The 277,523-nt window shown below is 60.0% G+C and overlaps 3 protein-coding genes across 4 annotated transcripts; 2 read left to right on the plus strand and 1 right to left on the minus strand.

Moving 5' to 3' along the window:
- Positions 1-4,831: 4,831 nt before the first annotated feature.
- Positions 4,832-163,628, plus strand: COL5A1 (collagen type V alpha 1 chain). Of its 2 annotated transcripts, none has more exons than XM_048223084.2 (66): positions 4,832-5,350; positions 42,408-42,575; positions 48,078-48,291; positions 49,797-49,959; positions 72,515-72,646; positions 73,429-73,566; positions 73,978-74,217; positions 75,177-75,335; positions 75,491-75,547; positions 79,398-79,439; positions 79,661-79,723; positions 85,643-85,717; positions 86,544-86,636; positions 88,161-88,217; positions 89,121-89,174; positions 89,518-89,571; positions 91,852-91,905; positions 93,158-93,211; positions 93,640-93,693; positions 96,332-96,376; positions 98,146-98,199; positions 98,699-98,743; positions 99,303-99,356; positions 99,579-99,623; positions 100,391-100,444; positions 104,489-104,533; positions 105,351-105,404; positions 108,715-108,759; positions 110,469-110,522; positions 112,883-112,990; positions 113,736-113,789; positions 116,756-116,809; positions 122,073-122,117; positions 122,243-122,296; positions 123,395-123,439; positions 123,874-123,927; positions 124,828-124,881; positions 127,534-127,587; positions 128,322-128,429; positions 129,688-129,777; positions 129,872-129,925; positions 131,230-131,337; positions 133,496-133,603; positions 134,458-134,511; positions 135,353-135,406; positions 135,506-135,613; positions 136,648-136,701; positions 136,791-136,898; positions 137,997-138,050; positions 138,910-139,017; positions 139,605-139,658; positions 139,936-139,989; positions 141,241-141,294; positions 141,933-141,986; positions 142,598-142,705; positions 142,804-142,857; positions 142,945-142,998; positions 143,970-144,077; positions 145,717-145,770; positions 146,563-146,598; positions 146,997-147,050; positions 147,644-147,899; positions 148,761-148,873; positions 151,096-151,164; positions 154,594-154,827; positions 161,288-163,628. In XM_048223084.2, the coding sequence occupies exons 1-66, from the start codon at positions 5,224-5,226 to the stop codon at positions 161,432-161,434; spliced, it is 5,526 nt and encodes a 1,841-aa protein (XP_048079041.2). In that variant the 5' UTR covers positions 4,832-5,223; the 3' UTR covers positions 161,435-163,628. The 2 variants fall into 2 exon arrangements, with proteins under 2 accessions (XP_048079041.2, XP_048079042.2); XM_048223085.2 differs by lacking the exon at positions 151,096-151,164 and adding an exon at positions 151,227-151,295.
- Positions 163,629-173,725: 10,097 nt separating this feature from the next.
- Positions 173,726-180,711, plus strand: LOC113250070 (ficolin-1-like). The gene is made up of 9 exons (XM_048223465.2): positions 173,726-174,050; positions 175,715-175,828; positions 176,408-176,461; positions 176,926-176,961; positions 177,744-177,776; positions 178,133-178,260; positions 178,593-178,722; positions 179,571-179,705; positions 180,233-180,711. Exons 1-9 carry the CDS (start codon positions 173,954-173,956, stop codon positions 180,478-180,480), a joined length of 975 nt encoding a protein of 324 aa, XP_048079422.1. The 5' UTR covers positions 173,726-173,953; the 3' UTR covers positions 180,481-180,711.
- An 11,446-nt stretch (positions 180,712-192,157) lies between these two features.
- Positions 192,158-198,642, minus strand: LOC113266586 (ficolin-1-like). The gene is made up of 9 exons (XM_026514314.4): positions 198,511-198,642; positions 197,082-197,195; positions 196,448-196,501; positions 195,927-195,962; positions 195,110-195,142; positions 194,626-194,753; positions 194,164-194,293; positions 193,181-193,315; positions 192,158-192,653 (listed from the first exon to the last, which is right to left on the minus strand). Exons 1-9 carry the CDS (start codon positions 198,611-198,613, stop codon positions 192,406-192,408), a joined length of 981 nt encoding a protein of 326 aa, XP_026370099.3. The 5' UTR covers positions 198,614-198,642; the 3' UTR covers positions 192,158-192,405.
- Between the last annotated feature and the right edge of the window lie 78,881 nt (positions 198,643-277,523).

Raw genomic sequence — 277,523 nt, forward strand, 5'->3', positions numbered from 1 at the left:
CCCTGATAGGAACATCGAGGTTCAGTAAAACCAGGCCTTTGTGAGCGTGGCACGGACACAAAGCACGGCGAGGAACGGGCCCAGCTGACTCACCCACCGTGGCGAGGCTGGCCGGTGCCGGGCACGTTCCCCAGCGCGCTCTGCAAGTGACAGTGCCCTGTTCCGGGGCTCAGCCCTCCCGGCTGCAGAGAACCTGCCTCCTGGCCCCCGGCCGGGGCTCTGACTCTCTGATGAAAGAGCTCTAGCTTCCTGCTGGCTCGCGTGTTTGCTCTGAATGATGGCGGCCCGTGACCCTGACTGGTGTGCACTTGTAAGGTGGCGGTCCTGGCACCCTTGGGTCCTGGGTGTGAGCTCTGGGAGCAAATAGCTTCCAGAAATAGCAGGGCTCTGGGTTGGTTGGGGGTGGTGGGTGTGGGAAGAGGCCTTCCCTTCTCAGAGCTGTGGACGTTTCGACAACGCGTGGAGGAGAGCCTTGTGGGGAAGCCATTTGAGTAAACCTGTGGGATTTGAGGTGGAACCAGGGGGCCTGGAGCTCTGAGCGAGAACCAGGACCAGAGCACAAGATCCTGATTCCCTGAGCCGGCTCTTCCCAGCACAGCCCCACATGCTGTCCGGTGCACGGCAGATCAGACGGTGGGCCCAGCCCGGGATGCCAGCACCAGGCCCCGCCGCTGCCCTGCTGGAGCCCGAGGGAGATGTGTGCGTGGCCCCACGAGGCTCGGGTGCACCTGCTCGCCTGCGCACGGTCACAAAGATGGCGACGTGGTCCTCTGCACACCCTGAGCATTTCGATCTGGGGCTCCTCAAGCGTCGGGGGCACTGGTTCACGGACAGGGTAGGGAGGGAGAAAGGAGGCTCTGAGAAGGACTCAGGAGCCTTCACAGGAGGCGCCCGTGTCTCAGCCTGTGTGCTGTTGTGCCCCCTACCCAGTGTGGATGGCGTCACACGCTAGACGCTCAACGTCGTGTGCCAGACGAGCGAGATTATTGGCAGGGCTGGACCAGCAGCCAGGGTGAGACGCCATTGGAGGTCCCCCCTGCTGGATGTGGTCCCACCCCCACCCCCACGGGCGTCAGAATGCCCGTATTGTTCTGGGAAACACAGTGCCCTGGATTTCTCCAGAAGGCCCACAGACTGGGATTGCCAAGGTACTGTGTGCTGAATTGTGCTCCCTTCATTCCTGTGTTGAAGCTCTAACCCCCAGGACCTCCAAAAGTGACTGACTGTGGTGACAGGTCCTTTAAAGGGGTGGCTAAGGCAAAACACAAATGTCGTTCACCCTGCATGTTCGTTGTAGGGAGAACTCATCCAATACGACTGGTTGTCCTTATGGGAAGAGTTCAGGACACAGACAGGCAAGGAGGGAGGACGGGGACGGAGGAGGGGGAGAAGGCCATCTCCACTCCGAGAGAGGCCTCAGTGGAAGCAGCCACACCTTCCTTTTGGACTTCCGGCCGTAGGACCATGAGAGACTAGCTCCCCCTCTTTAGGCCCCAGCCCCTGGCGCTTTGTGACGGCCACCCCAGCAGACTGCTGAGCCTGGCCTGGGGTCTGTTGTTGAGCCCACACAGCCCTCTCCCTGCCCTCTTCCACGGAGTCCAGGTTGAATGAGGAGTGTGTTGAAAATGGGGTGACGAAGGACATTCTGTGTCCTTGGCCTTTGAGGTGGTGATCTTTGCTAGTAATTGTTCAGAGGTTACCCTGGGATTAGTAGCACCAGACCCCAGTGTGGAGGGAGAGCCCTGTAGTGAGCAGAGCGTGGCCCAGCGTGCCGAGAGCCACAGCTGCACACTTCAGGAGAACTCACTTGTGGCTGCCCCTGGGGTCCTGGTGCAGTCTGTGGCTCCCATCCCGGGACACCTCCTGCAGTTGTGGGATGCAGGTTTGGAGGGTCCTCCTTAGGCAGCCAAAGGGAACTCACCCCAAGGCTACCCCCACTGTAGCCGGGGATGGGGGCAGCCCCAGCTACTTGCTCTGCTGGGCGGCCCCTGCCAGACGCCCTGGGCCCACGTCGGTGCCCCAGCAAACCCTGAACTCTTGGAGGGCAGGCAGACACCCGGGTTCCTCCCCCTTATCCGAGGGGCTTGAGACTCACGCCTGCAGAGGGGGGAGGAGAGAAGGAACCGGGCTGCCTTGAGGGCTTCTCCTGGGAATGGGCTGGCCATTTCCGAGCCAGGCAGTGATTCCGGGAAGCTGAGTAGCCCCTTAAGATGGGAGGCTGGGGGCTGAAACAGCCCAGGGGAGGGCAACACCTGGTGCTCACACAGACGCTCCATCGAGAACCATGACTCTGCTGCTTACATAGTATGTGAGAAGAGCTCACAGCCACGGGAGGGCAGGCTGGGTGGTCGGACCCAGGTGCAAGCACACCTGGCCTGCCCCGCTCTCCACCGGGCACCGTGGGAAACATACTGCGACAGTGGCTGGGAGGCACAGAGCCCCGGATAGTGGCGGGTCCCTCCATGACTAGAAGTAGCGGCGCTGGGATGGGTGGGACCAGAAGCCGGGATTAATTACAGATCATTTGGGAAGAACACGTGCAAACGGGGCCACTCCGCCCACAGGTGGATGACAAAAGCAGTCTGCGCAGCTGCCAGACCCATGCCAGAAGGACCCTGGTGTCTTGCTCACCACAGACTCTCTAGAGCCAAGAGCACAGTAAACAGTTTTCACCGGCCCTCTGTTTTAATCTGTTGTGGGGGCAGGGGGTGGGGGGATGCTGGGCTTGGGGTCAACTACCACCTGTCACTGTTGTGTGAATCTGGGTGAGGTGATCAGCGTGTTTCGGGCCTGAAGGGAAATCTGGGTGCGAAATCTGGCTCCAGCACAGGTGAGCTGGTACTTTGGGTAAGTCCCTGACCCTGTTGGGTCCCCTATGGGGTGGCTGACCTTCTCCCTGTGCCCACAGGCGTTCAAATTGTGGTCCAAATGGTGAAGTTCTCCTACAGTCCTGGGCTGGCAGGTCAGGCCGCTCAGTGTGGGGACTTCCCTCTGAATTTCTGGTGGGATGGAAATCTGCCTCCTGACCTAGCGCCAGGCTTGGACGGCGAGGGAACCCACCTTTGTCAGCTTGGCCAGGACCTCACACGCCTTGCTCTCCGGGGATAGGATAAAACGCATCTGTCCGTTCTGCTCACTGCCATGAGTCCAGGCCTTCTTGTCCTTGCAGAGAGGGAGGCCGGGTGGGTGCCTGATGGACCATCTGAGTGTCCTTGAAGGAGTGCCCCATGTCCTTGGGGAAATGCTGGAACCCCCCAAATCTGTACTATATCCTGGTAGCCAGGCCACTGACCTATGTCCACCCCAAGTCAAGGGGGGAGGCTGGCCTTCCCACTGGTGGGGGGCACTCTAGGGCCCACACAGGGCTGGGGCTGGGGGCTGGGGGCTGGGGGCTCAGGAGTGTCAGGAGGAAGGTCTCATTAAGATGCATGAAAGGAAAGGATCAGCTCTAGCTTAACCAACACACACGCACACACCCCTCCTTCATACACAAACACAGGCACGCACACAGCTCACACACACACACACTTCCCCTGATTATATGCATGATTTATACAGGTTGCAAAAAAAAAAAACCAAAAAAACAACTGTAAGAACCGGAAGAGCATTTTGCTTTACTTAGTGTATCTCGCACCTCTCCCCGGCTGTCTGCGCGGCCCGTTGCGTGCTTTGTCGGCACCTGGAAGGGCACACGCAGCAGAGAGGGAGCCAGCCGGTAAGTTGGCAGCAGCTACCTGCCACCCACCTCAAGCAGCATGTGGCCATCCCAGCAAAGCTAACTTTTCCCCCTGTTTCTAGAACGGTGGGGACTAAACGCAATTGGGGAGTGTCCCACCAGTCTGGAGATGTAACTGGAGACGGAGCTGGGGCCTCAGCCCTGTCCCAGCACCTAGGTAGGAACTGTTTGCTCCAGGGGGTGGGGATGGACGCCTCAGGGGGGCCGACAAGTCCGTTGATCCACCTTCGCCCCTTCTCTTTTTAAGAACCAGCTCTGCAGCTCTCCGGGCCTGGGCCTGGGGGGCCTGATGGAAGGGGCAGCCTGCTGCTCCAGGGGCATCTCCCCAAGGCCTAAAGAAGCAGTCACCAGGGCAGCACATCCTGGTCCTGACCGCTCACTCCTTTGTCACCTCCCCAAGGGGCATCTTCTCTGGTTTCCTTTTGTGGCAGAGGGGTCACCAGGGACTAGGCGGGAGTGAGGAGGGGAGTGGGGGTTGCTGGCCAACTTCCCCTGATTAAGATCCCAGATGTACCATCTCCAGGCTCCTTCTGGGACCCTTGGGAAGCCAGACCCTCACTTGGGCTCCCAAGCCCAATGTGCAGTGGGAGGGAAGGTGGAGGGCGGGTCCTCTGGGCGGGTTGACAAGAAGGCCACAGTCTTGGGCGCCCCGATCTGGCAGGATTGGAAGTTCAGTCTCCACCCAGAAGAGGAGCTCGGAGCTCCACGTAAAAGAAAAAGTTGGGCTGCGCTGCAACTTTTTTTTTAACCCAAAGTGATCAAACTCGGGGTCCCTCCAGTGTGGCTCCTGGGGGTGGGCCAGGCGCGGGTACAGGGACAGAAAGAGTCGGGGATCCGGGTGGGCCGCGGGGCGCGTCCGCGCGCTCTCGCCGGGAGACGGGCGCCGCCCCCGCCCCGCGCCCGCGTCGGCCCCGGGCCAGCCCCTTCCTCGCCGCGACTCGCCCGCTGGCCCCACCCCCTCGCCCGCGGCGCCCAGTGGGAGGCGGGGGCCGGCCCGGCCGAGCGCTGCGCCGGGCTCTGATTTGCTGCGGGCGCGGAGGATCGACAGCCTCGGCGGGTGCCTGCCAGGAGAGAGGGAGGGAGGAAAAGGGGGGAAAAGCGCACGGCGCCCAAGGCGAGGTCGGCACTCCCCGTCCCCGCGGTTGGCGCAGGACCTCACTCGAGCGGAGCGCCCACGGGGAGCGGGTCGCGGGGCGGCGGCGGCGAGGAGGCGGCGAGAAGGAGTCGGAGGAGGCGAGGAGGCGAGGGCTGCGAGTCGAGTGGGGTCCCGGCCGCCCCGCGGGCCAAGGTCGACCCCCCGCCCGTGGGCGAGCGCGCCAGTCGGCGCCTGCCCGAGAGCCACCGCCACAAAGAGAACGCCGGCGCCTGCTCCCCATGACTTCCTAAAGCGCGCGGTCCCCGCCGAGTCCGCTCCCTCCCGGGCCGTGCCCCGCGCCCCCCGTGCGTCCCCGTGCGTCCCCGCGCGCCCCGACCCGCGCCCCGCCGGCATGGACGTCCACACCCGCTGGAAAGCGCGCAGCCCGCCGCGCCCGGGCGCTCCGCTGCTGTCCCCGCCGCTGCTCCTGCTGCTGCTGCTGCTGCTGCTGCTGTGGGCGCCGCCTCTGAGCCGCGCAGGTAAGGCGCTTGGGCGCGGGGGGCGGCTGTCATCCCTGCCCCCGCCCGCCTCCCCGGGGCTGCCCCGGCCTCGGGGACGGCGCGGGCCGCTTCTCCGAATGGCAGCCTTGGGCGCCGGGGCGGCAGACGCGCCAGCACGGTACCCCCGCGCGCCGAAGGGCCGGCCGGGAGGGGCTGTCGCGCGCGCCGAGGAAGGGCCTCGCGTTGGAGCAGCCAGAGGGGCTGTCCACGAGGCCGGCAAACTTTGTCCCGAAACTTAGCTTCTCCCACATCACTCGCGCCCGGCGGCAGAACTTCCTCTCCTGAAAACTGGGAAGGGTCGCCCCCTAGAGTCACAGCCTGTCAATTCCGGCCGGGCTCCTGGGGTGAAGGGACACTTGAGCCCCCAAGCCCTGCACTCCTCCTCCCCACCACCACTCACACTCCAGGCTGGGTCTCTGCTTTCCTAGGAGTCTTGCAATCCTGGCCACTAAGTGCCCGTGATCGTGCGGAGCGCCGGCTTCCCACCCCCAAACCTCCTGGCCCCCTGGGAGGCAGGGTTTTTTTTTTTTTTTTTTTTTTTTTTGGGTCTACTGGCAGAGATGGGGTTCGTGGAACAGAGCCAGGAGATGGTGGTGGAGGTCGGGCAAAGTGGCTCAGATGGCGCACAGATGGGGCGCTCCTCCTGCCAGAGGGCTCACTTGGAAGGAGCCCTGTCCTGTGGGGAGTCTTGCAGCTCCCCGCCCCTTCCCCCTACTCTGCCTCCTGATGGGACAGTGGATTCTAAGCACCACCTCTGTGGTTACCTGTCAGAGGGGTCTTCCCACAGCCTCAGACATCAGAGGCCCCGGAAGACCCTGTGAGTCCCCATTAACAGGCGGGGAGACGAGGCTCAGAGCTGCTGGTGCGAGGTCAGGGAAAGTGAGGGGCACAGGGGTGGGGCAGTGGGGTGGCTCCACTGCCCGCCCCCTTCTCTCCTCCACTTTGTAATTTGAAGCCATGTGGGAAGAATCACTTTCCATGTTCCGCTTGCCAATTAAGATGCTCTTTCCCTTTTTCCTGGCATGATGGGTGTGTGGTGGGCCAAAGGGGATGAGCGGGAGTCAGGGTGTCCAGCCAACCTGGTGCTGGGGGAGACGAGGGGTACCTAGCCTAGCTCTGGGGACCTGGTGTCTTATCCCCCGGATGCCAGCAACATGCCCAAGATCCTGGGCTGACTGACTTTGCCTCTGTCTCTGGGGATCAGTTGAAGGTGGAGGACAGTCGTGGTCTCCAGGAAAGTGGTCTGGAGTCCATTGGGGGATGTGGTCAGGGGGCCCCATGGTGGCCTTAGCCCTGCCCTGCCCCTCAGATGGGCTTTCCCCAGGAGCCCAGGAGGGAACCCTTCAGGGGAGTCTCCACCCCAAAAAGCTGGGGCTGGGTGCTGGCGGGGGGAGCATGCCTTTGGCAGGTTTGCGCTGGGCTCTGCCCCTGCGGTCCCTGCCCCCTCCATCCCCTCTTCCCCGAGGGGCGGCCCCTTGGAAGCAGACGCGTGGCAGGGGGGCTGAGGAGTTGCACAGTTGCCTGTTGTTGGCAAGACAGTGAGAAAGCATGTGAAGAAGTCACTTTTCTGAGCGGGTTCCCAGACCTGTCCCCACCTCCTGGGGTGAGACCGGTTTTGAAGTCCAGGTCAGGGCAGCGCAGGGCCAGAGAGGGCGGCTGGGCACCCCAGATGCGGGAGGTGGGAGCCTGTTCTCTCCATTTTGGGACTCGCCAGATGTTTTCCGAGTTTTCTCTGAACATGGCTCTTTTTTCCTACCTTCTCCTTGGCCAAGTGTGTAAAGGAATGAAAAGTAAGATTGCATTTGGGGCCGGTTAACGTTGTAAGGGGCGGAGGAGAGTATGTGAAATGAAACATGACCCCAATATTTGGAAATTGAGGTCATCTCTTCGGCCCGACATTGGGCGACTCCAGTCACGTGACTGCTTCTAGCAATAATTTTGTGGGAAGAGTTGTCCAAGTTTTGTGGGGCTCGACAGATAAGAAATGGTTAACTTTCCTCTGACTCAATCAAGTTGGCTGGAAAGACACCCTTTTCCATCCTTCCCCCTTCCCCTCCTCCCCAGAAAGGAACCGTCAGTGGGAGGAGTTCGGGAGCCAGGCTGGCTCCCCAGAGCCCTCTCCCTCATCTGGTCCAGATTTCAGCGGCTGGAGGGGCTGGAGCTGCGGTCGCTGCCTCGCGGCTGTGACCACCCGGCCGGCCGTGGCCGCAGGGCCGGAGCGCAGAGTACCTTCTTCTGTGATGTTGCTCCAGGGCTGCTTCTGGGGTGCTGGCCAGAGCCTGCCCCGTTACCCCACCCTTCAGATATTTCTGGACAGGCACCAGGGCCACGCCCTTAGCCCAGCACAGCTGATGCCCGCCTGCCCCGCCCCTGCCTTCTGGCCTTCTGGCCCTGCCTCCTCCCTGGATCATAGCCACTGTTGGGTGGAGCCCAGGGGGGCGGGGAGCAGATGCCCACTGCCTCCCACCCCCCACTTAATAACAGAACAGCAGAGACCAGACTAGCGCTGAGCCCCCGAGGGTCAAGGATGAGTCACCCACACCCCTGAGGCACCATGGCCCAGCCCACACTGGAGCCCTGGGGTTGCATTTAAGGAGCAAGGCTGGGTCCTTCCCCTGGGAGACCAGGCACCTGGTAACCATGGAAATGGACATGCTGGCCCCTGCCTGGCTGCATCATCTCATGGGACCCTCACAGGGGCCTGCAGGATGAGGGACCCCAGATTGTGGGTCTCTCTGATCTCTGCTTCCCGCATGGCCATACCTCACTGCCTCAGGCTTGGGGGGGGGGGACAGTGGGAGAGATACCTCTTCACCTCCACTTCTCAGCTCTCCCTGGGAGAGGTCTGGTGCCCCAAGCAGCAGTGAGGGGGGGGTCCTGCCCCTTGTGGCCCCAGGGTGAGGGCCCTGTTGCTTTTGTTTCCCCTCCCTCCACTCCTTCCCTCCCTCCTTCCTTCCTCTCTCCCTCCTCCCTCCCCTTCCTCCCTCCCTCTCCTCTTCCTCCCTCCACTCCTTCCTTCCTTTTTTCCTCCCTCCCTCTACTCCCTTTCCTTCCTTCCTTCCTTCCTTCCTTCCCTCCTTCCCTCCTTCCTTCCTTCCTCCTCCCCTCCCCCCTTCCTCCCTCCCTCTCCTCTTCCTCCCTCCACTGCATCCTTGTCCTTCCTTCTTTCCTCCCTCCCTCCCACCTTCCCTCTCTCCCTCCCTCTCTTCTTCCTCCCTCCACCCCTTCCTTCTTTCTTTCCTCCCTCCACCCTTTTCCTTCTTTCCTTCCTTCCCTCTCTCCTTTCTTCCCTCCTACTCTCCCCTCTTCCTCCCCCCTTCCTCCCTCCCTCTCCTCTTCCCCTCTCCAGCCTGTCTGTCCCTCCTTCCTCCCTCCCTCCCTCCCCCCTCCCTCCCTCCCTCCCTCCCTTCCTTCCTTCCTTCCTTCCTTCCTTCCTTCCTCCCTCTCTCCCTCCTCCTCCCCATCTCCCCCTACCCCCCCTTCCCTTCCTCTCCCTCCTCTCTTCCCCCTCCTTCCTTTCTCACTGGAATGCCTTTGAGAGGGACCAGACTGACTGCGGTCTCCACTGTCCTGTCCTTCCCCTTTAGCCGGCCGTTCACTCATCTTCGAGACCTTGCTGGACCCTGAGGGCTTTTGCCTTCCACCCAGGCTGACCCGGAGGGTTATGGGAGGACAGAGGTTCCTCACTGCAGGAGCTCTAAGTCTTCTGGGCAGGGGCATGGAGGTTTGTTTCACTGTTTATTTTTGTGCCAAGTGTCACGTGTCACTTGACATAGTCTGGGAGGGCTGGCCCCATTGGGAAGATCAGGGGAAGCTTCCTGGAGGAGGTGACACTGAACTTGGTCTTTTCTGCCCTCTTCTTCCCCTTCCTTAGCAGGTGCCCTCCTCCACCTCTGGATTTACTCTTGTCCACCTCTTCTTGGCAGGACATACCAAACTCTGCTCTGGTGTTCGGTGCTCTCTGGGGCTGCTTCCCTTGGCCGGAAAGCCCCTCATTAACTTGGTTGGCAGGGCGCCCCCAGCTCTGCTTGTCCTGGGAGGGCTTTGCCAGCAGAAGTGGCTGCAGTGAGAAAGAGGGGCGTCTCTGTGTGTGTGGGGAGGGGGGATGAATGGAGATGTGGGGGTGTCCGTAACTGTCTCTGCTCCTGCGCGGGGCTCATGCATCAGAGCAGATGGATCACTTCTGCAGACAAACTGACAGCCTTGGCTGGGGGCTGGGGACTTCTGGCCATGACTTTGGGTTCCTGTGCTGGGGGACAGGCAGTTGGTGTGGGAGGGGATATCTGATGGCTGAACCCCAGCGGCGTGATGGACAGTTGGGGGTGGCCTCTGAGACCTGCTTGTGTGGCCAGTCACCCGGCCTCATCTTTCCTGTCTGGAAAATGGGGAGAGCTGCTATGAGGGGTGGTGACGTGGAAAGCCTGATGTAAAGTGAGCCCCTGAGTTGGGAGAGGACATGCCACGGGTGCTCTTCAGAGTGGTACTTTTGCAGAAGGAACCGAGCACGGTGATCCTCCCCCTCCGGCCGTCGTCGTCCCGCGCCCCCCCCGCCCCCCCCCCCCCGGCCATCCCAGAAACAGCCCAGCAGAGGGAGGTGTGGCTGTCCAAGGAGGCCCCGTTCCTGGAGAGCACTGTCACCCCCAGGCTGGGTCAGTGTGGGCCCCTCATCTGCTCCACAGCACCTCCTGGGCCATTTGCACGGGTTGTAGGTGACAACGTATGTGAACACACTTGACAAGCCCCTTGGGGGGCGGACACATGCATGTGTTTCTGGGTGTACGTGTCGGAGCACACGCACGCGTGCGATGTGCAGATTTGTGTGGACCCACGTGTCTGTGTGTCATGTGTCCGTGTGTGTTTGTGGGTATTACGTATGCCTGTGTTTACGTGGTTTCCCGAGGCCCTTCTGTGTTTGGGGGCCCAGGGCAAGATGACACTGTTCTCCTTACTGTGAGCTTCCCCCGCCGGGCGGGAGATGCCGAGATGAACCCTGGCCATGCATGCAGCCCACAGGGGAACCACGAGGCCGGGGGTCCTGCGGCAGGGCTGGCGGGGTCCTGCGGCAGGGCTGGCGGGGTCCTGCGGCAGGGCTGGCGGGGTCCTGCCGGGCATGATCCCTTGATGAGGGAGGGTGGCGATGTGATACTGTAGTTTCTCTTTTCCCCTTAGTTGGGTTCCCCCGTAGAAGCCACTCCGGTGTCTGCACCCTGCCGAATGTTCCTTCTAAGATCTCTGGCCTGGCTCTGCTCTCAGGGGTCCTGAGGGCTTTGGCCCTTCTCGCGGGCAGACCTGCCCCTGCTGGGGGCACAGCATGGGGACCCCGTGTGGGTGATGCTCAGGCTGGCCACACCCCAGCTCCACTCTTACCAATGGTGCATTTAGCACCCCCATGCCTCAGTTTCCCCATTTTTAAGAAGGGGCTGATGATTCGCGGTCCTGCGGCGCTCTTTGTGCGGGTTGAGTGCACAACGTGTGCAGAGCACAGAGTCAGCCCGGTCACCACCCACCGTTTGTCCTGCCCAGACCCCAAGGCATCACGAGGCAGGGGGTATGGGGTCCGGTGCCAAGGAGCTCCCGGCCCTGCTCGCTGGCCGCCTGCACGAGCGGCTCCCTCTCTCTCCCGTGGACAGCCACACTAGCACCTCCCTCGTGGGGGAAACAGGAGAAGAGATGACACAGAACATGGCCCGGTGAGCTTATTAGACGGCTTGCCAGGACTCCTGTGGTGTTGAGGCCGGGCGAGGTGGCTGCCCTTCCTCCTCGGGTCACCCCCACCTTACACGGAGGAACTGGAGTCCAGAGATGGGAACGCACCTGCCCACGTCCCACCTCAAGGACTCTGGTCTTCTGCCTCCGTGACGTGACCGTGAGTGACGGCTGGTGCGCTGTACATGTTCGTGCCGGGGGCGGGGGGTGCATGGGGGGGTTGCCAGCTCAGACGCTGTTTGGTGCGTGCGCCACCCCAGGTGGCTGGAGAGCCGTTGAAGGGACGGACGGATGCACGGTTGGGTGTGAGTGGGTGTGTGTGGCTGTGTGGTGTGGGTCACGGGGGTCACATAGTCTGAGGCATCATCCCATCAGCTTTGACTCACCCAGTAGTTTTCTGGCAGATCCCCAACCTAAATAATAACCCCACATTAGAAGTCAATGTCGCCATTCTTGGGTGACTCAGGCCCAAGAAATGGAACCACAGTCTGACCCAGTTTCTCCAAAATGTCATTCCACAGAGCTCCAGGGGGCGCTGCAGGGTCTCTGTGCGTGAGCCCAAGGGTCCCTTTGTTTCCTCTTTCCAACACCTGTGATGGGGCAGGTGGGCGGCCCTGTCTGGCTGGGTCCTCCCGGCGCACCTTGGCAATAGGGATCCTAACAACCTCTTTATTATTTTACCGAATGCCCGAAGATGCCATCAGAATGTGTGCCCGCAGCAGAAGTGCTTTACGTGTTAAAACTCTGAGCCTGCATTGGAAAAGTAGTGATCTCACAACGACTGAGAGTGAGAGTTTCAGCATAACTGGATGGTGGGAAGCAATCGTCTTCCGTTTCTGCCGAGGGTGGGTGACTGAGATGGGTGGCGAGCAGCTCTGGTGGCCGCTCCTCCAGGTGGAGGGGTTAGAGGGAACCATAGAGAGGCTGGCCCCTGCCTGGAGAGATCTGGAGTGGCGGTGCTTATGCCCAAAGTGTTGGGGGACCTCCAGTGCGACCCAAGTCTGTGCCCTGCACCGAGCGGCAGGTGCACGGGGTGAGCGATAGCTGAGCGTCCCGGCCGTATGGGAGCTTCTGGTGCAGTGGGGGAATCAGACTCCCGTCCAGGTGATTGTGTCCAGGGAAGTGCAAAGTGGGACATAGGGAGTGCAACATTCACCAGCAGGTAGGGTGTGCTACCGGCCAATCAGAGGGGAGGCACCTACGAGCCCTGTGGAGCGCTGGCCAATCAGAAGGGAGGCACTTTCCAGCTCCACGGGGTGCTGGCCAATCAGAAGGGAGGCACCTATCAGCCCTGTGAGGTGTTGGCCAATCAGAGCCCGGCTTGCTTTGTCAGGCCCCATGGTTGTTGGGGTCCTGCACTGGGAGAGTTTGAAGGGAGGCGTCTCTTGGAGGACCAGAGGGCACTTTCCCGGGTGTGTCCTTCCTCTGGGTCTTGTTCATCTTCAGTGAGACGCTGTCCTGGGTCCTCCCACCAGCCCTCTATCGTGTGGGGCTGGTCCCATCCTGCAGAGGCGCACGTGGAGGCTTTGCAGACCCAGCTGTCTGCAGGAAGCCAGTGCCCACCCCCACCCCCCACCTCCCAGTGATAAGCGCCCTCATACTGGTGTGGGACCATCACAGATGCTGGTGCGCGTTGTCATCCTCCAAGCCAGGCGAGGGGGCCATGGCAGCTTGGGGCTTTTGTTTCTGTCCTTGTGCTTGAGAAGGGGTCCGTGCTCTGCCCACGGTGGGCAGCCTGGGAGCCTTGGCCTTGCTGTCTCCTTCATCTGATACTGGGCTGGTCAGTTCCCGCCGCACTGCACCTCGCTGAACATCAGGGCCGTCTTGGGGAGGAAAGCTGGGCGGCGGTGTACCCAGTGGGCCCCTGGTGCCCTGGCCTGCCTGGGTGGGTTCCTCAAACCTGGTGTGGGGGGAGCCTGGAGCCCAGAGCCCTGCACAGGGGCGTGCAGTGAGACGGGGACAAGGAAGGGCCGCCTCTCAGCCCCTGAGCTCAGTTTGGTTGTGGGAAGCCTGAGCCGTGTTTGGGCCTCTCATCCTCCATGTCTGCGGGAGAAGTGACTGGGACCTCTTCGCTGTTAGGTTTCTTCCTTGCTTTTCCCTGTTCTGTGCTGTCTGGAGACAGTGAGCAGTGCAGGGGGAGCTCCAGCTCGCTCCTGGGGACGGAGGTGCAGGAGGTGGTCTCTGGTGCCAACGCCCCATGGAGATGCTGCTGTCCTTCTGAGGAGAGAGTAGCGGCATCCCAGCGGGTTTTATGCGGAGGAGGGAGGGACCGTCTTCTAAGGCCTCTTAGACTGAAAATGCTCGCACCAGAGGGCAGGACCTTTCTACGATGGAAGCTTGGGAACAGGATTTCCAAATGGAATTATTTTCCATTAGTTACTCAGATTCATAATTTAGATAAGGGCCCTTTAGCTCAGAAAGTACTGCTTGGACAGTGGCTACATGTCACTGAACACGGGGACCTGTGGGGCCTCCTGGGCACCCAGTGTGGTGGGGCCGGCATGGGGGGCGCGAGCAGTAAGCTCCGGGGAGGAGCTGGGGTCAGCCCAGAGCGGGAGGGTGTGCAGGGGAGGCCGGCGCTGTCTCCCCGACCAGGTAAGCTGCAGGTTTCAGCATAAATGGTGGGGGCCACCTACACGGGGAGAAGGGCCAGGAGGGAAGAGGAGGAGGCAGTGGAGCCACCTTCAAGAAGCAGTCATCAGGGGAAGTTTCAAAGGTAGCGCGGCCCACGTGGGGCCGACCAGGATCTGCCCACGGCCGACCTCATGCCGTCCACCCCGGGGCCTGTGCCACTGACGTCCTGTCACACTCAGCTGGAGACTGCCCAGCACATTCAGCGCGAGTCCTTCTCTCTGTGTCGTGTCGGTGCGGGAGGGAGGATGACGGCCCCACCAGAGGGACACGGAGATGCGCTTGGAGTTCCGTGTCCTGGGCCAGAGGGCGGTAGCGCCGTGCGTTGCCGGTCTCTCCGTTCCCCTGGGAGCTGGGGGGCAGGGCGCCTGCATCTTACCTATGCCGAGTGCCTGGGCTCCGCACCGAGGAGCACCTCTCTGTGTCTCAGTTTCCCCATCTGTGAAATGGGCACAGAAACAGTGCGTGTCTCAGAAGCCTGCTGGGAGGACTGGAGGCATTCGCAAGGACTGTCCCAGCGCTGGCGCTCACAATGACGACTGCTGCGTGTTCAGCGCAGGCATGAGTATGGGGCCTCCGTGTGGATAGATACGGGGAAGCTCGTTCAGGCCTCGGAGCTGAGCCACTTGGGACTTGTCAAGGTGCCACAGGAGAGAGGGCAGCACCCTTCTGTGTCCTCTTTAGGCCTGAGGAAGACGTGGGCCAGGCTCATGGTGTCAGCTCTGGGCTCTCCACCTGCTCCAGGCCGAGCGGGACACTCACGAGACAGGACACTGGGTGCGCTGTTCACGCGTGGCTCCATGTCCCCGGGGCACTCAGGCTGCTGGGGCCAAAGAGCAGAGGACAGTGTGCGGCCAGGCGTGGCTGTGGCTGAAGGCTGTGGCTGGGGACCGCAGGGACACCAGAGGCGCCGCCCGCTGCCTGTGCCGTCACTTCAGCGGGATGTCCCGGCCCCAAGGGCTGGTCCCAAGACAGCAGCTTTGCTGGCATTTTGCAGAAGGCTGGAGCTCCCCGGGTCCGGGACCCTGGCCTGGTTGCCGGCTGCTTTCTGGGGTTGACTGGGAGCAAGGGAGGCAGGTGAGTGGGTCCGGTTTCCTGTGAGGTGGGGCTCTGAGTGGGCTCAGCCAGAGATCCCCGAGGGCGAGAGCAGGAGAGGGAGCCCTCCTCTGGGCTCCCGCGCCCTGCGTGGGGCCAGTCCCCGTCCCTCCTGCAGTCAGCACTCCTTTGACTTTTGAAAGGGAAGTTCAGGAGAGGAGGGTGGGAAGCACCGGTGAGTCAGCGCACAGGGACTAGGACAGCGGCTTCAGAGGCCAAGAGAGCAGGGTGTGGACCCTCGCCTGTGACCCCCAGTGCTTTACTGGACCTCTGTGATCCGAGGTCGCTAATCGCCACATCAGAGGCAGTAGCAGCACAGAGAGGGGCGGCTGGGGGGATTCGCGCTGCTGACCCGCGTGTGGATGCAGAGCCCTCAGCGGGCAGCAGGGCAGACAGAGTCCTGTTAGTAACGGTGATGTCTGGGGTCAGGGTTGTCACTGCAGTTACCAACATGTCATCATAATACCGCACACCGTGGTCGTTACTTTGTGCCGGTTGTTATCACTGGCAGAGCTCAGGGAGGCCGCAGTCGTCAAGGGGAGGGTGGGGGTTCAGAGCCCAGCTGGACTTCCGGGGCAGCTGACCAGTGAGTGCAGAGCGCCCGGCTAGTGATGGAGGGGCGAATCCAGGCGGGGTCGGGGTGCGTTTGACACATAGCACTCCCTGGGGGGCTGTGTCCAAGCTTCTGCACTGAATACCGGGGAGCTACTTTGGGGTGGGGGGGCGAGGCCTGACAGCAGACAGGCCCAGGCTCCAGGGGAAGGAAGTGGATGTCTTACTGGGAGCCAGTGGTCTGGCCTCTGGCCTCGGGGTGGTTTTGCTGATGCATCCACTCAGAACTGGAGGGCTTGGGGGTTCCTGGGGTCAAAGGCTGCTGAGAAGTGGGGGGCAGACTCCTGGGGCAGGCTTTGTTGCTCGCTGTCCTGTGGCTGGGAGGGGAGCCCCGTGGTCTTGGATCTCCACCATCGGGGGGATGGTGTGCGAACCTCGCAGATTCATCCTGGGACTCGCAACTTGGAGGACCTCAGGTCTGTCCCAGGGCTCCTTCTGTCCCGGGTGGTCTGATGGCCGCTGTTTGCCAGACCACCCTGGTGGCTGATGGCACCGGGGTGGAAAGTGCTGGAACCTAGTCTCCAGAGCCCCTGGTTTTCACCTGCTTGCCACAAACCACAGGGCTTTCCAACTTCTTAAAGCTGCCTTGCTCACCAGGAGTGTAGTGAACGGTGCTTCAAAGTGGAGGCTCTCCCTGTTTTCCTCACTTCATGGCTTCCCGTTGCATCCATGCCACCAGGACCTGCCCGGGGAGAGGAGCACACTGCGGGCAGTGCAGGCCAGGCCCGACTTCGGCCCCCAGCTCCGAATCAGCCCTTCTTCCCCTCCCTACAGCGCCCTGGGCCCCTCCGTGTGGACACGTTCTCACCTCCCCTTCCCGAGCCTGTCCGATTACAAACAGCAGCCTGGCCCTGGAACAGGGTCTGCGTCCGGCCGCAGGGAGGGCTGCTGTCCAGGGGCTGGAAGGCACAAGGTGGGGGTTTCTTCTCCCCTCGAGAGGGCCGGGGATGTGGGGACAGGCTGTTTGGCTTGACTGGCCTGTAGGTTCTTGGGCCCGCTCACCATTCTGGTGGGCCGCAGGTCAGCTGGGGGGCTGTCAGGCTCTGGGCCCGGGGATTCTCCGCACCCCGCAGGCCTCTCCTGGTGAACGGAGGTAGGGAGAGCACGTGATGCAGGAGGGAGGTGTGCTTGCTCGCACAGTTTCTCTGAGGGTAAAGAGTGAGATTCTCTACGACTTCCCTTCCTTTTGTGGGCCGTTTTGTCTGGATGGCATCCTTCCAAGGTGAAAGGCCTTACCTCCATTCCACAGGCCAGAAGACTGAGGCCCACAGAAGCCTTGCCACTAGTAAGTGGAAGAGTCTCGGCTTCTAAAGTACTGCGTCTTAGTTACGGAAATATAATTTTGTGCAGGCCCTTGGGAACAGGCCCCAGTGTGCGGAGACGGCATTCAGAGGGCAGACCTCACAGCGGGGGACGGGGGGGGGGGGCTTGGCCACCTCCTCCTTCTCTGGGGTCTTCATCCCGGCAGCAGGGGGCTGGCAGGGGGACGTTGGCGAAGCCTGGTGGCCACCGCCGGTGACCTCTCTGCCCGTCGTCCGTCTCCCCAGGCCTTGGTGGGTGGTGGGTGGTGGGGGGTGGGTGCTGGGCCCGAGTTCAGGAGGAACTGGGTCTTGGGCTCCACGGCAGCCTCCCCATACCTCCTAGATGAGTTCTGCGGGGGTAGGTCGCGGGCCCTGTGTTGGGCTGCGGGGAGAGTGTTTGTAGGAGGGGGTGAACTGCCCCGGTCTGAGTCAGTGTTTCCATTTCTTAGGGAAGGAAAGAGCGGGGGGGGGGGGGGGGGGGGAGGGGGGGAGAGGATTATAGCCAGGTAGGCCTTGCCTGTTTCGTATCAGCTGACACGCGATGAAAGAGATGCGTGAGGGTCTGTGCCAGAAGCTGAATGTTGTCAAAGATAAGGGTGGGGTCTCCTTAAGCCATTCTCCGCTCTGAGGGCTGCAGGAGTCGAGCCCCTCCGGTGTCCTAAGAGTTAAGCTGGTGTGGCTTAGCCGCGGCCTCTCCTTGGTGGGGGGAGCTGGGCCAGGACCTGACCCACATCTTTAAACCATCAACATTGCAGTAAAGGAAAATAAAAAGCCCCAGAACTAGTGCCCCGAGGCCTGATTTTTGAGCCTGCCCCTTATCTTCTTAGCACATTGCCTAGGATGGTCCGAAAAGCCAGGGAGAGCGCGCAGACTTGCCAAGGACCAGGATCAAAGCGTTCTGCCCTTGGTTTTGTCTTAAGATGGGTCATGAGTCCTAGAGAACTGTTCAGTCCCTCAGAAACTTTGCTGCCTGGGTAGCCGCCCACGCCTGGTGTGTGGGCCCGACGGGTCCGACCTGGGAAAGTTAGGGAATCTCAATTTATTTGAAACCAAGGGAGTAAGGCTTATTGTGTGTATGTGGCCCCAGGCGGTCTAGTGGGGGGCCACGCCCGGGGGCACAAGTCCACGCCGGCCACGGTGGGGGAGCCCGGCCCGCGTTCATGGCCACTGCACTGAAGACCCAGACTCCAAGGCCAAGTATGGCGGTGGTTCGCCCAGAGTCCCTGCCAGACACGCGGAGACCCGGGCGGGGCTTGCGTGGCTGGTGCTGCACCTCTGCTGGTGTGACCTCTCTTCTGTGCCTCAGTTTCCCCATGTGTGCAATGGAGCCGAGGGTTCCGCCCTCACAGGTTGGTGCTGACAGTTTCAGGAGGCTCTGTGTGAGGTGGGGAGAGTGGGCAGGGTCTCGACCTTGTGGCCTCGCACAGCACCTGTGGCGGACGAGGGGCTCCGTAGGCGCTTGTGGCCTTGAGCTGAGCCCTTCACAGACTCTCAGGCTGTTGGCCCCCGTGTTTTGAGCTGTCCTTCCCAGGGAGGGTGGGCAAGCATCAAGGGACCTGGGCTGTTCTGGGGAAGGAGGAGGGACCTGCAGTGGCGGGCAGAGGTGGGGACGCGAGGCACATCCCCCTGCAGGGCTAGGGGGGAGAGAGGAGGCGGAGGATTTGGGACTCGGTTGTGCAGGTGTGGAAGAACACCTCTGGTGCTGGATGGGAGTCTGCGGGCCCAGGGCTCCACTGCATCGTCCCACGCGGACATTCGTCTGTGCTCGGCCACGTGCCACCATGCTTCACGCAGCAGTCTGGCCATCCCAGGTCTCTGGAGGGATCCCCCAGCAGATGCCCAGCTGGTGGCAGGGTGCGTGCGTGCGTGCATGTGCAGGCGTGAGCACCGTCCCGGGAGCACAGAGCTGGCTGGGGCCGGGGCCCTGTGCTCGGCATTGCTTGCTTCATGCACCAGCGCCAGGGGGTCGCCATTGTGGGGCTGTGTCCGGTGACTCAGCTCACAAGGAGCAGACCTGAGACTGGAACACGGCTCCGAGCTCCCCAGGCCACCTCCTCCTGCATCCCCCTCCTGCTTTGTCTTCTGGATAATTTCCCAGCTGTCGCCCGGCTCCTTAGCTGCCATCTCTCCAGATGACCCTCTCCAGGCCTATTCACCTCAGACTCCTTTAATTCCCAGGAAATAACTTCCAGAAACCCTGTCAGCCCTGTTTTGGAATTCCTTAAATACTATCAGCTCTGCCTGCCCTTCTCCAGGCCACTTCTTCTCTTCTGGGCCCTTCCCTTGAACCGCTTCTGTCCTGTGGGCTTCCAGCTGGGTGACGGGGTCGCTCCTGTCGCCGTAGGATGCTGCCTCCTGCTCCCCCGACCCCGCATGCGGAGCCCAGGATCACGGGCACGGTGCTCCAGGCCCCCTCCCCGGGGCGGCTGCTTTTGCAGAGCCTGGGCGAACTCCTCTGTGTCCACCTCTTGGGCCTCACACCCCAGCCCTCCCCGTGCTGCATTTAAGCCCCAGCAGAAGCGCTGGGCTCCCGGCAGTGTGCCTTTCTCCATAAACATTGAAGCCTGGTCAATATCTAGGCAAGAAAATAAAAATGAAAATCCTCCAAAGAGGGGTAGTCTGCTGTTTTTCCAGTCCCTTATTAAAATATTTCCTGATCTGATTTCTGCAGCAGTATAAACAGCCAGTGAGTAACTGCTCCCCAGAACGGCCGAGACACCGTGCTGTTCCGGGCAGCCCATCTCTGGGGTATGTCAGGCTGAAGGCGCGCACATTTTTCTCCGAGGACTCATGCTGGCTCCCCCTCTCGATGCCCCTTCCTCCCCACTGCGACTTCCCAGCGCCTGGGGAAACTCTGGGCTGCCTCATCCGCCCAGCCGGGCCCAGCTGTGCAGGCTTAGCTCCCTCTCAGCGCCCTCCCCAGACGTGCCTGCGCACAACGTTGTGAGCCCAGGCCCTCCCCCCCCCCGCCCCCCCCACCCCCGCCCCGGGGATGCGCCCCTTCCACAGGCCGTGGGACGGGGGTGAGCGCCAAGGCAGAGAGCGGCTGGGCTGGAAGAGCTTCCAGGGATCACCCCGCCCTCATGTCCTGTGGCCCCAGGGCCCTCGTGTCCCTTTTGGGTCCTGGTCCTGGCCTCGGTTGTCACAGCACTCGAAGGGGAGGGGCAGTGTGGCAGCTGCCCATTTGGATGGGGGAGCGATGACTCTCACGGAACGTTCTGGCTCAGACATGGTGCCCTGGATCTGGTGTTAATCACGTCTGCGCTGGGCCGCGAACTCTGTGTCCAAGTGTGTAACTGAGCTCCGGAGTGTGAGTGACGGTTGTGGCACGGCTCTGCCCGGGGCTGGCGGGGGACGGGGTGTTGAAGACGACCCCTTCCTAAAACGCAGTTCGGCAGTTACTGAGTACCACGGTCTGCGGGTCGCAGTGCCTGGGGAATCGGGGCAGCACCCCTTGAAGGGCCCACAGCCTGGCCCTGGGGGGAGGGTGGACCTGGGCTCCCAGTCCTGTGGTCAGTGCAGGGTGGCCCCCGGCATGCCTCCCTTGTGCTGCCCCATCTTGATACCCTGGGAGAGGAAGGGCGGTGCCTGTAGAGTGCTGGGGACACCAGGGGTCAGAAGTCAGTTGGGGACCCCCGCTGGTGGCCTGGGCCGGGCCAGGACCGGGCTGGCCCCTGACCTGTTTGGCTCCGTGTCCCCCTCCATGTCCTTCCCCAGCCCTCCTGGGTTTGTGCACAGTGGCTCCAAGGGCATGTTGGGCCAGGCTGCTGGTTTGCCCAGAGTCAGGACTTGTGGGTGAGCTCGTGCTGCCCAGGGCATCCGGGGGACACATGCAGATGCCCAGAGGAGAGGCAGGGCCGGGAGGTGTGGGGGGGAGCCCCTGCCAGGCTGGGTGGGGAGGGGTGCGCCCTCTCCTTAGAGGTCTTCCCCTCTCCTTTCTTTAATTATGTATTTTTTTTAAATAAGAAAGGATACATTTTTCATTATAGTCATTTTGGAAAACACAAAAAAGTATACAGAAGGCAAAAAACTCACCCCTAACCCCCAAACTCAAACTCTACTGGGTCTGAGCACGAAGAGTAAGGGACGGAGGGAAGCATGTGGTGGCTGGCCTGGAACAAGGGTGCAGTCTGCGCAGCCGGGGGGCCTCGTCCCACCCAGTGTCCTCTCCCTGAAGGGGGAGGCCGTGGAGTCCCAACACAGCTCATTTGGACTTTATCCCTTCGCTTTATAAGGACAGCATTCTGTTCCCCGTCATGACTGCGGTAAAAAGCCTAATTCACTGGCAGTGTGTCCTGTGATTGGATGCTGGGTCCTTTCCATTTTTGATAGTTTAAGTGCCTGGGCATTCCTGAAGCTCGTGTGCCCTGGATTTTGCCTGAGCTCCATCCATGTCCGACACCGGGGTTTCCTCTCTGGGGCTGGGGGTGCTGGGGGGAGGAACATTCCCTGGGGCTGGGCCAGCAGAGACCCTCCCCCGCCCCATGGGGGCCGTGAGGGGGGCTGGGCCTTTGCTCTGTGGGCTTTAAGGCACAGCACTCGTAGGAATTCAGGGTTTGATAAAGGCGGCCTTCACGTTGGCCTGGAAAGAAAGGATTAGTCATTGAAATGGGCTGGGAGAGGGAAGACACCATCTGGGAAAAAGAAGCTGGACCCTGCCTTCCTCCTGCACCAAAATGCATTCCAGATGGATCAAAGATGGGAACTTTGCAAACGAAACCATAGAGCTACCAGCAGAAATCGTGGGAGACTGGGTGTTACAACCTGGGCGTGGGGAGGCTGTTCCCAGTACGACGGAAACCCCAGAAGTTATAAAAGAAAAAAAAGTTTTACTCCACGAAAGTCAAGAGTTTTTCTCGGGCCAAAACAAAACCAAAATCAACCAACCAGCATTAAAAAAAGAAAAAAAGGGAATATGAGCATGGATCACAGAGAAGGGATTGATAAGCTGTAATAGTTAAAACTCCTGTAAATCAATAAGAAAAGGCCAGGAGCCACCCCCTCTGCCCCCTGACCCCCCCCCAATAGACAAAAGACGTGCATAGTTCCTAGGAGACAAAATACAGATAATTTTTAAATGCACGAGAGGGTGCTTACTTCCTGGAAAGGAAGGCAGGTGAAAGCCCAGGGAGACACCCCTCTCCCCTCCCCCCACTTGGCCGGGTGAGTGAAGAATGGACAGTGACAGCACACACTTTACCTCCAGGCAGTGAGGGGACGTGGGTGTTCTCCTAGGTCGCCCCTCGATGACAGGCAGAGGCAATATCTGAATATTCAAACATTAAAATGCACATGCTCTTGGACCTGGCCACTCCGCTGGGTCTTGGAATTCTCCCTGATGGAAGGCGCACACCTGTGTGCGGACACCTGTGCGGTTGGGCAGCGCTGTCTGGAAGAGCAAAAGGTGGAAGTGACCTGGTCCCGTCATCAGAGTCATTCAGAAGAGAACGTTCTGCAGCCACTAAGAGAAAGGGCTTTCTTGGCTTTGTGTTTCCTGAAAGGGGTCGGTCTTCCAGATATGCTGGTAAAGGGAAGCAAGGCGAAGAATGCTTCCTGTGCTGTGAGCCCATCTTTGTGAGAAGGAAAAACTCACACATCTAGGCTTGTGTACGATAGGTGACAAGGATGCACACACGAGCGTTGGGACTCGCGGTGTTCCCTGGCGTGGGCGGCCGGGTGCGCGGCATCCTGTGAGCTGGGCGCCGGGCAGGCTCGTGGGAGCACGTGGGTGGGTGGCTGTGAGGTGGCCAGGTGTGCCGTTATCGCTGTCGGAGAGGCGGGGCGGGGAGGTGTGGGCTGGCTGCTCCGGTAGCCTGGGGCCTTTCCTACTGGCAGGCAGCTGCTTGGGGCTGGAATACCTTCATCAATGAAAAAAGTTTGTGGTTAAAAAAGGGAAAGAAACGAGCTATTCAGGAAGGAACCGAGCAGACGACTGTGCATGTAACAGTCAGTGATCCTCGAACAGTAGGAACGCGAGCATAGATTCACAGTGAAACTGTCCTCCTAGACCCCCATCCACTCATCGTGCGGGTGGGGAAACTGAGGCTGGTGCATACCTCAGAGAGTCACACAACAGGGTGGGGGCAGAGTCCGGAGACAGTGTCTCTTTTAATCCCCTGGGTAGGTGCTGACGATGCGTTGGTTTGATGAACACAGAGGAACTGCCCAGCACGGCCAGCTGAGAGCGGGGTCTGGCATTCAGCCGGTCCCCGGTCCCCGTGGCTTCCCCGGCACGGCACACCGCGGAGGGCGGTGCCTCGCCCGTCACAGTGCCCACCTGGGTGGCGGGAGGCTCGTGCATCACACCTTCTGTGCGGGTGGCCGTGTTCACGCCGTGAATGGCACCTGCCCCACACCATCCTGCAGATGCGGCTCGGCCAGGTCCTGGGCATCCTCAGGTTGGGGGCCTCTCAGGGGTCAGTAGGAAAAAAACAGAGGGCCGTGGACATGACAGCTCCGACATGGGAAGGGTTCTGGGTGGTGGTGCTGGAGCTCAGCACGTGGTGGTGCGGTGGTGGGTGTGGCCCCTGACCTCCGACCCCGTGAGCACCGTCCTGGCTGGGTGGTCACTCACTACATCATCTCCCCCTGCTCCCTGTCCAGGGCAGGGCACGGTCTTTCCGAGGCCGTCCAGCAGCAGGGCCACCTGCTGTCGCTAGGTTTGCCCCTCTCCACGGTGCAAGTCACAAGGGTCCTTGGAGTCTCGCTTGCCAGCTGATTCTCTGCTCACCCCCTGGAAAGCCAGCCTGGACATGAGGCTTTGAGGGTCCCTCCCCTCAGGAGGTGAGTCAGGGGCGGTGGCTTTGTGGTGTCAGAGGACAACAGAGAGTCCTCTGCCCTAGAAAAGCTGACGTCCCCGCTTGTGCCCGAGGGCCCTTCATGTCTTGTTTCTGCAAGATCACTGCTAGGAGGTAAATCTTGGCCCCCAAACCTCAGCCACTACTACTCTCACAGGGAAGTTGGTCTGTCCTGGTGAAGCACAGAACTGTGGGGGGAGAGAGCTGAGGCCCCCCTTGTTTACTCACTCATCTGAGAGTGTTCCGGGTGTGCCAGGCACGTGGGCTATTCATGGCTCCAAAGGCCTGACACTAAAGCATGGATGGGCCCTCTGCCCCCAAGCCCCACATCCTTGTGGGACTGGACCGTCATGGGAACGCGTGATAGGTCTGTTTGGTTAAACCATGGGAGAGTGCCATGTTGTGGGCCAAAATGGTCCAGTAGCCATTTCACGTGGTATAATCTGGTACTCCAAGAGTGAGCACAGAGGAGGGCCACCGGTCCAGTGTGGGGGCCCAAGGATGCTTTTCTAATGGTGACAATGTCTAAATTGAGGTCTACAAGATGAATGGAGATTCACTAGGAATGGTGGTTGGGACAACAGGAGGATTCCAACTACAGGGAAACGGGATGTGCAACCCCTTGATGCTGTATGACCTTGGTCTTTGAATTCGAGGTCTGGCATGACTGGAGCATAGCATGAGCAGAGTGGCGGGGTGGGGGGGCAAGAGATGAAGCTTTGGTGCTTTTAATTCAGTTTACGTTGGCAAAGGTATATTGCTGTCTTTATCCACCCATCCAACCATCTGCACATCCACCCACCCAATGTACCCGCCCACCCATCTGTCCATCTACTCATCCATGCCATTAACCCACCCGCTCATCCCCCCATCCATCCAGACCATCAACCCATTCCACCACCCATCCATCCAGACCATCACCCATTCCACCACCCACCCATCCATCCAGACCACAAAGCCATCCACCCACCCATCCATCCAAACCCTAAACCCATTCCACCACCCACCCATCCATCCAGACCACCAATCTTTCCACCACCCACCCATCCATCCAGACCCTAAACCCATTCCACCACCCACCCATCCATCCAGACCCTAAACCCATTCCACCACCCATCCATCCATCCATCCATCCATCCATCCATCCAGACCCTAACCCCATTTCACCACTCACCCATCCATCCAGACCACCAGTCTTTCCACCACTCACTCATACATCCAGACCCTAAACCCATTCCTCCATCCACCCACCCATCCAGACCATCAACCTATTCTTCCACCCACCCATCCATCCAGACCCTAACCCCATTCCACCACTCACCCATCCATCCAGACCACAAATCCCTCCACCCACCCATCCTTTCTTCCGTCATGGCACTGGGCTGCCCCCTCCACCAAACCACGTTCCACTTTAGCGTCAGGGTGGAATGACCCTGCAGACTTCCACGTTCACACTGGGGCTCTTTGAGGGGAGGAAAGGCTGACTCACTTCAGCTTCTGAGTGCTTACTTAGCAAAGGACCAGGCGCGACTAGATTCTCAGGCTGTGTGTGTTGGCTTGAACTGAGAGACAGGATACTTGCGGCGGCAGCAGCGGCACAGAGTGCAGCCGGGATAATAATGAGGTGCTGACCGTGTCTCAGGAGCTCCCCGAGGAGGGGGGCCCACGGCTCTGGACTGGCTGGGGAAGTGGGAGGTAAACGGGCTCTCAGCAGAGGTGGGACAAGGACGGGGAGAGCCGTGTGGCTGGCGGTCAACTGTCAGAGAAACTCCGTCTAGGGAGAGGGAGGTAGACAGTCCGTGTTTCAGGATGTTTGGTTATAGATTCAGAAATTCTACCAATTCCCCAAATACCTTCCGCTAACTTTTCTTGACTACAGCAAATTTAGGAAATAGAAACCTGCCTTTTTCTTTTCTATTCTGTCTTAGTCTGTTCAGGAGGCTATGGCAAAATACTACAGACTGGGTGGCTTATAACCCACAGAAGTTTATTTCTCATGGTGCTGGAGGCTGGGATGTCCAAGGTCAAGAGCCAGTGTGGCTAGGGGAGGACGCTTCTTCCGGTTCATAGCCTCTGCCTTCTCGCCGTGTCCTCATGCGGTGGAAGGGACGAGGGAGCTCTCTGGAGCCGTCATTGGGGCTGACGATTTCACCATAGGAATTTGCGGGGACACAAGCATTCAGTAGCACTGTCCTCACGCTTTCCCCTTTCCCTGGTTGAGCTCAGGTAGGAACAGCGTTGCACCTGCCGTGGTCACAGACACTGCCCATGTCATTACCAGCTGTAAATATCCCCATGGCCACCAGTCATTCACTGTAGGCTTACACTGGAGTTTATCTCTCTACTCCCTTCGTGTTGGACTTGGGTTGTTTCCAATTGTTTGCTGTTATAAATAACACCTGGATGAACATCTTTCTGGTAAATCCTTTCTGCGTCTCATTATTTCCTTGGGGTGGATTCCTAGACGCTGACTCACGGCATCAGAACACAGGAATGTTTTAAAGCCCTTTTATTGCACATGTCATTCCAGCCAGCAGCGGGTACTTGTTGCTGGAACTACTGTGCCCTGGGCGGCATTATCCCTGGGAACTGGCCCCAGGTGGGCCCCAGTGATAGAGCGGGGCTGCCCGCCCGCTGTGGGCTGGCCACTGCCCCCCTTGTGCTTCTGGTGGGCAGCGGGGCGCTGTCGTGTAAGGTCTGGGACCTGGCTGGGCTGCCTGGGCCTTTAGGGTTTGGGTTTCCTCATCTGGAGAACAGAGCAGCCCTTCCTATCCCACGGCGTTATCCTCAGAGGTGGGTTATTAAGAATAGTTACGACGCACGTGCCACCAGAGCTTGAGATGTCTCCTCCCACTCGGTCAGAAGACAGAAGGGAATCTTCTGGGACCAAATGCACAATCAGTAGATGCTCACTGTGTCCCCTGTGCTCCCCTTCCTCTCTCCGGTGGTCTGTGTGTTTGCTGAATCCCTGCTGTGGCCCGTGGAGGAGATGGTGATACCAGGTCCTGCTGATTGTGGGGTCCCCTGCCCACCAGGCTGTCACGTGGAATGAGTGTGCGCTGGAGCCCCAGTGTCTGGGGTGCCACAGGGGTGCGTGGAGGAGAGGGCTGGCCTGGGCGGGGGCAGGCTGAGGGGAAGGGAAGGGCCCGCTTTCATTTGGGCTGTATCCCGGCTGGATTCTTGCAGATGAACCGTCTGGTGGTGAAGATGGGCTCCGCTCCGCACAGCCCTGCCCACTCTTTTACTTGGCCAGTGTCTGGGGGCTCTGACTGAGCCTCTGGACATGGAAATCCACGGGGGGGAGGGACAGGGCGTGGCAGGGTTTGGGGCTCCACTTCATCAACCCGCCGAGTGTGGGCCCAGGGGGTTCAGCGGGACTGGTGGTGTAGACTCGGGGGCAGTGGCTGTGCAGGCCCGTTCTGAGTTCTGCCACCAGTTCGAGGAGGTGAGCAGTTTTGCACAGTTATGTGCTCATTTTGTGTCCATGTGGCTGGTTTTGAGTCATAGAGTGTTCTGAAGACTCGCTTGGCTCTAGGAATTGAAAAATGCTTTCGGGTCCTGGGGGAAGTAACGTAACATATTCCTCCAAAGGTCAGAGTGACCCAGTGCAATATTCTTTTACTTGGATCACATAATTGAATAACATAATTTCAGCACCAAAGACCTAGAACCAACAAGACGGCACCAGGATCCTTCTGCGGCCGTGCTCTGAAAGCTGTTCCACTCAGGCCGTGTGAGGAGCATTCAGGCCGGTGTGCAGGCCTTGACTGGTCAGACGCTGGCTTTACTTTGTAACAGGAAATATTCCTCTTAACTTCACTTATCACATTGTTTGCTTTGTGACATTTAATAGTTGTGACGCCATCTCCAAGGGCTAATTTTCTTCTGTTTCTAAAGTTGTCTCTTCCAATGAGAATTTCAAGGCAGATACCAGGCCAGTGTCAGTGCTGGAGAACCAGTGAGCCAGCAGACACATTTGCCTTTTGTCCACGTTTCAGTCTGGAAGGGCAGGGGTGAGCTGGACTCGGGCCTTACTAAGGGGGGCCCACTCCACATGTCAGACTCAGGAGATGTCATGTCCCTGGGAAGTGCAAACACAGTTTTGTTTTATGAAGTTAAAAATTGCCCACCATCAAGGCAAACTTGAAAACATCTGTGATAGTCCTGCAGGTTTAGTCTTAGGTGGACACGGTAAAGGACAATTATTTAATCATAATACCATTTCCTGTGGGACGCTAATTGGCAAATTTATTATTCCATTGATTTTGTTATAAAAGTAATACACACCCATCATAGAAATGTGAGAAGCTACTAAACAGTATAAAGAGGAAAATAAAAATGAACCATAATCCCGTCCTTGTTTAAACCATGATCCTGGTAATGCAGCCAAATAAATTACCAGCTGAATATTTTGTTGTATTTATTTTTCAGTATTTGTTCCATGCCTGCATTTACAAAATTGGGATTACAGGATACTTTGTAATAGTTTTCAACTTAAAATATGCATAAATCTCAGTAAATGAGGAGTAAAAGGGAAGTCCCTCCATCTGATAAAGGACATTGATGTAAGATGTAAAATCTATATGCTGAATTTTCTCCCCCCTGGGATCAGGGACAAAGCAAGGACATCTGCTCCCACCATGCGTATTCAACACTGTGTGGTGATCTTTGAGAGTGCAATAAGGCAAGAAAAGGAAAAAACGAGGCATGTAGATTGGAAAGGGAGAAGTGAAACTGTCTTTACTTGCAGACCACATGATTGTCGAGGTTAAAAATTCTAAAGACTTGGGGCATCTGGATGGCGCAGTCGTTAAGCGTCTGCCTTTGGCTCAGGGCGTGATCCCGGCGTTATGGGATCAAGCCCCATATCAGGCTCCTCCGCTATGAGCCTGCTTCTTCCTCTTCCACTCCTCCTGCTTGTGTTCCCTCTCTAGCTGGCTGTCTCTATCTCTGTCAAATAAATAAATAAAATCTTAAAAAAAAAAATTCTAAAGACTTTACAAAAAAGCTTCCAGAAGTAATAGGTAAATTTAGTGGGGTCACAGGAGCCATTGTCAATACAAAAAGTCACTTAGTATGTCTAGAACATAGAGATGAACAATTTGAAACATATTTAAGCAGCCACTGCAGGGGCAACTAAATACATAACACTTAGGGATATATTTGACAAGATAATCGTGCACTGGAAATTGTAAAACATTGCTTAGAGGTATTAAAGGAGATCTGAAGAGTTGGATAGGTATACCATGCTCATGGACAAGAGGATTTAATATTGTGAAGGTATCACTTTCACCTAAAACTGATCTACAGATTCAATGCAGTGCCAATTAAAATCCCAGCAGGACTTTTTGAAAAATAGACGTCAACAAGATGATTCTGCAATGTATATGGAAAGGCAAAGGACCTAAAATAACAAAAAGAATTTTGAAAAAGAAGAGGACTCCTGCTATGTGATTGTAGGACTTACTATAAAGTTATCATCATCAGAGCATTCTGGTGTTGACATAAAGATGGACGTGTAGAGCAAGGGAACAGAAGAAGAATCTATAAATAGTCTCACTCCTATATGATTTTTGACAGTAGTGCTAAGAAATTTCAGTGGTGAGAGGGTAGCCTTTATGGACAGATGGTGCTGGAACAACTAGACATCGTTCGCAAAAAAATAAACCTGGACCCTTTACTACAAACCGTATATAAAAATTAGGATGGCTCATAGATGCAAGTGTAAGATTTAAAACTATAAAGAATAAAACAAGAAAATAACCTCTTTTTAAAAAAAAATCTTGGGTTAGGCAAAGATTTCTCAGAAAGTACACAAAATATGAACCATTAAAAAAAATTGACACATTGGACTTGATCTAATTAAATGATTTTGCTCCTCAAAAGACGCTGTTAAGAAAATGGGAAGGTAAGCCACAGATTGGAATAAAATGTTTGCAAAAACACATATGTGATAAACACACCTAGAAGAGATAAAGGAATGTTCTATAGCTCAACAGTGAGAAGATAAATGACCCAATTTAAAACTGGGCAGAAGAGTTGAAGAGACATTTCATCAAAAAAGATGTAGGAATGGCACATTTGCATATGGAAAGATGCTTCACAGCTGAAGTCATCAGGGAAATGCGAATGAAAAGCACAAGCAGGTACGAGGACACACACAGGAGCCCTGGCCAGAACGCGGAGAAACTGTCCTACATTGTCGGTGGGAATGCAAGCTGGTGCAGCCACTGGGGAGGACAGTTTGGCAGGTTTTTATAAAGTCAATCGTACTTACCAGAGGACCCAGCAGCTTCACTCCCACGCATTTACCCAAGAGACAGGAAAACATACGTCTATGGAAAGACACGTGTGAACGTTCACATGCAGCTTTATTACCCCCAACTGGGAACAACACGAGTGCCCATCAGTGGGGAGATGGCGAAGTAAATGGTGGTTGAGCCGTGCAGTGGAATCCTTCACAGCAATAGCCAGAGTGGGCACACGAGCTGTGTGGGTACAGAAATGTTAAGTGGAAGACAGACACAAAAGACCATCCGTGATATGATTCTGTTCACAGAGCTTCGAGGAAAGGCAAAACCATAGAAAGAAGCTGACAAAACAGATGCCAGAGGCAGGGGGTGGAAGAGGGACACGAGGGGCTTTTCGAGGCGATGGAAATGTCCTCTATTGTGATGGTGGTGGGTGGTTACAAGACCACACATGAGTCAGACTCCTGGGATGTATACTTAAAAAGAATGAATTTTAAAGAGTGAATTTTACTACAGCAAATTACACCTTCAAAACCCTAACTTAAATTAAGCAAATAAAATGGGGCGCCTGGGTGGCTCAGTGGGTTAAGTGTGTCCTTCGGCTCAGGTCATGATGCCAGGGTCCTGGGGTTGAGTCCCGCATCAGGCTCCCTGCTCAGTGGGGGAGTTCGCTTCTCCCTCTGCCAGCCCCTCCCTCTGCTCGTGCTCTCGCTCTCTGCTCTCTCTGTCAAATAAATAAATAAAATCTTAAAAAATATAAACAGAAAACCCAGGAGCATTTCCCCAGATGATTAAACATCCCTTTATTACTAATATTAGTGATCACTTAATTAAATGATAGTAACATTAGTTAACATCAATATAACAAATAAAACGAATGAGTGTGTTGCAGTCTGGTATTCAGATGTACAATCGTAGGTTTGATCGCCCCCTCGCTCCAGGTTGGAACATTTACTTTCTTTCGATGTTTTTGGTATTGCACATGACTTTGTGGCGAGGGTCTTCAAATATTTATTCTTTTTGTCACTTGGCGTTGGAGGTAAATTCCCGCTGGGCAAAGGGAGAGAATGCTCCCAGCAATTTCAGTATGAAGTGCCACACTGTCTCCTAGAATGTGTCCGTTTGGGCTCCCATCTGTACTGAATGAGAATTTACATCCTTGCCAAAATTTAGTACGTTAAAAAAAAAAGTTTGCCAGTTTGATGGGAGACAAAAGAATCTCGCTTTAATTTAGGTTTATTTAACTACGAGTGACATTGAACATGCTTTATTTGTTGGTTTCCTTCCTTTTTAGTTGCAAGAGTTTCACAGACATCTATCAGGAGTATTGCTCTTGTAAATCTCGGCCCCTGTTTGCTGCTGGCTTCTTGTGATTATCCTTTGCTGCCTTAAAACCACCCAGAACTTACCATCTTAATAGCAGTCTTCTGCTCTAGCAATCCTAGGTGGCTCGGGAGCCTGCAAGTGGGGCCTGAGGGCAGGGACCCTGTGTCTGCCCCCTGTGTCTGGTTGAGCCGCTTCCCTGGGGCTGGTGGGGTGGCCCTGGGTGCCGGCCGAGGGCCTGGGGTCCCTTCACATGGGTCCCTCGAGGAGCTGCTTGGGCTTCCTCGCAGCATGGAGTCTGGTTCCCAGAAAGACTGTTCCAAGGTGCTTCCAGCCGGGACCCAGAAGCTAGCACGCAGCACCTCCACCGCCTCCCACTGGTCGTGTGCTCACAGACCCCCCCCCTTCAAGGGAGGGGACATAGACACCCCCTCTTAATGGCACTTGTGTTAAAGAGTTTGTGGCCATTTTAAAATGACCACACTTAAAAAATGTGCTTTGGTATTTTGTTGTGGTTGTGAATACAAGTGTGCAGATTTTGTGTGGCTGTACATACTTAGGGCATTTTTCAGAAGTGGAGGCTAGAGAGAGATGAGCAAACGCACCCCCCCCCCCCCAGGGCTCAGCCCCTACCCAGACAGAAGCTCCTCCCTGTTGGTGGGTATTGTTCTGGGCCTTTCTGTGTGGGCATTTACATGATATAGTTTCAGGTTACATAGACAGCTTTTATTTATTTTACCATGAAAGGGATGGTGCTCTGTGAATGTTCTTGTGATTTGCTCTTTTCACATGTCTTGGCTGTCTGCCCCGGGTCAGGCCAACGAGACCATCCCCTTCCTGTCCTGCCTCTGCCGAGGATTTCATACCCACAGCTTGTTTATTTAACCAGCTCCTGCCTGGTGGACATTTACCTGGCTCCATTCTTTGCTGTTACAAATGACTCTGCCTTGGAGGTCCTCACACCTTTGCAAGGTTTCCGCAGAACTCAGCCCTAACGGGGGGGGGGGGGGCAGCAGGTCAATGTGTGTTTGCATCCTAATTGAAATGCTGTGAAATTGTCCCCACAGTTTCCTTCCTTACTGGATTTATCTTGAGTCCACAAAACACACATTTCCTTCACTTGTACATTGGTTGGTTCTGTTTAATGGCTGGCTGGCTGGCTGGTTGGTTGTTTGGTTGGCTGGTTGGATGGTTGGTTGACTGGCTGGTTGGTTGGTTGGTTGGCTGGTTGGATGGTTGGCTGGCTGGTTGGTTGGCTGGCTGGCTAGTTGGCTGGTTGGTTGGTTGGTTGGCTGGCTGGCTGACTGGCTGGCTGGCTGGCTGGCTGGCTGGTTGGTTGGTTGGTTGGATGGTTGGATGGTTGGCTAGCTGGCTGGCTGGCTGGTTGGCTGGTTGGCTGGTTGGCTGGCTGGTTGGTTGGCTGGCTGGTTGGCTGGCTGGTTGGTTGGCTGGCTGACTGGCTGGTTTGTTGGTTGGCTGGTTGGCTGGTTGGTTGGGTGGCTGGTTGGCTTGTTGGTTGGATGGTTGGTTGGTTGGCTGGCTCGTTGGTTGGTTGGGTGGCTGGTTGGCTGGTTGGTTGGATGGTTGGTTGGTTGGCTGGCTGGTTGGTTAGTTGGGTGGCTGGCTGGCTGGTTGGTTGGCTGGTTGGTTGGCTGGTCGGTTGGCTGGTTGGTTGGTTGGTTGGCTGATTGGTTGGCTGGCTGGTTGGCTGGTTGGCTGGTTGGTTGTATGGTTGGTTGGTTGGCTGGCTGGCTGGTTGGTTGGATGGTTGGCTGGTTGGCTGGTTGGTTGGTTGACTGGTTGATTAGTTGGTTGGCTGGTTTGTCCACTCACTGTACTGTGTATTCACCCTGGGCTAAGCTCTCTCCTCCCCCCACTGTGATTATGTGTGACACCCTTCTCTCAAGGAGCTCATAGTCCAGGAGGTGGCAGGCCCCCTGGGGCATGTCCTGCTAGTCCAGTGTGGGGAGGGCATGGCGTGTGCAGACTGTGGTGTGGTGCTGGGGTGTCATGATTTATGGTAGGCCTCATGCTCTCCTTGAGCTTCATTAAGCAAAGGGGTCTTTTATGGGCACCACTTTGACTTGTCATGATAACTCTGGAGGGCGGGAAGGAGCCTGTGAATCCAGTGGTGCTACTGATTTTGGCTACCATTCATGGCTTCCTAGGAGAGGCAGGGTGGTGGAGCTGCTGTTGGTTTTGGGGCGTGCTAGTATCTGGTTCCATGATACATCAGTTTACTTAGTTCTGAGTCCTAAAGCCCACCCCGTCCCCTACATTCAGGAAGCTTGTGCACCTCCAGGGTGGCGAGCCAGTGGTCTGGAAATGCTCAGGCCAGTGCAGCCGAGGCCTTGCCCGGACTCTGGAATGTCAGGAGGGTTAGTGCAGAACTGATGCAGACCTTCCCCATGTATTTGACTCCCAGTAGACCCCAGAGAATATTGCATGAATGAGGCCCCCGCAGCACCCCAGGGACTGGTACTACTCGTCCACTTCTTGAAGCTCTTAGTGCGTCTGACCCAGGGGCTGGTGTAGTTCTGGCTCCTGCCTGCCCGCCCTCCTCTGCATGGCTCCCTGAGCGCTGGGCCTGGGCAAGGCTGTGGATGCAGAGGGCCCCCTGCCAGTGTGACCCCAGCTGGCCCGATGGCAACCGCCTCCGGGCCTCATGGAAGCAGGTGGGCCGAGCCTGCCCCTGCAAACACAGCCAGCCCCAGCCCGGTGGAATCTGGCACGTGGTGCCATCCCCACCCCTTTCCTCCAGAACAAGGAGATGAATTACCTCCGAGGAAACTAAGATTAATCGTCTGGCTCCCCATCACGCCTGCGGGCTCGGCTCCTGGACTGGCTCCTGCTGGCACCGCCCGTGCGCGCACAGCCCAGGCCGCCTCCTCTGGCCCGCGCCATCTCTGCAGCAGGCTGCAGGACTCCCGTCCGTGCTCTGTTCGGTCCATCGCCCTTTGTGGAACGACGGGGAGAGACACGTATGTGCTCCTTTGTTTCTGTGAAGCCAGACGGAAAGCAGGGGTGACTGACGGGAGGAGCAAGGTGCTAAGGTAGACGCTGTGAGAAGCTGGACACTTCCCTTCCTCCTCAGGCCGGCGGGAAGATGCCTCCTGTCCCTCGGTTGTGACATTTGCTCCCAGTCCTCGGGGTGGTGGAGTCTTAGTCTGGTCTGGAGCACTCACGGTCTTTGGCATAATGGGAGCCGGGCCTTCTCCATGAGGCCTGGCTGCACCCTGATGGGACGTCCCCAGGCTGCCCTGCTGGGGGGGTGGATTACCTCCTCGTGTGGCCCCAGACAAGCCCGAGGGGCTTCTTCTGTTCCCACAGGACGGCCGCCCTCCTGTCTACTCCTCCTGCAGGCCTCCCTCCCTCGTGCTGTGCCGAGCCAGCCGGCCCCCATGGGCGGCCTTGCGGGCAGCGGGACTTCTCGGTGATGTGTGTGTGTTGAGGCTTGTCTTTGCATCTGCAGGGTCACCAGGCTGGACTGTGTGTAGGTGCCCTTGGCTGAGGTGGTGGCGCATACCTGTGTTTGAGCCCCGCGAGGGCACCTGGTCAGCATGCGGCCACAGTGTGGGGTCTTCTGGAGGCGCCGGTACCCAGGTTCTCAGGTCAGCCCCAACGAGAGGTGGAAGATGGGGGTCACACTTAGGGAGAGAGTTTCAGACCAGTCCCACCTCTCACGGTGCAGACCAGGACCAGGAGAATTACCTCCTCACTGTGGCTCTCCTTAGGGATATTGTGCTCCTGAATAGGGTGGTGTAGGAGCACAGTGGGCACTCAGGGCCTCAGCTGCCCCCTCCCCGGGGCGTGTAGGTGCACAGTGGGCGCTCAGGGCCTCAGCTGCCCCCTCCCCGGGGCGTGTAGGCGCACAGTGGGCGCTCAGGGCCTCAGCTGACCCCTCCCCGGGGCGTGTTGATGCACAGTGGGTGCTCAGAGTCTCAGCTGCCCCCTCCCCAGGGTATGTAGATGCACAGTGGGCGCTCAGGGCCTCAGCTGCCCTCTTCCCAGGTCATGGAGGCTCATGGTGGGTGCTCAGGCCCTTGGCTGCCCCCTATCCCTCCTCCCACCACATTCACTGCACTTGCTTGCAGCCCCCGTGTGTCATCTGGTGGGAGGCCCTTTGGGGAAGGGGTATTAGCTGGGGCCAGCTCAGCGAGGCTGAACCTCTCTCTCCACCTGCAGCTCTCCTGTGGCCTTTCAGAGCCTTCTGCATCCTGGCTGCTCTCACCCCCTCCCAGTCCCCCATTTCCCAGGCGCTGCTGGGCAGCTGGACGGCCCGTGGTGACAGCTGGGTGATCTCTTAGGACTCACACCCCTCCAGGGCGACAAGTGCGGTGGGGACGGAAGGGCACGGGCATTTACTGGGAGGAAAAGGCCAGCCAGGCCTCTGTGAAGGAGCTGATAGCCCCTGGGACTTTTCCCAAGGCTGAGCTGTGGCCTGGGGGGCTTTTGGGCCCCAGGAGGACGGAGGAGGGATATGGTGGCCAGTGTTTCCCAGCAGCAGGGTGGGTGGCTGAGGGCATCCTGCCTATGAGAGAGAACTTGGGGCACGCCGACTGAGCGAGGCTGGGCTGGGGGGTGTCCGCATTTGGCCCTGACCTGTTGACTGGCTCTGTGACGGACTCCAGGTTGCCTCTGCTCCCCGCTGTCTGGAATACCTTTAGGCTTTCAGTGCTGAGCAGCTCTTAATTCATCCTTCTCCTTGCCACGTGACTCTTCACCCTCAAAATGCTGCCGTGAAGGCACCATGAGAAGCAGGCTCAGACCATCCCTCTCGCCGTCTCCGGGCCCTCGTGTTGGCTCACGGAAGGAGCACTGCCTGGGAGCACATCCTGCACCCTACCGTCCCTGCCCTTCTCACTACACACTGTGGGGGTGGCTATGGGGGCAGGGGGAGGTGCTCAGCGTTGCGCAGCAGTCCCATCTCGGCTGATGCTGCCCACACCGTGGCCAGGCCGTGCCCCGGGCCCACGCCCGCCACCATCCCAGTGCTGGCCACTCCTCGTGGTGTCCCTTCCCTTTCACAGATGGTGGCAGGGAGGCTCTGGGTTGGAACGCACTTTCCCCAGGGCCATGGGGCTGGTGGCTAGGAGAGCTGGGACCAGAGCCACGTCCGCCGAACCCCAATCCCAGGGCCTTTGGAGGCCCCTGGGGAGGTGGCATCAGGTGGGCCTGTCCTGGCCGTCTCGTCCAGGAGACAGATGCTGCACAAATGATTTGCACAGTCACACGCATGAAGCTGCCTCCTTCCGCGGAAAACATGCCCCAGGAGGTCGTGTCTGTGGGCCCCGAGCTCTTCCTTAGAAACCGAAAAACAGGCCCGAAGTAACTGACGAGCACGGTGAGCACTGCGGGCCCCATGCTGGGCTTGTCCCTGTGGGAGACAGACGGACAGGTGGTCAGGGATGTTGTAGGGCAGGCTGGCGGGTCCCGGCTGGAGGGGTGGGGACAGCAAGCCCCTGCCAGCTGCGGGCTCCCTGCCAGGCAGGCCCTCGTGTCCCTTCCTGCACGGAGCCCTCCATGGCCCACAGGGCAGGGTGGGCAGAGCCAGGCTCAAATCCAGCCCCCTCTAGCCACAAAAGTGCTTGTGTGGGGCCCAGGGGTGCTGAGGTCATGTGGGGGGGGGGTCCCTGGGGGTCATGCTGTGCACTGTACAAGCCCAGGACTCTGTTCTCAGGGACCATGGTGGAGTGGTCCGTGTAATGGCGTGGCCTTGGTGGGGCAGCAGTAGTGAAAGCTAGGACTTCAGGGCAGGACCGGGCCCTGATGTTGGCAGAAGAGTGAGTTCTCGGTATTGCGAGCCACTGAAGGGTGTTCAGGGACCCATGTTCCCAGCGTGGCAGCAAGCCTGGCCTGCCCCGAGGTGACAGCCCTGGGGTGGGGGAGGGGAAGCACTTGGAGACGGCCTGTCCCAGGCCCTGGGCACATTGGCCATCCCCTGCCCTTCTGCTTTGTTTCTGTAGTTTGGTCACTGAAGAGGAATTTCAGTCGCGGGCTCCAAAGGCCTGTTTGTTTTTTCAACCTGCTGGGCTGGCCCCCTTGATGGGGCCACGGAGGGCTGGTGGGAGGGCCTCAGACCTGGGCCAGGGGGGCCTCCTACCACCCCCTCCCTGGTGTCCTTTCCGAAAGCGGAGGAGGGAACTCATGAGGACGGAGTAAGGGCAGGTGTGTTTCAGCGGGTGGCCACGTGGCGCTCTGCCGACACGGAACAAGGGCAGCCCTCGGCGGCAGGTGCCATGAGCGTCTGCTGGGCGCTAGGATGGCAGGGTCCTCCTGAGGTCTACAGCCCAGGAGAGCAGATGGCCATGACACGGGGTGTTACCGCCACTTGTGGAAGGACGCATGGACGAGAGCAGCGAGGGCACCACACGTGGGGCGGGCGGCGAACGCACTGTGCTTCGTGGACTCCGTCGTTAACTCCCTGTGTCACCTGCTGTGCGTCAGGACTGGCGTGTATCCAAAGCTGCGGGTGGCTGTGTCGTGGCCCCTGCTGTGCACCAGCCTGCTGTGCGATCTCGGGATGGTCACGCCCTTTCCCCACACCTGCTCGCTTTTGAAATAAAGGGCCCTAGCCCTGTGTTGTTTGTGGTCCCTTCTAGATCTAAAATTAGACAGTTCTGAGGACTTTGAAGGTGGTTATTTAGAGAACTCTTCCGTTTTCTTTTGATGATGGCGATGTTGACTCTGAAGCGTGCAGAACCCCCTCCTCCCCCCCTGCCCCCTCCTCTGGGCTCATCCCTTTAGGCTCACCCAGCACCCTGCAGACACCTGCCGGGATTTGGCCCTGGTCTCTGTCGAGAGGGCTTGCTGCTGGAAATGCTGGGCTGTGGCCTTTGGAGGGTGAGCCATGGAGTTCTGGGGCCGGGGAGGCCTGGGGCTTCCAGCACAGGGACCGAGTCCCTGCAGGGTTGGGGGGCAGCATCGTTCCTGCCAGGTGCCTCACACCGCCCAGCAGCCCTGTCTGGAACTTGGGGTCTTGAGTCTTCTGAGCATGTGTCACAGGAGGGTCACGGCCTTCCTGCCTCAGGGAAGGCAGGGGCGCAGACAGGGGCTGTGCAGATGACCATGGGACGGAGGCAGACCAGCCGAGACCAGCAGCAGTCCCCAGAGATCCCCAAGCCCAGGGATTGGCGGAGCCTGTCACCATGGGGGCAGTGCTGACGGTCCCCTGATGAGGTAAAGGTGCTGTGATGCCCCCACTCGTCCCACCCCGGGCCTGGGCTCTTGAGAAGGGACCTTGGGTCCTGGAGATCTGGCAGGTGGACGGCCCGGCCCTGGCGAGGGCGCCCCGGTGGCAGAGTATCGGTGGGCACTGCTCTGGCTTAGGGTCCCCAGGACTTGGGGGATGGAGGAAAAGGTCCCCTCCCACTGGGACTCTGGCCATGAGTGGCCTGGTGGAATCTGAAGGCACATTATGTTTCCAGGTCCAGAGAGCCGGTTCCAATAACCCACGACCTGCTCCCCGAGCCCCAGAGGCCGCAGGAAGCCATCCCACTCTCTGGCCAGAGGGACAGACCCCGGGCTTCCGAGGAGGTCTTTGCCAGTAGCAAGTGTTTGAGAAGACACGTGGCTTATTTAGAGAAGAGCAAGAAAATAAAAAAATAAATAAGAAGGGGAGGACTTTGAGCCCAAGGCCAGCATGCGCGCCGGCAGCCTCAAGCGGAAGGTGGGGCTGTGTGCCGCCTCCTTGAGGCTCGCTGGCCTGGTGACCATGTGATCCGCTGGCAGTTGGGCCACGAGGGCCCTGGAGTCACCGTTGGGGGCTGCTTTGGTGCCCTGTGTCCTGCAGCCATGAAATGGGGGGCGGCAGCCCCCGGTGGCGTGGAGCCCTGCCGTTCCAGGTCTGGAGGGGCACCGGGCAGATGGCTTTCAGAATGATTGTGGAAAGTGCTTTTCGGGGTGGCAGAGGTCATCCTAGCGGGGTTGGTGGACGCATTGCCCCCGCCGTGCACCCGCCAGTTGTAAAATGTGTCTGGTGCACCTGTGTCCAGCTCGGGGCCGTTCTCGTCTGCACCAGCTCGCCGGTACATCAGTCCATCCCTGCTGTGCTTCAGCATCTGGGGGCCACTGCTGTCACTCCTGCATTTCTTTCCTCGGTCCTCGTGCTGCCTCGTGGGCACGTGGCGCCCAGAGCTCAACCATCTCCGTGCTAGGACCCCGCCTGCCCCCTGAGCCTTACCACCGGCCGGGGAGTCTGCGAAGTGGTTTTCAGCACCCAGGCTCTTCCGAGCGGGAAGGCCCCGGAGTTGGAGCGGGACCAGGGCGCCCGCCGCTCCCAGCACATGGTGGCCTGTGCGTGGCAAGTGTGGCGAGGTCTCCCCGTGGGGGCCTGCTTTGCACACTCTGGTCTCAGGCAGCTAAGTGGGCCCGGCCGGTATGGAGGCTGCAGTTCCCGCTCTGTCTCCACTGGGTGGCTGGGATGCGCAGGGGTGATGCTCACTGCTTGTCCGGGGAATGTGCCAGGGGCAGCCTTTGCTGCTGGAGCCCCCTCTCCAGCCTCAGGACCTTCTCCCCAGTGGGGTGACACAGGGCTCAAACCCAGGCACACCTGTACCCAAAGTCGGCACTGGGGTTCTCATCCTGATAGAGGCACCAAGGGCCCTGGTTTCCTAAGAAACTGCCTTTCGAAGGGGAGGCTCCTGTGTCAGAGGGAAGGAAAGTCCACGAAAGTCCTGTTCTGCCAGATGCCTCCCAGGCCCTTCCCACACCTTTTATAAAGCTTGAGCATTTTTTTAGCTCTGGCACAGGGAGCCCCTGGCCAGCGGGAGGGTGGCGCTGGGCCTGAATGATCTGGTGGCCTTTTCAACTTGTTTAGCAGAGGCCTATAAACATGTCACGGAGGCTTCTGGAAAACAGCTCTCTCCCGTTAGCGATCGAGAAAACAGGTTTGCAAGCTGCCGTCTGGGAAGAGCATCACCAGCTAGTGGGACGGGAGCCCAAGAAGCCCCAGCTGGGATCTCTGATCCCTCCCCTGGCCACCGCCCGCCTTGGAACTGAGTCTCAGAGATGAGCCAGAGCTCGGGGCTGTGTCACTGTGGCAGGGGAGCTGGCGGCTGGCACCGCCGTCTCTTCCCACGGCCCGAGTCCAGGCCCGGGTGCTGCTGGCACCTGCAGCTGATGTCAGCTGGACGGGCATCCGGCGAGGGCTGTGGGGCCTGTAGGAGGGTCACTGGTGCCGAGCGCTTTGGAGGTGCCGTCACCGTTCCAGGAGGGGCTGGCTACGCTGTGTGGTGGCCGGGTCCCCGGAGTTGCCGAGAGCCACCCCGGGAAATCACAGAGGCCGCAGGAGGCCATGATTCTGTCCGTGAGTGAAGGTCAGTCTGGACCAGGAGTGCCTGGGTCCCCACGCTGTCCTTTTCTTAAGGGTTCCCACCCATCCCCATGTATTCCTGGTTACAGTGACAGAGTTCTGCAGCAAAGCTGATTTGTAGAATGATAGTGCTGGGGCAGAGCTCTGGGATCCGGGTAGCGCGGCACTCTCAGGGCCTGGCCCAGGCTGCTGTGCCCCCATCCCAGCGTGTCACTGTGTGGGGAGCTGTCTGTACCTGCCAGGGCACCGTTCGCTTCCCTGAATGCCATGGCCCGGCCCTGCTCCAGGCATGCCCTCGCGGGCATGGGGCCTCTGTCAGGGCCTTGCTGGATGAGCAGTGAGGGGGCACAGGCTTCGGGGTGCCCACACCTCCCTGCCACGGTTATGCTGAGCTCCGGGCGTAACAGCTGGCACAGGATTCCTGGGGCTGGAGATGGGGAAACTGATGCTGGGGGTGGGGTCCTTTCTTACCTCCCAGTTCTCCACCCTTGTTAGAAAAGTGGGACTTTCCCCTTGAGCGAGGCTCAGGCATGTGGTCACCCCTCTGGGGAGGGAGGCCGGTGGGCTGCAGAGGCTGTGTTGGTCTCGCCCTCACACCCAGCAATGGGTGCTGATTTTACAGTAGCAGGTGTCAGACCCTAAGCCGAGTCACCCTAAATAGAAGGACAACTCACTGGCTAATGTAGATGGACCTTTCTCAGGCACGGCTTGATCCAGGGGCTCAGGCAGTGTGGCAGGAGTCTGTCTATCCCTCCTAGGGGCCAGCAGCGCAGAGAGGATTCCTCTTTCCCAAAGGAAAAGGCCCAGGATGGAGCTTTGTCGGGCTACTTGCGGTCCACCTGGGCACCAGCCACCTGGGAAGGGGAGGAGCTGTGCCCTGATTGGCCCGCTGAGGCTCACATGCCCAGTGGCAGAGGCGGGGCCAGTCACCCCCAGCCCCACCCCACCCCCACCCAGCAGGCAGGTGGGTGCTGACCGCTGGGCTTCCCAAAACCCCAGGGCAGCACCTGCTGCTCGCATGGCCTGACACTGACTCCAAGTTGGAGTTTATTTTCTCTGCCGGGGCTCCTGGGGTCTCTTGTTTGTAGTAATGAGACTGAGTTTTCCCCATGAAATCACCTGTTTGGGGCAGGTGTGTGGATCCCAGGCCTGTGGTGCTCAGAGCCTGGAGGTCCCCACTCTTCCGGATGGGAAGGAGGGAGCCAGGGGCACGGGGAGGCCGGCTTTTGCTGAAGGAGGTGCCCTGGCTTCCATCGGAACGCCTTTGGGCCCTGCTGCACTTCTCTGAGGAGCTCCTGATGGAGGGTCCGGAACTTTCTGGAAGGGTGCACGGATCTTCTCCTCCCTTATCCTTGGTTCTGTGCTGTTTTGCCTTATAGGGCTAGGTTTTCTGGGGGGAATGGAAACTGGCTCTTTGCTGTAAACAGTGATGGGAAAATCACATTTTAATCAGGTGATGATGGGGGGATAAAATGCGTCACTGGTCTCCGTGGTTCTCGTCCTGGTCCCACAGGATGTGCCGACCCCAGGGCCACGCAGCAGAACCCACGAGCTGCCAGTGCCTCCCTCTGAGAGACCTCCCCCCACAGCCGCTCCCATCCGCGGTGGGATCCGACCAGCCTTGAGGCCTGCATATGGGTGGCTTTCCCATGTTTGGGGGGGTGTCTGGGAGCTGGATCCGTCCAGTTCCTGCCAGTGGAGGATGGCAGAGCGGAGGAGCCAAGTCTGCAAACTGGGGGAGGGGAGGCCGCGGGGGGCGCAGCGAGGGACGGTTCGCTCCTGGTGTGCGGCTGCGGCAGGAGCTGGGCCGGGAGCGCGGCTCTGGGGACCTGGACGCATGCCCTTCTCTGAGCGGACCACCCCGTGCCCCCGAGCCCCTGGTTTCACAGCTGGTTCTGAGCTGGTTCCCACCCCCTCAGCCCTCTGCGCGCTCCTGGGCAGGTGGCCGGGCCCTGCGCTGCTCCTTCCCCACCGTGGCTAACACCCCACCTCCCTTTGCCATTTCAGCTCAGCCAGCAGATCTCCTGAAGGTCCTAGATTTCCACAACTTGCCTGATGGAATAACAAAGACAACAGGTTTCTGTGCCACACGGAGATCGTCCAAAGGTCCGGATGTCGCTTACAGAGTCACAAAGGATGCCCAGCTCAGTGCACCCACCAAACAGCTGTATCCTGGTAAGAGACGTGTGTGTGTTCTGGGTGCAGGGACCCGAGCCTGTGTCCCGGCTGCGGGGACCTGAGCGTGTGTCCGGGTGCAGGGTGGTGGGGACGGGCATGCGTGGGTGTGGGCATGGCTCCACCCTCCCACCTCCAGGCAGGGCGCAGGCAGGATGCCTGTGTGGAGGAAGAAGCACACGTGGTTTTCCAGGAGGCCGGTGTCCTCATTCTAGCAAAAACAGCCCAGTGGCCATCACCACCCACCACGGAAGGTGGGCCCGTGGGGCCTCATCTGTTCCCCTCGCTTTCCCAGGCAGGTGTATCCCCAGCTGTAGAGAGGCTGCCAGGACTGCACGTGTGAAAAGGTGATGGATAGCTGTCCCGTGCCGAGGTTGAGAGAGACCCGGGGTCATGGGAAAGGAAGCGCTCCCACACAGAAGCTTAATTGGGGGCAGTGACATGAAGACAAGAGTCGAGCATCAGGGCTCCCAGCAAGAGGGTGCAGGCTTCTAACGAGAAGCAGTTGCCAGGCGCCAGATCTCTGCTTTGAGTCACATGCCCAGAGTGGGGGTGACGTTGGCTGCTAAGACGTGGCATCCTAGTTGTCCTTGTCGCCCTGCTATGGACACTATGTGACACCCCCCCCCCACACCCAGGGTCAGGTAACCCTCAGGGCTTATCTGGACGTGGGTAAATAGCCCGTGGTGGGTCACCTCTTCCTCCCCGGCCTTAAACGAGCTCATTCTGATTCAGATCAGAAAGGGGCCAGGGGACCAGGCAGGTGTGCTCTCCTGGGCAAGCGGCCGCTCCGTGTGCTGTGATATGCTGTCATCAGTAGTTGACTCTGCATCGCTTTCTGGTGACCTGGCTGTGACCCCGATGTAGGGCAGCCTTGGGACAAGTCCAGTGTGTCTGTGCTCCCACGTCCCCACAGGGTCCCGAAGGACACGCTCTTTCAGGGGCTGCGTGCTTGCTTCTGATGCCCCTTGCACTCAGCCTGCCTTTAACCCATGGGGCCTTTATGAGTCCCTGAGAGAGGCTGGGTTGGCCCTTTCCAAGAAGGTCACTTTGGGTAGATGAGGTCAGGCTGGGGCACCAGGTCCCCTCCCAGCCGCCCCGGGCTGCAGGTGAGGTCACTGTCGGGCCCCCTGGCTTAGAACCCGTAGATTGCAGTCCGGCCTCCATTCCACACGTCCTGGAGCACTTCCTCCCCTTCAGGGCTGAGCCTGTCTTCTAGAATCACCCACCAGGTGCTCACTCTCATCTCCGCCCAGAAGCTGCCTACGCCCTGTCCTGCACCCCCCTGTCACCCAACCTAGAGAGACTGAAGGACACCAGGGAAGGGCTTGAGGGGGTGGCTGCCCCAGGACCTGGCGGCTGTGCGGGACGTGAGCGACACTGTCCCCTGCCAGGCCGCGCCGGGGAAGCCAGGCGTCCTGCCTGGGACGGATCTGCTGTCAGTCTGATCTCCGTCCCCCAGCTCAGGGTCTCCGGCATGACAGGTGCTCCCGCCCTCCCGAAACTGCATGGATCCCCGAGGACAGGCTCGTGATTGGAGATGCAGTGTGGATCCCCCAGCTGTAAGACAGGGCGTAGTTTCTCAGCCCTTGCTTTCCCTAAGCTTTCAAATTAGTGACTCGATTAGACACTTAGAGTGAATGCTCTGACACGGCCTTCTGGTCACAGTTACTGTGTGGAGCAGAAGTGGTCCAGGCAGAGCCAGAGTCTCATCAAAGCCAAATAAAGCCGGAGGTGGCCTCAGGCTGATTTGAGTAGGCGTTTTGAGGGGGTCCCGTCTCCAAATCCCAAAGTGTGGAGTCCTCGAAAGCTGCCAGGACGCTCTTCCTGTGACTGTGGCCTCGGGTGTGAGGAGACACATGGCTTCTGTCCCTTTTCTCTTGTATGCCGGCTGACCTTTTCACTGGGGGGCCCGTCTCCCACGTTGGGGGGCAGCGTGGCTGCATTTCGGACGCCTGTGTGTGTTGGTCGGGCCGGGTGGCCAGGGGGCCTGCATTGAGTGTGACCGTGTTTGAACGACTCGGAGCAAAGGGACGTCTGTGTCCGGGTGACTCACGGCCATGGCAGGAAGACCTTGAAGTTGTCCGGCTGCTCTGAGGACGCAGTGCCCCCTTCACAGGCTCGCGGAGGAGTGCTCGGTGGCCGAGGCCAAGCGGGTGTTTGGGAGCCCCCGTGGGGACGTGTTCTTCCCCCAGCCTGCGCCTGACCTGGGTGAGCCTGCGGCGCCCACCAGGCCCATCCAGCAGCTTTGCAGCTCTGGGCGAATCGTCTGCAGTCCCGGCTTCTCTGGACTGGGGAGTCCGGGTGGCGCGGTGCGGGACCCTGCCGTGGGATCGCCCTCCCTCCAGAGGGGCAGGCAGGCAGTTCGGGGGTGTCTGCACCTGCTAGCCAGACGGAGACTCGCGTCTTCCCTGATCCCAAGGGGTCTTCCTCGTCTCACTCACAGCCAGTGGTCCGGGTCCTGACGTCAGTGGGAGCCTGCAGCTCGACTGTAAGCATGGACCTTTCCCGACAGTTGGCCCTGACAGGCTGTAAGGTCTAAGGCAGGCCCAGAACGGGGACACTTTGAGGGGCAAGCTGGAGAGGGTGGCCCTGCTTGCCTGGGGGTCTCTGGGCCTTGCCACCCTCTGCCTGCAGGGGGACATCAAGGGAAGACCGACCTGAGACCCTAGAAGACGCCGTCACGGATCCTCCGTGAATGCAGGAGGCCGTGCGTCCCGTCGGCTGCCGCGACTTCCTGGGGCCCCGTGACTGGGTGTTCCTGCATCCACAGAACCAGTGCGGCCACGTCCACGCTGGGCCCGCCGAAGACTTCCAGAGCACAGCAGGCTTCCCCACGATCACCAGCCCCCTCCTCTGTTCTCGTGCTTCAGATTGGGGTCCTCTCTCCACTTTGTGCTCCATCTGGTAACCTCGGGGCCACTGAGACTCCCTTCTCGTTCAGCATCTGAAGCAGGGCTGGGTTGTGACACTGTGCCCCACCCCCTTTGGCCTTAGCCCCAGTTCTTCCCTCCAGGTAGGCCTGGGGCTCCAGATCAGCCCCTGTCCAGCAGACCGTCCCGTTCAGGAGCTGTTGGCTTAGTAGGATTCAGTTTAATAGCAATGCCTTTATTAAGTTCCTACTGTATACCCAAATGGCCCCAGTGCCCTTGGGCCTCAGCGAAGTGAAAAGGAAATGACCTAAGGAAGTAATTGGGCCTCTTGCTGAATGCATTTCTCCCACGTGACTTTGAGAAATCTGGTAGGAAGAATGGGACCCAGACACAGTCCGCCCGACGGCCCAGACAGCGCGGGTCGTGGAGCGTGTCAGTGTCCGGCTCACGTCACGCCTGGAAGAGGCCATCTCTGGAGTGACAGTAAAGCCATTGTTATTTCGCCAGCAGGGAGATTCAGGTCAGACATGACTTATCCTCTCAGGCTCTCTGAGCCGAGCTCTGCTTGCACGGAGGTGTGAACGTTGGGACACAGTGTCCTCACGAGCTGGGGAGACGGGGCTGTGGCCGTTCCCAGGCTGTGATATGCCGGGAAGGGAGCGCTCTTGTTCCCCGTTCTTCTCTGTATGTCAGACGGGATGACGGCTGTATACAGCATGGGGTTGTTTTGGGCTGGGGATGGGGCAGGTGACCCTCGGGATGAGAGCGAGGGACTGTAACTCACCCTGGGTGTGGGCAGTGGCCTCCGAGGTGCCTCAGGTCAAACACCCCCGGGCCCCTTGGTGCCCATTCAGCCCCAGGGACCCAACGGGGCCCCAGGTCCTGCCGTGGGCCTTGCAGCGGGGCTTCTCCTGGCCAGATGCCACTCCTCCGGGTGGTACAGCTGAGGCGGCATCTGTGACTCCCCTCACGTCCCACGTGTGGAGGGACAGCGTGGAGCGAGGGCTCTGTGACTGTGGTGATCTCAGCACAGCTCTTCCCAAAGGCTTCCTGTCCGCGTGGAAGGGCGGCCTGAGGTGGCCTGTCTTGGGACAGGTGGTCGCGCTGCCCAGCGTCGCCCCGCGCTGGGGAACGGGGGCCTTGAGCAGTCCCGCTAGGGGAGGGAGACCCCAGCCTGACCCCTGGGGCCGGGGGCCTCGGGCCTCACTCTCCCCATGGGCACCTTAGCTGGGGCTTTGGGGCCCGTGGGACGGACTTCTCAGCTGCCCTCTGTCTCCGCCTTGGGACCTCACACGAGTCTCTGAGCTGGCCTTTGGGGGCCAGTTGTTTTCCCTGATGGAAGCAGCCGTGGCCTCTCTTGCCCTTGGCTCGCCCTGGCAACATCTCCCCCCCAGGTCCTGCAGGGGGTCACAGAAACCACAGCAGGGGCTCCCTCCTGCTCCCTGGGAGTCTTAGGACGCCCTGGGCCTGGTGCCCTGGAGGTCCCTTGTCCCCAGCATGGCACCCTGCGGCTCTCTGCTCCCTACAGCAGAAGCAGAGGCCAGGAGCATGCGTCAGCAGAGGGCGCCCACGGATAGCGTCTCTGCTGGGAGCTGCACTAGCCCCAGCTCTGTAGCCCCACAGGCCTTGGGGCCAGCTGCTTGACCTTGTTACTGTTCTAAGAAACGGTGGGTCTGATAACAGGGTCGCTCCTTATCCAGGCCCATAAGCCAGGTTCACAGCCGCTCTTCCCTGAGGCTGCTCGTGCCGACGCCTCTCCAGGCTCCACTCCTGCCCGGTTCTGCAGAGCGTTTCCAGGTGGCTTCCCTTGCAGGGACCAGGCATGCTCCCCACCGTGCTCCAGGCCCTTGGCAGAGCTGCTGCCTCCACCAGCAGGATGGTTGGCGGGGGGGGGGGGGCGGCGCGGGGATTTCCTGCCGCCGCCCCAGGAAGGGCGCGTGCGTGTGGGGAGATCTGGAGCATGCAGAGTGGGCCGCGCTCACACTTGGGCTGGCGCAGGCCTGGCCGTTACTGACCTCATGTTGTTTCTGTCCTGAGTTGTAAAGAGCATTCCCTACCATTAATGCATGGGGTTTGTTTTTTATTTCCTTTTTAAAATTTGGGTTGAAGTCTTTCGATTTCTTCCTATTTATCTTGTTTTGCGTATTAGCCAGGAGATGTGGTCCCTGCCTCGTGCCTTCCTTCTCCCTGCTCTCTCTCCCCCTCCCTCCTGAGAGCACTCAGTGAAACGCAATTTCCTGGTTATAGCTTTAGGCAGTGTGGAGAGTACGAAGATGCCTCTGAAACAGCCCCTGCCCAGAAAGAGCTGACATTCTCAGAGGTTCTAGTTAGGATTTACACACAGATGTATTGAGGTATAGGAACCAAGGAAATGACATTGAAGGCTCACTGCCAGAAGAACCAATCAGGTTTGCATTTGAACTGAGCCTCCAGGAGGGTAGGCTTGGTCATATGGTGCTAGGGGAGGGCTGCAGGAACAGTTTGATCAAGGGGCAGATGTGTAGCAGATGGCTATGCACAACCATATGCCTCGAACGTTGCCGGGTCCACGAGCTGGTTTGTCTGCAGAGTGTGGCTGGGTGTAGTTAGGGCTTCCTGACTGCCTTCTTATCTCTGTCTTCTGTTACAGCGTCTTCATTTCCTGAGGATTTCTCCATTCTAACCACTGTGAAAGCCAAGAAGGGCAGCCAGGCCTTCCTGGTCTCCATCTACAACGAGCAGGGCATCCAGCAGATCGGCCTGGAGATGGGCCGCTCTCCGGTCTTCCTCTATGAGGACCACACGGGGAAACCAGGGCCAGAGGATTACCCCCTCTTCAGGGGCATCAACCTGTCTGATGGCAAGTAAGTGCGTCCCGCTCAGCAACCCAGTCCTGCTCCTGCTGGGGAGTCCGGGCAGGCCGCCCAAAGCCTGCTGGCTGGCAGGGGACCTTACGGCAGGATGCACTTGATGGAAAAGCAGGCGATGCCACCACGCACATGGGAGGACCGCAGGCAGAGAGAGGACTGGGCTCGAGTCTGGAGGCCTGGGTCCTGGTCTTGGGTTGTCGTCCGTGTCTTTGGGGGGCCCTTACCTCTCCCTGGGTTTCCACTTCCCCTTCATTTTTTTTTTTTTAAAGATTTTATTTATTCATTCGACAGAGATAGAGACAGCCAGCGAGAGAGGGAACACAAGCAGGGGGAGTGGGAGAGGAAGAAGCAGGCTCATAGCGGAGGAGCCTGATGTGGGGCTCAATCCCACAACTCCGGGATCATGCCCTGAGCCGAAGGCAGACGCCTAACCACTGTGCCACCCAGGCGCCCCTCTACTTCCCCTTCAAATGCACTAAAGTATCTCAAATGCTAGGCTCCTAGTCTCGAAGGGACAGCAAAGATTGTGCAGTTATACCCAACTCCTTCCAGAAAGGATGTACGAGAGCTTCTATTTTTTTATTTTTGTTTTTTAATTTAAATTCAATTAATTAATATATAGTGTATTATGAGTTCCAGAGGTAGAGGTCAGTGATTCGTCAGTTGTATTTAACACCCAGTGCTCATTCCATCACATGCCGTCCTTAACGCCTGTCACCCAGTTACCCCGCCCCTCCCACCTCCTCTCCAGCCACCCTGCTTGTTTCCCATGGTTAACAGTCTCTTATGGTTTGTCTCCCTCTCTGATTTCATCTTTAATTTTCCCTCCCTTCCTTTATGATCCTCTGTTTTGTTTCTTAAATTCCACATAAGAGTGAGATCCTACGTTATCTGTCTTTCTCTGACTGACTTTTTCGCTCAGCGTAATACCCTCTAGTTCCATCCACGTCATTGCACATGGCAAGGTTTCATCCTTTCTGATGGCTGAGTAGTATTCCATTGTGTAAATACACTACATCTTCTTTAAAGGATTACGAGATCCTTAAGGATACGGACACGCTGGATGTGGGAGCGAATGATTTAAAGAAAAAAAAAGACGAGTCTTTCCAGAATTCTCTCCTGGGGGCATACCTAAACCCTGGTAGTTTGAAAGTCAGCTCTTCCGCGGCTAATGCGTCCGAGGCCGTGTGCCTGATCTTGGAACCCCGTCGGGATGTGGTTCCTGTGTTTCTCACTGAGAGCCTCACATCGGTCCCTCCCACCACCTCCCAGCAAAGCCCGGCTTCTCCGGCAGCCTGCAGCTTGCCGCGGGCTTCAGGTTCACACGAGGCAGGACTGTGGCGTCTGCCTGCCCTTGGGCAACCCGGTCTGATGGCAGAGGCTGGGCTCGGAGCTGCCCAGCCCCACCGCGCCCGTGCAGGACACAGTAGTTTGTGGCAGGTCCCCTGTGTTGCTCTGTGACACAAGCCCCCACACCCGCCCGGGCTGTTTCTTTGCAGGTGGCATAGGATCGCTCTCAGTATCCGCAAGAAGAATGTCACCTTGGTCCTGGATTGTAAAAAGAAGACCACCAAACACCTAGACCGCAGTGACCACCCCGTGATAGATGTCAATGGCATCATCGTGTTTGGCACCCGGATCCTGGATGAGGAAGTGTTTGAGGTAAGGGCGGGAGCAGCTGTCCCACAGCCACCTGGGACCAGTGCTGGCGAGTGGTCACTCCTGGATTCGGCCGCTATGGCTGCTGTTGGCAGCCTGTATCCTCCTTGGGGACAGCTGGCACTCTGACATGGCCGTGGTTGCTGTTGGCTGAGGCCTCTGCTGCTGTTCCGAGGGCTGTTTGTGGCCTGTGGGAATGAAGAGGCTATGTGAGGACAGCCATGTCCACCCTTGTCCAGGGGGCCCAGGGACAAACTTGGGAGGGGCACCAGCTTTGGTGGGTGTGGCCCAGGGTTTGTGGACACACGTGGACTCCTGCTGTCTGGTATCTGAGGGTTGTCTTGGGAGGGGAGCAGCTGTGGCTGGGGGGACTGTCGGTCAGCGCCCAGCCGGGCGTGGGAGCTGTGGGAAGGCACGCGCTGCCACCCTTTGGAAGTGCTGGCCCTTGGTGGTGCCTGCCTGCAGCCTGGAGCCCGGCTTCCCGGGGAGATGCCTCAGGGACGGGAAGGGGGCTGAGCAGAGGGGGCCCTGGGAGCCCCCACTTCAACCTGTAAGAGTCCTGCATTTCTCTCCTTTGAAGACTGGGGTTCAGCGTGAGACGGCGTTAGAGAGCGCCATCCTGCCAGAAGCAGGTCACCTCTGCAGGGGACCAGCGGTTTCCAGATGCCCCCGGGGAGCACGCTGGCATCTCCTGGAGACCCTTAAATGTTCAGATGCTTAGGCTTGGCCTCCTGAGCTGCTGGGGCCCCAGGCCTGTGGCAGGGCCCTGGGGTCTGCATTCTAGAAGGCACTTCAGGTGACAATGGTGGCCCCTCTGGCTTGGGCGAGGCGACAGCCAGGGCCCCTCCGCTGGACTTCTTTCTTTTACACATTCGGGCTTTGTGGAAGGAGATTTGGCTGCCCCCAGGGCTCCATGGCTGAAGCGTGTTTGGAAACCACCATGCTGGATGGTCTGAGGGCTCTCCCAGCTCCGGGATTTCATCCTTGGGGGAGCGTTTCTGCTCAAAATTCCCGGGACTGCGCACGTACTTGGCCATGTTTGAGAGGAACGCTCCATGCCCTCCAGCCCTGTGCTCACACCTGAGGTGGGGTCTCCGGGCCCGTGCCTCTGCTCGGTGAACCGGAGACCCCCAGGCTGGTTGGGTGTTGGCTGGATGCCAGCTCTTGGCGGGGGCCCCGGAGGGAGAGAATGCATGCTTGTTAGCCCCATTCTGTTCTACAGGTAGTGAAGTGTCTGCAGATTCCAGGGCTGGCCGGTGGGGAGGGTCTGCCGCTGGGCAGGTGAAGAGTGACTTTCCCGGTCTCATCTTTCTGCAAAGTCATAATGGGGCGTGTGGCATGACTGCAGAACCTGTCAGGAGGGCGGCTGGCCCGGGGCAGGCCCTTTCCTCTCTTGCGTGCTGGATTTGTGGCTCGGGCAAGTTGCTCTGCCGTGATAGCCTCAGCCTCCGCGTCTGTGCAGTGGGGTCATGAATGTGGTACTTCCTGGGGCTCGTGGCACACGGCGCTGCTCAGAGTAGGTGCTCGACCAGTGTTAGCGGCTCGGTTTTGATTTGAGTTCCGCGTCAAGGCAGGTGGAGAGGTGGGACGACGGACAAGCAAGGCCCAGAACAGCCACGTCTACGTGGAAATAGGGTGGGAGGGCCGCTAAGAGAGGGCTGGGGAGTCAGTGTGTGAAGGTGGGTCCGTGGCCCTCCTGGCGCGTCCCGGGACAGCAGGGCCAGGTGGAGCCTGGAACCCTCGGTGCTGCTGAACTTGCCGAGTCTGGAGACACAGCCTGTGGCCACTTTTCTGACCCGACTTGCCCAGAGACCTGGGGTGAATTGCAGGACGGCCGGGGCTGTCAGCCAGGCCGGGGTGGCTGGGGGGCTCTCCTGGGGAGCTGGTGTCGGAGGCGCGGGGGTCACACAGACTGGGATTGAGTTGTCGCTGGTCCAGAGCCTCGCTGGTGGCAGGGTCCAGGTAAAGCCGGGGACGTTGCTGGGCTTTGGGACTCTGATTTGTCGAACGTGGGGAGTAGTCATGGCACCTCAAGGGGTCAGGGGGCTCACCTGGGCTCAGCCACGAAGCACTGGGCGTGGGTGCCTGCTCGTGCCGGGGAGCCGGGGTCGCTCGGGCACTGCCCATCTTCCTGCTGGTTGACGTTCCGGACCGGGGGCGGGAAGGTGTGCTGAGGCCAGGCGGCGGCTTCGCGGGTTTGAATTCACCTACCGCGCAGTAGCTCTTCTGTGCTGGCTAAGAACCTGCGTCATTCCTCGAGCCTCGTGTGTGCCCACCGCGTGCCTGGCATTGTAAAGAGGCAGAACAAGCTTTCCCTATCTTTAAAAAAAACGAGGGCCCTAAAGCAAATCCCGCGTCCTTGATACTCTGGCTGAGCCCGAGGAGTTGTTTCCCAGGAGCACAAAATACTCAGACTGCACGGCTGTAGGGAAGCCCCGGGAGAGGTCAGGGCCCGAATGCCGCTGCGAGATGCTGGCTGGGCTGCCTGGCTGGTCCGCGACTCGGGGTCCCCGTCGGCAGCGTGGGACAGCGGCCCCGCCAGGCCCGTGTGTGTGTGTGTGTGTGTGTGTGTGTGTGTGTGTGTGTGGCTGCTCAGGCCTCCTGGTGCGGCTGGGGGCAGGCTGGCGTTGGATCGCACTGGCGGGTCAGGAATGTGCTTGGATCGGCGGGCCGCCGCCTTCCGCCAGGAACGGGAGGTTTTGTGGCCCGCGAGGTGTTCCTGTTCTGCGGGAGGTGTTTTCCCAGGCGCGGACTTTCCTGGCTGCCAGACTTGCTCACGTTGGAAAATGTGACCTGACTCTCACAGCAGAGACCAGTGGGACACGGTGGTGCCTTCCCTGGCCCCACAGCGTTCTGTCTGCCTTTTCTCTTTCACGGGGCAGTGACGGAGCTGGGCGCGTTGGCCTTCAATGCCCAGCCACCCCGGGTCTCACGGCAAGAGAGGACGGGTCTTCGTTTCTTTTGAAACAGAAGTGACTTAACTCTTTTACTTTCCACCAGATTCCAAATGATGGCACTACCCATGGCAACCACTTGGCTTCTCTTAGACGCTCTTCAAATCAGGGAGGGGGGCGGCCCTGTTGAAAACGATTTCTCCAGCAGCCACGTTCTTCCCCTGGAAGGATGTCTTCCCCTCATTAAAAGCCACTTTTTCCCACAGCTCTGCCATGGCCTGGGTGAGCTGGAAGGATTCAGGGTGCTTTTGGGGGGGTGCCCATCACCATGGGCACACACACTGAGAACCGTCCCGTGTGCTGCCTCTAGACAGAGGCTTACTGAGAGCCTGTTGGGGCACTGGGGTTTTTCCTGGGGTGTACATGGCCCCGCAGAGGCCCCCTTGTCCAAAGTGAAGTGCCGTCCAGGGTGAGAGCCTGCATAGGGACACGGAGCTGTGGTGAACCCGTCCTCCCAGGCGCAGACCCTGGGCCGGGCTGTGCAGGTCGGCAGCCCCCGGTCTCCCAGTCCCGGTGTGAGCCCGTGATGGGTCTGCCCTGCTGGACGGGGGATGGGACTGTCCAGTCCCTTCTAAAGCCACCCCGGGAGCAAGGTCCATGCAAAGCTCCCACGGGTCTTGGGCCTCATCCACTTTCTTCCTAGCTGATAACCAGCAGCCCATTGCTAAACCTCTCCCAGTCCAATGTCCTCATCTGGAAAATGGGCAGAGGAGGCCGACACAGTGGAAGGAATCTGGGTAAAATGCCCGCATCCCCCAGCCCACAGCGAACCACACTGCCCCAGACCCTTGGCGGTCATAGCCAAGGCCGTCCTGAGGCCCTCTGGCCCTTTGTCCACGTTCACCTGGCAGGCACATCACCAATGTTGGTGACTGAGGGGTGCCATGTGGCAGCTCGGGGTCACCAGCTGTCTCTCCTCTCCACTTCTCCAGACTCACCTTGCAAGTTCAGTGCTAGGACTCCTGCCTTAGAGACAAGGGCCTCAAGCGGGGCAGGCAGGGGGCCGTCTGGAGGGCTGGCCGAGGGCACTCACACCTGAGCTGGGATTAGGCTCCCAGGACCTGCCCCAGCCTGGGCCCGCACATTGCCATCCAGACCCCAGGGGTTTGCCTGGGGAGCCACTGTCCTCACCTCCCCTGGGCAGGGCCCGCTGGGCAGGTGTGAGCTGGAGGGGCTCAGGCTGGCTGGCGCCACGGCCTTGCCGCCTACCCTGTAGATCCCTGCCTGCGGGTTCTGAGGCAGAGAGCACGCTCTGCAGGGCTGCTCTGGGGAGCTGTGTGTTCCATGTCCTGTTCCTTCCCCTGGGATGTGCCTGTGTCCTGGGGTCCCGGGTGGAGTGGGTGCCCCGCAGGCTGAGGGCCTGTGAGGGGAGGAGGGGAGCTGTTCTTCAAAAGAGGGGTCCTGTGGGCTTCCCCATGCAGGAAAAAGTCTTGTTTTCATCCAGGGCTTAGGAACGAGCTTTGTGTTTTTGGAAACACAGACAAGAGTGCCAGGGAAAGCGAATATGTCTGGCAGGAGTCGGGAAGTGGTTGTTTTCCTTCCGTGGTAGAGCTGGGTGGGAGGCCAGCCAGGGTCAGCACTGGCCAGCAGGGCCTGAGACAGTACCTGCCAAGTGCTCTGCCCTCCCCTCAACTCGCCACTCCCGGGACGCTGGACCAGAGAGGCTGAAGAATCTGCAGAAGGTCGCCCAGCGAAGCTACAGGGGAGCAGGGTGGGTCCCCAGACCTGTTGTTGCCGAGAGCCTGAGAGTCCTGCTTGGACGTCACGTCGCGTGGCGGGCGCCGCTCTCCCAGCAGCCCGTGCATCTCTCTGTCCACCTGACCAGTGAAGCCGGGACTCAGAAACTGGGTCACGACCTTCCCCAGCCAGGGCGAATCCCCAGTGGTCCCAACGATGTCAGTGGGTGCTTGTTCCTGTGGCCCCGCACGGGCCCCCAGGACATCAGAGTGCCCTGACCTGTGGGGTTGGTGAAGCCGCAGAACCTTCCAGGAGGAGCCAACACCAGCTGTTTGCAGGCTCACTGGCAGCCAGAGCCGGCCTTCCCTCCCCGGCCTGCTGAGCACGCTTCTCCGCCCCGGCTCAGAAACACTGGCTGGTTGGGGGACCTGCATCCCCCCCTCCCCCCCTCAGCTCATTGATGTTCCAGATGGAGGGGTCTGGAGGGCGGGGCTGGGCTCGTGGTGGGGGAGGGCCTCTGCAGTGGGAGGACCCTCCTCTCCTGTGAGCCGGGAACAGAGGGAGGCCCACCCCAGGGGACAGGGCGCCAGGGAGTTCTGGGCCAGGTGCCAAGCCTGCTTCTAAGCTGTCGGATGTTTCAAGGGGCAACAAGACCAAACAGACTGTAAACTGGGGCTTTCTCTGCAAACCCCCGGGTGCCAGCGGGAGGAAGATGGCATCACACCCGAGTGACGGTCCTCCCGTCTGTCCACCCGCCTTTCATTTGGACGGACAAGGGGTTTACCTCATCCCTGATTCCCGTTTTCCAGAGGCCTGGCTTTTCCACTGACATGTTCTTTCCTGGAATGCAGCTTCCCTGGGGCAGGAGCAGGCCTGTGCCGGGCTGGACTTTCTCGGCCATCCACGAGGCGGCCTGGGGCCCTGCCGGGGAGCGCAGAGCCACTGTCCCTCCACGTGCACGGTTGCCGGCATCGGCATCTCGAGGGCGAGAGAGTGGTGGGCTTGGCGTCGGAGGCCTGGGTCTACGTCCCGGGTTTCACCGCCCAGGCTGTGACCTCTGAGCTCCCAGGCCCCTCCAGGGGGACGCGCCCTGCCACAGGGATGCACGTGGGGGACGCAGGACCAGCAGAGCACGTGGGCCGTGACCGGGGAGCTGCAGGACTGGTACCCCCATGGCCTGTGACAATGGGGACTGTTCGCTGGAGGGTCCGTTCTCTCTGGGGCCGGGAAGCAGCACTTCTGTTCACTCTGTTTCTGTCAGCATCCCTGCGGTGTTGTCATGTTGACCCAAATTTCTCCGTGGAGAGGAACTGCAGGCATGTTCTAGACTGTGCTTCTCCCATCCTTGGAAGGTGGTGCATCTGTGGGGCTGGTGGGGCCAAAGCTGAGCTCGCGTTCAGACGCCAGGCGGATACGACGCGGAGAATCCGCCGTGGCTCGAGGCTCAGAGGTGCTGCTGGTAAATCCCCCGTGCCCCCCGCATCCACGGTGTTCAGAGGCCCGTGTCCCCCCACCCCCGCCCCGGCCAGGGGTGTTTCTCTAGTTGGTGTTGCCAGTTAGACCCACGCTGGGGACAGGAGGAGCCAGCCCCTGTAGCCGGACCCGGTGGGGGTCGTGGCTCCGTCAGGAGTACCCGCCAGCGCCTTCCGTTGTGCCGTTGCAGGACGGGTGTCGCGGTTCCGGCCCGCACCGTACACAGTCCTCCTGCTGTCTGTGCATAGAGCCTGAGCCGCACGACAGTGCAGGCCATTCTGAGCAGGGGGCTCACATCCCTGCCCCATCCAGGCTGGCTGGCCCCGTGTGCAGGCCCACTGAGTCCCAGGGCCTCCCAGGCATGCAGAGCGCACAGGAGGGACCCCTGCTCTAGGCCCATGTACCCTGACTTTAGATGGGGTTGTGGAAGCTCCCGGGGCTAAGTCACGGGCCCGAGGTCTGGCCCTGGGGGAGAGGGCGGGCAGCTCAAACCCAGGCTCTCTGACCACAGAGGGCATGTCCTGGGTGGGGTCTGCAGCAGGCGGAGTGCACCTGAAGGGCCTGGGCCGTCCGGCTCTGTCCCAAGACCCACGGGACCCTGCCCCTCCTCAGTGCTCATCCGAGCTTTCCCTAGGAGCACCTCCCTGTCTTCTGCCGCTGTGTGAGGCCCAGCCCCGCGCCCACCGAGGCAGTTCTCAGGCAGACCCCAAGGGATGCAGCGGGACAGCAGTGAGCAAGGTTAGAGCCTCTTAAGCAGGTCTTCGGCTCTGCCCACTTCCCAGGGACCTTCCCTGATTCCTGGGAAGGGCAGGGTTGTTGGAGTCCCCACGAGTCACCACAGTTTGGTGGCTCAGAAAGATAGAAATTGATTCTCTCCCTGTTCTGGAGGCCAGAAGTCTGACATGAAGGTGTCAGGAGGGCCGAGCTCCCTCCTGAGGACCTTGGCTGGGGGTCCTTCCTGCCTCCCCCAGCTCCTGGTGGCCCCGGGGTTCCTTGGCTTCAGGCCGTGTCCTCACTGGCTCTGCTCCCATCTGCACGCGGCTTCTCCTCTTCTCGTTTGTCTGTCCCTTGTCTTTCTTCTGCAGATGCTTATCATGGGATTTAGGGCCACCCTAATCCAGGATGGTCCCATCTCAAGACCCTTAACTTCCTTACATCTGCAAAGAGCACATTTTCAGATAAGGTCCCATTCCCAGAGTCTGGGCGGTAGGACTTAGAGCTATCTTTTGGGGTCGCTGTTAACTCGCTACCCAGACTGGTATGGAAGGGGGTTCACCCATTAATTCCTGTAGGGCATGGTGCTTAATGAAGAGCTCGTCTCTGGGCGTGAGTATTTGGTTGGTTTCATAGCGAGGCTTTCTTGGGCTGGCCGAGGAGGCAGGATGGTTAGCTCTGTCCCGGCTGGAGGGGGTGGTCACGGGCAGCCCCGTGTGTGGCTGCTGGCTTGGATGGGCGATGGCCTGGCCAATGAGGACAGTGTGCAGAGCGTTTGAGGTGTATTTTTGTCTCTAGCTCAGGTCCAGGAAGGGCAGGGCAGTGGGCAAGCCTGGGCCCGGACTTCTGCCTGGTGTGAGTGGCCAGCAGCCCGCGGGCTGGGAGCCAGTGTCCAGCTGGACGCCGGGCGGGAGGGCTGCCTCGCAGAGGCCGGCTGGAGTGGGTGGCCGTGGGTCTCATGTTGATGCCCACGCCGAGGGACTTTCATCTGGGGTTGTTCTTGACTGGGAAGGGTGTTTGGGGTGGGGACCGAGCTCTGAGGACGTGCCCCTGGAGCTGGCCTGGGTTGCGCTGGGCACTCATCATCCCTGTTGAGCCAAGCAGCTGGGCTATAGCCTCTACCCAGGGCTGGGGTGGGGTGGTGGCCAGGAGGGGTCGGGGAGACCCACAGAGTCAGGCAGGCCCTGCTTCTGCCTACGTGTTGCGGGACCTGGCAGTTCCTGCTTCCTGGCCTGAGAGGGCTTCAGGTTTGTTCCGTGGAAACTCTGAGCAGCAGGACCCTGTTCCGGCCCAGTGGGCTGATGCAGGACTTGAAGCGCAGCCTCGTGCAGTGACTTTCTGATGTGCGGGTCCCTGGGGAGGATTGGCACTGGGGTTCCAGCGAGGGCATGTCATTTCGAGGTCACCTGCAGGGCTGCGGCAGGTACAGACTGGGGGGGGAGGATCGGTGGCTTTCCTGCGGGGGGCAGGACATGTGGCCCATGCTTCTAGATGCAGAGTCCTATGGTCCAGCGTGCAGGGAGCTGCCTGCGTGGGTGACCACGGAGGGCAGGGGGCCCTGCTGTGTGTGTCGGGGGGGTACTTTTTCTTTTCCTCTGCCTGCTGTCAGGGGGCTTGGGGAAGGGTCAGCCTCGCCCTGGCCTCCTCTTGCCATTCGCACGGGTTGGGGCTAGCCTGGGACTCCATCTGCTCGTGTAGGAGATGGGGCTGCCAGGCTTGTGAGTGTCGGGGGAGGGGGCCTGACGACGCTCCCAGCGCCGGGAGTCCCTCCTCATCCAGTGTGCTTCTGAGGGCTGTGAGTTGTCAGACTCTCCGGACCCCGCTGGGGGAGGGGAGCTGTGCATGTCATGGTTGTAGTGATGACAAGGATTATTACTGTCGTTGCGTCCGTGTGTTGCAGACGCGAGAGTCAGAGAGGCAGGTGGGGGAGCTGGCGTCCAGCCCTTACCTGTGGAGTGCCGGTCCACGGGCTGCAGTTGGGGGTGTGGGGTGCGGTGGGACCCCTGAGGGGCGTACTGCATGGATGGCAGAGGGGCTCCCCAGGCTGGCTATGGGCCTTCAGTGTCCATGTAGCTCCAGGGGGTGACATCACCTTGGGATAAGAGCCTCGGATACTGGGGCGTCTGGGTGCGCATTTGTTGGGTGGCCCCTTCCTAAGTGCGTGTCCCCCTGTTGGGGGGCCGCCGGGGCCTCTGACGGTTGTGCAGAGTGTTTGTTGGAGCTCTTCCTCCCTGAGCACGTGGGAAATCCAGCGCAAACTCATTTTCTCGCCGTGTCGCCGCGGGTCTGCTCGGAAGCTCTCAGCACTGGGAAGGCCAGGAGCTGTGAGGTCTGCACTGTGCTTCCTCGGCGTCCCAGGAGCCGGGCACCAGGCCGAGCTCAGAGGCTTGTTCCGAAAACCCAAGGCCCCGGGTGGGGCAGCAGCTGCGCCTCTGAACCCCCTCCCTCCGTTCTGTTTGGAAAAGCGGATAGTAGTAACACCCCTCTTAAGGAGGGCACCTCCGGCCCCAGCTGCCGATAGTCTTACCCTAATAATGGCCCGGACGATTCTGTGTAGCAGCCCGGGACCTGCGTGCTGTGTTGGCTTTCCAGTGCTCACGGGCTGCCTGGAGTCCAGAGAGGTAAAGCCACCTGCCCAGGGTCACACAGCAGGGAAGTGCAGGACCAGACTTTGGACCCAGGTCTGGACCCTGTCCTGGATCAGAAGGACATTCCAGTCTCAGATGAAGGGGTGAGGGGCGTTGGGCCTCTGACGTCAGACTTCCATCCCTCCCTTTAGGTGACTTGCCCTGCAGCCCGAAGAGCGGCTGCCTGCTAATTTGCCTCTTGGCGGTGACCCTCCAACCGGCCCCTGGATTTTTGGCCTTTATGGGCCCCAAGGCCTATGAGTGCCTCACTCAGAGTGACCCTCCTCCTTCCTGCCCTGGCCCCCCCAGGCCCTGGTGCTGTTCACTTTCAACCTGGAGCCACTGCTCTCTGGTCCATGCTGGAAATTCCAGGACTCTCCAGGTGACCTCTGTCCAGCTGTGGCCAGTCCATTAGTCTGTGCCCACAAGCATGCCCTGGAGAAGGGTCTGGGGTGCCCAGCTGGCAGCCGGGCCTCAAGGACACTGGGGTGGCTCTCAGCCCTCCTGGGGGCCTACAAATCCTGGAGGATGTGGTTTCCTCCGGGTACACGCAGCCTTCTCCCGAGCTGGGCCTCGCTTCCTATGGTAATGCTTCTGGGGGGCTGTGTTTGAAGCCACTTCTCGGGAGTTGGGGAGCACAGATTATCCCCGTGAGTTAGCCACACTGACCCAGCCTGTCTCTGTCATGTCTAGTAGTGGGTGTTTGCAGCGGGGTGGCCCAGGGTTGGGGTGTAGCCCAGGACCCTGGCTGAAACATGGGCCTTGTTCAGGACGCCTGGTCCCTGGCACTGCGGCCTGCAGGGAGGGCGGATCACGGCGCAGAGTCTTCTCAGGCGGGGGTGGTGCTGGCAGGGGGCGTGCGGAGCAGCCTGGCCTCCGAACCGCCCCCGACGCTCCCCCTGCACCCCTCCAGCAGGGACGCGCACGTTCTGCATGCAAGTGAGAGCCTTGCGGTGGCTGTGGATGTGCAGGGGACCCCAGCCAGGCCCGACTGCCATGGCTGATGCCGAATTACTCTTGGTTGACAGATAAGACTCGGAAAGGTCTTCCGGGATGAGACCATGCCCTGGAGCCAAGGAAATGAAATTTGGTGGAGATGAATGTGGGTTTTTGCACTTGGGTTCAAAACAACCAGTTGTGCCCGTGTGGACCGGGGAGGGGTGCGGTGGCGAAGCGTTTCGTATGGAGACGATGGAGGGGTCGGTGCATGCCGAGCCCATCAGCGACCGCGGTGCGCTACGGTGCTATGATCATGCGTTCGGGGCAGAGGGCAGGATGATCGCGGGTGTAGACTGTGCCCAGTGGAGATTGAGTTGAAGACCTGGGGTCTGAGCCTAGGACGGGCGAGGTGGGGTGGCCGGGAGCTGGTGCCCAGGGGTGGAGAGTCTCACCCAGGGGGACGGGGATGATGTGGTGGCAGAGTGAGCGCCCCGGAGAGGCTGTGTACGGATGTGAGCCTTTGACATCCGCCCCCTCTGCCAGGGCCCATCTCTCAGGCCAGCCACTCCCCTCCAGCGTGCCTTCCTTGTGCCCTGGCTAGTCACTCGGTCACCGGGGCCGCCTCCTGGGGAAGTATTAAAGCTTGAGACTTGTGGTCAGGGACACCAGTTTCTTCATCTTTGTGTCCACGAGTCTCATGATACGGGCGCTAAGGATGCTGGTTGCATGAGCGACAGAATGACTCACCAGACCTTCCAACAGGGGACATTGGTGAGGCTTTGTCAGGATCGGGGGCTGATGGTGTGGTGGTGGTGAAGGTAGTAGTGGTGGTGGTGTAGTAATGCTGATGGTGGGGGTGGGGGTAGTAATGCTGGGGTTGGTAGTAGTGCTAGTGTTGGTAGTAATGGTGTGGTGGTGGTGGTGGTGGTAGTAATGGTGGTGATGGTAGTAATGGTGGTGGGGTTAGTAATGGTGGTGGTGGTGGTGGTGGTGGTGGTAATGGTGATGGTGGTAGTAATGCTGGTGGTGGTGGTGGTGGTAGTAATGCTGGGGTTGGTAGTAGTGCTAGTGTTGGTAGTGATGGTGTGGTGGTGGTGGTGGTGGTAGTAATGGTGGTGATGGTAGTAATGGTGGTGGGGTTAGTAATGGTGGTGGTGGTGGTGGTGGTGGTGGTAATGGTGATGGTGGTAGTAAGGCTGGTGTTGGTAGTAATGGTGGTGGTGGTGGTAGTTATGGTGGTGGGGTAGTAATGGTGGTGGGTGTAGTAATGGTGGTGGTGGTGTTGGTAGTAATGGTGGTGGGGGTAGTAATGGTGGTGTTGGTAGTTATGGTGGTGGGGTTAGTAATGGTGGTGGTGATGGTGGTGGTGGTGGTAATGGTGGTAGTAAGGCTAGTGTTGGTAGTAATGGTGGTGGTGGTGGTAGTTATGGTGGTGTTGGTAGTAATGGTGGTGGGGGTAGTAATGGTGGTGTTGGTAGTTATGGTGGTGGGGTTAGTAATGGTGGTGGTGGTGGTGGTGGTGGTGGTGGTAATGGTGATGGTGGTAGTAATGCTGGGGTTGGTAGTAATGGTGGTGGTGGTAGTAGTTATGGTGTTGGGGGTAGTAATGGTGGTGGGTGTAGTAATGGTGGTGGTGGTGGTGGTAGTAATGGTGGTGGGGGTAGTAATGCTGGTGTTGGTAGTAATGCTGGTGGTGGTGTTGGTAGTAATGGTGGTGGTGGTCGTAGGGGTAATGTTCGTGCTGGTGTAATAATGGCGGTGGTGGTAGTAATGGTGGTGATGGTAGTAATGCTGGGGTTGGTAGTAATAGTGGTGGTGGTGGTGGTAGTAATGCTGGTGCTGGTAGTAATGCTGGTGGTGGTGTTGGTAGTAATGGTGGTGGTGGTGGTAGTGGTAATGCTTGTGCTGGTGTCATAATAATGGTGGTGGTGGTAGTAATGCTGGTGCTGGTGTGGTAATAATGGTGGTGGTGGTAGTAATACTGGGGGTGGTAGTAATGCTGGTGGTGGTAGTAATGGTGGTGGTGGTGGTAGTAATGCTGGTGCTGGTGTGGTGATAATGGTGGTGGTGGTAATAATGTTGGTGGTGGTAGTAATGCTGGGGTTGGTAGTAATGCTGGGGTTGGTAGTAATACTGGTGGTGGTAGTAATGCTGGGGTGGGCAGTAATGCTGGGGTTAGTAGTAATGGTGGTGGTGGTAGTAATGCTGGTAGTGGTAGTAATGCTGGTGGTGGCAGTAATGGTGGTGGTGGCAGTAATGCTGGTGGTGGCAGTAATTCTGGTGGTGGTAGTAATGCTGGTGGTGGTAGTAATGCTGGGGTGGGCAGTAATGCTGGGGTGGGTAGTAATGCTGGTGGTGGTGGTAGTAATGCTGGTGTGGTGGTAATGCTGGTGGTGGTGGTAATGCTGGTGGTGGTGGTAATCCTGGTGGTGGTGGTAATTCTGGTGGTGATAGTAATGCTCGTGGTGGTAGTAATGCTGGTGGTGGTAGTAATGCTGGTGGTAGTAATGATGGTGTTGGTAGTAATGGTCGTGGTGGTAGTAATGCTGGTGGTAGTAATGATGGTGTTGGTAGTAATGGTCGTGGTGGTAGTAATGCTGGTGGTGGTAGTAATGCTGGTGTGGTAGTAATGCTGGTGGTGGTAATAATCCTGGTGGTGGTAGTAATGGTGGTGGTGGTGATAGTAATGCTGGTGTGGTAGTAATGCTGGTGGTGGTAGTAATGGTGGTGGTGGTAGTAATGCTGGTGGTGGTAATAATCCTGGTGGTGGTAGTAATGGTGGTGGTGGTGATAGTAATGCTGGTGGTGGTAGTAATGCTGGGGTGGGTAGTAATGCTGGTGGTGGTGCTGGTGCTGCTTGGGGTTGGTCATCTACCCAGGCCCCTTGGTGCGAGGCTCATGGAGTGTTCTGCACACACCGTCACACTCCGTCCTCAGGACACTTCCACCAGGCTGGTCTCATCGTCGTCTTTTACAAAGGAGCCAGTGGAGGCCCGGAGAGATGGAGCTGGCGAGGGAAGGACCCAGCGCCCCGGCCGCGGGGGTCAGTGCCCGTGCCTCTGTGCAGCGGTGCCCAGGGTCCTTGCTCCTTCTTCTGAACAGCTTGTCAAAACGTGCACGTCCCTTGTGCTCGGAGATCTCTGGTGTCCCCTGGTCAGTCCAGTGTCCACAGGCTCGCTGCTCTGAAAGTCCTAGGGGAGAAGAATGAGGCAGCTTCACTCACATGCTACCCGGGTGGCAGGTGTGGGCCTTTGTGGCTGGGCTGGTGGCTCAGTGTCTGGAGTGAAGTGTCTGGGGCCGCACTGTTGGCAGGAAAGGGTACGGGACCTGGGCCCTACAGAGAGTCTCAGGGGCTTTTGAGGGGGTGGGCCCAACAGCCTGGCCCCAGCCACTGGCTTTGCTCTCCTGTCCTTCAGTCTGGGGACAAGGTGTCCCCTCTCTGAGTTCACCAAGCTGACCCTTTAGTCATTGCGGCCAGTTTCAGGGTCTGATGAGGCTGGGACTTGATGCCCCGCCCCCTGGCCACCATGCCCCTGTCATGGAGACACGTGTGTGAGCAGAAATGACCCTAGACCCCCTGGGGCAGCACCTGGCTGGTGGCACAGGGGCTAATTGTACCGGGACCAGAGGCGGCCACGGAGTGGGGAAGGTCACAGAGCAGGACGCCTGGCCAAGTGGCCCCTGGGGGGCAGCAGGAGTGGTCTCCCGCCACGTGGAGGTGTGTCTTTAACACTTGCCTAGAGTGCGTTCAGCTCACTTTCAGACTCCACGGGTCCTCCGAAAATCATGGAAAACGTTATTTCAACCTCCTCTGGCCTGGGGCCTTTCTTTTCCATTGTGTGTGAGTCATGGGTGAACAATGTCACACAAGATGCTAGATGGGACTTGTTTGGGTCCCAAGAGCATGAACAGGGAATACGTGTGAAGACTTTGTGTGTGGGGTCTCCAGGGCACTGAGCAGGTGCTGTAGGAGGGCACCCCAGTGTCCCCCGGCCAGTGTGCGTGGGTCACGGGGGCCAGAACCCACCAGGCTCCCCGGGAGGAATGCTTTGCCAGAGTGGACGGTGATGGTTCGTGGCCACGTGCATCCCTGGGGCTGTGTGTGCATTGCTGGCTCTGAGTGACTTGTTGGCCCCCTGGTCACAGAGGCCGGGTGGGTGCCACGCTCCCAGCAGCCCCCCGAGTCTGGTGCTCCTTCCCCTCAGACGAGCAAACTGTGGCTCGGTGCCTCTGGGGCGGGGATGGAAGTCCGGTGTGCTGGCCTCCCTGCTGCCTTCCGTCTCTGTCCCATGAGAGCTGGGCGGGGGCCCCTTCCCACACTGCAGGTGGCTACGCCCCGGCCTGTGGGCACCCGGACTCACAAGGGCAATGCCAGTTTGTGGCCAGAGCCTGCTGGCGGCTGGAAGGGGCAGTGTCGCTCTTGCTTTGGTTCCAGGGACAGCATGCTTGCTGACCACGTGGCCCGCAGTCTTGAACAAGAGGTGTCTGCCTTCTCGAATGACCTGTGTGTCTCCATCTTGGGGCATGAAGTGAGATTTGAGATTAGACGGCAGAACCCACAGGGAAGCTGAGTGTGCGATGGGGTCCCCGCAGGGCCTGTGCGGGTTGGATGAGGGGGGCCGTGGTGCAGAACGTGGAGGCAGGGCTCGCTGCCCCCCGGGGGCCTGGGAGTTCTGTTGAGAGGAGGCATGCCGACTTCAGGGGCATGGGAGGGGAAGGAAGCTGGCGTGTGACTGCAGGGGTGGCCACAGGGGTGCGCCGGGCAGGGAAGCACCCTCTCGGGGGCAGACTCTGGCTTCCGGCGCCATGGCCCCCAAGGCTGCCAAGCTCTCCAACGAAAACTTTCCAATTTCCTCGGCTCATAGCAAAAATGAAGGCTGGATGAAATCTCATCATTGGAAAAGCAGAACCGACTCCCTGAGCGAAATGCTCCCGGCTCCCGAGGGCCAAGGGTCACACGTCCCTTACAGCCTCTGAGTGCCTGATGCCCGCCTGTCCTCAGCAAGGGAAGGGCGTGGGCTGTCGCCTCAGATGTTGAGGCTGTGCCACAGAGCAGAACAGCCTTCCTGACCTCCAGGAGCCACAGCAGAAGCTTCTAGGGGCTGAGCGGAGCTTTACTGACCTGGGGGGGGGGGGGGCAAACGTAAAGTGTGTAGGAGGAGAAAACGGTGATCGGCATCAGAGCGAGGGACGGAGTGAAAACAGCGCGCTCTGGCTTCTCTGGCAGGGGGTCTGGGCCACCACCAGGTGAGCTGTGGGCCTGGGGCCCAGATGTGGACTCAGGTGCCACTTGCACTCCCGAGGCCACTGTGCCCAGCAGAGGGTGGCCAGGGTGAAGGCATGATTGCCGTCCAAGCAGGGCATTCCACTTGAACTCCACCCGAGGCCAGGCTGCTCTTGCATGGAGCTGTAGGACGGTGACTGGAGCCCCCACTCTGTGCCCTTGCAAGGGGGATCCTGCCTCTCTGAGCCTCAGTGTGCGCATCCACAATATGGGGATAAGAGAGAAGACACAGGGCAAGCCCACCCGTGTGAGCACAGAGGAGCCGAGACGAGGCACGCCGAGGCAGTGCACGCGGAGGATGCTGTCATGGGGGGGCGCGGGGTAGCCACCACACCCCCGGGACCCGGTGGCCGTTGCTGAGGGAGGGGGCTGGGGTGCAGGCCCCTGGTAGGACAGCTGCCTGGCCTGGTGTAGGGGCGATCACGACGCCCAGTCTGGCCAGGGAGTCTGGGGCGGGTGCCTTGTGCTCCCGGGGGGAGGCTGGAGGGCCTCCTCGCTGGGCCCCGTGGACCGAGCGGTCGGGCAGGATTCGGTCAGGAGCTCACCTGCCCTTCAGGGCTTTGCGGGCAGGGTGGGGGGGCAAAGTCGGGCAAGGCTCCGAGGTGGGAGAGGGCTTCTCCTGGTCCCGGGAGAAGCCACAGCCATGCCTGCTGGGCAGGGTGGAGGGGGCGGTCCGCACCTGGTGGCCTGGGGGGTGGGGGAAGAGGAGCAGTGGGAGAGGGCTTTGAGCAGGGGAGCCTTGGAGGACCGGAAGCCAGAGATTGCAGGGGGAGACAGTGGTGTGGGAACACTCCATGGATTCTGGCCGCTGCTGTTGGGGAGGTGGTGGCTCGAGTGTAAGACAGCAGTGGAATGCCACAGGGGTGAGGAGTACGCGGTGGGTCCTTCTTGGTTCTGGAAAGTTCCTGGACCTCGCTGCCTCCGTTTCTGCATCTGTGAATGCGGGCTGTAGGGAGTCTTGGGAAGAAACTCCCAGGAGGCACCCAGCAGCAGCCAGGCACCTGGTGGACCCGGCATTGCGTTCCAGACTAGAAGGACTGCTGGCCTTGGACCCTGGAGCCCAGCTGCCACTGAGGCCCCGGGGGGCCTATCTGGAGACCCCCCCCCCCCGCCCCCGCTGACCTCACACTCCTAGTCTGTGAAGACTGTTTTCCTGCGTCAGGGCTTTTGACCTTTAAAACACAAGCCTGTAAACACTTCCTTAACTAACATGTTGTGGGGCAGCTGGGAGTGTAAAACCCGCTGGGGCCCCCAGGCTCCTCCACGGGACCCCTTTTGAGAAGCCACCGCTGGGCTGAGCTCCCAGGTCCCTGCATCCTGAGGGAGCCTGAGGGGCAAAGAGGCCGTGGGACACAGAGCTCCCATGAGTGCCCAGCAAAGGCAAGGCCCCACCTGGGACATGGTCTGGCGCCTCCAAGACAGTGAATGGCCCTTGGTTCTAGTCGCGTAACGATTTTGGTTACTGATGGGGTACGTGGAATCATTGAAGCGTGACCCTCTAGGCTTTAGAGGGGGCCCTTCAGGGGCCAGCGGGAGTGCAGCCGTGCCGGGCAGCGGGGCTGGGCCAGGGTGTGAGCCTGCCGCCCCCCTGCACGCAGTCACTTGTGGGCGCTCGTGCTCTAGGCCTGGGGTCCACTGCCTCCCCTGTCGCCCCACAGCTCCTGACTGCTGCCAGAGGCGATAATGCCCCTTCACTTTCCCCCAAGGGTCCCAAAGGACGGAGGCTCTCTTTCTGTTTCTGTTCAGAAGTGGGTCACCTAGATTAGAAGGTCACGCCAAGGTCATCCACTGCATTGCATGTGCACACATGTGTCTGTGCCCATGCACACACACACACACACACATACACACACACACAACCCCGGACAACTCCGGATGCTGTAAGTGGGCCATGAATCGTTGAGTTTGGGGGTTGTTAGGCTACCTTTGGGTTAGGGGGTACCGGACTCTTCCAAGGCCGAGGCCAGGCTGGTTGGAGGGTTCCTAGTCAGAGTCTCCCCCCACCCGAGAGGATACTGGGTCAGAAAAATCCTGGGCTGCCCTCACTGCTTCCAGAGGGTCAGGGAACCCGCTGGCAACTCTGACATTTGGCCAGCCTCGCAGAGCTGGCGTTCGGCTCCCGGAAGGCCCAGGCTGGGTCCTGGAAGCTGCAGGTTAGGGGCCTCGCTGTGTGTGCTCCTTGTATTCGCGGGTAGACATCCCAACCCAGACCCTGGCTCCCGCCTTCTGCGTCGTCCCCCCAGGATACAGACACACTGCGCCCAGGGCTGTCCCGTGGACCGTGCCCACCGGGTCCCCAGGGGCTGAGGCTTTGGGCAGCAGGGGCCTTCGTGCCAGGCCCCCAGCATCTCTCACTGGCAGCCATGGAGAAAGGCTTTGCTGGGAAAGGGGGTCACCGAGGGAATCTCAGGCTCTGTGGCTTGGAGCTTGTTTCGCCCTAGGAGGCATCATGAAAATGCTCTCAGAACAGTCACAATCTTGTGAGCGTTCGTGGGACGTGTGAAATGCAGTGTGCACCAGATCAGGGCCAGCCGTGGGCGTGCCGTCGCCAAGGCACTGGGTGGCGGCTGCTGGCAGCCCTGGCTTTGAGAAAGAGTGTCAGGTTATGTCTGGTCCCCACAAGAAAGTTCAGTGGGGGACGACTTCTTTGCGAAGAGCACACAGGTATTCGGCACCCCAACCTGAAAAGCTCCTGTGTGTGCAGGGAAGAGGTGGGAGGGGCAGCAGGAGCCATGGACAAGGGGCTTCCAAGAGGCTCGGACCCACGCCTCCGCTTCCCCGTCCATCCACAGGGATGGACGGATCCCTGCCCTTTGAGAGATGTGCCCACGGAACAAAGGGGCACACGTTTTTGGTGTGGAAACGTTTGTGGAAAAAGGGATTTGCCACGAGTCCAGGCATCTGCAGTGGAGGGCGGGCCCTGGGAATGAAGGGGGCTTCGTGCTTGCAAGCGCCCTGTGGCCCAGCCTGTTGCTGACCATGTGTTCCCTCCGCAGCCATTTGGGGAGTGGGCGAGGTAGGCAGGGAAGCAGGGCTGGAGGTAGGGGCAGGTCAGCACTGACTGCGTGCTTGGATTCCAGAGTTCCGGGTGAGTCTGCAGGAAGCACCAGCCCTGGGTCTGTTCCTGGGTGTTTACGCCTCGGCCTTTAGCCTCGTTCATTGCCTGGTGTTGGGGGCAGCATGGGCCACCGTGTGGGGGCCTGTGAAGCCTGGTTCTGGGCCAGGCACCCTGGGGTACAGGGACACAGATGTGGCACACGTGGCCATGGCCCAAGGCCTGGGGCTTTCTGGGGAGGCAGGCCCTTTACCAGATGGCTGTGGTCCCCTGTGCCGGCAGCTCGACGGAAGGGAGCGCCAGGGGTTGGCAGCCATGGGTGCCCCCAGAGGCCGCCGAGCCTCCTCTCCCTCCTGGAGCCTGCATTCAGAGAACATATATTCAGATGTCAAGTTGCCAGTTGAAAGAAGAAGAAAATATTTTATTTGAATTGGATGAAATTTGAACTAGAAGTCATGTTGCTTAATAAAACTGTGTGGTTTTAATTCACTGTTCCTGTCATACGGTTCTCGTCTGCTGGAGAGTTTACAGCGTGGGCCAGGAGCCTCTGACATCCAAAAGGAGAGAGAGAGGCAGAGAGGGACAAAGGAGAGAGTGAAGACGGGAAAGGGAGAGATGGAGGGAGTGAGGCAGGGAGGCAGGCGGCTCTGCCAGGCGAGGGAGTGAGCACAACAGAACTTGGGGAGGGAGCCAGAATTGTCTTCGAGGGAGTCTCTTCAGAGCCCTCTGTGTGGGGACAGGTCAGCTCGGGGGAGTTCTGAGCTCCTCACTCATCTTCAGGGTCTTCAAATCCAAGTTGGTGGGCCCTATAATTTGGACCCATGTCTCAGGGATCAGGTGGGATGGGCCTTTTCTGGACTCTAAGACTGTCACCCAGTTCTGCCACTGAGTCACCCCACTTCACCCCATCTCTGGGCCAGTTTTCACACAGAAGCTTTGGGAAGCCAGGGAAGGGCCATGGAGCCTGTCCCTCAGACCAGTGCACGGTGCTGGCACTTTGCTTCCCAGACCCCGGGAGGCCATCTGGGGTCCACGCTTAGTGCCTTTGAGTGGCACGTCCTCCCAGCTTTCCATCTCCAGCTTTGTCAGGGTCCAGCACAGGGAAGGGGCTCACACACCTTTACCAAACGAAGGGCAAGGAGGGCGTGGCTTCCTTGCTCGGGCCTGTGGTGCTGATGTGCAGGATGAGCACCACCTCCTTTGGGTCAAGCTCACGGCTACCATGTTCTCTTGCTTCACTCATGGCTTTGTCTTCAGGAGCAGAACATGCCTTTTGTTGGACCATGGGGGAGTGGGTGTGCAGGAGCAGGGGTGGCCTCAGGTCTCTAGACAGAAAGGGACAGTGGGACTCAAGGGGCATCAGTGACAACCAGATGAATACATGGTATGGGTACGCATGTGATCTTACCCAGGGGACACAAGGCAAGTGCCAAGTGTTAGGGAGATTGTGGACACTGCCAGGCAGTGGTTCTGGGCCATGGCTGCATCTCTGTGTTGATGCAGGGACTTAGTAGGTGCTCAATAATTGCTATTGGATGAATAGATGGATGGGTAGATGGTAGATAGATGGTGAGTGAATGATGGATGGTGGATGGACAGATGTCTTGTGGATGGATGGATGGTTGGATGAGTGAGTGGATGGTTGGATGGGTGGTGGATAGATGATAGGTGGATGATGGATGGATGGTGGATGGATGGATGGTGGATGGATGGATGGTGGATGGATGGTGGATGGATAGATGGTTAGAGATGGATGATGGATAGATGGATATGCATGTGGCAGAATGGGCTCTGGGCCAAGGACCTCAACACCTGCACAGACCCAATTATCCTTTCTTGGGCCCCATCTCTAATGACACAGTTTGAACACTGGTCCTGTCCATCCATATTCCTTTGTCTCCTTGAGCCCAGCGTGTTGTGTAGTGATGGACACTGTGCCAGCTGTGTTGAGCTGGCCCCATCTCACCTGCTGTGTGACCATAGATGCCAGACAGGTGACCTCAGGGCTTCAGTTTTCTCAGCCTCAGATGGGAATTAATAGGACAGAATTCATAGAGTTCTTGTGGGCACAGAGGGAGTGACACCATGCAGTTGCTTTGTCCAGTACCTGACCTATAGTAAACACTATCTAAATGTGGATCATTAATAAAATCATTATGATATCAGTCAGTTTATATCCATCTGATTCGGGCCCTAAGACCCTCTGCCAGGGAGATGTCAAATGTTCCGTAACATTTGTGAGACCTGTGGTTCTTGTTCCCTTTTGTTTGTCTGCTATTGACACATCTTGAGGAGAGCAATACGAAATAGAATCATTGCACACTTTTCCTATCTGACATGGTGGGGCTGCTGGCTGCCACGGCGTGAACGAAAATGTTCAGTGGTTGCCAGCGTGAGCTCATCCAGGTGGTAGCTTGTGTCCGTACTTCTTTCCCTCTCATGGCCGAATAATGTTCCAATGTATGGATAGACCACAATTTGCTTATCTAGTCATGCGTTGCTGGACATCTGGGCTGTTCTCGCCTCTCGGCTGTTGTGAATAATGCGGCTGTGAGCAAGGCTGTCCTTAGACCTCTTTGAATACCTACTGCAATTCTTTCTTGAGTGAATTGTTTACCTCTCTTAACTTATAGGATTGGAATTTCTGGGTTATCTGGTTTTTTCCTCTTTAAAAATAAATCCCACCCCACCCCATGGTTGGGGGCGACAGGGAAGGATGCAGCATACCTCCAAGCCCTCACAGTTTAGGGTGGAGTTCACAGCTTGCATTTGTCACCCACGGTTCACAAGAATCTCTGAACACTTGGCTGGCACCTGGCAGGTGCCCAACAGGTGTCTGATGAATGGATGGGTGGGTGGGTGGATGGGTGGACAGTAGATGGGTGGGTGGGTGGATAGGTGGGTAGACGAGTGGATGGATAGATGGATAAATGGGTAGATGGGTGGATGGATAGATGGGTGGATGGGTGGATGGTTGAGTGGATGGGTGGGTAGATGGGTGGGTAGACAAGTGGATGGATGGATGGATAGATGGGTAGATGGGTGGATGGATAGATGGGTGGATGGGTGGATGGTTGGGTGGATGGGTGGGTAGATGGGTGGGTAGACAAGTGGATGGATGGATGATGGATGGATGGATAGATGGATGGATGGATGGGTAGATGGGTAGATGGGTGGATGGTTGGGTGGATAGATGGGTAGATGGGTGGATGGTTGGGTGGATGGGTGGGTAGATGGGTGGGTAGACAAGTGGATGGATGGATGATGGATGGATGGATGGATGGATGGGTAGATGGGTAGATGGGTGGATGGTTGGGTGGATAGATGGGTAGATGGGTGGATGGTTGGGTGGATGGGTGGGTAGATGGGTGGGTAGACAAGTGGATGGATGGATGATGGATGGATGGATGGATGGATGGATGGATGGATGGATAGATGGGTAGATGGGTAGATGGGTGGATGGTTGGGTGGTTGGTTCGTTGGATGGGTGGATGTTTGGGTGGATGGGTGGGTAGATGGGTGGGTAGACGAGTGGATGGATGGATGGATGGATGGATGGATGGATGGATGGATGGATGGATGGATGGGTAGATGGGTAGATGGGTGGATGGTTGGGTGGATAGATGGGTAGATGGGTGGATGGTTGGGTGGATGGGTGGGTGGATGGTTGGAAGGATCAGGCCATCCTAGCTTGAGTGGTGATTAGAGGTGGCAGCTCCCTGAGTGGAAGACTGGTCCTGAGGACAAACTCCTCCCCAGACTTACTACTAGCCTCCTGGATCTCCACGTCGGTCCTCTGTGTGCCACTTATTCAAGCACTTTTGTCCTTTTCCAGGGTGATATCCAGCAGCTGCTCTTCGTTTCGGACCACCGGGCAGCTTACGATTACTGCGAGCACTACAGCCCTGACTGTGACACCGCCGTCCCCGACAAGCCCCAGTCACAGGATCCGAACCCAGACGAATACGTGAGTCAGTCCCCTGGGCTCGTGGTGAGCTTGTAGGCAGACGCCTTGGGAGGGGGCAGGTCAGGCAGGCAGGCAGGGGTGGAGGGACACCAAAGCCACAGGACCCCCACTTAAAATAAACCTCCTGGGCAAGAATTTGAGGTTCATCCTCCTCACCCTCCGCCCCACACCCAGCAGCACCTTGGTTCAGCGGGCTTATAGTTCTCTCCACCATTCCCAAGTGAAGGTCCTCTCCTACCTCCGTTGCAGGGGACGCACGTCTTCTGTCATGTTCAGCCTGCTGTGATTGGTCCTCCTGGCCTCCTTCTGTCATGACTGGTCAGAAAAGGAAGGGTGGCCCTCGTAAAGCTAGGGTCCCATGGCCCAGGCAGGGCTTACAAGCCCGGGCTGGGTCCCTGCAGCCAAGGCTTCCTGGCCAGGCCCCTGCCCCCGTTTTAGGGGTGTTTGTGACTTCAGTGAGGGTCAGGCGATTCTGAGGGACAGCAGCACGGCCACAGGACCCCACAGCTTGGCCGCTCTCCTGGCCCTTGGTTCTAAAGGATCAGAACGTCTGCACCTTTTAGGACTCAACTTTCTTTGAAGGGGCCCTGGGCCCCCCATTCCCTCCCTCGTGCTTCTCATGGGGTTGCCTCAGCTGCCCAAGGAGCTGGAGCGGGTGGAGGCCTGTTCGGAGCCACGACTCTCTGGTGTCCACTCTTCCTGGCTGCACCTGGATGGGGAGGAGAGCAGCTTGGCTCCTCGTGGGGTCCTGCCTTCCTCACGTGGCCCCGATCTGCTTTCAGTACCCCGAAGGAGAAGGAGAAGGTGATACCTACTACTACGAGTACCCCTACTACGAGGACACGGAAGACCCAGGCAAAGAGCCCACCCCCACCAAGAAGCCCGTGGAAGCTGCTAGAGAGACCACAGAGATTGCCGAGGTCCGTGCGGGTGGGCTGCTGGTGGGGAGGACGCTGTGGCTGGTGTGGAGGCCAGGAGGGGCTGAGTGGAGCTCGGCAGGGAACCAATGCCCGGGGGCTGGGTGACCGTCTGTGCTTCATGCCCCGGGGAGGGGGAGGCGGGGCAGCCGGCTGTGCACCGGCCAGACCGCCAGCAGACCTAGGTGTGAAGGGGAGCGTGTGGCTCTGCGTCTGAGATCTTTTCCTTTTCAACCTGGAGATACAGTATGCCCTTTCTGAGTAGGATCGGGGGTTTTAGGCCACGGAGAGCTCTCCCCGGGGCTGGCTGCCTCCCGGCATGGACGGAGTCCACAGGGCTGTTGGCTGGCCACAGGGCCGTGCTGGGGGTCCTCTCCAGACCTCCCTGACTCCCGCTCTGTTCCCCGCTCTCAGGAGCAGACCCCGCCCACCACAGCAACCCCTCCCGTGCCAGACACCAGCGAGGGGGCCGGGAAGGAGGAGGACCCCGGCATCGGGGACTATGACTACATGCCCAGCGAGGACTACTACACGCCCTCCCCTTACGATGACATGAACTACAACGAGGGCTTCGAGAACCCCGACCAGTCCCCCGACCACGGTGCAGGGGCCGAGGTCCCCACCAGCACGGTTGGCACCGCCAACTCCTCCAATGTAATTGCTTCTCTTCTGCATGGGCCTGGCACCGGGGAGGGGGCAGGGGCGGGGGGAGTGCTCAGGGCTCCCTCTTTGCTCTGACCTCGGGGGTCCTGGGCTGGTTCCCTGCTCCCCAGCCCAGCAGACCCCGGCCCCCAGGGGCGCTGAGCAGGTTTGGGGGTCCCCGACTCAGTGAGCCCATCTCACCTGCGAGAGGGTTGGAATGAGCCCCTCCCTCCCATCTCTTGGGGTTTGGGTGGGGACGGATGAGGACGTGCCTGTGTGTAGTGTCCCTTTCTGTGGCCTGAGGGGCCCAGGCAGGACGGGTGCACGAGCGGGGGATCTGGACCAGCAGAGGAGGCATGGGGCCAGCTGGGTACGGCCGTGGGCTTTCCTGGTAGGCAGACCTGGCTCGAAGCCTCATCCACTGACCTTGGAGAGTTTCGTCCCCTCTGGGTCTCAGTTGTCATTCCCAAGGTGACACTCACAGGTCCGCCTCTAGGGGTTGTTGGAAAGTTTTCAGATGAGAGAGGAGTTTAGCACCGCACATTGAACGCAGCAAATGCTTAAAAGTAGGCATCACATGATGCCGGATTCTTGATGGTACAGAGCAGACACCTGGTTCTGATGGGTCCAAACCTTTCCTCTGTTGGCTGGATGGGATTGGGCGCTTGTTACCCCAAGATGGCGAGGCCCTGGGCTGGAGCCCCCGACGGTACTGACTTCGCCGCAGCGTGCCGGTCCCTGTGCAGCCCCAGCTTCTATGGGGTCCTGCGGGGTTTGGGGTGAAGTCTCCCTGTGGCAAGAGGGAAGATGCGTGAAGAAGCCACTGGGGCCCGGGAGCTGTCCCAGCGAGTTCCACTGGGCTCCTGGGAGGCCCCGTCCTTGGCATCCCCAGGGTGTGGGGCTGGGCAGGGAGGGGGTCTCTGTCCAGTTCCGCGGTCCTCCGGTGATCCCTGCTGCCCCCTCCCTCCCAGCCGGCTCCATCTCCGGAGGATGACTTGGAAGGGGAGTTTACAGAAGAAACCATCCGGAACCTGGACGAGACCTACTACGACCCCTACTACGACCCCACCGCCTCCCCGTCGGAGATAGGGCCGGGCATGCCAGCCAACCAGGACACCATCTACGAAGGGGTGAGGGCTGTGGGGGCTCCTTCCGCCTGCACCATTGGGGCCCGGGCAGGGCCGGCAGTGAGCGGCCCCTGCTTGGTGAGCCACGGGGCCATGAGATGCCACCTTCCTTGCCCTTCTCTGCTCATTCTCTGTCCGCCTGTGTTTTGTGAACCCAGATTGAAGGACCACGAGGAGAGAAGGGTCAAAAGGGTGAGCCCGCCATCATCGAACCGGTAAGAGTGCTCTCTTATCCCCTCCTGAAGAGGGCGGGGCGGTGGGTGATGCAGGTCGATGCCCGAACTACGGGGCCCCTCACGGATGCCACACGCCGCTTGTTGCCGAGGCTTGAGAAAAGGGGCTCAGGCGGGGGGAATGTTCCAGACCTTGACTGAGGTTGGGATTCTGCCTGGGATTCCCGCTGGTGAGAACACTGCGCTGTGCGTTTGCAGTCTGAGCTCCTCATTGTGCGTGGCCGTGGTCACCGGCATGAGACACGTGGAGCTTGTGAGAAGGAGCGGAGCCCCTCTGGAGGGCTCAGAGGGTTCGCGGGGCACCTCAGATCTGGGCTGGGCAGCGTGGGGGGTTTAACTCTGCTGCACCCAGGCCGGCGTGGCCACCGTGTGGGGTAAGTGTGGAAACTGGGAAAGCATGGTGGGCTGTCCGTGCAGCCGTGGCCAGAGAACTTGAGGAACTCACTCTGTTGTGTGTGGGGCCACGGGGAGCGGACACAATGGCTACTGATGGAGCAGGGGTGGGGGAGGCTCATGGCTGGGGTGCAGGGGCCGCTCCCTGCTGCCATGTCCTCTGCCCCTGGGGAGCCCGGCTGGGAGCGCCAGGATCCACCCCGTGGCCTGAGAGCTGCCGAGGTCAGGCCCTGACCAGGCGGGCGGGGCGGGCCCTGCAGCTGCGGTTGGTGGCGCGGCGCTGTGGGCCGGGCAGTGGCTGTGGACACGACGGCGGGGAAGGGCTGGCCGCGGCCCAACCTGCCACGTCGTCCAAGCGCCGGAGGGAGGAGGCCAGTGTCCTGCCCCGTGGCTGGTCACAAGGCGGAGCTGGGCCAAGAGTGGTTCCTGGTGCTCAGCTGGGGATAGGACGTCGGGGTTCCCAAGGCCTTATGACCTTGGATTCCTGGGGTGGGGGATTTTGTAGCCTCCATCCTCCCGTGGACCTGGGAAGGTGCTTTCAGAACCTCAACTGCTAGTCTCCCCCAGAGAGGCCCAAAGCCCCGTGGCCAGGGCAGACGGGACGTGGCCCATCTCTGGGTAGAACGCCCAGTGGGCAGAGTTTCAGCAGGGCCCTCCCGGCTTGGCCCCATGCCCGGCCCGTGGAAGCATCTGGATAATGGTGAAGGCGGCCCCTTGTGGTTTTCCCTCCGGGCCTGTCCGGGGGTGGGACCTGTCAGCCTCACGGGGCTGTGGCCTCTGGACACACATCCTTTTCTCAGGCTGAGAACATCTCTTTCCAGTACTTCCTGAGGGTCCAAGGAGGACGGCTTGACTGAGAGTGGAGGATGGGGTAGAGGGGAAGGGTGCAGAGGTGCCAAGGGGGGTGGGGCCGGCATCGGGTGACCCCTTGCTCAGCAACATGAGAAACCCTGACTCTAAGTCCAGACGCAGGGGAAGGGTGAGCTGGGGGGAAGCGCGGTGCAGCCAGCAGTTAGGGTGGGGGCGCCCCGGAAGGACAGCGGGTGTGTTGCCGTTGCTACAGGGGGGCCCTGGCCAGAGGTGGGCCATCCTGGTGTTGCTTCTCCTGGGCCTGAGCCTGGCTGGGCTCACGGACCACACATTTCCCCAGACACTCCGGTCCCCAGATGGACCTGCTCTTGACTTGGGGTGCCTTTTGTGGGGTCTGTATGGCTTTGGTGGCAGGGCATCTTGCCTGGGAAGAATGTGGGGCCCCAGGGCAGGGAGGTGCCGGGGAGGGGCTAGGCTGGCACCATCTGGGCGCACTTCCCGTCCACTCGCAGCTGCCAGACAAGCCCCCCGGAGGAGAGCTGTGGCACCCTGGCTGCCAGGCTGCTCTGATGGGGGTGGGCAGAGGAGGGGCAGGGGAAGGGGAGCCGGTCCAGCACAGACAGCATGTCTACACAAGGTCACCTCATCTCAGAGGGAAACCGAGGCATCTGGATGCAGCGAGGGGAGGGCTCCCTCCTCTGGCTCCGGCGTTCAGTCCCGCCCCATCCCCAGCCCATTCCCCATGTCCGCTGGGCCCTCACCGGGCCCCTGGGGACGCCATGTAAACAGTTGGAATTTCTCAACCCGGAGATGCCCTCGAAGTCTTAGCTCCATAAACAGATGGCCGAGTCCTGGGAGCCGGCCGGCGTGGGTCTCGCAGCTGACCGCTGACCGCAGAGGGCGGGGTGGCCGCTGCTTCCTCCGCCCCCACCCTGCTCCAGCACCGCCCTCGGGGGAGAGGGACTCCTGTCCGTGGAGCCCTTGGAATCTGCTCCCTCTGGCCTCCCAGCCGCACCTCCTGTCGTTTGTCAGCAGGGTCAGTGGCTCCTTGAAAGGGCAGCAGGCCTCTCCGCAGAGGGGATTCGGGTTTATGGGTGTCCTGAGGGACGGATCCCCAGACTCCATGTCTCGTGGTGTCCCGGTGGCCGTCCCCGGGAGGCCCGGGAATCACCGTCGCTCCGCTCCGCTGTGGCGCTCTTTAACGGGTAGACGCGCCTGCGTTGAGAGCTGTTTGCAGCCGGGCCAAGGCCCAGACCGTCAGTCACAGTTACCTTCCCTGCTGAGTTCTGAGACTGGCGTCTGCACGCTGCTGGGGTATAGACCCGGCTAGCACCCTGCAGGAGGACCACCACTCTCCCTCGTCCACGGAGCTTTTCTCGCTCCTCGGTCATGGCCATGGATCCGGCTCCGACGACAGCTCTGCCTGGGCCGGTTCAGGCCTCCCTGGGCTGGGTCCCTTCCTCCCGGCGTCCGGCCTCCTTCCCAGGCCACCCTGGACGGCTTGGGCCCGGCCTCCCGGGAAACCTGTGGCCGGCATCGCCCCAGCTCCCTGAGAACAACGGCCAGTGTGTCTGGGAGGACAGCTGCAGGCCCCGGGGCCCCGCCGCGGCCAGAGGCCTCTTGCTTGCTTCCAGCTTTGCTGCTGAGCCCCCAGCTGCCTTTGTCCGAGGAGGAAACGCGCAGGCTGTTTGGACGAGCTGTGTGTGCGCGTCTTGAGTACAAATACCACTCTGAGTGCACATCTGTGTAAACACTTCGCAGTGACCGGGGGCCCTGGTGGGGACGCTGGGGGTCGGAGGGCCCAGCGGCCTGGTGCCCCTCACCAGTGCGGGTCTTCCAGCCTCAGCGGGGCGTTCCCCTGTTCCCCCTGGGAGGCCACCTCATGTTTCTCAAGAGCACCGTTCACTTCGGAAGGAATGTCTGGGCACAGTGGTGCACGCCATCCCTGGAGGGAAGCAATCTGCTTTCTCTGGTTTGGGGGAAGAGGGAGCAGCAGGTCTGTCCCCGTGGCCAGGGACATCTGGCCCCGTGAGCCCTGTCCCAGCAGTCTCTAGAATCAGTGGGGAGAGGGGCATCACTGTGTCTGCTCCGCTGGCCCCGAGTGTGGCTGAAGCCTACTCAGCCAGGCCAGGCAGAACCTAGCCGGCCCTAGGACCCCCGATGCCGTCCCTGCTGTGTTCTCAGCCAGCAAACCCCTGGCCCCAGTGTTGACTGCACGGGAGAGAGGAGGGTCCTGCTCTGGGGAGGGGCTGGAAGTGGATGCCTGGGAGTGGAGGCACCCCCCAGCCAGGAGCTGTGTCTCTTGACCCCTCTGCTACCCACACGGGCTCTCTGGGGTCCAGGCTGCTGGGGTGGGGGGCAGGAGTTCTTGTCCCCACTTGTGGGTGAAGACTGGGAGGGCCAGTGGCAGGGCGGAGGGCTTGTGAAGGAGGCGGCCGAGTGTCCCGTGGACTCGGGGGCGTCTTCCCCTTGCCCTGGGCTGCTGGTGGGCACACTCGCTGAGGCCTGAGTCTGTGGTCCTCACGGGGTCATCCTCACCAGCAGGGTCTGCCGGGAGTCCAGGCCTGTGCTGGGATCTCAGGACGGATGGGGTCCTGGCGTCTCAGACACTGTCTCCTGTCTTTTCCAGGGCATGCTCATGGAGGGGCCGCCGGGCCCTGAAGGCCCCGCAGTGAGTGTTGTGTTTCATTTCCCAGGCCTGTGGGAGGTGCTTGGGGGTCGGGGATGGAAAAGAGGGGGGCACTCACTGCCCTTTGCAGACCCCCCCCCCCCGCCACCGCATCCCAGCGCTGCCCCGACCCGCCTCCACCCTCTCCTGAAGCAAGGTGGGAACGGGGTGTAGCCCTGTGGCTGCATCTTTGAACTCTGTCCTGATTTTACTTTTAATTCCAGGGTCTCCCAGGACCTCCGGGAACGATGGGCCCCACTGGCCAAGTGGGTGACCCTGGAGAAAGGGTAAGGGATGGCTTGGCGCTCAGCTTGTTGGGCTTGTCCGTGTGTCTTTCCACTCTGTGGCCGGCGTCCTCGCACGTGTGGATGGCGGCCGGCACGTCAGCTTCCGTCTCCACACTGCCCGGCCCTGTCACCTCTCACGCCAGCTCCTTGTTGGGTCTGTGTGGGTGTTTGGGGAGCTGCACTCCCTCGTGGCCCTGAGCAGGGGGCAGGTGGCGTCTGCCAGGCTCCCACAGAGGCTGGTGAGCTCGGCTCACAGAGGGCCCTGCAGGCTGTGCTGGCCGAGTAGGGACAACAGGGCTGTCCGCGGCCGCGGGACTAGGATCTGCGTTGACCCTCCTCAGTGTGGGAGCTTCCTGGGCCTCGATTTCCCCTCCCTCCATCTTCTGTGTTGGAAATCAAGTAGCAGAACGGGAGGGCTTGCTCTGAGTCACAGGGAGCCATCCTGGTGTCCCTCCTGGTCACGGGGACCCATCCCAGGTTCACGGTCAAAGGGACTCACCCTGGACTCTCCCCGCAACACAGGTCTGAGGTCCCCAGATTAAAGGGATGTGCCCCCCGGGTCAAAAGGACCCATCTTGGGGTCCCCTCACCACCAAAGGGACCTGTCCCAGGTCCCCAGGTCAAAGGGACCCTTCCTGGTTTCCATGGTCAAAGCGACTAATCCCGGGTTCCCTCTGTCAAAGGGACGTGTCCCAGGGGTCAGAGGGACCCGCCTGGGATTGCTGCTGAGAGATGAGGACTGAGCCTGGACGCCACAATTTCTCTCTGACACCTAGTGGAGCTTCAGGGTACTGCAGCCTTGGGGTTCTGTCCGCCTGGCTGTTCTTGGTGGTGTTGGTCTCTCCCGCCGGTCTCATGAGTACCCGCCTGAGCACCGTCAGATTAGGAGCTGTCATCGCATGGCGTTGACAGCAGACGCGAGGAGCGTGTGTGTGTGTGTGTGTGTGTGTGTGTGTGTGTGTGTCCTAATGGGCGTTTATCCCCAGGGCCTGGCCCGCTGCCCGCAGAGTATGGACACAAAGGGTTGGTGGGTATGTGGATAGGGACGTGGCTGGGTCGGGTCACGTGGAGAGGCGGCGAGGGCCTGCTTCTGAGGCAGCACGGCGGGCAGCCAGGCTCGGGGCTTTGGAGCGGTGCTGGGGCCGTGTGGCGGGGTGCCCCACCCACCAGGCAGGGGAGCACTGAGGGGGACCTTTAGACTGTGGGGATGGAGGGTAGCAGCTGCCGCAGGAGGGGGTGCTCCTTCTGTGGCTGGGTCACCTCTGAGGACCCATCAGATGGGCAGTGAATAAGATTCCCTGCCATGCTGGTTCTCTACCGCTGGTGGCCCTGGGGGCCCAGAGGAGGGGGTCTTTCTCCGCAGACAGGGATGGTCTTACACACCTGGCCCCTCCCCACTGTCACGTGGCCATGACTCCAGATGTGAGGGCCGCTGCTCTGCCCCCGGCTCCAGGCCCAGACTGCTGAGTTCTGCCGTCTCTACCCCAACTTGCTCTGGAGACCCAGTGCCCAAAGATCTGTGCGAGATGGGGAGACCGCCAGGTGCCCCCCCAGAGCCTCAGGAGAGGGACCCACGAGCGTGACCAAGTCCAGATGTCAGCGCGGGAGGACCACATGGTGTGGCAGCTGCCGTCTTCTCCCTTAGATGCAGGAGAGGACACTATCCACAGTGTGCACGGTATGGATGGACCTCGGTCAATCTCAGTATTGCTGTGAGTGTCCATCCCTCTGCCCACCATTCACACATCACACAGTGCTGGGCACTGTCCGTCACTGAGGCTTGACTCCTCCCCACTTGGCCCCTACCTTTGGGCTGAGCCTGGCTCAGGGCCAGTGGTGGGTGGCCAGCTGGGGCCTTGTGCACTGCAGCCGGACCTGGCAGCTCTGTTGGAGGACCCAAGGCCCCTGACAGTGGAATATCGTTGGCTTAAGCAGCTAGTGTCCCTTAAATTCAAGCCAGGATCCAGGAGCCTGGGGGGTGGGCATGGGGTTAGCAGAGACACACATGCCTATAAAGTATACTGTCCCCGGAGTTGTAGGGAAACCTGCAGCCCACTGGCCTCCCCAGTGCCTTTCCAAGTGGGGAAGTGGGAGCTGATTCCAGGAGCTGAGCACTACCCACCCCCCAAGCCCTGCTTAAGCCACCATTGTCCAAGGAGTTGTCTCTGCTCACAGTTCAGCATCCTCTCAATGCCCCGCTCTCCTGAGTGTCTCCTGTTTAGCTGACAAAGAACCCTGGATGCACAGGCAGGATCCTACTGCCACCTGCCAGTAGGGAGACCTCAGAATCCCTTTGTAGGGAATGGAAACATTTTTCTCCATCCTCTTAGGTTTTGTGACTGGGGCATGCAAATTAAACTGCCAGGCGTGTGTGTTAATAGGAGAAAAGGCACACACTTTTATTAATATTGTAAGTTCTATGTACCTAGGGGCATCAAAGACAGGCCGTGAAAACTCAGAGAAGCAGCTAGGCGTGAGTGCTCATGTACTGCTTCATCCAAGGGCGACGCCTTGCAGAGAAGTGACTAGCAAAGCTATGGGGGGACTAATGGAAGGTAAGGGTCACTTAGTAAGGTTTGCTTATGCAGACTTCTCTCCGTGCTGGCTCCTGGTCTCCAGTGATAGGGGTTGTTCTCCTCGTCCTGATGCAGATGGGGCTGGGGGATAATTCAGGCCATCTTCCCCAAGGGAAGCTTACGCTCTTCTTTTAGGCAGGGGAGGGGACGGCAGAGGACTTTTGTTGATTCTCAGTTGTCTTCAGTTCAAAATAGTCCTTACAGCGAAGTGGCATATTTTGGGGTGGCACATTCTGATCCCCTTCACCTGCTTGGCCTCATTTGCCTGTCTGTACGTGAGAGGTTTTCAGTGGGTGATCTGGAAGGATCCTGCCCTTTCCCCAGCCCAATTCCACCATCCTGGGATTCTCTAGCCTTTCCTATTACTAATTATTAAGTAGTTTTTAAAAATGTTTATTTGAGAGAGAGAGAGAGCGCATGCACAAGAGGGAGGGGCAGAGGGAGAGGGAGAATCCCAAGCAGACGCCGCATTGAGCACAGAGCCCAACGAGGGGCTCAATCTCAGGACCCTGAGAGCATGACCTGGGCCAAAACCAAGAGTCGGTCGCTTAACCGACTTAGCCACCAGGCGCCCCAATTACTAATTAGTTCTTATCTAACCTTGACTGGCTGAGCCTGGCTTCCTAACTGGACGGCTGCCAGCTCCTCCCAGCCTTTCTTGCCCTTGGAGTCCTAGTAGAGAAGGGACCTCAGCCATCTGCCTTCCCTTAGTGACAGATGGGGGGGGCGAGGCATGCAGGAGTGGGGGGACATGGTGAAAGCCACACGGGGAGGCGAGGCAAGCCCGGGCTTGATCTGGCCCAGCTCTCCTGGCATGCAGGTGGGGAGGCTCCCACTCCTTCCTCTGGGGCTCAGAAGGAAACCGAGGACGAGAGAGCCAGGTGTCCCAAGAGAGCTGCCAGCACCCACGTGGGGCTGAGTACTCCCCGCAAGCCCAATTCAACATGCATGTTCCTATCAAGACACTTCATGTCCAAGACGGAGACCCTTTCCCACAGGGGCGCCTCCCTCCCTGCAGAATCCGATGCATTTGGTACCCTCCAGGGAGGGAGCGGCAAGGGAGGCCCACAGCCCTCCGTCCGTCACTGCCTCTTGAGCTCAAGCAGCCCTGCAGTAAGCACGTGGCTGCCCTGCCGCCTCGCCAGCCCCGTCTCCCATCTGGGAGGGTCTCAGCCCCTGCCCACCCTCCACTTCGTTCTGTTTCAAGGGTTGGGCTTTCCCATGGGATTTTGCTTAAATACATTTTCAGTGCCTTACATGGTTGGTAAGCCGTGCTCTAAAGAACAGCCGTCAGTGGGGAGCCGGCTTGGAGGTACCCCGCCCTCCAGCTTGGGGACAGGCGCTACCTTACAGACCTTGGCACTTGGTGGTTTGCCGACCGTTTTGCAAGCCGCCGTGGGTTAGTGGCTCCGTGGGACCCACACCACATTGTAAAGCTCCAGGAGGATTCACGGGAACAGGGCGTTACCCGTCACCTCCCGCCTCCATCATCTGGTTCTAGGGCCTTCCCAGCCTGAGTGAGGCTGCGGTTCCAGCACCGTGGCTCAGGAAGAGCAGGGAGGGAGGACGTGGCGGGAGAGTCTTTGGGAGCGGAGAGCGGATGAGGGGCTTGAGCCTGTCCCCAGCTTCCAGCACCACTGAGGGGCACACACACCACAGAGACACCATGGGGACAGCGTCTGGTCCCTGAGAGACATGGACCCTACATCCTAAATTGGGGTTTGACCTGGGACCAACTCCAAGGTGCAAGGCTCCACAGCAAGCAGCACCCCAGATTTCCAAGAGGAGACCCCGGGTGGCCACACCTGTTCTCGATTGTTTCTTTTTTAAACACACTTCTTGTCTTCTGAGGATTTTTTCAGAAGTGTCAGACAAGGACCGTTCGGCCACGTCTGCTAGCAGACCTTTGACCCAGAGGTTCTGCTTCCAGGACCTTCCCTGAGAAAGCCGCCCACACACCCACCGCCACAGCGCGTGCCCTTAGAAGACGGGCGGAGTCAACGAGGAGCCCATCACGCGTGGGCAGCTCTACGGCCACTAAGCTCAAGAGTAGGTCGCGGTGCCCAGAGAAGAGGAAGAGCAGGTTGCCCGGCGGTGTTGTTGGGGGCGACCTCATGGAGAAGCACCTCCGAGCCCCACGCGCACCCCGCAGACCCGTGGGTGTGCAGCCGGCCGGCCCTGTGTGCGCAGACTTCCAGCCTGGCTACTCCTGCGGGGGGAGAGGGAGCTTTCCCTTCCCGCTTCGTAGAAGTCTGGTTCCACAGCAGCTCACGAGAGCAGGGACCACGTCGATGGTAAAAGAACCAGAGAAGAAGAGAAGCAAGTGTGGGTTCTGTGTCCTTCGGGATGGGTCCTGGAGAGCCGTGGGTTCTCCGTCCTCTTGGCCGGACCTGGGCGTTGATGTCTCCGGCCCGCCTGGAGCATTGCGCTCCTGTGGTGTGAACGCTGTTGTCTGCGTGCAGCCGTGCTTGGTGCAGAACTTGGGGTGTGGCCGATGGGGGTCCCTTTCCGTCAGGAAGAGGGGGTCAAACCTCCTTCTGGACGCGAAACGAGCTTCCTGTGCCTCAGGCCGGGTGGGAGTCCGCTAGGATTAGTGAGGAAGCTGGGCTGATCACACATGTTTTTTGGAAGATACACTGTCTTACTCGTTTTACGTTTGTCGAGTCCTGAAGGGCCAGGGTCCACCTAGAGAATGTGTACAGGGTGTCTGCTGGGACCTGCCTTAGGGCCAGGTTAACGGCATCTGTGGAGGCCACGGGGTCGGCTCTGTGCACACGGGCTCTTGCTCGAGAGGGGTCTGTGTCCCGTGGACGTCCCTTGCGTCTGTCCCATCAAGCGGACGCTTTGACCGCCTTCCGTCCGAGCAACCACACGCAGAGTCGGTGGGGACCAGGTCACGAGGGGCAGCGCCCTGGTGGCTGGAGGACATGGGCCTTGGTCTCTTGGGGGTGGCCCCGCCTGCTGGTGTGCAGGCCTGGAGGGTTCATTCCTGGATGGTGGAGGCCCTGGTTCAGTCCGCTGGCCACCTCCCAGAGTGTCATCTCTGTCCCTGGATCACAGTCTCCCACCTCTCTGCCCCTGCAAATAGCTCTGGGTCCGGCCCAGAGCCCCCTCCCTTCTCATCCCTCTCCCCAAAAGTATTTCCTCACCCTCAGCCCACAGTCAATACCCCTCCCTTCCCTGCACTTGGCTTCTGGAACATTCCATGCCATGGGGTCTTGCCGCTCTGTGCTTGCCCTATGCATTTCCTCTCGGGCTGCGGCTCTGACCTCCTCATCTGGACACAGCCCTGCTCCATCCCTTTTGCATTCTGACCCAGCTGTCTTGGGCTGTCTATCCACAGGGTCCCCCTGGACGCCCAGGCCTTCCCGGAGCTGATGGGCTGCCTGGCCCTCCTGGAACCATGCTCATGCTGCCTGTGAGTATCCTTATTTGTGGGGGTGGGCGGCCGGTGGGGGTGGGCTCAGGGCTCTCAATGCGGTGGAGAGGGTGCCCTGGGCTCGGTGTCTGAGGATCCACCCCTGGCCAGAGTCACTCCGATGTGGGCCAACCATCTCGTAGAAATAGGGTCCTCTGAGGGCGTTTCTGCCAACGCGCAGAGTGGACCCAGGTGGTCGAGGCCTCCAGTTCTCTGCTGGCGTCCAGGGCTGGCCCATGCAAGGGGCAGGGAGTTTGGCTCAGTGCAAGAAAGCTCAGTGGCGCCTGTCCATCTCCGCTGGGATCTCCCACGTGGGCGTGCGGCCAGCTGGTCACTCCTTGTGCCTGACCTGCCCTTGACCTTGTGGTGCCATCTCCTTCCCTGGGAGCCCAGGACCAGGAGGGCAAGTGTGTGGCATGCTGGCCTGGACATCAGGCTTTGGACTGGTGGCCTGGTGCTGCCCGGGAGGCTGGGCACAGCTCAGGGAGACTCCGTGTGGACCCAGGAGCTTCCTGGCTAAGCCTCCCCACTGCAGGCATTTGCACGGGGCCCTTGGCCTTTTCTTGCAATAGGTAGGGGCTGTGGGGTATCAGGGTGAGGCGCTGCAGAAGCCAGAAAGTTCTTCCCAGACCTGGGCCAGGTCTCCAGCTGGCCCCAGGGCTGAAGCTGGCAGGTGGAGCTGGGACAGCATGTCCCGGGAGAGGTCTGGTGCCAGACACTGCCCAACCAGATCCCCCAAGGCCCTGCTGTCACCTGAGAGGCCCTGGAGTCCCGGGTGGCATCTGCATCCAGTGCGCCCCGGGTGACCCCCGTCTTACACCCACAGTTCCGCTTCGGAGGAGGTGGTGACGCCGGCTCCAAAGGCCCCATGGTGTCAGCTCAGGAGTCCCAGGCTCAGGCCATTCTGCAGCAGGCCCGGGTAAGTGGCACTTGCGTCCCTGGTGCAGGGGCGGTGTTGGGGGGGCTTGCCTCCTGGGCGATCAGGACACTCTGGGGACGTGCACCTGTCCGTGTCTAGCTGGGGGCCCGGGCCAACCCTGGGAAAGGGGCAGGAGGGGTCTCAGGGCTTCCTCGTCCATGCCAAGGGTCCAGGTTCCTGGATACAGACGTGCAGGGCCATCTGCTGTCCCCCGCTGGGCTCCGGGGATGGACAGACCTGGAAGGTGGACAGATGGCTGTCCCCCATCCCTGCAGTGGGGCGGGGCTGAGATAGAGCCTCTAGGAGAGTGCCCATGGGTCCCAAAGCCCCTTGCCCGGCCTGGGGGTCCTGAGGAGCCTTTGCTTCCGGATGGCTCCAGTCTGCAAATCAGCGGGTTAGTGAACCGAGGTTTTAATTGATGACACTCCCGATTGCTGATGGCAGGTGACAAGAGCAGCCCCCGGTCCTGTGGGGCGGGTGGGCTGGGTGATCCTTCAGTGGAGTGTCTCCTCTAATGGGGCATCTCAGGAAGCTCTAAATAATCCCTTGTTTGGACAATATTCATGTGGCTCTGGCGCAGCGGAGGTGATGTTAATGATCAGAACGCATGGATAATTACGGGACGGCTTGAGTATCGAATTGCTGCTCTGGAATAAATTGTCCGCGTGATGAGACGCGGTGCGTGACAAACCCCGTGGCCTGTGGCTAGATTTACTGGCGGGGCCTGCCTGGCTGGCCTTTTAATCGCAGAGCTTTAATTGAAGCCAAATGGGTGATGGGCTTACAAGATTTTATAACGCAAACAAAATTTTCCAAAATGAAAATGGCATCGCGCAGGGGACGGGGCGGGGCCAGGGGGCGGGAAACCGAGTCACGGAACAGGAGTGGAAGAGATCCTTTAGGAAAGGGGCTGAGCTGGGCTGTGGCAGGTGGGAGCCATGCTCGGGGCGGGGCAGGGTGGGTGACAGCGGAAGGGCGTGGGACGGGGGTGGGCAGGGGCGCCCTGGGCAGGCGTCCCGCGAGGTCTTCAACAGGTCCTTCTTTCCGGAGCTATTTATTCCACCCCACGGAGGGCCCCCAAATCTCTCCCCAGCTGCTGGAGGTGCTGGAAGCGTCTCTGGGGGGGAACGCGATGCTGATGGTGAACACGTGTGCAAGGGCAGCTCACGCCCACCCGAGCCCAGATGGGGAAGCCGTGTTTCAGGCTCATTCCCGGGGTGAAGGGCTGGGGCAGGCCTTCCCGTTGCGGGGTACGGGCGCTGGCTGGGGAGAAAGAAGCAGCTAACCCATCCCCACAGAGGGGGCCTTCCCCCCCACCAGGCCCCCCTCTGCCTCCTCCGTTCCATTCATGGTGGGCTCGGAGGCCCCAGAGGAGCCGTGGTACGGGGTTTCTGGAGCTCCGTCTGACTGCGTCCTGCAGAGGCCCCTGTCCTTGGCCCCGTCGGGCCTTTCCTGCCTGGTGGAGCCTCCCTTGCTGGGACCGTAGCCCGGCTGTTCCTCAGCCTGCCCTGTGTTCTCTTGCAGCTGGCTTTGCGGGGGCCGGCTGGCCCAATGGGTCTTACCGGGAGACCCGGCCCCATGGTGAGTCCTTGGTGGGGGAGAACGGGGGAGCATGGTGAGGGCTGGGGCGTCCTTCGGCAGTCCCTTTCGGTTCCCAGCTCACCCAGAGAGAGCACGCTTTGAGCTCTCATCAACCGCTAATATATCAGCGGCACCCCAGGGGGTACGGGGGCCCTGGGCGGGGGTGGGGGGTGGGGGGCTGTGGTGACCGGGGGCTGGGAGGCCTGCCACACCTGCTCGGGCTGTGATTTTGCCTCAAGACCCAGGGAGCTTTTCTTTCTGGCTGTCTTTATTCTTTACAATCACGTTCCCAAAGTCAAGAGCACTTGAGTGGGGGCAGACCCAGGATTTCTAGCGCTCCCCTCCCAGCTGCACAAGCCGTGCGTGGTGTATACCCAAGCACACTCAGGGCCGGCAAACAGGATCCCCACAGAGTGCGGGTGGCCTTTGCTGTTTGCAAGGAGACGGAGGATTTAAACACCCGCCAGCCCCGTTCCCTGGGAGGGGCGGACTTGGCTCTCTGCCCCGGGTCTGTCTTCAGCACCTTCCCCGTCAGCGCTGGCTCAGGGCTGCCCCCGTCCATCTGTGGCTCCTGCCTTGTCGTGGGCCCCGAGCATCCCCACGCGTTGCCCTGAGCTGCGGGCTGTGAGAGACCCCAGTCACACTCATCCTGGAGAGCGAAACAAACACGGCGTGGGCTTCATGGCTCCTGTACCGTACGCTCCGCTGTGCAGAATTTTGTTCAAAACTAGGAAGACATCCAGTAACCGGGAAGTGCTTGTGCCTCGGGCTCTGTCCAAGGCAGGCAGGCTGGGCTCCGTGGGCTGAGGGCTCTGCTCCTTCTCAGCGGGAGCCCCGCCCCATGGGACGGCCCCTTCCCTGGGGTCTGATGAGCATTGCTTAACCCAGACTGTGTCTCCCTAGGGCCCTCCAGGGAGCGGAGGTCTGAAGGGCGAGCCGGGAGACATGGGGCCTCAGGTACGTAGGCACCTCGCTCTTGCTGCTCGCAGGGGCACCTCCTGTGTGTTGGAGGTGGTCACCACCGGAATGGGGGGCCGCATGCTGCATGTCTTCACGGAGCCGGTGGGAATTGTTGCGGCTTTGCGCACAGCTGGGACTGGAGCAGAAAGAGCCGTTCCATGCAGGGGGCAAGCTGGCCAGGCCCTGTCGGGCCCTCACTCAGGGCCGCAGGTCTGTGCCCTGCCCCCTGCTGCCCAGAGCCACCACCGGCTGGGTTGATGAGCACGGGAACAAGGCTTTGCTTTTGCCTCTGAAAAACACAGACCCAGCCTGACCCTTTGCCTTCTCTGATTCCGGACAGGGACCCCGTGGTGTGCAGGGCCCGCCTGGTCCTGCAGGAAAGCCTGGAAGAAGGGTGAGTTTTGGGGCTCAGTGACAGCAGCCGGGTCACATGGGGACGGGAGTCTGCGGCAGGCCTGCTCTGCCCCCAGTGCCAGGCTGGAGGTCTGAATCCTGGCTGCTCCCCTGCCATTGAAGGGCGACTGTTTTCAAGGCTGGATCCCCTTCCCCGGGGCGGGAGCTGAGCCAGCGGGCACTCTGTGTCCTACTGCCTGGCCTCTGGCCTCTGTCCCAAGCATCTTAACTTAGTTTAACAAATATTTTTAACTGAGGCAACTTCCTAGGCCCTTGGGGAGCGAGCGTGGAGAAGACAATGTGATTGGTGGGCCTCATTTTCTTGGGGTGACCTTGTTCCTCCAGAAATGGCCTGGGTTCAGGGTTGGGGGAATGGCCTGGTGGGTGTCCGGCCCCCGAGACTCTGGGGGCAGTTCTAGTGGGTGGAACTAGTGTGTTTCCACGTGACCGTGGCTGCTGACCGTGGCTGCCCACCATGGCTGCTGAACGGGGCGTGTGTTTACAGGTTGATGTAAATTAACGATCCCCATCCAGACAAGCCAGGGAGAGCCTAACGAACTCATGTCATGCTCTAAGGAGCGGGTCTTTGCAGCCAGAGATGGCTTCGAGTGAGGGAAGAGAAGGCTCTGGGTGTGAGCCTGTCCGAGGAGTGCTGTCCCCTGGGGCTGCCTGGCCACTCTGCTTGGAGAGTGTGGGGGGCAGACAGGGACTCCTGGGGGGGGGCTAACAGTGGTTGTGAGTGGGAGTGATGGAGCCACGGCCCTCGTGTGGCTGTCAGGATGCAGGTCCCTGATGCGTGGGGGATCCAGGCCCCATGCAGGGTCAGACTCAGCCTCTACGCGGCCCACCAACGCCAGTACTCGGTGACTCTTGGGAGACAGTCAGGGGTTTATCTTGGATCTGATTCCGGAAAGAGTTTTATTTCATTAAAGGTTTCTGTGCGTCTCTAAATGCATAGTGGCCCGTTTCCCCGAACTGTTCCTCAGGTAGGCAGGAGAGGGATGGGAGGGCGGGGAAGGTGGACAGCGGGTCCCCCCACGGCCCAGGGTGAGAGCACCCACGCGCCCAGAGCGCACCGTCTGCGGGAGGAGCGGCGGCGGGAGGCTGGAGCGGGCCGCGCTGGCCTGGCCGCTTCTCTGGAGGGCGGCGGGCCGGAGGGCTGGCTGTGAACGTGGGAATGGCTGCGTGTCCCGCTGGGCAGTGCCGTGCCGTGAAGTCGTGGGAGCGGTCCTGACGGATCTCCTTGATTCCTGAGTGTGTGCACGCCTGCGGCGGCCCCTCCCTCGGCCCCTCCGTTTGCCCGGCTCATCTTCAGCATTTTGTCCTGGAGCCGCGTCGCGTTGGGCGCCTTTCCTGCGGTGACTTTCCACCCCCGGCAGCTCTGTGTAACCTTTAACCTGGGGGAGGCAGACCATCTCCTTGTGGTCCACCCGGGTCCCCGGCTTCTTTCTTCTCAGCTGCTGCTCTGTCTCCTCTGTTTGGGGCCAAAAGCTGCCGCTTTCCCAGTGTTCTCTGTGCTGGCGGTGAGGGCCCGGTGAGGGTCTTGTTTGATCAGCTGCACGCGGACGCAGGCGGAGAGAGGATGTCAGCCTGGGTCAGCCCTTCACACTCGGCCGGCTCACGTCGCTCGTTAGCGGGTCGACACCTGGCCAAGTCTCTGTCCCCGTCCAGGTGGCCTCAAGCCTAGCCAGGCTCTCCCAGGGTGACTGTGGGGCCTTGGTAGTGGGCCCTGCCCTTCGTCCCCGTGGCCAGTCGGGTGGGGACCGTGGGCTTGCTCTTCGCAGTTTCCTGGGAACAGCTGGAGTAATGGGCCCGGGGGCGGCCTCCGCGAACCGCGTGTCTTGCTTACAGTGGGGCAGCTGTGTGGCTTCTGTGAGACCCGCTGCCGCTGTGGGGCTCAGTGTCCTTCGTAGCCAATTGGACTGATCCTAGGGGCTTGACTCTCCAGTCTGTAATCTGGCTTCTGAACGGTGGAAGGGAAGCGGGCTGTGTATTGCTGTCGGGACACGCTCTCTCGGCAGACGGAGCTGCCTGCTGGCTCTCCTGCATCATGGTCTCGCCCCCCCAACACAGAGAGGCAGGTGACATTACCTGCATCTGGCGTTTCAGATGGCGAGGCTCAGAAGGATGGGAGCCACGTCGAGAGGCGCGTAGCAACCCCAGGACCCTGGGTCTGGGTCCTCTGCACCAGCCCGGCCACGTGGGGCTGTGCGACTCTGCTCGGCCTCCCGGGAAGCCAGCACTCCCAGGTCCCCGTGACCGTCTGCCTCCTCTGTTCCAGGGCCGAGCTGGGAGTGACGGAGCAAGAGGGATGCCCGGACAGACTGGCCCCAAGGTAGGCCACGCTCAGCACCTCCTGGGGGCCTGGGAACTGTGGCCGCCATCACTGTCGTCACGTTGGTGATGTGGTGGCTGTAATTCTGATGACAAGTAATGATTCATGACACTCACGCTTGTCCACGGTGGGACCTTGGGGGTGAGGAAGGTTCTGCTTGGATCAGTCTCTCTGACATGTTGGCACGAGGACCGGGCTGGTGGGGTGAATGTCACAAGCAGGTATGACAGCTGCAGCTAGTTTGCTCAGGGGGCAAATTTGCTCCTTTCAAGTGGGTGGTGGGCGTGGGGGGGCAGGTAGAATCCCAACTACGGAAACCATGAATGGACAGACGACAAGGTCACACATATGGCGGTGACACGAGGAATGCCAAGTGCACGGGCAGGGAGCCTTCTTGTCCGGCATGGGGACACCCGCTCCTCGGTGTGGCAGGGAGCGAGTAGACCGTGCACACGGGTGAGCGCAGGGCTCCCATCTCAGCCCTGGGGGAGCTGCCGCGGCACCAGAGGAAAGGCTTACTTGTGCGGTGGGCTCACCACGGCGTGGACAGCTGCTGTTACCCGGAGTGGGTAGAAAACGGGTCACCGCACCCGCCAGGTGTCCGAGACATCCGTTCACCTAGTCACTGGTGCGGGTGAGCTCAGGTGCTCTCTACGCACGCTGAGCTGCTACGCGGCTCTGGTCTCGTGTCCCCCGAGTGGCAGGAGGGAAGAAGGGTTTCTTGAATCTCTCCCAGTAGACCTCAGTCTTCTTCCAACCACAGACGTATCTTGAACCTGAATTAGCTTACTCTCGACCTCTCCCCACGTGGTTTGTAACACCCACGAGACAGGGCTCTGTGTGGGCTCCAGGAGGCAGCCCGGGGTGGCCGGGGAGCCCGTGCCGGCCCGTCCGCCAGGTGAGTATGGGCAGCTACACGGGCCGGGCTGTGCTTGGCGCTGAGGGTGTAGCAGTGAGCAAGACGGGCGCCCGTGCCGGCGCTGCCGTGGTCACCCCGCCAGCGAGGCTCAGAGTCTGTGGCCCAAGGACAAAAGTCACCTCTGTGTTTCTGGCTTTTGTTGGTGTTTGGGGAAAAGAGCCCGGGAACATAGGCCCAAGGCAGTGGAGTGTGTGGTGAGTGGAGGCCAGGGGTCACTGCACACAGGGTTCCTGGGGCCCAGGGTTCACAGACACCTCCCCAACCGCGGCCCAAGGTAGGGCGACCGAGCCGCGTGCGGCGTGGTCTCCTAGCAGCCTCTCTGTCCCCTCACAGGGTGACCGCGGCTTTGACGGCCTGGCTGGACTGCCTGGAGAGAAGGGCCACCGGGTAAGCATCCTGTCTGAGCGTTCCCAGCACAGAGGTCCTGATGGATCTGTGCACTGGACGTGTTTCTCAGGAGGCCTTAGCTCTCTCGCATGGGGCTGGGCCCCCTCCCGTCCAGGGTGGTCCCTAAAGAAACTTGCGGGGGTGGGGAGTGAAAACCAGTACCGACACGTTGCCTTTGCTGGTGGAAGGTCAGCCCAGGGACGCGGGTTCCTTCTGGGCAGCTTCTAATGAAAGAGCCTGTCAGGCCCCGCACTCGAGGGGCATAGAAGGGAGGGGGGTGAGCCTTCCCCAGAGAAACCTCTGTCTGATCCGTGGGGCTGGGCCCACCACGAGCTGCCAAGGACCCTCTGCACAGCCCACGTGGCTGCTGCTGCTGTGGGCGGGGGCTGCTCCCAAGGGCCTAACGCTGATCCCGCTTGACTTCCTAGGGTGACCCTGGTCCTTCTGGGCCACCAGGACCTCCGGGAGACGATGGAGAACGGGTACGTACCCGCCGGCCTGTCCCCGCAGGGGGTCTGGGCTGGAACCTCTGGGAAACGCTGGTAGCAGAGCGCTTGGCTGCCAGGCATGCAGCTGGGGGACGAGGGGGTCGTGGAGGGCAAATGGGCTGTGGGGATGTGGGGACAGCCTGCAAGCCACTCCTGAGATAAAGCAGGTGAAAACATTAGCCTGACTGTTGGTCCTACGCTACGTGGCGTCCCCGAGTGGCTTTCACCTGCTACCGACCTCAGAAAAAGGGCCCCTAATTCTGGGAGGCAGGTGCCCAGGTCACTGTGGAGGAGGGGTGTCAGGAGAGGTTGTGAACTCAGCGTCTCGGCTCGTCTCATGGTTCAGCGGGAGGCAGTGGGTGGCAGAGCCCGGGATTCGGGGAGAGGGTGGAGAGTCTGGGACAGACCGCCCCTGGCTCTGGAGGTGGGGGTGGGGCAGCGGGCTGGGAGCGTGCAGCGGGGACCAATGCTGTGCCCGAGGTTGAGCCAGAGCGGGAGCTGGGCCCCTCCCAGGGGGCTGGTCAGAGTCCCCCTCCCAGGGGCCGCGGCAGAGTCCCATGTTTGTCAGGTGTCTTCCTGGGGCTGCAGGCTCAGTGTTAGACTTAAGTACCATTATCCTGTGTCAGAGAAGCACACAGGGGGCTTTTAAGTCCCCGTCTCCATACACCCCAGTCACTTACACTGTGTCTTGGGGTCTTAGGGGGGTTTTAGGGAAAAGGTGTAGACGCCCTGTGAGTAAGGGGAGCAGGTGGGGCGTCAGACGGGCAGGCCCTGGCCGTGCTTCTGTCCTCACCAGCTCTCAGGTTGGCTTTGTCAGGGCACCTCCCGCCTGCGTCCCAGCACAGTTCACTGCACTGTGAGAAAGGGGAGCAGGGGTGTCCCGGAGGTCTGTGCTTGAATCAGAGGAGGTGTGTGCGTGTGTATGCATGTGCAGGGCTGGGTGTGCACATGTGTGCGGACACATACGTGTGTACATGTGTGTGCACGCTCAGGGGTCATGTGCACACGTGTATGTGAGCACGACTTCATGTACACATGTACGTGCACGTGTCCACACATGCTTGTGTGCAGAAGTGCACGCCTGGCTGTGCGTGTGCGTGTGCGTGTGTGCAGAAGTGCAGGCCTGGCTGTGCGTGTGCGTGTGTGTGTGTGCAGAAGTGCAGGCCTGGCTGTGCGTGTGTGTGTGCGTGTGTGCATGTGCAGAAGTGCAGGCCTGGCTGTGCGTGTGTGCGTGTGCAGAAGTGCAGGCCTGGCTGTGCGTGTGCGTGTGTGCGTGTGCGTGTGCAGAAGTGCAGGCCTGGCTGTGCGTGTGTGCGTGTGCGTGTGCAGAAGTGCAGGCCTGGCTGTGCGTGTGCGTGTGTGCGTGTGCAGAAGTGCAGGCCTGGCTGTGCGTGTGCGTGTGTGCGTGTGCGTGTGCAGAAGTGCAGGCCTGGCTGTGCGTGTGTGCGTGTGCAGAAGTGCAGGCCTGGCTGTGCATGTGCGTGTGTGTGTGTGCGTGTGCAGAAGTGCAGGCCTGGCTGTGCGTGTGCGTGTGTGCGTGTGCGTGTGCAGAAGTGCAGGCCTGGCTGTGCATGTGCGTGTGTGCGTGTGCGTGTGCAGAAGTGCAGGCCTGGCTGTGCGTGTGCGTGTGTGCGTGTGCAGAAGTGCAGGCCTGGCTGTGCGTGTGCGTGTGTGCGTGTGCGTGTGCAGAAGTGCAGGCCTGGCTGTGCGTGTGTGCGTGTGCAGAAGTGCAGGCCTGGCTGTGCATGTGCGTGTGTGTGTGTGCGTGTGCAGAAGTGCAGGCCTGGCTGTGCGTGTGCGTGTGTGCGTGTGCGTGTGCAGAAGTGCAGGCCTGGCTGTGCGTGTGCGTGTGTGCGTGTGCAGAAGTGCAGGCCTGGCTGTGCGTGTGCGTGTGTGCGTGTGCAGAAGTGCAGGCCTGGCTGTGCGTGTGCGTGTGTGCGTGTGCAGAAGTGCAGGCCTGGCTGTGCGTGTGCGTGTGCGGGGAAGAGAGAAGGGAGCGGCGCGCTGACGGAGAGAAGCGGGGTGTGGATAAGCAGCTCCTGATCTGGGACCAGTCGAGCCAGGCAGCATTTCCTTCTCCAGCCGGAAGGGTTTACCCCCCAGCTGTGTGTAGGGCCCTGGCAGAGGGCTAACGTTAGGCTGCCTTGGGGTTGGCCCGGGGATCTGGTGATCGTCTGTGACTCCTTTCCACCCCAGCTTTCATCACTCATGTCCCTGTCACTTACCTTCATCCCTCTCACTCTCCCTCCCTCCCTCCCCATCATCCCTCATCCCCCTCCCTCCCTACCCAGCTACCTATTCCCATCTCTGTCTAGCTTCTATCCCTCTCCTTATCTATCAAGGTAACCAGATCTTTGCTCACATGATTCTTCCCGTTCAGCTTTCTCCTCGTTGGAGCTGTGGTTTGTGACCTCCTGAGCAGAGTGTCCCAGGGCCCCAGATCCCACCTTTTCCCTGCAGTTTTCTGGGAGTGAGGACATTCGGGCTCCTAGCTGTACCGGGAATGGTGAATCTGGCAGAGGCGGAAGCGGCCGTGGAACAAAGCATCGTTCTGCACAACTGCCGGAAGCATTGTCTCTCGTCCAGCCTTCAGAACTTGTCTCTAAAATCCTGCCTCTTTTCTCCCCCACAGGGTGACGATGGAGAAGTCGGGCCCAGAGGGCTGCCTGGGGAACCCGTAAGTCCTGATCGCGTTCTGTCTCCTCAGCGCGGTGACGGGCTGCTCGAGGAGGCTACTCCGGCAGAACCAGGGACCGACCTAGAGCATAGATTACAGAGGGGTCAGCCTTGAAACAGAGACACATCTGGGGGATTCTCGAGGAGGGAAGAAAGGAGCACGTTAGAAAGGCTGGTAGAGCAAATATGACCTTCCCCGGAGGAAGAAGCTAACGCCTGGAGGGCTGTGGTTGAGACTCCAGGCCGCAGGCATGGTGGGCATCCAGGGTCATCGTGGTGGGTGTCCACGGTCATCATGGGGAGTGTCCAGGTCCATCATGGTGGGCGTCCGGGGCCATCATGGTGAGTGTCCGGGGTCATCATGGTGAGTGTCCAGGGTCATCATGGTGAGTGTCCAGGGTCATCATGGTGGGCGTCCAGGACCCTCATGGGGGTGTCTAGGCTGCAGGCATGGTGGACGCCCAGAGCACACCAGGCAGGTGTCCGAGGCAGTTGCAGGGACTGATCAGACAGTTTGCCGTCCCTTCTGATGTCTACACTTCCCCAAACTGGGGCCTTCCATCAGGGTGGACTTCCCGTGGCATCAAACTCTTTTTCCCAAGCTGACCTCTGTTCGTGGCCCAAGCACATTTCCTTGGTGACAAAGAACACCATTTACATTTCACTTATGGTTACTTTTCAAGTGTCTCACTTTTGTTGTCCACGTGGCCACGGCCATATGCACCTGGCGATGTTAACCGAGGAAAGATATTGTGGACGTGGCACAGAGAGCCTGGGGCTGCACTCACACATTCACTGGGGACTGAATTACACCCTGGATGTCTGATTAGCCCCTAAAGAGGATCCATTACCCAGTTCTCTCCTTAACACACGTCTAAGTGGTACCTTCTGGGTTATTAACTCCTAGAAAGCATTTACAGGGCCAGGCATTTAAATGACGAAGGGAACAGTTACATAGCAACGAGCGTGGGAAGGATTCCTCCTCCATGGCATCTGAAGAGCGTCCACCAAAATTAAGGGTGCCCGTGCCTTGGTTAGGGCTGGATGATCTCCCAGCCAGCAGGACGGGTGTGAGTGGATTGGGATGGGGCTCCTTCGCGTGGTGGGCAACGGCTCTGCTGTGCCGCCTTCTGAGTCTCGTGACTTGGGGCCGTGTCCCTCCACAAGCACAAGGGGCTGTCCGCACACGTGTCCCTCGCTGCAGGGGAGGGAGGGGCTGAGCTCTGGGATGTGGTGTTCCAGGAAAAACCTGAGCCCCACGCGTTGTCTCTGCATTTGGCTGTCACGTCCCCATCAGTGTGTCCTCCCTCCGCCTTCTGGCATCAGAAATGCAGTTGTGTGTCCCTGCATGGAGAGATCTGAGAGGAGCCAGTAATGAGACGTGGACAAAGGCGCACCGTGCAACAGACTGTCTTTGTGGCCTCCGCGAGGAGAGCTTTTGTGTGCGCCTGCCCTGAGCGAGTGTGAAAGAGCCCCCTTGACTTGAAAGTCTCCCCTTGCTCTGAGGGCACACCCTTGATCCCCGGTCTGAGCCGCCCGTTAATTGCTGGGTCCTGCCTCTGCTTCCCAGAGCCGAGGTAGAGAGGTGGGGTGGGGTGAGGAGGTGACGCCGGCGAGCACAGGGCACTGGCCATGCTTTCCTGGGGAGATGTGGACACCTGCGTGGCAGCAAAGGCTCTGAGAGGAGCGAGGCTGCAGGACTTGCCTGGGGCAGCGCTGGGGTGGGGACTCTTGGCCAAGTGTGGACAGCCTTGCTCATTCCTCTTGCAGGGGCCGCGTGGTCTGTTGGGGCCGAAGGGGCCCCCGGGCCCTCCTGGACCTCCGGTAAGGCCTGTCACCTCTGCACGTCTGTCCACTCGGACACTTGCCCAGGGCTAGTTGAGGGCCACAGGGCTCTGCTGCTCACAGGCAGAGAGCCCTCCAGCAGGTGTGGCGTTGCGGGTGGGGACACGGAGGCCAGCGGGCTGTGCGGCTCTCCCATTCCTCACACGGCACGTGCTGCTATCAACAGTCCCCGGGGCGCCTCATGTTCTCCTGGGAAGGTTCTGGGAGGAGGCAGCCTGTGGGTCTGGTGGGGCCCTGTCCCGGTGGGTGGCTTCCCCGGGCCTGCTCCACCCGATGCTGCGGCCCGGCAGCTCCACTGACCCCTGTCTGATTGAGCCCGTGGGATTATTTAGGACCAACCCTTGCCCTGTCCCCAGAGGGTGTGCCATCCCAAGACACGTGGCCAGGACACCAAGCCGAGTGGGTGGGATTTTCCCTGTGAGCACCGTGAACTCTTTAGCATTCTGTCTTGGTTTTCTTTTCTTTCCATCTCATCCAGGGTGTGACGGGGATGGACGGCCAACCAGGCCCGAAAGGAAACGTGGTAAGTCTCCGGGGTCTGCCACCTGCCTGCTGCCATCAAACCGGATTGGGATCCGAGGAGGAGGGCGCAGGCCCTGAGCCCTAGCCGCACAGAGTTGGCAGGGGGAGAGCTGGCCGCCACGGCCCGGGCTTGTTCCCACTCGAGCCCACCCACAGCCGCACAGGCACCGAGGGAACTCGCCCTCTCCCTGCCCTGTGCCCCGGTGAGGGGCCTGCACTGTGAGCCCAGCCCACGAGACGTAGGTCACATGGCTCTACCAGGAGACTTTAGCACAAGGTTTTGGGAAACATTCTGCCAAACAGAATACTGTCTGGTCCGTTCCCTTCCTGGACTCCTTCCTGGCGGCTGTCTGGCTGCGCTGGGGGAAACAACCCCTCGCATCGGGGTCAGCATGGAGAGCCTCGCAGGTGCCAGGGCCTGGTTCCCCTCTGCCATGGGGCCACCTGCCTCTTCCTGCCTGGGCATCGTCCTCTGACGCTGGTGTTGGGCATGAGAGCAGATTGCTTCCCTGCCTGCCCACCAGAGTCCCCATCAGTGTCCTTGCTCTTGTTCCCTCTAGGGCCCCCAGGGAGAGCCCGGCCCCCCGGGACAGCAGGGAAACCCAGGTGCCCAGGTAAGTGAGTGGCAGGGGACAGCGGGGAGGTGTGGGTCACCCCTGGGGTGCCCTGGGCCCCGTGCTGCCAGTCCCAGCCAAAGGCACCTACAGCCTAGATGTGACCTAGAACCGGTCGTTGGTGCCCGGATGAGGGAGAGGGTGCTGGGAAAGGTGGACGGGTGGCAGGGGGGAGTTTGGCCAACTGCCTTGACCTTTCCCGCCCTACTCCTCCTCTCCTAGGGTCTTCCAGGCCCCCAGGGTGCTATCGGTCCTCCAGGAGAAAAGGTGAGTGGGCTGTGCAGGTGTAGGGACGGTCCCACCTGCTGGCAGGGTGTGTTCCCGCCCATGGGAAGCTCATCCCACCGGGGTCCAGGCCGCGGGAGTGCTGGGCATCCCCAGCCCGTGTGTGCTTCTGTCCTCCCCCAGAGGCAGGGAGGCTCAGCTCCCTCTGCACTGAGCGGAAGAGCTCAGGGGCAGAGTGGGGATCTTCGTCTTTCACTGATCACAAATTCACTCAGTTACCCGTTCGTTCATTGTCTAGGTATGTAGAGGGCTGCCGGGTTTAGGAAGAAAAGCAAACAAGGGTACTCGGTTAAATTCGGATATTGGTCATTTGCCTGACGTCCAGATTTAAATGGACGTCTTGGTGTTGTTTTATTTTGTGTTTGCTAAATCTGGCGACCCTAAGTGTATGCTGGGCACCTGCTGAGAGCTTGTGCTCAACCCACGTGCTTCACTTGGCCCCGAGCTGCGTCTCTGGTGTGGTTCTCAGGACCACAGATTGCCGGCAGCACCGGGAACCCCGCCTGTCTGCGCTTGGCGGGCGGATTTTGTTCGGTAGCAAAACCTGCAGGCCCGGGAAACAGCAGAGGGCGAGGGTCCTCCCGCTCTGGGTGCTTTGGTTGCTGGAAGCTTCCGTGCCTCTGAGCATCCATTTCAACAAATGTTCTTTGAGCAGAAATGTTGAGAAGTGCCCTTGGGGGCAGGTGGAGGGTGGGGCAGCCCAGGGAAGAGGCGACCCCAGGGCTCACGGGGTCTGTGGTTTGTTCCAGGGTCCCCTGGGTAAACCAGGCCTCCCAGGAATGCCCGGTGCCGATGGACCCCCGGTGAGTACCCTGCCCGCCTCACCCCTTCACAGAGTGCCTGGCCTGGGGACCCCCAGGGGCGGAAACCTGGCGCCCAGGCCCGAGGCCACCCCCCTCTCCCCTCATTTCCTCTCTCCCACCTCCTCGGATGAAGACCTGATGGATTGCGACCCTGCTTGCTCAGTAATTACTGGGCTTTGGACACACTTTTCCATAATGGGCTCCAATCAAGGGGTGGGGACTGCATGAATAGGAACCTGAGTTATTTATCGGGGTGCTGCTTCACGACCAGAGCCCAGCCTGCATTTTTAACTCCGAGGAGGGTGGGCTGGGCCCCGAGCCGGCCCCTCTGTCACTGGTGTTTGGAGGGAAGGACAGCGTGCGCGCCGAGTGTATTTTTAGCGATCGCACACTGGGAAGAAGGGTATTCACGAGCCGTTTGCAATGTGTGAGCACAGCTGTGGAGCCAAATCGGATGGCGCCTAGAAATAGCGAGCCGGGGACGGGTCCAATCCGCAGCTGAGCTGTCGGGGGAGGGTGGGGTGGGGAGGTGACACAGGGTCAGTGCGTGTGAGTATACACGGATTCATCTGCACCCACCGCCCTCTTTGCAAGCTGCTGGTGGGATTTGGGGATTTGAGTTTTTTAAAGAGGATTCAGGTGGTGCTGCATACACAGCCCGTTTCCAAAAACAAGACCGGCTGAGTTACCTGTTTCAGACAGGGCGTACTTTATTGTTCTAATCAAGCCCTTAAGGATGAAGCAAGAGCTCAATATGGTGACAGTTAATTGGTGACTGTTTAAGGCACAACCGTCTGCTTCCCTTTCCATGTGGAGCGTGGTTCCGTCCAGGGCATCGCAGGTCCGCCACCGCCCTGTCCTTCTCTGAGCCAGCGGCTCACCTGCCCCACCGCGCCTGAGCTGCCCCGGGCCTCCCGCGTCCCCCCGTGTCCACGCGTCTGCGAGCGCGGACATCGGATGTCGCTTCCCTCCTTTAACTTACGTTCACACTTAATTTCCTCTTCTGATTATAAAGTAACACATCTTGTTAAGGCAAATTAGCGAAGTAAATGAAATGACAACAAAATGAAAACCACCTTGACGCCCTCTCAGAGGGCAGACCCACGTACGGAAGGCGGCACGTCTCCTCGCGGGCACTCTCCCTGTGCGTGGTCCGCGGCGTCTGATGTGAGGGGCGTCTCCTGCAGCAGCCCCCCGGGGGAGAGCGTGCCGGGCTGGGGCGGGCTGCAGACCCCCACCTCCCTGACCTGCCTGCTCCCGCCGGGGCGGCCCCCGCCCCGTCCCTGCTGACATCTCCTCCGACACGCTAGGCGCCCTGAAGGGTACAGTTTTCTCCCCACGTATCAGACCCCCTGCCCGTGGGGCCCGTAGGCTGCCTCTCCTGGGCTCTGCACTTCTGCTCTCCCAGCGAACATGCCAACCTGAGACAGGAATGCCGGGCGGACCCGTGTGAGTGTGGCCGCCCGCAGGTCCTTCACGCGGCAGACGCCACTGGGAACCCGTGTCGCAGCTCCAACAAGCCAGCCGGTTGTCTCCCGTGAATTTGCAGGGGTAGGGACATGGGAACACTCTGGTTCCCGAGGCCGTGCGCTGCCGGTCACCCTTAAAGAGAGGGTTTTGTTTCTTCCTTCCCTCGAGTTGGTTGGGTTTGGCTTCGGCTGCAGGAAGGAAGGTCGATCTAAAGCCCTTCAGAAGGAGGGAGTGTTTCGGGCAGACGCGTGCTGGGGTGCGTGGTTAAATCATCCCGGAGAGCTCACGACGGGAGATGGGGACGTGAATCATGGTTCGAAGGAATATGACAGAGCCAGTAAAAACCGACTTTCGGCGAGCATTCGGTGACATGAGGAAAGGCCCACCACGCAATATTACATTAAAACCGCATCACGCGATGCCAGTTTTGCGTATGTGGAAGATGGATCCGAGGGACCGTATCACAATTAGCCAGGGTTGCTGCGGGCGGCGAGGTTATGAGGGACCTCGTCCGCTTTTCCACTTGCCTGATGGGCTACAGAGAACATATATTACTTTCTTAATCAGAAAAATATCAACTACACGTAATTTAAGCTTTATTATTTTTCCATTATACAAGTATATGCTCGTTACGGAGTATTGCAAAAATGCAAACAAAGCAGAGGAGGGGAGACAGCGGGCCTTTCCCTGGGGGAAAGTCAATCTCTGATTTTGATGTATTTCCTTTCAATATTTTTCTGTTCTGACATTTTTAATAAGTGTGCTTTGTGCTTTCCCCCCTCGCAGTTGCTCTCATTCTATAAATACAACTTAAAATGCACCTAAAGTAATTCAGGCTCCATTCAAATAACGCTTATAATTACGGTAATTGCTGACGCATGTTGGCGTTTTGCACCGTGCTGGGCGCAGTCCTGAGTGCTTTGCAAACCTGCTCTTTCCGTCTCCGCAGCGACCCTGCGGGGCAGGCACACGACCGCCTGCCCCTAGCGTGTGTGTCACTTGGAGCCCGGGGCTCGAGCACCCCCAGCTGCCCTCCCCGTGCCCCCAGGTCCTTAACCAAAATACGTCTGTGGTGGCTGGAAGCTGGAGTAAAATCCCCCAGAAGCCACGTGGCAGAGAGGGGGCAGGATCCACTCCCTCCCGGTCGCCCCGAAGCAGGACACCTTCTTCTTGGCACTTTTTGGGCCCAGCCCCACGACCACAAGGCGCTGGCGCCGCGAGCCTTGTTTCTGAAAGGCAGCATGGCGGACACGGTGTCCCCCTTGGGCCAGAGCAGCAGGTGTGAGCCATCTGGTGCCTGATTTCCCTCAAAGGCGGGCACCCCCAGGCTCCCCATGCCCTGAGGCTCCCTAAGGGCACCCCGCCCTGCAGAGGGTGTAGCTCCCCGCTTGCTTTGCCCTCGGGGCAGGCTGTTTGCAACAGCATTAAATCCAGTTGCACAACTAATGAAAAAGGAGCTCCCACAGATCACTTATTTGGAGGTGAGATTTAGGTCCCCACCATGCTGCTGTGTTCTCGAAGTAGAGCCCTCGATGTTTAGAACGCTCAAGCTGAAAGGACACCTAGTCCACCCTCTCCTTTGACACAGGAGGCAGTGGAGGCCCAGAGAGGGCAAGTGACTTCCTCAAGGTCACACAGTGGGTCGGGTGTAACCAGGCCTAGAATCAGACACTGCCCTGCCAGCATCCTCACCACACCGCACGGCCTCTTTCCCGGAATCCTTGGGGGTATGTCCAGACACAGAAGGGTTTCCCTTTCTGCTTTTATTTCTGGGCTTGCCTCGTGAACTCAAAGGTATAAAACTAATGACCGACCTTGGCTGGAAAGTCCAAGAGCTCACGTTTCTGAGAATGGGATTGGTTGGGGCTCAGGTAGACAGCGTGGTGGCCCGGGGGCCGTGACCACGTCTGCTGGGCCATGGCTCCGAGCCCGTGTCATGGGAGCAGGTCGGCCCTTCAGCCTGCACCAGCTGGGAGGCTGGGAGGCAAACTGCCCGAAGACTTAGGGATGCACCGGGACCCCAGTCGAATGACAGGATGTGGCCTCTGTCCTGACACCAGCCTGCCCCCCCTCACGTCCCCCAGCATGAGAAAGTGTGTCCTACAGACCGCATGGCGCCTGCCCGTCTGGGAAGCCAGCGTGTCCAGACCCCCGGTCCCACGTTATCCCTCCTTGTTCGGCACAGAATCCTTGATGCGAATGCCTTGTTGTCACGGTCGCGGCATACCTGCACGTGGGGGCGGGCTGGGCGCTAGTGAGTCCGGTGACATCATCGTGCGTGGATCCCACCTGCGGGCATCGAAGCACGTTCTCCTCCACGCCAGCTCGGGTTGTTGCTGGGCCTGCCACGGATCCCACGTTACAGAGGGGACAGCCGGGGGTCAGGGCTGAAGGACTGGCCCGGGGCCACACAGCTGGGAGTGAGCTCCACACTCGGCTGCCTGATGCCTTTGACTTCCACCTCTCTGGCTGGGGGCGTGGGGGGAAAGGGATGGGAGGCCCGGCTCTCCCTCCCACACGTGACAACAACTATGGGGGGGCGGCCACTAACACCCACCTTCTCTCTCCTGACAGGGGCACCCTGGCAAAGAAGGCCCTCCAGGAGAGAAAGGAGGCCAGGTGGGTTCAGAAGGGAATGAGTGGGGGCAGCTGGGCCCTTCCTCCAGTGTCTGTGCCCAGGGGACCCAGCCGGGGGATGGGGACGAGGACCTCCACAGCCTTTTAGGTCCCTGTGACCCCTCCCCACCCTTGGTTACTGCACATGGGGGTGCAGGCACAGCCATCACCTTGGCCACACAAAAGCTGGGTGATCATGCAGGTCCTGGGCCGGGGGTTCCTACTGACCTGCTCGGTGCGCTGGGGGGGGTCTCTCACCCGCTTAGTGCACTGGGGGGGGCTCGCACCTGCTCAGTGTGCTGGGGGGCTCATACCCGCTCGGTGCACTGGGACAGTGGTCAGCAAGGCCCTTTGGCTGTCAACGGCATCCCTTCCCAGATAGTCAGCCCTTTTCCCCTTGTCCCCGCCAGAGGCTGTCCCATGTCATCTGAGGTGCCTCTGCTGGGTCTGTGCTCCTTTCAGGGCAGCCCGGCCCTCCCAAAGCATCAGAGCCCCGTCCCCATCTCGCTGCCCCACTCCCACACCCCCCCTGCTGGGCCGGGGCCACAGTTGGATTGGTCCCTGGTGTTCTTACTCATCACGGGACACGGCCTGCACGTCCGCCTTCTTGGGGGGGGGGCTGGGTCCTGTGGGAGCAGGTCCTGCGTGTCTCCTGAGGAGCCTCTTCCAAGGGTCTGATCTGGGATGCCCGCTCTGCTCAGAGCAGGGGGACTTTGCTGGTGGAAGGCAAGCTTTCCGGCTGTGTGGGGAGGACCCAGGAGGACACAGCCATGCCTGCCCACCCGAGTCAGAGCTGATGGTCTTTCCCCTATCATTTCAGGGCCCTCCTGGCCCCCAGGGCCCCATCGGCTATCCGGGTCCTCGAGGAGTCAAGGTGAGATTCTTGGTGCTTCACGACTTTCTGGAGGTCAGGGTTCAGCTAGCAGGGCATGGCAGCCCTGGTCCCCCCGAGCTTGTAGGATCCCGGGACAGAGGGCCTGGGCAGGCAGGGAGTGACCATCTGGGGCCAGGATGGGCTGATCCCGAGCAGGGGATGTCTGGTGAGTCTGTGACAACACAGGCAGCCGGACGGTGGCCGTCTGTCCATCTGTCGGGACGCGGCTCTAGTTGTTACCCAGTTCCCGCTCCCTCCCAAGCCCCCAGGGACACACACCTCAGCCAGGGGAAGAGCCCAGCACTCTCTCATGGGGATGCTGAGAAAGGCAGCTTCCGGGCCCTTTGTGTGTCCGGAGAGAGCGAGCCCGTCCCCGTGCATAACACCTGGGCAGACCGAGCAGCCGGGGGCAGGTGGGGGTGTTGGTGGGAAATGTCTGATTATCCACAATTGTGTTTCCACCGCTGCAAGCCTCCTGGAACCTGGTTAAACGGGGCGCAGAGCTCCAGAGCGACACCCACAGCACGTCTGCTCCGCCGGAGCTAACCGTGTTTGCTTTGAGTCGCGTAATGTAATCTCCAGTCACGCCGGCTCTCTGGACACGCCAGGCACGTTTATATGGAGACGGATGTGCCCCGAAGAACGTGTGCTGGGCGGGGGGCTGGCGGTGCTCTGCGTTCTCCGAGAATGGTGATGGCCTAGCATCTGGAAGCTCCAGGTAGTTCTGGGGCTTGAAGAAAGCTAATGGAGTCTTCCCTCCAGAATGACTTTAACTCGATGTGAAGGGAAATACGTAGCCATGTATACACACACAGCTCGCTCAGCCCGAGCAGTTTGCAAGAACACACCCACGGGCTCTCGTGGCCAGGCCACGTCGTTTATGATGCTGCGTGCTCCCTGGACATTCTTGCCCATTGGGATCGTGGCTGGCCTGTGCTGTGAAGGATGGAGAAGCCAAGACCTCAGGGTTCAGTACTGTGCCCCAGGTTAGCCTAACATCGGTGCCTCAGTCAGGACTCAGACCCAGACCTGCTTATTCTGCTCCAAGTGCCCCGGGCCAGACCCCGCGCCACCTGCCACGTGTCCCAGGAGTCACAGCGTGCCAAGGGCCCGAGCCGCTGCAGACTGCCTGCCCTGGGGCCGGGAGCCCTAGGAAGACCTGCTTTCTCCCCGAAGCAGGCTCTTAGCAGCACGCCTAGTGAGTCTTACAAGGATGATTATTTAGCAGAAATGCTGATGATGTGAGCTCTCGCGTGTTTATTTTACAAATTCTTGTCGCATAGCAAAAGCGTCTGTCAGCTCCGTACGTGGCTAATTGCATAATGCCGTGTCTGTGAGCTGAAAGGTGTTTGCTTTAAAATGTTTATGGAGGGTGCTCTTATCTTGTCTATCTGATTAAAATTCATTCATGCCACAAGCGATCCAGTTAGACTTGGAAGCAGAGAGTGGGAGGAAAAGCAATGAACGCTCTTTTCATTAGAGAAATACATTCTCCTTCCCCGGGCTTTGGAGACTGTCAGTGGAGTCCGCAGCCTGGGGGGCAGCAGGCGCCCAAGGGAGGTGATGGCGCAGGGCGGGGAGGTGGCGAGCTGTCACCGGTAGGGATGGCCAGCCCTCGGTAAGGGAGGCCTGGCTCTTCTCCACCAAGTCCTGCCTTCCTCCTGGGAAGTGCCCCTCTGTGTGCTTTCATTTCCCCACCCTTCTGAGAGCTGTCTGTGTGGCCTTGACCGTCAGCAAAGTCACATCCACCATCCTGCAGGAGCCGGACGGGCTGGTGGAAGGGCCTGAATATGAAGTCTGTTGAGGCCTTGGGCAAAGCCCTGTCCCTCTGCGGCTCCTTTGTTTTCTGTCCCCCAGGGCTGGCCCACGAGGGCCACAGTGGATGCTGCAGTCCCGCGGTTCTCAACCAGGGCAGATTCGTGCCCCCGGGGGACATCGGGGGACATTTTTTTACTGTCCCTCCTCGGGGGGAGCCTACTGTCATCTAATGGCTAGGGGTCAGGGGTGCCGCTCAACACCGCTGCTGTGTACACGGCAGCCCCCGTGACAGGTGACCCAGCCCTGAATGTCAGCAGAGCTGTGGCTCAGAGATGTGGTCTGTTTGGCCCCTGGGCCACATTTCCCCGGCCTCTGACCTGGGTCGCGAAACGGTAGAACTTTAGGTCCAGGAAAGGTGGGCAGGGGAAGACCGCCCCGCCAGCATGGCAGGAGGAGGAAGCTGGTGCCCGAGCCCCCAGGGCATCAGAGTTTCATGGTAACTGCGCCACTCCTCTACCCTAAGGCGTTGGGCCGCCTGGCCCCAGAGGAGGCCGCACCCCCCAGGCCAGTCCCAGCTCCGTGTCTGGCTCGAGCTTGGCTTAGGGCTCCCGCTCAGTCCCTGGGAGGAGGCGCAACCCGCACAGTCTGTGCGAAGCTCTTGCTGCGGGAGGGCTGCTGGCAGTCCGAGGGACCCCGGGAGGTGGCCTGGCCATTCTGCTGGGAGCCTCAGGCGGAACCAGATGGCAGGCCCGGCCTCTCTCTGGGGTCCTGCAGGCAGCGGGCTTCTGGGAGTCGGTGGTCAGTTCTGCTCCCTGCTCGGAGGGCCGAGATCATGGCCACCTAACTCCATTCCACGGATGGCTTTATGTGGCCTGGGCGCAGTGCTGACACCGGGGTGGGGGGTGTCACAGGGACAGGGACATGTCCCTCCCTTACAGTTCCTGTTTGGCACAGAGATGAGGTATGTTCTGAGCTGATTATTGTTGGCAGTGCTGCCATTGTTATTAATCGGTGATTAATATGATTATATCTATTATCACGTATTAATAATACAGAATGACAGTAGCACATTGCTCTTGGTAATTGAGCACACACGGTGTGCTGGGGCTTGTCCGGTGTTCTCCTCCCACCAACAGTAACAGGGTAATGCTTGTCTTCACCCCCACTTTCAATGGGGAAACTGAGGCACCAGGCACCTGGGACTGTGTCAGAGGCCACAGCACTGGGGCCGGGACCTGATTCCAGAGCCCGTGCTGAGGCCTCACATCCCACCTGCTCCCCAGATCTCAGAGAGGCGTATGTTTCTGGCAGAGGGTGGGATGTCAGTGGAGGTCACCTGGGAATCGCTGGCACGGGGGGCCTCACATGGGTGTGGTGATAGGAGGTGGTCCGAGTCCACGGAGCCCTTCCTTTGACACTGGGAGCGCGAGGGAGCTTGCCTGGGTTGGGGCCGCTGAGCGCTCACCCTCCTTGGTATTTGGAGTGTAGACCCTTTCCTTCCGAGAAATCCGGGGAGGCTCTGACTCACTCCCTTTCCTTTGTGTTTGCACAGGGGGCAGATGGCATCCGCGGTCTGAAGGGCACCAAGGGCGAGAAGGTGAGTGCCCCTTCCTTCCTGCCGTGGCCGCCTGGCGCACGCGGCCCAGAGTGGGGTTCCGGCGGGGGGCTCCGCCGTGACAGCGCTAGCCGCAGCTGAGGCTGCTCTGGCCTCTGGAGTGGAGGGTTTTGATGCACCCGGAACCAGACATTTGCAAAAGGAGATACAAGTCGAGGAGGACAGGCTGTGGGTGCCCCTCCCGGCGGGGCTGAGGGGCTGGGGCTTTGCACCCTCTGCCCAAGGCCGGGGCTCTGGCCCAGCACACAGCCTGCCCCTCTCCTGCAGAGGCCGGCGGACGCCCCACGCCCCACTCCCGGCCGGCTGCCTTGCAAGGGGGGGACGAGGCGTCGCGCTGCTGCAGAGCCGGGCGTGGAGGGAAAGCCGCGCCGCCATGGCCTCCCACTGCACCAGGCGTGGGGCCTCCCCCGTGGCACCTGCCAGTCCCGAGGTGGCTCGTCACATGGCCGCCCTGGACGGGGATGGCACGGAAGCCGGACCCTCAGTGCTGTGGCGTTTGCTCAGCGCCCGGCCTGTCTCTCTTCCCAGCCGGTTGCCTGGTGAAAGGCACGAACTCACACACGCTGCCTCAGTTCCCCCTGGGGAGCGGCCAGGGCAAGGCAGGCCTCTGAGCCCTCGTTCTGGGGCATCTGAAGTGGGAGGACGGAGGGCTAGTGGAGTCAAGGCCGCACACACGCCCCACAGGGCAGACCGTGTCCCCACCAGCAGGTCCCGTCTCCCCGATTTCCTGGCCGGTCAGCCCAGGCCCCGCGTCTGTTGGAGCGGCTGCCTGGAGCCCCCGGAGTGCCACGTTTGTCTTGTCGCTTCTGTGCGTTAGTCAGAGACAGGGCTGCTTGAGGGAATGCGGATTGGGTCGCGTGGCGCAGGCCTCTGCCCCAGGAGGGTCACTGCACAGCCCCTGAGTCGGTTCTGGGGTGGGGGGTGGGGAGCCGCCTCCCGGGACCTTGGCACCCTGTGAGGCTGGTGCGGATGAGTCCCTGGCACTTCATGGAGCAGCGGCGGCCTGGGGAGGAACGAGTTCTCGCCCTGTCCCAGAAAGCTGCCTCCCTCTGGGTCTGAGCTCCTGGCCGGCCTGGGTGTTGAGGACCAGGCCCTGAATGGGCAAATGAGAGCAGGACGCAGGGCCTGGGCACTGGGAGGGAAGGGCAAGCCAGGTGGCCCTGTGCGAACCACCTGACGGTCTCTGTGGGTGCCTCCGTGGGGACTCGAGTGGACAGCAGGCCACTGACATGTGAATCGCCAAATTCACAAATAGCAGGAACGTGTCCCGCCGACCCAGAAAATGCCATAGCAGGACTGCCCGAGCCCCAGGCCCTTCCCTCCCCTGCAGCGCTCATGGGTCCTGGCTTCCGTGGGGGGTCTTCCCTGCAGCCCCCCTCCTTTGCTTGCTGGTCAGCAGTTACTGGGCCCCCGCGGTGCCTGGACGGACTGAGCTGTGTGCACGGGGGCCATCTGTGCACAGCTGTGCTGGGCGCTGGGCTGGGGATCGTGAGCTTGGCCCCATGACCGCAGAGGGTTTGGGCGACACCCTTCATGAGGGATGGCTCATGCACTCAGAAGCCCCCAACCCAACGTGTCCCGTGCTTGTGTGGCAGCTCTGGGGCTGGGGGCCCCGTGCTGAGTGTGGGGGGCAGGCCATCGGGGAGGCGGGCTCTTTCATGCAGCCCAGGCACTGTCTCGTCCCTTGTCAGGGTGAAGACGGCTTTCCTGGGTTTAAAGGAGACATGGGCATCAAGGGTGATCGGGTGAGTGTTTTGGGGGTGTCAGTGGGGGACAGGGAATGATGTTAGGGCTGGGGGAGGGGCTAAGGGGGGGCCTTGGAGTGGGCTGGGGAGGGGACAGGGTGGGGCTGGGGCAGGGCTGCAGGGCAGGGCCTGCAGAGCGGCCTGGGGAGGGCTGGGGTGTTTGGGGCCATGGGACAGCTTTCCACGATGGAGGTGAAGCCAATGTGGGGGCTCCTGGCCCTCAGGTGGGGATAGCTGGGGGCCCAGAGGCCTGGCTCTGCGCGTGTCCCCCTCACTGGCCCCTCATTTCTGGCTCAGAGCCACGGCGGCTCTCGTCTGGTATTAACCCCCCATTACTGGGGTCGCCTGTGGTCACCTGGCCCCTGTGCCCCGTGTCCTCACCCTGCACAGGGGGGCAGTGGAGACTTGTGTTCTGGCCAACACAGTAGACAGCAGAGCACTTCATTTAGCTCCGAAGGGTGGGAGCATTGCGGGGGGTAGAGGGGAAGGGGCTGCAGACATCCTCTGACCAGGGAGGGCCGGGGTCCCTGCCCACCCCCACAGCATCTCAGTCCGCCAAGCGTTCTTGCGTGTTTTTAGGCCCCCAAGCAGCTTCTGTGTTCTGTAAGCTCATTCTGGGCTATTAGAAGCTGCAACAGACCCGTTGTTTTTAATGAATAATTCAGCTCAGCTCCAGAGGAAGCTGGTCGGTGTTGGGAGAGGCGGGGGCTTGCTCACATGGCAGGCGCCCAGCAGCAAGCCAGTGGCTGCGGCTTCATCTAAATGAGGGGGGGTGCAGAGACGCAGGAGGGAGTGTCCGGGTAGCGGGCCTGCTCCCACCGTGGTGCGGGCACTGTGAAGCTTCCCTCCCAACCTCAGAGTGAGGCCAAGCCCGGGCAGGAGGGAGCCAGGTGCCTGGGCCACCCAGTGGGCACGGCCACGGCAGCAGCTGGACGCACACCTGGACAGACGGCTGTCAGCTGACACAGGGCTGTAATGCGGCTGCCGAAATTATTCCCTGACAAGGCGGCCTGCAGGTGCCTTTTCAGAACTTGCCAGAGCCCGAGAGCCCCACACGCTTGGCGCAGTGTCCCAAACTCAAAAGACAGAGGCAATCTTGGCCTCTATCAAAGGAGGAGAAATAAAAGAGAAAGATTCGTTTCACAGTTATGTCCCAGTTATGTTCCTGCTAAGCACAGCCGTTCCAGAACTTTCTCCATGGTGACAGGACTCCGACTCCCCACATCGGAGGGGCCTCTCTGTTCAGCTGGTCAAAGTCCTTTTTCTTCTGCCGCTGACAAGGCAGTAGCCTGCATTTGGGGTCTGTATTATGAGGATACATTTTCAAAGGAGATTGCACAAAAAGCGCTTGCCAGGCACATGCCAGGCTGTGTGAGCCGGCCCGCTGCTAGAATTAGGTGAGACCGGGAGCAGGGATACTTCCTTACCCAGGGAGCCAGAGTCATCGGTCTTAATTTCCCCCAGAGAGAAATTTCTGTCCAGCATTTGGCATTTTCTAGGTGCTCAGTCAATGTGTGAAGGACTCTTCTGTTGATGAAGAAAAGCACTTGTTAGAGACTGAGGGTCCTGGGCCTGCAGACACCCTGGGCCTTACGAATAGGGGGATTACTGGTCTTCATCCGTGCAGCGTGCATTTTTGTTCCGGGCGGTATAGCTGTTCCATGGCTGCTCCTGGGGGCCAGTGATCGGAGGGAAACTCGGCAGTGGACAGGGAGCCAGGGTGGGTGCTCAGATGCTGGGCCGGCATGCTGCTCTTGACCTCGGCAAGCCCCCAGACCCTTGCTCTTGTCTGGGCCCAGGGCTCCCCATCTGTACTGTGGGCGAATTGGATGGGGCGGTGTTTGGGACCCTGACATTTCTGGGACATGTCCCATGGTCTCCTGTGTGCCAGCCATGCCCAGACAGCTGCCCAGCCAGGGGCTGTGGTCCGTCCCTATGCCTCTTGGGGCTTCAAGGGAAAAGGCAGGCCCCTTTACACGGGCTATTCTGCTGTATTTGGGGAAGGAGCAATTCAGAGCTCCCCGTGTTAACTGGTTATCTCAGCCAAGAGGGGCTCATTTGGAGAAGGTAACTGGGAAGCAGGAGCTCACGGCTTTGAGAAGAGAGCCGCCCACCTCTGTGCAGAGGGACGGTGTGGCCGTTCAGCAGAGCCCAATAGCCTGCTGCACGCTGCTCTCGTCTGGTCTGACCCAAGCATGTTCCATCTGCTTGAGGCCTCCTGGTGGGCTGAGTGGCCTGAGCGGTCCTACCCCAAGGACTTACCCGGGACCCGGATTCTCAGGCCCAGAAGGGCCATGGGAGTTGTGTGGTGGGGGGTAAGACTGGGGGTTCTCCCTCACCTTCTCTTTTCTGACCTGCAGGGGGAGATCGGCCCCCCTGGTCCTAGAGGAGAAGATGGCCCCGAAGGCCCGAAGGGTCGTGGAGGTCCGAACGGCGACCCTGGTCCTCTGGGACCCCCCGGGGAGAAGGTAGGTGACTTGGGATCCTCCACTGCTCCCCGGGGGACAGACCCTTCCGATGGCCTTGGCTGTCCAGCTGGTGACTCTGCCAGACTGAGGCCCCCAGATGGGGATGGGCGTGATCTGACACGGGTCCTGTCCCATTTGCCTCCCTGGCATCCTTGCCAGCCTTCCCAGGGGATTTGTCTGTTGACAGGTCCATCCTTTTCTTGTCTCAGCCTGGGTCTTTCTGAGCACTTTGCCAGCATCCTGGGAGAGCTCCTTCCTCCAGGGGTTCCCAGGGCTTGGGGTGTGAGTCCCAGCAACTCTGGCTTCGTCTTTTGTGTGGGGGCTCCTGCAGCTGTCCTTACCCTGCTGTTTGGGGCTGCAGGAGGCTGCCCCGCCCTCCCCCACCACCCTGGCACAGGAGCGGGCTCTCAGAGTGCCCAGACATCCGCCTGTCTTGCCCCAAGGCTAGGACTCTTTTACAAAAGGGTTAAACAGAATCTCAAAGATGAAGGGTTCTTTTATGGAAGATTTGCCTCCAATTGCCATGGCATTGTCTCTCCTTGTGGGGCCTTTGCTTTTAGTTAGGGCAGGATTTTCGGGAGACATCATCCCAGGGGGCAGGCAGGGGTCTCTCTGAGTCCTTCAGTCTTTGTAAACCACATCCTGCTCCAGCCCCTGCTGACACATGCCAGCTTTCCCTGCTCAGAGAAAATGGATCGAGAAATACGGTGCTGGCCAGATAACGCAACTCCTCCTTTCTCCCCAGGGAAAACTCGGAGTGCCGGGATTACCAGGTTACCCAGGAAGACAAGGGCCCAAGGTAATCTGTGAGCGTGTCAGGTGTTCGGACTCCCCCTCCGGTCTCCTGCCTGCCCTGCCCCCTCTCGCCTGGTCGCCATTCCTGGGGAGGCTGCTGTGTCCCCCGCCCCCCAAGTTCTGCCCTGTTCACAGCCTTCTGCGTTAGTCTGGCTGAGCTGGAAGGAGGTGGTGGGACAGTTAGTTGAGCCTTTCAGAGAATGGGGCAGAGCCAGCCAGAGCCGAGGGCTGTGCGGGGTCCCCAGCGCCTGTGCCTGCAGCTTCCTCCACACCGAGGACCCGTGAAGCCTCGCTCACCTCTGCTGCTCCCTGGAGATTGGGAGGTTATTTGCTCGTAACCGAGCGTCAAAGAGAGATGAAACTTTCCTTATATGAAAATCATGTTCTGCTTTAAGTGAAACAGCTCCTCAAGGCTTTGGAAATCATTTAAAACATTATTTTTTTTCAAATCTTACCTTTTATTATTCATGGTTCTTCCTTAAAAAATAACCAGCCTCCTGCACTGGAGACATAATTAGCGGTGGAGGAGAGCTCCTGTCTCTCCCAGGTTTGCATCTGGGCCGTCCTGCCTCCCCGACTCCAGCGCCCCTCCAGACTGCCAGGCTCAGTCTCATTAGCGGGAAGGGCCCTGTGGGCTGGCTGCCCCGCTGGGTATCCCCATTCTGCTAAGGAAACAGCAGTCCTGCGCGGAATGCTAATACCCTTCCCTCGCGCGTGGACCCACGCCCCGGGTGCACGGAGGCAGTTTGCTGTGAAATAGGGATTTGTTTAAAGTCCGCCAGTGGCACGCTGGACATGGCTGTGATGTGGTGGCACCCACCGCATCTTGGAGGAAGAGGGGCTGATGGACAGGTTATCTCTTCTGAAGTATGTGCCCCTTGGGGGGGCAGAGCGGAGAGAAGTTGTGGGGTGTGGATCAAGTTTAGGCAGTGTCCTTGGAAGGCAGGGGTAGAACTTCGAAGCTGCCTGGCCATGTTGAAAGTCCTTGGGAGCGCCTGGACGCAGCCCCCGAGCTCTGTGGGACCTGCACCCAGGTGTCCACGGCACAGTCTCCTGCCTGGATTGGCAGGTGGGCGTAGGGGTGGGTGGGCCTTGCTCAGCTTCTGTGAAAAGTGCAAATCTTGGAAATTAGTGAACTTTTCATGGTCTAAGCACACGTTCAGGTCAGGATTTTGAGCCACATGGAGAGTCACCACCTCCTGCGTATATGAGGGGTGGGGGTTGCCTTAGTGTCACAGGGAAGCTCACCCAGTAGGTGTCTGCATATTCGCCACATCAAAGTCCTGAGTTCATCTTTTGTCTACATGCCCCTTGTAGGTTTCTAGAAAGATAGCTGTTAGTTGCTATAGTCAGTGCATAAATTTGCATTGATTTCTGACTTTACAAGCTGCCACGCTGTATTTAGAGGTGTTCTGGGAAGATGACAAAACATGACAAGGCACAGTAAACAAAATATCATAAATGTGAGATTCGCACATCATCTCCAGCTCGTCTCAGGAGTCTGTGCACCCTGTTCTTCCCAAATATCAGCATTTTGAAGACATGGGTGTGGAGAAATGGAGAAAGAAGCATGGTTAAGACAGGTTTCATTTTTAGATTTGGACTCTATGAGATGCTCAGGAGATATTTATTGAGTGAGTGGGTGATGGATGATGGATGAGTGGATGATGGGTGGATGAGTGATGGGTGGATGGATGGACAGGTGAATGGATAGATGGATACATGAGTGGATGAGTGGGTGGGTGGGTGAGTGGATGGATGGATAGGTGAGTGGATGGGTGGGTGAGGGGATGGATGAGTGGATGGGTGGATGGATGGATGGATGGACGGACAGACAAAAAGACAGATGGCTGGATGGATGGACGGGTGAATGAGTGGATGGGTAGATGGATGGATGGATGGACGGACAGACAAAAAGACAGATGGCTGGATGGATGGACGGGTGAATGAGTGGATGGGTAGATGGGTGGGTGGGTGAGTGGTTGGATGGATGAATGGGTGGTTGAGTGGATGGGTGGATGGATGGGTGGATGAGTGGATGGGTGGATGGATAAATGGATGGATGAATGGATGGATGGGCGGATGGGTGGACGGACAGACAGAAAGACGGATGGCTGGATGGATGGACGGGTGAATGAGTGGATGGGTAGATGGGTGGGTGGGTGAGTGGTTGGATGGATGAATGGGTGGTTGAGTGGATGGGTGGATGGATGGGTGGATGAGTGGATGGATGGGCGGATGGGTGGATGGATGGATGGACGGGTGAATGAGTGGATGGGTAGATGGGTGGATGGGTGAGTGGTTGGATGGATGAATGGATGGATGAGTGGATGGGTGGATGGATGGGTGAGTGAGTGGATGGGTGGATGGATGGGTGGTAAGTGGATGGACGAATGGATGGGTGGGTGGGTGGATGGATGGATAGATGGATAGATGGATGAGTGGATACATGAATGGATGGATGGGTGGATGGATGAGTGGGTGGATGTATGAGTGGGTGGATTGATGAATGGGTGGATGAATGGGTGGGTAGATGGATGGACGGGTGAATGGATGGTTGGATGGATAAAAGGTTGGATGAATGGATGGATGGGCAGATGGGTGGATGGATGGGTGGGTGAGTGGATGGGTGGATGGATGGATGGGTGGGTGGGTGGATGGATGGATGGACAGATGGAAGGACAGATGGGTGGATGGGTAGAGGGACTGGTGGATGGATGGATGGATGGATGGGCAGGTGGATAAATGGATGGGTGAATGGATGGATGGACAGATGGTTGGATGGACGGGTGGATGGATGGATGGATGGACGGATGGATGGATGGATGGATGGATGGATAGATGGGGTGTGCATGGTTGAGTGGTTTGGGGTCGGTAGAGTTTGGGTCTGAGACTGTGCACTGGCACACGCAACATGGCTCATTCTCTGGCTCAGCTCTCATGCTTCTTCATTAATTACCTCTCTTTCAGGGTTCTATTGGATTTCCTGGCTTTCCTGGTGCCAATGGAGAGAAGGGTGGCAGGGTAAGAATAGCCTGACCTCTGGTCAGGTGGCTTGTTCTGCCGCCTTGGTATTTAATGGGTATATTTTCTAGTATATCTTGTTTATTTTCACACACTTTGCTGCCAAAACTGCTTTCCAGACAGCTGACCTTAAGCTCGTGGCCTTCAGCTCCAAGCGCCGAGACTGTTTCCACACATGGGGCTGGGTGGTGGTGGGGTAGGAAGGGCAGTAGCAGGAGAGGAAAACGTGCAGGGGGAATAGAGCTTTCTAATGAACACCACGGCCCCGACAGCTCCTCCAGTCATTAGTGAAACCTGGATTCTTCCCTTTCAACCCTAGTGACTTTTCCTCTAGGCAAAGTTTAAAAGGAGGGGAAGGAGCAACAGGAATTTTCTCCTACTTTGTATGTCACTCTCTGGTCCGGATTCAGGAAGCTCCTCTCTTCGTTAACCCCCAGCTGCCGGAGTCACAGGGCACCTGCCCAGTGTGGTGCATTGTGGTCCCCTCTGTGGTCACCGTGAACTTCACCGTTCTGAGAGGCTGGGCTGGGGAAGCCGTGCCCCCCGCACCATCCTGACTCCCTGCTGTCCCAGGCCTTCTGGCTGGGAGCTTACATGATGCTGCCTGAGCGCTGCCCCTCGGGACACAGGATCCACAAGCATGTGGGGATAGAGGAGCTGGTCTGTGAGATGTGTGAGGGGCACTCCTTGGGGGGGACCCCAGGCCTCAGAAGGACTGCGGCTTTTGTGTGCACTGTGACAGGCTGGGCCCCCCGAGCCCCACGCTGGAGCTCCCGTGCAGGCGGAGGGCTGCATGTCCTCGGAGCACCCGCTCCAAACTGTCCCCCCTGTGTTTGAGCAGAGACCGTGTGTCAAGCCAGCCAAACCCGTGTGAACAAATGTGTCTGCCTGATTCACAAGATAGGAACCCGATTCACAAGATAGGAACCCGATTCACAAGATAGGGACCCGATTCACAAGATAGGAACCCGATTCACAAGATAGGGACCCGATTCACAAGATAGGGAGCAAGGGGCTTGCTCCGTGCCAGCGCAGTGTGGACGCAGGGACACTGTTGATGTGTCTGCCCGATTCACAAGATAGGAACCCGATTCACAAGATAGGAACCCGATTCACAAGATAGGGACCCGATTCACAAGATAGGGACCCGATTCACAAGATAGGAACCCGATTCACAAGATAGGGAACAAGGGGCTTGCTCCGTGCCAGCGCAGTGTGGACGCAGGGACGCTGTTGATGTGTCTGCCCGATTCACAAGATAGGAACCCGATTCACAAGATAGGGACCCGATTCACAAGATAGGGACCCGATTCACAAGATAGGAACCCGATTCACAAGATAGGGAACAAGGGGCTTGCTCCGTGCCAGCGCAGTGTGGATGCAGGGACGCTGTTGGCATCTGGATGTGGGTCTGGATCTGTCTCTCTGCTGCGATCTGCATGTAGATCCTGTCCGTGTCTGGGTCTGTGTGTCTGTCTGTCGCTGTCCATGTATCCGTCATCCACGCACCTCCCTACCTACCTGTCTGTCTATCTGCCTCTTCCTTCTGGGGAGAGTCTGACGGGTGTCTTTGGGGAAAGCCGTCCTCTGGAATACTCACAGAGGCCACTGTGAAGGGTGGTCCAGGGTCTGGGAAGTGTGTGGTGACAAGGGGATGGCTCCTGGGCTGGTGGAGGCCTCATGACCTTTGACACCACCCTGCAGTGAGATTCTCCAAGAGGGGTCATGCCATTCAGCGTTTGGTCTTGTGATTTGACCATAGCCCTGTCCATGGAGGAGTCTGGGCCAGGGATCAAGGCCCCGTGGGGCTGGGTCACGTGGAGCTATGGAGGCCTGGCTGGCATCCGAGGGCTGTACTCTAGGCCAAGCCCCACTGCCCTCTCCTTGCCCCTCAAGCTACTCAGCCTCCTACTCCTGAACTCAGGAGGCTGACAGAGGCCAGGGTCCCCTTCCCCACCCCAAGACCCTGTGGGCCATTGTCCTCATGCGTCAGTGCCACGGGTCACCATGGACACAGAGGAAACCGAGGTGTTTGGGGAGCAGGGCGGTGTGGGGCCAGGGGCTTGCCATAGTGAGCTTGTGGCTCCCAGGCCCTGAAGCATGGTTGCCCCGAGGAAATCATCTACCCTGGGAATTTCCAGAGATTTTTGCAGCTTGCCTATGGTGGTATCTGCATCCGGTGGCCGCCGTGGTGGGGGTGGGGCCGGAAGACAAAGATGTGAACTTTGACAAAAGGGAATGGCTCAGGCCAGACAGGACCAGCCAGCACGTCTACGCATCGTGGGAGAGAAATAGTCCCCCTGCTCCTCCTGGGGCTGGGGACACAGAGGCAGGCGGAAGACGTGGCATCTGGAGGAACACGGCCGAGGCTGTCCCTGGGAAGTGTCGGAGATGGCCCTGCCACAAGCGAACCAGCGTCCTGCCACGGTCTTCTACGCACAGCCTGGCAGAGACCCGCACCGTTCACTGCTCGGCTCATGGGCTCCCCACGCCCTAGTCCCCATAGACGACGGAGGACCTACGTCCCTGCGCGGGAGAGGAGCCCCGATGATGATGATGCACGTCTGCTTGGCGCCCCCTCCTGAGAGAGATGCCTGCATTCTGGAACCTTCCCCAGGGAGGGAAGGAGGAATTGTCTCCCGGTGGCCGTGACCTTCCCTGTGCCTTCGTGCTTTTCAACCCTCCAGGGACGGTGGCAATCCAGCTGGCTTGCCACCCCTTCTAAACCAACCTGTGGGGTGGTTCTTGGCATCCTGTCACTGTGTCCATCCATCCATCCGTTCAAACGGCAGTCATGGCGTGCCTCCTCTGCCCCCATGTCCCAGGTGCTCTGGGAGCCCTGAGGACGCAGCAGAAGCCCGGATCCCCACCTCATGGGCCTCACCTTCCCGGGGGGGGGGGGCAGTGGGCGAATCTGTAAGTAAAGCAGACAGCGTGCCAGGAGCAGAACAGCAGCATGGGCAGGGAGGGGGCAGGGCCAGATGCCTGGGGGGGGTCTGAGTGGGGGGGCAGCAGGAGCAGAACAGCAGCATGGGCAGGGAGGGGGCAGGGACAGATGCCTGGGGGGTGTCTGAGTGGGGGGGGTAGCAGGAGCAAAACAGCAGCATGGGCAGGGAGGGGGCAGGGCCAGATGCCTGGGGGGGGTCTGAGTGGGGGGGCAGCAGGAGCAAAACAGCAGCATGGGCAGGGAGGGGTCAGGGCCAGATTCCTGGGGGGGTCTGAGTGGGGGGGGGCAGCAGGAGCAGAACAGCAGCATGGGCAGGGAGGGGGCAGGGCCAGATGCCTGGGGGGGTCTGAGTCGGGGGGGGGCAGCAGGAGCAAAACAGCAGCATGGGCAGGGAGGGGTCAGGGCCAGATGCCTGGGGGGGGTCTGAGTGGGGGGGGCAGCAGGAGCAGAACAGCAGCATGGGCAGGGAGGGGGCAGGGCCAGATGCCTGGGGGGGTCTGAGTGGGGGGGGGCAGCAGGAGCAAAACAGCAGCATGGGCAGGGAGGGGGCAGGGCCAGATGCCTGGGGGGGGTCTGAGTGGGGGGGGGGCAGCAGGAGCAAAACAGCAGCATGGGCAGGGAGGGGGCAGGGACAGATGCCTGGGGGGGTCTGAGTGGGGGGGCAGAGTGCGGGTCAGGGCCAGGGGCCGTCCCGGGGGCGAGAGGACGGTCTGCAGGTGCTGGAGACAAGAAAGGGTGGCGTCCCCGGGATTCAGAGCCAGCCGTGGAACACGGTGCGGTCTTGCCACTTGACTGACCGCGCTGGATGCATTTAAAACGTCCTCCCCGAGAGTCCCAAATGGAAATCATCGCGATTCGGACGACAGCCGTGGGCAAGGTGGTGAGAAGCGGAAGTTCCTGGTGCTGGTAGAGCCTACTCCTCACCAATCCTGAGCCATCCGCTGACCAGGAGGGCGACTCCACGGGGCTGGCACCTGAGGGGGACCGGGGTCCGGAGACGCCACCTGCGTTTGGGCTGTTTCTGGGGCCGCCTGTGCCTCCCCCTTGGGGACGTGAGGACAGGCGCTCACAGACAGCCACCAAGGAGACCGTGGACGGGGCACTTTCTGTCTGGCAGCGTCCGTGCGTCTCTGGCTTGGCTTTGTTTACAAAGAAGACCTGGGAGGTCCGGGCAGACTGGCTGGGTGTCTCTGTAGGACCAGGGCCGGGGCCGGGCGTGCGAGGATGCGCATTTGTGCGTACCCACAAGCCCCAGCAGCAGCCAGGGCCGGCCCCGGCGTCCACGCTGGCGGACGTCTACCGTTGGAAGAAAGCAAATGTTCCATTAATTTTTGTATGCAAATATTTATTTGAAGCCGAAGGATATTGCCGTATAATTGAAGCAGGGAAACAGAGTGCATTGTTAAAAGGCAACATAATTATCTCATCATCACTGTTTTATTAAATTCATTTCAAGATGAGAGGCTGCAGAAAGCAGTTTTGACTCTGGCAGCAAACAAGCCAGAGATGGTGAGAGGCCGCGTGTCGGGTGGCCGTTAGCAACACAGCTCTGTCTTGGGCTCTGTCGTTAGAAACCGGAATAAGATTCTGGAAAATCAGTCGTGAGGCGGTGGGGACACCGGGGTGGCGTTCAGCCCGCTGCTTCCACACGCCGTAGGTAAACTGCGTTTACCAGCTATCAGAGCTTTGCTTCGGAGGAAAAAAAAACCGCACTGCATCTGTTTTCCGTGGTTTGGAAAATGCAAAACAATGACAAGAAAAAGGAGTCCAAATTCTATTAGAAGAGAAGCAAATGACTTTGGGTATAGGATTTGTATATCGAGTTGCAAGTCTGCTTGTCTGTGGAGCCTGTTGAAAATTTAATGGCTAATATTCTTAACTGTAGCACAAGCAGATTATGTATGAAAGGGGTTGACGTGCTTCTCTTCTCTTGCAGTAATGACCCCCGCCCTGCCCCCGCTGCTGGGCGAGAGAGGGAGGGAGAGCGAGGGGGAGGGGGCGGGCAGGCGGGCGGAGGCGGTGTCGATGCTTGCAGAAAGGAAACCAGACAGGGAGCCAGATAACGGCATCAACACCCATCAGACTGCAGGAAGAAAATTGGATTTCCCCCGGCCTGAGTGGGAGTACGGACCTCTGTGTCCTGAGTGTGCGGTGAACCCCTCGGCCTGAAAATTCTCCTGTGGAGGCAGAGATAAGGAGAGAGGCCCTCCTCACTTCTGTCTTCGAGCGCTCTCCCCATCACCCAGGAGAGGGCCGGCACGCAGGCCGTGGCAGGTGTCTCAGGCGACTGACCAGCCCCTTCTTCTCTGGTTCTAGGGCACGCCTGGGAAGCCGGGACCACGGGGGCAACGAGGCCCGACGGTAACCACCCTCTGGGCTTCCAGAAGCAGGAGCGCGTTGTGGGGAGCGTGCTCGGGGGGAGGGGGAGGGCGGTCGGGAGGGCCGGGACGATTTGAGCTCACCTTTCCTCTCTCCTACCTGTGCAGGGTCCGCGGGGCGAACGAGGCCCCCGGGGTATCACTGGGAAGCCTGGCCCCAAGGTAGGTTTTCGGTGTCGTCTGGGGTGCCGCCTGCCAATGCTACCCTCAGTCACGCACCCACAGGTCGTCTGTGGCCTTTTCACTTGGAGAAACGAAAGAAAGATGTTTGCTTGAGGGTATTTTAAGAAGGAGCTGGTCCAATAGCCCTTGGACAGGTCAGGTTGAATTGAATCATGAACCTTGGCCCTGAGAGCAGAGGTGGGAAGGGTCCCCCCACACTGGAACCTCCAAGATGGCAGCCCCGAGACCCTAGCAGGCTGGGCCCACCGGGCTTTGCACAAGTGCCAAACCATCCGGGTACCCCATCCAGTTCTGGTAGGGAGGCCTGATTTCTTAAAAAGCGTTTGAAAGCTATAGAGAGAGCTCTGCCAGAAATTGAAAGAAAGTTCTTCCTGCCTCAGGAGAGAGCTTGAGACGGTCTTACACGTCCCCTCTTCCCGCCAAGGGACACTGACGCCAACTCCCCCGATTCTCTGTGTGCAAACACACGGCCGCCAAGCAGGCCCTCCCTGTCCCGCCGGGACGCCATTCCCAGGTGCGTTCCCACCGGGGACGTGGGCCTTCTGGTTGGCTGGGGTGCAGAGCTGGCCTGCCCCTAGGCTATCCGGATGTGCCCACTGGAGGCCACTGTGCATTCTTCCACGATGAGCTCCGGGATGTATCGCACGTTCCCGTGTACGGATGCAAGGCTCTCCTGGGAGAGCTGCTACGGCCACAGAGCAGCTGCTGCCTCGGCCATGGGGGCCTTGGGGCGGATGCTGGGTCCTGGCTTCACAGGAGTGTTCGATGCATTTCTGGGTGGGAGCACAGCCTTCGTCCCTCTGCAGGGGACTGTCCTCGGGGAAATGTCCCAGCCCTGCGGGTAGCAGCTTAGTGTCCGGTGCGTGTGCAGAGGCAAGAGGACAGGCGGCCGTGGGGAGCATGGAGCAGTGGCTGGTGCTCTCTGCTCTTTACCGAGAAGCCTGTGACGTGCACACGTGCACGTCTGCCATCTGTGACTCTGACCCCGGCGACGTCAGGGGCCGGAGTCTTTCTACCGCAAGCAGTAGTAACACGGATCAGAATAAAGCTCTTCGCGCTCTGTCCCTCCCTCCCTAGGGCAACTCTGGAGGCGATGGCCCGGCCGGCCCTCCGGGTGAACGGGTGAGCATCTCTGGGAAAGCAGCTTTGCCTGAAATGTCCCTCTCCGCTTCTTCCTGGGGTGGGCTGGGGAACAGGGAGGCACGTCTTGGACCCTGCTGGAGGAGAGGGTTTCCCTAAAGGTCAGCGGAGTGAAGTCTCCTGCCTGTGGAAGTCGGCAGCCCCGTCCCCTTGGCCTCGGTCTTGGGGCTCAGAGGTGGCTGAGACATCAGGAAACTGGGCCCTCGGCCCCGTGCTGGCCCCCTCAGCTCCCTGGCCTGACTTCCTTTTACATGTTGGTGAGGGTGTGGCCAGAATAAATGGAGAATAGTTCAGGGGAGCAGAGAGAAATTTTGCTCAGAGAACCAACAACTCGGGAAGACAGTGGTGGGGGTCGCTGGGCCCCCACGTGTCGGGGAGAGGACTTCCGTGCTCAGCTGGCTGTGCTCTGTCCCCAGGGACCCAACGGACCCCAAGGCCCCACCGGTTTCCCTGGACCCAAGGGCCCCCCTGTAAGTAACGTGTTTTCCTCGTTGGGCAGGGGTGGGGATTCCTGGAGGTGTTTGCTTTCCTTGGGGACTCCATGCCGGCCCCTCCCTGTGGGGCGGTGGGAGGGGTGTCAGCCGGGAAGCTGGCTGGAGAGAGCTGCTTTTCCGAAGCGCCGACTTCCTTCTCGTTGAGACCAAGACGACCTTCTAGTTGGGCCCAATAGGTGTCCCCTGGGACTGCCGTGCCAAGTTACCACCGACTTGGTCACTTAAAACGGCAGAGATGTGTTCTCTCGTAGTCTGGAGGCCAGAAGTCCAAAATCAAGGGGTTAGCAGGGCTGGTTCCTTCTGGGGGGCTCTGGGGGAGACTGTTCCCTGCCCCTCTCCCGGCTTCCTGGGGCTGCTGGCCAGACTTGGCTCGTGCACCCTTCACTCCATCCTGCCTTTGTCCCCATGTGGCCGCTGCCTCCCTGGGCCTCTCGGGGTCTTCAAACCTCTGTCTTATTATGAGGACCCCAATTACCGGATTAGGGCCCACCCTAGTGCAGTATGACCTCATCTTGACTTGGTGACTTCAGTAAAGCCCAGTGTCCAAGTGAGGTCAACTTCACAGGTGTGGGGGTAAGAACTCAACCTGTGTTTTGGGGGGCACACTTCATTAATTCAGAAGACGCACAGTGTATACCTGGAGGTCAGCGATCAGGACAGGACAGCCCTGGGTCCCCATGCTGCCTGCCTCAGTTTCCCCCCGGGAGGTGAAGAGTGGCCCTCTGGAAGGCTGTATGGGTTCAGGAGGTGACACGTGCTATGACAGGAATTTTCTCTGAAATGAGGTGGTAGTCACCCCCCAGTGTGGCATTAAATCCCAAAGGGGCGTTCTTCTCAGAACTGAATGAAACTTCTTCCCTTTGCTTCTTTCTTCAGGGCCCCCCAGGCAAGGACGGGCTCCCGGGACACCCTGGACAGAGAGGAGAGACCGTGAGTATTGGCGGCGTGGGGACACGGGGACACAGGGACGCGGGTTGGCCTGGCCTCTCCCACAGCCCCGCACGTGGGCACTGCCTCCTCTACCCCGTGGGCTTGGGAGAGAGTGGCCAGTCTCGAGGGGAGGCCCCTGAGTCCTGGGCCGTCTTCCGCTGACCTGGGGTGAGCCTGTCTGTGGACAGCTCCGGGCAGGCCCACAGCACCTGGGCTGGCTCTGTGTGCAGGAGGCAGATGTCGGCTTCGACCTTGTCCTAGCAACTGCGGTCCAAGGTCACATTTTAAACCATTGTGGCAACAAGAAGCCACCTGCACACGGAAACCATGTGCAGCCGGCCTCCTCTTGCTCAGTAAATCCGTCAGGCTCGCCTGAGCTGCACGCATTCGAACTGGGAGGGAGCGGGGAGGGCTCTGTGGCGTTCTGTCACGTCACGCCGTGAAGCTGCAAGAGGAGGGCCGCGGGCCTTGCGCCGGGCCTAGCCTCCTCTCTCCAGGCCCTTCTGGCCTCGGGCTTGACGTCAGGGGCCGCGCGGGGCCCCTTCAGCTCTGCTCACAGTCAGCTGCTTTGCCGCCCCCTGCCCACCGCCTACCGCCCACCTTGCCCTTCCCTTCAGAAGAGCCCAGTACAAGCTGTGTCTTCTGGGTATTTTTCATTTGGGACCAAAAGCATTTTTCAGAAGTACGGTCACTTCCTGGTCATTTGTGCCATTCAGGATTTGACCCGGCACACTGCGTCCACCGCGGGCGAGTCCTGGGGGAGGGCGTGGTGGGGTCCACCTGTGACCTTGAGGCTCCAGGCTCAGATGGGAGGGAACTCCTAGTCACCAGATAGATGGTGGAGGTGGCTGGGAGGCCCCTTTGTCCCTGCAGTGGGCTTTTTGTGGTCACAGGTCTCTGAAAGGCTCTCACAGCCAACGGGGGTCCCTATATTCAGTGAGACTTCGATTGCCAGATTTAACATCTTCTTGGTGCTCGCTCTAAAAAAATTCCCTTTGTTTCTCTGGTTCATTGTGATGAAACCTCTTTTAATTATACCTTCCCGGTGCTCTGCTGTGGGGCACATGCTGGCTGATAAATGCAGATTACCTTGCTCTCCTGTTTGTAGAGAAAAATTAAAACATTTCATCTGAGCTTTGCATATTTTTCTCTAATGCTGTTCCGAGGAGACAAGATAGAAGGTTTTGCCAAGTGTGTGCTTTTCTCCCTCCGACTTATCCGAAGAGAGGCTGGTAGGGTAATTAAGCTGCTTGTCTTTGCTGGGAGAGTAGCACAGGGACCCTCTGGCTACCTCTGCCGTGCCTGGCTGCCCTCGCGGACACGGGGGCACCCCGTCTCCAGACCCGGCCAGGACAGAGGACTCCAGCATGGGGCCCGGACACATCTTCCAGAAAGGCCTTCTGTTGGATGTTGACTTTGCTCTTTAGGAAGTCGACGCACAGGAGATCGGTACTTCTCGATGTGAACCCAAGGCCACTTCTGGGCAAGGGGCTGGAGACCGATTCCATCCTTAGCAGCCAACGATGGCCCTGCCCATGGGGCAGACAGAGACGCCCTTCTTGCCTTTACACTCAGGCTCCTGCCTCCCCTTTGGGCACTTCGACCCTGGCCCACCGAGCAGGGGTGCCCTCAACCTGTCCCCACCCCTTGTTTCTGACCCTGTAAATGCTACATGCAAAGAATTCTGCTTTAAAAATGGCCATTTCCGTGCATTGCATGCAACTCCCCTGGGCCTAGAGAGAAGAGACCTCTGAGAATTCGCAGAGACGCTGACTCCGCGACGGGTTCACACAGTCCCGCGGCGAAGCGTGAAGTTTCACATGCCAGCGCAGTGGCTGGCATACGGGGAGGCGGGGGGGCGCCCTTGCCCATCAGCCACGAGGGCACGTCTGTGCGCCCTCCGGGTCTCTCTGGGGCGTAAGACCTCCCTCTCCAGGTCCTGGAGCTCCGGCTCACGGCTTCCCGGGCGTCACATCTGCACGTCTGCCGGCTCACTTGGCACCTGCAGGTGGCGTCTGGCTGGCATGCACCCAGAAATTAAGCCTTCCTCTTCGCAGTCCGCTTTCTCCTCAAAGGGCGTGTGTGGAGCACAGGCAACATCCAGAGGGAAGCCAGGGCTGTTGCCCACGGGCAGCGTGCAGGCAGAAGTGAGAAATTCCCGTGGAATCGAGCTCACGGCACGTTCCAGCTGCCGGATTACGAAAGCAGCAAGCCCCGCTATTTCCTGATTTCCACGAACGCCCAGGGGCCGGTGAGGTCACCTGTCACGCAGCAGAGGCGCTAGCGACCCACGCGGGACCGTCTCACAGAGCCGCTGATGAGAAACGGCCCGGAGGCAGCTCCCGAGTCGAGCTTCCGGAGGCTGAGAAATGGCACCAAGTCTGCAGGAAAATGAACACTTAGTGACATTATAAAGATTAACGGTTTAAAAATACATTTCTCAGCACAAAAACACGGCGGCGGAAAGCAGCTAGTGAAGCTACCTTGTCTGGCTTCGTTATCTCCATGAAATTCACGCGCAAATGGACAGGAGAGCTGGGCCTGCTGGGGGACGTCGGGAGCCTGTGCCGTTTGGGGCCGGGGCGGGGGGATTGGGGCGCGGGCTTCTGATGGGAGCCGTGCGGCCAGCTCAGGCTCTGACTCTCTCCACAGGGTTTCCAAGGCAAGACCGGCCCCCCAGGGCCCCCGGGCGTCGTCGGCCCTCAGGTGAGCGGCCGCGTCCCCGGGTTTCACTGGCCATCTGTGCGGCGCGCCCACGCGGGAGGGAAGGTGGAGGTGCAGCTCCTGGAGAATCCTGAGTCCCATGAGCTCGTTGGCATTCAGAGCTGAGCTCCACACAGGGAACCAGATGGGAGAACGGGGGACGGTCTGTTGAACAGTCAGTGAGAACCGAGCAGGCAGAACAAAGAGGGCCCACGGGCGGCTGGGGCCACGCCAGACTGGGCCGGGCTCCTGGGCAGGGCCCCGCTGTGCCCGCTCTTCCCTGCTCCCCTGCCCCTGGCAGCCCAGGCCTCCCACACCGGGCTCCGGTTGGCGCCCCCGGCCTGTGCTGGTACCGCCAGCGGATCTCCGCGGGGCTTGCAGCTGGGACCGATGGCTTTGAGCAGCAAAACCGGGCAGCAAACTCCCACCTAATGTAGCAGTAAATGAGATATTGACCCGCTGCGGCCATGGACTGCAGGAAACACGGGCACACTGCCCACCTCTTGTGTGGCAATCTGGCCCCCCTCAGGGCACACAGCTCCCGGTTACATCCCACCCTGTCCACTTTGCTCTTTTCCTTATGGATTTTTACGGGAAGGAAGAGACTGGCAAAGCAGTGTGGGGTTTGGTGGGCATGTGGCCCCCACGGCCCGGGTTGTCCTTAGTTTGGGGAGAGAAGGTTGCTCCCTGGCACGTCTCTTGAAAATGTTTGTGGCTGATGCTGACTTCCCGCGCAGGGTCCCACGGGAGAAACTGGTCCGATGGGCGAGCGTGGCCACCCTGGCCCTCCAGGCCCCCCCGGGGAACAGGGGCTCCCAGGCCTTGCTGGGAAAGAAGGGACAAAGGTGAGTTAGTCGGGCCTTCCATGCCGGCCCGGGCTTCCCTGAGGGAAGTTTGCTCCTGCTCCGAAATGACTCTGAATGAGTAATTTCTCAGACAAATGCTCTTCATGCCAGTCCACCCCCCAGACCACAGACTTGGCCTGGCTTGGCCTGGTCTGAAGGAGGACCTGAGTTGGCTCACTGCAAGGATGGATGGTAACGGGCCCGGGGGTCAGACCATCCTTGGCTTCGTGCCCTGGGGCCATGTCTTGCTGACCTCCGCTCCCCCAGCTGCCACACCGGCTCCCAGAAGCACCTAACGTGTTCACGCTTCATGTCTGAAAGTAATTTAGCAGAAAGTGACCCAATAAAAAGTTTCCCATCACAAGAGGCAAAGGAATAAATAATAAAAATAGAAAACAGATGCTTTTCTGTCCTACCTCTTAGCATGGGTCCTGCACGACCTCTTTGTACCTCAGGGAGCCTCTCCCCGCAGCTGGGGCGCCCCAGGTGGTGGTCCTCATTCCCGTGTAGTGGCTCGACAATGGCGAGCCCTCCCTTTGCTGCTTTTCGGGGAGGGACACAGCAAACCCAGCCCTTTCGATGAGCACACTCGCAAGAGTAAACCTAAACATAATGAGGCAGAGCCAGTCAGGTAGAGGAGTGCGGTTGAAAACCTTGCACACCTATGTGGACGCACACATGTACGCCCGGGAAAACACGTGTGTCCTAAAAACACACGTGCACACGTGTGCACAACAGGCATATATCCCGGTCACCGCGAGGGCCCTCCGGAGTTTAGAAAGGAGGCCAAGGGCGGGCTGGTTGGAGACACCCTCTTCTCCCATGTTCAGGCCCGGAGAAAGTTCTGGAAGATACTTGGACAAGTGTCTTGGGTGATGCTGCCACCTTTCCTTACCTGTGCAGTCTTATGAGGAACCCCAAATGTATGCAAAGGGTAGATGTGGGGGCAGTGCAGCCACCTGGCCCTCAGCTCCCACTCAACCCACCGTGGCTCCGGAGGGATGGAGTCTGTCCCCAAGCCCCACGCGGAGCCAACCCGCGGAACGTGCGTCCCAGGTGTGAGCATGGGCGGCGTTCCTGTGCGTGGACCTGCCAGTGAGCAAGTCCAGTCCCGACTCAGGTTCCTTCTGAAGCCTTGTGCCGGGGCGGCCCTGCTCCAGCCTCACCCCTGGTGGAGCTGGAAGAGGAAGCCCTCCCAGCCCCCATCTGCCCTGGTCTTGGGCATCGCTCAGAAACTCATCGATGGTTCTGCTTTTAGGGTGACCCAGGTCCTGCCGGTCTCCCTGGGAAAGACGGCCCTCCTGGGTTACGTGGCTTCCCTGGGGATCGAGGGCTTCCTGGCCCAGTGGTGAGTGAGGGGCCAGGTGGGGGACGGAGCTGGACACCTCCCAGCGGGGGCCCTCTCCCCACGGTGCCCCGACCACACTCTCGTTGCTCTGCAGGGCGCACTTGGACTGAAAGGCAGTGAAGGGCCGCCTGGCCCGCCAGGCCCCGCGGTGAGTACTGTGGCCAGCACAGACGTTTTCTCCCATTCTCTTCCTCAAAAGCCAGTCTGCAGCATGACAGGGCAGCCCCATGGGCCAGGAGGGCACACACATCTGTCCTGGCCTGCGGTGCGTCCTGGGAAGGCCATGGGAGGAGGTGGACGGCGGGCCGCGGGCTGGCAGCCGGGGCGACGACAAGCCAGGGGCACGCTGTGAGGGCAGGTGGAGAAATGGGCAGTGTGAGGGCAGGACTTCGGGGTCTCGTCTTGCCCTCAGAGGAGCCAGGAGTGTGCTGACTGCTTCATGTAGGTCTGGGCCGGGGCTGGGGGTGGGGAAGCGGAGGGACACAGATCTTTCTCGCCCCGAGCATGGATTCGAGAGCCAGAAGGCCCGCATGCCTGGGGCTGCTCACACAGAGTCCGGCTGGCACAGGGGCAGGTCCGTCCCCATAGCTGAGGACCCCGGGGCCCCTACGAGTGCCGCCTGTTATCTGAACAGTCGCTCCAGCATTCAGAGTCCAGCTATGAGAGCTCTGAAGACACCGTGCTCCCAGAGCCGTCTCTCTGGTCTGGGGGACTCAGGGGCTGCGTGGCACTGTGTCCCTCCTGCCCACAAACCCCTGTTCTTGGCGGACACTTGATGGAGATGTGACTTCCCCCAACCTTTCAGATGGGGCCCTTCTCACAGCCCCTACTCCGCTGCACAGATGTGGGGGCCCCTGTCTGGGTCTGGGCGCAGACCACAAAATAACCCCACCTTTCCCCACCTGGGTCACGGACCCTTTCAGAGAGATGGCAGCTGGGAAGCCGGGCCTTTCTTTGAAACATTGCCTTTCTCTCCAGTAAAGGCCAGTGTGGAATGGTGCCCAGGCAGTGCCCGTCAGCACTGACCCTCGAATTAGGCCAGGTTCCCATCCGTCAGTGGTGCTTCTGGGGCAGAGCCTGGCCCATAAACCTGGGGGATCAGGACAGAAAGGGATCCCCTTGTGGGCAGGCAGACCGCAGAGGGGAGTGTGGTGCCAGACCCCAGAATGGGAGCCCAGGCGAGGAGATCACCCCAGGGGAGCACCTGAGGAAGATGTGTTCTCAGACCCTGGGGAGGAGAGGCAGGCATGTGCTTGGGATTATAGGAAGGGAGGAGCTCAGAGAAACCCAGGGCCTCCAAAGCTGGTCTCAGAAGGGTGTGCTGCCGAGGGCCCTGGGGGTTACTGAGGGCTCAGAAGCGATGGTGAGCGAGAGGACCTGATGGCGCTTTGGAAAATTGTATCCATGCATTTTGAGAGCCTTGGAAATGAACCATTTTCTCACCCACCCCAGGGATCTCCGGGGGAGAGAGGCCCGGCCGGTGCTGCTGGGCCCATCGGAATCCCAGGGAGACCCGGGCCCCAAGGACCTCCAGGGCCAGCTGGGGAGAAAGGAGCTCCTGTGAGTACTGCCCCAGGGGCGCAGGGGCCCTCCCCACCTTGGCCTCCTCCGACCCTGCCACGGGCGGGTGTGCCCCCGGGGTTTGCGGGATGGGGGAGGTGTGTGGAGCGCGTGCGTGTCCCCCAGGAGAGTGTGTGTGTTCCCAGCATCATGACCGAGGTCCAAGGGTGGGTTCCCAGGGTTGGCCGACTCCTATGGGGGAGTCATCTGAGCTGGAAGGGTGCTGGGGAGCATCTTGGCCGAGGCCCAGCGTGTCGCAGCTCGGCGTCTGTGTCCCTGCACGTACATAGAGAGGGAGGGGCTGGGACAGCGTGTGGACAAGTGCAGCCTTGGCCTCGGTCTGGGCTCCGGGCAGCACGTGTGGACGGGTCACGGTTGCCTGCTGTGTGCACAGCCCCTCCGGCCGGCCTGAGTCATGTTGGTCTTTGTGTGAGCAAGATGGGTGTTTGGGATGGGAGCCCTGTCTGCTGGTCTGGGGGCAGGAATGCAGAAAAGATGGGCTGAGAGGCATGTGCTGGGAAAAGAAGCTTCTTCCTGGACCCCTGACTGCTCACCTCTTGGTGACCACGTGTGTGGCCCAGCCAAGGGTGGAGGTGTTGTGAGACCCCCTGCCCAACCTTGGTTTCCCTACAAGAGATTAGTGGGTGCCTTCTCGTCTCGACACATCTTGGGAAGCCAACAGCTGCCCTCCACCAGGCGCTTCCCCCCAAATCACCACAAAATGCCCTTACTGCCTGGACATGCTCCTGCCCCGACCGTGTTTGGCTTCCCCTGCAGGATTTTGCAAACTCCCACCTGCCCCACATTCAAACGGTGGTGAAGACAAATTTCAGCACCCGCTTCCCAGACGGCAGCATGAGCAGGGTTCCGGGCGGGGGGGGGGGGCAGATGTGCACATCGATGATCCGCCACGGAGTTAGGACGCCCGTGCTGACGGACTCCTGTTGGAGAGACGTAGTGTTCCTCCTGCATTCTGCGCTTGGTTTGTCGGTGGGAAGGGCCCGGTTGCCTTCCCCGGGCAGGAGCTCCCCATTGAAACCGCGCTGGGAGCGTCTGCACCGCCAAGAGTCCATTCAGTCTGGTATCGGCAATGCTGATGGCATCCGATCACTTCCACTGAGGCCATTGGACATCGATCCGGTAGAATTCTATGCCAGAAACCCGCCTTGCACCGGGCGTCCAGTGTGTACGGGGCGCACACAGACTCGGTTGGAAACGGGTTTGTTGCTTCAGGAGAGTAAATACTGGAACAGAAACCTCTCAGAGCTGTGCTGTCCAGCTGAAAGCTTGTCATTGTCCCCGAATAGCCCCGGAGAGAGGACGATGCCAGGTTTCTCCAAGCACAGCCGACCTGACCAGTAACAGCGGATGGAAGGTTCTAGGCAAGCCAGAGTCAGCCTGGGCATTTTCTGGCTTCATTAGGGTAGAAATTTATCTCGACAGGAATGAAATCGGGGGGCCGGCAGTGAGTTGTGTGGGCAGGGGGAGGAGACGGAGCAGGGACGTCCGGGTAGGTGCTGGCCACGTTTAGATCCTGAGACCGACCACATGCGTTCTCTCCCGTGTCCCCCTCCCCAACGCGCACCCCCTCGCTCTGTGCTCACAGAGTGATTCTGACTCTGGGAAAACGGAGCACAGCAAGGCGTTCGTAAGGACGTTCGAGGTTACCAGGGGTGGTTATGAGGGAAATGAATCAAAATCACCGGAAAAGAAAGATGGCTGTGTGCGCGCCTGTTTGGCCTGGGGGTGTTTACAGAGAACTGAAGAGGTAGGAGTGTTGGTGGAAGCCAGAGCTCAGACCCTCCTGGCCGCTGGCATTGATGATTCCACACACAGGTTCAGGAATCTGGCTGGCTGGGCTGAATCCCAGCTCACAAGCTGTGCCTCAATTTCCCCATTTCTAAAAGACGCGCTCTTTTTAGGACGGGCATAGACCAAACGCAGAGGCGCACGGAAAGCAGGTGGCACTGGGCTGGGCTTGGCTCAGAGTCACCTTTTGTGTAGCTGGCTGAAATCCGTGGCGGGCATGCAACAAGGGTCACTGCCACCAACTGCCAGCTCCCTACCCGTGGGCCCCTCCTCTCTGGGGTGACGAGCTGGTGGCGAGACATTCCTGTGATGGAGCTGTGTTTGATCAGGGATCTTCTCTCCTCTTTAGGGCGAGAAAGGTCCCCAAGGCCCAGCTGGCCGAGATGGCCTCCAGGGTCCCGTGGGGCTGCCCGGTCCAGCTGGCCCCGTGGGCCCCCCTGGAGAAGACGGAGATAAGGTAAGAGTTGGGACGGGTCCTCCTGCCCCCGGAGGACACAAGGTGTGGCCCGTGGGTAATTGCCGCCGAGGGACCCCAGCCTGCCCAGCGCACTGGGCGCTGGTGCACGATTTCAGAAAAGCTCACAGTTACGCGGTGACAGATGAGATCTCTGGTGCGTGGGGTGGGCGGGACTGGGAAACTGCTTCCACCGTTTGCCCAGGACATTCGCTGCTGGCGGCCCGAGCCAGGAGAAATCCTCCCTGCTCCCGATGCGTCACGTCGGCTCTGAGTGTGGAGCCGACGTAATGCGGTTTTACTCAGTGTCTATTTTTGAATTGTCCAGACTCCCTTTTGCTAGGAGCGCGCTTTGTAACACCAGCGCTGTTCCTGCCGGAGCTTCGATTTCATCCCTCATTCAGTGAAGACGGTGAAATTTAGCTCTGTGGTTTAACCTTCCATTTATGGTGGCTCCGCGGTGACATTGCCAACTTGGTCACCTGTACGTAGACAACACCGCCTCTCGGGGCAGGGTGGATGCCGGCGGCTTTAATAACTTGGCTGGAGCTCAGTAGCCAAGCTATCCTGTTACTGCCCTGCTGTGCGCGCTGCCCGCCTGACAAACAAAGTAAATATTTTCACTATGACTCTCAGAGCCATTGAAATCCTTACCGCGTGAGGTCCAGGCCTCGCGCCCCATTCGCTGTTGTATTAGAAGGGGAATCAACTTAATTTATGGAAACGTCTCTTCCTAGGAACGTTCTCGGGCTGCGTTGGAGAGGAGATTAATCTTCATCCCCAAGAAAAATTAATTACAGGGCGCAGATAACGTGCAGACAGTTCAGGGCTCACGGACCTTCCTCTTCTTCCCACAGGGAGAGATCGGGGAGCCTGGACAGAAGGGGAGCAAGGGGGACAAGGGCGAGCAGGTACAGGCCACATGCGCACCGCCGGCGTTGATGCTGTGGCTGACACAACCACGTGGACAGCCCGCCACAGGACACAGCCGCTGGGCTCCCTTGCCCACTGGGACCCGTGTGTGGGTGGCGGGCACGCACACGGGCACTGGGGGGGTGTGTGTAGATGCACATGTATGTTCGTATCTGAGGGGATTTCGAGCAGAAAGCATTCGCAGGCTTCGTGGAATAGAGCCAGTGAGCTGCTGGGCCCCGCAGGCCTGGGCCGCGGCCGCCCTGCGATGCTCAGGGCCCTGGGCGCCCTCCTAGACCAGCGCCTTGGCTGGTGGCTCTTCATTTCATTTGTGTGCTCAGAAGTCCTAATGCGTCCCTTGGCTGCCGGCGCCTTCCTGGTAATGGTGGCACGTGTCCTCTGCTCCCGGTGCCGGGCGCATTCCCCGAGGACGGTGCCGTCCGGCTCCCCTTGCCTCCCTCTCTCGCTCCCTGTGCCAATGCTGGAGTGTGGGGGGGACGCGCGGGGGCCGGTGTCACACTGCCAGGCATGGACTCCAGTCTGGTCCTAGCTCTGCTTGGGTGAGGTGCCCAGTGTCCAGCCTTGTTTTTAAAACACGGCCTCGGGGGCCCATGCGCTGGGTGTGCGGCGGGAGCTAAGATGATGTGCAGTGCTCTCTCCCCTGCCTGGGACAACATGGTCGGGCCTGAACCCGGAGCCTGCAGGTAGCCCGCGCCCTCGGGCTGGACGTCTTCCCTGGACGGCCACGCGTGGGGGCTGAGCTGATGGCCTCGGCCCGTGGTCCCCCTCGGCCTCCGCTGTGATCTGGGAAGCAACCGTGTCTCTGTCTTTTCCCTGCAGGGTCCGCCTGGGCCCACCGGTCCACAGGGCCCCATCGGACAGCCAGGCCCCTCTGTGAGTATCTGTGCTGTGGGCCCTCAGTACATCCCGAGCCCCTCCAGCCCATGGGGTGCCGCCAACTGCTTCTCACCCACGCCCCATTCTGTCCTGCAGGGAGCCGACGGTGAGCCAGGGCCTCGCGGCCAGCAAGGTCTCTTCGGGCAGAAAGGTGACGAAGGTCCAAGAGGTTTTCCTGGGCCCCCCGGGCCGGTCGGGCTGCAGGTAACTGCCGGGTTTGTGGAGGGACTGCTGGTCTACCTCAGAGCTTCCTGCTTTTTGCTGTGTCTGCCCCTCCCTTTCTCCTCTCCTCTTCCCTGCCCTCTCCTCTCCTCCCCTTCCTCTTTTCCCTGCTCTCTCCATCCCCTCTCCTTGCCCTCTACTCCCCCTCCCGTCCTCTCTTCTCCCTCCCCTTCTCTCCATTCCCATCCTCCCTTCCCTCTTCCTTCCTCCTCCTCCCCTCTCCTCTCCCCTTCCTTCCCCTCTTCTGACCTTGTTAAGAGTGGGGAATCTAAGACTAGGCTTTGGGGACCTCCCAGGACTTCCTCATTAATTGGAAGCAATGCCAGTTCCCGTAATGGCAGATGTGTCCATATTTGCGTCCCTTAACCAGTGGTACGTCTCTCTAAGCTCATGGTAGAGATGCCAGAAGTGACTGACCACTTGTAAAAAAAACCAGTGCCTTCCGCACGGACCAGCCAGGGAGGGTGGCTTTGAGTGCTCGGGCGCATTTCGGCTCTGTACCTTCGCACGCGTGTATTCACATGCTCATAGGCACGTGTGTGGTCTCGTTGGGATTTTGGAAAACCTGGACCCTGTCGTGTGTCTAGGAAGTTCGTGCACAGCCCCCCCATTCCTTTCATGAGTTGTGTTCAGTGTTATTAAATATTCTTTGGACGTGTCCCTTATTTATTTTTGAAGACGTGATTTTTAGTCACTGCACCGCGTGCCAGCATATGGTGGTGACATAATTTATTCAGACATTTCCCTGCTGTTGGCTCATTAGGTTTTACTGTTTAATGCGACACTGCAGCAGGCGCCTTGGTCCATAAATCTCCAAGTACTCTCTAATGACTTCCTCGGGCTGATCGTGAGACGGGGCCTGATGGGGGTGTCCTCCGTTCGGCCGGACGCTTAGCAGCACCCTCGGAGGCTCTCTGATGCCTGCGTGGCGCTGTGGCGGGGAGACTCTGAACGCTGTGGGGTACTGGGGTAGCGCAGCGCCGACCCGCTAAGTTTCTGCTGTGTTCCTGCCCCAGGGTCTGCCGGGACCTCCTGGAGAGAAGGGCGAGACCGGGGACGTGGGTCAGATGGTAAGTGTGCCCGGGACGCACCGACCTCCCGGTTCTGTTTCCGTCACGGTTTACATTTTGTTTGTGCTCAATGGTTCTTCTTCCGCCAGGGCCCCCCAGGTCCCCCTGGCCCCCGAGGCCCCTCCGGAGCTCCAGGCGCTGACGGGCCGCAAGGGCCTCCGGGTGGAATAGGCAATCCCGGTGCCGTGGGAGAGAAGGTGACTCCCCCCTTCCTGCTGTAACATTTGATGTGCGCGTGTGCATGGGGAGCCCAGGGTGTGCGTGTGCGTGTGTGTGTGCGTGTGTGTGTCCAGTGCGGCTACGGAGGCACACAGGGCGTGGCTGGGCCATTCCTGTCACATACACTTCGACACTTAGCCAATGTGTGCGGTGGAGGCGGGAGCTCTGACCCCTGTTCGCCGTGGCCTCGCGCAGAATCTCCAAGCCACGCGGCCAGCCAGGCCCCGCCCCTTCTCCTGGATCTAGCGGATGGCTCTGCTCCATCCCTGGAAGTGCTGGGGGCGACGTTTACCGTTCCCGCTGTGGTCAGTTCTGTCCTCTCGTAGCCTGGGGCCCTCATCCGATCTGATTAACTTGGGGGCGTGGGTCCTGGCGGGCTTCTGTGTGCGCACACGTGTGTGCCTGCCCGTGCGTGCGTGCGTGTGTGTGGCGGGCAGGGCTCATGAGTGTGCATTACTTCCAGCGCACTTGCCCTTCTTCCTGGGGATAAAAGGAACGAAACCGACGTGCTTCCACTCGTTTGCATTCCCTGTACACCGTTTCCAGAACTTTCTGACTTCAGCCTATTAAATTGAAAGAAGTCCTCCATCACTGCTTATATTTTCCGATACGAGAATTACAGAGAAACGCATCCTGCTAAGACCACAGAGTCACGATGCGCGGCTTCTGCTCAGAGGCGTCTTCCTCACGGGCTCCTGCCTCCGCCCCGCGGCTGCACCTCTGAGCGGGCCCTGCTGCTTTCTCTCTGCCTCTGCCCCGCCCTTCCCTCCTGCGCTGTCCTCCCAGCCCTTCCACTGGCTTCTCGGGACTCTCCCCCAGAACTCGCTGGGTGCACCATCCGTGACGCTCCATGTCCTGTGGTCACCTCCTCCGTGTGACCGTCAGCCTGCCAGTGTCACTTCTCCCGACATGGATGTGTCTGCCCTCTGATCTGGGGGCTGTCAGAGCACGGGGACCACTCTCTCACCCTGGGCCCCCCACCCCTTGGGCCCGACAGCACAGAGGATTTGCTAGGTGCTCGGAGCTGGGGCCACTGCCCTCCGTGCTGCCATAACCAACTCCTGTTTCCTCCTTAGGGTGAGCCTGGTGAAGCTGGAGAGCCTGGCCTGCCTGGAGAGGGGGGCCCCCCGGTGAGTGGACTCGGCGGGCAGGGGTGGGGGTGCCCCACCATGGACCTCTGCTGGATGGGATGCTCACACTTTTCCCATCCATGAGATGGGGGCCATGTCTCCCTCATGCTTACCTCCTGGAATTACTGCAACGAGATGGGGTGGGATGGGGGGTGAGCACGTATGTGTGTGTGTGTGTGTGTGTGTGTGTGTGTGTGTGTGCGCGCGCGCGCACAAGCATGCCTCTGTGTGTGTGCGTGTGTGCGAGCATGCCTGTGTATGCACACGTATTCGTGCATGTATGTGTGTGCACGAGCATGCCTGCGTGTGTGTGCCCACGTTGGCACATGCATGAAGCATGAGTGCCATGAACACCCACGAGCGAAGCCTGTAGTTGCTCTGCCATCCATGGGGTTCCAGACCCGTCAGTGGGCTGCCATAATGTGTGCGATTGTCCCCTCATCAGCCCAGATCTGGGATATTTGGACCTTCTCAGGTCAGATGGGCGTTCTTTCCAGGCCAGCCTGTGGGAGGCTGTAGGGCCCAGCAGGTGGCCGGTGGGAGGCTGTAGGGCCCAGCAGGTGGCCGGTGGACAAAAGTCTCCTGGGCCTCTAGCTGCTCCCTCCACCTGCAAATCAGGGCGTGGGCCTGAGTCCCTGCAGCCCCTCCCACCTAGAAGCTTCACCTTTCAGGGCCCCCCTAAGCCAGTGGGGCCACTGGGGAGCAGGAGCAGTGGTCAGTCCGCACTGCGCTGGGCATGGGCCCCGTCAGGCACGCGCTTTCCCACGCATGGGAACAAGGGGCCACGACTGAGGCCAGCACTGCTCTTTGGGAGCTGGGGCCTGGCTCTGAGGACACTGACACCAGCCTTTCCCTCCAGGGACCCAAAGGAGAAAGGGGTGAGAAGGGCGAGTCAGGCCCTTCTGGTGCAGCTGGACCCCCTGGACCCAAAGGCCCCCCTGGGGACGACGGTCCCAAAGGCAGCCCCGTGAGTAGCTCTGAGATGCGCCCGCACCCTGAAGCTGGCGGGGATCTGGGCCTGGGGTATTCGCATTCACTGGCAGTGCACGAAACCCCCTGATCGCTGCGGCTCTGGGTAACATTGCTAAAGTTTAGAGGTTTCCACACCAGCTGCCCAGGCAGAGCTGTGGAGGTGAGGAAGAGGGGCTGTAGGGTGGGGGGCTTTGGGGGCTCGTGCACAGAGCCCGGGTCGCTGGCTGTCATGTGCTGCGTGGACAGTGGTCTATGTGGATGCCCCCTTCCCATGGCCTAGCCCTGGCTTTGCTCCAGGAGGGGGTTCTTTGCGGCACATTCTAGAAGCCTGAAGGTCTGGGCTCCATCTCAGCCTGGAGCTGTGGGAGCAGACGTGGGGGCATGGCGCCTGTCGTCCGCGTGCCGGAAAGCGGAGCGCTGAGCCCGTCTTGCCTGGGTGTGGTGTGGCTGGGATGAGGTGGTGCTCTCCTGGTGTCAGGACCGAGGGTGTTGAAGGGGCTGGGGGAGGTGGGGGTCTGGGGGAGGCGGCAGAGGCGGCTTGGTGGCTGAGGGCCCAGACGTGCCTGTTTTTGTCCCTTTCAGGGCCCTGTTGGTTTTCCCGGAGATCCCGGTCCCCCCGGAGAGCCTGGCCCCGCGGTAGGTGTTCAGGGCCCCCCATAGCCCTCCACCTGCCTTTGCCAGCCCCGGTTCTGTCTCTCTGGTTGTCTTTTATGAATTCTCCTTGGGGCACGGTGCTCTCCCAGAAGGGATCCAGGGGTTGGTGGTGGTTAGAGAGCACGTTCCTGCTTGAGCACTGTACCTGGACCAGCCAGAGGGACTCAGATTCTCAGGAAGGGACTGGGGACACCGTGGGCGCTGGTGTGCGACTCGGGTGCCGTCAGGAGGCAGAAGGAACTTGCTTTTTTCCCCACAGGGTCAGGATGGCCCCCCTGGTGACAAAGGGGACGATGGTGAGGCTGGACAAACGGTGAGTCCCCTCGTGACCTCTGGGGACCCCACACGGCTTCCTGGTGGAGGGTGCCGGGTGCTCTTGGGATTTGCAGCTTGCTTTGTTCATTTCTGAGAAAAACCCAAGCCCAGTTACCTTGTAGGATCTGTTCTTAACTGTGATAGGGGACCGTGTCCCTGTGGGCTCTGTTGAAAGCTAGGGACAGCTGGGCCAGTGGTCTGGCACTCGCCACCAGGGAGTCCATGCCCGCCCCCAGCCTACCTGTGAACGTCAGGGTGGCCTTATTTCTGCCCCGGGCGGCCAGCGCCTCTCCTCCAAAGGGCTCTGCCCAGGCCAGCCCCTCGGGCTGGGCTCACACTAGACCTTAGCACTTAAAACTGACGCTGAGTTTCTGAAACTTGCTTCAAGCCCAGTCTCCCCAGTAGTCCCCCCCTTGGGGACCGCCCCGGCGTCCTCACCGATTTCCCTCACTCCACCCTGCACCAGCCAGGCAGACGGCTGCTGGGGATTTGCTCCCCGCGGGCCCAGGCTGACATCAGTGGTTTAAATGAGCAGCAAGCAAAGAAAGCTTAGGGACACCAGCTCGGAGGCCAGGTCCCCCGAGAGAGCCCCGAGGGCCCCCTGCCCTGTGACTTGGGATGACCCTCGTCCTCCCTGTGCCTCGGGAGGGAGGCCCACTTCTGTAGAAGGGGATTTTGCAGGGGGAGGGTTGCGGACGGAGCCCGTCCCCGAGTACCCAAAGTCATTGCTGTGGGGTGGGAAAGTGCTTTTTTAAAATGTGGCAACACGGGGTGCCTGGGTAGCTCTGGCGGTTAAGCATCCGACTCTTGGTTTTGTCTCAGGGCATGATGTCAGGGCGTGAGCTCGAGCCCCGCATCGGGCCCCGCGCTCAGTGGGGAGTCTGCTTGAGGACTCTCTCCCTGCCCCTTTCCCTGCGTGTGCACACACGCATGCGCGCGCGCTCTCTCTCAAACAAATCTTGGAAAAAAATAAGTCAGTAAAACGTGGCCACAATGCGGGTGTGAGCCAGGACCCCCCACCTAGCACAGCACAGCACTGAGCAGAGGCCCAAGCCCAGGTCAAGTACAGCATGGCTTCGCCTGGGACCTTTCGCGGCAGCTCCACAGGAAGAGAGAGGCGGCCTCAGGGCTGGCGGAGGACAGAGGACACTGGGGACTCTGTTTTGTCAGCCTCACACCAGCCCAGACCTGCCATGCCTCTGTTGACCGACTCTGATTCCCAAATTCTGTGTTCTCTCTCTGACTCCAGGGATCCCCAGGCCCTACTGGCGAACCGGGACCGTCTGGGCCTCCAGGAAAAAGGGTAAATGATCCTGCAAGCTGTGCTGGCCTGCTAGCTTTCTGCAGGAGCCCCCCCTCCCCAGGACCCTCCGCCCAGCCCCGTGTGCTCTTGGGGGTCCTAGTGGGGAAGATGCTTCTGTTTGTGGTGTGTGTGCCAGCCCCGCCACGTCATTAGCCCTTGGGCCTGCTACGTCCATCACCCCCTGCTTTTGGGAGAGGCCAAGATGCCACCAGTCATGCCCATCATGGGGGAAAGGCCCCCACGAGGCCGGAAAACGCCTCGCACCCTGGGTCAGACCTCTCTCAAAAGTCTGAGCCTGCAAAACAGTGTTTCTCTGCACATAGAATACTTAGCCTTGCCCGTGCGGCAGGAACTGGCCCGTCTGCTGTGTGAAGGGGAACGGGGCCCCAGCACCACGGCTGCCAAAGGCCTCCCCGGAGGGACTCCGAGGCCTTTCCCAGAACCAGGGTCCCTGAGACTCATTCTGAGGGACTCGTCCTGGCTGGCCAGGGGCCCGGAAGCCCCCTCCCCACCCTCCTGGCCCTCCTGCCCTCCCCGCCTGCCCCTCGAGCCCAGTGCTGTTTCCCTCCAGACACCGAGCTCATCACTCTGGCTTCTGCAAGCAGCTCCTCACGTGCTCTTCCCTTGCTCTGTTCCAGGGCCCCCCAGGCCCCGCAGGCCCCGAAGGCAGACAGGGAGAGAAGGGAGCCAAGGTAACGTGCTTCTCTGCCCAGCCATGACTACAAAGTTTCCAGAAGAGCCACTTGTGTGACGGCCGAGGGGGGTGGGGGGTGGAGAGCTGTGCAGCCACACAGGCAGCCGGGAGCTCTCACCGCACACGGCCTGAGGGAAGGCGAGCCGGTGCTGGTGCGCTCGGCCCGGTGCTTGCCCTGCTGCCGCGCGGGACAGAGCAGAAGGTGGGGTGCCCATGCCGTGCCGCCTGCCCAGGGCCCGGTGCCCAGGGCCCGTGAGGGGCTGCTCCCTGTGACTCCGATGCCCCTGTCTGCCTCCTGGCGCTGTCCTGTCGGGAACGGAGGCAGTGGCGGAAGCCGTCCAGCCCTGTGCCAGCCTAGGAAATGGTGGCCGTGCCCACCGTGAGCGCAGGGCCGCCTGGGACGGCTGTGGTGGCTGGGATCACTGGAAACTGGGAAGCTCTGCTGGCTGAGGAAATTGGGGGGATGGGTCAGGGTGGCTCCCATAATGTGGAGATCCTGGGGTAGCCCCAGCGATCTGGGGGCATCTGGGGTTCTCGGAGCAGTGGTCCTGGGCCAGGGTGGCCACAGCCTCAAGCATTTCTGTGCCACTGTGTCCTTGTGCCCTGCAGGGGGAAGCCGGCTTGGAAGGCCCTCCTGGGAAGACTGGCCCCATTGGCCCCCAGGGGGCCCCTGGGAAGCCCGGGCCTGATGGCCTGCGAGGGATCCCGGGCCCTGTGGTGAGTGGATGGGGGCCGGGGAGGGGCAGCTACTGCAGGGGAGAGGCGTGGGCATGGGGACAGGATGGGGCTCATGCTGATGGCCCCCTGTGTTTCAGGGTGAGCAAGGTCTCCCGGGCTCCCCCGGCCCCGACGGACCCCCTGGCCCCATGGTGAGTGATGATCCCAAGGAGCTCCCCAGCCGTGGTGGAGGGTAGAGTTGGAGAGGGGAGCTCTGATCCCACCGTCTCTTCCCGCAGGGTCCCCCAGGACTCCCCGGCCTCAAAGGAGATTCTGGCCCCAAAGGGGAAAAGGTAAGACAGGACTCACGTGCCTCTGAGGCTGTAACTTGGCCCCCTCAGACATGTGGGGTTTCAAGCTATGGGTCACCCATCAGGCAAGTGCCCGCCACAGGCTGGGGACGGGTCCCGGGAGACCGAGAACCAGAACCAGCCTGTGCCGTGTGGAACGCAGTCCCTGCCCTCAGCGGGAGACCCCGGAGGCCCGCATGGAGATCCTGGTGGAGGGGCGTCCAGGGTCCTTAGAGCGCGCCCACTCTGGACTCTGTGGTCCAGGATGCTTCGCACGGGGAGGGTGCCGGGACTCCGCAGCAGGGCAAAGCCCATTCACCTCCTCCAGTCGGGGGTGATTTTTCCACTCACGTGGATCTATTGACAAGTATAAACCTCGTCCACAAGCCCGGCAGTTGCTCCTGGAGGACTAAGGAGTCTGTTTCTTTTCTACTCTGGTGCCTATCACCACTCAACCTCTAAAGTAAGGGATACTGGAAAAGCCTTTCTAGAACTTTCTGCAGGCTCATGTAAAGCAAACACATGTATGCCTCTGTAGAGAGCTTTTCTTGAAAAAAAAAGACATAAAAATTTACGATAGTGTCTGTAATACTCAGTAACTTTCTTTCACTGAAGTCCGTAAGGGCTTCTGTGCCCTGTAATGAAAGGTGCACACACTGGCCATGTAAAACAGGACGATACATATAGGACACACACCAGCGTCACTCGGGAAGACACGTGTTCCCACGTTGGTCTGTATCTGGACCCGTGTCTCCCCATCTCTTTAGGTGTGACGTTTCCCAAAGGCCAGGTATGTCACACGTGCTGTGTGGTCCCTTGACCTGCCTTTATGTGGGTTCCTCCACCAGGAGGAGCTGGCTGGTGATTCTGTGGCTTCTGTGGCAGGGACTTGCTGCCACGTCCCTCTGGCCCACGGGGTTGGCGGTGAGACGCGGCCACAGTGAGCGCCCCTTCCTGCCTTTGTTCACCAACAGGGTCATCCAGGCTTGATCGGACTCATCGGACCTCCGGGTGAACAGGGTGAAAAGGGTGACCGCGGTCTTCCTGGCCCCCAGGGCTCCTCTGGCCCTAAGGGAGAACAGGTGCGTGAGGTGGTGCCCCTCCCCCGCCCTCAGCGTGGCTCCTCACGGGTGGTGAGAGCATCTTCTCACCTGGCGCCCAGTGGACCTGAGGCCAGTTAGAGCTGGAAGGACATCCTCACGTCCATCACTCTGGATGGGAACGGTGGAAGGGCGGCCCGCCCCAGTGCACAGGGAGTGGAGACGCAAGTGCGGCCCGGCCCTGGCTTGACCGGGCTGCCAGCGGCTCCCCCGTGTGGCCCTGCTGGCCTCAGAAGGGAGGTTCGTTCACTTCACAGCCACATAAAGGCCTCTGACCCAGCTAACTGCCCAGGTCACTGGCGAGGCTCGGACCACGTTTGCCAGACACGGGGGCCGGGCCCACACCCTGACCCCGGATGTGCGCACGTGGTCCCAGACTTCCCTGGGAACCACAGTCCTTGACTGGAGTCTGAAGCCCCTAGCAAACCACCGCGTTGCAAACCTTAGCCAGAGAGTTCCTCCCTGCCCTGCACCAGTGAGCCGCTTGACGTGGACTCCGTGGTCAGGGGAAGGGTGATGTATGCTGTGGAGGTGGGCAGGCAGGGGCTTGTGGCAGGCGTGCCACGTCTGTGCCCCTCTCACGTGAGGGCTTCATTCCAGGTATGAATCACTGCTTCCCGGGTTCACGTGGCCTTAACTGTGGCCCTGGTGGGCCACGCCTGACCTGCAAAGGGACAGGTCTTGGGAGGTAGAGCCAGGCAGGCAGGGAATGAAATAGGACCTGTGTGGGGTCCCGTACGGTCCTAGGATGGTGTCCTAGAGAGCCCTGCTTCATCTGCCACTGCTTTCCCCGTGGCATCGACATTCGCCCTAAATGAGTGCTGTCCAGTGCGTGGTAGCTCAGTGACCTCGAGAATTAGGAAGATGTCAGGGTCTCCACCCCCAAAGTAACCACCTCTCTGTGCCCTCCCCACAAACTAGTCCCAGCAGCGTCTCTGGTGGGAGGTGCTGGCTCGAGACTTTCTCGGATTCTGACGATGAGCCGCCCCGGTCCCTGTGGCGGAGGGGGAGGGCACCCGCTCTTGGCCTCCCTCTGCCCGGCTGTCACTTCACCCCCGTGGGAGGGTCGTGTGGAATCGCGTTCCAGGTGGAAGGAGTCTTAGGGCGCCCTTCCGCAACGGAAACTAGCAGGGTCACCAGCTGGCCTGGCCTGCGTGGACCGAGGGTCTGATCACAGGCTCTGAGCGCCAAGTGTGGAAAAGCACATGCAGAGGCCGGGCAGGCAGCCGACAGGACCCCGGGACGCTTGATGTGTCCTGTGCTGGGCGGGGACCCACACTGAGCACGGAAAACAGTGAGGGGGACCGAGCCAGGCACCGGGCCAGGAGCTTCTGAATTTCCAATCAGAACGTTAGAAGGGGTGGTGACAACACGGTGTCCCCTCCCCACGGCCCTGAAGATGCCAGCGTCCCAGCCTGACCTGGGCAGCCAGGCGGGGGTGGTCAGCCTCCCGGTGCATGTTCAGGCCCCACCAGGCCCTGCAAGGAAAGACGGCTCCCCTTCAAGGCAGCCGGCCTCTCGTCAGAGAGCGTCTGCTGGGAGAGACCACGAGCACAGAGAGCCGTGGCTTCTGTGACCCTCCTTGTGTGATGGTCTGACTGTGTTCTCTGCTCCTTTTCAGGGCATCACTGGACCTTCTGGCCCGATCGGCCCCCCGGGCCCTCCCGGCTTGCCGGTGTGTATCTGGCAGGGGCGGGTGGTCCCCAGGTCATTCTGGGGAGAGCAGGGAGGCAGGCGAGCCTGGGCCGTGGGCCTCAGGGTGCAGGGGGAGAATTATGGAACAGTCAGGAGCCCCGGGGCTGGGCCCACCACCGAGTGGACGTGGGGCCCAGGGTGGGTTTGCCCATCACCTCCATGTCAGGGCCCCGAGTGCAAGGAAGTGGGGTCCCTGGGCCCTGGTTTCAGGCAGGGAAGGCAGGCATTTCAGGAAACGTGGACGTACCGCCACAGACATCCCGGGCAAGGTGAGGAAGTTGTCCCCATCAGCGTGAGTGGGGCTGCCCGGCCCAGACGAGAGGGGTTGGGGGCTACCCGTAGGGCATCCCCCACATTGCTGGGGCACCTGGCCCGCCAGAGCCATCCTGCAGGGCTGTGAGCCTCCACTTGCCCCTTCCGGGCCGGGACCTGAGCCCACGAGGCCCAAGGTGGCCCCACAATCTGACACTGGCCCCTGCTCTCCCTCCGACTCTGGCTGCCTGAACTATGGCTTCCTGGCTGGGTGGCGGGTGGTGGTGGCAGGATGACCGGGGTCGGACAGGACCCTCCTCTGTCTCCATGGGGCCAAGCATCAGCTGTACCCCACTCCCCCCGAGTCGAGCAAGTGCAACCATGGACTCCTGGGAAAGGGGATCTGGGTGTGGGCTGCGGGTGACGAGCTGGCCGGGCCTGAGCAGGACTGTGGGTCAGGGTGGGCACCGGAGTTGAAGGGGTGCCTGCTCACCGGTGTTCTGTCCCCCACTCTCTACAGGGTCCTCCTGGGCCAAAAGGTGCTAAGGGCTCCTCGGTAAGTGGCGTCTTCTGCCCTGAGGGAGGGGGGTGTGTCCCCCTCGATGACAACCACCCTGGACCCTCTTGCCCCCTTGACTGGTGGCAGCACGGTCCTCACGCTTCTCCTCCAGCACTGACCGTCCCGAGCACGTCCCCAGCCGGGGTCGCGGCAGACCGCGGCATGTGCGCTGTCGCCCCCCACCTTAGCAGGAAGGTGCCCCTGAGTTCCCATCTCGGGGCGTCGGCCTCTTCCATCTGGGACTGGGGACGGGAGGGTCCCTGCCATCCTTCCCCCGGCAGTTAGACTTTGCCCCTCGCGGTCTCTGCCGGCTCCCGGGGGATCACCCAGGTGCAGGGCGGGTTTGAGTCACATCGGCCTCGGTGATGAGGTTTTGGTTCATTCCCTTTTCCCAGGGTCCCACTGGCCCAAAGGGTGAGGCAGGCCACCCAGGACCCCCTGGCCCGCCGGTGAGTAGCCTTCGAAGACTGGAAAGTGGGGATGGGGGCTCTCCCGACACTGAGGCAGTGGTGGGAGCATGTGTGTGTGCTGTTCACTTTCCAGAACTTGGTGGAAAGAGTCCAGGTGCCGGGGGGGAGAGAGAGAGAGCGTGTGCGTGTGTAACTGTGTGCACGTGCGCGTGTGTGGCTGAGATGGGCAGCACCCAACAGGGCCCCTGCGGATGGGTAGGGGCCGTGATGAGCCAGATTGTGGGGTGCACTCCGCGGGTCACCCCTGGTTGGCCGTGCAGCCTGTCAATTCCTGTCTCTGTCCTCGGCTGGGGCTCTCACACGGGCAGGCACTGGTGTGACCCCACTGTGTGCTGCCCCAGGCTGGGCTGCAGAAGTGAGGGGACAGCTGGTCGCTTTGAGCCCAGCTGAGGCTCAAACCCCAGGCCGCGGTGTAGACGAGCTCTGGCAGCGGGGTTGGGCATGTGATGCTCCAGAGCAGGAAAGAGGGAGGAAAAGCACGCCGAGATGACGGGCGTCTGCAGCCGGGATGCGGGGCCCCAGCTGCCCTGGTGCCGCTCCCATCGGGACCCCCCGGTTCTGTCCACACGCAGGGTCCCCCCGGCGAGGTCATCCAGCCCCTGCCGATCCAGGCGTCCAGGACCCGGCGGAACATCGACGCCAGCCAGCTGCTGGATGACGGGGCCGGCGAGAACTACGCGGACTATGCGGACGGCATGGAGGAGATCTTCGGCTCGCTCAACTCCTTGAAGCTGGAGATAGAGCAGATGAAGCGGCCCCTGGGCACGCAGCAGAACCCCGCCCGCACATGCAAGGACTTGCAGCTCTGCCACCCCGACTTCCCCGACGGTAGGGGCCCGCGGGGGCAGGCACGGGGCAGCCTGCGGGGCGGGAAGACACCGCCTCTGTGTCCCTGTCCATGTCACGGAAGTGGCAGGGGCATTGCCGGACGTGACCGGGTCCCGGGAGGCCAGGGAAGGAGGGCAAGGCTTAGCGGTGGCACAGCGCCTGGTTCCGGTCGGGTCTTAGCCGCTGTCTCGTGTGTCAGCTGTGACCCTGAGCCTCGTGTCATCCTTCCACGAAAGGGGACCAAAGCATGCCCCTCCCAGAGGACAGAGTGGAAGAGACTGTGTCACGTGCTCCGTAGGGCACAGCTGATGGCGGCGCCGTCTCCAGGTCTGCGTCAGACCCGCTAGTGATGTCAGGATCAGGGTGCTATGTGGGCCGGCACTCTGTGAAACCCAGACTATCCCCAAAATGCAAAGCCACCCCCGTCCTCACCGTCCTGAGTCACACACAGCCCACCTCTTGAGAAATGCACCCCCTTAGCGGGCTTCTGCCCCCTGGGAAGTGTGAGTGGCTCTTCTCTGCAGCCGGAGGGCGGTCCACGCTCCCGGGCCTCGCTCAGCGCAGGGGCAGGAATTTCCAAGGCCCACCTGGAGCATCTCCTGCCCAGGCGGCCCGGCCCACCCTCCCCTCCTCGCGGGGTCAGGGGTGCCGTGGGCTTCACCCTGCAGCTGGGTTCTCGGGGATGGTCTGTCGTGTCTGCGTGGACGCAGCACGGAAAGCCGCGTAGTCAAATGGGGGGGAGGCCCGCGCCGGCGGCCTGTGGGCCTGGCCGGCTATTTCAAGTGCAGCGCTGCCAGGTGGCGGCTCTCTCTGGAACCGTGCGGGAGCCGCTCACGAATCCCCCTTCCGTCTGCCATCCAGGTGAATACTGGGTGGACCCCAACCAGGGGTGCTCCAGAGACTCCTTCAAAGTTTACTGCAACTTCACAGCCGGAGGGGCGACGTGCGTCTTCCCCGACAAGAAGTCCGAGGGGGTGAGTGCCTGCCTCCCCGGCTGCTTCCCGTCACAGCCGGTTTCAAAGCCGAGTTTTCTTCCCCAGAAGTAGACCTGAGCTGTGGGACCGGGTGGGCGCAGCCTGGCGCTGTGGCAGGTGAGGGACGGCCGGCCCCAGGTGGGGATTTCCACCGCTGGGTGCTCAGCTCCTTCCTGAAATGGCCCCGCAGGTCTGCCCTCAGACCAGCCTGAAGCCCATGGGGGTGCCTTTGGGGCAAGTCCATCGTCACCCAGATACATCTTTGGGAGGCTGGCATTTGCCTCAGTTCGTGTCGGCGGATAGCTGGGCAGCCGCTCCTGTCTCTCCCGAGGGCAGCACGTGTGTCCGAAGCCTTTTCCGTACAGAGTCTTGGTCAGCGAGGTTCTGATGCACGGACGCTTGGGGGACCATCGGCTACCGGCCCCTCCGTGGGGGGAGTGTGTGTGCAGACGGGAGTGAATGTGCATGGGGACAGACGTGGGGCCAGCGTGTGTGCGTGGGGACCCGCGTGGAGCCAGTGTGTGCGCGTGGGGATGGCGTGTATGCATGGGGACGGCGTGTGTGCGTGGGGACGGCGTGTGTGCGTGGGGACGGCGTGTGTGCGTGGGGACTGGCGTGGGGCCGTGGGCTGCTTTCCCCTTGGGCGCAGGACAGGTGAGGTGGACACGGTTTCTAGCTGCAAGGTGACCATGACGCAGTGCCCTGTGCATGGGGCCTGTGCAGACAGCCACGACGCCCCTCCGGTGGCCGGCTGTCCAGACAGGCTGTGGCTTGGGTGCAGAGTCCGCAGCCCCTTAGCGGCCACAGTGCCGAGAAGCCATTGTACTCAGCGGGGGCGCCACCCACTCACCCCTACATCTCGCTGTCACTGTGAGGAGTCCCAGCACCCCTGGACAGAAGGCCCGGCCACAGGGACAGGGGCTCCACCATGACAGGCACGGTTTGGGGACCCCTGTTTTATATGCACGCTCCCCAGCCTGAAATTCGAAATCCTTGGTAACCTGCGTGCCCGCAACAAAGAGCCTGCTGTGCGAAAAGAGAAAGCAAGCCTCAGGACCCCCCGTTCGGCAGAGCCCCAGGAGGAAATGCGGGTGGAACAGACACTGTTTTTCATCCTTTTTTGTGGCTGTCTGTCACCAACACGTGGCCTTGCTGCTGGAGAGTTAGTGAGCGCCCCAGGAGCCCAAGCTGGTGGGGTCACTGGGCAGATGGCAGGCTGGGGGGCTGAGTGACCCCCACTGCTCCATGCTCTTCCTTGGGTATCCCGGCCCTGGACCCCCCCCCCCCCGTCAGGCAGCCGGAGGGCGGGGGTGAACTTCTGCGGTGCCCGCCCGCACCTGTGCCCCGTTCCCAGAGGGGGCCGCGCGCATGCTATCTGAGCGCTGATGTGGGCGGGTCCAGAAGCCCACGCGAGAGGGCAGCTGGGCACCTCTTCCTCCCCTGCATGCGGCCAGCTCAGAGGGGAGCCCAGGGGGACGAGACAGGGAGTCAGATCCCCAGCTTCCCTGCTGTGCACGACTAGGAGCAGGCGGAGCAGAGAGCCTGTGGGGCCTGGGGCCTGTGGGCCCGTCCACTGTGCTGCCCTGGGTTGTGCTCCTGGAGCCAGCGACAGGCGCTCCTAGAGGAGGGGCCGTGCATTCACTCACTGACCCCACAGCGTTACTGAGCCCGCTCTGTGCTAGGCCTGTCCTTGCGAGCTGCACCTGGGCCTGTGCAGTGCAGTCCCCAGAGTAGGAGCCGTCCCCTCCCCTGCGGGAGGCAGATGCCGTCCCTCCCGATGACGGTCAGCTTCACGCTGCGTCTTCAGGGAAGCACCGCCTGCCACACAGAGCCACGCATGATACAGGCATCACATGAAATCAGACGAGAGGGTGGCCACGTGTCCTTCCCTTGGCCCGTCTGTCCATGCTGGCTCTTACTGTCCTGAGTGCCTTCGGCCCCCTGGAGTGCATCCACCGCTGGGCATTTACGACGTCCCGGGCCCTGCACAAGAGGCTGGGTATACACAAACGCACAGCCAGGCCCCCGCCCTCCTCCTGTCCCCAGCACGGTCTGTCCCGGGGCGAGCACCCCGACTCCACAGGAACCCCCTCGGCCGTGTGGGGCGAGGCGCGGGCGGGAGAAGGCGTGTTTGCAGGCGGGGAGCTCTCCTCGTGGTGGTGGGAGTAGTAACCCTGTCCTTCTCTGTTTCTCTCCCTCCCACCTCCCTGCTCGATGTTTAGGCCAGGATCACTTCTTGGCCCAAAGAAAACCCGGGTTCCTGGTTCAGTGAATTCAAGCGTGGTAAACTGGTAAGGCGGCCTCTGGCTTCTCCGCGGTTGTCCTTCAAATGCGCCCGTTTCGTATCTTACAGAGTAAAATGGCCCGCTGGCCCAAAGAGCAACCTTCTACCTGGTATAGTCAGTACAAGCGAGGGTCCCTGGTAAGTGGCCACGGGGGTGCCTGCTTGCCGCACAGCCTGGCCCGCGGCTCTGCATGGCACTTGTGGCCGCTGGGCGCCGCACCTGCCCTCGCCCCTTTGGCCAAGCTGCTCCACGGCCCGTGACGGCCAGACTCCGCATCGGCGCCTACGCCCCACCCCCAACGACAGTTCATTTGGCCTGGGAGCCGGGTGTTGGTTTTCCAGTTCGGCCTAGAACAGGAGCTGGGTGCTCGGGGCACCCGGGTGCCACCAGGAGTTGGGGCCAAAGATACCAGGAGCCAGAGGGTTTTATTTTGCTCAGTTCTAGTGGGCAGGTCAGATAAGACGGGTCCTGGACCACTAAACCACAAGTTCTTCCCAGGACACGGGCCACTGAGGCCCCTCGTTGTGGCTGCCGGGTGAGGGGGCCGTCCTGATTGCCCACCTGGCCATGGGCTTCTCAGTGCACCCGCACAACTCGGCTCGTCCCCCCTATAACTCCTGGGGAGCTGGTCTCAATAATCCATCCCAGAATTGGAAAGACGCTGGCATCCCTTTGAAGGAAGTGGAGGTGACGTTCTGTCGCCAGCCCAGGGACAGAGCCGGTCCGGACTCCTTCATACCAGGCCAGCGGCTGACCCGCACACTCGGGCATGCTGCCCTGACCGTCCCAGGGGTTTGATCCGGGCCCTTCCCTGGAACGGGGTGAGGGCCCTGTGCTCTCTTTCTAGCAAGTGAAAGGGTCAAGGGTCCAGGTGCCTGACTGTGCTCCTTGCCTTCCTGTCCTCAGACGCGGGTCGTACCCCACTACGCGCTCTGGGAGGGGGTCCTTTGTCACCCAGAAGCCATGCTGTGGAAGTTCTGTGACTTCCCACCTGGCTCTCCGCCATCAGCGCGGACACCCTGGCCTCCCGAGGTGGGGGGCACAGCGGCCACACCCCCGACGACTCCCAGAGCGGTGGCTTCCCGCTCGCTCTTCAACCACGGGGCACTTCATGGCTGACATTGCACGCTCTCTGTGTCCTTGATTCCAAGCCACTTGGGCTCTTTGCAGACGCTCTGAAGGTCCGTGCTCGCCTTGCAACATCTGTGGACACTTCCTTCTATCTGTCTGTGTGGACGGCAGGCCTCTCGCCTGCTCCACCCCTGCTCTTCCTCCGCCCACCACCCCTGTTGTGCTCGGCTCGGAAAGTGCAGCCGGCATGCAGAAGGACCTGCCTCGGACGCCCCCTCAGTGCGGGGCGGGCCCAGTGAGCAGGGTGCTGGCGCTGGTAAGGGCGGGTCAGGCGAGCACGGGACCCGGACAGGTGCAGCCGGGCGCCCCTCGTGGCCCCGCACCCCAGCACCTCACTCAGAACACCCACTTCCCATACCGACCCGGGGAGCCCACCTCCTGCCTCCGTCCCGTATCTGACTTTAGACGGAGCATGGAGGCGAAGGGAGGGCCCCAGCAGAAACCAGCTTCTCCCTCGGGCTTGCCCGCTGCTGTATTTCCAGCTCTCTGTGACCGTCCTGGAGGACGGGACGTAGGTGCAGGTCCCTTCCTGAAGAAACAGGCTGCTCTGGCCGTAGCCCGCGAAGAGAACCCCGCAGAGCCCCTTTCCCCTGGGAGGGCGGGGGCTCACGGTGGGGTTCCGGGACTCCCTCCCTGGGGGCTTCAGGTCCTTCTGTGTCCCGCGCTGCTCGCTGGCTGTCCCGTGCATGCATGCTACCTCTAGTCAGTCGAGCCTCCTCCCAGAAGGAGCACCTGATCGCCCGGACTGCCGGTTGGTATTCGTGTTCCTCCTCAGGGTCCGACCACGCAGTGTCCCGTCGCCGTGTGCAGAGCTGGCGCTGGCCGGCAGCACAGTGCCCTCCCGGCCCTGGTGGGGAGGGCCAGGGTCTCCGGCCGGACCCCCGCCTCCGCGCCCTCTGGTTCTGTATACGTGTATATAACCGAGTGGGCAGCGTGGACCTCAATGCGCCCTCGTGTGTCCAATGTGGCTCTTGTGGCGGGCGGTGGGCAGGGCCAGCCCTGGAACAGTTATGGAGTGGCCTCCGGGCAGGGAGGGAGCCGCGGCCTCAGACCCTGATGTCTGCTCCCCTGCTGATGCCCAGACACCACCAGGCACCCTCCGCCGTCTGCGGGGAGGGCCTGCAGAGCGCTGCCTGGCTGGGGAGGGCGCCGAGCCTCGTCTGGGGGTTGGGGAGGCACCCCCGTCCCCTGGCCGTGTCCAGCTGTTCAGAAAGCTGTAGTCTGCGAGGACGCAGAAACCAAGGCTCGCCTCTCGGGACACCCCGCGCCCGCCCCGCGCCCCACCGAGCTCAGTAGCCCATGTGAGGGGGGGGAGCTGGGCACACTGGACAAGGCTCTTGAGAACGGGCACGTCATCATTTCCTGATGCCTTGCTCTGGGCTTGCTGTCAGAGGGTGGGTCTTTTCAGGGCAGGTCACGTCCCCAGAGTGCCCCTGGCTGCCCCCTCTCCACGTGGGGAATGCTGAGTCCCCACCCCGGGCCAGGAAGGCCTACTCTGCTTTCCCCTGGATTCTGTGCCACAAAGAGTTGGGGGCGGCCTTTCCTGAGTGCCATCCTGTGGCTCCCCTGTGCCTGAAGGAGAGCGCCTGGTCACCCTAGCCCTCAGGCTTGTGGCCGAATGGCTCAGGCCCCTCTTGCTGCCGGGACACCCAAGCACCCATGTGTCACTCCCAGCCGGCCTGTTACCGCCGAGGCCCCTGCCCTGTCTATCTGCAGTTCTCACGGCCTCCTGGCCAGGGCCTAGTGCATCCTAGGTGCCCAGCAAATGGTTTTCATCTGTTACCATAATCTAGCGAGCACCTTCCTTGGGCCAGCCTCCAGGCACAGTAACAGGAACTCTAGGCCGCGTCTCTGCCCTCAGGGAGCTCACTGTCCAGGGAGGGCTGCAGACCAGGCACCAGGAGCCTGTGACACAGGGCTCCAGAGCTGGTGTGGAGGGCCTTACAGCCCAGGAGGGAAAACAGACAGTGAGCCATGCCAAGGTGGAGAAGGACACCTAACCTGGGCAGGCTTCCTGGAGGAGGAGGCCCATGACCTGAGCCCTGGAGTAGGGACCAGCCAGGCCGGGAGGGAAAGGAGGGTCATGTAGGTCTCTGAAAGAAATGTGGTGCGTTTCACTCTGTTCCAAGAAGCCCCCAGGAGAGCCAGTGCGTTCTGGCCTTGGGGCTGGGTGTGCGCACAATCCCAGGGCAGGGCCCGCCCGGCTCACACTCTGGAGGAGACAGCCCAGGGACAAAGCTTGTGAAGGCTGGGCCGTGAGGGGGGCCTCGTCCCCTCACTGCTGAGCGCCCCCTCCTCCCCTAGCTCTCCTACGTGGACGCCGAGGGCAACCCCGTGGGCGTGGTCCAGATGACCTTCCTGCGGCTGCTGAGCGCCTCTGCCAACCAGAACATCACCTACAACTGCTACCAGTCGGTGGCCTGGCAGGACGCCGCCACGGGCAGCTACGACAAGGCCATGCGCTTCCTGGGCTCCAACGACGAGGAGATGTCCTATGACAACAGCCCCTACATCCGCGCCCTGGTGGATGGCTGTGCTGTGAGTGTCACATGGGGGCGGGCGGGGGGCGCCGTGCGGGCCTCCGCGTTCATTGTTCGGGCGCGAAGCCAGTCGCCAGGTGCCTTAGGCGCTGGCCCTGCGCGACGTGCGGGGCAGCGAGAACGCCGGACCCGGGAAAGTGGACCCCGACGGGAAAGGCCGGGGAGCCAGGTCTGCGGCCCCGGCCAGCTGTGACGTGGAGCCCGTGTCTGTCCAGCCTGGGATTAGAGGCTCCTTCCTCAGACGGGGTCTTCCCGGCAGTGGCCAGGACACGCACTGTGCTGGGCGGTGCTCGGGGGTTCTGGGCCGGCATCAGCTCCCAAGGTTGCCCGGCCACGCTAGGTTGTGCCCGGGCCCCGTCCGCCTGACAGGAGGCTTGCTCAGCCCACGTGGCCTGTCCAGGCTGGAGTTGCGTTCGCTCTTCAGGTCCTGGGCCCCGGGACACTTGCCCTCTTCTGCACCCCAACCTGTGGTCTCCAGAGTGTAGCCAGGGTCCCCACCAAGGGCCAGCTCCTCGGGACTGTACCTGCAGGGGCTGCCGTCAACGCAGGCAGGTCTGAGCGGTGTCCTTGTGTCCTGGGAGGTGTTTAGGGCACAGCCACGAATGGGGGCTCCGGTCCTATTGAAATCCTCAGGCGTGTCCCTTGTGTGGCCTTTGAGAAGCTAGAGGTGGGGGTTGCCAAGAAGCATTGTCTCTGCGAGTCTTTCTGTCCCATTTCAATGTCGGTCCACCTGTTCTGAACTCAGAGACCCTCAGGCCAGCCCCCACGGGGACAGGGCTAGCATGGGCTCCAGCCCCGCTCCGTGTCCAGGCCGGCCCCTCGCAGGGCCTCCCTCTAGGCCGGTGCATGAGGCCCTTCTCTACAAGGCGCTGGGTGGCTGACCATGTGGCCCGGAAGCTCTTCCGGACACTCTGAGCGCCAGCCCTGGACAGGGTCCTTCCGCGGTTTCCTGGTGGAGCAGACCATCGGGATTTCTTCTAGTTGGCCCAGCGGTTCCGCCCCTCGCCTCCCACCACGCTTTTTGAACAGAACAGCCAGGGCACCCAACAGAGATGGTCACAGTATGTCCCAGGCCAGGGAGAGGCGTCCCCGAGTGCTGAGCTGCCACCCTGGGCGTGCGAGAAGCCAGTGCTCCTGCCTCTGGGTTAGTTCTCCCTGCTGCTCACCTCACAGCAGGCATGGGATGTAACAGTGCTCCCTGGCGTCTGCTGGGGCGGTCTGGTGCTGTCCGGGCCAGGCCAGAGCGTCGTGGTTGGCCCTGCGGAGAAAGTGAGCGCACGGAGCTGCCTGGTAGCCGCTGGGAGCAGGACCCGGCCGCACCACTTGCCTCCCGCCCTGGCTGGTACCCTTCGACCGGGCAGCACCCTCCAGCCCTGGCGAGCTGTGTTCCTGCTCCCCACCCCAGGGCCACCTTGGGGATCATGGGCGAGGGCGCCCAGCGGGCAGGCTTCCCTGAGCGCCCTGCCGCCCCTCCCTGCTTCTGTGCACCCCGCGGTGCGTGTGGTTCAGTCCTTGGGTCTGATCGTGGAATGCGCAGAACTGATCCCTGTTTAAAGCAGAGGCTTCCAGCCCCTGGGAGGGGGCCCAGAAACCCTGGGGGGCTTCAGCACCGGCATCTGCTCGCGCTCCTGACGCGCACCCCAAGCTGCTGTGAGAAGCTCGTGAGGCCGCGAGTAGACTGATCTCTGCGTCTCTGCTGCCTGCAAGTGGGGACAGCGGTACCACCTGCTCCATGGGGCTGTTCCGGAAGCACCTCTCGTCTCGCCTGCAGAGAGCTCGGAATTGTGTTCAGCCCGCCAGAAGGCCCAGGAGAGTCCTCGGTTCCTGGGACTGTTTCTGACGACAGGGGCACCTAGGCCGAGGGGTTAGGTGGAGACGCGAGTCCCCCAAGGCAGAGGCAGGACCTCGGGGACGGGGCCTTGAGTCGGGCTTGGAGCGTCCTGGCGTCCGTGGCACAAAGGGAAACTCTCTGGTGGGGCCAGGACCTGCCGCCTGGTGCAGGGAGCGGACAGGTTCTCCAGAAGGGGCGAACATTCCCTGCGAGGGGGTGCTGGGAAATGCCTCTCATGAGTCAGGGACCCTCAGAGGTTTAAGGGCAGGCCGCCGCTGGCTCCAGCTCAGACAGGCTCCGTCGCCCCGAGGAGCTTGCTGGGAAGAGCCCAGTGCCCCCGCCCCTCTTCCTCCCGACGCTCCCTTTCCTGCTCTTTGCAACAGCAAATCCGGGAGCCCCCAGAAGTTCCCAGCAATGCTAACTCACATCCCGCCCTCCTGGCTCTGACTGCGTCCCAGCACGAGGTCGAGCTCCAGTCTTTCTTGACCCCAGAGCCATGTGTCCCGGTGGCGTGGGTGTGCTGGCAGCACGTGGGCAGTGGGTCACCACTAGCCTCCACGCACCAAACGCCACTAGGATCACTCTGGCCTCTGGGTAAGAGCTGCAGATGGGGTCTTCTCTATTTTGCAGAAGCAAAATCTGAGGCCGGGACAGGTCCAGTGAGCTGCCCAAGGCCCTTAGGAAATGGCAGAACGGAGTCTCCTCATTCCTATCCCCTTCCCACCATAGACCATTTCTGGCATAGCTTTACCTTGAATGCCTCCACTGACAGGGAGCTCACTATCTCCCGGGGCAGCCCAGGCCATGGCTGCAAAGTCTCACTGTTAGGAAGCTCTTCTAGGAATTGAACTAAAATCTTCTTGCCCATCATTTCGGCCTCTCGTTCCTGTGTCTGCCTGAAGTTGTGCGGAGGAGATGTGGCTGCAGACTAGAGCTGCCCAGCCTTCGGGGCCAGATGAGTCTTTGGGGAGTGAGGGGCCGGGCTGGGGGCACTGTCTGCCTTGTAGGGTGTTGGGCAGCCTCTGTGGCCTCGACCCTCTAGAGGTCAGTCCCCCACGCAGTTGTGACAACCCAAGTACCTCCAGCGATAGCCCCCCGACCCCCGCCTCAGGGAGCTGCCATCCTTCTGGAAGGACAGAGATTCAAGGGGAGCCCCAATGGCCCCACCTTGCCCAGAGCTGGAAGGACCCAGCTCCTTCTTCCCACTGTGGGGTCCGAAGGAGCCAGCGCCGCTGGCCAGGAGCCCGAACCCGACACCCAGCACGGCTGCAGTCCCAGCCGCGGTCCTGTTCGCAGAAACAACGCTGCACCCCCGCTCCCGAGAGAGAGCTGCTGGAGCGGAGAGACAGCCCGGCCCCTCGGCGCCTCTCCGGATGCCCTGCCCAGACCCGAGGTCACGGGATATGTGGACCAGACCCTAGGCCGGGAAGAGTGGCTGCTCCCTCCTCAGACGGTCTTACTTCTGGAAAGAAGAGAGCCTACCTCTGAAAAGGAGAGAGAACGTCTGCAAGGAGAAAGCCTACTGATGGAGAAAGTTGGCTGTGTGTGCTGGACCAGGAATTTGGGGGGGGGGGCTGGCCGAACAGGGAGGGGGACATGGGGCGCACCTGGGCAGTTGTGCTCGGTGAACTCCACACCCCCAAAAAGTTCAGCATGATTTGAAAAGTCACAGCCCTCCTGTGTAACCCTTCAGGAGGCCCCGCCTCCTGGCACATGCCGCTGGTAGGGAGGCTGGCCTCGGCCCTCGGCTTGGGGAGGCCGGTGGGATTCTGCTTATCGCGAGGGCCAGAGAAACTGGGGTTCCCGCGGACGTGCTGTGGCTGCATGGCCTGAGTGAGGGCCGCTGAGCGGGCCCAGCCCTGCGCATAGACACGCGTCACCTGGCAAGAGGCCCGAGGAGCCGTGCCACATAAATCCTGTTGTTTGTGCAGCTCCGCGCGCCCTCGGGGGCCATTGCCAGCCCGTAATGGTTGTTTATTCTCCAGAGTAATGGGGTGCAGAGTGCACGCGAGCACGCGGCCTACTTAAACGTGCCCTCTCTAAGTGCCCGGGTAACGGCAGCCGTGGGGCCCCGTAAATCCAGGAGAAATCACCCTGTCAGCTCCGCAGACACCGCCGTCCCTTGGGTCGGGAGGAGAGGTGGACGCTGGCCCCGTAAATGCCGGTTTGCCCGCCGTCATGTCAGAGGAAGGGCCGGCGGGGTGCTGCCCCCCAGCTCGCCGCATGGGAAGGCACAAGCCGCCTGCCGCCGAGGTCGCTCGGTCCGCGGTAGCCCCGCCTTCCAGCGGCTGCTGAAGGCCAGGTCAGCCGTCGCAGCTCATCCCCTACTGTGCGGTGGCCCACGGTGAGGACAGAGGCAGAGAGGCGGAACTTAGGCGGGGGGCGTGGGTGCTGGCCTGCGGGGGAGGCGTGAGCCATCCCGGCTGTGCTGCGCCAGGCTGGGCCCGGGCCATGTCGTCAGAAACCACCAGCATCTGTGGCCTCAAGTTCCTGGTCGTCCCCGAGCAGTCCTACAGGACAGCGTCCTGTGTTAGGATTGTCTGAGAGGCAGACCCCTGGACCCACGGCATCACCGTCTCTGGGGGGATCCGGAGCCGCGTGATGCTGGGAGGCTTCCGAGGGGACTCATGGTGGCTCTGAAGCGCCATTCCCAGCTTTAAAATAATTCCAGCTGGACCCAGCTGTGGGCAGGATGAGGTGGTTAAGGTGGGGACATGGCGGGGACGTGGCAGGGACGGAAGGCTCCGGGATAAGGAAGTTCCAAGAGAGTGCATTCAGGAAAGTAACGAGGCAGACACGCACCCCACCTCAGCCACCATGGGCTTCTGTGTGGCCGGCCTGCTAGACGCGCTGGGCATGAGGGTCCTTTCGTGGTCTGTGCGGTGGAAATCAGCCGTGGTGGGAGTCGGTCATCTAGTGCTTGTAACACACTTAGCACTGAAAACCACAACTTCTTGTGGTCTGACTCAGTTCCCGACGGTCGGAAACCCGGTTCTGGCCCAGAGTGTCTCAGTCAGCTCGGGCTGCATAATGAAACATCCCAGACTGGCAGCTGGTCCACGGCAGCCACAGGCTTCTCACGGCTCTGGAGGCTGGAAGCCTGAGGTCGGGCGCTGCCTTGGGCAGGTTCAGGGGACGGCCTGCTTCTGGGCCGCAGACAGTCGAGTTCCTGCTGCGTCCTGCCCGGTGGAGGGAGTGGCTAGCTTTCTGGTCGTTTCTTATCAGAACACCACCCTCATGACCCGGTCACGTCCCAAAGGCCCCACCTCCAGACACCCTCACATTGTAGATGGGACGTCATCTTCTGGACTGTGGAGGGACACAGGCATTCGGTGACTAACACGGTGCCATGTGACTGTGGGGCTGCTGTCCCGGGAGGGCTTTGCCTGGGACTTGGGGGGGGGCGCTTCTGTTCAGTTCCTGCCACGTGGGCCCCTCCACAGAGCTGCCTGGCCAGCAGCCTCTCCCAGGGGAGTGATGGGGGCAGGACAGAAGCCGGGGCCATCATGCACACCGCCACCCATGGAGTGGAGGCCGCTTCGTAGCTGCTCAGCTTCCCGTGGCTTCCCGCGTGCCATGCACGGGTCCAGGCACCCTGACCCCGTTGTGCAAGAGGGAATAAGGCCCCCAGAGGCTCTGTGTTCCTCCTTCAGGACGTGGACGGTGCAGGGAGACCCTCCCCAGGGCCAGACTGCACTGACAGTATGACTCTAGCCTGGGTGCGAGGGAGAGACAGCGGCTCTTCCAGGACAGGTGGCAGGGGGCGTCTGTGAGGGCCTGTGGGGAACCCTCGCCTCAGGGGATGCGGATGGGAGGACAGCCCGTTTAGCCTCAGGTGGGAGCATCCTGCGTGCTCAGAGCTGAGTGACCGCGGCAACCCTGCACTCCCCGCCCTGTGCTCTGTGACGCGTAGCCGCGCAGCAGAGCAAAGACGTCTCTCCTAGGAAAGTTCTGTCCCCTTTCTGGGGCTCACTGTCCAGTTAGTAAGGTGGGGCTTGCACCCTGACCCGGGGTTGAGCTCCGGGTGAGATGCTCGTGGAGGTCTGTCTGAGCAAGGGACTCACCACAGCACGCTGCTCCCTCCCTGAGCTGTCCCTGGCCCTCTGTGCCTCAGTTTGCCCAGTACTCCTCTAGACCGGGGCGTGGGTCAGGTTCCCCCCTCTTCTCACTCTTGTGGGTGTGGAGTCCTCTTACTTGTGGTGTGGTTGCCCAGGGCAGGGCCGGCCATCTGCCGTTACTGGCTCAGAATTCTACATTTTGAACAAGGTGCCGGGATTCGGGTATATTCCGGTGGAGCTGTGTTTTCTGTAGCTGGTCCTGGCGGGGCTGCCTCGGGGTGTCTTCGCTGGCGGGGGAGGGTGTGGGCCGGGGACTGTGGCGAGGACTAAATGGGATGTTGGGGGGTCGGGGGTGCTGCCTGCCCTGGTCTGGCACGTCTCCCTCCCTCTGCCTGCCCTGGTCTGGCACGTCTCCCTCCCTCTGTCTGGCGCAAACCCACTTTCTCCGCGGCTGGTCAAGGGCACGCACGGGGGAGCCCGGGAGCCCGGGCGGGTGTGGCGGGGGGCTCAGCCCTGTGAGTTGCCCCCCGCCCCCTCTTACTGACACGTGCCTCCCTTCTGCCTCGCAGACGAGGAAAGGGTATCAGAAGACCGTCCTGGAGATCGACACGCCCAAGGTGGAGCAGGTGCCCATCGTGGACCTCATGTTCAATGACTTCGGGGAGGCGTCACAGAAATTCGGATTTGAAGTGGGGCCGGCTTGCTTCCTGGGCTAGGAGCCACGAGCCTGGCCCCTAAGAGCAACCTCGTGACCTCAGCGCGCCGTCTGCGGGCGTCCTGGACAGTGAAGGCCCCTCGTCCCTCCCCCGACCTCGTCTGCGCCCGGCTCCACACCGAGCCAGACCCCAAACCCACAGAGAGCGAAGGGAAAGAGCCGAGTCCCCCACCCCGGAGCCGAATCACATGACCTAGACGGCCCACAGCCACCGGGCCCCACCGCTTTGTCAGCCCCGCTCCGTCCCCACCACGCGCCGCAGGGACCGGGACGGGACGGGGCCACCCTTCCTGCTGCAGAGCCGGCCGATGCGTCACCTGCGTGGAGAGGCCGCCGGGCCCGGGCGTGGGGCTGCAGTATTTGGAGATCACTTCTTTTTTTTTTAAATTCAACTTGAAGATGTGTATTTCCCCTGACCTTCAAAAATGTTCAGAGGCAAGCCTCGTAAAGGTCATCCCCACCCTGCCAGAGCCTCTGTGTTCAACTCCACGATCCATTCATGGGCCAAATGTCATTCCGCGTGTGCCTTTCCGATGGATTAAAGGTGCTTTCGTCTTTGTGAGTTTTAAGTAAATATTTGTATTGTATTGTCATAAATGTTCAGTGTCCCCGACTTTCAATCACGCATGTCAGCCGGCTTTGGTCCCGCTGGGAGGGTGGGGAGAAGGGGGGCGTCCAGTTCTGGTGAGGAAGGGGCAGCCCCCGTCCCCGCCCGGCCAGGAACGTGCAATAAGGTGGAGGTTTGCCCAGGGCGGCAGGAGGGCGCGCTGCCGTTCAAACAGCTGTGCCCGGGCCCCTTTGCAGACAATTTTTTGATGAGCTCTGATTTTTTTTCTTTTTAATGGAGAGGAAAAAAGACGACGACGAAGAAGAACTTGATGCTTTGCCTTTCCTACAAGCACTTAGATTAAATCACGGACATAAATTAATTTTAATTGCTTCCTTTCCCCGTTTTTCTTCCCGCAGAGCCTGATGGGAGAGTGTCCAGGGCAGGGAAACCACACTTTCTGTAGATGGTAATTAAATGAAAATTGGTGCTCACTTTCACACTTCTCCTTTGTGGTGCTATCTGTTTTAAGATCTTGGAAGGGGACCCTGGGGTCACCTGGCCGTGCCTGCCTTTCTCGGTCCTGGTCTCTGCCTCCACGGGGCGCAGGTCTCTGCCAAGGACGGAGAGGGAGACGCTCGCCACCTTCCTTCCTGCCGGGCCCACGTGCTTTTGCGCTCGCAGACCGCGGCGAGGCCCGTTGCCAGTATCAGGTTGTGCTTCTGTGATTTGAGAACACACACACACACAGTGAGAGACGTCGCCCACGCCGTCCGTGGTGTGCCGACGAGCAGGTCGTCTTCAGTTTGCCAAGTGTTTGGTGCTACTTTCTGTGTTTGTGCTCAGACGGAGCTGAAGCTGCGTGTGCAGACGGGGAGATGTGCAATGAACTCGGGGGGTCTCTCTGGGGTTGCCGGCGGGGGCTGCTTCCCCACACGAGCAATTTGGAGTTCCACCTGCAGGCGTCCTGGGCGCCGGCCTCAGCCACCCTGGAGCTCAGGGCTGGCGGGGCTGCTCCACGAGCGAGGGCCGGGGGCTGCCTCTGTGGGCAGAGGCCCCGACGGACCGGCCGGGAAGGGCCACCCCTCACTGTGAAAAGCTGCCCTCGTGCAACGCCCTTTCCTTCCGTGATGGGGGGAGCGGTGGGGCTCCCGGGCCCTGCTCGGCCCCCTCGGGACCCGCTGTGACCGATGGTAATGGTGCTGACCTCCGCCCGCCCGCCCTGTCCGCCCGGATGCGCTTCCCGCTGGGGAGACCACAGCAGAGCCCCCCTGGGCGTCACGAAACCACCCGCTAGGATTTCCTGCATCCCTGTGGACACGGAGTCTTGCTGTCGCCAAAGAGAAGTCTGGCTCCGAGGTTCTCTGGAGCCCAGGAGGCCGGCACGCACCAATGACTCTCACATCTGTCTCTTCCAAAGCAAAGCCATATCCGAGGACTGCCGCGGGGTGCCCTGTGGGTGTTGTCTAGGTCATGTGATTCCATTTTGATTCCTCGTCCCTCCCGAGTCCCCTCTTACGCTGTCCTCCTCATCCTTGTGGCCCCTTCAAAGCTGTTGTCATTCGTACGGAAGTCGAACGTGTCCCGTTCTCCCCAGACCACTTCGCTATGGTATTATTGCAATAAAAGTACTTCCTGTATGTGCAAACACTCTCCTGGTGTCGTTCTTGCTCCCCCTTCTCTCTATGACTGGGCGCAGGCCGACGAAAAGGGGAAAACGATCAATGGAAAACCCACAGGAAGGTTCTAGGACATCGGGCCCTTAAAAACACAATGTCAGATGACACCTGTCCATTGCCTATGAAGCCCATAGACATGTTTCTGAGTCTTCTCTGTAATGCCCAGGAAGGGGCGTTTTAAAATATTTTAAACCCATGTGACGGAAAAGTCCTTGAAAGAGTTTCTCCATCCATCGAGTTTACCGTTTCCACCGTAGACAGACGTGATTGGCTGTCTTCTTAAGTGTGACAGGGCCTCCGCGCTGCATGAGAAACTGCTGTGGGAAGCCGGTGGCCACAGAGAGCGGAGGGAGGGCGGTACCCGCCGTGGGAATGCTTCTCCGGAAGGAGGATGGAGGACAGAGCCGTTCCCAGGGGTCCCACAGGATGCGGCCGGGCTCCAACTCTGGGGGCACTTCCGCCGCTCCTGGGGGTCCAGGCCTTGGCCTTGTGCAGACTTGTCCTGGGCCCTGGTGCATGTCCCCGAGCCTCCCCGCTCTGCTGTCCCACTGCAGCTCCGGATCGCACGGCGTGGCCCCTGGAGCTCGTGTGGCTCACGTGGCTCATCCAGCCACTGACCCCGCACTGCTGCTTCTGACCCTGGCTCTCCCAGTCCGTGGCTGGGGCTCCTTCTCGCGTGCCACCGGCCTCGTTCCCCGGAGTGGCTGTGCCACTGGAGGCCCCGGAGGGAGTCCCCAGCCCACCGGTGAGGAATTGGCGACCGAGTGAGACATGTGTTCGTAGCTTCAAGCCGCTGATGTCCAGCAGCGTCTGCTGCCCTGCCCAAACCGAGACCGGTGGTTCTCACCGTGTGTCCTGGGACCAGCAGCACCAGCCTCGTCCCCTGGGTACAAAGGCACATTCTCGGGCCCCTGAGCAGCAGATGCAAGGCCTTAGGTGGCCTGTGGCCTGCTCAGGCTCAGACCCGCTGGCCATCCCGAGCTCCACGGAATTGGCCCCCGAAAGCCAGAAGCTCCTCTTGCAAAACCAGGGTGTCGCTGACGGCAGGGGTGGCTCCGACAGTGTGCCCCTGGCGGCTTGCAGGCAGGTTATTCCCGAGGGAAGAAGCCGGAACTGGAAGGGTGGCGGCCAGGCCGGTCGCTCTTCACCGCACTGGAAGGTGGTACAGGAAAGAGACAAGCTCCAGAAGGAGCCAGCGAGGACCCAGGACTGCGAGGGCTGGAGGAGACAATCCTTTGTCATGATCAGCGTGGACACTGAGAAGCACCGAGGAACAGGCCAGGCCCAGCCCGGCCATCACCGGTGTCAGCCACACATCCTTCGGTTCAAACCTCGGTGTGGGTCACGACGGCTCTGGATGAATGACGAGAGACACGAGCGCTCGAGGTGCAGCCCCCGTCAAAGCCGGACGGGCCTGGAGGCCGCTGCGGGGAACCAGGGGGGGAGAGGGGCGGACAGGCAGGCACCGTGGGCCCGGGCCCAGCACGGGCTGCCAGCTGAAATCCGACAGGCAGGGTGCTGGTGACCCTTCGTGACCGGTGTCCTTCAGAGACTGCGCCAGCCTAGCCTTCAGGTGTCGGTGGCTGGGACTTCCAGCGCCCCTCGGGCCCCAGCGGCTGCACCGGAGCGCCCGGGCTATGCGTGAGCGAGGTCTGGTGCTTTGCACTCTGCCTCAAAGGTGAGCAGACTGAGCCTGGGGGCAGGGCAGGGATCAGGAGCTGGGTCCTGCATGAGGCCTGCCTGGGGCGAGGTCCTGCAGAACCCCCGCATCTCTGTGCGTCCTCCTTCATCCTCGAGACCCACCAAACGGAAGCACCTGGGGCTCAGCGGAGCCAGGGGGGCAAGCGCCTGTGGGTAGGGATGCGACCCTGAGCCCGGAGCCCAGTGACACTTGCCAGTGGGGTCCCCAGGACTGGACTCTCTGGACCGGGCACCACTCTCCTGGCCACGTGACCCCTGCTCTCCTGCACCCACCCTCCATCCCAGCGGTTGTCAGCGAGAGTTCGCCAGACACCCGCAGCCGCCGTGTCTGGGCCGGGCCCCTGGAGAAGGGAGTCGAGATGCGACCCCGGCCTTCGCTTTGGCGTCGGGAGAGAGGAGATCTTGTGGAAATGACCAAGTCCCGGCCCGGCCCGGCTGCAGAAGGGGCTGAGTGCCCACAGCTCAGGGTCCATCCTGGGAGCCCTGTTTGTATGTGGACCCACGGGAGCTGGGTGACAGATGTCCCGTCCTGTTAGCGCTCCCGGAGGGCTGTGTCTGCTCTTGCTGGGCAAGGGGAAACATCTGTCCCCACCAAGGAGCAAACAGGTCACTGTTCACGGTCTGGAGCTGGAAACCATTCAAGTTTCCCATTTTGAAAAGTGTCCTCAGTTCCCACGGCTGCCCCAAGTCCGAGGGAGGGGAGGGAGGGAGGGAGGGATGTGTGAGCACCAGCCTGGCAAGAGGCCTCTGTGGCTGCAGAGCCGGGCTCCAGGGTCCCAGGTGTCGGGACACGGGTCCCTGCGTACCTGCCAGGGCCCTTGGCCTCCGAGAGCTACGCCTGGTCCTAGCCTGCCTTGGGCAGCACCTCCCCTCGGACCACAGGGGAGTCACCTACGTGGGCGGGTGTGGACACACGTGCCGGCGAAGCCCACCTGCCCAGCTGGGGCCCAGGAGGGCTGGGAGCCTGTTGCTACCCCAGGAGAGCATGCACGTCTCCTGGGGGTGAGGAAGAGGGGGCAGCGCCTGCTCCCAGGGGCTTCTGTTCTGGGAAGGGACAAATGCAGGAAGCACGCCCCAGCCTCCCCCTCTCGCCCCCAAGAGGTCCTACTGCAAACTCACTTTCGTTCGTCTGGAAATGCCCAGTTTACTGACTGCCGGCCGAGGGCCGGGTTCTGGGGCGGCAGAGGCAGGTCCCGCCTGCACGGAGCTCTCGTTCCGGCAGAAAGAGACGTAAGCAGACAGAAGAGCAGGAAGCCTGTCGGGAGGGGTAAGTGCTCAGGAAAAGTAAATGCGTATGGGATCAAGGTGTCCTTCTTGTCTAAGCATCAACAGAACAGTGTAAGATGAGAGAGCCCGTGTGCCGCGTGTGCCGCGTGTGTGGTGGGGGCAGGTCAGAAGCGAGACGCCTGGTTTCCTCATCTGGGAAATGGAGGTAGTCGGCGCTTCACACTGCGGGGTGGAAGGAGCTCGTGCACGAGCACCACGTTCTGTAAGACTCCGCGTCCCCGGGATCCCGCCGTCTGTGCTACTCGCCGGTTGGTCTCAGGATGCCGGGCACCACACCTCGAACATTAATCGTAGAGCGGCCTCTGAGCGTCAAGCACCTGTCGGGTGTGCAGGCAAGAGCCTTCTGCTCGCAGGGAGCTTACGTGCGTCCAAGGAGACCCGACCCGTGGCGAGCACTTCGGAGGGCTGCCCAGCGGTGATCATGTCGGTACAGAGCCTGGGGTTCCAAAGCCACAGGCCGAGGGACGGGTCTGCTCAGAGTGGGCTGGAGTGTGCACCAGGAGGCGGTGTGGTCTTGCCTGGGACAGGAGAGAAGAATTCGGACATGTACACAGGATGTCTTGGGGATTCCTCATGCATACCGCTGTGGTAGCCGTCTGCTGCGAAAGGACTGTTGGGACTTGTCCACAGAGGGGCCCTTGGCACTTGAGGGCTGGCTACTGGCGCCGACCCCCCGCGGTGGGGATCCCAGAGGAGGAGAAAGGAAAACAAGGAGAGGTGCTTGACCAGGGCTGGGCAGAAGGGCTCCGTTTTTCCATACCTGCAGCCAAGGGAGCCTGGGTGGGGCTCAGGGTGCATGGTGTCCATTCACCTTCGCCCAGCCCCTCCCCCCTCGGCCCCTGAAAATGCCACAGGGGTGTGCACATGCAGGAGCCGCACCCCTGCCTTCAGGTCAACATGCAGATGGGAACAGGGAACTCGGGTCCACTGTGCATTTCCGGGGGTCCCCCGTCTGGGAGGCATCAGTAGGCGGCCACAGGGGGCACAGCTCAGAGAAGGGGTCCGCACAAGTACCCTTCATCGAGAGGCTTCATGGGCAAGAGGGTTGGGCCCAGGCCTAGATGGTGAATTGGATCCGACTCTCGTGATCCTGCTTCTTCACCCTTGGCTGGGGGAAAGCCCCCCTGCCGGGCTGTGTCTCCTCTCCCGGCAGCTTCCCAGGACCAGGGGTGTTAGCACACAGCTGGCTGGTGGCAGCTGGCAAAATCCCTCCCCCACCCGCAGTCACGGGACACCAGAGGCAATGCTGGCTTCCCCAAGGTCTGTGGGCTTCAGTTCTGCCTGGAAGATGCACAAATCCTACCACGTGCTCCTCCAGGCCGGCGGGCCTCATGAGCCCGTGGCTCTGACTCAGCTCCCTGGAGTCTTGCCCACACGGCCCTTGTGATGGCCACGGCAGTCCGTGAGGGGGTGCCCGGCACACCGTAAACACTGCAGGCGAGCGGGAGTCACCATCACCCCACGTGTTCTGTAGAGGCAGGGGCTGGCACAACTGCGAGTAAGAGACCCGCTTGGCCCAGACTTTGTTCTGGTGACAGTTGGGAGTGGAGTGGACTGGCCATCAGGGCTCCATGTCTAGGCTCATGGACGCCATAGAGAACGTGGATCTGGGGCTCCGCGTCTGGGGCTTCGGGGCCAGGTGATGCGAGAGATTTGGAGTTAAGGGAGAGGGACTTGCCATGGGTGAGGAGAGGGCATTTCTCCGTCATGCTCCGGGAAAGCCCGTAGAGTCAGAGGCCAGGCCCTGGAGGTCACTGGAAAGTGTTGGCTGATGGCTCTTGCTCTTGAGCCCGTATCAGAGTCACCTGGAAGGTTTGTCCCGTTCGGTGTGGAAGTGGACACCAGCACCAGCACCTCCCATGCTGGGTCCTCCGGATGAGCTCCTCCTTCATCCCAACCCCTGCCTCCTTGCTCTCTCTCAGATCACCGAGCTCCCTTCCCCCTTCTGTAAGACTCGCACCTGAAATGCTGTGTATCTGGCTCACGGCTTTCAGTTCTCTTCTCAAATGCCACCTCTCAGAGTGGCCCTGTGGAACAAAGAGCTTAGAGGACTCACGCTTCAGACTCCGAGTGTCTGAAAATTGGGAGATAGCTTATATTGTATTAACTCTCCTGCCAAAAGAAACAGTAAGTTCTAGAGTATCTGTGAAAACACAAACTATTTAAAAGCAGTGGCTCTGACTGGATGTGGGGTGAGCCATAGAGAAGGGAGTCACGTGGGATAAATATGCCATCCCCCGACTTTCTCCTAAGGGCCCTCCCTGGTCCCTGTGATGCAGAAGGAGGCTGTCTTAGCAGGCTGAGGACTTGGAGTCAGAGATCCAGGCTACAGAGCAGGGGAAATGATCTGGGAAATCCTGAAAACAAGGAAGCCATGTGAGGAAGCCCCCAAAGCTGGTCACACCAGGCCTCCCCTGTCCTTGGCTGACGGTTGGGGGAGCTGCTGACCGGCTAACACAGCTGAGCCTGGATGCCAGCGCCCCCGGGCCTGGAGGCTCCTTGAGTTCAAGTGTGGTCATTTTGACGGATCTGATAAACACGTCAGGCTTTCTGTTGAGACCCCAGGAGACCCAACCCTTGACTAAAAGGATGGTATCCCAGGACTGAAGTTATCCCCTAGGATTAGGGACACGCCTGGGCCCAGAGCTGTCAGCACCAAGCTCAGCACTCTTCTGAGGAAGAAGAGAGTCTAGAGTCTCTGTGACGTCGTGTCCACAATGTCTCGCACAGAATCAAGGTTTACTAGACACACAAGAGAAGGAAAATGTGACCCATGACTAAGAGGGAAAAAGTCAATAGAAACAAATGAATGGTGCCTCGGATGTTGGAATTTACAGATCTGGACTATGAAATAAATAGATAAATGTCACATAATATATAAGGAAGGGTGGGTGTTGTGGCGGAAGAAGTGAGTGATTTCAAAAGAGATAAGGAAACTTTAAGAAATGAACCAACTGTAAATATTAGAAATAAAAAATTGTAATCTCTGAAATAAAAAAAAAACAACCTCATTGAATGGACAATACAACTTGGACAATATGTCGATGCTTTGCCCAAACTGAAGCATGGAAGACAAGGTTCATGTAAAAGGTGAACAAAACCTTAATTAACGGGAAGGTACCAAGCTGCCTTGCAAGAAGAGGATAGTTGCTGCTGAAAGCAGAGGGGGAATGGGGCGGGAGAAGGTATGAAGAAATACTAGCCCCAAATGTCTTCATTCCGTCAATAGCATGAATCTCCAGAGCCAAGGGCTCCGTGAAACCCAAGCAGGGGAAACAGAAGGAAAATCACCCCCAGACAGGCTGCTAGAAACTGCAGGGGACGAGAGACAGGAGAAGCAGGCAGCAGGATGAGGTGGGGGCCAGACCAGAACGGTGGCTGGAGGTGGGGGCGGGGCTCCTCCCGGTGGCAGAGGGCAGTGGGCAGCGGGCAGCGGAAGGATGTCCAGAGGTGCTGAGAGCAGAAATTCTTCACTTAGAATACAATTCTAACAAAGCCAGGATTCATAAGTGAAGGTGAAGTAAGGATACTTCCAATCGAAAGCAGAGGAAATGTGTTGCCTACAGACCCACATTCCCCGAAGGAGGAAGGAAGCTCTTCAGGCGGACGGGAAATGATTCCCGGCGGAAATGCGGATCCTGAGGAAGAAATGAAGAGCAGCGCAGATGGTCAATATGTATAAAATACTTTCCCCTCTTTTAAAGAGGCTGTTCAAAGACAATTGAATTTCTAAGACACAAATAATAAAAATGCTTTTCAGGGGCTCGTAACGTAGGTAGCAGCAAAGTCCATAACAACTATAGGAAAAAGGATGTGGGACGTTCGTACGTAAATTGTGACCTGGCATGCCAGTCACCCAAGGGGGACAGTGATGATGTGAGATGCACCACGTGATCCCCGTACAACCGCCGAACGCCATGCAGAGAGGTAGAGCCCAAGAGTCAGGGCGGAGCGAGTGGGAAGCACCAAGCAAGCCGGGCCAACCCAGCGAAAGCGAGACAAGGGAGAACGACGATGGGGTAGCAGACAGAGAGCAAGCTGGTGGACGCGGCACGGCCACGTCCGCTGTCGCACTGAATGTAAATTGGATGGGCGGCACGGATGAGAAACCAGGATCCCGAGACAATTGGGATGCAAGTCAATGAGTGAGTGGAAAAGCATCACGGTGCAAACAGTGACCTTGAAAATGCCCTCGTTGGGTCGTGTCAGTCCTTCGTGCTGTGTGCTCGGTACACCTGCTCCCCCACCCCCACCGCTGTCACATAACCAGCGACCTCCCTCAACATCCCCAGTGCTCAGATGGGGCCGCAGTACCCGGCCGCCGCAGGAGACAGGGCGGGCGTGGGGCGCGTGACCCCCAGGCCTGAAGCCGCCCCCGCAGGGTCCTCCACGCTCGGCTGCAGTGAAGATGAGCTGTCGGAGAGGGTCCGCACGTGGACGGTGGCCGAGACAGCCGCTGGAGGAGAGGTGGGTCCCGGAGACCCTGCCGGGAGGAGAGGCGCCCAGCCAGAGCGCCCACGGCCGGCTGGCATCGCTGCTCGGTGCGAAGCCACAGACATTCCAGGTTCCGCCTGTTTCCGGCCGATCGCCGTTGGTGATCGTCTGGGCACGTGTCCTTCGCAGCACACATCGCTTTCTCAAATTATGGCGCATCCTAGTGCCCTCCTATCTTTTGTTTGTCTGCTTGCTTTCTGCGTTCCCGAGTGCTTCCCGCGGCATCGCAGGGCTCAGACCAGCACCTGGCACGTAGTAGGTGCTCACTAAACACCCCTCCTCTCTCTCGCTTGTGAGGCCGATGCAAGGGCAAGCCGCGTCCCCGTGGGCTGGCCCGAGAAGTGTCCCCAATAGCGACAGACGTCTGGAATTCTGGAGCGGGAGGGCCCACGGCAAGGTAGTGATGACAGGACTTCAGGTTTTGATCCTCGCGCCCGGGTGGGTCTTTCGCTCCCTATCCAGCGGCCTTCCAGCTCCAGCGGGGAGCCTCGGGAGGGGAGGCAGGACTGTCCAGTGCCTGCGCGGGGGCTGTTGCCAATGACCGGCAGGCGGCGAGCGGATGGAGCCCTGGACCTGGAACCTGAGCGCAGACTTCCAAGCCTCTCACCACAGGGCAGAGCCCCGGCCGAGCCAGAGGGTGGGGGCGGCACACCGGACAGAGGGAGGAGGGCAGAGGGAGTCAGGGGGCGGGGGCGGGGGCGCGAGCATCCCACAGACTCCGGGGAGCTGGGTTCTAATCTTGGCGCTCGGGTAGCAGGCTGTGTGGCCCTGGGCAGCCTCCTTCCTTCTCTGGGCCTCAGTTCCCGCATCCGTGACCAGAGACGCCCTCCAAGGCACAGCGGCGCTCCTGGGCCTGACCCCCGCCCTGTGGACTTACGTCCCCTCTGTGGTATTTCACGGCTGGGTCCTGCTCGGCTTCTCGCACAGAGACGACCGCTCCTTGTGCTACTGTCTGGTGAATTCAAACGGGATTTGTTCAGAATGTTATAATTGTAACTTCAAAAGGCCAGTGATTCCTTAAGCTTCTAAGTTGACTTACTCTGTATGTAAGACGCGCGTTTTCATGACTCTCTTTAAGGGGCCCAATCCTCGCTCCATTCTCACTTAGGAAATTGAACAGCTGAAAGCATCATCAGTGTGTCCGCGAGTGAATATATCCCAATTTGTGTTCTAGCATGGCGGCGTCTGCTGTTCATGGAAGCTACGGGCACCCGCTAATGTTTAGAAATCGAATCGTGCCAACAGGTGAGTGTGAGGAACTTAGGGGTCTCTTAACCTGTTCCAAAGCTGTTTCCACATAAAATCACCAACCGGGGCCGTGACTCAAGGTCGCATTTTCAGTTGGATTATCAGCCTGTGCGTCTAACAGGCCAAATTCTCTTCAATGTTGCCAACACTCCAAACACCAAATTGCCGGGACTGCTTTACGCCTCGACATCAGCACTGTGCGTTTTGTCCCTCGACCGGCCTACGCTCAGCCCGCGCACGCCCACTGTGGGAGCCAGGCCACGCGGGCAGGACGCTGAAGCTTCCAGCCGTGGCTCCGAGGGGCCTGACTGTCTGCGTCTGTCTTGCCGTCAACTTTGAGAACAGGCCCCCAAGGGAGGTCCCGTTCCTCGGGGCCCCGGAGCGCGCCTCTCCCTGCCGCTGACAGTCTGAGTTGAGGGTAGCAGGACGTGCCACGTCCCAGACAGGCCACGTTGGCTTGTGGCTTATCTGGAGCTTGCGGGCACTTGAAAAAGAGGACATGTGAGGAGAGGCTTTCCCTGGACGGCTGCCCTCCGGGAGTTTTGTCAGCCAGCTGGGAGGCCAGGCGTGACCCCATGCACACACCACCAGACCTTCGGAGGTGCCTCCAAAGCCAGGTCACCTCTCCCGAAGCCAGGTCCTCTCCCCAGGGGCCTGTCCTTCTCCTGCCCCTAGCGAGCTGGCACCTGGCCCTAGATTGTAAGCCACCTGGGGCAGCACAGACACCTGGTTCCCCTGCCGTCTCCCCGGTGAACCCACAAGAGAGTGCAAAGCCCTCTGAGCAGCTGTGAGTTCTCAGGCCCACAAGACCCACAGGCATTGAGATGGTCTCCAGTAGACCCATTACACCCACATGCTGTTGTTGGACTTGGGGTCACGGTTCTAATGCCACGCCTAGACAGGGCTACTGGTGGGTGGGGGTGGGGTGCAGACCCCCACCTCCGGCTCCAGCTCTGAGGTGCACCTGCCTGGGGTAGGTGTCACGTGGCCCAGAGTGACTTAATGTGACCTTCACCCCCTTCCGTGTTCCCCCCCAGCGAGGCCCATAGCCTGTCCTCTGTCCCTGTCACAGGCCTGGCCACCCACACCCCTTCCCATGGCAGGTGGTAGGAAGCCACGGCTCTGCACACCGGCGAGTGACTCTCCAGCTGCATTCTGCCCTCCTCTCCCCTCCCCTTCTCCTCTCCAGAGACTGGAAGCCCGTTGCGTGCCAGTGAATGGCACCCCAAAGCCTGCCAACCCAGGAAGGCCCCCCGACTCTTGTCCCGCAGAGCTGGGGAATGAGGGGCGGGGGACCGGGTGTTCCTTAAAGACACAGGCAGGCTGGCCCTTCCCCACACTCGGCCTTGGGGTCTTCCCCTGGGGAGAGTGTCCCGGCGGAGAGGAAGTGAGGCGCATTACACAGGACGCTCATTAAGCAGGGTGTGGGGCCTTGTCGCCTCCAGCTGGCGCCGCAGGCCTCGGGAGGAAGTGGCCACTGGCGTGAGAAATAAAGCCAGAAGTTAAGGTGGGCGGCCGCGGTCTCCCAGAGCCAAGGAGCTGCCAAGCCGCACAGACCAGGGCCATGGAGCAGGGCAGCGCTGCGGCGGCCGCCGGACCCGCGCTTGTGGCCGTCCTTGCTCTCTTGTGCACCGCGGCCCGGGCTGGCGACACCTGTCCAGGTGAGTCAAATGCCAGGGGAGCAGCCCCGATGTGGACCAGGTCTGCAAGTGGACGGCCTCCGCTTGCATGCCAGGCCCGTGCTCGGCCCGCAGCAAACAGGCCTTCATGGTTCCTCGGGATAGCGCATTTTAAGTGTCATTTTCCAGAAGAGGAGGCTGGTGGGCAAAGACGCGCAGCCCGACCCAGAGGTGATGGGCACTGCTCTGAAGCCACACCCGCTGGGCCCGAACCCTGGCCCGCGCCAGCGGCAGGGACCCTGGGCAGGCATCCTTCTCCCCTGGGCCTCCGGGTCCACGAGCAGAGCGGGGGGTGGGGGGGAGGGGAAGTGGGGGGCGATCCCCCAGGCCCAGGAGCAGGCCATCCTCAGGTCCCACCGCGTGGGGTGTGTGCTCAGGGCAGGCAGAGGGCGGGATACTGCCCAGCTCAGATTTCGGGCCATTGGCACCGGGGCTGGGAGACCTCACACCCAGTGTGGCCAGTCTTTCAGGCACTGGGGACAGAGGAGACCCGCGGTGTCTCTGGGGTGGCAGGGCAGGCCTGGCTCGGATCGCCTTTCCCTGCCTGGCGGCTCTCCCGAGCCTTTCCACCTGCGTTGATCCGTGGCAGGGTCCGAACCCGGCAGGATAAGCGCAGGGGCACTTCCTAGTGTCCAGGCGGCACGGCCTTGACCAGCTCGCTGAGGTCGGGCAGGACGGAGAACTTGGCGTACATGGAGTATCCTCGGAGAGGAAACACACATGGGACCCTTCAGGGGGATATCATGGGACAGTTTCTTCCCATAAACATGTCTTGTTTCTTAATGTGTCTAAAATGGCCAAGTCTTCTTTTTTAATGAGAAAAAATTAAGTAAATTTTAAAATGAAGTCTACATTGCTCTGAGCGGTGAGCGGAGGACACAACACCCCGGATAGGGACAGCTGCCCTGCCCCCTACAGAAGCTGTGGCGTCCAGGCCGCCCACGGCATCCCCCAGGCCTCGCGCGGGCATATCTCAGTTTCGTCAGCCACACATTTAAACTGCACGAAGTAAATAACCCTCTGCTCCCAGTGCTGCGGCCGCTGCGTGGTGTCCTTGGAGCCAACACGTCCCTCTCCAGGGGACCCACAGGGACCCCTTCCGGCTCCAGAATTCCGTGAGCACACGCCCGAGGTCTGGGGGATGTCGACCCCATGTTGACCCCGATGCCCCAAGTTTCTTACCAATATTCATTGTTATTATTTACTGACAGTCCCCGGTGTTCACGAAGCTCTTTCGAAACACAATGGGTCCTGCTCAGATTGTAAACATGTGCATCAACTAACGTATCCTCCCCCACAGCCCCCTTCCTACCCTCCTGAGCCCAGAGGACGCAAGCCCAGAGGGGTTGAGTGACTTGTCCGGGGACACACAGCACTGAGGAGCCGGGTTCCCCTCAGACAGGGAGGACTCCAAGGCCGTCTCCTCCCGCCTGACCAGCATCCACAGCAGGGCACAGGGGGACAGAGCAAGTCTACACCAGAGGCGAAAACCCACTTCCAGGCTGACCCTCCAGGGGTCCGCAGTGGTCTCCCCAGGCCCGAGGTCCTGTATGGGACCGGCTGGATCCGGCGGCCCGTATGTGGGATCTGCTGAGCCCTCAAGCCCGGGAGGAACGCACCCACTGTCACTTTGTCCTTCTCTGCAGAGGTGAAGCTGGTGGGGCTGGAGGGCTCTGACAAGCTCAGCATCCTCCGGGGCTGCCCGGGGCTGCCCGGGGACGCAGGGCCCAAGGGAGATGCAGGCGTCAATGGAGAGAGAGGTACGCATACCGGGCACAGGGTGGGGTGACCGAGCACCCGCTCTTCTCCAATTAGACCCGGGTTTGGGGAATCCCCCCATGTTTCAGGCTGGAGCCCGGGACTTGCCCTGCACGGTCCAGCCTCAGAGCCACATGGCACCTCTCTGGATGGAGTCACACCCAACTTGGAGGGACTCATGACGACCCGATCCAGGGGCTGGGGCACAATGCCAGTCTGGCTCGCCCTGCCCGGGACCCACTGCAGGAGAGGCTGGCAGTGTCCTCTGGGGGACCCGAGGACAGGGTCTCCGAGGATGTGCCCCGTGACCCGGGGCCCTGACTGGACAGTAGGGCTCGGCGAGGGTGGCACGGTCCTGGGCCCACCGCACAGAGCTCAGCGGAGGCAGGAATCAGTGGTGGTCCTGGCCAGGTGACGGCCTGGTCCCCACCCTTGTGCCCGTGGCTGCTCCGTCCTCCCCGGGGCAGTGGCTCTGTGGATAAGTGGCACTGGGTGGACCTTAGTACTTGGCGCAGAGAGCTCACATGGAATTGTGGGGGCTGCACCTTAGCCCATGACACCCGTGTCCTTGGGATTTGCAGGAGCGCCTGGTGCCCCTGGAGCCCCTGGGAAGGCAGGACCACCGGGACCCAAAGGTAACAACGAGATGAAGAGCGAGGACCGCTGGGGAACTCGGGCTCTGTCCAGGGAGAAATGAGAGACAACCACAGACAGAGGGACAGGAAGACGGGGAGGAGGGCAGAGAGACGGGGGAGTGACAGGGAGGGCGGGTCATATTTCCATCTCCAAGGAACCTGGAGCTACTGTGTGACCAGAGTCCTGATCCAGGGAACGGGGTCCCCAGTGAGCTCTCCTCCGGGGGCAGGATCCAGGCCTCGGGGTTCCCTCCCCTGCTTGGAGACCCTGGCATTGGAATCCTTGGGAAGCCCGCGGAGCAGTGAGGGTATCCTGCCCAGAGCAGGAGGCCTGGGTTGGTCCCCCGCTGTCCTTCCCACCGACCCTGAGGGCAGAGCGGCTGGCTGGTGTCCAGAGTGCTCCGGGGCCTCTCGCTGAGCACACATCCTGCATCCGGGCTCCTATCCTCCCGTCTCTTCTCCAGGAGACCGAGGGGAAAGAGGAGAGCGCGGGGACAAAGGTGAGCCCGGGTCGGGGTCCTGGGGGCGCCTCAGCAGGCTTTGTCCAGGTGGGGGTCCTGGAGGCCGCAGTCAGCCTGACAGCATCTCCTGTGGGAGGGTGTCAGACCCAGGTCCCCCTTCCTGCGGGGAAATGGTGGGGAGGCGCGCAGGGTCTGGGTCAGTGCTCGGTGTGATGAACCGTGCGGTGAGGGCCCAAAGCCTGGCATCTGCCCCCGTTGGACCCAAGAGATGCAAGACAACGGTATTGCTGAATGTGGACATTTCACTTACTTTCCCTCCTATTTATTCTCATTTATTTCTCAAACTGTAAGAGTCACAAAGGCCACTCACAGACTCTCAGGCGTAGTCACGTGCTCCGCGCACAAATAAAAGCCCGGGACGGGGGCGCAGACACAAATGCCCAAGCCCCCAGCACTCGCCCCAGGCAGAGGCTCGGAGGGACAGTGGGTGGACCTGACACCTGCTGGAAAGACCTAGAGTCCATTCCCATGGCCCTGAGGACCTGGGGCCCTAAGGAAATGGCCAGCAGGGGGCGCATGCCGTGGCCCTGGGTGACCGCACTGCCCCATGGCCCCACAGCCCTGGCTGGACACAGGCGGGCCCAGCAGACCCGCTCCCCGGACAGGCATTCTCAGAGCCCATCCCGGGGACTGGACGGTCTGCCCGGACAGATCCCGATGCTATTTCCTCTCTGTGTGCCGGCCACAGTGTGGCTGTGGCTGAAGGGGACGGGGGCGCCCATTTCCAGACCGTGATGTGCGTGTCCTCTCCCCACAAACAGGAGAGCCTGGATCGCGTCAGTTCTGTGACACAGGTGACTGGCCACACCACCGACCTCCCCACGCTTCCCGCAGACCAGAGGACAGCCCCACACTCACCCGGGTTCCAGAATCCATGGACCAAACCCTCGTAGACATGTTCCCTCCGTCAGCGGCTCAGCAATGGGCGGCCAGCACCTGGCAATGTCCTCAGGAAGCTAAATGTCCCCTGAAGGCCTGAGGCCCTGGGAGGGGGGGATGGCCAGGTAGACCGGGTTTGGCCGTCACGGCGTGGGGGCCCGGGGCTCAGTGTCTTTCCAGGCCCAGGGTGCCCCTCCTCCCGTGCAGACGCCCCCCATCCCCGCCCTGCCAGGGCTCCCTGCCTGACATCAGCTCCCGGGTCCGTCCCCAGCGCCTCGGACCTGCAAGGAGCTGCTCACGAGGGGGCACTTTCTGAGCGGCTGGTACACCATCCACCTGCCCGACTGCCGGCCCCTGAGCGTGCTCTGCGACATGGAAACGGACGGCGGGGGCTGGACCGTGAGTGTCGGGAGCCGGGGCACCCCCAGTGGTGCTCGGGGGAGGCCTGGCTCTGCCTGGGGACCCCACAGAGCAGCTCGACCGCCTGCAGGGAGGACACTCTCCAGCTGTGTGGCTTTGGGCTTGTCGCCCACCCTCTCTGTTCCTCTGGTTTCCCGCTCCCACACCTGTGGGCTGTGTCCACCCCTGGGCTCTGAGATGAGGCCCCACAGCCATGCCGGGCGCTCACCCAGAATGCTCCCTGAGCTGCAAGGCCTCCCCCCACGTGGTGGGGCCCCCGAGCCGTGGACCCCAGCAGGCCCCTGGCCCCTGAGCCCTCTCTCCCTCCGCAGGTTTTCCAGCGAAGAAGCGACGGCTCCGTGGATTTCTTTCGCGACTGGGCCACGTACAAGCAGGGCTTCGGCAGCCAGCTGGGGGAGTTCTGGCTGGGGAACGACAACGTCCACACCCTGACCGCCCAGGGTAGGTCCCCGACATCTGCCTGTCCCTGAGCTGAGCCCCGGCCCCCGGATCCGAGGACCCTGCCCTCCTCTTCCTGGGGTTCAATCTGAGAGCAGGAGACACTAGTCCTCCGTCAGCCTACGCGCGGGAGCCCTGCCTTAGTGTCACCCGCCAGGTGGGAGCACGTTAGCACCAAGGGGAGGCCTCCGGCAAGCACGGCCCACAGGCAGCTTAGATCCTGAGACAGGAGGGACCAGAGGCCTCAGGTGTGGGCTGCACGTCCAGCCCTCATGCTAGGTCCCACCATTTCTCTGTCCCTGGAGGTGCCCGCTCGGGGGAAGAGAGACGGTCTCTCCTCCTGTCCTCCGTCCCCGCCCAGCACCCAGCCCGCGTGGGCCGGGATGAGGGCAGCGTCTCTACCCTCCGACTTGTCTGCCCAGAGCCTCGCTTGTCGCTGCCCTGGGCAGGCCGCCAGGTGGGCCGTCCCCCCTCCCTGCCCAGTGCCTCCTGGCCGTCTCCTGAAACACCTGCTCCAGGGAGCCCCGACCTTCCCACACGCAGGATCCCCCAAGCGGGTAGCGCACGGGGCTGGGAGTGATGTCACAACCCCCCAGGAAAATGCCCGTTGTTGGTGTAGGACAGTGTCGTGTTCCAGCGGACGGACACGAGGAGGGGAATGGGGTGTGGGAGAAGGCCTCGCGGGAAGCGGTCTTCACGGTCCCTCACATAACCAAGAACTTCCCGTAGGAACGTGCGGACCGTCCCTGGACGCCAGGTTCAGACGGCTCTGCGCACCTTCCTACGTTCCCACTTCCCAGCCCTGTAGACAGAGGGTCCTGTGCTCAGCCCTCATGGCCTTTCTGCCCCAGGAACCAGCGAGCTCCGCGTAGACCTCGTGGACTTCGAGGGCAACCACCAGTTTGCCAAGTACGGCTCGTTCCGGGTGGCGGGCGAAGCCGAGAAGTACAAGCTGGTCCTGGGGGCCTTCGTCGGGGGCAGCGCAGGTGAGTGTCCGCCCTGGGCCGAGGGGCCTGGGCGGCGGAGCAGAGGGGAACTGCTTCCCGTCCCGGCTCCGCCCCTTCCGCGTGGAGAGTGGCGGCCAGACGTGTTCTCCGTCCGCACGCGAAGAAGAAAATGTTACCCATGCCTCATGGCAGCGACGGAGTCGATGGGACACATTCCATACAAAGTCCAGGAAGACGTGGTATTTACTGCCATCATTGACAAAGACGGGGACAGGGTGGCAATGTAGCACATGTCTGTGGAGCCCGAGTTCCTGCTTCCTGGTGCCCAGAGCTGCCTGCCGAGGAATCTAGGGGTCCGGGGCAGAGAGTGGCCTCCCTCCAAGACAGGGGGCCTGCCGGCTGGCAGGGACAGACGGGGTGACGGGACGCCAAGGCCACTGTACCAGAGAGCAAGTGTTCCCTGGCACCCCCTAGACTTGTGCAGTGCACGTCTTGAACACCCGGTCACTGCAGTTCCTGCCTAGACCTAGGATCCAAGTAAGATGGCCCGTTCTCCCTCCGTGCAGGTGATTCCCTGACATACCACAACGACCAGCCGTTCTCCACCAAAGACCAGGACAACGACTCAAATTCTGAAAACTGCGCGGAGCGCTACCAGGGGGGCTGGTGGTACTTTAAGTGTCACCTGTCGAACCTCAATGGTCTCTACCTCCGGGGGTCCCACGAGACCTTTGCAAACGGCGTCAACTGGAAGTCGGGGAAAGGCTACAACTACAGCTACAAGGTGTCAGAGATGAAGATGCGGCCTGTGTAGCTCGGGGCCGACCGGGCGCGCAGTGGCCGCCGGGAGGGCTGGTCCGGATGCTCTTGGGGGCGGGAGCACGGGCTCGGGGACCTCCCCCTGTTCCCTCCTGGGACCCTCTCTGCTTTGTGCCTTTCTCCCACACTAACGCCGTGTCCCATCCCTGAGGGTAAGAGCAGGGACCCCCGATCTTGCCAGCCACGCATTTTCTCAATAAAGACATTTGCTTCCTCGCTCAGCACACGTGGGCGCCACCGTCGCTTGCCTTTCCCCGACCACTGTTACGCCCCCTCTGTTCTTTGTTTGCGCCCCACTGTGGGCACTGAGGGAGTTTCTGGGGCTCTCAGGTCAGGAGTCGGCGCACAGGGCGTGTGGCCGTGCCCCTTTGCCTCTGTGTTCTCTGTGGCCATGGTCTGTGGTCTTATCGACTGTAAGCCGCAGACAGAGCAGAACGGCGGAGACACAGACCACGTGACCATGACCACAAGTCCTAAAATCCTCCCCAGGCAGCCCTTGAGAAAGTGTCTGCTGACCCGGGCTCAGAGGTGACCTGGTCTGTTCCAGGCCCCAGGCCCGGGCCCAGGTCTCCCTACTCAGCCCCACGGCCCCCTCCCGAGTTCCCGTGGGACTCACTTGAGAAGGCCTCAGACATCGAGCAAGGCTGACCGTAGGCCTGCGGGTCCCGGAGCAGGAACAGGACTGGGGGGGAATAAGGCAGGACGTGCGGCTTCTCTGAGCTGCCCAGGGGAGGGGCGCTGTGCCCACCCCACACCCAGCCAGTAGGCACTCGGGGCAGGGACAGGCGCCACGTGAGCCCGCAGGCCATCTGAGAGACGGAAGTGGCATTAGCCCGGGGAGCACCGAGTGGGCTACCCAGCCCTCTCCCAACCCTGCCAACCTGAGAGGACCCCATCCTTGGCCTGGGCATAGGGTCCCCACAATGGCTGGTACTTGGCCCTCGTGTTGCTGTTCGGGTCCCCCTAACCTCCTTGTGACCACTGAGGCTTTTTGGGACATTTGCAGAGAACCTGCGAAGGCCCAAAGGGGAACCCAGCTTCCCTGCGCCCTGGGGTCCCTTCCGGGGCACTTAGCTGGTCTCGGAACCTCACAGAGCTTGGAGCATGGGGCCTGTGTCGCTGCCTGGGATCCTTCCGGGAACGCGGGCGGGGTTTTCTCTCCTTTCCTGGAGGGGCTGTGTCCCAAGGATCAGGGACCGGGGCCCTGGCCTCGGGCTCCCGGACCCTCCCCTGCTCTGAGGGGAGACACGGCAGGACCCCATCCTCAGCCCTGAACCGTGGGAGGAAGGGCCGCGCCGCAACCAAGCCCCGGGCAGTGAGGACGGCGCCACGGCGCTCGGAGCAGAGACTCTCACTGTGTCTTGACCTTGCAGCCCTGGAAACAAGGTCCTCCTGGGAATGACCTTCCCTCCGGAAGCCAGGATTTCGAAGAAACAATGAAATCTTGAGAAAACACTGAACCTCTCGAGTGCTGTGTCATTACTGTGCCAGGAAAAACAAGGCTGTCAAACACAGACAAATTTTGAGCCTGGCAAGCCAGAAATTCTTTTTGAGTTCTGTTTTAAAAATCCGTTGAATGGAGAGATGGGTTAAGAGGTAAAAACATTAATTTTTGTAAATAGTTAATCTGAGCCTTGCCGGACCTCATTTACACGTGCTCTCTTGCTTTGAGGACTTGATAAGACTTCAAGAAGTACTCACAAAATTGCGGTCAAAGAGATTTGGAGAGGAAGGGGCTCGTGTAATCACACTCATGGAATAATGGATTTATTTGCATTACGTAACCGCGTGCATTGCAGACGAGTGTGGTTGCACGGTCGGGAGGGGGGCTTGGGAAGGTGTAACCGGCAGGTGGGCCTCTGACGCGCTGTTCTGCACAGACCACCGTTAGATCAGCTGGCCCCGGGGGCCCTGCCAGCTGCAGGTGCCTGCCGCCCCCCCCCCCCCCGCCCCTGCCGTGACGACCGGCTCCTCTAGGCCACCAGAGCTGCTGCAGGGAGGCCAGCTGCCTCCCAGGACCAGGGGCTGAGACCAGCATGGAGAGCGGGCTGAGGCCACGTGTGTCCCCTGGGCTGGGCTGTCCCCTGCCCTTCCTTGCTGCTCCCCCGAGGGACAGGTCTGAGGTGTGGGAAAGGGGGCAGTGGCCTGTGGGCTCTGTGCACACACCCCTTAGATTCTCAACTGTGGGGTGGCCTCTGAGGTCATGGGAGGGCTCGGGGTCCTGTCTGGGAACACTCGCTTTGGTGCCAGTGACCCCTGAAGACTCGGGGAGCAATGAGGCCACCCCGCAAGGTCAGGATGATGCGCCCGGGAGTCCCAGCTGCGGGGGGGTGGGGGGCAGGGGTCCAGTCCAGGCCGAGCGGGTCTGTCCTGCGCGTCCACGTTCCCGGGAGGGAACGGCCCTGAAGGTGTGAGTTTAGCACTGGCCGCTGCTGCGTCTGGTTTTCCCTCCTCGACGCCCCCTCCTCCCCAGTCCTCTCTCTCACACTTGAACTTCTTCCGACTCCCGTCTGATTTCTGGGTTCTTCTGCCCTGTGCTGTCCCTCGTGGGAGGAAAGCCCTTCCTCCCAGCCAGCACAGTGACCTTACAGAGCCTTCAGGAAGCCTCCGTCCCCTTGGGCTCAGTTCTTGCTGCGGCCTGGTCCCCACCATGTCTCACCTCCCAGTGCAGCACGTGCTGGGAGCCCGGCCTGGTGCTCTGGGGGCTCCCTGCCCTGGTCAGCTGTCAACACATGCTTGGGAGCCCCCATTGGCCACCCAGTGCCGTCTGTGAGCTCTGGGGTGCGGGATTCCCAAGGTCAGGGTCCCAGAGCGCAGCTGCCTCCCTCAAGAAGAAGCAAGTCTCTGTTTCACTGGGGACGTGCCGGCTCTGTGTCCACACAGACCTGGGTCTGCTGGGCTTTGCCAGGTGCAGGCGGTGTGACCTTGGGCCGGTCACTGGACCTCTCTGTGTTCTTTCTCGTGTGACTGGGGGCCACGGAGTGGCTTTGAGGTCTCTGGAGTTAGCATAATGGCCACAAAGCTTGGGGTCCACGATAGATGGTGGGGTCAGTAATCGTGATGTGGGCATCGCCGGGTTCCCCCCACTCCCCCCTCTTAGCTCCAAGGAGCTGCTCTCCCTGGCCTGGCCACCCTCCCAGGTCCGGCCGCAGCTTCCCTTCGGCCATCACAAGCTGGGAGGAGGAGCCCCCTGGCTTCTCGGTCACTGTTGTCCGCTGCGGCTGCCCTGGCCCACCCAGTGCAGTTTCCCTGTGCCCCCTGTGCCCCCGGCCACTGGGCTGGTCGTGGCTGTTCCACTGGGGGCATCGGGGGCTCTGCTGCAGGCGCCCCAGGCTGCAGCCCCGGCTGCTCCCACTTGCCGGGTGTGCTCTGAGGGGCAGAGCAGAGGCCAGGCCGGATGCTCCCCAAGCTGCAAGGCTTCCCCCCACGTGGTGGGGCCCCTGAGCCGTGGACCCCAGCAGGGCCCCGGACCCCGAGCCCTCTCTCCTTCCGCAGGTTTTCCAGCAAAGGAGCGACGGCTCCGTGGATTTCTTTCGCGACTGGGCCACGTACAGGCAGGGCTTCGGCAGCCAGCTGGGGGAGTTCTGGCTGGGGAACGACAACGTCCACACCCTGACCGCCCAGGGTAGGTCCCCGACATCCGCCTGCCCCTGAGCTGAGCCCTGGCCCCCGGATCCGAGGACCCCGCCCTGCTCCTGCTGGGGTTCGCTCTGAGAGCGGGGCTGCTAGTCCTCCGTCAGCCTACGCGTGAGGCTCTTGGAAGCTCCGAATGTTAGAACCAGAGGTATCAGGGTCATTGGGGTGAACAGGGCTCGACCTCGCGCGTCTGGAACCCAGAGCAGCCCGTGAACCTGAGGTGCCGGGACTCGGGTTAGCCCATCTCCCACATCTGCCTGGTGGTCTTTCCTGGAAACTGGGACCCAGGCCCATGGAGCCGCTGCCTTGCCTCTAGGTCCGGCATGGGGAAGCCTGCCCCGGGCACATGCCCCCTGAGAAAGAGGCCTTCCTCCTCTGCCTCTCTTCCTAACAGGACGTTCGTGACGGGTCCTAGGGCAAGTGCCACACTGTGGATCCTCTTCTCCCTCAGCTCCCCAGGGGCAGCCTGCAAGGGAGGCCCTCACGTGCCTCAAATTCTTGCAGAAGACGCTACGAATGCGGTGCCGCCCCCCGGCTTGTGGGTGTTCGCAGGAGGGTTTGCCCTCTGCCAAATGGACACCGACCTTGAGATTCTGGGCGTGGCTCATGGACTAGCTTACGGACTCACTGGGATGATTCTTTGAATTAGGCCACCATCCGGGAGGGTCTCACAACAGCAGGGGCTTTTCACAGATTCCCCTTTGAGTTCCCCCTGGATGCCAAGATCACACATCCCTGAAGAATTTACCCAAATGTGGCACCCCTCGTGCCTGGAGGCGGAAGGTCGTTCAAGGCTGGGACCCTTCATGCAAGAGGAGCCCGCGAGCTCCGTGTAGACCCCGTGGACTTCAAGGGCACCTGCTGGTCTGCCAAGTCCACGTCACTCAAGGTGGCGGGCGAGGCCGGGAAGGGCAGGCTGGTCCTGGGGGCCTTTGCTGGGGACAGCTCAGGTGAGTGTCCGCCCTGGGCCGAGGGGCCTGGGCTGCCGAGCAGAGGGGACCTGCTTCCCGTCCCAGCTCTGTGCACCCCGGGTGAGCCCGGGCTGGGGCTTCCCCTCCCTGAGTCCCGGCTTCTCCATCGGTGATATCTGCATCTCTGTGAGCGTGGGGACCGGCGACAGGGTCACTTACTGCTCCCAAGGCTGTGCCTGCAGGACAGCGAGCTGTGTGTGGGGCCTGAGGTTCCTGACCCTCGTCCCCGCGGGCACGTGGAAGAAGGCCGCGATGTCACACCAGTTCTTAGAGCCCGGTTTCCAAACTGCACTGCAAGGCACACGAGCCCTGTGGAACGTTCTTCGCCGAAAGCGTCTCCGGTAGTATGAGTAGGGGAGACACTCCCAGAGCACCAGCAAAGGCCCGGAGAACGTGACAGGAGCCCGCTGAACCGCTGAGCCCGGAGCTGCAGGGAGCCCTGCGCTCGGCTGGAGGGACGTTGGTAAGAGGGGCCTTGGAGCTTGTGCTCCCTCCACTCACACGGTCTCAGTTGAGGGGCCGAGGACAGCACCGGGCAGGGCCCGCTGGCCCCATTTTGCAGGTGGTGAGGGGAGGGTGGGGGTGGCTGCAGGTCCAGGGGTGAGCTTCCCACTCAGGGCTGAGGACAGAGCAGGCGGCCCTGGGTGGGTCCTTGCTGCCCCTACCCAGACAGCCGGGGCAGCCCAGGAGAGGGAGTAAGGACACCGGCCAGAGGCGGGGACGGTCCTGGCAGTCCTCAGGGTCCTGGGGGAGCAGTGGGGGCAATGCGCCGCAGTGGGGGGGGGGGTTGATCTGTGTGTCTCCTGCTTCCTCTCTCTCCAAGGCCCCGGGCAGGCTGTCCCTTGCCTGCAGCTCCGCTGACGTGCCTCCGGAGGGAGGCTGGCGACCTGGTGCAGGTCCCACGGAGACAAAGACACCGGGGCAACACTTGTGCATAATACGTTCACAGCTGAAAGCTAGCTTTAAAGAACACACGCTCCCGGGATCCAGGAACGTGGGCGACCGGCCCGTCCTTCCCTCCCATCGCCGGTCATTGACTCGGTGGCGTCCCCGCAGCCCACCCGCTGACCAGATCCCAGCAGGTTCTGGCCACAGTCTCCAGGGAAACCAAATCTGTTCACCAGGACGGTACCTTGGGAGGTAAGCACCCTAGAAACCCGGGAAGACGTGCCTTAAGTGTAGAAATCGTTACTACAACATGTCATATAACTATGACTTCTGTACTAAGGCATCGGACAGGTTTGATATTTCAGAACTATGTTTAAAGAATTTGCCCCATTAGAGAGAAAGTCACACAAATCTCATCTTCGACGTGTAACTGACTAATTGACTTAGTCTCCTAACGTTGCTGGAAATCTCTGCGTGTGTCGACAGTGTGGGAATACGTGAGAGGCTTTGGCTCATTGCATTTCTAAGTGAAATTATTCAGGATTCTAAAAATTAATTAGCACGAGGACAATTCTGCTCATTAGACAGTGGAACCGCCCAAGAAGGAATTTGAATCCATTACGCTCGATCAGTGCAATTTGAAGTGTTGACGGTAGTTAATGAAATAAATTCGTAGTATACGCAAAGGCCCCGAAAAGCCATGAAGATCTGCAGGTCTTACGAATAGAAAAGCGAGATTCGTAAGCCAAACATAAATGATCAGGGAAGAGCTACATTCTTTGTTTTGTTTCGTGGCTTTCAGAAACGGCGCATTAATTTTATTTTATTTTATTTTTTATTTTTATTTTTTATTTTTTTTAAAGATTTTATTTTATTTTTTATTTATTTGACAGAGAGAGACAGCCAGCGAGAGAGGGAACACAGGCAGGGGGAGTGGGAGAGGAAGAAACAGGCTCATAGCGGAGGAGCCTGATGTGGGACTTGATCCCAGAACGCCAGGATCACGCCCTGAGCCGAAGGCAGACGCTTAACCGCTGTGCCACCCAGGCGCCCCAAGGCGGCGCATTAATTTTAAATGAAGAAACAAACCTAGGAGTAGTTTTCTAAACTCAAATCGTCAGGTTTCGGTGACGGCGAGATCTGCTTCGTGTAGGCATTTGGGGGATGATGGAAGCAGGAGAACTACGGGGTGGGGCCCTCGCTGGTGCCCTGCGGGGCAGGGGTGGGGGCAGGAGCATCACCGAGACCCGCCCGCGGGCGCTGGTGACGGGCATTCAGCTCGGCGTTCCCAAGCGCCTCCTCGAGGCTCTCTGGCCCCCTTCTATATCCGCTGGGTGTTTCATTACCCCACAGTCCCTCCACCAGCTCACCCTGTGTGCAGCCTCGTCCTGAACCTTCGGAGCTGAAGCTGGAGACGGCGCACCTGCCCTGGACCTTTTATAGCCAAGGTACGGGTTCCCTCTATGACGGCACGAGCACAGGACGTCAAAGCCCGTAACCGCATCCCCTCCTGCCTTGTCCTCACAGCCTCGACCCTGCGTCATCCACCTGCGGGGCCCACAGACACGGACGCCGGTGCCACGGCGCTGTCCCCTCGGCCTCTCGAGGCCTGTCCGCCCCCTCGCCCCGTGTGCCTTGGTCTCGTTCCTTCTTCCTTTCTGTTTTGTTTTGCTTGGGTTTTTCCCCCGATGTAGGTCTGCTGGACATAAATTCAATCCACTTTTGTTTCCTGAAAACGTCTTTGTCTTCCTCCCTTTCAAAGAGCCTCTTCTCTGGGTGTGAAATTCTAGGTTGCAGCTTTTCTCAGCCCATGGAAGTGCATGTCCAGCATTTCTAGATGCCATTTCTTTTCTTTTTAAAGATTTTGTATTTATTTATTTGAGACAGAGCAGAGCGTGCGAGAACACAAGTGGGAGGGAGGGACGGAAGGAGCGAGAGAAGCAGGCTCCACGCTGAGCCGGGAGCCTGATGCGGGATTTGATCCCAGGACCCTGGATTCATGACCTGGGCTGAAGGCAGACGCTGAACCGACTGAGCCCCCAGGCGCCCCCAGACGCCGTCCTTTCTGCACAGAGACCTAGGGCTGCTCCCCCGACGGCACGTGACCCTTCTCCTCGGACAGTTGATACGTTTTCCTCTTTGACCCCGTGGCCATGCTGTGACGCGTGTGTGAGCCTCGCTCGGACTCTGCCCACTCCCCCCCTGCTTCAAATGCTCCCCTTACACGTGCGGGCAATTTGTTCTCGCCTTGTGCTCCTGTCTCCCGTCTGTTTCCCGCATTCTCATCTCCAGCCCCATCTTCAGTCGCGTGTTCTCAGCGAGCTTCCTCCTGGACCCTGGTGAGGCCCCCGCCCTCTCAGCCTCCCAGTCTTCGCTGTGCCGGGCGGCGGCCCCTGGGAGGACCGGCTCTGTCCCCGCGACATCGGGTCCTCGTGGTCGCCCCCGCTGCCTCGGAAGAGAGTCCCTGGACTTGGTCCCTGCTCTCGTCGTGAGTTCACAAGGAAGTTCGGTCCCTGTTTTCTCATCCGTTTGTGGACTCCTGGGAGCCCGTGTTCCAGTTGTAGCCACCTCCCCTGGGGTTCCCACGGTCACCCTGTTTCAGTGGTCACCCTGGATTCGTTCGAGGGGACGGTCACCCTGCTGCTGGTGGGGACTGGATATGTCCGTGACTTTGCAAGGAACGCTTCTGTGCCACCGCTTTCCCTCGTCTGCAACGTTTTCTCCAGAAGTAAGTTCCCTAGTGAGCTTGCTGATTCAAAGCACTTCATGTGTTCTTTGTAGAAGTGACCCTACACGGGAAACACCAAGATCATGACACCGCGTCACACACGACAATCGATTCAAGGCGTGTCGGCCATCAGGCATGAGCCGGGTCCCCACTCCCCGCTCCTAGTGCTTGGGTTTCCTTCTGGTTTGGCTCGCCCCCGCCTTGCGCTCTGCGGGCTCGTTGGCGCACGGGGGCAGGGGGTCCCTAGAACAGCGGCCTGGCGGGGGTCTCTGCATGCCGGCGGTGGCGAGTGGGTTTCCCATGTGGCTCGTCCTCAGAAGCAGTGGGAAGCTGTCCACAAACACAGATCCTCTTGCCCGCTGAGCTCTTGGGCTCCTAGGTCTGGGATGAACCCCTGACTCTGGATTTTTAAGACTCTCCCCGATGGTTCTGAGGGGCAGTCAGGTTTAGGACCCACCGCGCGCTGGTTTCAGGCAGCTGAGCGAGCTGTTTGGTGACTGGAGGGCAAGCGAACGGAGGCCCCGCTCCCTGTGGCTCAGATCAGCAAAGCTTGTACTAAGGCGGACGGTGGGGCCGGCCGGGAGAGCGGGCCTGAGCAGGAACGTGTTTCGGGCCCCGGCTGACGTAGCCCGAAGACAGATCAGCGGAGCCTGCCGGCCCCCGCCGGACGCCGCTGCCCAGCACCCGGGCCGCTCACCGCACCCGAGCTCCTCAGCCTTGGAACCCCCTGCTCAGGGGCACGGGCCGCGGCTCGAGGGCCTCGCCAGCTGTCGTGCACGGGTTTGGGTTGTTTTGTTTTGCTTTGGATGTGCCTTCTGCCCTTGACTCTGACGTCCTGGCCAGCAGCCCAGAGCCGGCCCTTTCTGAGATCCTGATCAAGGACTTGGAACTTCCTGCTGGGCCCTCCACTCGGGCCCCCTGCGGAGCTCAGCTCTGCAGGGCTGCAGGGGCCAGTTCCACAAGAGGAGGCGCTCTGATGCCACGGACCACTGCCCTGGCTGCACCGGCTGCCCTGGCTGCCCTGGCCATGCTGCCCCAGCCACGCTGCCCTGGCCACGCTGCCCCAGCTTCCCAAGACGGCAGCGGGCCTCTTAGCCTGCAGGTCTTTATGGCAAGATGGCTCGGGAGCCTGTCGGGACCGGGGAGCCACTGACCCTCGTTCTGCGTGGAAGCACGATCCACAGCAGCTGCACCCTATTTTCCGATCCCAAGATTCGATGGTTTACCGTTCAACCCTCTAGCAGGGGCAGGACTCTGGGAGGGCTGTATCTGCTGCTTTGGGACAGATGGACATTTCCAGATGGCTCCTGGCTCCCCCGGCTTCCTGCCTGGGACTGGTGCCATGCTGCGGGGTGGGCGGGTGGGGCTTCCAGCCTTCTGCGAGGCTCCGGGAATCAGATAATTGGCCGCCCCTTCCCCATACGGCTGACTAGCCACAGGGACACTGACAACCATAGAGAGGAGTGCGAGTGTGGCTAGAGCCATGGGAAGGGGCCAACGTGGGCTCCACACCCAGGATGGGTTTCAGGACCAGGGCGCGTCGACGGGGTTCCTGTCTCCCCTTCCCCTGTCCGTCCGTACCTGGGCCACCTCTGCGTCAAGGTGAGTGACAGCCAGCTACTTGCCCTTCCCATCTCAGGGCTGTAAGACAAGACAGACGTGTTTCCTGCCCAGGTCACGGTCAGACGCCCCCGGGGGCAGGTCAGCGCCGCGGTGAGTCGGGGACTGGCCCCTCCTGCCCGCCGGCTTCTCCACGCACTCCCTCCTGACACGCTTCTCATGCTGGGTTGCTGCTAGTGGGTGTGCTCACGTCTCTGCCTCGATTGTCGTGGGGAGGCCTGCTCGGGGCTTTCGGGCTTTCGCACAATGACCGTCACGTACAAAGCAGAGCTGCTCTGTCCCTAATGCAGGCTACTGGCCTTTCACTCGGGAGCTTTAAAAAAATCCCATCTCTCACTGTTTGGGGTTCTGGTTCTCGAGCTCCTCCCTCGGAGCGCAAACGCCTTCTATGTTCCAGGGCAGGACTGCGACGAAAGCAGACTGCACGCCCCCCCAGGGCCGTCCAGCAGCCGAGAGGGCCGCGCTGTGGGAGGCTGCGGGCGTGCAGACCGAGACCCTGGGCTTCCGCGCCCGGAGACGGCAGCCAAGCTGGGCCAGCCTGACGAGGGCTCGGCACACGCTCTGCTCGGAGCTGCGGGGAGCCCCTGGCTGGGGGCAGTGAGGAGTAAGTGAGGGAATGCTGACCCCTGCAAGGACAGTTTGCTCGATGCTGTTGGAAAATGTCCCATCCCCCAGCTGGGCTGGGGCCTGGGGGGAGGTTGGCTCACTGGTACCCCTGAGATGGCTTTGCACCCGCAGACCTTCCCTTAGGCAAGGGCTAGTACGGCGTGGCCTGGCTTGGTCGTTGGTCGTTCACCCCGTGAGCAGAGCCCTTCCAGGGGAGCAAAGGGACGGTGAGGACCAGCCTGTTGGATTTCCTGAAGCCTACGTCTCCCCAGGCCTTGGGGAAGGGGAATTTGGGTTCCGATTTCTTTCTTTGATGCTAATGGTCCGGGTAGTTTTATTTTTTATTTATTTTTCTGAAGATTTTTTTTTTTAATTTTTGAGAGAGAGAGCACGCAAGCAGGGTGAGGGGCAGAGGGAGAAGCCGACTTCCCGCTGAGCAGGGAGCCCAACTTGGGGCTCGATCACAGGACCCCAAGATCACAACCTGAGCCAAAGGCAGACGCTTCACTGACTGAGCCACCCAGGCGCCCCTGATGAATGGGGCGGTTTAATAGGCCACTGACCTGCTCTCAGGACAAACAGCGTCCTGGTTTGTCCAGGTCTGTGGTTTCCCAGCAGGTAGGGGCTCAGCACTAAAACTGGGTCCCAAACCAGGACAAGCTCGTCTCACTCTCTTTTTCATTGGAGGCCACTGGGAGAGGACAGAGGCCGGAGGGCAGAAAGGGTCCTCTGAGTCCCCAGGAGCCCAGGGTGGCAGCCATCCTGCTGACACGGGTCCACGTGTCACCCACTGCTCTCCTCCCCGGCAGTCTGAAATTTCTCAGACTGTTGCTGCCAGCCCTGTGCCCCCATCCCAGCAACACCGCCTCCCTGGTTACTTTAACGTCCAACACTCAGGATCTAGGGCACAGGTGTGGCCTGACCTGTGCGGACAAGAGTGTCATGTCTCCTCCTCAATTCTACAATCCTACCTTCATTTATACAACCTAAAACCTCATCCTCTTCTGATGAGCAGTGTCCTCCTTCACTCTGACCTGCCTGAGTCTAAAATCCACCAGATGGCCCCTTCCAAGTCCTGTTCTTATAAAATGCTTGAAGGTTTTGCAGCCTTAGAAGAACTTGTGAACCCGGGCGGAGGGGAAGGAGGGATTGGAGCAAGTGGGTTTGGCCGGGCTGGGACGAGAGCACAGAGGCGGCATGACTGGTGGTCGGGGAAAGGCAAGCGACGGTGGCGCCCACGTGTGCTGAGCGAGGAAGCAAATGTCTTTATTGAGAAAATGCGTGGCTGGCAAGATCGGGGGTCCCTGCTCTCACCCTCAGGGATGGGACACGGCGTTAGTGTGGGAGAAAGGCACAAAGCAGAGAGGGTCCCAGGAGGGAACAGGGGGAGGTCCCCGAGCCCGTGCTCCCGCCCCCAAGAGCATCCGGACCAGCCCTCCCGGCGGCCACTGCGTGCGCAGTCGGCCCCGAGCTACACAGGCCGCATCTTCATCTCCGACACCTTGTAGCTGTAGTTGTAGCCTTTCCCCGACTTCCAGTTGACGCCGTTTGCATAGGTCTCGTGGGACCCCCGGAGGTAGAGACCGTTGAGGCTTGACGAGTGACACTTAAAGTACCACCAGCCCCCCTGGTAGCGCTCCGCACAGTTTTCAGAATTTGAGTCGTTGTCCTGGTCTTTGGTGGAGAACGGCTGGTCGTTGTGGTATGTCAGGGAATCACCTGCACGGAGGGAGAACGGGCCATCTTACTTGGATCCTAGGTCTAGGCAGGAACTGCAGTGACCGGGTGTTCAAGACGTGCACTGCACAAGTCTAGGGGGTGCCAGGGAACACTTGCTCTCTGGTACAGTGGCCTTGGCGTCCCGTCACCCCGTCTGTCCCTGCCAGCCGGCAGGCCCCCTGTCTTGGAGGGAGGCCACTCTCTGCCCCGGACCCCTAGATTCCTCGGCAGGCAGCTCTGGGCACCAGGAAGCAGGAACTCGGGCTCCACAGACATGTGCTACATTGCCACCCTGTCCCCGTCTTTGTCAATGATGGCAGTAAATACCACGTCTTCCTGGACTTTGTATGGAATGTGTCCCATTGACTCCGTCGCTGCCATGAGGCATGGGTAACATTTTCTTCTCCGCGTGTGGACGGAGAACACGTCAGGCCGCCACTCTCCACGCGGAAGGGGCGGAGCCGGGACGGGAAGCAGGTCCCCTCTGCTCCGCCGCCCAGGCCCCTCGGCCCAGGGCGGACACTCACCTGCACTGCCCCCGACGAAGGCCCCCAGGACCAGCTTGTACTTCTCGGCTTCGCCCGCCACCCGGAACGAGCCGTACTTGGCAAACTGGTGGTTGCCCTCGAAGTCCACGAGGTCTACGCGGAGCTCGCTGGTTCCTGGGGCAGAAAGGCCATGAGGGCCGAGCACAGGACCCTCTGTCTGCAGGGCTGGGAGGTGGGAACGTAGGAAGGTGCGCAGAGCCGTCTGAACCTGGCGTCCAGGGACGGTCCGCACGTTCCTACGGGAAGTTCTTGGTTATGTGAGGGACCGTGAAGACCGCTTCCCGCGAGGCCTTCTCCCACACCCCATTCCCCTCCTCGTGTCCGTCCGCTGGAACACGACACTGTCCTACACCAACAACGGGCATTTTCCTGGGGGGTTGTGACATCACTCCCAGCCCCGTGCGCTACCCGCTTGGGGGATCCTGCGTGTGGGAAGGTCGGGGCTCCCTGGAGCAGGTGTTTCAGGAGACGGCCAGGAGGCACTGGGCAGGGAGGGGGGACGGCCCACCTGGCGGCCTGCCCAGGGCAGCGACAAGCGAGGCTCTGGGCAGACAAGTCGGAGGGTAGAGACGCTGCCCTCATCCCGGCCCACGCGGGCTGGGTGCTGGGCGGGGACGGAGGACAGGAGGAGAGACCGTCTCTCTTCCCCCGAGCGGGCACCTCCAGGGACAGAGAAATGGTGGGACCTAGCATGAGGGCTGGACGTGCAGCCCACACCTGAGGCCTCTGGTCCCTCCTGTCTCAGGATCTAAGCTGCCCGTGGGCCGTGCTTGCCGGAGGCCTCCCCTTGGTGCTAACGTGCTCCCACCTGGCGGGTGACACTAAGGGAGGGCTCCTGCACGTAGGCTGACGGAGGACTAGTGTCTCCTGCTCTCAGATTGAACCCCAGGAAGAGGAGGGCAGGGTCCTCGGATCCGGGGGCCGGGGCTCAGCTCAGGGGCAGGTGGATGTCGGGGACCTACCCTGGGCGGTCAGGGTGTGGACGTTGTCGTTCCCCAGCCAGAACTCCCCCAGCTGGCTGCCGAAGCCCTGCTTGTACGTGGCCCAGTCGCGAAAGAAATCCACGGAGCCGTCGCTTCTTCGCTGGAAAACCTGCGGAGGGAGAGAGGGCTCAGGGGCCAGGGCCCTGCTGGGGTCCACGGCTCAGGGGCCCCACCACGTGGGGGGAGGCCTTGCAGCTCAGGGAGCATTCTGGGTGAGCGCCCGGCATGGCTGTGGGGCCTCATCTCAGAGCCCAGGGGTGGACACAGCCCACAGGTGTGGGAGCGGGAAACCAGAGGAACAGAGAGGGTGGGCGACAAGCCCAAAGCCACACAGCTGGAGAGTGTCCTCCCTGCAGGCGGTCGAGCTGCTCTGTGGGGTCCCCAGGCAGAGCCAGGCCTCCCCCGAGCACCACTGGGGGTCCCCCGGCTCCCGACACTCACGGTCCAGCCCCCGCCGTCCGTTTCCATGTCGCAGAGCACGCTCAGGGGCCGGCAGTCGGGCAGGTGGATGGTGTACCAGCCGCTCAGAAAGTGCCCCCTCGTGAGCAGCTCCTTGCAGGTCCGAGGCGCTGGGGACGGACCCGGGAGCTGATGTCAGGCAGGGAGCCCTGGCAGGGCGGGGATGGGGGGCGTCTGCACGGGAGGAGGGGGACCCTGGGCCTGGAAAGACACTGAGCCCCGGGCCCCCACGCCGTGACGGCCAAACCCGGTCTACCTGGCCGTCCCCCCCTCCCAGGGCCTCAGGCCTTCAGGGGACATTTAGCTTCCTGAGGACATTGCCAGGTGCTGGCCGCCCATTGCTGAGCCGCTGACGGAGGGAACATGTCTATGAGGGTTTGGTCCATGGATTCTGGAACCCGGGTGAGTGTGGGGCTGTCCTCTGGTCTGCGGGAAGCGTGGGGAGGTCGGTGGTGTGGCCAGTCACCTGTGTCACAGAACTGACGCGATCCAGGCTCTCCTGTTTGTGGGGAGAGGACACGCACATCACGGTCTGGAAATGGGCGCCCGCGTCCCCTTCAGCCACAGCCACACTGTGGCCGGCACACAGAGAGGAAATAGCATCTAGATCTGTCCGGGCAAACCGTCCAGTCCCCGGGATGGGCTCTGAGAATGCCTGTCCCTGGGAGCGGGTCTGCTGGGCCCGCCTGTGTCCAGCCAGGGCTGTGGGGCCATGGGGCAGTGTGGTCACCCAGGGCCACGGCATGCGCCCCCTGCTGGCCATTTCCTTAGGGCCCCAGGTCCTCAGGGCCATGGGAATGGACTCTTGGTCTTTCCAGCAGGTGTCAGGTCCACCCACTGTCCCTCTGAGCCTCTGCCTGAGGCGAGTGCTGGCGGCTTGGGCATTCATGTCCGCGCCCCCGTCCTGGGCTTTTATTTGTGCGCGGAGCATGTGACTACGCCTGAGAGTCTGTGAGTGGCCTTTTGTGACTCTTACAGTTTGAGAAATAAATGAGAATAAACAGGAGGGAAAGTAAGTGAAATGTCCACATTCAGCAATACCGTTGTCTTGCATCTCTTGGGTCCAACGGGGGCAGATGCCAGGCTTTGGGCCCTCACTGCGCGGTTCATCACACCGAGCCCTGACCCAGACCCTGCGCGCCTCCCCACCATTTCCCCGCAGGAACGGGGACGTGGGTCTGACACCCTCCCACAGGAGATGCTGTCAGGCTGACTGCGGCCTCCGGGACCCCCACCTGGACAAAGCCTGCTGAGGCGCCCCCAGGACCCCGACCCGGGCTCACCTTTGTCCCCGCGCTCTCCTCTTTCCCCTCGGTCTCCTGGAGAAGAGACGGGAGGATAGGAGCCCGGATGCAGGATGTGTGCTCAGCGAGAGGCCCCGGAGCGCTCTGGACACCAGCCAGCCACTCTGCCCTCAGGGTCGGTGGGAAGGACACCGGGGGACCAACCCAGGCCTCCTGCTCTGGGCAGGATACCCTCACTGCTCCGCGGGCTTCCCAAGGATTCCAATGCCAGGGTCTCCAAGCAGGGGAGCGAACCCCGAGGCCTGGGATCCTGCCCCCGGAGGAGAGCTCCCTGGGGACCCCGTTCCCTGGATCAGGACTCTGGTCACACAGTAGCTCCAGGTTCCTTGGAGATGGAAATATGACCCGCCCTCCCTGTCCCTCTGTCTGCCTCTCTGTCCCTCCCCCGTCTCTCTGCCCTCCTCCCCGTCTTCCTGTCCCTCTGTCTGTGGTTGTCTCTCATTTCTCCCTGGACAGAGCCCGGGTTCCCCAGCGGTCCTCGCTCTTCATCTCGTTGTTACCTTTGGGTCCCGGTGGTCCTGCCTTCCCAGGGGCTCCAGGGGCACCAGGCGCTCCTGCAAATCCCAAGGACACGGGTGTCATGGGCTAAGGTGCAGCCCCCACAATTCCATGTGAGCTCTCTGCGCCAAGTACTAAGGTCCGCCCAGTGCCACTTATCCACAGAGCTGCTGCCCCGGGGTGGACGGAGCAGCCACAGGCACAAGGGTGGGGACCAGGCCGTCACCTGGCCAGGACCACCACTGATTCCTGCCTCCGCTAAGCTCTGTGCGGTGGGCCCAGGACCGTGCCACCCTCACCGAGCCCTACTGTCCAGTCAGGGCCCCGGATCACGGGGCACATCCTCGGAGACCCTGTCCTCGGGTCCCCCCAGAGGACACGGCCAGCCTCTCCTGCAGTGGGTCCTGGGCAGGGCGAGCCAGACTGGCATTGTGCCCCAGCCCCTGGATCGGGTCATCATGAGTCCCTCCAAGTTGGGTGTGACTCCATCCAGAGAGGTGCCATGTGGCTCTGAGGCTGGACCGTGCAGGGCAAGTTCTGGGCTCCAGCCTGAGACGTGGGGGGATTCCCCAAACCCGGGTCTAATTGGAGAAGAGGAGGCACTCGGTCACCCCACCCTGTGCCCGGTACGCGTACCTCTCTCTCCATTGACGCCTGCGTCTCCCTTGGGCCCTGCGGCCCCGGGCAGCCCCGGGCAGCCCCGGAGGATGCTGAGCTTGTCAGAGCCCTCCAGCCCCACCAGCTTCACCTCTGCAGAGAAGGACAAAGTGACAGTGGGTGCGTTCCTCCCGGGCTTGAGCGCTCAGCAGATCCCACATACGGGCCGCCGGATCCAGCCGGTCCCATACAGGACCTCAGGCCTGGGGAGACCGCTGCGGACCCCTGGAGGGTCAGCCTGGAAGTGGGTTTTCGCCTCTGGTGTAGACTTGCTCTATCCCCCTGTGCCCTGCTGTGGATGCTGGTCAGGCGGGAGGAGACGGCCTTGGAGTCCTCCCTGTCTGAGGGGAACCCGGCTCCTCAGTGCTGTGTGTCCCCGGACAAGTCACTCAACCCCTCTGGGCTTGCGTCCTCTGGGCTCAAGAGGGTAGGAAGCGGGCTGTGGGGGAGGATACGTTAGTTGATGCACATGTTTACAATCTGAGCAGGACCCGTTGCGTTTCTAAAGAGCTTCGTGAACACCGGGGACTGTCAGTAAATAATAACAATGAATATTGGTAAGAAACTTGGGGCATCAGGGTCAACATGGGGTCGACGTCCCCCAGACCTCAGGCGTGTGCTCACGGAATTCTGGAGTCGGAAGGGGTACCTGTGGGTCCCCTGGAGAGGGACGTGTTGGCTCCAAGGACACCGCGCAGCGGCCGCAGCACTGGGAGCAGAGGGTTATTTACTTCGTGCAGTTTAAATGTGTGGCTGACGAAACTGAGATATGCCTGCGCGAGGCCTGGGGGATGCCGTGGGCGGCCTGGACGCCACAGCTTCTGTAGGGGGCAGGGCAGCTGTCCCTATCCGGGGTGTCTCCATCCTGTCCTTCTGAGTTCTCCACTGCCGCAGGCTAGAAGGTTCCATTCGCACCTCCTCCATCAGTCTGCCCTCCAATGGGGGTTGGCTGCTCTCCTATAGGCCTGGCCCCACCCACCTGCTTCGGATCAGGAGCGAGAGCACACCTCCTTTATCGCGGAATGCGCTGAGCCAGCCTGTTGGTGGTGAGGGGCAGGGTGTGTCTCTGGAGCCCCCACGGGAGTGTGAGATCCTCTGGATTAGAGAATTTGAGGGAACCTCTCTGCAAGGCCCACAGGAAGACCAAGAATGCAAATGGCATTTTCTTCCTCTTTGGTGACACAGTGGAGACCTGGAGGCGAGCCTCCTAGGGCCCAGTCCCAGGCCCAAGAGTGGGGCAAGTGTTAAAGCCTATTCCCTCCCTCTCACCGTGTGGCCCTGGCAGATGTCTTCATCTGAGGATGTAGTCAAGGGTTGGGAGCCCTTGGACGATGCATGTGGAGGGCTTAACCAGGGACCCTCTAAGTGGTCAGTGAATGCATAGTTACCGGCTTCCCATCCGCCTCACCTGGACAGGTGTCCACAGCTTTGACAGCCAGGGTCTGGATGCACAGGAGCAGAAGCAGCTGACCAGCGGGCCCCAGGACCCCGGTGACTCTGCTTGGTTCCATGTCCTCTGGTCTTCCACCTCGAAGAGGCTCCCAGCTCTTATAAGGCACAGAAGCTAGCCCCAGCCTGGGCCAGCAGTTTCTCAACTCCCAGGGGGACGCCCACTTCCTATAGGCTCTTCAGTTGAACCCATGGGAAGTATCAGGTGATGACAAAGGGTGTTTCCTTCCAGATGGGCCCCACCAAGCTGTCTGCTAAATCATGCTCACTTCCTCAGCAACGACATCCTGTTCCCCATTAAGGGAGCTCCAGGACCCCTCTGCTGGAAAGTGTCTGCTTTGTGTGTGGCTAAGGAAAGCCCAGCCCTGAGACCCCCTTCTCAGTACCCAGCTATACCCAAACAATACTCTGAGGCCTTGAGTGGGGTATGAGGAAGAGCTGACTGAAGATATCTCCCTCCCGCATCTGATTTCCAGAATATTCAGGGTCTAAGCCAGTCACTGGGCACTTAACAAGGAGGGAGAAGAAATCTGAGTACTTATTCTGTGCCAAGTACTACTTACGCCAGTTCCATTAGGTCGATAATATTGTTTGAATTTCACAGGTGGAGAAATGGAAGCCACAGAGCTAAGAAGAACCAGACCTTGGTGTCAAGTTCATCTCATGCACTGAGGATCCCTGGGGCTGTTCGTTACATCTGAAGGCTTGTATGTCTTGTCCCCACAAACCCCTGAGGCCATATTCCACATCTCGTGCTGTTAATTCTGCTCAGCCTAAACACGCTGTGGGCATTTGGGAAGATGTTCTGGAGATGTGTAGAAATGGTCACTAATGAGAATGGGATGGTATCAAGAGGGAAGAGCAGACGGCAAAACTCTCCTGTGGTTTGAGATTTCCTTGGGCCAGGGTGCATGTGGGCTGTGTTCCAACCACGGAACTGGGTATGGCCAGACCAGAGATTTCATGAAAGGAGTGGGTTGTCAAAGGGCACATAGGACCCTGGGTCCATCTCTTTGTGTACTGCAATGACACTAAACTTTGCACATTTTTGTGCAGTGGCTTTGGTCTAGTAAGACAGAGGAACATGCGGGTTGCACGGCCTCAGGCACCGTTCAGCCTCTCTGAGCAGCCGGTCTCTGCAGCACAGGTCTGGACTTCAGTGATCTAACCTGGTCTGCTGGAGAGAAGTCAATTCAAGAGTGCTCACCTGGCATTAGTCAGGATAGGGAGAGAGGCAGCAGGTCTACCTCCCTCAACCCCAGCTGCCAGCAGCCCCCAGACACCAGGGTCCTTCCTCTTTGCATTGTGGATAAGATTATTTCAGGCAAGATGTCAACAATACATTCAGATGTTAAGTTCATGTTCTTAAGGGTATGTGGGCTGAAGAATGCAGAAGAATGCAAGCTTCTATCAAGTATAAATACCTTAAATTTGGACTGATAAAAGTCATTTGACTTTTGGAAATGGCACTCTAGGTATTTGGGACCACCTACCCTACTAAGGACAAACAAGCAAAACATTAAAAAGAGATTTGGCTTAAAGGAATGATCAAGTTAGCCACATAGGAAAGGGTCACCTTGCCATGTGCTTGGGAGCAACAGAAATCCGGAGAGGGGAAATCAGCACTCAGAGCCCCTGTTTGCCAATCCCTAAAAGACAGCTGTGAAGCTGGTCAGTGACCTTGCCAATTTTGCTCTGCTAAAGGTCAAAGGGTGGGGTCTAGGCAGTGATTTGGGGGTGGGATCCAGAGGGCTGCTCTCTACTCATGAGGTTGAAATCATCAGTGGCAAGCCTTTGTAGGGACCAAAACCTGCTCTGAGACACCTCTGTGTGTCCCAGGAAAATGTCTCAACTCCTAAATTCTTATAAGTACCTATGAGATTGCTAGTACCATCAGGCTTCCAGCTGAAACCAACAAAAATGTCCTCTGAAGGAGAATAACATTATGCTAGGACCTACATTATTTCAGCAAATATATATATTGTTTCAAATTAACTGTTAGAACACAATACAAGATAATCAGTTTCATGAGGATAAAAGGCAACACGTAGAAGAACGAATCAAGGCAACAGACTATAGAAACAGATCCCCAGATGCTGCGGATACTGAAATGACAACACGATTAATGGGGAAAACTGAAAAGCACTGGCAGAGATTGAGGACAAACAAGGGTGCTTATAATCAACACTTCCAGTCAGTATTGTATTAGATGTCATTTTCAGTGCAAGGCAGAAAAATAAATAAAATGTAAAAGGATTGGAAAGGCAGACATGAAGCTGTTATTTTCAGAAGATATGATTTAATATGTGAAAAGTTTGAGAATCTAAAATCAAAATTTTAGAATGAATAGGTTTAGCAAAAATAAGTTACAATTCTAAAAATTATCACAAAGTATTACAGAATGAAATTTTTAAAATTTGCCATAATAGCCACACCAAAGTTAAATATCGGTGAAGAATTCTAACAAAATCTGTGAATTCTCTGTGTAGAAAGCTATCAAATACCAGCTGAGAGACACTATGGGAGATCAAAATAATGGGAAGAATATTTTATGTTCTTGGATTAGAACACTCAATAGTATAAAAATGTTAGTTTCCTCTGAATTAATCTATAGAGTCACTGCATTGTCAGTTAAGCGCCCGTTTTACTATGAAATAAAATGACAACATGAATTTAAAATTTGTGTAAAAGGCAAAGAGCCATTAACTAAGATGTTCTTGAGCAGGAACAAAGAAGGATGGCTTGTTCTACCTGACACTGATAATTATAAAGATACAGCTATTTTTAAAATGCGATACTAGCTCCAGGATACAGAATAAACCAGTAAAAGGAAATATATTCCTGAAACCAGCTCAGGCATTCACTGACCCCTGGTTTATGTTAGTAGTGCCCTACAGAATATTGGGAAAGAAGAAATCTTGGATAAATGGCATGAACTGCTAGATATTCATATGGAAAGACACGAAATCCAAGTTGGCCCTTATACAAGCAGAATTCATTTTGAAAGAATGCCGGACCTACTGTGAAAGGTGAGACAATCGGTGTAGACCGTATTGTAGGATATCAAATAAACTTGGCTGTATCTTTCACAGGACAGGAGAGTACTAAATGTAAAGAAGTCTAAAAAGTGAGGTCGACATTAAGAACTCTTGTTTCTCAAGAGATCACCCCGAGAGAGAAAAGATAAGCCCAGCAGGAAGGGAGGGGTATCCACAACACACAGAAGTGACGAGGGGCTCCTATCCAGAATAACGGAAGAACTCCCTGTAAATCAACGATCACGTTGGAAGCGGGGAAGTGCCTTGGAGAGAAGAGTTAGATGGCTGATAGGACGATGGGGCGGCATTCTGCTTGTCTGCAGAGAGATGCAAATTCAAGCCACACGAGATACACTCGTGCACACTCACCGAAAGGCAGAACTTGCTCAGGAAGGAGGGCGGTGCCGAGCTTGATACGGCTGCTCGAGCAGGAGGAGCTGTCCTCCAGCACCGCGGAGCATGGGCCACTATACGGCCACTTTGGAGACCAGCATCACCTCCTGCAGTTGCACTCGTGTTCCTGCTCTGTGACTGGCTCTTGGAAGCTCAGTCCTCCTCCACAGAAGTGTGTGCCCAGGCCCAGGGACACCTGCAGAAGAATGTCAGGCTCCAGACTTCAGACAACCAGAATGTCCGTCTGGGGCGGGATGGACCCATCATCCGAGGGCAATCTGCCAGGAAATAACGCGAATGGATTCTGCTTCCTGCAAGACTGCTGTTGAAATTCACAAACATGCACTGGACACAAAGGAGAGGACATTGCGTGACCGTGATGGTGTATCAAATTCCAAAGTAGGCAGCTCCCCCAAAGTGCTCCCGTGGCACCTCTTCCTGCCTCACTCCTGGGAGGCTGGCTGTTGCTCTTGGTGCAGAGTGTGAATCCTGATATGGGTCTTTGAGTGACCAGGAGGGTGACGGGCCTGAGGAGGGGCCACCGGACAGAGGGAGTGCCTGTCCACCTGGGTTTGCAGGACAGCTCCCTGCCCCCCTGGCCCAGGGCACTGACCCCATCCATGGGGAGGGCAGAAGCGGTCGCCCTGTAAAATTCAATGGCTTATTGCTCAGCGAAGTGCTGTTGCCGTAAGATCAGGACTTAAAGAACCCAGTAGCCTGGGGGCCCCCACGCCCCACGATGACAAGCAGGGCAGCCACCCAGGGTCTGGCCCACTTCCTCCTGGAGCTGTCTCTTGCAGAGGCAAGCCGGCTGGGCATTACTTGTTTCTCTACAGCGGGTTTGCTGTGCAGAGGGGAGCCGTGCCCTGCTCACAGGCGGATGCACCCTCAGAGGTGACCTGGAAGCTCTGCAGGCCTGCCCTTGGGGCTGGGGCCACGGGAGCCACATTTGGATGCCCGCACAGTGGGGCATCAGTGGCCCTTCCCCCTGCACCCCCTCCCAGCTCCAAGGAGCCGTCCTTCCTGGCCCGGCCTCCGGGCCCGGGTCCGCCTCAGCTGTTTTACCACCTGGGAAGAGGAGCCCCTTGGCTTCTTGGGAATTCGTGTGGCGTGAGGGCCGGGACACTGACCTGACCCACCTGTGCTCCGAGGAGCAGGGACTAGGCCGTCATAGCCACGACCTGCATCTCTGAGGGAGGCAGGGACCGTGTCTTCTTCATCCAAAGGCCTCCTGGGGGAAAGGTGGATGCAGTTGAGCCCGTGCGCCCCTCTGCAGGGAGACCTTAGACGTGGACGAGGATGCCTTCCCCTGCCCCCCACCCCACTGCAAACACTGGTTTCTCCCTACCTTCCTCCACTCGGCCTCATCTCCCCAGCGAGGGGACTGTGGATCTCCAGGGGGATCTCCCAGCAAAGGGGAGAAGCCCAGAGGGAAGGCCAGTCCTCTTTTGGGCTCTCTAGGAAAGAACGGGGGTACCTGGTGCTCCCGCGACCCGCTCGGCAGGTGTGCTCAGGGCCAGAGAGTGGGGTTCCAGGGTGGTCAGGGGCTCTGCCAGGGCCAGCACAGGGCGGTGAGGTGGGAAGTTGGTCCCTGAAAGCCGGTGGGGCTGGGCCGGGCTGATCTCCAGCCGTCCTGTTGCCCTCACCCTTTCTGTCCTTAGAGCCCACACTGCAGCCGCCCCCCTTCTGTAACGTGTTCAGTGGGTTTTTTACTTTAACCATGTTCTTGCAAAGTGCATTTTTGTGCATGTATTTTTAACTTAGGTCAGTGGCATTCACTGTGTGTCATTCTGAATTCTGCATCCTGCGCCGAGCTCCGTGTGTGTGTGTGTGTGTGTGTGTGTGTGTGTGACCCTTAGAACATCTGCCTCCATACACAGCTACGCTCCATCCCGGGCCCTCAGCCGCCAGGTCACACTCAGAGGTGTGCTAGGTCACACTCAGAGGTGTGCCGGTCATCTCTGACTGGTGATGGCACCCGCGGCCTTGACCCCACCTCCACCCCAGCACAGGGTTGCACGCAGGCCCCCGGGGACCCATGGGCGTCTCCCCGTGCTCCCCAGAGTGGGGGTTCAGGGTCCTGGGCCCACAGGTCCTTAGTTTGCCTGAGTTACACTGAGCTGCCGTTCAGAATGGCTGTGAGTCCCTTCCGGGTCCTGACCTCCCCGGCTGTCTGTCCGGCTGTCTGTCCGACTGTCTGTCTGGTGCCGGGTGTGGCACCACTGGCCCAGCTTCTGGGCTTCAAGGCTTTCCTCTTACAACTGCCCCTCCATTACCTTCACTGATTTTTGGCTCTCAGGGCCACGGCCTTTCCATGACACTTTGCAGACGTTGCATGTGTTTGTGCAAGACACTGCAAACATCTTCCGTCGGTCAGCTCTCCACTACCTTTGCCCTGCTATGTTTTCTGAGCTTACAGTTTCTGCTTTTAAAGTTCTGTTGATGAGACCTTTCCTGCCTTCTAAGCCCCAAAGATCCATACCTGCATCTCGTTTGCTGTCCTTCTTCGTCTCCCTCTGTAGCTGGTCCTTCCCTGTAATGCTCCTTGCCACGTGAGCCCCTCACACATGGGGATTCGTGATGCTTCCCCCATCCTCTGCCAGTTTCCACAACCATCTGTCCAACCCTGTCTTTTCCCCCTTGGCCGCATGGTGCTCCCTTTGTGGTGCAAGGTCCCGCATACGAGCGGTTGGCCGTGGCCTTGAGCTCTTGGTTCCAGTGCGCGGCCCGGGGCCAGCGCGGCATGGCATTGCCTCCCATCCTCGTGGGATGTCTCACTCTCTCATAGGACAAGTGCACCCGCTTTACTCTTCTTTTGTAAAGTTGAGACAGCCATTCACGGCCCTTCATCCCTGCAGGTCAAGCTTACATCCCCTTTGGGTCCCGCAAAGCTCTCCATTGCGACTGCATTGAACCCGTGGCTGAATCCGGAGACAGTTACCATCAGTGGAACACGAGGAGGCCTTCCTACTTATTCTGATTACCTTCTACATCTCATTTCAGAGTTTTAAATTTTTCATTAGATTCATTCCTACACACTTTATGGCTTCTGTTCCTACCGTGAATGGCATCTTTTGAAAGATTGTCCTTCCTAATGGATCATTACTAGTGAAAGGAAATAGCATTGCCTTCATAGATTCGATACGTCCACACATACCCGATACATCTGTTGAGTCTACTGACCTTTTTCCTAGATACGTTACTGCATCACGAAAACATCCGTGACTCACTAAAACTGGAGCTGACAAACACCAGGTCCCTTTTGAGGGATGAATGAGAACTCTCTTTGCATGCACACCCATGCATAGACGCACACACGTGCACGCCCACGCACACACCACCAAGCTCTCTCCTCTCCTGCAGAGTCTGTGGGTCCTGCTTGGCAGCAGGGCACAGGCCCCGTCCGCTGCGCATGCCGGGAACTCAGGTCTGGCTGGGGAGCTATGGCGCGTGGTGGTAAAGGAAAACGCTCTGCCTGGCATTTCTTCCTTCCAGCCCCGGGGCCTCACGTCCTTTCTCTTCCGGAGCGGCAAGGGGTGGGCCTACCAAGTGTGAAAGGCAGGAGCAGACCTGGTCCCCGGCTCTGGCTGGTGGACGTCTCTGGGGGACAGGATAGGCTCTCTCCTCCTGGCCGTGGTGCCCAGAGGCAGCCTGGGCCCAGGGCAAGCCCAGGAGGCAAACCTGAGCTCCTGCCCTAGCTCTAGGTGCATCTGCGGCCTCAGGGACACCCCTGTCCTCAGAGCCTCAGTTTCCCTGTTTACTGCGAGGCATCTGCACCAGCTGTCCTTTCAGACCCTTGTTTGCTGAAGCCTGAGCCTCCACCCTGCCCAGCAGCTGGCTCTGCGTCCTGACCCCAGGGTGGCTGGGCCTCCTCCAGCAGAGCCCTGCACCACGTGGGGCTCTGCTTCCATTACTTGAGCCTCGTGGGGTGGATGCGAGTCCCCAGCTGGGGTGAGGAGTCCGAGCGCAGTCACAGTTCCCCAGATCAGGAGGAACTGGGTGCAGAGAAAGATGTCCTTGCACACCGGCACTTTGTCTCCAAGCTTGAGCAACACGGGCCACAAGATAGCTTCGGACCAGGAACGCGAAACGGGACAGCTCCTGGAACACAGAGCCACCGCGTGACCCAGCGATTCCACTCCGAGGCATCCGTGTCCCCGGGAGACCTGGGAAGGCGTCCACACGGAACTCGGACGCCTGCGTTCACGGTGACACTATTCACAACAGCCAGAGGCGGAAACAGCTCAAATGTGCGTGTTCACGAATGAATAAACCAAGGCGGCCTACCCGTACAACAGGCTGGGATCCGAGCATAAGAAGGCACCAGTGCTGACGCCCTACCGTGCGGGTGCACCTGACAACGTGCCGAACCAGAAAGCGTCACCGAGCATGTGCTGTGCGATCCCACTGGTGTGAAGCGTCCAGAGCACGTAAGGCCACAGACACAGGAGCAGATTCACGGGTGTCACCGGCTTGGGGGGGGGGGGCGGACAGCGAGGGGATGGCCACGGGCATGAGGTTTCTTCTGAGGTGATGACAATGATCTAAGCCTGAGTGTGGGACGGTCTGAAGACGCCAGCAAGCGTGGCACTCTGCGCGGGGTGGGGATTCAGGGCGCGTGCGTCAGATCGCGGTAAGGCCGGGCAGCGCTGGGAAAAAGGGGATGGGGACCCTGCTGCCTGGGGCCTTAGACATGGGAGCTGAGCCTGAAGACCTGGAAGGGAGGGTTCCTCTGCCACCGCGGGGTGGAACAGAGCCCCAACTTTCTGTGCAGCCCTGCCAACCCGGCTTCCCGTTGCTCATTTCTGGCTCTGTCAGCCTCTCCCTGGCCTGGACGGGACCCCCAGGCTGGCTGCAGTCCAGGCTTACCGATATCCAAGGTGCTCAGCAGCCCGAGGTGGAGTCGGTGGTCTGAACATGCTGTGGGGCAGGCAGTGGAGGGGAGAGAGCTGGGAGTAGGTCAGGTCGGCTGGGCAGAGGCAGGAACACTGCCTGGGCAGGAGGCAGCCCCCGGCCTGAGCCCCTTTAATTTCCCCAAGATAATGACGCCGGTGCAGAGTGTCTGCCAGGCACCTGAAGACAGATGACCGGTGTTTGCAGGGTAATAGTTTGTGTCAGAGTAAATTGGAATTTATATCTCAGGAGGGAGATAATCCCTGTTAGAACTCTCCAGCATCCCCGGGGCTGGAGGAGTTTGCACAGTGCTGCTCACTGAAACCACCAACAAAGACAGCCCTCCCCGGAGGAGCCCTGACGCCTGCGTCCCATTTTAATATCTTAATTGAGGCTGCAAGCCCCAGAATGCTTCAGAGAAAACAAATCCCACAGGGCACTCCCCCCGATTTGCACAGGATAGAGGTCATTTTCGCCTTCTGGAAACTAGAGGAAAACAAGCAGGAAGCAGGAGGATTTGTTCTGTTTTGTTTTGTTTTCTGTGGTGCTTGTTGAGTTTTGTGTGTATTTTTAAAGCTTATGAACAGACAGGAAAAGTCCAGAAGTGCCCTCTCACCAAAGTTAAACGACTTCGTAAAACCCCAATCCTTCCCCTGCTGTTTGTTCCCAGGGACCAGTACACAATCTGATTTGCTCTTGATTTGACATGCTGACAAGTGGCTGCCGGCCTGCTGGCACGGTGGCGAATCTGGCCTGGGACTGTCATATATATAACATGGAACGGGCAGCAGAGGGACCAAAGCCATGTTGAACACACGTATTACGGGCCCTGCAGCTCTGATTCTGGAGCGGTTGTGCACACATATTTGCTCTGCGTGAACAAATGGGCTGAGGCTGCCCACGACAGGTGCTCACCGCGGTGGATTGCATTTCTAAGCTTGCAGGAGGACAGGACTCACCTTGCCGAAGGGTGCTGTGGTGGGGGTGGAATGTATAGCGTGGATCTGGGATATGCGTCGCCATGGGAAAGTGCTGGGAATTATTTACTGCACATTGGTTCCTTCTCTGTGGCCTCTGTGGCCTCCTGTGCATCCCATGCAGTCCTTGGTGGAGTGGGGCTCAGGACGCGAGGTTTTAGCGGAATCACAGCCCTTCCAACCATCCTCTCAGCATCCCAAATCCTGGTCATCCCAGTGACAAGGGGCGTGCAGACACGTGCAGGCCCCACCACTCAGGCCAGCAGCCCTGTGAGTGGGTGTGACAGGACCCTCCCCATCCAGCCTTCAGATGAGACCACAGCCCGGCTGACCCCTCCCTGCAGGGCCCACTGGCCTGGCACCAGGGGCGGCCAGCTAAGCCGTGCTGGGGTTCCCGGCCGCAGAAACTGCGAGGCAGTCCTGGTGCTTTGCTCAAGCCTCTGTTTTTGGAGGAAATAGATGCTTAATGCACTTGATCTTGGAGCCAAGGGCTCTCAAAGGGGAGTGTGGCTCTGCTGCCCCAGGAAGGACATCACCCAACACGGTGAAAGAACTCTGGCCCTCTTGTGTGTCCCTGCCTGGGCTCTTTCTCACTTCCTGCAGAGGACAGCTCTCTAGAAGGCGAGAGACCCTGGCCACGGTCACCAACAAGTCACCAGCATCTCACTCTGTGACCAGGGAGGCAAGGGAGAATATGACCTAGCAACCCACTGAAAACTCCCAGGGAAGCCTCTGATTGGCTGGCCACTAGCCAATCATCATGAGGGAGGGAAATGGGGGCGGAGCTGATGGGCTGACACCAGCGACATTGACAGGTCCCACTTGCCCCTCCTGCCTGGGACTGTCCCCATGTCAGTGGAAAATCCACGTCCCAGAAAACCCTTTGGACCTGGGCAAACCACATGAATCCATCTAGAAATTTCCAAACCCCATGAGGGAGTTGGGTGAGCCAGCTGTAATGTTTCTCAAGCCCTCCATCTGGGCGATTTCCCCACAAAGTATTTTAAGAGAAGACATTGCAAAAGGGATGGGAAACGAGAACAGAGACAAGGTCAGAGTGCGGTCTGTGGGGTTCCTTCAGCAGAAGGCAAATCCCTGAGTTGCCTGTGGTTCAACTGAAAACCGTGGCTGGGAGCTCTGCACCCACCCAGCGTGGCGGGTTCCTCTTTCAGGCGTTTAGTAAGCTGTGAGTCACACACTCGTCAGTCTCAGCTGCAACCGTCTCTCCACTCCCGCGAGTCCTCCTAAGACAGGTCAGTGAAAGGGTCATAATAGCTCCTGGTCCTCATGGGCTCTGTCCTGGGTCCTGGGACGGTCCAGACATCGGGATATTCTAAGCTCCCTTCCCTTCAGGACGAAGACCCCAGCAGCCCCCCAGGGGCCCCATGAACTGCACAGACAGCCGGGAGAGGGCTTTGGCAGCCCAGGGCTCTGCGGAGTGCCAATGGCAGGAGCGGCCCCGGGGCCTCTGGTCACCTGGGCGTGCTTCCGACCCCGATGCCGGCGGGCTGTGGAGTGGGTGGCACAGAGCTGGTAGCGCCGTCCGCGTGCACGTTTCAGCCGTCTTTGACGGGAAGCACATCCAGGACAGCACGACCGTAGTAGGTGACGCGTGCTGAGCGTTGACTGGCTGGACACCAACACCCTACCATCTTTATTCACCATCCCAACCCGGCGGGGAGGGAATCTCCGACCTGCTGTTAACGTTCGAAGAGCCTGAGGCCAGCCGGAGGAGCGCGGGACCTGGGCTCTGCAAGGAAGAAGCTTCCTGCCTTTTCCGGGGTGCGGCCACTGACCCCGGACGTCCCCCTCACCAGCATCCTGAAGTCTCATGGGGTGCTCCCCCTGTGAGGCTCAGACTTCAAATCAGTTTTGTTTCCTCTGATCAAATCTCTCTGGTTTAGCTCAGCTGCAAGGGTACTGAAGATCGCTTGATGGAAATGATCGATACTCTTGTAAAGTCTACGAGCTTCACCCTTCGGGGAGGGGTCCCCCATCCTCAACTGCTTGAATCAAGGCACCTCCCCGGCTCCAGGCGTATACCGCTGCCCTTGTGCTCCCCTCCCCACCTCCACTCCCCAACTCAGGCCCACAGGCTGCAGGAGGGCACTGTGCAAGGTGCATTTGGGGATTCTGGAATGTTGTCTGGCCCCGCCTTCCAATGTGACCTGGTTTAGTTCTGGGGGTGCGGGTGGGCGTGGTCCCCTCCCTGCTGTCTGTGGGCGGGCTGCGTGGGCGGGAACGTGGGCTGTACTCTGTCGCCCTGCACTTGACAAGGATGGATGTGGTCTGAGCAGGAGCCAGACTGCGACAAGCCGGAGTGGCGGGCCCGGTCAGCTCAGCATCGCGCTGCCCTGCTCCGTGGCTGCAAAGCCAAACCTCGAGCGTCTCCACCTGTCAAATGTCTGCACGGGCCCAGAGAGGTCCGCAGTGGCTTTTCACCACTGCTCAGGGGCAGGAAGGGCAGGGCCTCTTCTTGCTCACGGAGGGCAGGGTTGAGGGCTCAGCTTTGCCACAAGACAAAAGAGGAGGAGGAAAGGTGTTGCTATGGAGACCCACCAGCACCGGACGCTCTCTGTTGAGAGTCACTGCTCACCTTTCAAACAAGTCCTATTATTACCTCCACTTTCCAGGGGACAAAACCAATGCCCTGTTGCAAGAGGCTATCTGCCATCACTGCCAGAAATGGGGTCACTCTGAAGCTCTGGGACCCACAGTTGGAACCGGTTATTCCACTTGCTTCTCTGGGCATCTCTCTCGCGGTGTCCTATCTGAACTTTGAGCCTCTTTGAATGTCCCCTTTCTTATAAACCAGAGGTCAGGACATCTGGTTTGGAGACGGAAAGGGGTCCCTGCACGTGTTAACAGGTGGTAAAGGACACCCACTGTCCCAGGTAAACGGGGGGGGGGGGGGCGCACGGTCCCTTCTTATCTACGGAACATGGAGAGCACTCCCTCACTTGTGAGTGACATTCAGAATTTAAGGACTTTGACCCACATTTACCTATGACAAGGCCTCAGAAAGGAAAAAGCGGGCACCCAGTGCTACCGCACCAGGAGCGGTCCACGGGGCAAGTCTCTGCCCCCACGACTTCCCCATGACCAGGGTCTTATCCCCAGAAACTAGCTGGAGGGAGTCGGCTAGAACTCACTGCAGGGAACAAATCTGGGAGCGTCCGCGCTCACCCCTGACCCCTTCGGGAAGGCTCCCTGCAGGGCCAAGGACACATCCAGCCAGCCTGGGGGCAAACAGGATCAATCCTATTTTTAGAGCCACAGACGAAGAGCCATTTCTGTCTCTCCCCGGCCCGGCCCGCCCGCAGAACCTGCGAGGCCCATCTCCCTCCAAGGCTGCTTTTGTTCCTTCTCGTGTGAAAATGCTTCCCGAGCTTTGCTGCGGCTGCAAAGAGGAGCTTTGATTCTCCACGGAGAACCTGCCCACGGGCTCGGCAGAGGAGCAGGGGGACGTCGCCCGCCGACCATAGCTAATTAAGTCCCCGCACAGTCATGGAACATGCGTTTTATGATGATTAATCCCTGCGACGGTGAGGATATTTTTCATTTTCACAGCTCCTGGGCTGCTCATTAATCATTCAGCCCCCGCGGATGGCAGGCCTGGCTCTGTTCCCAAGAGCAGGGAAACTGAGTCAGGTGTGCCTGCCCCCACGCCTGTCCCCTCGGTACCGAGCGGAGACGGCCCCCGTCGGGCATGCTCTGGCGGTGGCTTGTCCATGCCATACTCGCTTGCCTCTCCAGCTTCGCCAGGCACAAATGCAGGAATCGATAAAAAAGTCATTTTAAATAAGAAGAAAGCCACCTGGCTCTGCTGGGTACAGGGCTGCCACCGAGGGCTCCTTCCGTTTGCTTTTGTTTGCGATTTTCTCTGGTACCTACATTTTCAGCTCACAGGCTCCCTCGGAAAGCTGACTGTCTCACCATTTTCTCGGCGAGCGGCTGAGAGAAAGTGCTTTTCGCTCTCCAGTGCTTGGTGCTTCCCTTTCCAATTGGGACAGACTGCTATAAATACAGCACATCCTGTTTTGCATTCAAATTGTTGTGAAAGTTTGAGGCCGTAAATAATATTCTCTCGGTGCTCAAGACAGAATTATTATTATTTTCCCACCGTTCTTGGAACGGGTGATAAATTAAACCTCTCTTTCGTTCCCCCACCCACAGCTGACACGGCGCGTGGAGCTGACAACGCGGCACCTGCCACGGAGGGGGACCAGAGGGTGTCACGTGTCGTGTGGGTGGGGGCCTGTTCAGGGGCGGGGCAGCGCCTCTCTGAACCTGGCTTCCCTTCCAGGTTTTCTCCAGGCGATCTTCCAGTAATCAAGGTGGATCCTCAGAGCCCAGAGGTCGTGTGTTCCCATGCTGGTCATTTTACGTGGGGAGAAACCAAGGCAGAGAGGAGCTTTTTGGAATAAGGCTCTCTTCTCCTTAGACACTGCTGTCCACCAGTCTGCCTGGAGTCAGGCCCGTACCCTGCGCCCACCCCCTGGAGGCTTCACACAGATCCTGGAAAGTGGTGTTTCCCCTGGGGCGCTGGGGGGCAGGAGCTGCAGCTGTCCCAGGGTCCCTCCTGGTGCAAGCAGAGACCACGGGGGGCTTGGATGGAAAGTGCCCGCCGGGGCAGATCCCTGGCCTGGCTCACGCCTCCTGCATGACCCCTGGAGACTCCTGGGAGTCTCGGTGTCTGGGCCTGTAAGTGAGGGTGGGGACAGCCAGGCCGCAGCGGCGCCAGGCGGGCTCAGTGGGGTGCCCAGCGTGTGAGGCACCGGCCGGGGCAGCAGCTCTGCCTGATGGCCACCTCCTCCCGTGGCAGCAAACCCGGTGCCCGCTGGGCATCCCCGGCCAGGCTGAGGGTTATCTGCTGAAAGCAGCAAAGACGTGGAGGGAGCCCCACATGAAGCCTGTGGGTTCTCCTCCTGTAATGGTCCCAGAGCCTCCCCGTGGGGCCATCAGGACGCTGACCAGGCATGACCTGCTCCAGGCCTCCCGAGGGGCAGGGCTGGCCGGGAAGCTTCTGCCTCCGCCTCCATCACCCCCAAGGGCCTGGCTGTCCTGTCCTGCCCCCTGGCCTGGTCTTGCCCAGGTGGGCTGTGGCCAGGTGGGTGGAGGGCCCGTCCTGCCCTCCTCTCCCTGGGGGTGCCCAGAGGGAATGAGTCCCCTACTCGGATCCTAAGTGGGCCTGGGTGCTCTGGTGATCCTTCCACACGGGGACGCAGAGCTTGGCTGGTGAAGCACTTTGGCTTCCGGAGGCCTGGGCAGGAGCTGGGAGAGAGGACTTCGTCTAACAGAAGAGATAAGTAGAGTATGTGAAGCTGTTTGTCTCTTGGAACTGCCCCCCCACCCCGCGAGCGCGCTCAGTGGGGCTTCCCGGCGCTGGCCCGTGGGGGTCTCTCCCAGCCGCCCCGACTGTGGTCTGTCCTGGACCAACCTCTCTCTTTCCTTGGCTTCTCCTGCTCGTGGGCTGTCGGCCACCGGGGGGGAAGAAGGAGCAGAGCCGTGAGCACCGCCCCCCCCCCACGTCACCTGGGACAACAGCTGGATTAAGGCCACCCTGTCTGGTTTCAGAAATGTGCTCCCAGGGCTCCTGGCTGAGCCGCCATGTGGAACGGATGGAGGCATGGGCCTCAGAGGGGTGCTGAACCCTTCTGCCCATTTTGGAGCAATGGCAGGTCTTGTGCGCCAGTGGGGACGCAAGAGAGACTCTAACACGTACGTGTCATCTCACTCAGGCTGTGACTCTGTGGGCTGTGACCCCTTTTAGAAAAGAAGAAACTGAGGCCCAGAGGCATAAGAGGGATCAGATGGGCAGAGGCCTCCACCTCGCCCCAAGGCTGAGCTCACCCCACTTCTGTACAGTTCCTTCCTTTGGACACTGGGTGCCTCTGTGCCCAGGCCTGAAACCTGTCCCTGGCCGGCACTGACCTCCCAGGCTCCCCTTGAGGGATGCAGAGCCCCCCGGGGTGGGAGCGAGCACATCCCCAGTGTCCCCAAGGCAGGAGGCACTTAAACTCCCTGCAAACCTCGGGCTGATTTGAGTAGTCGGGGACCAGTGAGCCCTCATCTGTCCCACCTTTAGTCACCAGATGGCCTTACCGTGCCCTTGCACTTGTAAGATCTGACCCTGGACCTCAAAGAACACAGAGACCCTCTTGCACAAATGGGGAAAGCGAGGCACGGAATGAGGAGGGTTGATTCAGGCCACCTGGCTGGATGCAGGTGGGCTGGAGTCCTGAGCTCCTGGTTTCTGCCAGGAGTTTCCGGATCCATTACCTGGGCAGGAAAGCTACCGCAGGGGGGAGGGCGCAGGGCCCAGGGTGGGGAGCCCCTCCCTCCACCTCTGTCCCTGCGGGCCCCCCTTCCGGCCTCCGGATGTGCTGACCCAAGCCCTGGCCTGTCCCTAATTTACAAGACACGCTAACGAGGCTCCTGCACGGACCTGAAGTGCGGGTCTGAAGCCTGGGGTCACAGGTGACTCAAGTGGACATGGGTATGTGAATGGCTTCGCGGCAGGCCTGGCAGGGGCGTGGGGGGCTGCGGCAGGTGCACAGCTCTGTCAATGGTTCCAACAAGTGCAGGCTCACCGCCCCGTTCCTCTCCCTGTTCAGAGCCCCCACTTCCCAAACGGGCCTTTACAGGTGGCGTGACCTCCAGGCCCCAGTGTAGACCTTCTCCCCCACCCCCGGCCAGAAGGACCCTGTGGTTGTCCCAAATGCCACCCCTCGGGGACCATGAAGGGCGACCGGTTTCCTGGGGACACGCGCCGTGGCTTTGCGGCCATGGCTGGGCGGGCAGGAGCGGGGTGCCTTGCGGTGTCTGGCTTCGGCCACGCTGAGGGGCCCGCAGCAGGTCAGGCAGGGACAGCACAGTGTCGCACACCCAGAGCCCCTGGGATCGCCCTTGCGGTCTGCAGCAGCACGGATGTCCCCAGCGGGTCTGGACTCCCCTGAAGACAGCCCTTTGTCCTGACGCTCAGCCTCCTTTGGAATGTTAAAACATCCTTGCCGAACGAGAGGACAATTTGGAAATTCTGCCTTAGGCCCCTTTCCGGCCCCGAGTTTAAGTCAGCTCTGCAGCGTGGAGGCCCTGGGTGCTGCTGGGGGTCGGAGATGGAAGTAGATTTGGTCCCCAGCCTGGACTACCAGACCCCTCGGAGAGCTGGTCCCGGGGACGGCGACCCGGCTACACCCAGCCCCCGGCGGCTGGAGAAGGAGGCGCCAGGCCTCCCAGGCCCCCGGGGGGAGATGGTGCAAAGGCACGCCTACGCTCAGCCCCGTGCACGCACATGCACGCAGGCTCTCTTACACACTCACGTGTGCTTGCAGACACACACGCTCTCCCGCCTGCGTCCCCGTGCACCTTGTCCTTCTGGGCCCCGTCATGCTTGCAGGAACCTCCCCGCTAGTCCAGGCGCAGCCAGGGTGCGACCCACGGTCCCTTCATACAAGGCAACGCCACTTGCCCGAGAATGACCCTCGGTGCTCCCCGAGCCTGACCAGCCCTGCCTCGCCTCCTGCTAAGGGGCACTGGGGACAGACAGGCGGTGCTGCCCATGGTGATAACAGCCCCGTGTGTGTGGCTTTCAAATACTCGGCCACACCCAGCCGCACCCTCGCCTTCCACGGCCCCATGGGGAGGAGGCAGCCGGGGTCCCGGACCCACCTGACGATGAACAGCTGTGGCCTCGGGAAGGAAGAAGGTAATAAAGTGCTCTGAGCACCGGTCAGCCGCCTGCGCGCATCCCAGTCCCGGGGCAGATGTCTTTCACTTCAGGTGCCAGAGCACCATCCAAGAGCCCAGGGTCTGTGCACAGGGCAGGACCGGCAGAACAGAAGGCTTCGGCTCCCTTGGAATGTGCTAGAAGACTCTTCCCGCCTCATGGCACCCAGGGGCATCCTTGGGTCCAAGCTGCCCAGTGCAGCCCCCATGATCACCTGCAGCTGACCCTACTTTCTTGGGGAGCTCTGGGCCCAGCCAGGCTGTGTGGGGCTGACACCGGGTCCGATGGGCCCCTGCCCGTGAGCGTCAGTGCAGAGCTGGGAAGACAGCTCATCCCCCGCCCCAGCAGGTGCAGCACTGGGGCCTTCCGCCTCACCACCTCAGGCTGTCCTGCTGCCTGACGCCTTCCACTGTCGCTCGGCCAGCAGGGTGGACACGGTGGCTTCACAGAAGAGGACAGAGGCGTCCGTGAAGGTCATGGACAGCAAGCCACGGAGCCACACTCGGGCTCAGGCCAGTCGCCCAGGTGCCCCACCACACCTGCCCTGAACTCCTCCCCCAAGAAGGCAGCTGCGGGAGTCCCGTCGCATCCCAGTGCTCCCACAGGGACGTCGGCACCTCCACCAGCTGCTTCGGGTGTCCCCAGCCCTGGCCGTGGTGGGGCAGTGCTGGCAGATGAGGCCTCTAAGCCCAGATCCATGGAGCCCACGAGGCCCATCGCTGACAGCAGACAGGCACCGTGGGGTGCCTCCGATGTCCAGGTTCCCGCCCACCCTCTGGGCTGCTTGATTGACACACCCGGCCGGCCCAGCCACAGCGTCTTGGAAATGCTGGCAGGTGCTCTTAACCAAGGGTCCCTTGGAGGGTAAGGTGGCACCGAGAAATGTGTTTCCATGGCAACCAGCCACGGGACCTGGCGCTGCCTTCTTGTTCTTGACCGGAACTGGCCTCTTCCTATGAGTGTGCGAGGACAGAGCTACGGTGTGGGCCAGAGACGAGCACGGGGCCGAGAAGGGCAACCTCAGGAAGCATCGGACTGCTGTGAGTGCCTTTCCTCACTCGTTGCGAAGTGGATTCTGATCTTACAAGCAATGCACAATCATTACAGGAACTTCGGATAAATGCAGAAATCAAAGAAGAAAATTGAGAACTACCCTAATCCTAACCCTAACCCTTAGCCCCACCCCAACCCTACCCCTACCCCTACTCCAGGGTCGCACCCCTGCACTGCCCTTGCCGTTCCTTCTCAGCCGGACTCCAGTGCAGACCGTGGCTCCCACTGCTGCCTGGCTGTGGCCGGCGAGCATCTGCCAGACCCCTGTGGAGCTCGGGGCCACGCACCTGCCGGCCCCCTGCACTGCACCGCTGCAGGTGTCCCTCACCACCGTCTGCCGGAGCTTGCCCTCGACCCCCTTGTGCAGGAGGGACGGAAGAGTCTGGCAGGCTGACGGGCTGGGTTCACACCCCGTGGCCCCCGCTCCCATCTCACCCTGGGGCAGAGGCGCTGGGAGTCGTCACATGAGCATTAGGCAGCGTGCATGGGGGAAACGTCCTCCCTGTGCCCAGCAGGGCTGCCCAGCAGACGCACGGGACTGAGGCGGTTTCCGGCTTTGGCTGCGGTGCCCGGGGCACCCCAACACCACGTACGTGCAGTCAAGCTGCACAAAGCTGCTGGGGCCTTGCCCCGAGTCGGAATAGTGCTTTCAGAGCGTCCTCTGCTCACAAAGGACAGGAAGCAAGTGGTATGACAGGAGCACAGGGCACCTCCGGGTCCGCTTGCCGCCCACCCATCACAGCCACGTGGCGGTGCTGCATCCTGCTGAGAACCAGGGAACAGTGTCTCCACCTGCCTCTTGGAGGCCCTGGACCAAATTGTATGGGAAGACAGCAGAAGCAACAACAAAACGTTCCTGCTCCAGATGGGCCTGGAAGAGGCCTTGCAGGGGAGGAACGCCGCCCTCCCCAGAGACTTGACCGTGGAGAGGCTGCAGCCGGGCGAGCGTGTGCTGGTGAGGCTGGCCTGCGGCGGGCAGCAGGCACGAGGCCAGGTCTGCCCCCCACCCCCGCCCCATCTGGGGTCTCTGGTCACGGAGCTGACGCCCAGCCTCCTGAGACTGTTTCCCTGTGAGCCCAGAATGACGGGTACCCTCCTCGCTCTTCCTGCTCGCTTTACAGGACTCGGGGCCCAGAGGCCGCCGGGGACAGAGGTGATGGGAAATCATCATCCTGTCCCTGTTCGGTTAGCTCTCAGGGAGGGCGGATGTGCTCGCTTCTCTAACGCATCAGTGTCCAAAGCTCGGCAAAGCCCTTCTCGTGGCTGGACACGTGGCTGCCGTTCTTTAATTCTCTACAACCTCCCCAAACTCTGGGTGGATGCTGGGGTCACAGAGACGTACCCCACAGATGCACGGGAGATGCCATCAGCAGACCCCAGGTGGGCACTGTGTCGTGGGGGGTGAAACGGGGCGTCTCTCGTTTTAGACTCTAGCTTATGACCTTGCAGTTAGAGATTAAAATCTCCAGCTGAGCCCCCCGTGCAGCCTTGGGGGGACGTGGCATGGTCGACACCCTTGTCTTGTTCCTTGTTTTAGGGGAAGCGTGTCCTCTCCGCATGAAGCATGACGTCAGCTGGGGCACTGCAGTGATTTTTAAGTGGTGCCCTGGTCTGTCAGCTGACCTCTTAGAGACCAGAAGCCTCTCGAATCCTCTGCTCTTCCTCTGCTTCTTCACACTAACCCGCCACCCTCCTCTGTCCTTCCTTCTTCAAGTTTTGAACAAAACCCACCGGCTGCTTCTTGCCCTGCTTCAATCCTTCCCCTAAGCTGGGCTTCAGGACCAAGCCTGAGGGCCTAGTGCCCGTGACTGGGGTGCTCCTGGGGGAGTGGGGGGGCACGACACAGATGCCGCAACGGGCACTAGGACGCCCTCGCCCCTTGTCTTGGAGCTGCCGCAAGCCCTTCAGGAGCGTGCGGTCTCGTCCATGCTCTGATGTGCCGCTGGCCCGGGGGCTGGCATGCGGTCTGCACCCCAGGGAAGGCTGGAGACACTGGAGCCTTGAGGGCTATCTCTGGAAGCGGCGGTGTCAGAGGGAGGTGGGGATTAAACATGGCTCATGGCACACCATCACACGTTCTCGCCTGTCAGCCTGGCTTTTTAGCAAACCTCTGGATCCATACGGTCCCATTACTGACGGGGGTGTCCTAGGGAGCATAATAATGGAGGTATGTTTGCTGGTCAATTATGAATGAAAATGGATTCTGGCCGCAGTGCTAAGTGGAGCCTTCCTGGTGCCGCTGGCCCGCCTGGCAGGTGGGGCTGACCAACAGGTGTGGCACCTGCAGGATGAATGCCCTCCCCCTGGGGGGACCCTGGAGACGGACCATGTGCTCTCTCCACGGGGAAAGCCCATGGCGCCTGGAGAAGACCGTGCTCCAGCATGCCCTCTGCGTCACTGCCGACGCAGGACCAGACGTCCTCCCCGTTCTGGGTCCCACCTTCGTCACCTGTCAGCGTGGCTGCAGCAACACTTACTTCCTGTGACCTTTCCTCCCCTTGAAATTTCAAAGAACCAACAGGAATGACAAAGCCCTCCTGGTTTCCCTCGAATGGGAATTGGGTTGAAACTGTTAAATGGGGCTGCAAGAAGCCTTTCCATCTTTGTGTGCGTGCACGCGTGTGTGTGTGCGTGCATGTGCAAGTGTGTGCACGCACACACGTGTGCCCTGGGCACCAAGCTCACGGTGTTGCTTTGATGAGATGGGCTGCCCTGGGACGCCCTCTCCTCTGCAATCAAGGGGCTCAGTCTGTGTGTTCTGAAGGGCAGAACCAATCTCTGACTTTCATGGGGCGTCCTTGTGTGATTCTTTCAGTGGGAAGCCTGGCTGGCCCCAGACGTGGTCACCATTCTCCTGGTGACTGCCGTATGCACAGAGACCTTCTCTTTTATCCTCCGGGACTGGGAGAACGGGGCTTCATATACAGGGATGAGGTTTGTGCAAGCCTTTAATCAGAGAAACAGAGCCACTAGGAGATGTATTTAAAGGCTTTATTATAAGAATTTGTCCTTATGCAGTTGTGGGAGCTGGCTACTCAGGCTACGGGAGGCTCTGCCTCCGTCTGCTGGAGGGCCCGAAGCCAGCTGGGGCAGCCATAAGCTTCGGGGGCAGGAAGACCCTCAGGATGGTCTCCTGGCATCAGCGTCACACCCGGCCCTGGGGGTGGAGAGCCTGTGGGGGGATGGGGCAGGTACTGGGGCTGCCACCCACGCCCACTGGCGGGCCAGCCTCTAAATGACAGCGTGCCCCAGCCTTCCCAACACAAGAGGACCATGCCCACACCCGCCGGCCTCCCCAGTCCCATGCACCGCTGCTCTGGAGCTCAGGCTCACCCAGGGCATGCGTCTGAGGGCACTCCGGGCAGTGGAGACCCACTGCGGTCCTCCCCTTGTGAACCAGCATCCACGTAAAGCTCGCGTAAACAGACGAAATGCCCAAATAAATATCAAAATCCAAGCTTATGCCTAAAGTGAAGGCTCTCTGCTCCATAAAACTGAAAACACAAGAGGGCCAGAGTTCTTTCACCCGTGTTGGGTGATGTCCTTCCTGGGGCAGCAGAGCCACACTCCCCTTTGAGAGCCCTTGGCTCCAAGATCAAGTGCGTTAGGCGTCTATTTCCTCCAAAAACAGAGGCTTGAGCAAAGCACCAGGACTGCCTCACAGTTTCTGCGGCCAGGAACCCCAGCACGGCTTAGCTGGCCGCCCCTGGTGCCAGGCCAGTGGGCCCTGCAGGGAGGGGTCAGCCGGGCTGTGGTCTCATCTGAAGGCTGGATGCGGAGGGTCCTGTCACACCCACTCACAGGGCTGCTGGCCTGAGTGGTGGGGCCCATGCCGCACGGACTTCTTTGCAGGGCTGCCTGTAACATGGCAGTCACATCTCTCAGAGCGGGGCTGCAGAAGACAGAGGGCAAGACAGGGGCCTGGCAAGCAGAAGTCATGGCCTCTGCGGCCTGATGGCCAAGTGCTAACTCGTCCCTTTTGCTGTGCTCCATCCATTCATTAGCAGTGAGCCAGGAGCACAGCCCACAGCCAAGGAGAGGGGCTCAGAGGCCGTGAGTAGAAGCAACAGAAGTCATCCTGCAGGCTCCTGCCACGCAGAGATGCACGGTCAGCTCCTGGCAGCCCAGGTTAGGCTAGGTGCAGGGAGGTGGGAGCAGGGCACGGAAGAGCAGGTGACGTCACCAGCACACCCCGCCATCCGCTGCGCCCCGGCCTTTACTACCTCCGTGTCCACTCCCAGTCCGTATCCCTTTCCTCAGAGCACCTTAGCTGGGCAAGGCTCCTTGCCTCACGGGTGACCCCAACCTTGCTCCTGACGCGTCTGGACCATCACAGCCTGCTCGTGCATCGGGCGGCTCCTGTTTCCCATTTCGCAAACGGAAGGTGGAGGTGCCTGTAAGCATCTCCAAATGCAGACACCCCAGAACTGGGTGGTTGAATTTCTCGGGCCCCACGTGCTGCCCTGGGGCCTTCCAGATGGATGTGGCCCCAGACCGAGGCTGCCCCAGGGGATCTCGGATCTGGGTCAACAGGAAAGACCTGGACCACGGCCACCCTGCCACGCAGCCCCTCCTTGCAGGGCCCATCTTGGGAAGTTTCCCTCCTGCACGTTTGGGGGAAGCATCACTGGGCAGCTCTGGCTCCAGGTGAGGGGTCCCATGCCCACCCTGGGCCACACCATGGTTCTGACCACTGTTTGGTCCTTGGTCCCTTCCTTTAACAGACGTGGATTCAGGGCTGACTTCTGAGGGCAAGAGTGGCCAAGACAGGCTGGGTGGCCGAGGGACGGAGCTGCCCTCCACAGGGGGGACAATGTGCCCTTAAGCACTTACGATACAAATACTTTGGAGTGGACACTGCTTGGAGTGTGGAGCTCACAGCAGGGAGGGATGCTTTGATGGGGCATCAGCGGCACGGTCTCCGTGGAGGGCCCCAAAGGTGGGGCCTCTGCCCACTACGTGGAACGGAATATGCCAAGGCTGGAGGTGGGAGGGCTGGGGTGACATCGTACAAGCTGGAAGCTTCCCAGTGCTGGGTGAGGAGTGTGGTGGGGCCTGCGCTCCCTGGGGCCAGCCCAGGAGCCTCCTCTGTGGTGCTCACCCACCAGCACGGGCTGGGATGGGGCCTGGGATCAGCTGTGTGCCCAGCGTGGCAAATCTGAGGCAGATGGCCTAAGGGCCACTGGTGGGGACACCCAGGCAAAGACCACAGGGCTCTCAGGAGGGAACGCGGCGCCCTCCCAGCCGGGCCCTGGCTGGGCTCTAGCTGACGTGGTTCCTTGGGTAGAGGTGATAAGCAGATTGGAGGGAGATGTCCGGACCCTCCGGGTGCTCCCGTCTGTGGTGTGGCCCCGGGAAGAGAGCTGGAAAGAGCAGCTCCGCTATTTCATGTGGCTTCGAGAACCCAAGGAGAAGGGCTCCTCCAACCACAGAACCAATGAAGAACCGGCACGTCCCTCCCCTCCCAGCCGGGGTCATTGGGACGCGCAAGGAGATGCGTGATTAAGGCGTGTGTGGCTGCAGGATTGGTATTCCACCGGGGAGCTGGGCTTCTAGGTGGTGATTTTCCCAGAGCCATGCTACACAGACAAGGGCACGTGACCTTCCTCCGCCAGGCGCGGTGACACAGTCTGTTTGCAGGCACATGGCTTGTCGAAGCTGTGAGGAGGGGCAAACACGGGCCAGGGCTCGGCCAGCAAGAAGGACAGGGTCTGCTGCTGGGTGCGGCCCACCCGCAAGGGAACACGCCGACCTTTGCCCCTGGGTTCCGCTCACGTCACCCCACACCCCAACCTGCTCATGGCCTTGGAAAGCGCCACTTTAATGACTTTTCCAGCATAACTGCACAGCCAGTTCAGTGACAAGCTGCCCAGAAGCCGCTTCGAGCATCGGAAGGACCTCTCTGACCTTCCAGAAGCCGGAGAGAGGCGTGGGAGAACAGCCAGCAGCAGCTGCAGCCCGACGCCTGGAGGGGAGTCCTTGCAAGCTGGCGCCCCTCAGCTGGGCATCCAGGGCCCCGCCGCTGAGCGGCCCGTCCCGCCCCAATGTCACCCTGTGGTTACATCACAGAACTTTCCGGTCCGCCCACCTTGAGACCAACTCTCCCAACCTGGTGCCTTCCTAAGGGGGCACGTCACAGCCCCAGAGCGGCTGTGACCGGCTCACGCAGAGACCGGTGGCCGAGAAGGGACCAGGGCCCGGACTCACTTCTTCGTGACATTTAAAAAGCCCAAAGTTCATGCCATCCTGGAGCCTCATGGACGCAGGCTCGAATGTTCTGAGGACGTAGCCCTCGTTTCTGCCGAGGCTCTGGGCTTTCCACCTGGAGGCTAGCCTGTGAGCCCCACCAGGTCCACACCCTGGCTGGTGCCCCTCCCAAGGGCCGCCTTCTCCTGTCCTCCCTTCCCTTCAGCCTGGCCCCTGTAGGCGGGCTCACAATTGCACCCGGGTGAACGAGGCCGTGCACGGGCACTGACCTCCCTAGTCGGGCCGCAAGCACATGAGGGCAGGTCTCTGCACCTCCCAGGGTGCTTGGCCTACAGAAGGGACCCCATGAGCTCTGGTCCACTTCGGAGGGGCCCATGGCTTATGGCCGGAACCCGGCAGGAAAGGGAAGCTCACTGGGTATGGCGTTTCGGTCATGCCCGATGACTGTTCTGGCGGCAGGCTGCACCGCTGTGTGCTAACATGGCGCCTACAGTTTGCAGCATGCGCGCTAACATGGCGCCTATAGTTTACAGCATTCGTGGTAACACGGCACCTACGGTTTACAGCATTTGAGGTAACACGGCGCCTACGGTTTACAGCATTCGTGGTAACACGGCGCCTACAGTTCACGGCATGTGTCGTGCACTTTAAAATGTGTGCTTACCGAGCACACACCACACGCATGCACACGCAAAGGCACACAGGGAGTTTTGGGGGTGCCGGGGCTGCGTGGTACCTTGGCTGTGATGGTGCCACAGGTGTTGGCATATGTCCGGGTTCATCAAGATGCTCTCGTTACGTGTATGCAGTTTCTATGTATCGATTAAACCTCGTTGAAGCTAAAAATTTTAAAGAGGAGCGGAAGTCTGTGATGGCCTCCAGTAGTGTTTGCAACCCCCTCAAAGGGGCGGGCGGTGGAATGGCTTCCAGTTGCCATCCCAGTAACACCAGGGCCCCTTGGGGGCTGGCGTGCGTGACCCACTCAGGACCCCTCTGCCCTCAGATGCCCACCCCAGCTCCCCTGGAAGCTCAGACACCTGCATGGTGGGCCTGTGCACACAGGAGTCTTAGCGATGCTGTGGACCTTGCTCAGAAGCATGAGACAGGTGCGCCTCCCCTGCTCCCGGGTGCAGAGCCCTCTCCAGAGGCTCCCAGGCAGGAGGAGGTTTGTGGGGTGCACCGCCCAGGACCACGCCACGGGTGACTTCACCGTAAACAGGAAGCTGGCTCTCCCATCCAGGGCCATACACCTCAACTGAGCTTTTGAAGGCCACAGAGGCAAAGTAATGCCATTACAGAGCCTCTCCTGTGTCGCACTCAGGACGGGAAGGTGATGTTAGGGCGCCCCGATTTGATACGTGGAAGGAAATGCCTCCCGTGCAAAGGCCTCTCACGGGGTGGTGACTTCTGCCCGTGCTGCGTCCAGCCAGGTGGCCACTACCACCCGTCTGAGACCGGGCTCCCTCCTGCCTGTCCCTTGAAGTCAGAAGCCCCTGTTTGTGTCCCGGCTCAGCACACCCATTGACATTTCCAGACCTCACTTTTCTGCTCGCGTAATGGGCACACCGGCTGGGCATCTTCCACCTTCTCCATGGGCTTGTTGGGAAAAACAAAGCAGCAGGGAGGAGGGGGCGAGTGGGCACTGAGCCCACCTCTTTCTACATCTGGGGTGTGGTCATCGTTCTGTACACAGATGGGAAAACTGAGGCCCAGAGGGACTACGTCACCCCTGATTGTGCAGAAAGTGGCTGAGCTCAGATTCTGCCTACGCCTCTTTAACCCCAAAGTGTGAAGGTAATTGTTACAGCAAACGGGCTCATGAACCCAAAGGTGCTCGAAGTGTGAGCTACGTGTGGGATGGGCACACCTCCCCGGTGCTCGCACACCCACGCACGCACACACATTGGCGTGCACCATTTCCCCGTAACGAGAGCATCACGGCCATAACTTCTCTCCGAGTTGCTTGACACAGGAGAGCTCTGTGAGGGAGGCTCTGCGTGCGGAGAACTTACTCTAAATGGGGGATAATTGGCTGCCCAGCGCAAGGACTAGCAGCACGATGACACATGCTGACAGGTCAGAGGTGCAGAAATAAAACCACAGAAAGCGAGATCCAGGGCAGCTAATGAGGGCACATCTGCAGGGTTTTAGATAAAATAAGGATCCTGGGCGCAAGCTGCAGTTTTTGAGAGCAGGGCTGCCGTGGGGACCTCCTGGGGTCCTCAGGGGCACCCGGCCTCTGCCCCCGTGAAGACCTTTGACCTGCTGCAGCCAGGAGGCAAGCCAGCACGATCCATTCAGCGCTCTGCCTTGGATGCTCGCGGCCGTGATGGAGCACTGTGGACGGGCGGCTCTAGCCCCAGAAACTCGTTGCCCCCCAGTCCGGGAGGCTGGGCGTCCAAGATCAGGGTGCTGGCAGGTGTTTTTCTCTCGAAGCCTCTCTCCGTGACTCGCACACGCCGTCCTCTCTCTGTGTCCTCACATGGCCGTCCCTCTGTGCGTCTGTGTCCTACTTTCCCCTTTTCATAAGGACACCAGTTCCCCTGGGTGAGGCCCTTTCTAAAGGCCTCATTTGAACTTGGTCCCCTCTGCAAAGATCCCGCCTCCAAACGCAGTCAGGTTCTGAGGTTCTGGGTTAGGATTCTGGGGGGACGCGGTTCAGCCCCAACACTCACCTTGGCCACACATTTGCCCACTTGTCTTTGCTTGTCCTCGTTCACAAGATGAGCTTCACCTGTGCCGTCTGTGTGCTGAGCTGGGCCGGACAGAGCTGCCCTCCGGAGACCAGCAAGGGCCGGACGTGAGGAGGGAGCATGGCTGTGCCTGCAGGGGCGCAGCTCACCTGGGCCCGAGGGCAGCACAGCCCTGGGCGTCCACCCTTCTGGGACCAGGCTAGAGCAGGCTCTTTGGGAATCCTTGTATTGAAACCTGAGTCCACTGGGGGAAGTCAGTCCAGGAGGGAGGGGACAGCAGCGAGAGCTCAGGACAGGAAGGATCCAAGCCCCGGTCAGTGCGTCTGGTGAGCCAACTCCCTGCCTTGTCCGTGGAGGGCTTGTAGGGGCTGAGGCCAGGGACGGAGGACCCTCGGAGGAGGAGGGTGGCTGCCCTGTGCAGGGCACTCTGACCGTGTGCGTCAACATTAAACCGTGCGTGTCCTCTGACCCAGTCCCCCGCCCCTTGGAGGCCATCTCGGGAGATCACTGGATAAGGGCACGGGGTGTGGTGGGCTCTGGCAGAAGCCCCCACACCTCAGGGGTTTGCCCAACACCCCAGTCCACACCAGCTCTCAGGGACCCAGGCCCCCCGGCTCACGGCCCACCTTCCTGGGCTCAGGTGGCAGCGAGGGAGGCCGAGGGAGGACGCACCTGAGACTGGGATGCGGTGCCTCCTCTCTGTTCACAGGGCCAGGTCACACGGGATCGAGCACGCCTGGGAAACCTGGCCATGCGTGCCTGGGAGGAAGAGGCGCAGATAGCGCATCGGCCGTCTCTGACAGGATATCCGCCTGAAGGCTGTATGAGATTAAACGCTGACTCCAACGTGAGCGCCCACTGGGACACGAGTCAAAGCCATCGAATGGTGGCGCCGGGAATCAGTCCAGCGCCCGGGTATCCGGTCAACACTTCCTAGGACATCGCGTGGCCCGAAATACCACGCAGTCGTGGGACAGGAGCAATGCGTATCTACTCACAGACGCGGGATCTTCTCCACAACGTGCGTGAGTGACGAGGTTAGGGTTCAATAATAAATTATGTAATATAATCCAGGTTCTGAAGAGCTGAGTATTTATACCCACTGGCATAAGAAGCATTGAGAGGGGTGCCTGGGTGGCACAGTCGTTAAGTGTCTGCCTTCGGCTCAGGGCGTGATCCCGGCGTTCTGGGATCCAGCCCCACATCAGGCTCCTCCGCTGGGAGCCTGCTTCTTCCTCTCCCACTCCCCCTGCTTGTGTTCTTTCTCTCCCTGGCTGTCTCTGTCAAATAAATAAATAAAATCTAAAAAAAAAAAAGAAAAGAAAAGAAGGAAACATTGAGAAACATGGAAAGGTTTTCACAAAAAATTTGAAACTCTGTTGTAGTTTCTTCAGCAATCCTCCCTCCAAGAGGCATGGCCTGGCCTCACCCTAAGGAAGGGAACGTGGACGATGGGACAGCGAGTGACTTTGGAGACTGTCACCAAATTGTGGCTTGCCCCTTGCTCCCTCCCTCAGACCTTTTGTTCCCGGGGACGCTGGCTCTCACACGTAAGGATACCAACAAGCCTGGTGAGACGTCCGCCTGGTGCGAGGAGCTGAAGCCTCCCTCCCAGCCATGCGGGCACACCATCTTGGAAGTGGCTTCCCCAGCTGCATCTGGGCCTTCAGACGGCGCAGCCCTGGCTGACCCTCAACTGCCACCTCCTGAGACACCTGAGACAGGGCCAGGCCCCTAAGCTGGCCCCAAAGGCCTGACCCACCAAAGCCGTGAGATGAGAGACGGTTGTCCGTGAAGCCTCTACATTTTGGGGCAATTTGTTACACAGCAGTAAGCTAATACACCTTCCTCGCAAGGTGAAGGTCCCAGACGCTGACCCTGCTTCCCCCTCTTCCCCTCTGTGTCCACCAGGGTGGAATGCTGAGAGCCCCCTGCTGGACCCCAGAAGTCAGCTGAGGCCAGCAGGAGCCGACCGCATGGGCGTTAGACCCCAACCACGGCCTGTCAGGGCTGCTCAGGCAGGCGTGCGGCCCCAGGCCTGCCTCACTGTCCTCCCTCAGGCTCTCCTGATTCTCCAGCCAGCCCCCTGAGGACCTTCGTCTTGAACGTGAGCCTGGGTGAGTCGCCTTAGCTGTTGCTTCTCTGAACGCTGTGCCCACGTCTGTGCCCCTCTGTGCGCCAGGCACCGTGAAAGCCGACGGGTCCTGCAGGACGAGTCAAGGATGAAGTCCGCTCTCCACCACCTGAGCCTTCTGTGAGTAACATGTGTGGCCTTTAAAACCGGGGAAGAAAGTAATCCCGAGGATCCCGAGGCCCCTGCTGCTGTCCCTGCAATGAGCCACCAGGAGCATGGCCCTGCTGGCTGCTGGGAAGACGTCCACAAGTCGGGCTCCGTGGCTGCCGCTCCCCGCCCCCCCTCCCCTGCCCTCCCCTGGGATGCGGACCTTGTTTATGGAGTCCTGAGGGGGGCGGGAGTGGGCTCCAGGCTCCATAAGAAGAGCTCATCCAGATGGACCCGTAACGAAGAAAACGAGGTTAGTGGTGCCAGCTGGGGAGCATTCTCCTCCGCTGTCACCAGACTGTCCCCGCCTGCTAATGGGCCTTCCTGGAAAGGCCACCGGGGGCCGGTCCTAATGCTCTGTGATTGCAGTGCAGGCATTTCCTGGCCTGAGGCCACTGTGTGCAGAACATTTGTCCAAATTCCCTGTTTCTTCATGACAAAGAGAACTCATTTCCTTCGCCAGGGGCGTCCACGGCCGGCCAAGCTCTGGGGGTGGTCAGCGCAGCACGGGTTCCTGGCACCCGGAGCCTGGTCAGCTCTGCCCGGTGCTTCCCGGCCGTGGCCCTGAGCAGTGCTGGGCTTGGTGGGTGGCACCCCCCGCGTCTGGGCTGGACACTCCCCCGGGCGACCCGGGGCCCTGCTTTCACGTCTGGGGCTGTGTTCTCCTCTGTGACACGAGGCTGTGGGCGAACTCCGTGGGGACCGCTGTCCTGTGAGGGACAGGCCCAGGGGACGGACACACGGATGTGACAGCGATAAGTAGACCCCCTAGCACTTCGCAGCCCAGGATGGGGCAGGTGGGGCCACCCGCGGACCAAACCTCAGGTGAGAACAGGGACTTGGGGAGGAGAGTCCCCAGCCAGGTTGTCCCGATGACCCACGGGTCTGCAAGGGGGCTATCCGGCGGCCAGACGGGGAGCAGGCACGCTGTGGCTGAGCAGGACCCGGACGGGGGACGGGGAGCCGGCGGCCGTGGCGGGACTCTCACGCCTCTCCTTACACAGAGCTTCACGCTCACGCTTCCCCATCAGCTCCTGTGCTGTCAGCGATTTTAGAAGACACATGAGAACGCTACTCAGCAAGGCCCGCTCCTTGCCCGGCCTGGAATGAGCCACTGGACCCCGCGCCCAGTGGGTGCCGTCCTGGCTGGAGGAGAGGGGTCTGCCTCCAGGCGCTGTGACGTCTCCCCTCTCCAGAGCCCCCTCCATGAGAAAGAACCTCTCCCTTGGTTTGCAAGGTGGGCCCCACGTGGCCGCGCCCGGGGCTCGGGGACGGTGGCGGAGCGTGGACGCAGCCTCAGCACCAGCGAGATCATCCCACCCCCACTCCTCCAGGGAGGGGCTGCCGGGGGCGCGAACGATTTTTCTCTCGTGCTGCTTTCTCCGTAGCTCTGTTTCCCACAGAGCTAAATTTGGGTTTCTTTTCCTTAAAAAGCAGAGACATAATTGGGACAATCCTTTATTCTATGGATTCCCTCTCCGTTGAGCTCAGAGGCGAACTTCTACAAAAGCGAATGTTTGCTCCTTAATGGACAGGAGGTCGCTGGCCACCGAGGAGAAGACAAGCCCCATCTCAGCAGAATGTGGGCGGTGGGCTCGTCCTGCCAGCGCCTCCTTCTCCAGGGTCCACAGGTTGTCCCCTGCCTGGCTTCCCAGCTGCCTGCTGTAGCAAAAAGAAATGCGAACCAGGTGGAAGTGAGCTGCAGGGGGGACGCTGGGGGGACTCCGGGCCCCAGAGCCTTCCATCTGGTGAGGGCAACGTGTGTGCTCCTGAACTCATCAGGGAAGCTGGTGGCAAGTGGCTCCAGGCTGGGAACTGAACATTCAACATTTGGGCCCCAGCGTGGGCCCAGAGAGGCAATGCGAGCTGCTCAAGGTCACACAGCAGATGTGCAGCAGGGGGAAGCCACCCTGCTCTCCCCACTCCACCTCGGGGTCCCCTAGGCAGCCCCCACACGAAGGGAAAGTCGGAGGGCACCCCAGCCACCTGGAGGAGCGGAGGCCTTCCTCCTGTGAAAGCAGCGTGACCTTCACTGGCCTGGAGCCCTGTTTCCGCATCTGTAAGAGGGGAGCTGGGTGGTTGTGAGCGTGGCATGAAATGTCAACGGGGAAGTGCTTAGTAAGCTGGAGCCGAGGATCAAGACTAAAGCCTCATTATTCTGAGCAGAGGCGAAGCTCCAGGCAGCTCCTCTGGGTACAGATGCGGCCGCTGCCACCCCTGCTCTCAGGTGAGGATGGGAAGAGCGGCCGTCCATCACCCCTGCTCTCCTGCCTCCCCACCCTGTGCGCAGCCTGGTGTCAGCCCAGGGAAGGGGGCAGGGGGCCAGGGAGGGGGCTCAGGTGCCCTCCCAGGGTTGTATGGCTGGAGAAGTCCAGTGGGGTCCGGGAGGCCACGCATCTGGGCTGAAACCTCACATGGGAACAGGCAAGGGGGAGTGAAAGCACAGTGTGGGCCGGAGGGAAATACATCCCCAATCCCCACTGAGTGCAGGGGAGCACGAGGCAGGGGCAGAGCCCCCTGGAAGGAGCTGACTGCGGCCCTGCCCCAAGGGCACCTCCTCCAGGGAGCCCAAGACCTAGCCCCTGCTCCCGAGCTTCCCCTTCAGCCGCCCTGCTCCTGCTCCCTCTCCTGCATACCTGTGATCCCCAACCCCAGGACTTCAGACCTTCTCTCCGGCCTGCTGTTTGCTGGGGGCTCTGCCTGGAGACTCGCCCTCCCTGGAGGTGTAGGGGGAGGGTGGGGGGCACTGCACAGCCTTCCTCGGGAAATGCTTTCCAGCTGCCACCAGTGCCCCCGTGCAGGGGCTGGCCCCCCAGGGGCTCACGGGCACCGGGGGCTTCTGGGGCGGGTGCCGGGCTGGGGGTCTCCCTGAGACGGTGCTCTGTGAATCGTCTTACTCTCGCACTTACTGAGAGAGTCAGCGGGGTGTGGGGTGCAGGCCGTGCCTGCTCTCCCTTCCCACGCTCATTCGTTGAGCCCACCTGAACGAACGTGTATGTGGCCGCCTGCCTCGATGGGTGCCTCCCTCGGGCGCCCACAGGCTGGACTTCATGCAGTTCTGGTTGGACGATCTTTTCGTGATGAAGTGACATTAAGCCACACCCGCACCTGTCTTACTACCTTGAAATTCAGGTCCTCTTGGAGAGTTTGCTGTGCACTGAGAGCGGGCAGCTGCGCGTGGGTCCGTGGACACCGGACGGGGACCCCAACATCAGGCCTCCTGCCTTTGACCCCCACGCCGACCTGATTCGCAGCCCGAGCTGTGGCTGCCCTGCCCTCTCTCCTAACCTCCGGGTGGGAAGGAGGGCCCGGCGGCCTCTCTGTAGGCTCTGCTATCGACTCTGAGGAGCAAGGGTGGGATCATTTGTCATTCAATTAACAGTGTCAGCAGAGCCATTATTTAAATGACCAGCCACATGTGTGATCAATCTTTAATGAAATAATAATTGTACTTCCCAGTCAATGAGTGCCCAGCCTCTCCTAAAACCTTCTCGGTGTGAATAATAAATGGCAGTGAGTTCTGCCAGCAAGGGCCAAGTGTTGATGGGTTGGTGTTTTCAAGGCTGTTTGGGGCAGGAATGTCCAAGCTACGGGGAATGGAAGGGCCGGCCGGCCACGCGCAGGGGCTCCTGAGTGATGCCAGGACCCGCTCCTGCCCACCCAGCCCAGCGTCCGTGCGGAGGGCAGCGTCCCCCTCCAGACAGATGCCCTGCCTCAGGGACGCTGTGGCCGGCGGGGCAAGGGGGGCGGCATTTGGGATCAGGCCTCGGGGACGAAGGCATCAAAGGCCAGCTGCGTTATCTCCCTGTGCTCACGTCTGAGCCCCACCTAGGGGTGAGTTTGCTGAGCTCCGGAGTGTTCCCTCCACGCAGAGGTCGTGGGCCCTCCTGAGGAGCAAACTCAGCTCCAGAGCACAGGACAGGCCTGGGCGGACACCGGATGTGGGACCCCGGTTGTCCAGGCAGGAGTGCGGTCCTGGCCCGTTTGCCGCCTCCGGGAGCCTCAGGGGCACGGCGCAGAGAGTTGTGTCCAAGCCTCGGAGCCCCCGAGGATCTCAGGCGGCTCCGTCCTTCCTGCTGAGACCCGTGTGAGGTGGTGCAGACCCCTGGAGACGCCACCGGCTCAGCACATTCAACCCCACAGACAGAGTCCCGTCTGCATCCCGCTCCTGTTCCCAGCGGGGAGAAGCCGCTCCTCCCACCCTGGCCTGTGCGCCTCGGCATCCTGTCAGCCGCTGCCCCCAGCACGCGAGCAGGTGCACCTGTCAGCCCGTCCCTGGCTGTGGACTGTCTGGGGCAGGACGGCTTCCCAGTGCCTGGAACACACGTGGTGGAGGAAGGGGACACCCTGCGGAAACGTCCTGCCCAGAAGGCCTCCGACAACCTGCTGAAATGCTTCTCTAGCTCAGCTCCAGTTTTGAGGTACCCTAGGAAGATGAGGGTTTTCACCCACTGAATCCCAAGTTAGTCTGACCGACCCCTTGCCCTGAGCCAGCGTCCTGTTCAGCCGACACCCTGATGGCTCCTGGTAGGAGCTCGGGGCTCTTAGGTCGAGCTGCCCAAGTGGAGGCAGACTCAGAGTCCTGGGCAGTTCAGGCCCAACCCCCAGCCCCTCCCGGGCGCTTGCTGCCCCCTCTTCCTCCTGCATCGCACCTGCCCTCCTGCCCCAGGGTCCCCACTAACCCTCTCCACCCACTGTCCCTCTCCTTCCCTGTGACGGCTGCCCCTACCTCGTACATGCAGATTTATCCGCTTAGCCAGTGAGAACCTGTCGGGTCCTCCCCCCCCAGACTCCAGCACCTTGTGAACCCCCCTCGTGCTGGTCCCCCCACCGAAGAGCTCTGTCGGTCTCCTTTGTTCCTTAGCTCTCGGCAGCCAGCCCCAGGCCCGGCATATGTGTGCCGCGTGGATGTCTGCCTGGCTCCTGGATGTGGGACGAAGGGGGCTGCAGGGACAAGCTGCAGGGAAGCCGCATCCCCCTGGGGATGCCGCGGGTAGGGCAGGTGTTCCAGAGGCCCCACCCTTCATCCTCCACCCCCACCCTCTGCCAGGACGTGCCTCGCTCCCGCCTGGCAAATCGAGTGGCCATTTTTTTTTTAAGATTTTATTTATTTATGTGACAGAGACAGCCAGCGAGAGAGGGAACACAGCAGGGGGAGTGGGAGAGGAAGAAGCAGTCTCCCAGCGGAGAAGCCTGATGTGGGGCTCGATCCCAGAACGCCAGGATCATGCCCTGAGCCGAAGGCAGACGCTTAACCACTGAGCCACCCTGGTGCCCCTCAAGTGGCCATTTGGACTCTTTTCTGTTCTTGTACCTGATTCTGCAAATGAGCTCATCATAAGTCATTTCCCAAAAATGTACATTTCATGAATAATCACACTGACTTGATCGCATCTGCTTGGATGCTGTCAGCTTTTATAACCCTCGGGTGTCATGACTGTAATTAAACAGTCAGTGTGTGGTTCACTTGATGTCTCTCTCACCTCTGAGGGCAGCAGTCCCATCTGTCTTGCTCCCACCCCACCTCCCTGTGCCCAGGCCACGGGCTGGCATATTTACATTCGGTGAATAAATATTTGTGGAGTGAATGTTTCTAGCAAAACCTTTTCGTGGTTGGGAAAAATTTAAAAATTAACATAGCTTCCAGCCAAGAAGGAATAACAAGAACCAGATTACTCTCTCCCTCCTGACACGACTAAGAAAACACAAAACGGAACAAAAGAATGCTAGAAAAAATATACCAAACAATGGTTCTCAGGAGTTTGGACATCAAACAACAAAAGAAATATACCCTGGAGGGAAGGAAGGAAGACAAAGGAAGGAAGCCCCAGGACACTTGCACCTGCCCTCCTAGAGAGAGTTTTCAGGTAGCAGGCAAGAAGGGAGAGCCAGGAGGACCCCTGAGTTCTCGCAAAGTGGAGGAACGGAAGCTGGGAGTTTGGGGGGCCCAGGAGGTCACCATTCATGAGGTGGAACACCGAAGGGGGGGGGACATCAGCAGCGGAGACTTGCGGGTTTTCAGTGAATCAGCACATGAGGCCAGGGGGAAGAACACGCAAAAGGATCACGGGGAGCAGTCCCAGGAGCACACACAAGACCAGGCGTGTGTAACATCGTGAGTCACAGTGTCGGACGGGACACTGGGAAGAGTGTGGCCTCCGCAGTGAGGAAGGCCGGCTCTGGACGGCCCTGTTCTCATCCGGAAAAGCTCACCGAAAGGATAACGTGTCTCCCCGTAACTTAACTATGTCCTAGAATAAGCCCAAGAACATTCGTTGGATTATAAATAACCTTGAGTATCCAATAGGTAAAATTCACGATATCTAGCATCTAACCAAAGTTTACCAGGCATGCAAAAGCCAAGGAAATACCAGGGGCAATACGAGGGGCAAAATTAATCAACACAAAGTGACCTGGAAACAACACAGACAACAGAACAGGTGGGGGAGGACGGTATAGTTAGTGTCACCGCATCCCACGTGGTCAAGGAGACACAGGGAAGAATGGACGTGGCACGTAGAGGCACAGGGGAGGTGAGGGAGCCGAACCAACACTTTCAACTTGGAAACAACAAAGTCTAAGGGGAAAATCCAGCCCGACGGACTCGGGGCCAGTGCCAACACTGAAGAACGGGCTCCTGGTGAAGTTAGAGACACGCCGTGGCAAGATCACAAAGTAGAACACAGAGAGAGAACCAGACAGAGAGCGCAGCAGAGCGTGGCGACCGCGGGACAACCGCACGCATCCTGGCAGATTCGTGACCGACGTCTCCGAGGGGGAGATGAGACGGAGCCATAAAGCCATTCAGAGAAATAAGATACAAACATTCTCTAAATTGGTGAAAACTTTAAACCCACAGATCCAAGAATGCACAGAAACCCCAGACACAGCTACACCGTGGTACAGAACAATCCTGTGCTTTCAACCGGAGATAAAGAGAAAATTTCGCAGGTCGCTAGAGCAAAAAGGACACAGCGCATACAGGAGAAGGGAGGGCGGGTCTGCTCTTTTGTCTGGAACAACCTGAGGCAGAGAAGATCAGCATCGTTAGAGCCTGAAAGAAGGGCAGGCATGTCAAGCTGGAACTCTGAGAAGGGACTGACATCCATCGACTGCGAGTGACAGGTGCCTAGCACGACCGTTTCGTTCACATACATGTGAAATGATGGCCACCACGGGCTCAGTCAACCCCCATCATCTCCCACAGACACAATGAAAAGAGAAGGAAAGGATTTCCTCCTTGTGATGAGAATTCTTAGGAGCGACTCTCTTGGCACCTTCCCTCTACGGCATACGGCAGTGTTGACCATGTTGTGCACTGCCTTTCCACTCCCGCCCTCCGGCCTGCGCCCACCAACCCCACCCTCTGGGAACCACAGATCAAATCTCATTTTCTGAGTTTGGTATTTTAATGCCACATGCAAGTGAGTTAATAGAGCATTTGTCTTTGTCTCACTTATTGTACTTAGCACGATGTCTTCAAGGCCCATCCACATTGTTGCAAATGGCAGGCTTTCCTCATTTTTGTGACTGAGCGATGTTCTAGCGTGTGTGTGCCACATTTTCTTTATCCATTCATCCATCGATGGACACGTAGGTTGCTTCCATGTCTTGACTATTCTAGATAATGCTGCACTGAACATGGAGGTGCAGATAACTTCTCAAGTTAGTATTTTTGTTTCCTTTGGATAAATACCAAGAAGTAGAATTGCTGGATCATATGGTAATTCTATTTTTAAATGTTTTTACAAAGATTTTATTTATTTATTTGGGAAAGAGAGAAAGAGAGTGAGCAAGAGAGAGCGCACAAGCCAGGGGAGCAGCAGAGGGAGAAGCAGACTCCCCGCTGAGCAGGGAGCCCGATGCGGGACCCGATCCCAGGACCCTGAGATCATGAACTGAGCCAAAGGGAGACACTTAACCACCTGAACTACCAGGCGCCCTGATTTTTACTTTTTGAGGAACCTCCATACTGTTCTCCAGAGTGGCTGCACCCGTTTGCATTCCCACCCACAGTGCAAGAGGGGCGCCCTTTCTCTGCATCCTCATAACACCTGTTGTTTCCTGTGTTGTTGATTTTAGCCATCCTGGCAGGTGTGAGATGGTATCTCATTGCGGTTTTGATTTGTATTTTCCTGATGATGAGTGATGTCGAGCATCTTTTCATGTGTCTGTTGGCCATCTGGATGTCCTCTTTGGGAAAAGGTCTATTTTTAATTGGATCAGTTGTGGGTTTTTGCTACTGAGTTGTATGAGGTCTTCATATATTTTGGAAATTAACCCCTTAAGAAATCTAAGGTTTACAAATATTTTCCCCATCCCATCTTTTCACTTTGTTGACCATTTCTTTTGCTGACAGAAGCTTTTCAGTTTGACGTGGTCCCCTTGTTTATTTTTTACTTTGTTGCTTTGTGTGATTTCCAAAACGTCATTACCAAGACCCACGTCAATGTGCTTTTTTCTCATTTTCTTCATGGAAGAAAACTCTAGGAGTTTCGTGATTTCAGATCTTACATTTAAGTCTGTAATCCATTTCGAGTTTATTTCTGAGAGCAGTGTAAGATAGGGGTCCAATTCCATTCTTTTTTTTTTTTTAAGATTTTATTTATTTATTTGACAGAGAGAGAGTGTGAGCACAGGTAGGGGAGCAGCAGGCAGAGGCAGAGGGAAAAGCAGGCTCCCCGCAGAGCAAGGAGCCCAATGTGGGGCTCGATCCCAGGACCTTGGGATCATGACCGGAGCCAAGGGCAGATGCTTAACAACTGAGCCACCCAAGCATCCCCAATTCCATTCTTTTACACATGAAGGTCCAGTTTTCCAAGCATCACTTACTGAAGAGACTGTCTTTTCCCCGCTGAGTAGTCTTGGTTCCCTGTCAAATATTAGTTGGCCATATAAACTTGGGATATTTTTCTGGGCTCTCAGTTCCATTTCTTTGGTCTTTTTGCCTGTTTTTATGCCAATTCCATCCTGTTTTAGTTACTACAGCTCAATAGTAAAGCTTGAAACTGGGACGTATGATGTCTCCTGCTTTGTTTTTGTTTCTCAGTATTGCTTTGGCAATATGTGGTTCCATATAACTTCTAAGGTGGTTTTCTTATTTTGTGAAAAAAAAATGCCATTGGGATTTTGATGGCGATTGCACTGCATCTGTAGGTAGCCCTCGGTTGTATTGACACCTTGGCAGTATCAGTTCTTCCAGTCCGTGAGCACGGATCACTTTCCATTTATTTGTGTCTTTAATTTTTTTGATCAATGTCTTGTAGTTTTCCAAGTAAGAAATATTTCACTTCCTTGGTTAGATTTATTCTCAAGTATTTTATTGTCTTCAATGCTAATGTAAATGGAATTGAATTATTTATTTAGTTTTCAGAAACATCACTGTTCAGCTACAAAAATTGCTACTGATTCTTACAGCAAGCTGGAATTCTCTTACCAGGAAAATTATCTTTAGAAAATGAAGGTGAAATAAAGAGGGTTTTTTTTAGCCATGCAACAGCTGAAACAATCTATCACTAACAGGCCTGCGCTACAAGCAGCGCTAAAGGGAGTCTTTCAAGCAGAAGGAAAATAAGACCATATGGAAATCTATTTAAATCAAAAACAAGAAAGTGTCATGAAGTTTATCACATAGGTGGGGAGAAATGGAAGGACAATGATGGGAGGTTCTTATTCCATAGGTGAAAGGACATATTACTTGAACGTAGACTTTGGCAAGCTAAATGTACAAACGGTAAATCCCAAAGTAACTAATAAAATACAATAACAAGGGGTTATAGTTAATTAGCCAACAAAGGAGTTAAATTTTTCTTTTAAAAAATCACAGTTGATTTTTTTTAAACACTCAGAAAGAGGACAAAAAGAACAAAGAATATATAGGATAAATAGAAAAAAAAAGCAAGATGGTAGACTGAAAACCAGTCCAATAAATAATCACATTACGTGTAAATGGGCTAAACACCCCAATTAAAAGGCAGAGATTGACAGATGAGGTAAACAAGCTATATTTAACTTATTAAAAACCCATATTAAATATGAAGACAGAAGTAGCCATGGGGCGCCTGGGTGGCGCAGTCATTGAGCGTCTGCCTTCAGCTCAGGGCGTGATCCCGGTGTTATGGGATCGAGCCCCACATCAGGCTCCTCTGCTATGAGCCTGCTTCTTCCTCTCCCACTCCCCCTGCTTGTGTTCCCTCTCTCGCTGGCTGTCTCTCTCTCTGTCAAATAAATAAATAAAATCTTTAAAAGAAATAAAAAAAGAAATAGCCAAAAAGAACATGAATAAGAAAAGATACATCATGCTAATAGTAATCAAAAGAAATCTGTTTTGGCTGTACTGATAGAAGACAAAGAAGATTTCATAGCAAAGATATCACCAAAAGAAGGTCTTTTCATAATGATACAGGAGTCAATTAAAAGGGGGCATATAATCCTCAGTATTTATGCGCCTAACAACAGAGCTTCAAAAACACACAAAGCAGAAACTGATAGAACTGCACGGGTGCTGATGACCAGATGTCGTGTGCTGATCGCTGCCCAAACATGAGCATCCAGGCCATCCTTAAGGGGGCCTGGGCATTGCATTTCCATGTCCGCCACTGGGCCCTGGGGTCCTTTGAGTCCATGTTGGCTGGGAACAGAAAGGCCTCTGCCCATTTGTTCCAGGATTGAGCGAGGACCGGATGGGTGAGGGGCGGAGGAGGTAAGGCTGGGCTTCCTCGCTCCATTGGATACTTGCTTCAAGCTTTAAATGTGCTGGTTTTTTGAAGCATGTGCCAAAGCCCAACACAGACCCTGAAGGCCGCCTCCTCAGGGGGTGAGTTTCCCTCCCTGGAGTGGGCCAGGAGGGGTTACCTGTTGGGACATCACAGGTGGAGAAAGGAGCCCTCAGCTGGGTATGGCACAAGATGAGAATAGTAGCTGCGTGGAAGGGTGTTGTCATGATTCAGTATGCTTACATACATAAAGTGCTCAATAAATGTGGACATACTTGTGTGAGCACGGACCGAGACCTTGCTTCATTCCTTCCTTTAGTTCACTGACTCCACAGACATCGTGCTGGGGACTGATAGGGGTGAAGTCCCTTCCACTCTGAGTCAGACCCTGGGCAGCCCTTCACGTGAACCCCGGGGATCACTCACGTGCCCCTTGGCACCAACTAATCACATGCTGTTTGCTCGATTCCCCCTGCCTCCTCCGTCCCACTCGAAGTGATACTGAAGTGCTCTCCCACAACCATGCGGCGATCCTGGAGTTGCTTTCCCAGCCCTGCTGGCTTGTGGCTTATCACCCCCCGTCCCGTGCAGGGCTGTGTGCCTTCCCGTCGATATTTGCTCCATTCCCTGACAACGTGGTCAGGTCGAAGTCTTGGGGAGGAGCCATCTGACCCTAACGGCTTGTAACGCTGAGGTTTCCCCAAGGGTGTTGATTGTTTGCTTGGGCTGATGGGCGCATTCCTCCCTGAGCACAGGCCCCTTTGGCACGTGACTCAGCAGATCCTTCCTCAACAGGTGGAGGGTATTTCCTGCCTCTTGCTTCTGGGCTGACCTGAGACCTGCTTTGACCATTAGAGGTGGTGGAGAGGGGCTGTAGGTCTCACTCTCCATCTTGCTCTAAAGAAGCCCCACTGCAGAGGGGAGAGAGGCCCAGTGAACAGCCTCTACCTCCCGGCACGTGAGTGAGGCCGTCAGGACCACCCGGCTCCATCCACTGCCACGTGTCTACAGCTGCACGAGGGGCCCCACTGGCGGCCAGCCGAGGCCGGCCCCAGCAGCTGACCCCCAGACTAGTAAGCACATAGATGCTGGCTGCGTCAAACCCTGGTGTGAAAGCCTCCTCTCCCAGGAAACTCTTTCCCTATGCACACTTGTGCGCCTTCTAGAAGCTCCTCTCCTTCCTGCTAAGAACCACACTGTTTACTAGTTAATCCCCTCTCATCTGCGCTGTCTGTTTTGTCATTTAATGGGCAGAATTTTTATCTCTGCAGCCAGACTTTGAATAATCCAGGATTAGGAATTTATGCAGAGTGGGAATGAGATAAAGAGCTGTTTGTTCTCATTTCTTTCTTGGCAGTAGTAGGGAGACCCCAGCAGTGGAGGTTTGGACATCTTTCTGTGATAGGAATGCAAGAGGTCAGCATCTTCAGTGCTTAGCTAACCACAGGGCCTTTGCACAGGAGGTCAGCATGGAGGAAATGGGACTGTGTGGTGGGATGTCGGTGGTGTCCTTGTGTTTTGCATCTGGCTTTTTGGATGTGAGGGGCCCCAGTTCATTTTTCCAGCTGCCAACATGGATTATTCTAGGACTTTGTTCTTAAGAGGGTGATTCAACGTCTTAATCAAATTATGTCTGAGGAGCTCCAGTGCGTACAGCCTTTGCTGGTGGGCCAGATGCAAACCATCCAGAAAGAAAGACAGGATAAAGTTCCCCAGAAGAGTTCAGAAGAAGATGGCCTTGGGTGGTGGGCGTCTCTGGAGGGTCTTTCTCTGCTGGCGGGGAGAGGGGTCAGCCTCTGCTGGTGCAAGGTCACAGGTGGAGGCTGCAGGACAGCAGTGGTGGTGGTGGGGGGCAGGGGAACAGGCGCGCGGTGGCGGGTGCGCAGGAAACGTGCCTCCACCCCTGCCCCGGGGGGAGTTCTGAGCAGCCGGGCAGCCCTAACCTTGCCCTTTGCTGTCATCTCCATCAGCCGCTGCTGCCGCCCCGCCAGCTTCCTCTGCCCTCCACCCCGCAAGAGCCCACAGTGTGGCCTGTCCATGTGGACTGGCAGTGGAGCTCCCTGCTGGCCTCACAGATTCGGGTCTGAACGCACAGAATAGCATGAAAAGTTGGATTTTCTGTGATTTGGTTCCAGCCTTGGTATCAGCTCTGTGGCGCCACGAGCTGTCCCAGACGGGCCCGGCCTTGGCCCACTGCCAGGGGCGGCACCCACCCCCAACTTCCCACGGGACTGGTGGGCTCCGTCTCCCCAGCGGGTCCCCAGCCTCCGCTGGAGCCCACCCCGAACCAATCAGGGCCTCCTTCCACCGCTCCAGAGAGAGCAGGGTGATGGGGCCACGTCCCTGCTGGGAGCTCGCGTGCAGCTTTGCTGGGGGCCAGGAATCGGGCACGCAGCAGCCCTCTCCTGCCGCCTGCATGCCAGCCTGCACTGGGGGTGCCGTGGGCGCCTCCCTGCCCTGTAGCGCAATTCCTGCAACTGTGTTGTGCTTCCAGGCCGTCCGCGGGGTGGGCGCTGCCAGAGCTGGGGTGGACGGCAAGGGGCTTCACAGGATTAGGGAGAACAAACACTTCTCCCTCCTCGTTTCAAATGGCTTCACGCTGGAAAACAGACTCGGTCATCGAGGCCAGACCCACCCCCCTTTATGGCCTGCCGGGGAGACCGAGGGGCCATGTGGCAGCCCAGTGTGGCCGGGCAGCAGAGCACGTGTCTCCCTGGGCCCTGAGTGGTGCTGCTTCTCCTCTGGGATCTCGGTTCTCTGTGAGCTCGGGGAGGCTCATGGGCCCAGCCACACAAGGTTTTGGGTAATGACCAAGCCCGGGGCACAGCCAGTGTCCGAGCGCCACGATTCCCTCACTTTCCCAGCTGCCACTGCAGAGAGGGGGCTCTCCCGATCTGGGCCTCGTCTGGGGGCGGTGCTGCTGGCCACCTCGAGGAGCCCGGGCTCCGCGGTACGCCACCCCCTCCCCACGCCTCAGCTGCTTCCTCATTTCAATTTGTACTAAAGGGATTTACGGATTTCAGCATAATTCAATTTTAAGATTTAATCCTTAATTAAACATATTTCTACAGCGGTCCTAGTGTGTGTTCATGTCATGTTCGCCGTGGAAACAACCTTGAATATCATGAAGGGCGTTGGCCCCTCGAGGCCGTAGCGGGCCGTCCACCTCACCCTGCTGCCTCAGTCTCCCCACCCAGCAGCCGAGGGGTCCTTTCCAGCCACGGTGGCAGCCTGGCGAGCTCCTCAGGACAGGTGCCTGGACCTCGGAGTCCGAAACTGCGGTCTGTGTGCTGCCCTTCGAGGCCCAGGGGCCCCGCTGCTGAGCAACCAGAAGAACAGAGGAGAGCCCACCTCTGCCTCCTGGAGCCACGGAGACCGGACAGGACAGGGGAAAACAAAGGGAGCCGGAGCCCCTGGAGCCCCTGGCCAGGCGGCCAAGTCTCCCTTCATGCTTCCTGCTCCTGGGGATGCGGAGCCGGGGCCCCCAGCATGGAGTCGCAGCCGGGTGGGAGGCATGCTGGGGCTCCAGGAAGGGCATCGAGCAGGAGGCGGGCCTCACTGCTGGCGAAGGGGACCTCAGGTAACATGAATGCTTTGTCACTTTGTCCTGGACACAAGAGCACAGTAGGCGGGCCCCAGGACGTGCGTTCCTCCTTTTGCTCCAGAGTCTGTGGGAGAGCTCAGAACGTCCCTGGCCATCACGGCCCACCAGGTCTTTTGTTTTAAATCAGTGCCCAGGTCTCTTTGAGTTTACCTCTTACGGTGTGGCTTTGTACGGGCGCCGAGGGTCTGGACTTGAATCGGTGGCCCGTGCACTTGGTGACTTCCGGGCTGCCCGGAGCCAGACATGCACACGTAAGTCCCAAGCCACCCTCTGCAGAGCCCAGGGTACAGGGAGGTGTGAGAAGAGGGGGTCAGTGCTGCTGGAGGGGTGGGGAGGAAGCTGTCCGACCCTGGTCAGGAATGCAGGCTCCGGTTTGCAGGGGGCATGCAGGGAGCACTTGGCGCGAGTGCCCTGGGCTCCCACTACAGGTCCTGCTCCAGCTCCCTGTTCGCCTGCCACCCAGGCTCTGGTCACCTCCCCACTTGTATGCTGGGGGTTGTGGGCATTGCGCTCTGGGCCTGGTGCCAGCTTGGACGCAGTCTTGAATGGGTGCCCAGTGATTTCCAGGTGAGGTTTCAGTCTCCCCAGAAAAGGGAGCAGCCCTGTTTCCTCGGTCTGTCCTTTGCAACCCTGATCCGGACACTGGACAATCTGGGTGACGGGGCAGGAAGTGAGGTCCGCTCCGTGGGGCCTCTGGAGGCGCCTTCCCCATAAGAGCCTGGAGAGGGGTGCAGAGGGGTCCTTCCAGAGGGTCTCCCCAGAGGTGGGGCTCTGTGCTCAGCTTGTGGCTGTCCGCCCACTGAGCGGCCATCAGCGATTTCTACAGAACCGCTGCATAGACTCCCCTCCTGGCCCACGCAGCCGGTGCGCTCAGAGCGGCTGACTTTACCGAGCCCTTTACGAGGTGCCAGGCTCCTCTTTATCTGATTCTATCCTTGGGTGAGCCTACAAGGTTGACTGTGGACGCTCCCATCTCGTGGATGAGGAAGCTGAGGCCCAAGGACACACACAGGGAGGCAGGGCCCTCACCACCCCTCACCAAGGGCTCCTGGACCCCCGAAGTCACTGGTGCTTCTGGGGGTGAAGTCCTGACCTGCACGTTTGCTCCCGCCACCCCCTCGGGGCCCTCCCTGGAGAGGTGAGCACTCTGGGTGCCCGCCCTCCAGCGCCCGAGGGAGCAAATTCAGGGCCCCCGTGAGTGGTGACCGCGGGCGTGGGATTCGGAGACACCCAGCCACGCGCTGCCGCCCACTATCTGAGCGTTAACGCTGGGAGACGAGCATCCAGAAGGTACAGGTTAAATTCCCTTTGCAGCGAGAAGCACCAGGGAAAGTTTGCTCGGTCATTTTGCCATTTGCTGTAAAGCTTGTAAAACCCGACTCTGGAGCCCGGGCCCCGAGGACCTGAGCCCACAGTTCTGGGCGTGGCCCGGGCACCACTAGGGCTTATTGCTTTGCTTTCAAGTTTTTGTTATGAACACCATCAAAAATACCCAGAGGCTGGAGGAGCCTGTATGAATCCTCGCGTCCCATCCGCCAGCGTCGACCACGCCCCAACTTGGCATTGTTACCCACACCCCTGGCTTCTCGGGGAAAGGTGGGCTACTGGCCATTTGTCGGGGGGGCCGCTGGGAGGAGTCGGCGGGGGCAGGGGGCCGTGGGGGTGGGGGGGACCCCTCCCAGGCTGACTGCGCAGCTGGACAGACTCCACGTTCCTTGCCTTCTGCCCCGTCCTGGCACGCACCAAGCGCTCCTCCAGCAGTGGTTTTTCTCTAAATGAGAGGATGGATGTGGGGCCTTGAGAGGGGCAGCGGGTGCCCACAGTGTCAGGGCGAGCAGTGCCCAGTGTCAGCCTCTTCCCCCTTTCCCCTCCCTCCCTCCCTCCTTCTGCTCCTTCCCCTGCTCACCCCTTCCCTTCCCCCTTCATCTATTGCCCTGCCCCTCCCTCTCTTTCCCCTTCCCTTCCCTTCCCTCCCCCCTCCATCCATCCCCCTCCCCCTCCCTCTCTTTCCCCTTCCCTTCCCTTCCCTCCCCCCTCCATCCATCCCCCTCCCCCTCCCTCTCTTTCCCCTCCCCTTCCCTTCCCTCCCCCCTCCATCCATCCCCCTCCCCCTCCCTCTCTTTCCCCTTCCTTTCCCTTCCCTCCCCCCTCCATCCATCCCCCTCCCCCTCCCTCTCTTTTCCCTTCCCTTCCCTCCCCTCCCCCCTCCATCCATCCCCCTCCCCATCCGTCTCTTTCCCCTTCCCTTCCCTCTCTCCCTCCCTCCTTCTCTCCCCACAACACTGACTGAGGATCTATCAGGCATCAAGGGAACACGATGTTGGGAAACCTAGTCTCAATCCTTAACATCTCTCCATGAATTAATTTGCTCGTTCGTTTATTTCACAGATGCTCCCCAAGCCATGCATGAGGCCGACAGTCAGGACACAGACATCAATAAGCATGAACCGGCCAAGGCCCCGTCTGGGTGGCGGAGTCAGCACCAGGCAGAAATTAGGCTGAGCAGAAAGTCAATGCTAGACAAGGTACAAGGACACGTTGGTCCAGGCCTGGCAGACAGTCCAGCCCCGCTTCTCCGTACCCAGCCCTGGGGACTGGGGCGGGCACCTCTCTGGCCACTCACCAGCGATGTGAGCCTGACCCCTTGTCCCCACCTTCCTCCACTCCCGAGTGGGGTGGTAGCCACAAGACTCCCACCGGCAGGGAGCATTGAACGAGCTGGGCCTGGCTTGCAGGCCTCCTGACTGTGGCCCCGCAAGGGCCGAGCCCCACGTCCTGAGCCTCTGCTGGCCGCCTTCTCTTTGGGGCCCACCTGTCCCTCCTTTCTCCGCCTGCAGAGTCTGCCCAGCTGCTCAAGGCCACACGGGACACGGAGAAGGGCGCTCTGCAAGGCTACCCTGTGGGCTCTACTTGGGCCTCCTCTGGTGACTTTAGCTCTGTGACTCTAAGAGGAAAAACCAGGAGCTGCTAAGTTTGCAAAATTCATCCGAACAGTATTGGAGGTGTTAATTAAAATTGCTCAGGCCTCCATGAACTGAGCCAAACCAGCTCTTTTTAGCAAATTAAAGCCTCTTCTTTTCCTCCTTAGCCCTTGCTTTGGAGAGCAGGGGGCAGGGGAGCAGAGAGCAGGGGGACGGGGTACAAGGAACAGGTGGGCAGGAGGGCAGGGGTGCAAAGAGCAGGGGGTCAGGGAGGAAGGGGGCAAGGGTGTGGGGGGCAGAGGTGCAAGGAGTGGGAGTCAGGGAGCTCCTGGACCCACATCCCTGCCGTGCCGTGCTGTGTGTGCAGCCCTGGGCTGGTGTCGGTGTCAGAGAGACACAGTGAGTTGGGTTCCCAGCAGAGGGAGGAGCTGCCAGTGAGCGGGAGGAGATGGAGGGCTTCCTGGAGGAGGCAGGGTGAGAGAGGGCTCAGGTCTGTGGCGTTTCTGGGTCAAGAACGGAGGGGCTGGGGGGGCATGCGGCAGAGGGAACAGCAGAGCAGGGACGGCTCTAGAGGAACAAGCGCGGTGTCGGGAGCTGGAGGGGGGGGGGGCGATGAGCGCTCAGGGATGAAGCAGAGGTCACAGGAGCGGCCTCAGGTAAGGGATGCCAGTGCATCTGGGAACTGGAGAAAGAAAGGAAGCGGGTGCTCCCTGGAGCCTCCAGACGCCTTGATTTCAGACTCTGACCCCAGAACTGTGGGACGCAGAAGCTGGGCTGTTTTAGGCCACGGCATTGACGATGCTGTCGCAGCAGCGGCAGGAGAGGAAGGGAGGGGGCGAACGTCCCATCCGCCATTCCCCACCCCAACCTGGTCTTCACACGCCCTGCGGCGTTCACTGAACTTCCATGAGTATCTCTCCCACTTTATTAATTCTGCTCATCAGTATCAGAGTTTTAAAGAGAAGCAGCAACAGGACCCACAGCACCTTTTGGAAAGAGCAGTCTGCACACAGCACCCCGGCCGGCAGTGCACGGTTCCCGGGAGGAGCTCGCGGCGGCCTGGGGCAAGGACACGCGCAGAAGCCCAGGGGTCTGAAGGACCAGTGTGCTTGTGTCTCGCTCTGTGAGCCTAGGGATGTGGCTGCAGGGCCGACTTCTCGGGCTGGAGACTCAGCGGCCCACGCCGGCCCCCTCGGGTGGCTGCCCTCGTCCCCCATGGCCTCCAAAAGTCACTGTGCTGGAAGGACACGTGGACACGGAGGGTCCAGAAGTTCATGGTCCCCGTACAGGAAACACATCACCACCGCGAACCCCGACCTCGAGGCCGTGCCCGAGAGCACTGAGGCGGGGGACGGCGGGCGGCGAGCCAGGGAGCGGGAGCAGCTTCGGACACCTTCCCGCTGCGCTGGCCACGAGTTCCCGGGAAGACTCTGTGGGGCGTGGTGGGGCACCGGTGTGTGAGCAGGGAGCGGGGTGTGAAGGATCTGGTTGTCAGGCAGAGGACAGGCGGGAACAAACGGGACCCTGAGAACCAAGGAAGGACAGACAAGACCTGGGAACAGAAAAAAAAAAAAAGAAAAAGGTTTTTGTAGACGTAACTGAAGCTCTCCGGGTGAGATCACCCTGCGTTGGGGTGGCCCTAAATCCAGTGGCAAGTGTCCTTACAGGAGACACAGCGGAGTCACAGGAAGAAGAGGAGAGGCTGTGCGAGGACAGAGCAGGGACGGGAGGGACGCCGGCCCGTCCCAGGGACACCTGGGCCCGCAGGAGCTGGGAGAGGCGGGGAGGAGCCTCCCCAGAGCCTCTGGCGGGAGCACGGCCCTGCAGAGGTGCTCCCGGCCCGAGAGCCAGGCCCAGGGCAGCCTGGCACCTCCTCTCTCCCCGACACCAGAGCCGAAGCGGTGCTCGCTGGGCGTGGACGGGAGCCCGTGGGGTGGGCCCGCACCGACACAGAGGACCTGGGTGATGTTGAAACTAAGGAAATAATTTCCCAAGAGGAGCTTCCTGCTACCAGGGTACTAAATAATTTGTGATTTTGAAACTTCTGCAAGATTTGTTTGATTAAAAAACCATCAAGTATAGTTTTTAATCCACACATCTGCAGAAAATGCTTGCCTCCAACTTATTAAGATGGAGAAATGAGGTTCACAGCGGCTCAGATGACGCCCCATCCCCTCCCCATATTCAATTAGCCAGACGCCCCCGACAACTGCGGATGTGCGCGCAGGACGGACCTGAGATTAATTTTTCATGGGGTGGCAGACTGTAAATGATTTTTCTATTTACTGATGTAACTTGTACATAAAAGATGATGGTATTTAATCAAATACAGACCCACCGCGGATTATGCTGGGTAAACAGTGTGAAACAACCAGTATGTCCCCACGGTGTGTTGCCACACGTACACGCACGCATTACTGATGCAAGTCTGAGAGTGGCGGCCAGCTCGTGCTGTTAACCCTCCGCGAACAGGTGTACGTTTCCGGGGCGTTCGCTTGCGGCGTCGTAGATGCCGTGACGGTCCCGACGATCGCGGGCGTGTAACTGCGGCCCAATGCCTTCAGCACCACGGCGTTTCTGGGAAGACCACAACCCGCTGGGAAGAAAGGAGTGTGTTTGTATTAATCTTTGCCTCTCCCGCCTCGAACTCAGGGGTCTCACCCGAGCAACCGCAGTTACTTTCCGTGGCCCCAAATTTTCTGGCATCTAGCGGGTGGAGGCCGGACTGCAGCTAACCAAACAATTAATCTTGTCTGAAACTGTCCGTCGTGTTGAGGTGGAGAACCCCTGCCCGAGTGTAACGCCTAATGCCGGACACGGCCCAGCTGCCTCTGGGGACCCGACCCCCGCGCTGGAGTCCCGGCCTTCGCGTCTGCGTGCACCTGCCGCTCTGCTTCCCTTCTCCTCAGCAGATGCCTCTCCTCCTTTAAGACACAGCCCCAGGACCACCTGCAGGGACCATCCTTCCCTACAGCAGAGCTTGCAACTCTCCAGAGGGCTCCCAGGGCGCGCCACACCCACTGGGATCAGCGTGCCAGAACACTCGCTAGTTAGGCTAGCGGCAGGCTCCAGGCGGCTCCCTCAATGGCTTGTGAAGCTCACTGGAGGCAGAAACTCCATCTTGTTTATTTCTGTCTCCCCAGCAGGAGCACAAGGCTCTGATAAAGTGCTTACTTGCTGGCTGGCTGGATGCATAGGTGAATGGATGGTGGCTGGGTGGGTGGATGCATGGATGGATGGATGGATGGGTAGATGGAGGATAGGTGGGTGGGGGTGGATGGATGATGGTTGGATAGATGGCTGGGTGGATGGACAGATGGTAGATGGCTGGGTGGTTAGGATGGATGGATGGATGGTGGATGGGTGGGTCGGTGGGTGGATGCATGGATGGTTGGATGGATATACTGGTGATTAGTTGTATGGACAGATGGGTAGTATTTAAATCAGGAGACCTGCCTGTCTGCCACCAACCAGTTATTTGGCTCTTGGAAGGTCAATTAGACTCTCTAGGATAGCTTCCCCACTTGAATAGTTGGTCTAGAGGGGGCAGGGGTTTGCTTCCAAGCAGTGCCATGAGGCTCTGGAGGGCCCTGTGGAGGCAGCCTCAGACAGGGACACGGAACAGGAGGACTCAGCCCGTGGCTCCGTCAGTAGGGGACAGAGGACAGAAGAACCCCCATGGAGTCTTCCCTACTACTCACCCCACTGAGCACCTGAGACCATGCATCCCCAGGGCACCCCTGGATTTCTGGGATCAAAGTTTTGCCAGATGTCACCCATTTCCTGTCTGTTCAGTAAATATGTATGGTGGCCCTGCTCCGTGCCAGGTGCCCTGGGACACCTGCTCCTGGCCTTGACCCCTGGGGAGCCGGAGCAGCACTTCAGGGTGGGCCAGAGTGTGAGCCAGCCTGAGAAGGTCAGAGGGCTCTCCCCAGGAAGTGGCTTCTAAGCAGAGTCGTCAAACCTGGGCAGGTGGCAGGGGAGCAGGGAGCATCAGAGCAGGCCCAGCATGCGGCGCTCATAGGTGGAGAGGCTTGCGCTGACTCCCCACACCATGGCTGGGTTGGTGTGGGGAGTGGTGGGGGTAGGACTGAGAGGTGACACCCTGATTTCTGTCTTGGGGGGCCTGGTGGGTGGGAGCCATTCCGTGGATTACAGGAGTCTGACGAGAGCCGCCCTCGGAAGGAACATTCTCAATATGGGGGACCTGAGACATCCGTGGGGCATCCAGAGGGACCCTTCCCGAGTGTGGAGGAAGACACCCTGTCCCCCCGCAGCCCCATTCAGGCTTTCGAGCTGCTGGCACATTAGCATCACCCAGGGGGCTTTGAGAAAGCTCAGCTCTGGCCCACACCTTTGGAGTCAGGTGGGACCCAAGTATCGTGAAGACAGGTGGGGAATGCGGACGGAGAGGGACCACCGAGGCGCATCTGCAAACGAGCCAGGACCAGACCGACGCCCGCAAGCCGCCCAGCCCTTCCTCCTTAGGCCCGTGCAGCCACGGCGGGCCCCGCCTCCCCTCGGCTGAGGTCTGCACCAGCGGGGGTGGGGGGCAGGGGGAGGGGGCAGCCCCACCTGGCTGCAGGTTCTCCCTGCTGGGCCCCCCGCACTCACACATCCCTCCCCTCCCGGCCCCACAGATGCCACTGCTCCCCGCCGGCTGTCTTCAGTGCTTGGATGAAGGCGCCTGTCACCCTCGGCGTGGCCTAACGCCACTCTCCGGTTCCCCATTCTGGGACTGAATGGTCTCCCTCTGCCGAGCCGTGGGTAACGGCGAGCGCACCTGACCGGGCTTCTGCTCGCCCTGAATAGATCATCACAGCGGAACATGCTCGCGTCTTCGCTTTGTAGGAGCAAACAGGCATCACTTTTTACAATCTCTGGTTAAGGTGGGATTAACAGCACCAGAAAAGTTCTCCAAAAATAGGCTTCGCAACAGATGCACTGTGCGATTATTATTCTTCCTGGGGATCTCAAAAATTCCTTCCCACAAAGGTATTTTTTTTGCTTTGCTGAAAATATCCTCCACTGAGCACAGAGATGGGGCCTCGCAGGCTTGACTGGCCGTGTCACGTCGTTGGGAGGGCCTAGGGACAAGGGCCTAGGGAACAGGCTTGCGTGGGGTGGACGGGGTGTGCGCCGGGAGGGTGAGGGGGCAGAGCGCCTGGCTCCTGGGAGCAGGGCTGCCCCCTCCCCTGACTGCAGGAGAGCAGCAGCCAAGGGAGCCACGGAAGGGCCAAAGGACGTTAACAAAGGACGGTAACATCAGCCCTTGCTGTGTCGCCGAGGGGGTGGAAAGCGAAGACAAGAGTCATCTCGACAAGGGGCTGGGACACAGTTCTGCAGCAGGAGGCTCGACCTTGGCCCCCAGTGCCCTGAGGCCTCACACCCTGTCCCTGCCCCCGGGACCCTGGGATGCGACCTTGCTCGGAGCAGGGCCACTGCAGGTGTGAGTAGTTAGGGGGAGGCCACACTGGAAGAGCGTGGCCCGAATCCAGCGTGACAGGGCCCGTGCAGAAGAGGGACTCACGGGGAGTCTGACCTGCAAAGACCGCAGACACACAGGGGGAAGAGGCCAGGGAGGACAGGCAGAAACTGGCCGCATGGGTGTACAAGCCGGAAGCCAGAGGGGCAAGGAACAGACCCTCCCCAAGGCCTCTGGGAAGCGCCAGCCCCGCCAGTACCTTGACCTGGGACTTGTGGCTGCCAGACTGGGAGAAGAGGTCTCTGCCGTTGTGCCGACTTGTCACAGCAGCCACGGGGCAAGGACCCCGTCTGCCTCCCTGGCCCAGGGAAGCCGCACTCTGGGCAGCGGGGCTGGCGGCCTTGACTGTGGCCCTCCCCGGGTCAATGACGAGCAGCCTGGCAGAGGGAAGAGAGAGGACAGCGAGACACAGACAGCAGCCCCTTCACTTCTGTGTCCACTGAATGTGGCTGGGAGGTTTGGACAAAGGGAGCTGTCCTCTGCATCCAGCAGACCCTGGCTCCCCAGGTCTGCAGGCCGGGCCGTACCCTCTCGGCTGGGCTTCCGTCCTGTGCTGTGGGGTGAGAACACAGGACAGGTCCGAGGGGCAGAGGGCAGGTCCTAGGAGGGCTTTGTCCTGCGAGGTCATCACAGCTCGCTCCCCGCGGCCTCTAGATGCCCCGCTTGTGGCTGCTGTGCCCGATGTCTGGCAGACGTGGGAACAGAGAGATGGGGGCTGCCGGCCGTTGTCTCCGGGGCAGGCATCCCTGGGGTCTGAGCAGAGCAATGCTGTGAGGGACGGTGTGCAAGCACGTCTGTCAAACCCGTCGCCCCCAAAGGTCCTGGCTCCTTGCCAGCCGCGGTGGTCCTGCAGCAGGACAAGCACACGGGGAGGGTGTGTGGACGGAGAAGGGAGAACGATGTCACCTAAGGCAGTGGAACTGGACAGGAATGTCCCCAGCGACCACCTGGGACCAAACCACAGTGTCGGCAGGTGTGGGGATCCCCCCGGAGCTCCCTAAGCACGCTGATCCCTGGGCCCCAGGTTCTGGTCCAGAAGGGCTGGGCGGCCAGGAGCCCACCCATTGTACCTGTTGTCCCATCACGTTCCTTCCACCCATCTCCTCTGGAGGGTGAGAACCCGGCCTCTCCCACCCACCCCTTGGCGGCCTTGCGGGCAGGTCCGTGAGTCCCAGCAGGCAGGTGGGCACCCGCGGCTCCACCTGGAGTTGGTTCTCGACGCCCCGTGCCTCGGTTTCATGGTTCACAGGATGGGAAGGACGGCAGCAGCGCCCCGCGGTGTGCTGAGGAACGCGGGAGCTGTGGGCAGAGCACCTGCACCCGCGGGGCGAGCGCTCAGGGTGAACCCGACGCTGGCCTTTGCCGTCTGCTGACCCCACGCGGGCGTTGCACCAGGTAAGGAGTGCTTGCACTTGAAGGCCAGGTTTAAAAACTCGGACAAGTTGGGGGCGATCAATGACAGTTTAGAGCCCAATTGCAGAGCTCAAGTAGGGAACGGTGTTTCACATCTGGAAAGAAGAGGAGAGGCAGGGTCCTCGGGGGAGCTGCTGGAGGCCAGCGTCACAGGGAGGGGGCGGGGCTGGGGCCTCTGCAAATATATACGGATCAGCGTGTCTCAGACCAGCGGAAGAGCCGCAGGTCAGTACAGAGACTCCCTATGCGCCCCTCGCCCCTTGTCCGGCTCCCACTGTGACCACCGTGCATGGCTGGGGTCCCCGTGTCACAACTGAGAAGCCCAGTGGGACACAACGCGCCTGTGAACTGGCCTTCACACCACCTACTGATTACACAACGTTTCCCGAAGGTCCTGCTGGGTCCCAGGGTCCCTCCCCGGACTCACCTGCAGCCGTCCTGGGGGCTGCACGTCCTTTCCTTCCTGCTGATGACCTTGACGCCTCCGGGGAGCCCAGGGCAGGGATTTCCTAGAAGGGCCCACAGCTGGGATTTGTCCGACAGAGGGTTGGACGGTTTGAGGGGACCCCAGAGGGAAGTCTCCCTTCCGGTCCCACGGGTCAGTGGTCCACTCTACCACTGTGGCTTGTCGTGGCTGGTGGGGACCTCGGTCCCCTGTGAAGTGGTGTTTCTCAGGTTTCTTCACTGTGAGGTTATTTTATATTTCCAAAGGGGTGTGTTTTATTACTGGTGTTTCCCGTAAACACAGATTCACCAGGCCAGTCGCCCAGGCCCTGGGGTGACCTCAGACGCCACGTGCAAGGTGTTCATCGCCCACTATCTGTTCACGCGGGAGCTGGTGGGAATGTCAGAGCCCACCTTCAGAGGGTGCTAAGAAGGGTCTCTGACTTCCTCCCCCCGAAAAGAAAAAACCAAGTAAAACCCAGAGCAGCGGCGTCTGAGGACATGAGCCTTCTCAACTCAGGAAAGTGTCTCCAGGCCTGCCTTCCTCCCTGCTCTCTGCAGCAGGGCATGCCCCAGGCCTGCCTGTCCCCTGCACCACCCACCCGCTTGGCCCCCTGTGCCCCCTGCACCCTCTGCACCCCGCACCCTCTGCCCCCGGCCTCCCTCTGCCAGGGCCTCCGCCTGGAGCGCAGGCTCTGCTGAGCTGACATGGATCAGAGGTCAGGGATGGAGCCTCACGGTGCCCGAATCCACGGGGATGAAGCCATGTACCATTTCATGGCTTCCCTGCCCTTTCCGAATATTTATTTCTCGGTCCTGCCGTTCGTCACTTTCAAGGGGCTTATATCTTAAAACGGGTGCTTGATTTAGTGCTGATAATGGCAACTGTTTAAGCCTGGCTAGTCCTAACTTTAATTACAGTGACAAAGGAGGGGCTGGGGCTGAATGATGGAGGGAAGCCGTCTGTTTGCTCACAGCCCTTAATTGGACAAAAAGGGAGGGGCTGCCGGCAGCGAGCGCTGTGCTCTCACATCCTGGATGGAGAAATGCCTGCAGTCTGGCATTGAAGCCCCCCCCCCCACCAGGGGGCCCGAAGCCAGGTGCACGTGCCCCCCGGGCAGCATCGGGCCTTCCTTCTCCCCCTCCTGACCTCCGTCCCTCCTTCTGCGCCTCCGCAGGTCTCTTCCAGCATCCTCTTCCTTCTCAGAAGCACGGCCCTTCCCGAGTCAACGGCCCGGAGCCACTTGAGGGTTTGGTTTATGTATGGGCTGCATTTTGTCCCCCGAAAATCCACATCTTGAAGTCCTAACCCCCAGGACCCCAGCTGTCACCACATGGGGAGGGAAAGCCTTTAAAGAGGTAATTAAGTCCGGGCGCCTGGGGGGCTCCGTCGGTGGAGCCTCTGCCTTCGGCTCGGGTCCTGATCCTGGGGTCCGGGGATGCAGCCCCACATGGGGCTCCCTGCTCAGCAGGGAGCCTGCTTCCCCCTCAGCTGCTCCCCCTGCTTGTGCTCTCTCTGTCTCTCTCTCTCAAATGAATAAATAAAATCTTTGAAAAAAGAAGAGGTAATTATGTCCAAATGAGGTCCTCAGAGCAGGCCCGAATCCAACCCGACAGGTGTCCTTATCAGAAAAGGAACCTGGGACACAAAGCGAGACCACAGAATCACACACGCACAGAGGAAGGCCGTGTGAGGTCACCGCAGGAGGACAGGCGGCACCTGCAGGTCCGAGGCAACCGCCCTGCCCGCACCATGCCCGGGGCTCCCAGCCCCTGAACCGGGAGGGAGTAAGTCTGTGGTTGGAGCCGGCCGCCCGGGGAGGCTCCGACAGCTCGGGGACGCTCCTTTCCTGCTTTGCGCTCACTTCCCCATGTGGCCTCTGTGTGAAGGCCCAGGGTGGACGCCGGAGCGTGCCTGTTTCCTGCCCCGTTGGTGAGCCTTGCCCCGGCTCCAGGGCACACCGCAGTGGGGCGAGGTCTCCAGCTCACGCCGGCCACCTTGCCCAGAGTTGGGCCAGGTGCAGGCAGGGGCCCTGGAAGGGGCTGCACACAGGTTTGAGAGCAGCTGGGGCCAGACAGCCACTTGTGAGTCCCTGCCTCTGCTTCTTTCCAAGGTGGCTCGGGTTCCTGTCCCGGGGAGAAGCCCGCGGGGCACAGTGGAGGGGGTCATCCCCCACCCCCCTCAAGATGCAAGCGTGGGCAAGGCCCGGAGTGGCCCAAGCCCGGGACTCCCGGCTAAATTTGAAGTTGAGCCACATGGCCCAGCGATTCCACCTAAGAGAAATGAAAACAAGGTGTCCGCACAAAATCCGTACAGCGATGCTCCGAGCAGCACCATCGGGAGTAGCCGAAAGATGGAAACACCCCGGGCATCTGTTAGAGAAGAAAAAATGTGCGCCGAGCACATGTGAAAAACAGCAAGAGAGATTTTATGCGAGCGCGGCAGGAGGGGAGAAAATCAATGTAGTCCTGAGCTCCGCTCGGAGCAGAGCCACACAGCCGGGGGTCTCCAGCACAGCCGCACAGGGAGGGGAAGGAGGAGGAAGGTGCCTTTGCCCACGCGTCACGGAGGAGCCGGAAAACGGAGCTCAGGGAAGCTGCCACGGGGCCAGCGGGCTTAACTCTTTGGTTCCGGGTGCGAGGCTAACCAGGAGCAGGAGAGCCCAGCGCCTCGCCACGTACTTAGGACAGGATCACGCGCTGGCTGATGGCCTGGACTGGGAAGGGCTGGTTGAGGTCAGGGGCGGAGGGTTGGAGCACGAGCGGGGATGACGGGGCTCTTCTTCACACGGAGCTCATGGGGACAAGAAGCTTCAGGTGCCAGCTGGCGTGCCTGCCGGCCTGGTGAGAACGCACCTGCCACCCAGCAGACGTCAGCACGCTCCTGCTCGGCGTCCCCAGGGCCAGGGCTGGATCCCCCAACCTGGAAGGCTGGTGGGGCTCCAGGGGGAGCCAGCTGGGGTGACACCGGCACGAAGCTTAGGAACCGGGGGTCGGATCTGAGGGTGGCCCGGGGCTGCGAGGAGGGGCGTGTGCCTCTGTGTCCTCCCCCCAGCCCGCCCCCCGCTCCCAGGCTCAGCAGCACACGTGCCCTTGGTCAGAGGGAGGCAAACAGCGTTTAGGAAGCGTGGCCTAACGTCTGTGCTGGGAAAGGAAAGCATAAGTGATTCTCTAAGAAGCGGCTACTAGGAGGGAGAAGCCAGCTCTGCTGACAGCTGGGCTCCCACACGCATCCTCTCTGCCCTGATTTGCAGAGCTGTCCCCCAGGAGTCACCCCCTGCGCCCCCAGGGCCCCGCCTGGCGTGGCTAGGCCAGCTTGCACCCCCCGCAGCCACGTCTTGGCGGTGCCAGGTGGGAAGGGCTGGTTCTGGGGCCGGGACCGTGGGGAGCGATGGCGGCTAACGGCTCGGGTAGGAATTCGCTTGCTCCTCTGTGCTCCGGAGCAGTGGGGCCTTGCTGTTCGAACACGCGCTCGAGGGGCAGGAACGCGGCCCACGTCGTCGCCCTGTGAGTCGTGGGCTCATTAAACTGTGCTATTTGGGTGACAAATTCCCTGATACAACACCGCGTGTCCCTGCCTTTCTCGGCAGCCGCCCTTCCCGGACAAGACTGGGCCTACAGAGGGGACAGCACTGCCCTCCTCGTTCACGGAGACCCTCCCGCGGGCTGGCCTTTAGATCCTGTCACACCAAGGGCCACCTCCCTCTCTGGGGGACCCGTCAGGTCCTTGAATCGCTAGCAGGTGACAATCGAAGTCACCAGAGAGACGGGTCAAAGGGCCCCACTGTCCGCGACTCCGTGACATGCGTCACCCAGAGAGCACCTCCAGCCCCACCGGCAGCCTCTCCCTGAGCAGCAGACACCCATGCTGCCCCCAGTCCTGGGTCACCGCCCCCCTGGACGCGAGCGGAGGCTGCCTGTGGTCTTTCTGCCACGGCCCCTCGCTCGGGGCCAGGAGACTCTCCCGGGAACAGAAGAGGGGCTGGAGTCACTTCTAATCTCCCCTTTCCAACGGCCTCTTCCCGGGGTACACTTTCCATTCCTTAGCAGGGAAATTATAGCGTCTCCAAGGCACGTCCCCAACAGCGCTGGCTCCAGTCCAAATCCACGGCCCCTCCTCGCTGTGGGAGAATCAAGCCTCCCCCTAAGTTGATCCAGGGGCCGGGCCCATCAGAGTGCAGGGGCGGGAGCCCGGGCCGATTCCGGGGAGGGCAGTGGCCCCCAGCTGGCCTGCGGGCTGGGGTGCCAGGAGCCACGGGCTGGCACCTGGCCCCTCAAGAGGACATGTCCCGAGGGCACCGTATCCCCAGCCGCGGTGGTCTGGGCTGAAGGTGCACACTGTGGATTGGCCAGTGCGCTGGAGATCCGGCCTGGGGCTGGGGGGCGGCCCCTTCCCGGGCGGGTCCTGCCGGGTGTTCAGGCACTCTTGTCTCGGGAGCCGTGGTGCCCTCTGTTAAGGCTCCCGTGGGGCGTCACTGGAAAGAAATCGAATCCACACAGTCAGGAGAGGATGGTGGGTCCTTGGGGAGGACGCTGTCCTGGCGGCGGGCTGCTGGGTCCCAGCCGGGACTGCCATTCACCAGCCCCGCGATGAGTCCTCACCCGCTGCTCAGGGGGCACATCCGGCAGGCAGGACGCACTGCGCCCTGCCCCCTGCATGGGCTCGCGGGGAGCTGCCGAGTAACAGATGTGTGTCGGCCCAGAAGCCGGTGTTCGATACTCTCATGGTGAGGGGTTATTAAATCAATTTATTACCTGGGACGTCCCTTCCAGCCAAATCCATTTCAAACCAATTAAACTGAAAAATGGCTGCAGAGAAATATGCACTGGGGCTCTGTCAGGGGCTTGCATTTCCGCTTTAGGACTCGACACTGGTGGGGTCAACCCAGCCTGCCCGCGACGCCCGCCCGTAGTGGGTCCCAATTCCCGGAGCCTGTAATTGCCACTCGAGTGGAAACGGGCCCTTTGAGGTGTGACTGAGGCTGCGGAGATGGGGAGGGTATCCTGGATTATCCAGGAGGCCCCGGTGTTAGCACAAGGGCCCTTATAAGAGAGAGACAGAGGGACATTTGGCCCAGAATAGAAGCCACGGGCAGAGGGAGCAGAGACTGGAAGGTACGGCCACAGCCTAGGGACACCGGGGCCGCCAGGAGCTGGGAGAGGCAGGAAGGACCCTCCCCTAGAGCTCCGGAGGGAGCTCGGCCCTGCGACACCGTGATTTCAGACTTGTGTCTTCCACAATTAGGAGAGAATAAATTCCCGTTGTTTCAAGCCCCCAGCTTGGGGGCTCTGTTGCCAACACTGCTCTGGGGGGAGCCTCTTGGGGCCCGAGGGGACATCTGTCTTGTCCCGACAGCTTAGGGGCTTCCCACGTGCAGGCTCGTACAGCTGACGAGCCAGGAGGCTGGCCCCTTCAATAAGGCCCAGAGAAGTCTGGGCAGCAGTGGGAGCCTGGAAGCCAGTCTGCTCACCCCAAGTCCAGGGCTGGGGCTGCGGTTCAGGTGTGGTTGGGCAGAGCTCTGCACGGCTGCTCGCCTTCCTGCGATCCAGGAGCCCCACGGCGCCAGCCGACCCGAGGGGGACGGCGGCAGTGGGGACTGAGGGGTGGGCTGGCCTTCCCAGTGGACATCTAGGGGGCGGACCAGGAATGGCCCTCAGCCCCTGTGCCCTGCACTGGCCAGTCACTGTGCCCCTGCTGGTCTAACCCTACGGTGACCTGTCCGCATGGAGTTTCCCCGAGGCATCAGGGACCCGAATGTTTGGGCGTGTGGTTGGGCACGGGGAAAGGACAGAGCCCTGCTCTGGGGCCCTTGGGGCTGGGGCTTTGGGGTCATGGGGGTTGGCGAGAGTGCTGTTGGAATGTAGGGTGACACTGTCTCCACGGTAGCTGCCTGATCCCCAGAACCAGATCAGCTCAACTGTCCAGAGGTGGGCGATGCTTGTGAGCACCTGTCCCAGGCCAGGGAGCGGTCTTGTGGCCCCAGATTCCCATCTGAGGCTTCACTGCGTGGCTGGGCTGGATGCACGGCAGGGAGAGAGCATTCAGCTTGGGCTCTGAGATGGGTGGTGGGCGCCCCGGGGCCCAACCCACAGCCTGGCCCTGCGGCTCAGACCCTGCCAACCGTGGCTACAGGTCCCCGCGGTCCCCGGGCCATGAGCAGCCCCTGGGAGCTGGGCTTGGAAGGGCATTAGTAATAATTCACAGTCCCCTTCTCCTAAGCTCGACCCTATTAGGGGAAAGGTGGTTTGCCGGCTGCAGAAAGCCTCTTCCTGATTGCATCCCACACTTCTACCTCTTGAGCCCAGAGTCTGAAGACGGCAGGGAGGGGGAAAGCCTGACTTAATTTTTGTGGATGACTTTCTCCCGTATGAAGTTAGGTCTGACGCGCATTCACTCAAATACAACGATAATCAAATGCCTTTGGTTATAAGCCTCTTTCCTCCGTGGATTTCAAAGCATTTTGGTGCTGAAATACGAGGATTTCTTGGCGGATTGGACTCCCGGCAGGCCATCCGTCATCTTTGTGCACTTGGAATAACAATAATTAGAGCAATAATAGTAATATTAGCTCACGTTGGTGTGGTGCTTGACGGCTCACAAAAGCACTTACACATCCATCATCCCTCTCGTTCTCGCAGAGGCCCTGGAGACGCACGGGGGAGGCATGACGGCTTCCACCTGAAGAAGAGGCAGGAGACCCCAGGGGCAGAGAGAAGGCCTTACACGTGCCCAGGCTGGGGCCCCGGCACGGGGGACCCAGGCCCGCTCCCTGCCCACCCCCTCGGCCCTCCACCCCTCCCGGGACCCTAACACCGGCCTCTCTTGGTCTTCCCAGTCCTTTGCCCGCGTCTCTGACTCAGGCTCAGCGGGGAGCCCTCCACCCACTTCCCGCCACACCCCAACGTGGGCTGGCAAGGGGGGGTGAAGGCAGGGGCGGCAGTGTGCCTGGCCTCCTGGTCAGAGCCAGGAGCGTCTCGGAAACCACCTTGCCTGTTGTGGATGTGAGGACACGGATGAGCAGGGGAGTCAGAACCGCAGACCCTCCGTCCTCACCCCGGGAGAGCTCACCTGCTCCGTGAAGACCTGCCCCCAGGACGCTGCAGTCTGGTGGCCTCTTCGTCCCTGGGCAGGGGGCTCCCTGAGGCCAGGAGAGAGGGCTGGCGAGGGCCTCCTCGCCACCCCCGCTCCCGGGACAGAGCCAGCCCTCCCCTGGCCGCCGCGTGGGGACCCTTCTGCCTGGGGAACCAGGGCTGGTGGGCCGCAACGTCTTCCTAGTCCTGGAGGCGGTTGGACTTCATGCTGCAGCCCTGCCTGATCTGACGGTGGTTGCGTGTCCTTTCTGGAGACCCTCAGAGACGCCCCTTTCTGCACACTGAGAAGAGAGTGCTTCTCTCCGCCCAGGGGCCCTCCCTGCAGCCTCACTTGCTCCCACAGTGCCCGCGGGTCCCAGGTCTGAGCGCTGCTGCCTCAGCGCCAACGACAGGTGCACCGACACTCCGGGAAGCGGGGCTCGGAGGCGGAAGCCGTGCGCCCCTTCCCGAAGCATTTCCCTGTTTGCTTCCTGGTGCACGAGGACTGAGGGGGTCCTGGGAACAGGCCGGCCTCATCTCTCCACCACATCACAGACACTCACCGAGAGCACTGCACCTGGTCAGGGAGACGGCTGGGAAGTCTCAGGGTGTGTGGAATTGCAGCGAGTGCTGGCCCCGGGCAGGAGGAGGCTGCCGGAGGGGGTCACGACCAGAACCACTCGCCAGAGCTGTGCTCTTCGGGAGGGTGCACGGATGTCAGGGTATTACAGCCGCGACGATGAATGTGCAGCGTGACCTCAGCTCCACACGTGCGTGTAAGACACGTATGTGCACACACATGCGCACACATGGGCAGCACACATGTGCACAGGCATGCACACGCACACTTGCACGTGAGTGTACACGTGCACACCCACGCACACACGAGGCATGCACAGAGTACACTGCACGCACACACACGCGTGCACGCAAGACACGTATGTGCACACTTGCACTCACATGTGCATGTGCACACGTCTGCATGCACACGCACTTGCACACACGTGTGCACGTGCACACACACGCACACACGGCAGGGAAGGGACCAGACCGGGTGCGCCGAGCTCAGATGCAGCCACCCCAGAAGGCCTCCTGGGCCGAGGTGGTGAAGGTCTGCAGCCGTGGGCTGCGATCCAGCCCTCCGCACGCCTTCCCGGGTGCCCGATTGCGACTGGGGTTGCCTCCCCAGCCTCGCTCTGAGTCTCCTCACTGGTACCTTAAGGCCAGGGAGGTTAAGGAAACCTTGCACAGTTTGGGGAGGGCCCGGAGATGGGGCATGGGCACCACGGCGGCCACACCTGTGATCTCTGCTGGGTGAGATGACAAGCTCATTCTCGTCTCTACAGCATGTGTGTATTTTTAAAATTCTACCAGGGTTGTGCATTACTCTCAAATCAGGAAGGCCGTAAGCAACTTGAAACCCTGCTACGGCCCCTGCCTGGCACGGTTCCGGTGCCGTGAGCAGGATCTGCCCCCCCTCCCCAGGCCCAGGGGTCCCTGTGCAGGAAGCAGCCCGGGGGCACTTTCCTAGGCTGGAGCCTGGGTTGTCCATCCCTCCTGTTTGCAGAGACTTCCCGGCTGCTCTTGCTAATTGGGGCCTAGTGTTCGTTCTTGTGCTTCCAAAAGGAGTACCTCTCCCCTTGCTGGCCTCGGTCAGGGCCTGCGACCTGCTCTCCATGCCCCACTTAATAAATACAGCAACTGGCGGCTGCCTTTTTGAAATGGAAATATTGACCTACATGCTTCAAAGCAAGCACAGAGACGGTGTTTGCTGGCACCGCCTTCCCAACACAGGCTTTGCATTTTTAAAGAACTGTGAAGGGCATTTGTTCCCAGAATTTCTGACACATGCGCGCTGCCCCTTCTGCACGTAGCCAACACGCATTTCACCGAGCAGCTGCTGCGGGCCTGGAGGGTCCCAGAGAGCTCCGCACGGGGGCTCCGGGGCCGGGTCCTGGCCGGGAGGGCGAGCCAGGGAGAGGGCATTTCTGGGAGAGGAGTGTGGGGGCCGCGGGGCAGGGACAAAAGGAAAACCCGCCTTCATGGTGGAAGCGAGAGGGACGCTGCGGAGGGGCCGGAGGCCGTGTGAACCGCAGCTGTGGGGGCTGGAGGTGGCGTCAGCCCGGAGACCTGTCCCCCGACAGCGAGCCTTGCCCTGGCTCGTGCTTTGAGGGCGCTGCCCGCAGCCGAGCAGTATCTGGTTATATCTCAAAGCAGAAAATAAATATACATGAAGCCACACTGACCCAAGAAATGACAGAACCAATCAGTACATGGGGAAAAGAGACACAGTTGCAGAAGAAACCCGAATAATGTCCGTAGCTGCTTGGCCCTCACCCCTGCAAGTGCAGGCGGCATGCGGCGACTTCCTTCCAGGAGGATGGCCTGTCCCTGCCCAGGACGGACAGGCTTGGGACACGCGATGCTGCTGCTCCCCGGCCTGGAAATCCCCGGGCGTGGCGCCCAGGGTGCCTTCCTCCCGAGCTTCTCTCGGCCGCTGGAGACGCACAGGGATGGGCTTTGGCCAATCCTCTGCCACAAGCAGCCTCGTCCAGGAAAGGCTCCTGCCACGCACGTCCCAGCCATCCGGTTCCACATGGCCTGAGCGCACTCGCCGTGTCCTCTGTGACGCGGAGGGAGCGGCGGTGGGAATCTGTCAGCCCTGGCATTCACTGCAGCAGGATCCGAGCGCGCTGCGTTTGAACGTGACTGCGGGCTGGAGTGGCCTCGTCCTGCCTCTGACCCCCCTGACCACGGGCCGCCGAAATGAGCTGCTTCCCGTCTGCACCACCTCTGGGGACAAGGTCGGCTGGAGCGGCTTTGCCCGTGGCAAATGGGCTCCAGGATGCAACTGGCTGGGCTTGGAAAGGTACCATGAGATCTTTTCCAAGTGAAAATTCTGCGCTCCACCCCCACGGCATGCCTGCTTGAAATCTAGCTGGGCACGGATACTGTCTCCAGAAGGTTCCAAGGGAAAGTCCCCGGTGTCAGCACAGGAGCTAACACGCTCTGCAATCCCCCACTGATGCCCCGACAGACATGACCCTCTCTGCCGGGCTTCTCCACGAGGCCTCTCCCTCCGAGAAGCCCTTGGCCACCCTGCTCTCCCTCCCTATGGAGCCTCACTGGTTTCCCCGTGGGCTGTGACACGTGTGCCTGCCCCATCACTCCCCCTCTCCCAGGAGCTGGTCACCTCCTTTCTTGGGTGAGCCGGGACGGATATGGGACCGGCGACATACCCTGTCCCTCGTGTGACAGCCGCTTAGCGCCTGCAGGGAGACAGGGATGTTGGGTGAGTTGGACAAAGGTTAAGAGAAGAGCAGGGCTGGAACCAGGGCTCCCCCACACCGGGGGGGAGGTGCAGGAGACTGTGTGTGGCAGGAAAGATCTGCAAGGGCCAGTCCAGAAACCTTGCTCCCAGGCTGGCCTCAGCATCTCCAGTGGACATGCTCACACGTCCAGGCGAGAAGCTGTCCCTGGCAGCATCCACCCTGCAGTGCAAACGGCCCAAGTCCCCAGTGACAAGGGGCTGTGGGCCTCAGAGGTTCCAGAGAGCTGCAGGTCAGGGTCTGGGCCGAGGGGGTTACTTCCTGGAAGCCCTTCTCCTGCTCTTCACACCAGCCGGAGGTCTCACTGTGCAGCCTGGCCCTGGGGGGAAGCATGGAGGTGTTAGGGCCTCAACCACGAGGCTGCTGGGTCCCCAGGCTCAGCTTTGCTGCTCTTCCCTGAGACCAGCAAACCCGTGCCCTCGCCCTCACCGGGGCCTCGCACACGCAGGGACGCTGCCTCTGCCAAGTCCAACCCTCTCTAGGCGAGCACCTTGACCTCTGCCCACAGCGCAGAGTCCCGGGGTGCAGGCACACCCGCTCTGGGGCGCCCTGGGCCCCTTGCCCCCTGTGCCTCCCCGACTTGGAGAGTTTTTGCTCCAAGGACCTGTGCCTGACACTCTTATTCCAGCTACTGGAGCCAATCTGCCTCCTGGTGCAGACAACCCGGCCCAACTCAAAGAACTTCCGCTGTTCTGCCAGAAGCTTCTAGAAGACATAGTGCTAAGTTCCTGACTCTCTTCTCCACCACTGTCTTGCAAAAGCCAAATGGGCTGGGAATGGACACCCACTCGGAGGCAGACAATTCGTCAGTCAGAGGGGGACCAATCGAATTCTACGTCTGGGGAATTAGTGGGCTCGTCGGGTGGCAAGTGTGTGGGGCGCACAGGATACGTGGGATGTCCTGTCTGTGTGCAGGCCTGGTCCAGCCCACCTCTGCCATCTCTCCTGGGCGGGGGCTGTGCCCTCCTTGAGGTTCTCCCTCTCCCCCTCCTCCGGCTAAAGGGACACTTCCTGGCACAGTGGGAGCAGTCCCCCCCACCACCAGATGGGGGTCACACCCTGACCAGGCTCCCACGTCACCCTGCATCTTGGCCACCCTCATGGGGACAGACAGCCAGTGCTGGTGCTGCTCAAGGGGGCGTCTGCTTCTGGTGGGCGAGACCCTTTGTCTCCTTGTCTCGCCCCGACAGCCTGGGGAGTTTGCTGTGCCGAGCCCATACTGTCCCCTCACGGGCTCTTACAGATCGGGGTGCTGGGTTCCCGTCCTGCACGTCACAGCGCTCCGGAATTGTGGACGTGAAGTGCTCCCGCAGTGGGCTGGGCAGGGACCCACGGCGGCCACAAAACAAACCACCCACCAGAACGAAGAGGCATCTGGGGACTAGGGGACCCCGAGAGTGAGCGATGGTGATGCCAGGTGCCCCGAGCAGACCAGCCCCGTGCACGGGCTCAGTGGTGCTGGGAGGACCCCGTCCTCCAATGACTTCTGTCCTGCGCCTTGTGACCCGGGATAGGGAGGCCCGTGGTGGGCGCTGGGTGCAGTCAGGCAGCGCACAGCCTGGTGTTTGCTGAGCCCGTGGACGAGGAAGATGAGGGCTGCTCATGTCACTTTTTGGGGTGACGTCCACGCTTCAGGGGGGCAAGGTCCTCGTAAAAGAGGACAGGCCTCCTGGGAACCGAGATGTTCAAGTGTCAGCCTGTCTCCTGGGCCTGCTCAAAGTGTGCGAGAGGAAGGTCACCTTGCACAGGACTTGATTTCCCCTGGGTGCCTTCCCCAGCGCCCGCCCCGTCCCACACGGGCGTCCGGATTCACCGGCAGCCTCCGTGGAGCCGCTTCAGGAATGACCCTGGGGGGGGGGGTGTTGGGTCCTTCCGTGTGCAGACTCACGAACGTCACACACGGCAGGTGGACGTGTCGTCCATCCATCACCCATCACTGGACCCCGGGGCGTGTCCACCTTTCCACTGCCGTGAACGCGGGGGCACCAAGATCTGTGCGAGGTGCTGCTATGATTCTCTTGGGCACGGACGTGGGATGGTGGGCCTGCGCAATGGCTTCCGTTCTGATGCGCCGAGGAGGGCGCGCTGTCGTCCGCGGCCGCCGCATCACAGAGCATCTACTACTCGCTGCCTGTTTTTTGGTTTTGCTAATCGCTGTCCTCACGCCTGCTCTGGCCTTCAACACATTCTCGCGGACTCTTTTCTTCCCCCAGCTATTTTACAATTATCCCATTTGAGGGAGGGGACGCTTGGGTCAGAGGGGGCTAGAAGTGTCGCATGTCACGTGGCCAGTGAGCGCCTGACATGCCCCAAGTCGGGCCCCAGCCTCCGGGCCAGTGAGGACCCTTCCTCTCTCACCAAGAACACCCTCAATCTTACCTCGTCCGATGAGCACAACTGTGAATAAATGAAGGACCGAGCACCACTGTGGGGGGGGGACCAGCCAGTGGTCGCCACTGAGAGTGGTCTCTGACTCTGCCCAGATGAGGCCCAGGCTGATGACATGGGACAGCCGGTGGCTGGGGTCCGGTGTGGAGCCCCGGGAGGCAGGCGTGCAGCGCAGAGGAGGGAAGAGAACTCACGTCTGGGCTTCGGGCAGTGAGAGCCAGGCCAGAGCAAGGCCGGCGAGGAGCTCTGGCCGAGGCCAGGGGAGCGAGTCCCGGGTGGGCGAGGGGCAGAGTGGAACTCACGTGTCCCCAGAGACCCCAGCAGACCTTTTAGGACAAAGAAAGGGAAGGATCTTTGATGGGAGTTGTTTGATCAATAAATGAATTCAACGACCTTGATTTGCAAATGTGTGCGTGGCTTACCTTCCTGGGCTGCACAGCAGTGTCCGGAATTCATCTGCTTTGCCAGAGCCCAGCCTGCTCACGGCTGGGGTCAGAGTGCGGAGAGATGCTGTTGGGGGATGGCGGGATGTTAACCTGTCCCACCTGTCCCAAAGCTGTGTCTGGGGAGGCTCCCCCAGGAATGAGTATTCAGGGCACACACCTTGGGCAACACAAGTCTTGGCCTAAATAGTCATGGCAGGATTCTCGGCTGGCCAGGGACTCACCGGGGGAGCCTCTGGGGGAGGGACGGTGGCAGGGAGCCTCCGTGGCTAAGAGCTTGGTGCAGCCATCCTGTGCATTACACATCCCCGGGGAGTCTGTCCCACCGGCCACAGGAAAGGATGGGGTGAGAAGGACCAGAGGGTCTCACGCTGAGCCCAGAGCCAGAGCCAAGCCCTCACTGGCGGTGCTACAAAGAAGCAAAGTTCCGGGGCTGGAGTGGAGCCCTGCCCGGTCTCCTCTCTCCCTGGGACACCTGTGCGCTCACATCCGGGCACACAGGTGCCCACACAGGCACCTGCATCTACTCCTGTGCACGCACGCACGCAAACCTGCACATGTATGTGCACGCGTGTGAACCCTCTCCCTGCATCCCTCCAGCGCCTGTCCTCTCGCCTCGGGGATGAGGATCCCACACGCTTCTCAGGCCTGTCCTTGGAGGTCCAGACAGCCGACGTCAGCCTCACGCGAAGGAGACCCTTTGGACTTGTCATGTCTCTGCCCCGGTCCTCGTATGGACCCCGGGGCCGGGAAGTGCTGCACCCCCTCGAGGGAAGGTCACTGGAGCTGGAGGAGGACACTGGACGGGGTTCTAGCTGCGGTGAAGGACCAGCCCTCAGGATTCTGAGACGCTGCCCTACACGTGGACCTCCGGCCCTTAGCACAAACCTCGCAGGTCCCTTCCCGTTCCAGGCCACACCGTGCAGATGGCGCCTGCCTGGGGCCAGTGGACCCAGCCAGCCAGGGGATGGGAGGGTGGCCACCAGAGCTGCACACGCACGGCCCACGCACACGGTCTCTGCTACAGTCGGCGAGGCCACCTCGGTGCCGGGAACTGTGAGCCTTACCTCCCAGCAGCCGAGATGAGAAGCTGAGCCCCGGGTGCCATTGTCCCTCAGGGTTAGGGGACGTCAGTGGTGGGCACTTCGAGTCTGAGTCCGAGCCGCTGGGAAGGGGAAGGGACCGCCGGTGTCTGCTGGCACGGCGGGGGACGCAAGGAGGCCAGGTGCCCGGCCCCCACTGTCGTCTGATGGACACTGCTCGCATTTCCCAATGTTTCCGAAATTTCTCGGCCGTGTGTATGTTTGAATTAGGATCCAAAGTCCACCCTGATTTGTCGACAGGTTTCTGGGGGCGCCTTCCACACGTAGGTGTTCTAGACAGACTGAGCCCCCTGTCCCCAAACTCCTGTGTTGAAGCCCTAACCCCCCACGTGATGGTGTGAGGAGGTGGGACCTTGGGAGGTGATCGGGGTTTGATGAGGTCTTGAGGGCGGGGCCCCTGTGACGGGAGTAGTGCTTCCTGAGATGAGACGCCCGGGAGCCTGCTCTCTCGCTCGCTCGCTCTCTGCCAGGTGAGCACAGGCCGGGAAGAGAGCCTCACCAGACCCAGGTCGGGGCCCCAGCCTCTGCTGCTCAGGCCACCCCCCCAAGACACTGGGTGTCCCCTCCCCCCGCTGGGTGGTGTTCTTGCCTTTCTCTTTGGTGAAGAAACGGGATCACTCGTCCTCTGGGGTCCCCTGACGACCGGAGGCTGCTGTCTGCATCTCATGCCCCTCTATCCCCTGTCCTTCCTGGGCCGTCCGCTGACCCATTGTCCTGACAAGACCCCAGGGTGAGGGACAGGACACTTCCTGCTGCACTGCCTGGGACGGGACACAGGACGTCTCGTTGTCCCTTCCTGGGGGGCGGGATGAGGTCAGCCCCATCTGTTCTCACAAACCCCTCAGCATCCCTCCCGAGGGCCCGGCAGCACTGCCGAGCACGGCCTGGATTGGTCTGTACCCCACCGGGGAGCCGGGGGTGTTGTCAGCCTCCAGCTCCATTCCCACGGAGGCTCGGCCCCCACAGGAGAGGAAAGAGGGATGCTTGGCTCCCCCGGTTTCACGCACGTCCAGAAGGACCAGGATGGCCTTGCCGAGCTTAGCTCTGAGCTCACGAGTCTCCACGTACTTGGTGTGTGTCATTCTTACTACGGTTGTTTCTGTGCCCAAAATGTCTCATCTTCCACGTAGGGGGCGTACCTGCAAGCTGTGTCCTTTTGAAAGATGACTTGTCTTTACAAAATCCTGATCACTCTCTTGTGAGTGAATCTTCAGTTTGCATGAAGCCCATCTCCGATGGGGACACACAGGTCACCATTCCCATGGCCCCATGGCCTCTTCCACGTCTCCAGTCCAACGCATGGATGCTGCGTCCCTCTGAACGTCTCTGGTTCCTCGGTGCTCCTTCTCTTGTGGCCCACCTTCTCCAGGGCCGAGCCAAGAAGATACGACCGGGCCCTCCAAGAAGCGGGTCCGTGGTCCCAAGGCTGTGGCCTCTGGGAATCACGCAAGGAGAGGGAATGGCCGGCACGTGAGCTGCGGGCCCAGGGCCTGGCCCATCTCCATCCTGGACGAAGCCCAGTGGTTACAGTTAAGCCAGGTCTCACATGAAGGATATATCTCTACATAATCTCTCCTAGGGTTTCGTTAACCAAACAAGGAGCATCGCCTCCTCAGCCTGGTGCACACCTGCTCGCATCAGGAGAGCCCCGGGGGTGGTCTCCTTGCGATCCTTTGTGCACTGATCACAGGTCTCCCCGAGGGGACTGCGGTCAACCTGTAGGGTCTATAGCTTTCTTGGGACTGGACTTCAGACGCTCCTCATTCCCACCCTCCTCTGGGACGCCCGGACGGAGGAGGGGCACAGACGTACCAGGGTGAACACTTGACCAACGTGCCCAGATGGAGCCACCACGGCCACCACAAGGCCACAGCCCAACAACGTCCCACCTGCAGGTTCCCACGAGAACAGGGACAGCTGGGAGCTGACAGCGACTTCACTCCCCCTCAGACTCACAACTCAGAGCTAAGGTTGGAAGATTCTAGAAACGTGGTTGAGGACATGCGAGTTCCCCACACACCCCGCAGCCCATCCTGCTGCCCCTCCCGCTTCTGCCTCCCCACATGGCAGCTGGAGGCAGAATGCAGGGAACGCAGGACACACAGGTGCACGCCTCACGGTGCACGTGGGCCCCGGACACGCCCACACCCAACATGCCACAGGTCACTGGGCAGCGTGTGGAAGCCACTAGCCACGGCTGGCCGGGCCTGCAGGCTCCCGTGGCACATGCTCGGCCCAGAGCTGGCTTCTCCCAGGACTGGAAATACTCTGGGGAGATGAAGACCCCTCGTCGGCCTCCATCTGCACACAGGCAAGATACGTGCCAAGCACACAGCTTATGAGGGGCTCTCGGCAGTCCCTGAGGCGGAGGAGGGCATCACCTTCCAGGGTCAGCCCTGCGTGCTTTTGGCTTGAGACCCTCCGGTCAGGCAGGCAGTTCCAGAGGCCTCTGGACCCCCGGCTGACCTCTTATTTGGAAAGCAGAGAACCTATCTTCCACCCACTGCACCTGCTCCCTCCTTCAATTGAATTTCCAATAAAAATCCTATCAAAATAAGAGGGACGGTTCCTGAGCCATGCAGGACTACGAGATTTCAGGTTACGTGCCTATTCAACCATCACCCAAACTTCGACTCGGCACCTGCTTTCTGCAGGAAGTATGCGTCCTCGAGCCCGCAGGAAGGACGCACGCATGCAGGGCTAGTTAGCATTCTTCCTTATGGATGAAAAGTACCAAGTTATTTCCTTTCATTTGTGGTACAGAATTTTATTTTAAGTATGATTTAAAAAAAAACATGCCAAGAAGGAAAATACGAATATGCATACATTTTAAATTCTGTGGCGTACACCAACAAACAAGATTGTAAAAAGAAGACAGACCCAAAAATATTTTCATTACATAAAACTGAAGAACTAGACATTAATTATTCATAACAAATTCCTCTAAAAAAAATCCGCTAGCCCCACACATAGCCACGGAAGTGTGTGGGTCTCTTTCTCCCGGCCCGTACACCACGACTGAAACGGTTGGTCCCTGATCGGTAGCCCCCCTGGGGTGAAGGGAGGGCAGCATGGCTGGTGTCCCGGGCCCCCCTTTTTCGGGTCTCTCCTGTTTCCTCCTCTTCGCCACGTCGCTCCCAGCCCCCAGATGGAGGCATGCCTCGCTGAGCTGGCCGTTTCCAGCACACAGGGACACGCGTGGACTCCTCCCGTGCTGTCCCCACAGCCCCTCCCCACCAGGCGCGTCCCCTACAGGCACGAGTCTGCTCTCTCGGGGTCACATTAGTGCAGCACCCCGCTCGGCGACTGGATGGTGGATTGACGTGCTTCACCTAGAGGCCTCGTCACAAAAGGACGCTTGGCAGTTTTAAAATGTCCTTTTCTCTGTGCGACTCAAGGTCTGGTAACTGATTAAAAGAGACGATGATGGAAATACAGGGTGGGGACGACTACTCCTGAAGGACGGGACAGGCTGCGTCCTTTTAACGGAAACCCTGGCGTCTTCCAAACGCCCCTTGCTCTCGGCCTGATAAGGTGCTCCAGGGTCAGCCTGAACAGTTCTTGACCAGACTGGCCTGCACTTCTCCGGAGCCCTGGATCCTGCCAGCGGGAAAATGGTGTGCAGGGGTCAGCGTGTGCAGGGTTGCGTGCGCTCTGCTGCGGGGCTGGCCGTTGTTTCCAGGCCCCGGGCTCCCTCCGACTCTCTCGCACAAACTGTATGAGAAAACAGTCACAGCATCACAGTGACGTGTCCAGTTCCAGGGTTTGCATGGGATTGATGTCATTCTGTATCTGTGTCCGTCTCGCGTGCTCACCACCTTCTCTCCGAGGCGCCCCGCCCCGAGGGCGTGCACCTGCGACACACGTGCAATGTCTTCAGAGTGACAAGGTCGACATTTTCACCAACAACACAGTTGCCAAAAACAGTTCGATGGCTTTGCGTCTTTTCAGCAGGAGGACATAAAAGGCGTATCCCATCGGGTGTAGATCGTGGACGTGCAGAGAAGGGCACTCCCCTCGCCGGCCCCTCCACTCCGTTTCTTCCCACCGTGGATAACCGCTTCCCCGGACTTCTAAATTTACCTTCCTCATTGCAAAACACGGGCAACTACACGTGTGTGTACCCGTGAGTGTGATCTGTACCCATGGCCCCTCTCTCAGATGGCAGGTGGCCGTGCACACAGGGACGCACGTCTTCCCTTTTCTGCCTGGACGTGTCCTGCTGGCCTGTGGGCGGGATAGCAGGATCGTCTTTATTTGCTTGCCGTCCTTCACTGACAACCTCGTGCCGACACCACTCCCTGTCGGGGCAGCGTGTTCTGGCATGTTCTGCCAGATCTCCCCACCGGGGCTGCATGATCACGCAGTCCGTGCCACGGTGTCAAAGTACCACAAACTGAGCCTCAGGCAACAGGACTGGCTTGTCTCGCGATTCTGGAGACCAGAAGTCCAAGATCGAGGTGCTGGCAGGGCCGTGCTCCCCCTGAAACCTGTAGACGAGAATCTTCCCTCGCCTCGTCCAGGCTCTGGCCGTCACCAACAACCCCTGGCCTCCCTTGGCTTGTAGACCCCTGGGCCACCTCTGCCTCCACCCCCGTGCTTCTCCCCAGTGTCTCTCTCCTCTTCTTACAAGGACACCCTTCATCTTTGATTCGGCCCCTAATGACCTCATCTTAACTCCACGACATCCCCAATACGGTCACATTCTCCTGCGCCAGGGGTTAGGACTTGAACACGTCTCTTTGGGGGACACAACTGAACCCACACACATCCCTACCAATGCAGTATGAGGACACCTGCCTCCCTGCCGTCCCACTGGCAGCCCGGGCGCCCCACAGCAGACTGTGTCCACCCGGGGACCGAGGACCGGGCCTCCTGCCCCTGTAGGCTGCGTCGCTGAGACGAGGCTGTGGTGGAGCATGGTTTGTCACGGCCCATTTCCATTCCACTCTGCCCGAATGACAACGTGTCGTTGAGGGCCTACCATGGCAGGACCGTGCTTGGTGCCACCAGGCAGACAGCCACGGACAGAACAGGCCCAGACTCCTGTCTTCGTTAGCTCGCGTTCTATTTGGGGGAGAAGATAAACAGGTGAAAAGTGCAGCGTGCCGGACATGAATCCCCCGTGGCTTCTGTAACAAGTGCCACCAAAGTCAGGGACCCCGATTCTCGCCCAGCCTCCAGCCCCGCCCGGGCCCTGACTGCGGCCCGATGGGACGGATGCCAGACTGACGGCCAGACTGTGGAGAATAGACTTCCGCTGTTTTAAGGCATGACCTGGTGGATCAGCACAGGCGAGCTGGGCACAAGCCAGGCGGCGGCGTGAATTTTCAGTACGCCTCACTGCTCAGGTGACCTTCGCGCGCAGGTGGTGGTGGGGGGAGCGAGGCTGCGGAAGGGCGTTGGAGCTCAGGGAACAGCAGGAAAACGCCCTGTGTGTATGGTGGGGGAGCTGCATATCTGGGGGGGAGGGAGGCCGAGTGAGTCGGGGGATGTGGGGGGACATCAGGTCCTGAAGGGCCATGAACTCATGGCAGGAATCTTGGCTTTTCCCTCAGTGACATGGGAAGCCAGCGGACAGGCAGGGCAGAGGCGAGTGGTCGTGACACCGGCCTTTAAGGACCATTCTGAGGCATGCATCGGGCGTGGACAATAAAGGGCCTGGCAGCCGGGGGGTCACCTGGGAGGCCGATGAATGGGTCAGTGATCCCCGGAATGCAGGACCAGCTGCATCGTTTTCGGGGCCCAGCACAAAATGAAAATGCAGGACCCCTTGTTCAAAAACCATGAAGAATTTCGAAACGCCAACAAGAGAGCCTTCAGCCGAGTGCAGGGCCCTGCACTGGGGGCGCCTCACAGGCTTCACACCCGTGAGGCCGGCCTGCAGAGTGGGTGGTGGTCCAAGAAGCCAGAGGGACACATGGATTGTGACAGGAGCACCACCGGGGGTCTGCTCACAGATCGGATGTGAGAAGAAAAGCTTCTAGAACGACTCCAAGATTTGTGCCCCAACAACTGGAGGGGCAGAGCGGGCCTTCCCTCCGGGGCGCGAGCCAGGAGGTGGAGCTGAGCACTGACGGACGTCCAGCTGGGCAGACACGGCTGGGAGGGGTCAGCACGCTGCTGGTGTGGAAGGCCCTGAGACGGGGACCATGCCCGGGGCATAGAGCCTCGGGGAAGAGGGGAAGGACAGGGAAGGGCAGGTCGGGGCGCCCCCTGTTGGGGAGAAAGCCGTGAAGGAGGAAGAGAGCGGGGTGGGGACAAGCGAGGGAGCTATGTCCTGAGGGCCTCCTCCGCGGCTCCTGATGACCAGAGGGAGTCAGATGCCAGTGATGCCAGCGGGGGACGGACCAAGAAGGGGCCACGGCAAGGGGGCAGGGGTGCAGGGCTGCAGAGGGATTCGTGAGAAGAGAGAAGAGCAGGGTCGGTGAGGCAGTTGCTCTTTGGACGTGGTTTGGGGTAGGAAAGGGGTAGAGGAATAGTCTGGGGTCAGGCCACGGACAGTTTTTCTTTGGGTCTCTCGCTGCTGGCTTTGTGACACAGGGGGCTCGGGTGTTTCCATGCCGATGGGAAGGATCCGGGAAAGGTCTCTGGCAGTGACGGTCAGGAGCAGAGGTCAGCAGGCCCTGGGGCTGCCCAGGCTGGTGGTGCGGACGGAGCAGGGACGGCAGGGAGGCGGCAGACTGGGTAATGGCCGGGGGCTGGCATTTGCTGGCAGCCGCCTGACCCACTGTGCTGTGGACGGAGGTGTGGGAGCCTCTGTCGGCAGCCATCAAGGGCCACCACAGTGCACTGAGTGCCCCACCACGTACCCACGTGGGGGGGACCTGTGACGGTTTGCTCCCCGGCTCTCCAGCCGCTGCTGGTGACTGTCGCAGGTGGCGTGCTGGCAGCAACGGCCGATCTCTGGTGGGTCCCTGGCTGGAGGGCGTGGGCGGAGGGACAGTCACTGTCTCTCAGGTGTGTCCCCCGCCTGTGCGCTGGGCCAGCGGGCGGGACGTGCTGGAGATACACAGCAGAACTGCACAGAGCCGCGTCCCCGCTCCCTCTGCAAGGCCTGTGGTCCAGCAACGGCGAGTAGACAGTCACCAAGGGTGCCGAGAGGTGCTCCTGTCCAAACCAGACCCTGCTCTGCCCCCCGGGGCCCAGAACCTCCCTACAGGTCATTCCTGAGAAGTCCACACTCTCCTTTGAACAGAGCTCTTTGGGTCACCGGAAGGCCTGGAATGTGGACAGGCAGTCTTCGAGGTGGACCAAGGGTGGCCCCTGAGTAGAGCAGGGGACGTGGTGCCTGGTGGGAAAGCCCGGGGGACCCCTGCATGCTGGAGCTCCTTGGCGTCCAACGCACCGCTGCAGAGCTGCCTGGCTGCCCGGGGCTGGTGTCTGAGTGCGTCCACACACACCGAGGGCACCGCACGTAGGAGGCAACGTGGGGAAGTCCTCGAGGCAGGGCACAGGGGCATCTTCATCTATGATCTCAGACTGCAGAGGGCCTCAAAGCAAGGAGCCGTGAAAGAAAAGATGGATAACCACGCTGTCCCCAAAATGTGATCTTTTCACACAGCAGGAAAAGTCACAGGCCACATGGGGAGCCGAGAACAATTTGTCTTCAACATACCGCAAAGGGTTAACATCTTAACATTTAAGTCCCCTTACAAATCCATTAGGAAAGGACCAAGAACCCAATAGAAAAAACAGGAAAAGTGCATGAATAAAGAGTTAACACAAAGAACACACAAATGGCTTTCAAATGCCAAGAAAATGATCAATAGTCATATCACAAATACACATCAGCAACACAGTGCCCTGGCCGGAGCCCGCCCGTGGGCTCTGGAGGATGTGTGGCTCAGACTCCATCAGGTGGTGGGACAGCCGCTCTCGGAAATAAGGATGCACGTGGTTTGGGTCCGACGCTGCACCTGCGGCCCCTCCCCGTACATCAGAGGTGCCCCATCCCCCCCGCCCAGTGCCATTCTTCTTCCCCCGAGGCTGGGGGCGTAGAGGGCACAGGTTAAGCACATCTGAAGGTTGGGAGGAGATCCCTGGAGTTTGGGGAGGGGACATTCAGCTCCGTGGAAACGACATGGCTCTGCGTGTGGCATCCCCGCTCTGGGTGGGGCGTCTGGTGCGTCTGCAGCAAGGGGATGAACTCGTGTGGGAGCGCAAGGCTCCCGGCTCCATGTCACGCTCTGAAGAATCAGTTGCAAGAGGAGCTTGGCTGAATAAGGAATGTCTTTGTTTCCCCTCCTCTCTCCACACTCCCAAATTTGCCTGGGCGGACAGTTCACACATCTATTTTCTCTGCTATTTGGAGGGCAGGAGGCTCCAGGGGACAGGACAGGGAGAAAAGCCCTCCGACCTGCAAATGCAGTGGCTCCCCAGCGGTGGTGTGGGTTAGAGAGCGCCATCCGCCAAGAGAGTGAATACTCGCCCTTGCGGCAAACTGGGTGGGCTGACCTGCACCTGCTGGGAACGTTCAGCGCTCAGTCAATACTCTTCCTCTGGGACAGAACACAGGCTCTTACAGAAGCCGGCTGCCGCTCCCTGGACACTGACCTGGAAACTGGGTCCTGGAGCCCGTCTGGCTGCCGCGTTCGGAAGGGAGATTGGACGGGCTCCACCTCAGCAAACTTCAGGCCCGAGCAGAATCATGGGGGTTCATGCTAATTCTGTCCCCATTTCCAGGAACAAATCAGTCCTGTCCCCAAACCTCTCCTCCACATCACGTCCATGACAGATGGGCAGGAGAAAATACTCACGGGGCACCTCCATCCGCTGGTCCTTGCCTGGCTGATGGCAAGGCCCCGCACTGCCCCACCATCACCGGCCCCCACCTCCCTGATTTCTGGTTCATGTGCAAGGCTAGAGGCTGAGTGGGCACCCCGAGACCAGAGAGCAGGAAGCCCCCACCCCGGGGCAATAGCCATAGTGCCGTGGGCGATGAAAGCGTGACCCACTGCGGGGGTCCATCAGACCTCTTCCACGGGCACATTTGTCGACAGAGCCCAGGTCACGGGGTCCATCCCTTGCAGAGGAAGGCGGGGTCTCTCTCGTTCACTGCAGGACAGGAAGGCTGGGACAGGTCTGGGTGCAGAGGGCGACCCTTACCTTGGGCACACAGAGAGCAGGGCACGGTTCTGAGTACACAGTGAGGTATGCAAACCAGTGTGGCAGGAAGACCCCTTCCAGGCGACCACAGACTGGGGCGGGGAACACAACAGGGCTCGGTGCACTGCAGGGGTTCAGGCGAGCGTGATGCGGACCTCCGTCCGGGTCTTAGTCTCGGGATGGGCAGGATGAGAGAGATGAGCCCTTGCTCCTGGTGCTCCTGGGACCTGCACCTGCAGTGTTAGAGGAGCCTGTGGGGCCATCACAGCAGGGCTCTGCCAGCACCTGCTCCAGGTTCCAGGCACTGGCCCAACACCAAGCACGTGAAAACGGCCCGCCCTCCACAGGTGCAATGCTCCCACTCACAGCCGGCCCGAGGAGAGCCAGGTCCCTCTGGCTCTGGTTCAAAGCAGGTTAGAGAGCTGGGAAGGATCGAGCAGGTATTTTCAGGTAAATGCCCCTCCCACCTGACACCCCCTGCTCTGCCTTCCCATGGACCCTGTTCTGCCCACCCTGAGCCCTCACCTCATGCAGCAGATTGAAGACACGCCTGCCCTTGAGCCTTCTCCTGCTCTGGCTGGGATGTCGGCCTGGGGCAGAGTCCTGCCTGCTTTGGGTCATGAGACCACCAGGGGACCAGACACTCGGGACAATGAGGGAAAGAGGGGCACGGTGACCTGGACACTGGTGTGGAGAATGTGGATCCCTGGTTATGTGCGGGGGCCTTTCACCTGCCACACGGTTTCAGACCTCACATTCTGGAATGAGTGGTTGTTGACCTCAGACACAACTGGCTAAATAAGACTATAGGACTAAGTGAGTTAACATCTATAAAACCGTGTGAAGGGGCCTGGTACACGATGATAACTGTGGAAGCATTGTTTTATGTAATACCTGGTTGCTATTAACGGCTGAAGAACGGGAACCTTCAGGAGTACCTTCCTAGCACAGTGCTGCCGGCAGATTATTTGTCTAGAAAAGTGACTGTTTTGCACAATCCATTCTGAGCTCTTTAAAGCAGAAGAGAGAATAGTTTCTCACTCATTAATAATTATTAACATTCACTCATTCGTCAGATCGTCCCTGTGGCAGATCGATTTGCCAGCTGTGGTCCCCTGCTGTATCCCATCCCCGGTGCTCCTTCTATGCAACGACTGGCCTTACAATCGTCTCATGGCCAGGCCTGTGTCCCCTCTCCTTGAGGCTTGGCGGACGTTGTGCCCCCTCCACCAAGAGGGTGCAGAGGAAGTGATGCCAGATCACAAAAATGCCATGCCCTTACTTCTACCTTGATCTGGACAGCCTCCCCTGGCACCCTGCCACCAGACTGGGAGGAAGCCAAGCAGCCACATGGAGAGGCCATGTGTCGGGGCTCCGGCAGACAGCCGGCATCAATGGCCCACATGCGAGTGACGAGTGCTCAGGGGAGTCCAGCACCAGAATTCGAGTCTTTCCTGGCCTTCAGGCCACCCCAGCTGCTGCTGTCTGGAGCAGAAGCAAGTTCTCCTTTCTGAGCCCTGCTAAAATGGCAGATCTGTGGGCAAAATAAGGAATTAATGCTGTTTAAGCACCAAGTTGGAGTGACCTCATGCATGGTAGGCACGGGGCAGAGTGCGGTCATGGATGGGGCTGCCATAACCGAAACCTAACAGGTATGGGGTTGGCTTTGGTGCCAGGCAGCAAG

Source organism: Ursus arctos, unplaced genomic scaffold (assembly GCF_023065955.2).
Source record: "Ursus arctos isolate Adak ecotype North America unplaced genomic scaffold, UrsArc2.0 scaffold_18, whole genome shotgun sequence".
Classification (NCBI taxonomy): domain Eukaryota; kingdom Metazoa; phylum Chordata; class Mammalia; order Carnivora; family Ursidae; genus Ursus; species Ursus arctos.

Excerpts from the sequence above, each read along its gene's own strand:
- COL5A1 (XM_048223084.2), top strand. The coding sequence starts at position 5,224 with ATGGACGTCCACACCCGCTGGAAAGCGCGCAGCCCGCCGCGCCCGGGC. Across the intron at positions 122,118-122,242 it reads GGGGGCAACGAGGCCCGACG|GGTCCGCGGGGCGAACGAGG; the intron begins GTAACCACCCTC and ends CTACCTGTGCAG. Across the intron at positions 129,778-129,871 it reads GAGGGCTTCCTGGCCCAGTG|GGCGCACTTGGACTGAAAGG; the intron begins GTGAGTGAGGGG and ends GTTGCTCTGCAG.
- LOC113250070 (XM_048223465.2), top strand. The coding sequence starts at position 173,954 with ATGGAGCAGGGCAGCGCTGCGGCGGCCGCCGGACCCGCGCTTGTGGCC. Across the intron at positions 176,462-176,925 it reads AGGACCACCGGGACCCAAAG|GAGACCGAGGGGAAAGAGGA; the intron begins GTAACAACGAGA and ends TCTCTTCTCCAG. Across the intron at positions 176,962-177,743 it reads AGGAGAGCGCGGGGACAAAG|GAGAGCCTGGATCGCGTCAG; the intron begins GTGAGCCCGGGT and ends CCCCACAAACAG.
- LOC113266586 (XM_026514314.4), bottom strand. The coding sequence starts at position 198,613 with ATGGAACCAAGCAGAGTCACCGGGGTCCTGGGGCCCGCTGGTCAGCTG. Across the intron at positions 197,196-198,510 it reads AGCTGTGGACACCTGTCCAG|AGGTGAAGCTGGTGGGGCTG; the intron begins GTGAGGCGGATG and ends CCTTCTCTGCAG. Across the intron at positions 194,754-195,109 it reads GCGTCAGTTCTGTGACACAG|CGCCTCGGACCTGCAAGGAG; the intron begins GTGACTGGCCAC and ends GTCCGTCCCCAG.